Genomic DNA, 243,793 nt, shown 5'->3' with positions numbered 1-243,793 from the left:
AAAGTTCAGCCACAGCTTCTTCCATAGGCTTGCTGCACTAAGTGTATTCCTTGTAGAGTTTTTTTGGGTGTTTTTTTAAAAATAAATAAGACAGCTAATAGCTCTGTAATTAGAATTGGCAGAAGTAAGCAGATATTAGATTTATTCAATAACCATTTTAACCATTTAACAGGGGGCTGTGTTTCAACATGTTATGCTCTGCCCTCCTTACAAGTGTATTCCTTTAAAAGGTTTAGCTATAAATCCGGGATAGTAATGTATTGCTACCCTGGGATGTGCTTTAGCAAGCTAGTGGTATGTGCTTTGGAGGAGCCGTGACACCCAAGTATGAAGGAGAGCCTGAGCCTGACCTCATATCGTTGTCAATCAGGAGTAACTCCTCATTGCAATCAGAGGAGTTATAGAAACCGTGCAAAAGGAAGATCAGGCCCAGAACATTTTCAGCACAAGAGATGTGCACCAAGCACTGGAACCAAAGCCCATTGCAGACAATGGGAGGCTTTTCATTGACTCCAATGGGCTTTCGATTGGGTCCCCAAAACAGCATATTGCTATTCAAGTGTGGCTCTTAGCATTTTACTTTTAAACAAATGCTTTAAAACACTTTGGGAGGGGAGGGACTTTGAACTGCATCCTTCTACTGTGAGCATGGTTCCTAATAAAATTATGATGGGGGGTGGGGAAATCACAGGAAAAAGTTAAATGGACCACTCCACATTACGGTTTTGCATACACTCAGGCCAAATGCAGATACCTAAAATTAGGCCCTTAAATCCATTTTTAGGCTCTCGTTAACATGATTTTTCAAAGGTCTGGTCGGTGATTTTACAGCTGTGCTTGGAAAGGGCTTTTGTAAGCTTTAGTAGTTACTAGGTTTGTTTGTTTGTTTTGTGTTTTTAAATACAGTACCAGAGGGATGTATGGCACTTTACCAAATAGTAAAAAGACATTTTGCCTATCGGGGTTACTATTAAAGTTAGATCTAGTACAGCAAGCAACACCATAGGGGGAAGGTCAAGAGGTAGGTTGTCAGTTGCTTTATAAAAAATCTTGTTCTAAGCTGAGGAAGCGAAAGCAGGAGTAAAAAAAACCCAACTACCACCCAAAACCACAAAGACTAGAAGTCAGCCTAGGAAGGCCAGCCAAACACAGCTAGTAGAGCTGAGCAGGAAATTAGTTCTCCCCGACCCCACCCCTACAGCAAATTCCAAGCATAAAAAAAATTGTTTGTCAAAATATTGATTTTATTGACAAAAACAGGACATTTCCCCTGGAAGTTTCCACATCAACAAAATAACCATTTTCTGACAACAACTCTTGGATGGAAACTGTTTGACCAATTCTAGTAGAGACTTTAGGGAGGGATCTGAAAGAGTAAGGTTATCATTTATATTACAGCAGCAGCTAGAGACCACAACCAAGTTTGGTTGCAATAGGCACTTACATAGAGTAATACAGTCCCTGCCCTGAAGGGCTTACAGTCGAAATAGGCAAGACAGCAAAAGGGTGTGAGAGAGCAAAAATGCTGATCCCTGCTGTACAGAGAAGGAGCTGAGACACAGTGATGAAGGGACATGCCCAAGGTCACGCAGGAAGTCTGTCCCAGTCCCATGCCTTAACCACAAGGCCATGCTTCCTCTCTACAGTTGCACGTGATTATTACCAGCATGAGAAGCAGCATTTAAACCAAAATACAGCATCCCTCTGTGGACTTCCCCTTTCTCCTACACACCCGAGAATGTGAATGGACACCTGCCTTACAGAGGGTGAAAAAGGTTTCATGGGATCAGCCCACTGTGCTCAGCTGATGTGTGGTCACTATATATAACTGGATCCTAATAAACTTTTCTTTAACAGACTGCACAAAATGACATAGAAAGCACAGTGAAAAGCTGGTGGAAGCAACATATGTATATGAACCCCTCTAAACACCAAATGAAACAAACTTTCCAGAACAGCTGAAAATGACAGCTGCTCCAGTCTAGAAACCTAAACAGGTGCATAAATCGAAGCCAGTATAACCTAGAGTCAATAGCTCATTATTGTTTGTTTGTATTGCAGTAGCGCCTAGAACTTAAAAGGCCCCAATCAAGATGGGGCAGGCACCATAGTGTCCACAAAGTTTGCATGCCTCTCCATTTTTGCCTCTCCAGTTTGCATGCCACTCTCCTGAAGAGTTTACAATTGAAATGGAAAGACAAAAAGTCAGAGGGTAAACAAAGGGAAGTGACTTGCCCAGAATCACACAATAAATCAGTGGCAGAGCCAGGAGTACAATCCAGGGTTCCTGAGTCCCAGTCCAGTGGCCTATCCCTAGACCACCCTGCCTCTCAATCCAAATGTTTCAGTGGAGCAACTTTTAAGGTATACACATTTCCATAAAGCCATGTCACTCCCATTGTCAATACCATTTTGATCTGCCAGACCTTCAGCAAAGCCTCATGGTCACTTGTTATCAGCAGACATCTCTCGATGATCAGTAATCTCAGGCCTCAAAAAATCCTCCATATTAATCCCCAAACCAGTGACATTTGTGGCCAGGAAGAGAAAGGCGCTTGCAGTTATCAACAGGGCTCTGTGTCTTAGTTTTGTAGTGTTTAACTAGCCTTATCAAAAGCCACTTACCAGATCACACACTTACACCCTGACACCTTCCCGGAGAGCAGCCTCTGGAGCCAAAAAGCAATTCACAATTCCTGGAGAGAGACAAAAGATCGAGCATGAGGTTAAGAATGGTGCCAGCAGGAGTCCCTGATGGTTCTTGGAAAGCACACAGAGCACAATGCTGACCCTGACTAGCACAGAGAAGGCTCCACTCCTAGGTACTGGCCTCTTGAATTCATCGCTGGGGGAACGGGGTGAGCTGGCACCTCAGTGAAGTCATCCCACCCCATCCCCCAAGGTTCACAGACCCTGTTAAAAGGGTTAAGGAGCTCCTTTCTGAGTCTTCGCCGCTTCAGCCTGACATCTGCTTTCCTCTGGTTGTCTTATGATGTACAGCCCTAGTTTTGTTGGGTGCTGTATGACAACTTCTCCCCGGGGAGGTCACAACCATTTCAGCCTCATCCTGAAACCTGAGCCCCAATCCTGTCTATCTCGTCTCCCATAACTCTCCTCACCCATTGGGCAAGTCTTCAGCATGTCCCAGTTCTCTCTAGCTGACAGCTCAGCTGTGGGCAGGCGAGTTCCTTTCCTGCACATGGTCAGTTTTCAGGGAGCACAGATTGTAGGGATTAATGTTTCTACACTTTAACCTGCATCTCCTGACTTAGTCATGCCCTTGACACAACTAGCATTTGAGCACCTGGGCCAACCCTGAGCCTTCTGAAAGAGACACTGGGTGGACTTTCCTTCTCTGCTCCCTTGGCACGCACAAGCCACTGGGCTCTCAGAGACCTTGATACAGCCAAACACTGGCTTGGAAAATTTCCTCGTCCTCAGTTCCTCTCTGAGCCCTTACACAGGCTCTCAGCTGACCACTCACTCTTGTGATCAGAAAAAAAAAATCAGAATTTGTTGATTTAGCAAAATAAAAGAGAACCTACTGCAGGACTGTGTCCATTTTGAGAAAGTTCTGCCAGAAGCCAGGCAGGTGTCTGATGAAACCCTACCTGCCTGACAAGTTTTGAAACCTGCCTGGTTTCCTGCTGGTTTACCCTCCAGTGGCCAGGCTAAGGATGCCGAAAGCCTGGAAGCCCTGGCTCCCAGTTCTTCATCGGCCTCAGCTGCAGAGTAGCCCACCCAGTGCCGTGCCCTGGAGACAGGGATCCCAGCAGGGCTGAGCAGAGAACGGTGATTCCATTTAGGAAAATTTTTGCAATTTTGGGGTTTTGTTAGGAATTGAAACAAAACCAGATTTCAAAAATCTCCATGAACTGGAATTACCGTTCTCTACCCAACTCTACCACTCCCTCCTGTCTAAACTTCCAGTGCCTCGATTTACCCATCTGGGAAGTGAGAACAGCTCACTGCAGACCTCACTGGGATGTTGTGAGGCACAAGTCACAATGTCTAAGTGAGGGCATGAGAGAAGCGTGCATATTATCCCAGCAGAACCATCCCTCTAGTAAGCCTCTTTTAACAATTATTTCGAGTGAGAGCTCAAAGTTCACTAGTATACGGCAGCCACCGAGCTATCTGCTGGATCAGGACTGCTCTCCTTATTCAGAGAGACAAGGTGGGTGAGGCAATATCTTTTATTGGACCAATTTCTGTAGGAGAGAGAAACTTTCAAGCTCACACAGAGCTCTTCTTCAGATCTGGAAAATGTACTCAGAGTGTCACAGCTAAATACAGAAGTTGTTCCGACAAAAGCTATTACCTCACCCAGCCTCTCTCTCCGATACCCCACTACCAATGTGGTTACAACAACACTGCATATTTATTCAGGGCATTTACTTAAAGCTTTAAAAAAAAAAAGCCGTGTTTGCTCAAGTGATGTTTAATAAAAGCTGGGGATTTTTAAAAGTTCTTATGGTAATAGAATCCCATGGGGGGTGGGGGGAGAAAGCAGCATTTGAAGTGACTAGCACTGTGCAGAAGCCTTTACAAGAGAGAGACTATGGGGAGTGTTCTGGTAAGGGGTTCATATGACTACTGAGGTCAATAGGACTTCCAGTGGCCTCCGTGACTTGGGATCAGGCCCTCAGTGAGTGGGCCTAGAGTGGCACATAAATATATTCGCCATGACCAGAATTTCAATGAATCCACATTGTGACATATCTAGGGTACTGTAAAGATGACACTTGGGCTTAGTGTACATGTGAAAATTGGGACAGCCCAAAATGAGGATGGCTTAGAACACAAGATGCATCCCTGACCTCTGTGCAGTCATCCAGATGAAGAGAGATTCTTTCCACAGCTGTGTGCAAACAGGTAGGGTTTGATCTTGCACTATCCACCCCTGAAGCCCCTTTCACTTCTAGCTGGGATCCCCCCACCTCAGTCCCACTTAGCAATATGAGAAGAGCAGAGTGGTCATTATTTAATGTAGCAGGGGCTGAGGACTCCACATTTCTAAAACTAAACCGGCTCTTTGTTAAGCAGTGCTATCACTGCAGGTAATATTCCAGCCATGTGCACACACAATAGCTTCCTGGTGCCCCCTCCAAACTCTTCCCTCCAAGTTCCATGCAGATTGCTACAGTCATGACCCTTTGACACTGGTTTGTGATACCCCAGGCTCAGAACCCCTGGTGTATCATTTTCGCAGAAGGCTAGGCAGTGCTCACCCTGCATGACCTTTCAGAGATACTACTGCTCTGGTTATCAGGATGGTTATTAATTTGGTGCTGAAATCTCCCCACACAGGATGGAACATGAGGCTAGCTACACCAGTGATAACTTGTCAAACCTTTGTTTAGTGCCAGTTGATCTGCTGTGTGAACAATGGATCTAAAGTATTATCTCCTTACAGCTATCAGCATTGTGGGTTACCACCACATGTAGCAGACCCCAGCACTCTCAAGGCAATAAATACCAAGTGCAATGAAACCCGTAATGAAATCTCAAACTAAGAGGCTATTGATTGTCTAATATTTTCTTTTAAAATGTACACGAATGAGAGAAGATGCTTTTTTGGGAGAGACAGTCAATGGCCCAAGCAAAGGGGCTAGAATTAAATGCCACAGACATTGTGCTTACTCTAAAGTAGCCTGATTTTGCAACAAACGCTTTCAGGCATGTATTTCCATTCTCCTGACAAACATTAATTAGGCATCAAAACACTCCTGTGAGGAAAGTATTACTGCCCTGAAATGGAGCGAATCCATGACTTCCATTGACCTCTGTGGCATTTTCTGCTGTGAGACTGAAGTTCCAAGCCAGCCTCACTCTTGCAGCTTCCATCTCCCACCTTGGTGGAGGGGACCTTGCAGCTGCCTAGCCACGGCCAGTGGCCCCTGCAGCTTCCAGCTGCCCCAGGGGCAAGGGGACGGTGAAGCAGCCCAGCTCCATGGGCAGGGGGACCCCACAGCTCCCACACACTGCAGCGGTGGGAGCCCCAGGAGCCCCAGAAGTGGTGGTTGCTGAACCTGTTTCTATCCCTTTTGTCAGAGACAGGTCATGGGCTCCCATGAATTTTTGTTTATTGCCTGTGACCTGTCCATGACTTTTACTAAAAATATCCAGGACAAAAACTTAGCTTTATTCATGAGCAATAAAGACATGCTACTGCTCAGCTTTTCCTTCATGCTATAGTCACATGTAGAGGGCATGGGGGTGGGGAGGGGCACATGTTGGGACAGCCCTCCAGCCAGTGTCGATCAGCATAGCTCCTCTTTTTGATCAGCATAATACCACTGAAGTCAATGGAGCTGATTTACACAGATCTGGCCCTTTTGATGTTCCTAATTTATGTCCTGTTCCCCAGCTGTGCAGGGTTCTCAATACCAGTCACAATCCACACACGGGCAGCGGCTTGCCAGTTATTCTCACACTGCAGCATAGCAATATATAATCCCCTAATGGCAGGGCAAAGACATTAATGAGCACCTACAGGTTGTAGTGTTTGTATTTCTTGCATTTGTGTGTTTTGCCCGCCAGGCACTTTTGGTGCCTAAATGGGGCTGAGAAAATAAGAAGCCTGGGCCAAAACTTTTCAGAAGTTCTGGACACCCAGCCCCTTTTCAGAGGTGCTGAGTATGCCCAGTTCCCATTAACTTTGGGTGGAGCTATGGATCTTCCGTGCTTCTGAAAATCAGCACCAAGGAGGCTGAAGTTGAGCATCCAAAAGGCAGTGGACACTTTTCAAAGTTTTGGTCCTCATCTTCCAAGAGGATTTCAGTTCCTAGAGGGCAGAAATTGAACCAGTTTTCTTATTTTTTCCCCCTCCTGAAACAAGGTGTTAAAAGCCTGTGAAAAAAAAATACAGGGCTGATCTTGGAGTATAGAATCATAGGACGGGAAGGGACCTTGAGAGGTCATCTAGTCCAGTTCCCTGCACTCATGGCAGGACTAAGCATTATCTAGTTCCTGCAGAGAGAAGCTTATACAGAGAGTTATAAGAGGGAAACCAAATGCCTCACAACATGGCAAGCACAGGAGACAACTTTAGCTCTACGGCCCCTGTGATAACCTCAGCTCCTTGTTTAAAAAGCAATCTCCAACCAGAAACAGGATCTAGAAGGCTTTACAAGGAGCAGCAGATCAGTTCTCAGTCAGTTTATGGCTCAGCTACAGATGGATCATGCTACATACCTGAGGGTGCCTATGTAAAGTCAAATTTCTTTGGCTCTTCAAGGATTAGTATTATCCACCAGTAGACTCCACAAGGCAAAAATGTCCCTTTCACCTTGCAAGTGGTGAGCTGCAGAAGGGGCACAAGGTGCTCTCCCCCAAAACCTCTCCTGGGGAACTGCTCCTACTTTAGAGATGCAGAAGACAACAGATCTCAGAAGATCCCTTTCCAAGCTCAACACAAGCTGTTATTTCCAAGAAAACACAATCAACTCTGCCACGGTCAATTCACAGAAGCTAAAACCTGAAGGTACTCTGCTCTCTTCCCAGCACTCCTGATTGCACACCTGGGTACACAGCTGGCTGCCCTTAAGGGGATAACGATGCCCTGCTGAAACTTCAGACGTGCTCTGCTAACTTATCTGCTATGCAGAAGTGCTTGGCATATCATACGCTGACCTGGTAACAGGCCTTTTGGTGAGAATACTTGGTATTAATGAATAGACCTCAGTGTTTGCAATGAAAGGTACAGAACCCCATTGAGTCCAATGGGGTTTCTTGCAGCTGCAATGGTCTCTGTGCACACATCTAATTGCAGGATCAGGGCATTATTCTTTATTTGCACATTCAAATATACTAATTATGGCTATGAATGTAATAATAATTAATGGCAAAAGAGATGAAGGCTGGAACATAGGGGCAGGTGAATAGCAAGATTCAAACATCATAACCACCCTGCTATACCTCCAATCTGCAACAGAATTTTAAAAAGCTCTTCAGCTTATACATGTTACAGGTGATTCAGGGTTACAATGTCCTGTAGGACCAGAATCAGGACATAGGCCTGTTGTGTCTTGGATTGTTTGGTGCAAGCAGCGTAGTTTGCAGAGGAAGTATAGATTAAGGGAATTCCTAAACTCTAATTCCAGTAATTGAATGTATGGCCTGGGGTGAATCATTTTGCTTCTGGGTCCCTGAGTTTCTCCATCTGTAGAAGGAGGATATTTCTTCACCTCAGAGGAGTGTTGTGAAGCTCAGTGAGTTAGTTTGTACATTGCTATAAAGCATAAGAGCTATGGCCCAGATCCACACACAGATAGTTATTTTGATTCCTAACTTCCATTGCCTTCACTGGAAGCTAGGAGCCAAAATACCTGGTGAATCTGGGCCTAAATGATGACAATGTTTTGGAGAGAAAAGTACATCATCATGTTAGTGTTGGTTGGTGAGGGAAGAGTGGGGAAACAATGAATGGAAAATTCCCTTCCGAGTCTAGCTACTCCTGAGTACAAAACTGACAAATAACCACTTAACTTAAATTCCTGTAGTCATCAACCTTTACTTAATACCGTTTGACTTCAACTAAAAGCACCCCACTCTCCATAAAATAGCACCTTGAATGCCTGTTATGTAAAAGTGTTATTGTAGCCCTGTTGGTCCAAGGATATTAGAGACACAAGCTGGGTGAACCTGGACCTGAACAAGATCCCTGTGTAGCTCTTTCACCAACACAAGTTGGTCCAAAGAAAGATATTACCTGATCCACCTTGTCTCTCTTATGTAACAATCACCCTCAGCTGAAAGGTGCTTTACCAACCTTAGGTCTTGTTCCATAAACCCTTATTCTCAGGAATAAGCTTTACTTACACAGCTAGTCTCCTTGACTGAGCAGCCCATGAGCAGAGAGGAAGGATGGGCTAGTGGTCAGAGCACTAAACTGGGACTCCTGGCACAGCCAGGAACAGACCCCCCAACCTTCCTATATGGTCATTGAGACCCAGCTTACCAATGACAGTTAGGTGCCTAAGTACATTTGAGGGTCTTGGCCTTAACCTCTCTGTTCCTCATCTGCAAAATGGGGACCTAACGGGTGTAGTGAGGATAAGTATTTTGGAGGGGCTCATAGAGGGGCACATAAAAATGGCGATAGAGCAGCTAATGTGAATTACAAGGGCCCCACAAAACACATTGACCTAGAAATGTCACCGGTCAATGCATAAATAAATACACTCCCCCCTTCATATAGCTGCAGTGTTTTGCCCACCTCTTGGTAACCAGGAGAGGTGGATCTGGTTTCTTTGATGGCCATGGACTCCTAAAGATCAATCAGTGAGTACTGGAAACATTGGCTGTTTTGTGCTGAGAAGGAACTGGCAAGGCTGAGGTGTTCTCTGGGTACACGGGGGAGTAGTGGGTCTCCAAGCCTGGTGGGCAGCCAGTTGTAGGTCACAACCAAACTCCAGCCTCAGCGCCGAGCCTTCTGAGGGGGCAGCAGCCAGTGGCGAGGGCTCCCCTCTCTGGCCCGGTCCCGCTCATCCCGCCACGAAGTGCGGGGAGTGGCTCCCTCTTGAAGACGGTTTCAACACAACACCTGGATCAGCTACATGACGGCGGGGAGGGGGGAAGAAGAGGCTTGAGAGCAACACAAGGGGCTTCTTCACTACCTGCCAGCCTCAGGGTGTCCAGCCCTTATTTGGCGGGCAGGGGGGCCTCGCTGTGCCGCTCCCGCCCCGGGAACCCTGCAGCTCCCCCCGCCTCGCGCGCCGCTCCCGCCCCGGGCGCCCCGCAGCTCCCGCCGCCTCGCGCGCCGCTCCCGCCCCGGGCGCCCCGCAGCTCCCCCCGCCTCGCGCGCCGCTCCCGCCCCGGGCGCCCTGCAGCTCCCGCCGCCTCGCTGCGCCGCTCCCGCCCCGGGCGCCCTGCAGCTCCCCCCGCCTCGCTGCGCCGCTCCCGCCCCGGGCGCCCTGCAGCTCCCCCCGCCTCGCTGCGCCGCTCCCGCCCCGGGCGCCCTGCAGCTCCCGCCGCCCCGCTGCGCCGCTCCCGCCCCGGGCGCCCTGCAGCTCCCGCCGCCCCGCTGCGCCGCTCCCGCCCCGGGCGCCCTGCAGCTCCCGCCGCCTCGTGGGACCTCGCGCGCCGCCCTCGCCCCGGGCGCCCTGCACCTCCCCCTCTGCTCGGGGGTCCTGCTCTGGGGGGTGGGGAGCGAAACCCCTCCCTTCGCCAGGAGGTAGGACCGGCCCAGCCTCCCCAGCTCTGGGCGCTCCGCGGCGGGGCCCTTTAAACCCTGCCGGGCAGTGGGCGGAGCAGGGGGCCGGGCCGGGCTGGGTTGGCCGCCGCCGCGCTCCAGTTGCGGTGGGAAGAGGCTCCTTGGCATCTGTCTCCGCCAGGACAGGCAGGAGCCGGGCCCGCCCGTGGGGTCCCACGCAGCCGCCAGCGCCTAGGAGAAGGCACCAGCCCCGCTCCCGTGCAATGAGCCTCCGAGCCCAGTAAGTGCATCTCCCGCCCCGCCGGGCAGGGCTTGCAATGGAGCCGCCAGCCGCAGCAGCAGCCGCCTCTCTCACCGGGCTCGCACGGTGCCGTTGCTAGGATTTGGACCTGGGGGAGTGAGGCTAGTCTGCGGGGCCATCCGCTGCTTCGAGGGGGGAGAACGGAGCCCCCTTCCCCTTGCTGCGCTGTCGTTCCTTTCCCCCAGCAAATAATCAGCAGGGGGGATCGCTCCACCTCCTTGCAAATTACTGCCCACCTCGCCTTCTCCCGGTCATGGAGCGCCCTTGTTATTCCAGGGACCCAAAGGGGCGGCGGGCGGCGGGGGGGCTACTCCGAGACCCTCGTGGCTCTGGGGCAGTGAACATTTGCTGAAGCAGTTGGGAAGGATTGTTCCTATAAATGGATCTCTGTTGGTTATTTCATGAAAGGTTTCTACTGGGGGGCCACACTTGCATTGCTTCGGGTCTGTGCGTTTAGAACTGAGCAGGGCTGAGGGAGGGGAAATCCTGGTCCGGTATAGCTGTGTCCCACTGACCTCCCTCCCCCTCCAGCCCTTTAACCTATTGCATGATTGATTGAGGTTACAGTTTAGCTGATGATTGATGTGTCCCTTCTGAGACAAATGACAAGGACTCCCCTCCTGGGATCCTGCTGGAGGTTATGCTTAGGTGTCCAGCTGGCTTTTTTTAAGTGGAGGAAAGGGTTATAGCGCAAGGATAAACCATACAGCAGCAGACTCCTAGGTTGATTCTGCTGTCTGTCTTGAAAACTGTGGATGGACGGCTGTCCTTCTTGCTTGTTGGAAATTTAACATCTCTAGGTACTGTCTCTCTCTCTCTTCCCTCCCCCCCCCCAACATGCCAGCTCTAAACTAGGTCTGTAATGATGCAACTGTGACATTGTATGTAGGCAGATTTTGTTTTGTTTAAATATTTGATCACCTATAAGGCATGGGGTCTGAACTTCAAGTGGTCTTCAGAGCTGTCTGGGGTCTCAGAGTCCATGCTGGGGGACATCAGACAACAGGTATGAATTTTTGGGCAAGTAGGACGTGGAGAGAAGTGTAACTTGTGTGATTGCTTGGCAGACTTATTATTGGTAAATAAAAAAGGTTGGCAGTATTTCTCTTTCCTCATTTAGGGCCTGAGCTTGCAAGGAGCAGGCATCTCTGCTTACCAGGGAAGTGAATGGGTGCTGCATACCTTGCAGGTTCAAGGTGTGTGTGTCTGTGTGTGTTAATTAATATACAAAAATCATGTTTATCCTTTAAATATGACTTTTTAGGGCCTCATGGGTTTCCCTATTGCTCACAGCGCTCTCTTGTTTGGAGAGATTTGCATTTCCCTTTTAGCAAGTTGTTTTCCCTTCTGTGGGCCTGATTCTGAGAAGTATGGAGCACTTGCAACTCCCCTTTCAGGCAATGGGCCTGGTTCTCCTCTTTCTTATCCTGATTTTGCACTGGTGTAACTGATTTTAGGGAAATTGCTCCTGATTTGCATTGTGTAAGTGAAAGAATCAGACCCATGTCTTTGGGTAGCATGGGGACTTTGTGACAGCTCTATTCATCTCTAGTTTCTGTTGATGCTGTTTTGTCACAAATTGGACTAGAATACAATAGATTCATGCTTTAGAGATCTGAAATGTATCCTTATTGAGATCATGTTATGGGAGGATGTATGAACTTCAGGAGCTGATAATTAAGATCATTCCAAACTCCTCTAAACTAGCCTCTCCATTACTGCTCAAAATCCTTGCATATAGCAACCTTTATCTTATCCACAAAAAGTGAATGTTTGTTCCGGTACATGTCACAGCTCCTTATGTTCCTTAGGTAGAGCATTTGAATGACGTAGGAGAACCAGTCCCATTGAAAATCAGTGGGTCATGTGCTCCTGTGTCATTCTCCTGAAAATCCGAGCCCCTCTCCTTTGGTGCATTCAGGGATGTATAGTTTCTTGTCTTTGCACAAATGGCACCCTCACTAATCATAAGAGAAGCTGAGCTGGTGCTTCAGTATCCCCTGAATTTGATTAAGAGCTTTGCAAAGTCGTCCACATCTTTATGTAGTGAATATTCCTGCGTGTTGCTCAGTAGCAGTCATGTTTTTTTATATATAACACTGCCTCACACCCACATATATCAGTTAAATAACTTACTTTTATTTAAGTCACTTAATCCTTTCCTGTAGGATGTCTGGCATATCTCACTATTAATTGGAAACCAATGCATTTGCGTGTCTGCTAATTTGTACTGTATTTTAAGGGCTGCTTTTCTCCTCAGATTTTCCTCTTTACTTCACTCTCTGTCTCAGTTAGCTAATTAAAACTATTTATTTATTTATTTAGTGCCAGTATGGTCAGTCCTATAATAACTTCCTTTGGAGCTGATGCTCATTCCCTTTGCTGCTGAATATGCTGTGACGTGTGTTTTGAGATAACACACCGTGGCTTTTGTTTTAAAACGTGTTGCCCTCCCTCTCTCTAGTTGCTCATGTTCAAGATTTCGCTCTAGGTTTGGAATTGTGGTGATTTTTATGTTACAGCTCCCTCAACTTGTCTTCTTTCTGCTCTCCCTCCTTTTTTGGCCTCATCACCAAGGGTCTTCTGTATGTCTGTGTGTGTGTCTGTCTCATCTGCTCCCCTCTGCTAAGACAACCCCAATTTCCTGCCATTCCTTGCTCTCTGGGGTCCCTCCTGTATCAAACAATTGCTATCAACCATTTTTTGATGCCGACCTATACTTCCCAGATAGCATCCTGTCTAATGCTTCCTTTTTGGGTCAGGTTATTGAGGAAGTTGGTACCAACTGGAGTCCTCTGTGTTCCTTGACCCTGTTCCATCTGTTTTTTGCCTGGGAAATGGCACAGAGATTGTGCTGGCTTCAGTGATGGGTCTTCTCCATTGTAGTGATGGACAAAAGTCATGTGCCCATGCTGATTCTATCAGCAGTCCTCTCCCATCTGTTTGGTTAATACATATGTCTAGAACTTGGAGCTACTTATTCATATCCCCATTTTTGCCTCATTCATATCCTGGGTAGATACAGGATCTATGTCCATGTGTAATGGGGGGAGGTCAAACTTTTGATGCACATAGTTTCTTCTCCGATGGTCCAAATTGTGGCTTTGGTCTCTGCTTTAGTTAGTTGGGGTCCAATACTGTTCCGTATCATCAGGAGCTAGCTGCTGGTCAAGCCGTGTGAGTTGAGCTCTGAGAGAGAAACTGAGGTCAGAGTTTTGTTTTCACTTATGTGAAGAAAATGAGGTAGACAGAAGTTAAGTTGAAAGAGGCGTGCACACAGACACCTCTGCTACCACCATTCTGTGTCTTGCCACCTGAGAACTGTCCATCAAGTACCAGTTCCTGAAGAAGGGTGAGATCCAACCTTTGATGTATGCAGTCTCTGCAGCCTGGGTGTACCAGCTGCATCTCTAGCTGTTTGCTGTGCTTTCTAGCTGCCCTCTGCTCCTTAATGTTTCGGGCCACAGGTTGTATTTCAGATACCATTGCTCCAATAAAACGTAGTCTATAAAACTGGGAATAGAAGTGAAATGGTAGGAATGATAGCTCTGGTGATAGGGTCCAGCTTTGGTTGGCTGGGTGTTTTGCCTCTCACTTCCAGAATTATGAGAAGTGAAAGGTCAGTAGGATTAGCTTAGAGGGGAAGGTTTAGTGGTGTCTGTGTCCGGTACGAAATTCTTAGACTCCCTAGAACCACAGGTTCAAATCCCGGCGGGATCAGTTAAACCTTTCATCTTTTTTTAATGTGTTCCAGGAGATTTATTTGGTTCCTGTCAGATAAGAACTTAAAAACCAAGGACTTCTAATTACTCTGGGTGCATTATAAGATAGGTAGGGACCTCTCTGCTTTATACTTGACCTTGGCCCTGATGGGGAGAGTAGGAATCTACCCAGAGTTCTTGGCTTCCCCCTTTTCCTCCTCCTAACTACTGTGCAGCATGCTGTGAGCTAGTAGGTTGCGGCTGCCCACTCCAGAGGTGGCTGCATTTCACTTGTGTTGTACCTGTAGATCTGTAAAATATCCTCCATAAAACTCCTTCAGTCTAGAAGTGTGACTTTTGAGCTCCAAAGGAACACTCTGGCCAGCCCTTCTGTACTGGAGGAAAATGGCAGCCGTGGAGGGCTAAGTGAAAGGGATGCTTCCTGGGATGGCGTGAATGGCTCTCTGTCCTTTTTGGGAGGAGGTGGGAACAATGTCTCCTTGCTGGGCTCATCTCTCTCTCCTGTATATTGATTGTTTGTCTGCAGATTTGTTGACAGATGTGATGAGGGTGAACTGCACTTACTCCGCTCAAGCAAAGACTTGTGCTCAACTGTGCAGTCAACTGGATCTCAGAGAAGACAACAGCGTTGCACAGGAAGGGCATAGACAAGCATGGGCTTGAACTTCTAGTCTCTCCAGTGTCTAAAATTTAGTGCAGGGAGGAGTCTTCCTCCACTGCTGGGCTGAGGCCCTAGCAAACCTTCTTGCATTCTTCTCTTATGCACTGCAGGCCAAACAGCTGAGAAACTCGAGGATAGTCCCCTCTCCCCTGTAGAGAGCAAGTGTGTCCTGAAGGGGAGGTTCTGTCTCCATGCTTCCTTCAATTTGTGGCCTCTGCCCTGAGAGTGTCAATGTAATCATAGCTCGTGGGCCAAAGACACCTATGACTGGACTGAGTCCAGTACACTCGCTTCACACAGCCCACTGAACAGCCGCCAGTACTGTCTGCTTGACGGTAGCAACCAGGCTGTGCTTGATCTGGTGACCTGGAGACAAACCTGCTCAGCCATCCAGTCCCTCCTGAAATGAAAATGAGGAGAGGCAGGCTGAAGTGTGAGCAAAGTCCAAGCCTAAGCATTTTCTTGCTCTAGCTGCTTGATCTAAAAGATGCCACGAGCTTGGGTTAGGGGTATGGGGGGGATTGTTGGAGCCTTGTTAAGATAGAGGCCCCTCCATCATTTCACTTATGTCTGCCTCAAAATCCTGGGAACAGTGCTTACCAGCGAGTCTACCCCACCACGATCTGTGTCTCCCATCTTGCACGTAACCTGCAGCCAAGACTTTAAGTAGGGTCCTTGCTGTTGGAAGTAAGAAATGTTACTGTGTGGACCAAATGGGAATCTGTCCCAGCTAAGCCAGCAGGAGCTGGGCTGGACTGTCTTAGCTGGAAGTGCCTTTCTGAATATCTTGCATTGTTGTACATTGAATGTATTGTATAATGTGGTGCTGCCTAGTGAGAGAGTAGGAGGGGAGCATTTGAGGTTAAAGCCATAACCAGGGATTATAGAAATCACTTTAACAAGGGATCTGTTTGGGGAGGTTATTGGAGATCAGCGGAATTTCTACAAGGTGTTTTGCTTAATACACCACTTAAGTAATTAGCTGGGATTTCTACATTTATTGCTAACATGCTGCCTAGAATTGAATTTCCCCAGTTGTTAGACAGCAGTTTGTCTCAGATCTGCCTGCAGATAATGCTAATGATGCAAGCTGGGAATTGCAGTGACATCTGCAATTTAAAAAATTACCACAAACCCATGTACTTGTACCTCAACATCCTAAATCCCATGTTTATTATGTGTGACAATGGAACAGCAGGGTTTAAAAAAAAACAACTTTGGATTCCCCTCCCCCACCATAATGGAGTAGACAATAAAAGATCTGCTATAGTTCGAACCAGAATTAATTCAGGGAACTCCTATGGCCTGTGTTATAGAGACGGTCAAACAAGGTCATCACAGTGGTTCCTTCTGGCTTTGTAATCTGAATCTATGAAATAGTTTTCACTTCGGATCCCAAACTACAAAGCACATAGAAGGTGCCAAGCTGAGAATCGTAGGTTCAAACCCCCTGATAGCCCATGCTGCAAGCTAAAAATCATTGGACTCCTTTAGGTTGCTTGTATAGTTGTCCAGATAATTGCATACTGGCTGACTGTGGACTCAGTTCTGTGCATACAGGAAGGAATTCCGTGTGTTGCTCTTTATTCTCTTTTCCTGATCTGTTACACCATAATCCGACAAGTCTACAGATCTTGTGTATTCACTGGTTTTCTTCTCAAGCAGCTGTTAGCACAGGGAGTAAAACACAAAACAGAAGTGTCAGTGGGATGAACTTTTGGAAGGAAAAAGCCCTGTGAGATGAAAATCTCCACTTAATCTTAGTAGTGACGGGAACATATAAAACATCAGGTTTTGCTAAGAGACTCTCCCATGTCCTGACAGCAAGCCTGGAGCACATATGGTGGAATTTGATTCAAGTGCTATTGACTACAAGCAATGAAAGCTTCATGCTTGGTGGGTTTATTATTATTGTTTGTATTCCAATATGGCCTAGGGGCCTCAGCAGAGATCAGGGCCCCACTGTGCCAGGCACTGTACATTTACATAGTGAGAGATGTTCCTGGCCCTCAAGGACTTACACTCTAAACAGACCAGCCAGCCAAAAAGTGGGAGAGGAAATGGAGGCTCAGAGAAGGGAAGTGACTTGTCCAAGTACACGCCACAAATTAGTGAGACAAGATGGGTGAGGGAATATCTTTTATTGAGCCAACTTCTGCTGATGCAAGAGAAACGCTTTTGAGCAACACAGAACTCTTATTTAAGTCAGCAATCAAAGCTTGGAACAACACAGATCTTCCTACCTACTGGATTGTGAGCTTCTCTGCAGGATTGGGCCCCAAATGCTTGATTTTGCAGCATTGAAATTAGTGGGTGCTTTACAGTTGACTTCAGTGGATGCGTAATTGGGCCTCATTGTGAAACTTTGGATAATTGCTTGTTTAGAGTTGTTGCTGCACCTAGGTGCATAAGCAAAGCATTCTGTGTAAGGGGAAGGATGAAATCGTATTTTGCCAAAAATCCCTCCTAACTTGCAGTCCTCTTTGTTTTAAAAGCTACCATGTGAAGGCAAACTTAACTTTGACTGTTCAGTCTCTGAAGGCCTTTAGAGGCTTTGGTGACCTGAAACTGTTGATGTCTTGGAGATCTGAATGCCACATCCCACTGATAGGCAGTATTGCTGCTCCTTCATCTTGAGCACTAATGCGGGACCTCTTCTTTCATGCACACTGATCCATCAAGCATGTCGTACCTGCAGTGGGAAATGGGTTTCCTTCACAACCTAATCATTCAGAAACACCTGCCTCGTATAGTGAAATTCTATCCATCACATACTGCTGTGCTTGTCCTTTGACTCTATTTGCCAAGGGCCAGCAGTATGATTAGAACCTTAGAAACAAGTAACCCGACATGGTCGCTGCCCCGAGGACTCTATGGTCCTGCTCAAACACACATCAGCCACAGGGTACGTGAGTGTTGCTGTGATCGGGGAGGGGGTGTGAGAATCTTGCAAGTTTTGGCCTCAGTGGGAGAGGGTGTTGGGAGGAAGGGTTTGCCGGAGAAGAGGCTGCCCCCAGGAGGGTAGGGTGGCATGAGAGAAGGTTACAGAGGGGACAGGTAAGAGATTTAGGGCAGGTGAAGGGAGGAGATGATGGTGAAGGCTGAACTGTTCAAAGCTTCCGTGGTGAAGATGAATAGCAGCAACTTAACACTAATACGTGCAGCATGCAACGCCCAGTCTCTGTCCCAGTCCTAATGAGGCCCATTCATTTTACATCACAATGTAAGTGTTCTGGCATGCTCCTTAAAATGCCTTGAGAACAAGGTCTGTGCCCTTCGGCTGCATTGTATTATAATGCATGTTGTGGAGACCCGTTACCTGAGTGGGTGCTGACCAACCACCATGGGCTTTGTAAGCTCCAAATTCCAGCCCAGCGCAGCTAGCTTGTGATTGTTCCAGGCTGGGGACATCACCTAAAGGATTCCCAATATGGAACACCTGCAGGCTTCATGGACACGCCCTTAGTGCATCTTCCTCATGCCGCCGACTTGCATTAAGAAAACCTTTCCTGAGCTCTCCTGTCCCTGGGATAACTCCCTAGGTGTCAAGTAAATGCTCCCTTGCTGCTGGGCACTGGAGGTTGCGTCAGGTGGCAAACATAGCAGCTTCACTCAAAGATAGGAGGTAGGGTGACCAGACAGCAAGTGTGAAAAATCGAGATGGTAGGTGGGAGGTTATAGGAGCCTATATGAGAAAAACACCCCAAAATCGGGACATCTGGTCACCCTAGTAGGAGGCCATCAGCTTGCCTGTTTGGATGGCTTAGATGTTTGTCCTTCTCTTCTCCAATGACCCCTCACTAGGGAGAGAGGCGGGGACTGACGTGCTCTGCCAACCTGAGTGTCCAGTCTGCCTGTGCAGCGGGCCACTGCTTAACCGTGTAGGTGAGGATAGAACATGGGACCTCTGACTCTGAAAGCATCAGCTGCTATGGCCTGAGCTAAAAGACCTACCTCTCTTAGCCAAGGCTCATCAACCACTGTACGTGGCTGAGGACAAAGCACCACACGGAGTGGATGTGATTTGCATTGGCTCTTTGTTCTGTGTAGGTGGAGGGAGGGGAGGGAGTAGTTCATCACGATTAACATTACTCCCAGAAATGCTAGTAGGTGAGGGAGGGAGCTGCATTCCTGTGAGTTGCATCATTTTAAAATGTCTGTGTTGAGTGGCAGGTCACCAAGGCAGAGGTATCTGGAGTTCACCCTACAGCTTTTGGCTGATCTCTCATCTTCACACACTTCTCTTTAAAGTTGTGATTACAAGGCTGGTTGTGATGGACAATACGCCTGTTATTTATGGGGATAGATACAAGATTAGCTGTTTTCATGATCTAGAATTGGAAGATCCTCCCTCTCTATGAGGTTCTGGGAACAGTAGACTTCTGCAGTGCTTCAAAGCTTTTCTTATCATGAGCTTAACAGATGTCCTTTCGGTGCTCTATGAACCCATCTTGGACAACTGATGAAATTCAAAAGCTTTCACCTAGAGTGTAATAGAAAAGACAGGTGCCACTAGCTATGCAAGGCTGGAATGTGGAGCCCAGGATTCTAATTGTGCAAGTCCCTTCACCTCTCTGTGCCTCAGTTTCCCCATTTCTAAAGGCATAGAGTGGCACTGACGTGCATTCATAAAGGGCTTTGAGACCCATAGGTGGAAAGAATATCAATGGAAATTCTTATTTGCCCATCTTCCACCTTGATCTCCGCAGATGGAGAATCCTCTCATATCAAGGTTTGAATTGAGCCAGAACGCCATTTTCCACTGGCTGCAGCATTGCTTACTGTCTGCCTCAAACAATTCAGGGCCCAGAGCTGGGGAGCTTCTGCTGGGCTGGCGTGTGTGCTGGGGTGGGGGAGGTGGTGAGCAGTGAAATGTTCTACAGAGTTGTGAATGTGGCTTCCTGTGCTGATCTTGAGCAAGTCACGTCGTCTTGCTGTGCCTCTGTTCCCCATCTGAAAAGTTATCTGGCACTGCCCTGCCTCCCAGGGGTGTTGTGAGGATAAATACACTAAAGCTTGTGAGGCGCTCAGATATTATCCTGATGGGGGGCCACAGAGGTAAGCAGCAATATGAATATTCGCCACCCATAGGAAGCATGAGGTTTTGCAACATCCTCACTTTCCTTTCTCCTGCTCAAGTTTGCTGGCCTCATATCTCCAGCTCATTGGCACTCAGATGCTCGGCAGCAAGGAGGCATTCAACCAGCACATCTCTTTCCAGACCCGCGCTGCAGTTCTTGGCCTTGCCTTCGGATGCTGAGCAGATGAGCATCTCAAGTTTTAGCCTGAGATGTTTCAAGGCCACCATAAGTCATTTAGCAAGTCACTTAGTCCCTCTGTGCCTCAGTTGCCCATCCCCGGGGGGATAATACCGTTGCCCTATCTCACAGGGGTGGTGGGAGGAAAAAACACACTAAAGATTGTGTAGTGCTTTGGCCGCTAGATAAGAAATAAGGTTGTTATTTATTACTCATAAGGCATTTGGGCCCAAATCTGCTGGCATTTTTGATAGCTCTCCTCTTAAACCCCTTCCTTTGCTGCTTCCACCCGATCAGCAGCACTGGAGGCCTCCTGTCTCAAACAGTCACACATGGGGCCACAGTCTGCTCTTAGAGATATTCATTGGAGTTGCTCTGGATTAAAACTTGTGTAACTGACAGCAGGATCTGGCCCAGTGATCTTAGCTGTGAGGTCTCTGACTGCATAACCTTGATAGAACAGGATGCACTCAGGCACTGTTCTGAATCAAGGAACTTACCAAGAAAGCCTTTCCGAAGCTGGATTTATAATATTTTTATTAATGATTCATTCACATGACTGCAATTTTCCTCCCCTCTTCTATGGAGCTGCCATTCACCTAATGGAAGAGCAAGCTGAAACCTTGCTGCGCTTGACTCTGTGGTCTGCATTTTGCTAAAGGCCAGACAGCGAGTCTCGCTTCTGCAAGTGCCGAAGTCCATTTGGAGACACGGCTGCGGGGAAGGAGACCTTCATTAAAAGGCGAGCAGTACACTCTGGTTTTGATCTCCTTCCTCTCACTTGGAGTAGGGAGGCTGTTCAGTGGTTTGAGGGCATCTGTTCTAAAAGCTAAACTTGCTTACTCTACAGCTGGAAGAATTCCTAATAGGGCACCGGATAAGAACTGAGAAGCCTTTTTTCTCTGGACAAATGTTTTCTAAGCTCCAGATGACAGGAGGGCCCTTTAGTGAGTCTGGGCAGTGAGTCAAAGCCTGCATTTAGCAGGTGATTGGTTCAGGGAAGGTAGCTTGACCATTAAATTGGAGGGCAAAATGTTCCTCAATGAATATTTCAGTTGGACAGACTGTACAACAGGGGCACGAAGAGAGACTTGGACGGGAGAGGAAACAGACATCCAATCTGACTATGCCTATTTATATCCTATAGATCTTCATTAAACAAATGGCCAGGCTCCTCTGTTCCCACCACAGTGAGTGGAGAAGGTAAATAGGGGCAGTGGAACTTGTCCCAGGAAAATTTGGATGGTTATTATCATGGAGCCTAGGAGCTCAAGTCATGGCTAAGGCACTGTACTGGTACTCAAGAGAGTTGGGTTCAGTTCCCAGCTTTGCCACAGAGTCCTTGCGTGTCCTTGACAATTTGCTTTGTCTCTCTGTGCCTCAGTTTCCCTAAAGTGGGGATAAGAGTCCTCTCTTTCTCTTAGCCTTTGTCTAGTCTTGTTAGATTGTGAATTCTCTGAGGGTAGGGAATGCCTCTCATGGGATCAGTCTACACGTGGAGCTGGAGATGTGATTTCCAACTCGAGGAGACAGACCTGTGCTAGCTCTGATTGAGCTAGAGGGCTACAAGTGTAGATGAGGCGGCACGAGTGGGAGGAGGGGCTAGCCGCCCTGCGTATGATCCCATCTGAGACCCTGGCATATACTTGGGGGGGGCCTAGCCCCTTCTACTGCTCGCACTGCGATGCTGCCTTTCTATTTTGTAGCAGGCTAGCTCAATCAGAGCTAGTGCAGGTATGTCTCCATCAGCTGGGAATTGTACGTTAGCCAGTAGGTGTTTGTAGCAATGCCCAGCACAATTGGCTGAACATGGTAGGGGGGCCCCTCTGGGTGCTACTGCAATACAAAGAATTCATTTATTCATCATCAGTCTGGGATCAGTATCAAGTCCTGCCTCACGGTTCTCCTTCAAATCCCTCCTTAAAACTCTCCTCTGCCGTCCTGCCTACAAAAAGGGTGACAGCCCTGAGATTGGTGCCTGTCATGCTGACCGGTAGTGTCTCATTGTTTCCTTGTGCTCCTTTTCACATACCCTTCTGTTGTCTCTTGTCTTTATATTTCGATTGTGAGCTCTTTGGGGCAGGAATCCTCGTTTTGGTCTGTGTCTGAACAGCGCCTGGCAGCATGGATCCTGTCCATAGCTAGGGCTTTTCAGTGTGACTGCAGTACAAAGAGTAAGTCCTGAAATACCCGAAGAGGCTGTTCTTCTGGCACTTCCACCCTGATGGTGCAAACTTGGGGTGCTCCTCCCAGCCAGGCTCCCGCAGAGCAGGGGTACCACTGATCTAATTAAATCCCTCCCACCTCAGCACCGCTCTTCCTTTGCCATTGAGATTTGCATGCCGTATGTTCTGGCGGAGCAGGGCTGATAGTTTCGCTTGGATACCTCAGCAGCACTGCAGTCCCCCAGGCCAGTCTCTCGGGTCGGGAAGCTGACAGGCCTATAGAACGCCAGCGATGGGAAAACTCACAAAAGGGGCAGAGCAGGCTGGTCCGAGAGACCAATGTGGTTCTTAGTTAGAATGCTGAGACAAAAGGGGGCTCTGACACAGCTCTCTGCTGCTAACACTAGTTGCTCTGTGTGCTGCGAAGGGACCAGATTGCTGCTTCAGAATAAAAAGGCAGTGAGTTTCTTTCTACAGCATTAAGAACCATGGAGACTCGGCTGCCAGCTTGGCTCTCCCTCACTGCTTCTGCACTGTAGCTGAGACATGAGAGGGTGGAGGTGGGAGGTGCTCTTGGGACTGGGCCATTTCTGTTCCTCTTGTTCTGCCTCTTTCTTTTGTGCCCCTTTTCACGACTGCACTGGCTGTGGGAGTCCCCTGCCAGATGTGGGGCAGGCCGTGTACGTCAGGGGTATCCAAGCTGCAACCACTTTTGGCCCTTGAGGCTCTAAATTGTGGCCTTTGGAGGGGGCTGTTTGAGACCCATTGCTATGGGGCGAAGGTAGGAGCATTGCTTCCTGCAGCTCTGGGAGCATGCTGAGCAGGGTCCCTTCCCTGCTGCAGCTGCTGAACTCCGCCCCTGCTGACCACCTTCTGCATTGCAGCGGATAGAGGAGGGTCGCTCTGGCTGCTCCATTGCCTGCTTCCCTGCTGGCAGGGCCGGCTCCAGGCACCAGCAGAGCAAGCTCGTGCTTGGGGTGGCAGATTCTAAGGGGCGGCATTCTGTCCAATCCTAGGGCGGCACGGTCACCTTTTTTTTGGTTTGCTGCTCCGGCCGCCCTGCGCCCTAGTGTTTTTTGTTTTTGTTTTTCTTTTGTTTCGTCAAGGACTTTCAGTGCGCCACTGTAGGGGGCGGCGGCACGGAGGAGAGGAGCGCCCTGCTGGGAGTGGGCTGCACAGTCCGTCTGCCCCAGCCGGTGCCAGGTCTGCAGCAAGCCTGGCAGCCCACGTCCTTCCCTCCCCGCCGACTGATCGCTTTCAATTCATCTGCAGGTGGGAGCGGCGCGGAGCCCTCCCGGCAGGCGGCGCAGCGGCAGGGGCTGAGTGGTAAGTGCCCCAGCTGAAGGAAGTTCTGGCCACCCCCCTTCTCTCTCTCTCTCTCCCTCCCCCAGGCTCCCTCCTTCCCACTAGCCGGGGCGCTCACTCCGCTGCTCGGGGCATGTCTGCAGTGCAGGAAGTCCCACTAGCCAGAGTGCAGCCGCCGCCCGCCCAGAGGCTTGCCAGCGCAACCGGGGGAGGCAGTCACGAGCTGCCAAGTAAGTGGAACCAAAAGTTTGCACCCTGTTTTTTTGTTTGTTTGTTTTTTGGTTCGCTGCTCCGGCCTCCCTGCCCCCTGTTTTTTTTTTTGCTTGGAGTGTCAAAAAAGCCAGAGCTGGCCCTGCCTGCTGGGCTGTGGGACCCTAACAAAGGACTGTTCCCCTCCCCCACGCAACCACCCGGAGAATGGAAGGAGCAGAAGCTGAGAACCTGTAGCCAGTTGCGGCTCCCCGATTCTCTGACCCCACACTGGGGACTGCTGTAACTCGAGCCAGCTGGTTCTGGCTCCCAAGAGACTGAATGCCACCTGGGGGTAGCCGGAGCACAGCATGCACCAGCCGCTACCTCAACACACCTTTTGCACCCCGACACCCTCCCTGCACCATGGGTGTTAAGGAGGGAAGCAAAGAGGCAAATGCTCAGGCTCTGCTCCCACCGGGGACTCTAACTACACTGGAGGAATCCCGAGCAGGGATCTGTGCATGATGTCCGCTCCTTTCACACTGGCCTCAGTGGTGGAGTTGGAGAAGAGTGAGCCAGAGAACCTACGCCAAAGTATTGATTGTGGCCCCTTGACCGCTTTGAAATAATGTTAGGCCCTTGGGTGTGAAAGGTTAGACACCGCTGGTGGATGTCCGCGCTTACCCTCTCCTGGGCAGAGAGTGTGTTGGTTCCGTTTGCTACATGAGCTGCTGGACCTGCTCCCAGCTCACCAGGCAGGACTGTGTCTCTGGGAATGAATTATATTCTTCCAACCCCCCCACGTACATCTTCAGCAGCTGCCTGGGTGCAGCCATGGAGGGTTACAACACGACTCTCTCAAAAGCTGCCACCAAAGTGCCTCCACCTAGTAGATCCTAGAGCAGCAAAGAATCCTGTGGCACCTTATAGACTAACAGACGTTTTGGAGCATGAGCTTTCGTGGGTGAATACCCACTTCGTCAGATGCATGTAGTGGAAATTTCCAGGGGCAGGTATATATATGCAAGCAAGAAGCAAGCTAGAGATAACGAGGTTAGTTCAATCAGGGAGGATGAGGCCCTGTTCTAGCAGTTGAGGTTACTCTAGCTTGCTTCTTGCTTGCATATATATACCTGCCCCTGGAAATTTCCACTACATGCATCCAACGAAGTGGGTATTCACCCACGAAAGCTCATGCTCCAAAACGTCTGTTAGTCTATAAGGTGCCACAGGATTCTTTACTGCTTTTACAGATCCAGACTAACACGGCTTCCCCTCTGATACTAGATCCTAGAGAGCAGCACTTGCCTTGCCACAGAAACCAGGCATGTCACCTTTGTAGCAAGCTGGGCTTGATCTCTGCTGGTTGTGGCACAGGCAAGGATTTTGCAGACTGGTGATGTTCTGCATAGTGGTGAGTGTTCTGGGATCTTTCCTCCTCTCTGAGCAGATGTGAAATGTTTGTAGGGTACATGAACTCTACAGTGTTATGCTACTGCACTGTGACTATTGCACTGACTAGCTGGTGCCTGCCTTGCAATCCAAAGGACTCTTCTCGTAACATTCAGGGAGCTAATGGGTGACTTGTTATCTCAAGGATGGATCCCTTGAATTCTGATTGTATCAGTTTTCTCTTGCCAGTGGCTGAGGTCTCACAGCCTTGTGAATCCTTATTTGTCAGCCCTGCCCTAGCTGGGAATTGGGAGCTGAATTCTTTGAATAAAACATTGCAGTCGCATCCAAACTGTGATGGTTGGGTATCCCTTGTCGTGCTGCAGCCACCACACTGTGGTCAGCGTGATTTGTTAGTTCTCGCGTGCCAGACGGAGCTGAACTGCCTCCAAGGAAAACAGTTACTGCGGGAAGTGATACTGATAGTTCAGTACCAGTTCAGAGAAGAACAAACCTCACAGCATGGTGGTAAAGGAATAATGTGGCTATATGCCTTATGCAAAGGAAGGGTACCTCCAGAACCAGAAGTCTTGTCCACTTGTGGTCATTAAAGATCCCATGGCGTTTTCTGTGAGCGATGTAGCATCCTGGGCAAATTCTGATTTGTGTAATTCCAATTTGTACATTTTCTCACCTTTGCAGTTTCACTTGGAGGCGATGTTCTTCCTCACTTCCCATTCTAAACTGTTATGTAATTTCATGCACTGTTAAAGAGCTCGCATGGTCCAATCCAGAGCTGGCTGCACCTCTGTGCTGGGTGAAATGAATCCAATGTGTACAAAGCCATTTGTAAATAATTTCAGGATCCGTCAGAAGGAAAAGCACTATATAAATGTCACTCATCACTTTTGGGCGGGTCTTCTGAAATCGCATTGGTAGCTAATTGTTTAGGGGGTGGTTTTGTTTTGTTTTGTTTCTGTTTGTTATTTTTTCTTTCATACAAAATTTGTGGACTAGGTGGCGTGATGACTATACCCTGTGGTCTCTCAAGCTGAGAATCTGTGTCAATAGTGGATCACTGTATGTTAGCTACGCCTTAGTTCTACCCTCATTTAGTTCTTTGGTTCACTGAATCTTGCTGAATTTGTAACTATTCCTTGCTCCTTCTTGACCCCTGATGTTACGCATGCTCTCACTCTCTGCATTTTCGCTGACGGCATTAATTTCATTTCTTCTTAAGGTCGGTAGCTTAAATAGACTCTGTTCTTGTCATTTGTCTTTGCTGACATGCATCCCTGGTGTACATAGGACCACATCAGAGCTTATCAGGAGAGATTTTTATAACATTACTACAGGCAGCTGACACTGGTTTTGCAATAGCAAAAGCTGGATTTCAGCTCGATCTGTCCCCAGCAATCCGTTTTTCTTCTCAAACAGGAATTCCCTTCCAAGGTTATGGCTTTATTTGGCTAATGTTCTGTGTTTGGGGGACTCCATCCTGCTGCTACATTTCTGCTGGTTGGTTCGAAGGCTGTTGCAATAAGTCCAGGGCCACCAATACTTCACAGCTGTTGCTCTACATCCCATGGTCAGACAGAATTCATAGATGTTTAAGGCCAGAAGATAGTGTTGTGATCATTTTCCCACCTGAATAACAACACTCTAGAGAACTTCCTCCCACAAATCCTGTACCGAGCCCACACCCTTGTGGCTGAGCTAGAGTGTATTGTTGATAAAGATGTCCCATCTAGATTTAAAGATGCCAAGTAATGGAGAATTTACCACCTCTCTTGGGAAGCTGTTCCAATAGTTAATCACCCTGAGTATTCAAAAAAAATTGCATCATATTTTCATTTTGAACTGTGCTGACTTCAGCTCCCAACCCCTGGATCTTGTTAGACCTTTGTCTGCTAGATTAAAGAGCCTTCTGCTGTCAAATCTTTCCCTTGTGTATCAAGTATCAGAGGGGTAGCCGTGTTATTCTGGATCTGTAAAAGCAGCAAAGAATCCTGTGGCACCTTATAGACTAACAGACGTTTTGGAGCATGAGCTTTCGTGGGTGAGTACGAGGAAGTGGGTACTCACCCACGAAAGCTCATGCTCCAAAACGTCTGTTAGTCTATAAGGTGCCACCGGATTCTTTGCTGCTTTCCCCTGTGTATGTAATTATAGAGGATATGAGGTTTTTATAGGGCCCCCATTAAAGATTGTGAGGTGCTCAGATACTACAGTAATGTATGTATCTCACAACACCCCTGTGAGGAGGGCAGTGCTATTATCCCTGTCTTTACGGATGGGGAATGGGGGCACAAAGAAGTTAAGTGACTTGCCCAGGTCACAGAGGAAGTATGTGATGGAGCAGGGGATTGTACTTGGGTTTCCCAAGTCATAGGCTTGGTCTACACTGGGGGGAAGGTGTCGATGTAAGATACGCTATTCCCGTAGCTGACGTCGACGTATCTTATTTCGACTTACCTCCCGTCCTCAAGGCGTGGGATCGACGGCCGCGGCTCCCCCATCGACTCTGCTTCCGCCTCTCGCCCTGGTGGAGTTCTGGAGTCAACGGGAGCGCATTCGGGGATCGATTTATCACGTCTAGACAAAACGTGATAACTCGATCCCCAAGAGATCGATCGCTACCCGCCGATCTGGCGGGTAGTGTGGATGTGCCCTTAGGCTGGAGTAGGGTTGCCACCTTTCTAATTGCTGGTAACTGGATGCCCAAGACCCCGCCCCTTCTCCGCCTCTTCCCCTGAGGCTCCACCCCTTCTCCAAGGCCTTGCCCCTTTCTCTGCCTGTTCCCCCCCCCCCCCAAGGTCCCGCCCTCATTGCTTGCTCCTCTCCCCCTGACCCTCATTGCTTGCTGGATTGTCTCAAGGAGCCTGCTGCAGGTAGGAGGTGGGCCTGGCTGAGCAGGGGCTGGTGCAAGTTAATGACCCAGCACCTCCCCCCATCCTGTAGTAACCGGACTTTTGGTTCAGGCGCCATTTGGGGTTGCCGGGTCACCTTTTCAACCAGACTTTCCGGTTGAGAGCCAGGCACCTGACAACCCTAAATGTCACCCGGACACAGAAGCCAAAAACCGGACTGTTCAAGTAAAACCCGGCCGGGTGGCTACAGCCCCAATGACAGGACAAGTCACCTCTTGACAGTCTCCCTCGTGCTCTGGCTCCAAAAACGCAGGCTGCTTCTATGCCTCGATGCTTTCGTTTTTGTGGAGCGCTTTGGGATTCCTGCATGAAAAGGGGCTCTGGAAGTGCAAAGTGTTATTAATTATTCTCTTTTCTGTTCCCTCAGACCTCTCAGTGAGGCCTCACTTTTATAAAAGGCCTTTTAAAGCCTGTCAGCCCCATGCTGATGAAAGGAATTTGCCAGGTCTGTGTTTCGGGGAGAGTTTTGAAATCTCTCTCATCCTAGATGTTTTTGAAGCCTGTTCTCTCAGAGTTGTTTTAACTTGGCTTGACGTTGTTCCCCGTTCTCTATGCCGCGCGCCGGCTGGCAGGTTTTAAATCCGGTCCCAGCCCAGCCGCCCGAGCCATGGGCGGGATTCAAAGGGCTCTGGGCTGCCTGCTGCGGCGGGGAGCCCAGAGCCCTTTAAATCCCCGCCGCAGAAGCCGGTGCAGTCCAGCACGATGTACTGGCTCTTACCGGTACACCGTACTGGACCGTACCAGCTTACTTCCACTTCTGCTTGCATCACTTGTGACCTAAGGCCTGGTGAGGTTAGGCTTCTTGCTGTCTATCGTATGGAATAAAGAGAGACTGAGCCTTGTCCGGGGGACACCTGTGGCGGTGTTGGATTCTGCAACGTGGTAGTTGCTATGGTATAGACGGGCCTGGAGACCAAGGTCCTGGCATTGTGATGCCTGTCTAGGCAAGCAGAAAAGTGTGTTCGCACCTAGCCTGGGATGTAGAGACCTGTTGATTGCCAGAGAGCGTGACGGCCAGAATGCTTGGATTACTCCTTTTCTGCGAGAGTTGGGGCTCACAGACTCCCTCCTGGAAAGTAGCCACATGGCACAGGCAAAAGGGACCTCTGACTTCTGTTATCTTTCTAGCCTCCTCTCATGCTCCACTGCATGGGGGATCGGCCAACAGCCTGGCTTCCTCTTTTCTCTTCCTGGAAGGCTGATACCAAATGTTTAGGGTTTGCTAAACCCCCATTAGATTAGTGGGACTTTTGCCATGGACTGCAACGGGGGAGCAGGAGTGTCCAATAGTCTGCATTTAGCTATAACCACCCAGTTCCTTAACAAGACTTGGTTTTCTGTTTGGCAAGTATTCCTGTGTCTGCAGTATCACACCACTCAAATTATTTAATTTTGGTTTGCGTGCTGCAAACCCAGATTCTAAGCCCCCATCCTCTCATCTGCCTGTTCTGAAGCGCTTGGTACTTAGTGGTTACCCACAAAACCCTCACTCGTTTCAGGAGTTCCAACTCCAGCCAAGCGGAGCAAGCTGCCTGCTGAGAAGGATGGACTCAGAAACCCTGCTTTCTTTTTTGATCAGGATTCTAAGACCAGACCGTTTGTACCTGCAGCTTTCTGCTTGGGCAGCTGCAGAGATGTGAGTTCTATGCCTGGCCTGACTTTTATACTTCTGGAGAACCTCGGGCATGGGAGAAGTGCAGAGGCAAAGTGCCCAACTCCTCACAGCGGTCTCCGGGGCTGATTGCAGCTCTGTTGATATGGTCTAGTGTAGCCATCCCTAGCCAATTAGTGCAATGCAGGCTCCTCTACTGAGAGCAAGAGCAGTGCCATTGGCTTAATAATAAGAGTCTGAACAGAATACCTAAGGGTCTCTGATAGATATCTAACACAGGCCCACTTAACCAGCATGTAGGGATCAGTAGCAACCATCTGAGACTCTTGAGCAATGTTGTGCTTTTGGTAAGCAGCAGTTTCTGTTTGAGCTGGAAATTCAAGTTAATAGCGTTAGCGCCACATGCGTTTAGGTCTGAGAGTATTGGTACAAAATGGCCAGTGCTGTGGGGTCTCGGACGCACACTCGTTATTTTCTGGGACAATAGTGCTGCTCAGAGTTCCTGTTTTTAAACACACCACTCCATTTGCATACCTGGAGTAAGTGGGTGATGGGCCATTGAAATCAGTGGTACTTCCGGCCTGAATCTCAACCGCTGTCCCTTGCACTGTGTAGTTTCTTTGATCAACGGTCACTTAATCTGCTGGCTGTTTATTAATAATCATCTTTCACTGGAAACACAGACGCTCTCTGAGTGGGATATGTCATGAAGTGTAGGTAAAATTTAATGAAACTGGCCCATTTTCCAAGTTGCCTGCAGATGTTTCACCACTTCTAGTCCTCAGGAGATCAGCATGGGGTGGGTGGGGCGTGCAGAGCTATCCCAGCCCAGGGAAGCTGGCAAAGAGATGGGGCAATGGAACCATTTGATTGGGCCTTAAGAATGCGTAAGAACTGGATTCTGGACCCAAGTATTGAACCCGCTTTTTAACAGTAGACACTTGGCTCTTGCTCATTGAGCATATGACAACTTACGTGGATTCTTCGGTTCCTGCGCTCAGTGCTCAGAAGGAGGGGAAAGTGCTGCACTCCAGATACCAGGGCAATACAGGTAGCAGCTAGGATGCCTTGTGCTTCTGTAGTTCTGGGGGAAACTTGCTATTAATGAGCTGGACCATATCTTTCCTTGCAGCAAAAGGACGGGCTGGTGATAAGAGGAGGTCTTCTGGCTTTTCTGTCTCTCCTCTTCTACAAAAATCACCGTAGGTAGCTTTGGACACTTGCCAATCATAAAGCAAGCCTTGACAATTGCACAGATACTGCTGGCACAGAATGACTACTGCGCACCACCCTAGAAGTGGTTGCACTTCTGTGGTGGACCATCATATAAATGCAAAGTGTAGTGTTATTTATTGCACTCTGACCTCAATATTCAAACCTGGCTACCTGCAAAGCTGTCTCTGTCTACCACATGGGGGATACAAAGCTGGCCCTGAGGCTTGTTGTGCTGCACAGGTAATGCCCTTAGCCCCTGGAAGAAATACCTCATGTCATTTTTCAAATTGCCCCTCCCTAGTGGACTCAGGGGAGCCCAGCAGGACATGGATGGAAGCTCATTTGGGGAGAAGGGGCAGTAGAAAAAATAGGGGGAACCTTGAGATCCCTGTGGAACAAATTAATAAACCGATCTTCCTCCAAAGAGAGCTAACCAATGACTTTTGAAGCCCACTGTCATTCCATGCTGTATCCCTTCCTGAGGAGCCCTGACCTTAGTGGAACAGTCTGTGGGTGCGTCTACATTACGGGATTATTCAGATTTTTACATAAACCGGTTTTGTAAAACAGATTGTATAAAGTCGAGTGCACACGGCCACACTAAGCACATTAATTCGGCCGTGTGTGTCCATGGTCCGAGGCTAGCGTCGATTTCCAGAGCGTTGCACTGTGGGTAGCTATTCTGTAGCTATCCCATAGTTCCCGTAGTCCTCCCCGCCCCTTGGAATTCTGTGTTGAGATCCCAGTGCCTGATGGGGCAAAAATCATTGTCGCGAATGGTTCTGGGTAAATGTCGTCACTCATTCCTTCCTCTGGGAAAACAACAGCAGACAATCATTTTGCGCCCTTTTTTCCCTGGATTGCTCTGGCAGACGCCATAGTACGGCAACCATGGAGCCCATTCAGCATTTTTTTTTACTGTCACCATATGTGTACTGGATGCTGCTAACAGAGGCGTTACTGCAGCGCTACACAGCAGCATTCGTTTGCTTTTGCATGATAGCAGAGATGGTTATCAGTCATTCTGTACCGTCTGCTGCCATTGTAAATTGGCAGTAAGATGACGGTTATCTGTTGTTCTGTGCTGTCTGCTGCTATCATGGGTGCCCCTGGCTGAGGTCGGCTGGGGGCGCAAAGGCAAAACTGGGAATGACTCCCCGAGTCAATCCCTCCTTTATGGTTTCTAAAAATAGAGTCAGTCCTGCCTAGAATATGGGGCAAGTGTACTAGAGAACCAGTGTATCGGAGAGCACAGCTGCTCCGTGTCAGATCCCACAGAAATGATGAGCTACATGCCATTCACAGGGGGTGCCCCTGCAATAACCCCACCTGTTGCTTCTTTTCTCCCCCAACCTTCCTGGGCTACCGTGGCAGTGTCCCCCCCATTTGTGTCATGAAGTTATAAAGAATACAGGAATAAGAAACTGTGACTTGTTAGTGAGATAAAATGAGGGAAAGGCAGCCTCCCGGTGCTATGACAGTCCAGGCAGGACATTAAGTGGTGCGGAGGAGAGGAGCCCAGCTTCCCGCTGCTATGATAGTCCAGGCAGTACAGAATCTTTTCTTTACACAGGAAAGGGAGGGGGCTGATGGAGCTCAGCCCCCAGTTGCTATGATGAGGACGGTTACCAGCCGTTCTGTACCATCTACTGGGAATGACCAGGAATCATTCCTATTTTTACCCAGGCGCTCCCGGCCGGCCTCACCTGAGGCCAGCCGGGAGCACTCATGGGCTGATGGTGACGACGGATAGCAGTCATACTATACCGTCTGCCACCAGGGAGGGGAGAAGAGCGGATACTGCTCTTCACTGCTGCAGCATCGCATCTACCACCAGCATTCAGTAGACATAGAGTGACATTGAAAAAAGTCAAGAAACGATTTCTTTCCCTTTTCTTTCACATGGTAGGGGGAGAGAGTAAATTGACGAGCTATACCCTGAACCACACTGGACAATGTGTTTGAACCTACAGGCACTGGGAGCTCAGCCAAGAATGCAAATAGTTTTCAGAGACTGCTGTGGACTGTGGGATAGCTGGAGTCCTCAGTACCCCCTCCCTCCCACCATGAGTGTCCATTTGATTCTTTGGCTTTCCGTTACGCTTGTCACGCAGCACTGTGTAGCCTGGAGATTTTTGTCAAATGCTTTGGCATTTCGTCTTCTGTAACGGAGCTGTGATAGAACAGATTTGTCTCCCCATACAGCGATCAGATCCAGTATCTCCTGTACGGTCCATGCTGGAGCTCTTTTTGGATTTGGGACTGCATCGCCACCCATGCTGATCAGAGCTCCACGCTGGGCAAACAGGAAATGTAATTCAAAAGTTCGCAGGGCTTTTTCTGTTTACCTGGCCACTGCATCCGAGTTCAGATTGCTGTCCAGAGCGGTCACAGTGGTGCACTGTGGGATACCGCCCGGAGGCCAATACTGTCGATTTGTGGCCACACTAACCCTAATCCGATATGGTAATACCGATTTTAGCGCTACTCCTCTCGTTGGGGAGGAGTACAGAAACCGATTTAAAGAGCCCTTTATAGCGATATAAAGGCCTCGTAGTGTGGACGGGTGCGGCATTAAATCGGTTTAACGCTGCTAAAATCGGTTTAAACGCGTAGTGTAGACCAGGCCTGTGAGTGACCAGGTCAGGAACATAGGACCAAGGTGGCTTGGCTGCAAATGCCATTGGAAAGTCCTCTGCTGAAACAATCTATGTTAGCATCAATTAGCTGGCTTATTATCTTTTTCATTCCCCAGCACTCCAGCTGCCCTGCAAGCATTGCTTTGCTCTGGGAGTGACCCAATCTATTCCTTCACATTTTTTGCATTTCTCTCCCTCTGTGCTGCTTCGCACCCTACTTTACGTTATTCAGTGCAGCTGCTCGTCAGGCTCCAGGCGCTTTCCCAGTCACTGCAAGGGAGCTCTTTAAATAACTGCTCACATCAGAAACTTCAGCATTTTGCCTCTTGGCCTGGGCTCATTATTCTGGATTTACCCACATCAAACAGCATTTGTTATCCCAAAAAAGTTCCTTGATTGACCACAGTCCTCTTGTGATGTTTCTCACCATCTGCCTTGGGGATGCAAGGGTGTGTTTAGTGCTCTATTCCTTTTCCCACATCACCGTTAAGATACTCAGTTCTCAGAAATTATGTCTGTGCTGTTGCTTCATTCTTTGCTCTCCAATTCAGTACGAACATCCTGAATTGGCACTGGGCATCCTGGTACCATGGTGATGGGGATAGTATAAAGAACCAGGTAGTTCTGCTTAGCACCAAAGTCTTGTCTAAGTAGCAGGTTCTCTTCCAACCATCTTCCCTGTGCAATAGGCTGCTCTCCACCCCTTCATCTATATAAAGCTGAGTGGGTGTGTTGTAACCCACTGCTAAATGTGTATTACAAATCCCCGTGCCCAAGCCACAGAGGATAGGAATCAGTTACAGTGGCACCTTGGGAGCCTTAGTTCTGTAGTGCAAGTGATAGCAGCTCCTGCTTTTAGCTCTGGAGGTGCCTGGTTCAGTCCTTAGTGCAACGGTCAAGATGGCAGCCGTTGGGGAGGAAAAGGGATTTAGCTACAAACACCACTTACAAGTATTTGTGCAAGCACCATGCAGAGAAACCTAATTCTTTAAGGTGGGTTTATCTAGAAGTAACGAGACGATCATACAGACTGAATATTAGGAAACGTACTTCCTAGAGCTGAGCACTGCTAGGCTTTCCCTGGGAAAGTGGTTGATGTCTCTCAGAACTGGGCTGAGCCTTGGGAAATGCATTGTAGGAGAGAATCCAAGGGATGGTCTGAATAATTGACTCGATCTCTTCCATCTGTGTAGTTTTTAGGATCAGTCAATAGAAGGCACAACAAAATGGATGTCTGATCAGTGCTGCTGTTCCCTTGGCTTGAGGTTTTCTGGAGTGCAGGTGACCTGTACTTGTTCCCGTGGATAGCATGCAGCACTCTGTCCCTCAACTTGCTTCAAGCATTGATAGATTGTTTTCCCCCCTGTGATATCCTGGCTGCTTAGTGATCTGTTCTTGGATCCAGAGTCAGTCAACCAAGTGACAATCATCCGTCAAGTAGACCTGTCTTCAGCTGTCAGCCAGGGGATGGCGAAGTAAGGAATGGGTCAGAAATTGGACAAAGCTCCTTCCATGGTTAAGGTGGGAAAAGAGCTCTTGCAATTTGTGACTGGGTCACACAGCCTGGATCTAGCTGATGGAGAATCAACCTGACAAGCAATAGTTCAGCTGTCAGCCTTGCTCAGCACCAGTGATGAAGGAAGAAAGATAAAAACATGGGGCACGGTAATGGTACCAAATAGGGAGTCGGAGGGTCTCGGTTCAGGACTGTCTATAAAGAGAAGAGATATGATGTTTATTGGAGAATTCAGTTTAAAATTCCATAGCACGCAAGGTGTGAAACCAAATGTATTGGTGCTATTAAAATTAATGCAGACTGTATAAATGGTTGGGTCATGCATCTTCTGTTGTTGTAACTTTTGTGTAGTTTCAAAAAGTCATGGATACAAAAATGGATCAAAAGCCATGACAGAAATCCAGCCCAGGAAATGAATAGTCTGACACTAAAATCCTGGCGTTGGTGTGAAAGACCCCGTAGAACATCTTGAGAACAGGGGATAAATAGTATCTTAAAAAGTAGTGCTACTTCGGGTCAGTTTTTCCTAGGAAACCAAGCTACATGGCACTCCAGTCTGAGTGTAAATTTGCCGTATACGGAATACAGCCACGTTGCCAAGTCGGAACTGTGGAGGCGATACAGGATCAGTAAATCCTGAAGGTGAATCATGATGGGAACTTGCAGATGGGGCTCCTTAGTGGCTTTATGAAAAATCAATAATCCTTTTGCATGGTCCTAATCATAAAACAAATGCAATTTATGGCCTCTGACAGGACCATGTTTCCCAGGATATAAGGCAGAGGTGGAATAACCCAAAGCAATAAACTAAACTAGGTTCTTAGGACGAAACGCTGTTTTATTTCTTTCCCCTCCTGCGTGCCTCACTGGCCTTGAGTCTGGGGTAGGAATTTTCAAAGGTGCTTACAGGAATTAGGTGTCACTCTGAATTAGGTGCCTAATTCCCATTTAGAATCCTGATTAAAGTCACTTTTGAGTGAGCAACTACATTGCCTCCAACTTTCTATCCCATTTGCTAATGATGGCAAACCCCCAAACATCCAGATCTAGGAAATAAATGATCCCAACATGCCCAAGTAGCTCTCTCTTACCCCAGAATTGTAAATATTTTCTTTAGTTACTAAAATTAAATGTTCCATCGTGAAGAAAATCTGCCTAAGGCCATGCTCCTTCTGGTGTTCAAAATGACCTAAGTAGTTTGACGTACAAACAAGTAATGTTTTTATTGTCATTAGTCCACATCCTGGTATGTTTTCTCCCCAGCTGGTGTGACAAACTAACCTGGTAACAGACATATTAATGGAAATTTAATCTCTGAATAATTAATAGAAAGTTTGTATTGTTCTCCTCCTGCTTTCCCAACCTCTCACTCCCCTTCTAAGTGTGTGTCAGGGGGAGGGTGCAGCTAATTGTCAGTTGAGCAGCCAATGAACTGGCACCACACAGGTGGAAAAGCATCTCATTTGTATATTGAGGCATTCCCCAGGATTTCTCTCACTGGTCTTTTTTCGTTTCCATCTGCAGCAGTTGCCTGGCAGGGTAATTGCACAGAAAGCTAAGACCTTCCTGACTGGACCAGGGCTAAGGAAGGCAGGTTTGTCTTGGCCTTTCTATACAACACCTCGTCGCCGCTGGATGGCTCTGCAACCATCAGTGTGAGGGTAGTTGTAGTGTGTCTCAGTCAGGAGCTCAGTGCTCAGCGGGCCCCATCGCACAAATCGTTATCATAGTCTGCACTAACTGATGCCATGTTAGCAAATGCTGCAGAGAGGGCGAGGAATGACAGGACTGTGGAGATAGGTGGGGTCCCTCCAGGGCGGCCAAGACCCATCAGCAGTGTGGTGCATGGGAAGCCTGCATGGTCGATCTCTTGGATCTACCTGTTTTGTGGCTAAACTGAGGAATTTGTTCTCCAGGAAAAAATTACCCTAAACCAGAACTGTTTTTTCTCAAGTCCACCACAAGCCTCAAGGGAGGGCAGGTGGAGGCCGATAAAATGGGATCCAGATGTAAATCACACGTGCGTTGGACATTGCTTCAAGATGGGCTTGAATTGCTACATCTGGACTCAGCCTTCCTCAAAGTTGAGGGGGCTTTTGAGCTAGTTCTGGTTCGGACCCATCTCTAGTTCTGCAAAACCCATTTCATCTCTCCCACCCTAGCAATCCTTGCCTAACTCCTGAGGTGGGTGGGTCCAGAGCACCAGTTCCAGGGATTTCCTGGAAGCCTGTATTTAGACAGGTGTCTTCTCGGCAGTTCCACTTCGGTGGCTCCATCAACAGGCGCTGTTCTGCCTTCAAGGCATTTCCTTGGTACTGTGTAGATAACATTAAATAGAATCCTTTATACCTTTCCACTTTCTCGCTAATTCATCCATCTGGCACTTGGATCTCCCTGGAGCAGAGAGAGTGGGAGTGTATAACTGAGGCGATAAAAGGCTGTTGTATTTATTGCTTCCTGAAAACAGAAGGTATTACTGCTGACATCCTTCGCCTATACCCACTGTCTGTGGGAAGCTGTTGTTCTACTGAATGGAACTTTTTCCAAACTTGTCAGCAACTTAAAAAGTCAATAGAGTTCCCTCAATCAATGCTGAGTTTCTAGCCAGCCCCATTCTCACCCTGCCACTGTAGGCTGTGTTCTGTTGGCAAAACTCCTCTCTGAGCCCAGTGTAGTGCTGGCCAGGGTGAAATGTTAATAACCTCACATGCATCCCTGTTGGAGCACTCTGCACTGGCTGTTCTTGGAGTGTTAACAGAGGGGCATTAGCTGCAGGATTTTACACTCAGCTGCAGCGCTGTTCCCGCTGCCTGTGGGCTGGCAGTGTGTCCGGGGGATGGCGAGGTTCCTGCCATATCAGAGATACTGCAGTGATCAAATCTCCCATTCATCTTGGATTAATAGAAAAAGATAGACTTGCTTCATATGAATAATAGTGCTGAGGGAAACGTGCCAGTCTGATGGGACTACAGACCAAAATCCTTTCTCTATGAAGCAATATGACACACCTGTATAGTGCCATCTGTTGAAAGATCTCAAAACACTTCGTAAACATTAATGAACTGATCCTCCTCATTCCACCAGGACACATACAAAACTGGAGGCAGAGCTGGGTCAGTGGGACAAGTTCCCAGACGTGTGCTTTGCCACAGGTACATCCTGCTTGCAGGTGCAGCATGGGCCACCCAGGGCAAACGTTCCCCAGCACCACCTTACCCATGGCCGCTCATCCCTGACTGGGAGGGATCACGTCCTTGGAAGTGAGACTCTTTGGTCCTGGATCTAGCTGCTGAGATGCCCGACGAGGACGACTATCGGTGTCTGCATGTGAGGTGACGGTCTCTCGACTAGGAGGAATCTGACCTCATCAAACTCCCTTGCCAATGGTTTTGTCTTGGAACATGGTCTTCTCAGTTCCAGCCCTGTGCCTTAACCATGAGCTCATCTTTCTGCTCAGGATGCTGTACTGATGGGACAGAAACACCCACCCCACGCCCTGATGAACAACTCTGCCTGTTGCTGTTTGTGATGGGTGGCCTGCCCTACACTGGGCTCTAAGGGGTTAATAGAGCCCTAGGGAGACTGTGCAGGAGGCAGCCAATCATAGAAGGGCTGAGAGGAGCAGCCAATCAAGGCCTGGTAGGCCCATATAAGAAGAACTGCATGGCAGAGCAGCTCCAGTTGCTCCCTGGAGCTCAAGGAGGGAGGACTGACTGCCTTGTGGGAGGAAGAAAGCTAGCACCTTGGGCAGAGCAGTGCTGGGCAGGATCAAGGGAATGAGAGTGAGTTCCTGGCTGACTGCTAAGACTGGCATGCTGAAGCCCTGAGATAAGGGTGGAGAAGGCCCTGGGGCTGCGGGGAAGGGGTCCAGAGAAGTAGATAGAGAGGTTGGAGTGGACACAGAACATGGCTGCCAGCTGCAGGGTCCCAGAGTAGTGGACGGGCCCAGGTCCCCTTTCACCCCACTCGCCTCTGAGGAAGTAGCTGGACCGTCGGACTGTGGTACAATCCCCTGGAACGTGGAGAGTGGTACAGCCAGAGGTCTGTGTCCTGAAGAGGATGCCGCGGTCCTTGGAGTCACGTCGGTCCTGGAGCAGAAGTGATGGCAGCAAGATCACCAGAAGAGGGTGCACTGGCAAACAGAGCTAATTCCCGGGACAGCCAGCAGGAGGCGCTGCAGTTGTGAGTGAACCCCGTCACACTGTTACTCAGCAATGAGCTCTGCGCCCTTTGTAGAGCTCTACAAAGTGTGAATGCAGAGTCCAGAGTGACAACCAGCGTCCTAGCAGCCCACTAGAGAGGTGCAACGTCCTGAAGCATCTCAGCCTATACAATTATTCCAGCGTCTGCTCCCTCCAAGACCAAACAACGCTGAAAACTGGGCCAAGCCAATGAATAATTCACTTCTCGCCTGGTTCACTAGACTTGTTAGAGAATCTTAAATACATGGAATAATTTCTAATAATCCACCTGGGATAACCGCTGAGCTGCTATTGGCTTCTTCCCTTGCTCTCTTCTCTGTATGGTGGCTGCTCCTCTCTTGGGGGCTAGATGGTGGTGGGGGTCACTGTTAAATATTTATCCACTGTTAGCGCTGCTTGTCTCCCTTTCATCCACATTCTAAATGAACATGGCCTCATGAAGGGGTTCTACAGTCCTTTTGTATTGCAGACCTCCATGTGAGAGAGAAGCCCACCTCCCATCCCCAAACCCACCACACGGTTTCAGCCAGACACCTGAAGGGGTCAGAAAGGGATTTCCCTTCCCTTCCCTCAATATATTCTAAATGCTTCTTCCTCTGGAGCATTAGGGATGGTCATGACTGGAGAAGGGCCTTTGGATGGGGGAGGCAGGGTAGGGCTCTGGGGCGGCACTGAGCATTCTCTCTCTCTCTGGTGCTTGGCTGGCTGGTTCTCTCATGTTCTCAGGGTCTAACTGATTGCTGTGTGGGGTTGGGAAAGAATTTTTCCCCGGAGTCAAATTGGCAGTGGAGGTTTTCGCCTCCCTTTGCAGCATGTGTGTGCGGGCCGCTTGCCAGGATTATCTGGGTGTATCTCACTGAATCATTTCCCTGCCATTGCTGAGTGCAATTTGATTCCTCTTGTTCTGTGCCAGTGGCACATAATCTAGTCTTCTGTGGGGTGTAATACATGGGTCTCATTTTGGCTGTTGGGTTAGTGCACAGGTGCAGGGTGGTGGTCATGGCCAGGAGGTCAGACTAGATGCTCTGGTGTTCCCTTCTGGCCTTAAACTCTGACACTGCTTAGGTCTCAAAATATCCAGTTCTGTCAACCACTGGGGAGGGACTGCACTTTGAGAATGGCGGATCTAGCTGTTTCCTGGCTTCTGCGTCCAAGCTCTGCAACGTACTTGCTGAACGATCTTGGGCAAACTGCTTCCCTGTGCTCTGCCTCCATTTCTCTAAAATGGAGATCGTGGAATTCTCTGTTGCATTACAGACAGTGTGAAGGTTAAGCTATGTAAACCAGTTTTCAGACCCTGCTGTTAGTTCAAAGTAGGGGTGTGTGTATGTGATTTCCAGACTTGTAAAGCTGAGAATCCATTCATTCTTTCTCGGACTGAGGGTACTCATGTATCCACACAGACCTGTACCCATGCGTGGTGATGGCTAGTTACGAGCAGGGAAATATTGCGTGCCCAGTTTGTTGGGAGGGAGGGTTTAGGCCAAAAGGGGTCTCTCACTTTATCCCCTATGCTCAGAATCTGGCTTTAGACAGCTACCAGTCAAATGAAGGCCTCCTCAGCTGCAGGCCAGATTTGCACAGTTGTAGAACCATGAATGCGCCTGCAGAATGAGCTACTTGTCAGTTGCTTTACTCGGGGCACATGTACGTTTGCAGTAGAATCTGGTCCCCCTCCCGCTTCCATTCACCCAGGAGCTGCAGCTGCTTCTTGAGATGCTGTCCTACTGTAGATCCTGACACTAATGAAGACGAGTGAGAGGCAAGGCTTCCCTGTAATTAAAAGGAACTCTCTGAACGCCAGCCACGCAGCTCCAGAGCAGCACTTACTGGCCCTGACTCTCCTGCCCAGTAGGGGAGAGATTATTAGCCCAGGTGTGGTATTAATTAGTTGCTAGACTGGCTTAACAAATGAGCATGGCTCTCTTTCCACCGAGGGTGTTGCTCTGTTGGAAGCAGGAGCAGTCACTTGCCCCAAATTGCATCCAGAGGGGTGAGGCTGATAATTTTCGGCTTCCCTACCAATGAGTTCAGGCAGCAAGTGTCTCAAAAATCTATCTAATCCTGCTGCTTGGCTGTCAGGGGCTGGGTGGACTCTGCGTTCCCGATTTGATCCATGTGACATTTCCTGCCCTTGACGCAGTCCATCCCTGCCATCAATAACGATCAGCATCAGACTCCCCTGCCCTCCCCCTCAGCTCCTGTTGGCTTGGTTTCCCGTCAAAGCATTATTAATATCCCTGGGTTACCCTCTGCACCTTGCTTTCCATTGATGCTAACTGGAAGCAAGCCGGATTTATAATCTTGTTAAAGCCTGTGATTATACGGCTCAATGCTGTGCATGGGTCTCTCCCTGGCTTCACTGGGGGTGTCAAACCCAGGGCTTGCACAAAATTTCCTCCTTTATCCATAATCATAGGAAGAGGTGTGATCTCTTCACCTTGCAAACACTAATGAGCTAGATCTGGCCACACCATGCCTGTGAGGTAGGGAGGTTTCACCCTCAGTTTAGATAGATAAGGAAACCGAGGCACAGAAAGGGTAAGTGACTTGCCCAAGATCGCATCATGAGCCTGTGTCAGGGCGGGGAAAGAGAACCCTGCAGTCCTGACTCCCAGCCCTGTGTGTTAATCTAGTGCAACTCGGGCAGGCATTAGCAGCTCTACTCATCAATGTATAGACCTGGAAGCCCAGCCCCAAACCTGTTGCTTTTCTCCGCTTATCTCATCTAGACCACGTCGCTGGCCTTTCTGCCTCTCCTCTTCCTGTGTTGGCTTGGAAGGTTGTCTCTTGTCCAAGCAGAAGCACATTCAGAGGCTGACGCTCATGAGCCTCTGTCTCTGCTCCAAACTTGATCCCACGGGGGATTTCAGAAGGACCCTGCACTTCCCCTGGGGAAAGTGGTTTTACTTTCAAGCTTACTGTTTTCCACCCAGCCTCTCTGGGGACAGATGCCGAAGAGGGTCCAAGCAACAATAAATAAAAGTGATCACACTCTCTACTCTGGGGATGTCTCCAGAATGTTTAAAAGGTTAAGAATCATCCACAGATGTTCCAAGAAATGGCTCAGAAACTGTTATAGAGTCCAGGAGTGTACTTATAACCACGGCTTACAGCCATCTGTAATACCTTCTACTGCTGTGGTTATAACCACCTGTAGGATGAACTACTCATGCCCATAACATTATAGAACACCTCTTAATCATTAACCCTTTATATGCTATAAATGTGCCGTTAACAGAAAGTATGAGTAACGGGGTGGAGTTGAGGACAAAGCAGATGTATTTATTTTTTTTTCTCCTCACCGGGCAATTCAGCTTATCAGCTTGTGGAATGCTTTCCCCAGGGCAGAGCTAGAAACCTGGTTGACCTGCACAAGCAGTGGAGTGTTTGCTGTAAGGATCAATCTCCTCTAGTCCCACCAGCAGGCAGACAATGACCTGACCCTGAGGTTCTTGACCAGCAGTGGCCTGTAGAGCAGAGGTCAGCAAAACAGTTGCTGGCAGTTTGCATCAATCCTGCTGACCACATAGGGCTGGCTGGCTCCTCCTTGCTTCAGCTGCTGAATTGCACTGAACAGCAGCTAAAAATATCACATCCTTTCCTGATGCTACTCTTCAATGGCAGCAGTTGCAAGTAGCTACATCAGAGCTGTCAGGCAATTGTGAATGGGAGAAGAGGCGGGATGGCAGGATCCTGAATGGGAGGGGAGGCCAATCTGGAGGTACACACTCTTCCTTTTAAAGTATGGTTCTCCAAAAGTTAGAGAGCTCCTGACATAATGAACCCAGCAATGAAGTGTGACTTGTGTTTCCCTTCCCTTCCTTTATCTATATTGTCTGTTTGGTGTGTGAGCTCTTTGGGGATTGGGTATGTACAGCGCCCAGTACTCTGGGGCCGGTGATTTCAGCGAGGGCCTCTAGTCTTTAACCTGTGATTGGAGGACTGCAGTAACTCAGCCAGAGTTAGGGTTCTGTTTCAAGAGTGAGTGAAGTTCTGTGGCTTGCGATGGGCAGGAGATCAGACTAGATGATCACGATGGTCCCTTCTGACCCTAAAGTCTATGAATCTACTGTAATACAGATAAAAACAATGGGGTTGTATATTTGTGCGGTGTTGATTGATTATGCAAGTCAGATCATATCTCACAACAGGAGGGATCTGTGTAGTTAGATACATGATGGATGGCTGCAAAAGGCACTTACAATGGCCTGTTAGCTGGATAAATATGCTGGCCCCAGGAACAATTCTTCATATTAATTGCTCTAACCTTGGTCCCGGTATTGCCACCTTGACATCCAATCCAAGATGAGAGGGTGAGTGTGTGAGGGAGCTGAGACCACTACAGCAGCCCCTCTTGGTGTGATGTGTAACTTCAGGAGCAGATAAGCATGGTCATTTCCAGCTAGGATTTAATACTTAGCGGGGCATATCGTGTCCAGATGTGCTCCTGAGAAGATGAGTGACTCCTCCAGGCGGCAGGCATAGGTGTGGATTGGTATCACTCTGTGACTGGTTGGATCACAGAAACCCCCTTGGGAACTGCCAAGTGATGTGCCAAGACTACTTCTGCCCCTGCTTTCCCTGCCAGCTCGGGGCCCCAGCACTCTGTCTTGCTGAGCCAGACACACCCGTCTGCTCCAACACAGACCCAGAGTCTGAATTACTTGCCCCAAAGCTGCAGATTTAACTGAAAGCAGCTTACAGAAGTGTTCTTGTCTTTTACACTCAGATGCCCATTTCCCAGTGGGGTCTAAACCCAAATAAATCTGTTTTACTCTGTATAAAGCTTATACAGGATAAACTCATAAATTGTTCGCCCTCTATAACACTGATAGAGAGATATGCATAGCTGTTTGCCCTCCCCCCCCCAGGTATTAACACATACTCTGAGTTAATTAATAAGTAAAAAGTGATTCTATTAAATACAGAAAGTAGGATTTAAGTGGTTCCAAGTAGTAACAGACAGAACAAAGTGAATTACCAAGCAAAATAAAATAAAACATGCAAATCTAAGCTTAATACAGTAATACAACTGAGTACAGATAAAATCTCACCCTGAAAGATGTTTCAATAAGTCTCTTTCACAGAGTGGACTCCTTCCTAATCTGGGCACAATCCTTTCCCCTGGTACAGCCCTCATTTCAGCTCAGGTGGTAGCTAGGGGATTCCTCATGATGGCTGCCTGTCTTTGTTCTGTTCCACCTATTTATATATCTTTTGCATAAGGCCGGAATCGTTTGTCCCTCTGGGTTTTCCTCCTTACCCTCTCCCTTCCCCCCCCCCCCCCCCCGTGGAAAAGCACCAGGTTAAAGATGGATTCCAGTTCAGGTGACATGATCACATGCCACTGCAAGACTTCATTACCCGCTTGCCAGCACACACACACATACAGGAAGACTTACAGGTAAAACACACCCATCTGCAGTCAATTGTCCTGGTTAATGGGAGTTATCAAGATTCCAGATCACTCTTAATGGCCCACACTTTGCATAATTACAACAGACCCTCAGTTATATTTCATATTTCTAGTTTCAGATACAAGAGTGGTACATTTCTACAAATAGGATAATCACACTCAGTAGATTATAAGCTTTGTAATGATACCTTACAAACGACCTTTTGCATGAAGCATATTCCAGTTACATTAGCATATTTTCATAAAATCATATAAAGTGCAATGTCACACACTCCACCTCCAGCATCAGCAATAGCAGAGGCTGGTCATGGCAGCAGAGTCCTTTAACTTATTCCAGCACAGAAGCAAAAGCAAAGGCTGGCTTTTTATGCCTTTGCAGCTGTGCCTGTATTAACCGATGGGAGGTTTCCCTTGTTGCTTGGATGAGACCCTCCCTGCTCCATCTGTAAAAGATGCCGTCTCCCCAAACAATCCCTGCTCCTGGGACAAGAAAGGAACAGCGTTGCAGGAGGACTCTACCAAAACAAGGCACTCCACGCCACGCACTTCTCCCTCTGGGCAGAGGATGAGAGAACAAATGTGTGACAGGTGTGTGGCCATGTTACTGAAAGCACTACTGGAAGGCGCTCGTGCGACAGTGTAAAAACTTAGAACAGAATAGAACTCTGAATGGATGTTATTTCCGCGTTCACTGTGTGGCTCTGGAGGCAGGTTGTGCATAGCTGGCTCTGTACGTATGCCCTAACTTTGACTTATCCCTCTGAACTCCCAGCAATTATTTTGTGATTTATTTTTTTTCCCCCATGTGGTTGGTGGTGTCTGCCTAGCCCAGCTGCATCTGTCTGGGATGCTGTCTGCTCCCGAACGGTACACAGGGCAGGGTCTTGGATAGTGAGTCGATAAGAGATGTCTAAGGAAAAACTTTGCACCACAGGAAGTGGTGTTGGTGATTCCGTAGATGATGCTCTTCCTTCTGAGTCCGTACTTGTCTCTGTCCCAGTCATGATGCTGAGAGAACCATCCGTCATTGTGAAATGGTAGCACGCTTCTTTTAAAAGACTAGACTGTTGATCATTGTGTCCTAGCCAAATTTGTATTTGGTGTTTATATTTTGCTTACCAAAAAAGTCTCTTGTAGCTTCAGTTGGACAGGGTATTCTTCTCTTTCTGCCCTGAAGGGAAGTGTTGTAGTCTGCTGTTAAATGGTGGATATGTTCTGCTCCAGAGGTGGATGCATTTCAGTAGTGAGTGAGGTCTTCATGGTGCAGATGATATATACAAGGTCTGGTTGTAGGCCTCTAATTTAAGGCATCCAGTTCATTATTTTGAGTGTTCATATTGGTACTTTAGCTGTGAAAATACTGATGTGAGCACCCAGATGTGAAACGGGATGTGCTAATTAAGATACCGATTTTTCTAGAACCTGATTCCCACTGCCCCACCACCCTGCAAAGCCTCATGGGATCCTTGGCAATCATAGCCATTACTCAGTGGTCTTAAGACATGGAACATGTTAGGGCTAGCGTCTGAAGTGATGTGATCATAGAGGCAGAAATAAGGTTGCACTAACCATAGTTCTGCATGCTTTCTAGACATGGTGGAATGTTGTGACTGCAGCTGTTTAAAATGTTACATACCATCAATTGTCCTTGTTTTTCTTGTGCATTCCCTTGGCCATGGATAGTTCTGCAGTGGTGTGTGTGTTTGTGTTTAGAATTCCTTATGTGAACTGTCATTAACCTTCTCTTTGATTTGCCTTTGCAGTTTGCTGGTAGGTGGAATGGGGCAGTCATGAATGGTGATGCCCTTTGCCAAGAGTCTTCCTCCCAGCTTCCCGACTGGAGGGAATTCTGTGAGCTCCACGCCCAGGCTGCTGCGGTGGATTTTGCTCAGAAATTCTGCCAGTTCCTGAAGGAGAACCCCCATTACGATACCCCGGGGGCTGAAACCTCCTTCTCCCATCACTTTGCTGCCAATTTCTTGGACATCTTCAGCTTGGAGGTCAGCAGGGTGTTTGTGTCCGACTCCCCAACCAAGTACAACATAGTGCCCTTTGTGGGACTACAGAACTGCCACATGCCTTACGGCCGAGACATCCTCCAGAGGAAAGAGGAGACCTCCACAGAATCCCTGGACAGCATGGACAACCCCGTGAACTCCAGCCGATATCTGAGCCAGTCCCAGCAGGCTCAGGCCCATAAAGTTTCTTCCTACGGCCACTCTCGGAGTTCAGAGGACGTCTCTGTCCATGCTACTTCCAAGCCGAAATTCAAGAAAGGTTTCTCCTTGAGGAATATGAGTCTGTGCGTGGTGGATGGCATGAAGGAGATGTGGCACAGGAAGTCCTCTCCGGAGCCAGGCGTGGAGGCCACGCAGGGTGGCAGGAGGTCAGAGAGAGAGCACTGTCCCTCTGCGAACAAGGAACACAATGACACAAGGGAGAGATGGACTCAAAAGCTACGGCTGTCAAAAGTCCAGTCTTCCAAGGTGGAACTGGTGGATATTCAGAGGGAGGGCACCCTCCGCTACATGGTGGCGGATGACACGAACTGTGTGGGTAGCTCTCAGTGGCAGAAGTGTCGGCTGATGCTCAGGAAGGCTGTGAAAATGGAGGGGGAGAGGTTCCTGCTGGAGTTTTATGTGCCTCCAAAGGTAGGTCTTGTAGGTTCTTCATGGTTGAGCTTCCTATCTATATTGACATGCTTGGCCGCAGGCTGCAGAGTTTATAGATGTGACGCTCCTCGCCCCGAGAGGCCATAGATCCCGGCTGACACGTCTTCGGGCTGCGCTTCATCAGAGCTCCAGACAGCTGTGGCAGTTTTACAGCTCTCTGATAGGCTGGTGTGCTGCTGCCTGGTGATGGGTGTTGCTCCTCTGTTGTTTCAGATGGTCTATTTTAATCCTCCACCTCCTGGTCTTAATCCACTCTACGAGTATAAAGCATAATTCAGTGGTTTTGCTTATTTTGTCTGTGCCAAGCTCTCCACCAAGTTTCTGCCAAACAATGTTACTGTCTGCTCAGACTTCCTGATGCCCAACGCTCCTAGTTAATTATCTATCTTACAGGTCTTTGAGCTGGATTTGAATAGGGATTGGAGGGGTTTTTTTTTACCACCACCAGTGTGCCTCACCTCAGAACTAGAAGATCCACCTCCTAGGGGTGAAAGAGGAATTTAGTATCCCCAAGCATAGAACCGGAAGGGACCTTGAGAGGTCATCTAGTCCAGTCCCCTGAACTCAAGGTAGGACTAAATATTATCTAGACCATCCCTGACAGGTGTTTGTCCAACCTGCTCTTAAAAATCTCCAATGATGGAGATTCCACAACCTCCCTGGGCAATTTATTCCAGTGCTTAACCACCCTGACAGTTAGGAAGTTTTTCCTAATGTCAATCCATTCAGTCGCTGGCCTCTTGGTTAATACTGAAAGCAAAGGGGCCAATGGAGGCAGGCACAGCTACTGAGGCTGTCAACGAGCCTTGTATGATAGTGACGCTTCCCAAATCCGTCACAGAGGAAGGATTGCCTAGTAGTTAGAGTTCTAGCCTGGAAGTTGGATGACCTGGCCCCAGTTCCCTGTTCTGTCACCAACTTCCTTACGAGTTCCCCTTCTCAAGCCATCCAGTCCCTCAGGGACTCAAATGGTTCATGTTTGAGCGCTACTTTGTCTGGATTTTAGGGACAAGGTCTGATTTCAAATAGCAAGAAGCACTGAAGGCATCCCTCTGCACCCGCCTAGCGACCATGTCTTGGGATTCATGTAATACACATGATTTGTACCCCAATCAGCCACGCTCAGAGCTTGGCTTTTGTTTTGCCTCATGTAGACGGGGATCAAACTGGTAATCGTGTTGCAAGGGTGTAACATGACTCTGTGACATGGATTGGTTCCCGTCTACACGGGGACGAGCAAGCTGAGTTATTCCTGGTTGGCCAGGGTATTATCCTGCGAGTAATACAATGCAGTATTTTTTTTCTGGTGGTGATGAGCCCGGACACGTCATCTTGTGCTGTTGTGATTGTTGCCATCTTGGCTGACACTAGCGATTGAGCCAGGGATGTCCAGAGCTAAAAGCATGAGCTGTTATCGCTTGAGCTAAAGAGCCAGTGCTACAGGCTGAGGTGTAACAGCCTCGTATCCTCTGTGGATCAGGCACCGAGAGGGCCCTGTAACTTGCACTTTTATAGGAACAAAGCGTGCGTGACTCTCTCTAGCTTTCTATCCTTTTGCTATTTCTTCTCTCCTATCAGTCATGTGGGCAGTCTGCGATGAGTCAGCCGGGTGTTTGGGTGAACTCAGATCCCAGTGATTACCTGGCAGGCAGGGCGGCTCCAGGGTTTTTACCCCCCCCCCCCCAAGCAGCAAAAAGAAAAGGGAAAAAAAAAGCCATAATTGCGATCTGCAGCTCTATCGCCGCTGCTTCAATCTTCAGCGGCAATTCGGTGGCTGGTCCTCCACTGCGAGAGGGAGTGAGGGACCTGCCGACGACAACCTGGATGTGCTGCCCCTCACCATTGGCTGCCCCAAGCACCTGCTTGTTGGGCTGGTGCCTGGAGCTGGCCCTGCTGGCAGGAGACTGAAGCCAGGAGCTCTCCCAATACACCAGTGAACTTCTTTCTAGTAGCCGTTAACCTGCAACGTACAGGAACCTCCTCTAACCCTTCATTTCTGCTGGGGAAACTGGAGCCTAGGCTGGATCTCCATATCTCCCTACTCGTTAGCTGCGAGGCTAACGAGGCTCTGTCAGGTGCTACAGAGCTGCACTGACCTTTCACCAACTGGATGTCAGGGATGTAAAAATAGCTTGTGATGAGCCTGACCAGTCTTGAGTTCTCTCGGCCCATTAGCATTGTCACACACACTTCAGACGTGCACAGTACAGAGCCTGGACTAGCCCTGCCCACCTCCAGATAGGAAGGCAACTTGTGAACCCTGCACCCATGTTTTTGACAGGTTCAGTTTCTCTGTAGCTCTAGGTAACTGTAACGGGGGATAAAGAACTCCAGCCATGCCCCCTTTCCTGCCCGTCCTGCCCTCAGGATGGTACATTCCACCTAGAGATGGGCTAAATTCAGAACCTCAATTCCTGACCCTTTTCTAATTTAATCAAAATTGAACCTCTGCTCGTGCATAGGAAATAGCATTGAGACCACTGTGAGGGAGTGAAAAGAGGAGTGTAGAATGGAGTAGCTGCTTCGGCCTTTTCTGTAGCTTCTCCACTGTGATCCTTTGAGGTATGCTCAGACATCTTTATCTGAGAAATGTGGTGGCTTAGATTGAATGGAACTCAGTCCAAACCTTCCCTAGTTTTGCCTAATCAAGCCCAGCTTCCTTGGCCAATTGTCAGTGACATCATCCTGAAGAGAGAGAGTTTCACCGCATGGCCAGTAGCTGCCTTGGCCACTGGAGCCTTGTAAGGATCCCACAGGTCAGGCAGGTAGTGATAAGGTAGTAGGTGGCACTCTTTCCTCCTTCACCCCTGATCAGTGCTGAATCAATACCCCAGTACAGCTTTAAGAGACTGCTGCTGGACGCGCTCTCTTTCAAGTGAGAAGCAGAGCCAAGATCCTAAACACTTTTGATTATTAAAGATTCCAGGGCACTTTGCAGCCATCATTATGCTGCCTCCAATGTCCTAGGCAAATCCAACTTTCTATTCTGCTTACCTAAACTGCAGGGGAGTTTTCAGCTGGAAAAGTGTTATTCACTCCTTTTCCAAAAGTGTTCCTGTGCACTGTTAAACAGCTGCCGTGTTTCATCCCAGCACTGGCCGCATTCAGAGGTGGATGAAGTGGTTCTTGTGTATAGTTTGTGGAGCAGTGGGTAAGACTGTAAAGTGCTGTCGCAACCTGTGGGATGAATGGAGCTAAAGAAATGTAAGGGGATTATCATCTTTCAGCCTGAATCTCTCTCTGGCATTTAGGCTTGCTGCTATGCAGACACCCTCCCCCCCCAATAACATTTCAATGAGAGAAAGAAGAAAGACTTCAGTGTCTTTGCCAGGAGCATTCTAGCCCATATAGTAAATATTGTTCCTGTTTCCTCTTTCGTAGCACACCTTCCCAAATGATCTTCTCAGTTACTTACCTTCCTGAACATTTATTTATTTATCTATTTCTTCCCTGCACTTTTTCCTTCCATAGGGTCCTAAAGAAAGCTTCAGAAAAAGAGGAGCCAACTACTGTAGATTCATTATGCAATTTAATATCTGCCTATCTGCACATCCCTCTTTACCATCAAGTATCTGAGCATCTCACAAACATATGGCAGAGAATTATTATCCCAACTTTAGAGTTGGGGACATGGAGAGACTGAATGATCCCCATTATGGAATGGACCCATATGGTCCCCATCATTACAGTACCTGGGTCCCTCACTGTCTTTAATGTGTGTACCCTCACAGCACCCCTGTAAGGCAGGGAAGTGCAATTATCCTCTATTGTACAGATGAGAAACTGAGGCATGAGGGAGGCTAAGTGACCTGCCCAGGGTCACACAAGGAGACCATGGAAGATCAGGGAATTGACCCTGGGTCTCTCAAGTCTCAGGCTAGTGCCACGGCTGCTGGACCATCCTTCCTGCTGAGATTAAAAAAAAATCATACACTGTTCTTACCTGTGGAGACACATTAATTTTACTTGGCATGCACATTGCACTTTTTCTCTTAAAAGCTCTGTGGAAACATTAACTAATGCTTCCAGGTAGATACCTTTTGCAGATGAGGTAGTTATTACTAATTAAATTTTAGGTTATGAAATGTAGATAAGTTACTTTTGTGCCATTTATGTTGTTGTTTTTTTGTATTTCATTCATCTTCCACAGTGGAACTGAACTAATCACGTTCACAAGTCATTTCACAGTTTGGGCCTCCTACGCTTAGTCCCTGATCCAAAGCCTGTCAAAGTCAATGGGAATCGCCCACTGATCTGAAATAGACTGCAAATCAGGTCCTTACTCTTGTACTTGGACTTACACCTTGGCAGAGGAATGTTTACATTCAATACAAACTGTGTGTGTGTGTGTGTGTGTGTGTGTGTGTGTGTGAGAGAGAGAGAGAGAGAAATATACACCCTTTAGGAAGATATTTGAGTCAAATACAAACTGTTCCTCACAGTGTATTAACCTGAAATTGAGCTGGAGGAAAAACACTCATGTACATAATAGATCGGAACACATGAAAAATCCATTAGGGTGAAACCATTTATAGTGTCTGAATTCTGGGTGTCATCAAACAAGTGAAATATCTGGTTTCTATTTACTGACTTCTAACCTTTCTAATGTCCCCTAGAGAACTGGAGATCGAATTAGAGGGTTTGTTGTTTGTTTATTTATTTAATTAATTTTAACTGCATTACCCGCCCCCCCAGCTCCCTTCCCCCTGCCCCAGAGTCTCTTTCCGCACTAGCAGTTAGGGCATGAAAGATGCACAGCTGGCACTGGCCCAGCTGGGAGCCCTGCTTGTGAGTCTATGCGCAGATTGATATGACCATAGTTTTAGCTGGAGCAGTAACTGCTGTTAAACAATATTACAACTAGTAATAGGTATTTCTTCAGGTTTGTTTTTATCTCCCTTTTGAAAGAATCAGTGTTAAAAGGACCTCTTTTAAGTGCTTTTTAGGAAAACAGTCTTGTCTTTTATTGTTATCGTTACAACCTCCTGAAATCTTTCGCTTAAATACCTTTCCCTAACGATAGCTATCTTCTTCATTTGGCAAATGTTCCTGTATTTCCACTCCCAACTCACCCTTTGAGAGGCGCTGATGCGTTAACCTCGCTTTCTTGTACAGTTGTGGGAAGAGACTTTAAAATTTTGCTCCTGAGCGTGCACAAGAGCACACTACTTTGTTTTTGTGTGGGTCCTACAAAAATAGGGGCTAATTGGGTTTTCATTTGAAAAAGAAAGAAAGAAAAAGCAAAACCCCTCTCTAGTGGATGTTGTACTTTCTAACAATATTTTAATATATTTTCCCAAAGCAACAGTGATTGAAAACATGAAGGGAAATTAAATATGGTGCTTGAAGTACCTGGCAGCAGCCCCTCTTACCCCTTGGTGTTATACTAGCAGTATGGATGGTATTCAAAGTACAAAAACCTCCCTTGCCTGCCCCCATTTATTTCTGTGATGAGTCTCTGAGCAAGCCCTAAAACCACCGCCCAAGCACAGGGCCTGATCCTGCAAGCGCTTAAGCAGGGAGTAACTTTACTTATCTGGGGAGTCCCATTGACTTCTGTGGGACTACTCACATGTGCCAGTGTTTTGCAGGGCTGGGAACTCGGTGAAGACTCCCTCTGTTGGTTCTTTTGGGTGCCGTTCCTGAGAAGAGTCAGAGCAAGTCTCGTCTTCCTTCTACCCCTCAGAGCTGCTGTCATATTTTCTTCCCTTTAAACATCTGCTTCCTCTTTTCTGATCTGCCTCTGGTTAAAAATAAAAAAACCAGCCCAGCAGCTTCTGCAAATTCATTGCTTCAGACTAAGCATTAGAGGAACCACTGAGCTTTGTACCATCCTTTGTGGGCGCTCAGCACTTCTAAAGATCAGAGTCCTTCATTCATTTTGAGTCTTGCAGTGAAAGTAACTTGGTCAGAAACTCCCAGGCCCAGCCAAATGAAATCGTAGGGGAAAGGAAAGGCAACTCTTAGTTCCTGTTTCACAGCAACACTGATTTACAAATGAGAACGGAACCCTTTATTAATAGTCTGTGGCATTATGCACATCATGATGCTGTTTCTATTATTGAGGAGTCTGGAGGCACTTGGGATAACTTATAGGTTTTCTGATGATTACATTGCCTTTCTATTCCTTCTCTAGAAGCTTGCTTTGAATTCAAGTGCACAGCTTCCGGGAAGATTAGCTAGTTAGTCTGTCTGTCTGTCTAGTTAAGAGAAACTCTCATTTCCAAATCCCTATGTGTGATAATTCTAGGGGGGCCAATTTACTAGAAATCTGGGGATTGTTGATGAAGTGTGCTACTTGACAAGCTTTTACTACTAATCATGTTGCATTTGTATAGTACCTTTTTATTCCGAAGAGTTGTATACATTTAGGGCCCAATTCTGCAAACATTTGCTACCAGTTATGTTTACTAGTGGTGTACATCCATTGATTTCAGGGGTGTAAGTACTATGCTCAGTAGCAAGTGTTTGCACAGTTTGCACAGGCTCACTCCTGTACCTCTGGGGCACTGGGAGCTTTGAAATAGACTTCAATGGAAGCAGGACTGAATTGTCTTCAGCATATAGCACTGCGGAAATTCAGCCACCTCTAGGATGGAGGGCAACAACCAACCTTTATACATCTGTGAGGGGAAGGGAAATATTTAGGAGATGGAGGTAACTGAGGCACAGTCAAGTCCCTTGTTCAAGGCCGGACAGCGCATTACTGGGAGAGCTGGGAATAGAATGCAGGATTCCTGACAGTATTGTCTGCTCCTAACCATTCTACATGTTCCCTCTCCCTATTAAAAAAGGAGGCACCACAAATCTGGAGCTGAGATACACAGCAGCTTATTATTTATCTTGCCCTACAGTGTGCAAAGTGCTTAGCCTGCATCAGGTTGTATGTCTGTTACCGGGGCTGCAATGGTGCATAGAGACCATCCTATTGCCCAAAGAGAGCGGCATTTATGCCTCTGAAATTGCTTGTTTTTGCCTGTTGGGCAAGACAGGAGGGTGAGGACAGGAGAAGGTTCACTTTGAAAGTGTCTTCCAGTGCTTAGTAAAGAGCCTTCATCACGGAGTTCTTTACAGACATAGGAAACCAGGGCTGCCCGGAGGGGGGTTCAAGTGGGGCAATTGGCCCCGGACCCCACAGGGGTCCCCCAGAAAATGGCCCGGCCCTGCCTTGGCCTTCCCCCATCCCCCAGCACCTCAGCACACCGCATCCAAGAGCAGCCCTGAACAGAGCTAAAGCGGTCTGGCTCAGGTGGGGCCTGCGCTCCGCCCCACTCAGAGCTGTGTGGTAAGGGGGCGAGGCTGCAAGCTCCCAGGCCCTGCTGGAGCCTCGCCGCTGCAGCACTGCCCAGGGCGGCTCCTGGGTGCGGCACAGTGAGGATCCAGGAGATGGGGAGGCAGCGGTAAGCAGCATGGTAGGGGGCTGGGGGGGGGGCTGGATAAGGAGCAGGGAGTCCTGGGGACAGGGAGGGGGCAGAGATTCTGGGGGGGTGCGGTCAGGGGTCGGGGAACGGGGATTGGATTGTGGGCATTCCGGGGCTCTGTCAGGACTTAGGGGTCGGGGCAGTCAGAGGATGGAACAGGGGTGGGTGGGGAGGGGGTCTTGGGTGGGCAGTGAGGGGACAAGGAGCAGGTTGGGTCGAGGATTCTGAATGGGGCAGTTGGGGGGCAGGAAGTGGATGGGGGGCAGGGCCAGGCTGTTTGGGGAGGCACAGCCTTCCCTACCCTAAAGCTCATTCAGCAGTCTGAGGCTTGCAGACAGCGGTTATCTTTTCCATGGGGGAGGGATCACATGAGAAGAGCAATATCCTACACCACCTACCTCCTTTCCAACCCTACCAAGGGAAACCCCCCTCCCCTGCATTCCCCGAGGCTCCAGACAGGTTAATTCAGTGGTTCTCAAACTTCTGTACTGGTGACCCCTTTCACATAGCAGACCTCTGAGTGTGACACCCCCTTATAAATTAGAAACACTTTTTTATATATTTAACACTATTATAAATGCTGGAGGCAAAGTGGGTTTTGAGGTGGAGGCTGACAGCTTGCGACCCCCAGTAATAACCTTGTGCCCCCTGAGGGGTCCCAACCCCCAGTTTGAGAACCCCCGGGTTCATTTAATATTAGCACCGTGTCCATTCACATGTATGTGCTATTTTGAACATTTCAGTTTTCACAACATAGGCTCATCCCAGATTCTGGAACAAGCTCAAATGCTCAGAATCTTAGCAGCAGATTCCCACTGATGCTGCTGCCAGTTCAGCTCTTCCAGGGGGTGCCCTGGGGCTGGAGCCTCTTGTTGGGGTGAATCAGGGTAACTCAGTTGACTGCAGTGGAGCTACGTCAGTTTACAGCAGTGGAGGATCTCGACCTTAGTGCAGATGAGGCTCTGGCACACTGTGTTGAAAAGCTGGAAGCTACCAGATCTGCATCCCCACTAAAGCTCTTACTGATGCAGCTGAGCTGATGGCAACCCCAGTGGCAAATTTTTTGTCAAAATTCCCTACAATAGACAAAGCAGATGTGTCTTCACTTACCTATTGAAATGCCTCTCTCTTTTCTAGATAAACTGTCATATCCCCCATCCAGCTGCCCTTTCCTGGCTCTGACTCCCCATGTGTTTTGTGCATGCTAAATATTTCCTTGATCAGATAGCATTATTTCTTCCCAGCGCATCTTAATAAAGAGAGAGAGAGAGATTAGAAAAACAGAGAGACATTAATGTAGTCAACAGAGCTGGAATGTCAGCAGGTGCTGAAATAAGCTAGCGGGTTGGCAGTAAAATACGTTAACTCTCCTATCTTCCACTGGGGTGTCTCTTGGCTTAATTAAAAGATCTTGAAGTTATCAGGCACATGAGGGAAATCATTTTTTTTTTTAATAACTGCACAGACTGGGGAGGGAGCTTGCCTTGCTGTGAGCTGGGCTTTATCGTCCATTGGGAGAACTTCTATTATACAGGCACTGTTCATTCCTTTTATTTCTTCCAGGCTTCGAAACCTAAGGTCAGCATCCCACTCTCAGCCATCATTGAGGTCCGGACGACCATGCCTTTGGAGATGCCGGACAAAGACAACACCTTTGTGCTGAAGGTAAGGCTGCTTGGTTAATATGGCACCCTGGATGCCTTGAGACTGTACTGAACCCACCAAAGCTCTGGGCTTCTCTTCTCCACTCCCCAGCAGCCAGTGACTGCACAGATCTGCTGCCTGTGCCCTTCCCTCCTGTCACATGGTGAGGTGACTGAGGGAGGAAGGGCACTTTGCGTCCTTGGCGTGTATCCTCTTCCCTGCAGAAGGCTGGCACCAATCAGCTGTGCACCACGCCACTGCCAGTTCTTTGCCTGAAGATCCTCTAGTGCTTTAATCCACCCCTGAATGTAGCGTACACGTATAATATTAACATTCAACTGCCCTGTTGCATTTGTCTTGCCGTTCCTCCTCCACAGCCATCTTTATGGAGTGTGGAAGGGGCAGATGAACTGATAACAGTGCTGGACTATGGAGACTCTTAAGGTATGTCTGCACAGCACACTAACCCCTTGCCTATGGGGCTTGGGTCCACACCTGAGTGTTCACGCTTCATTGTAAACCTAGGTTTACACTGGCTGGCTCCGGGTCTCCCAGCCATGCTAACACTTCCATGCTACACTGTGCAGACCTTCTGACTTGGGTCTGCGGCTTGAGCTGCGTCCACACTGCAAAATGGCAGGGCTTGGACCAAAGTCACAGCAGGACTCGAGCTCTGACCCACTCCCTATCCCTCCCTTTCCCTCCCCGCTACCAGGATCAGAGGACCTGGGCGCTGAGTGCTTGCTGACCCAAGTCAAGCCGATTTGTGTGTAGACAGAAGCAGGCCTTGGGCTCAAACCTGGGTCAGAGTCCAGGCTTAGTGTGCAGTGTAGACATACCCTTAAACACAGTGGCCCCAAGCAGTCACTAGTGATGTCTGTCCCTGAGGCAAACCCTGCCCCTCTGTGCCAACCCAGGGCTTGGTAGCCTTCTCCAGCACCGCATGGGAGCTAACTGGTGGCGTTACTTAGTGAGTGCAGTGAGGTCATGAGGCTTGGTGCATGGGTGTTTTTCAATGAAAGGTACTCCAGAGAGACAAGGTGGTGATGGTGTTGAATCTCTGTCCCAAGGGCCCAGGCTCCAAATCAGGTCCAAATTCCACTCTGTTTGGCCGGGGGAGGTCTGATGTACTGCCAGACTCCTTAGGGCTGTCCTAAAATGACTATAACAATGGCATGTATGTATGATACACTCTCTGGCTTCTAGAGCAAATCTGCTCAGTTTACAAGGAAAATGATGTATTTCCCCTATGCACATCTTCTCACCCTGGGATCTGCCAGTTAAGCTGGGCTCTTTCTGCCTTATCTGAAAGTTCCCAGCCTGCTGTTTTGATCACTGTAACAATAGCTGTTTCTAGCAACAAAGATTCTGTGGCCAGAATCTGGGTAACAATTCTGTTGCTGATGCATGAATCAGAATAGAATCCTGCTTACTGCCTCTGAGCTGTGAGGATTTTGCAGAGCTAAGAGAATTAATATTTTACAGTGAAGACTGGAGACTAAATATGTAACTGATCTGTCGTAGTGCCATTTTTGCACAGTTACTTTTCTGTGTTGGACCACACTTTACAATTCCCCAACAATTAACTAAGTGCTCCCCTTGTATCGGCTCCTATACTTCTCTTCCCGCGCTAGCTGATAGGTGCACTTGGATGATCATGTAGGGTTTTCCATTCTTTTAGCCCCCTATAGGCAAACAGCCATTGCTTGCTCGTTGTTTTAATCAGCAGTAAAACTCTGCAGATGGAGACTTGGGAGCCCTGAATTTTACTCCTGGCTCGGGAACTGTGACCTTGGGCAAGTTAATTCCTCTCTGATCAGGGCCGGCTCCAAGGTTTTTGCCACCCCAAAAAACAAAAAGGAAAAAAAAAATCTTGATCGTGATCTGCAGCTCTATGCCGCTGCTTCAGTCTGTGGCGGCAATTCGGCGGCTGGTCCTTCGCTCCGAGAGGGACTGAGAGACCTGCTGCCAAATTGCCAGTGAAGACCTGGACGTGCCACCCCTCACTGTTGGCCACCCCAAGCAGCTGCTTGCTGGGCTGGTGCCTTGAGCCGGCCCTGCCTCTGATTTGTTTCCCCTCCCACCTTTTGTCTGCAATCTCGTCGGGGGACTGTCTCTCCCTGTGTGTTTGGATGGTGCCCGGAACATTGGGGCCTCTAGACGAATAGAACACTAAAAGACTATCTGCTTTGTCCTCTCCCTCTTAGGGGCTGCATTTGGTCTTTGGTTGCCTTCTGGGCACCTCTCCCTATAGAGAGATTACAGAAGAGGCTCTCCGCTTTTTAAAAAAGGATTTGTTAGGTAGACAGCCTTGTTTGACTGGCAAAGGGGGATTTGTCCACACTCCAAGACAGTCATGCTTCCTCTCTTGGGGAGCTGCTCTCTGGTATGTAAATACTGCTGTTCCAGGCCACTAGAGTGTAGTGATGGTTTTATCAATAAGGAGCTGGCAGATGCTGTTTGCTCTGTGGGAACCTCACTGGCATTGGAAGCTGTACAGTCCCTAGGGATGAGGAATCACACAGCCGACAGGAGTCTGGAGGGGAGCAGATAGTAAAAGTCTGTTTCTCGCTTGCTGTAGAGACTCCAGAGAAGAGTTTTGCATAAAATACAATTAATTAGCTTGCTATCCTGTAGAGCATGCTGGTGGCAGCTGCTGCTAACAAACTCTCCCTACAAAAGGGGATTTCATCCCACTGGGTCTAAGCAGAAGGGGTGGAAAATATCTGTCTGTTCTGCCTGCTGAGCTGGGAGGCGGCTCCCCCATCTGGAGCTGAGCTCTGCCTTTTTGCTGCTGAGTTTCATTCCCAACCATCCAGGTTCCCCCCTCCCTCTCCTGCCCCCAAAACACAGAGCTCCTAGAATCTGGCTCGGTGCATGAACTCGCTCATCCTGGGCTGCCATGTGAAAACACGCAATGAATGCTGAGTTAAAATTACATTTTTTTTAAAAGAGAGAGTACTTCGCTCCGACTAATGCGGCTGCCACTTCACATCAGCTGCTCTCTATGGGATGTTTGTGTTAATGGACTATGGCTCCCCATTGAGCCTGATCAGAAACGCTTACAGCTACAGCCAGGAGGTTTGCATGCATACGTGAGTGAAAATAGCCTTATGTTTTCAGTGCACCAACATCCATTCCAGGGCTGGGCAAGCACTGCGTGTTTGTGAGCATCCAGATATCCAGCTGCCTGTCTGAGCTCTCCAAACGACACATGTCCCCAGAATTGGAAGAGGGCAGTCACAAGATCAGGTGCTCTCAGGATATCTTGGTCCCTTTGTTTTTGGTCCCAGTTCAAACCCAAAAGCTGGTGCAGTTTTGGTCCAGTGGGTTGAGGCTGGAGACTGTGTTCTGCTCACTTCTCTGCCCTGGGTGTATGGTATAACCTGAGAGAAGTTATTTCCTTTCCTTGTGCCTTTGTCGTTTAAAAGGAGGACACTAATGCTCCCTCTCCTGGCAAAGCAGTTGGGGATCAGGGACATGAGAAGCTAGAGCAATGCAATGTCTTATTCCTGTTGGCACTGACTGAGCCAGAACCCAACCTAAGCTCCCAGTGGGATGCCAGGAGGCACTGTGCTGCAACAAGCACTGAGGGGGACTCAGTAGGGGGTGCTCATCTCTGAATCAACATCCACCCTAACCCGTATTTCCTGGCTGCTGTCTTCAATGTATTTCCATCAGAGCTACAGAAACGAGAAACTGGGGTATTAGGAGAGAGTCCAAGCACATGCGCAGCGCGGGCCCCAATCCTATCCCCTTGTCTAACTCAGGACCACCTTGGTGACCTCATGGCTGTTGCATTTCATTTATTAGGGAAGTGCCAGTTGCAGCTCAATAGCTTTAAGGCTGAATTGAGTTTTGCACTGAATGTAGAATACTGGTGAAAATATTGGCTTGCCGCTGACCACTAAATAACTCCCTGGAAAGTCCAAGAGCCAGAACCTTCCCCCACTTTACATTCTGCTGTCTTCCCACAAACCTCTTTTGTCTAAAGAATTAGCGAGTGTGGAGAAGGCGTGTGGTGAATTCAGCTGGACCCAGATGATGCACATGTGCAAAGACGCCTTTTGGGAAGAGGTGCAGAGGTGCCGAACTAGGGGTGCTGGCTTGAAGTGATTTCCATTATATGCACTTAATGTAGAATACTGATGAAAATACTGTTTGCATGCAGAATTTTACCCTAGATCTTGCCTTCCTTGTAGCAAATCATACTGGGCTAACATGATATTTGAACAGCCTCACTGGAGAAAGGAACATTAACTTATGGTCCAGTGCTGCCTCCTCTGACTTCCACTAGCCTTCTGCTTGCATCTGAGTTTATTAGACACCTGATGTTCTCATCACTTCACTCCTCTTCCCCATTGTTTGCCTAAAGCATATTTTCAAAGGAAGAGTTCAGAGGCCAGTTTGCCTGTGTGGATGAGCCTATTTAAAGCTCTCACAATCATAAACGTCAAGGGGAAAACTGCCTGTAGTAGGGTATCGCTTTGTCTTTACCATAATTTGATGAAAAGCCTGGCACTTCAATCACTTCCCACTGCCTACCAGACCTTTAAGAAAGCGCTTTGAATTGACTGGATGCCCCGTGGCACGCAGAGGTTGCCATGGAAATGGTTCTTTCCCTTGGATGACGGTTCCTTGACAAGTCAAACTTATGCAAACTTCACCCGCACTCCTTTTCATTGAGGACAAAGGGACTTTGTGGAGCACAAAACTTCGTATTTGGTGTTCTGCTGTGGGGGAGAGGGGGGTTGTTCCTTACACTTTCTCTTTTCAGATTGAGCAAGGCATGTGATGGGTGAAGTGGAATCGTGTCCTGGGATAGCAGGTGCATTAATGTGCCTTCTTTCCTCTCCTAAATTTTCCCAGTAATTCCCTGACAATAACAGCTCTCCCCTTTGCTTCAGTCCCTGTTTCCCCTAGGGGTTTATTTGGTTTGTTAGTTTCAAAGCCCATAATTGCTTGTTGAGATCCTGCTCTCTGTCTCCTCAGGGAAGGGAAGTGTTTAAAAGGTCTGCTGACTTTTCAGGAATTGGCGTGGTGCTGACCCAGAGCCAGAACCTTCTCCCCCTTTACATGCTGCTATCTTCCCACAAACCTCTTCTGCCTAAAGAATTAGTGAGTGTGGGGAAAGCATGTGGTGAATTCAACTGGACTCAGATGATGCACTGCAATGACGTCTTTTGGGAAGAGGTGCATAGATGCCGGAACTGTGGGTGCTGGGGGTGCTTCCACACCCCCTATCTTGAAGAGGTTTCCATTACATGCAGGGTTTACAGTTTGATTCAATGGCTCTCAGCACCCCCACTCTACAAATTTTTCCAGCACCCTTGAAGAAGAGTGGAAGTGACTGATGTAGGGGCTGGACACCCAGCAAAAATAAGGGACCTATTATCTCCGCTGCCTATTGGCGCTCTCCTCAGGTAGAGGAGGTCTGTAGTTTTTGAGCCAAAGCAGCAGGCATCCGCTCTCAATTTCCCACATGCGTTTGATGTATGGAGTAATTGTGTCAGCTGTATGCAGTGGTGGGTTTATGATGGAGGGAAGAGGAAATGCACACTTGTGAATGGAAAACCTTCCCCTCTATTTCAGAGGACCTCCCTTGTAAATTGGCCCTGCACTTTGTCTCTCCTTTCAGACAAAATGTATTGATACACCCTTTAACTGATTGCTCCTTTTTGTATGCTTGCATTTCTTTTCACTGTGCAGAAAAATAGTGCCTTGCAAGATATCTAAACACTGTGTTTTGTTTCCTTTCCTTTCCTTTTGTTCAAACTATTGAAGAATCCCCATATCTTCCAGTATCAGAGGGGTAGCCGTGTTAGTCTGGATCTGTAAAAGCAGCAAAGAGTCCTGTGGCACCTTATAGACTAACAGACGTTTTGGAGCATGAGCTTTCGTGGGTGAATACCCACATCTGATGAAGTGGATATTCACCCACGAAAGCTCATGCTCCAAAACGTCTGTTAGTCTATAAGGTGCCACAGGACTCTTTGCTGCTTTTACATATCTTCCAGGCATATTTTGTGTTTCTTATAAAGTGTCGGTGGCAGTTTCACTTACTGTGAGGTATCACAGGAATGGAATAATCACCTGCTCACGCTAGGCATATCTGCTGGGGTGGCATTGCTAATTCACAGCGCTTGCTCGTCTGGTTCTTGGCAAGAGGACAGATTCATGCCCCCTGCTGCTCTCCGGCTCTGACTGGGGATCCCGAGCAGAGCTTTGGCAGCTCCGCCTACAACTTGTTTATTTTGAGTGCAGTGATTCAGCTCTATGTGATTAGGCTCATTTGATAGGTCATCCTGGCCAGCGAGGTGATGCCCTGAATGAGCCAGGCCTGCCTTCGTCCAGTTAGCAGATCATATAACATGCTTGGCGGGGTGGAATGGGGCAAAGTCTGCTAGAGATGCAGGAGTTTCTACTTGGTGACTTATGATGCCCCTTCCAGCCCTAGCTTCTGCAGCTGTGTCACTTCTTTTGGTTGTTGGTATTTTTACTTAAAGCCCCAGCTCCTGGAGTCATGTGATTATACACGACTGTCAGCGTGCTATTTTTTCAAGTATGTTTTTAGCCCACATGGTTGCAGACAAAAACTGGGGAACCAGAAGCAAATAACAAGACATTAAAATATATTACATTTTTAAAAAAATCTAATTATTTTAAAGATAATCTTGCATTTTTTTCTTGGGAGGATGGAGAGCTGACTTGTGATTTTGGAACACTTGGGGTTGTCCATACTGCCTCTGGCTGTGGCATCCGATGTGGTGAACCAAACAGAGTTGGGCCTGGTTAGTATGTGGAAGGGAGGGACACCTTCAAAGAAAGCCTGGGATACTACAGGAAGCGAGGCTTGTTGATCAGTAAGTGGGCTCTTTCGTCTGAGTCAATGTTGAGGTAATGTTCCAGCATGGAGTTTGGGGGTATTGTGGTGCTGGGCTTAGGTTGTCTTTTTCAGATGAGCCTTTACACTGAAGTCATGTCCATTTAAAAAGCCCATGGCACATTTCCCAGAAGTAGGGATGTTAGCCCCAGAGTTCTGTCTAATTCCAATGTAGGTAGTTACAGTCAGACGCTTGAAAATTTCCCCTTCCACTCCACATCATAATTTCTTTTGGACAGGATATGCACCTTCACTTCCCATTTTGAACTGATGTGTTGTGAGGTATTTAACAGCTGCCCATGCGCCAGAGAGGTGGCTGCATTACAGTGGTGGGTGAAGGTGTGATACGGGCATTTGCTTAACTTCACGGCCCAGTCTGATCGGGCTATGCAGTTTATTTTTCCTCTCCTTTCACGTCTCTGGGGTGGGTGACAAAGTGAGGAAGAGTCTATTTCAAACAGGTAAAGGAATTGTAAATTGACTGCGTCTTTCACCCCCCCGCCCCCTTTTCTCCCCATCTAGGTGGAGAATGGTGCTGAGTATATCCTGGAAACCATTGACTCCCTCCAGAAACACTCCTGGGTGGCGGATATCCAGGACTGCATAGACCCTGGGTAAGGCTTACTTGAGGAAGCTGCCCTCCCTGTTTCAAAAGGCACCTCTCCATCTCAGCAGAGGAAGGATTATCCAGTGGTTAGAGCACTGCCTGGGCCTAAGAGTCAGTCCCTGCTCTGCCAAAACATTCTATGTGACCCTGGGGAAAGTCCTTTAGTCTCTTGCTGCCTCAGTTCCCCATTTGTAACATGGGGATGACAACACTGCTTCACCTCACAGGCGTGTTGTGAGGATAAATCCATTACAGAGAATGTGAGGTGCTCAGATAGAGAGAAAGAAAAATGAAAAAAAGTCAATTTTTTTTCACCCCAAAATGCCTTTTTTTTTTTTTAAACTCATTTTTTCAACAACAGAATTTGTTCAGAAAAGGTTGGCTAGCTTTAGTCATTGAGTGACCCACCAATCTACTGCCCCGGCAGACAGGGAACAGTTTTCGGATCCAGTTGACTGGACGAGAAACACTGGTACTAACCAGCAGTCATCTCTGTGATGAAACAAGGCCCCTCCCGCTCTGAGCCTGTTACAGCCAACAGCTATAGAGGCTTGTCTCTCTAGCTAAACCAGCTCATGTTTGTAGCTCTGGAGTTCCTAGTTTAAATCTCCAATGTGTCAGCTAATATAGCGGACATCGTGTAAGTGGGGGCTTATTTGTGACAGGAATCCCGGATGTCTCGCACATGCTAACCAGTGGGTTAGAGTCTGGTTCTGCCTGCAATTACAATTGGATACATTTGTCTTCACATCCTCTCCTATGCTGTTGTGCAGTGCTACGGTTTAGGCAGCTGCTGCGGGTTTCACTGATAGACAGTGATTCCTGTGTGTGCAGCCTGCTACCAGCTTGGTGTGGTATCTGTTAGGTTGCAAGACGCTGTAGAAGATTGTCTCGGTCTCACTGAGGGTTTGAGGGGGGGAGAAGGGTTTGACTCCTCAAGACATCATGGAAAAGGTTAAAGTACCTTAATAAACATCTCACAGTAGCAAATAGACTTATTTGCTTTGGCTTTAGCTGCCTTTCTGCAGCATAAGGCTCCATCCTAATTCCAAACATGTCTGAAATACTAAGCTTTTCACGGGGGAAGGGGACTCTCACGGTGGCTCAGATGTGAAGGGAGGAACTGGGAAAGGAGGGATGTCTGTTGGTTTTTATTGAATCCCTGTCTTGGGAGCACATTATACATGTTCTGCTTTGCTGGAGAGAGCATGCGGGAGCCCTCAGCTGAGAGCGCCCAGCCCACAGAACGGTCAAGGGTTTAGGTGTCAAAGAGCTTTCTGAAGTCTAGAGGACCACGTTAATGCACTTTGGTCACTGCCCTGCAGCTTGTAAAGAGTGTTATCCAGGGGCTAAGGCAGTAGATGGGAGCCAGGACTCCTGGCTCTGCCACCATTGCCATGCTCTGTGACTCTGAGCAAGTGGCTTGACATCTCTGCGCAGTTCTCTCTCGATTTGCAATATGGGAGGCAAATACTTTGCCTTCCTTGCAGGAGTAAGGGCCCCAATCCAGCAAACGGGCATGCATGTGCTTAACTTCCAGCACGTGAGCAGCCCTGCAGCCATGCAAGGGACCCTTCGTGGGCTTGAAGCTAAGCACGGGCATAAGTATTTGCAGCATCAGGCCCATGTTTATAGAGCGCTCTGGGATATTTAACACAGGAGCACGCCCAGTGAGCACCAAGAGTGAATTTTCATTCATCTTGTGTTGCTGTGCTTGATCCTTTTGCCAAAGGTTTGAATCGGAAACCTCGTCAATGCCCTGTCAACACATTTTCTGCAGGTTTTTTTTTTTTTTTTTAAGGGTTGCAGTTGAATGACTCCGATTGCTGATTCATTCGCTGGTTACTAAATAATTCAGCAGCTCCCTCCCAAACAGCTTCCTGAGCTGCCTGCTAGCACGTGTCCTCCTGGTTCAGCTAGAGGCTGTTGCTCTGAGAGTAACGGAGACGGGTGTGCGCATCTCACCACAATGGGGCAATCGGGAGCGTCCAGGCTAAAAATAGGATTTCAAGAGAGCATGGCTTTTTGCATGACAGTGGCATCAGGCTAAAGGGGCCGGCACAGCTGTGACTGACAGGAGGAGTCAGCCAATGGTCAGGGATGTGCACACGCATTGCTCCTATAGGGGGTCATTTGGTCTGACGTTCCTGCTGGTGGACTGGCTGTTGCTGTCCCCCCAAGAGACCTTGTCTCCAGGCCCACCAGGCCTATCTTGCTCCCACTCCACCCCCCTATGTTAAACATCAGCTCCTCCATCTCCAAATGGGTGTCCTCCACCTCTGGGGTTGGCCTGCCTTCATCTCTCCCACCTGCTCTGCTTCCCCTACCTGCCCCCATCCGTTCGGTCCCAGATGCTCTCTTTGAACTCTGCTTCCAACCCAAATGGCCTCCGAGTCACCGCCATTACTGGCCAGCATGGGAGCTTGGCCTGCATCCCAGGGACTGGCAAGAAAGGCACAGCAGCTGTCTGGCAGAACTAGGGCCCGTTGTTTCATGGCACAGACACTAGAAATGTGATCCAGAGCACCCAACTGAGTGCATGGAGCTAGAATTTACCCAGAATTATAACATCAGTCAAATGAACCATGGTTCCTACCTGAGAGTGGAAATTCTTCCCTGTCCCCAGTGAGGCGTGTGCCTGCAGAGAGTGACAGCCTGCATGTGACCATCTGCTCTGCTTTCTCCTCGCAGGGACAGCGGAGATGATATTGAACTTTCCTCCTGTGTGCAGGGAGCCTGCCTGCCAGGCAGGGTACCCTCCTGCAGCTGTGAATTTGTGGCTGATGGTAAGGACCCCCGGAGAAAATCACCAGAAATGTTGGGTTCAGATGTTTGGGCATCTTGTGGTGTTAGGTTGGGTTTCAAGGCGAGAACGCAACTGACAACAAAAGAAAAGATTATAAAATGTGGGAGCAACTCCGCTCTCCTTGAGGATCTGTTCTCATTCATGGTACAGCCACCCTGATCTGACAGGCCAGGAATGCAGGCCCAGTATCTGGCCCTTCTGACTCTATTAAAATACCCTGCTTACATGTGCCCTGTAGCCAGCAGCTGATCCTAGCTGACCCCAGCAATCTATCCCTAAAGAAATGGATGGCACAGGAGACTGAGACCAGCACATGGAGACTCTGGCTTCTGTTTCAAATCTGTCCCACTTCTGTTGACCAAAACGTCATTGCTCTCTGTGCTCTGCTGAGTGTGAGAAGAGTTTGGGTCTCCATCCAGCTCCTACTGAGGCATCATGGCACCATTGTCGCTAGTCACAGCAGAGCAGCCGCACAGTGAATGGCCTGTCTGAGACTGAACTATTCTCTCTTACTTCTCGAGGTTGTCCTTCCAGGGCAGGGGAGTAGCATATTGGCAGGATCATGCAGGGAAGGGTTAAAGTGACTCTGCTTGTCTGCAGTCTTTAGGATGACCAGTCTGGCACTAACTAACCCAACAAACTAAACCAGCCGACTGTCTACCTTTCTCTCCAATAGGAGCAGACTGCATAGGGGACAGTACACCAGGTCTGTTATTACTGAATGTGGGGCTGACAACATGGGGGTTTTCTATAATATTTGTTATCAATCTTTTGTTTGCCTCAGTTTCTCCTATATTTTGCATGGCTACCCAGTGGGCAAGGAGGAGGACTAAGTTGTCTCTGGGGGCAGGCTAAGAGGGTGTGTGTGTGTGTGTTGCCTAGCTCTCTGAGCCTGAATATGTCTCTAAAAAGGACTGTCCAAGGCTGACACTGTAGCAATAGGAAATTCAGACCTGTATCAGTGGAAAACCCAGTTAACCAGACTTTGACCCCAGTAAGCAGTGACCCAAAGGGAGATGGAGTTCCCCCACCTCTCAGCAGGGACGCTGAACAAAGACCTCGGCATGAGAACAAACGGCTGGAAGGTGTGAGCTGGAGGGATACAGTGTTGGCTTCTGGAGGAAGCTGGAAGCTCACTCACCTGGAACTAGGCTAAGGAAGGCAGACAGAGAGACGGAGCCAGAAAATGCAGCTTGCCTAGGGCTCTGAGCTAGCCAGACTAGGCTGTGCTTTAACCCTCATTCCTCTACTCTAACCTATGGACTTCCTCCATTGTGGGTGACTAATAAACCCACCTGTTTTGACAACACTGCCTCAGCATCCCTGTCAGTACATGGTGAGGTGCATTAATCCCTGGTGGGTGAACAAGTCTCTACCAGGTGTCAATCTCAGTTGGACTTGCTGAGCAGAGCTCGTGGTGTGAAGCAGGAGTGTTGGAGCCCCCGAGGTTCAGTCTCGGGAGGCTGTGTGGCCTGCCCTGAAGGAGGAGCAAGACCCCTTGGGGGTCTGACTTACTGAAGGGTTTCTCCAAGAAACTGCTCCAAAGTTGATGGCGTAGCACCAGTCTGGTGGGTCTGTAACAGGTGTCTGTGGGTTGATTTGCAGAGAAACTCTGAGCTTTAAGCCATTAAAGCCTGCATTCCTTTCAGCTGTACACAGGACTCCAGACAGATGTTCTGTGCTTGCCACCCAAACCACCACCCCAATCGCTGCCACTATCATCTCAGCCCCGCATGGCAGGGCCAGGGACTCCTCAGGGGAACACCTGGCCCATGTACCACTTGAAAACTTCCTGCAGACCCTGGAGTCGTCAGCCACCAGCAGTCATTTAGCAGGTACCTGCAAGGCTCTGGGCGGGGCAAGTGGGAGGTAGCCACACTGGCTACCTTCCAGCTGATTTGCTGCATGTGACACAATTAATAGAAGAAAAGGGGAAAATCCCATTGCAGTGCAACGTGAGTCTCTTGAGCAAGCCTGAGCAGAACTGCTGCATTCTGATTAGAGTGAAGGGTGTGAGGGGGAAGGGTGGAGGTGGGAGATTAAAGAAAGGGGTGTTCATGGGGACAGGTGTGTACATGAGGTGCCTATACAGAGGGCGGGTGTGCCTGGTGGAGAAAAGGGGGAAGGTGTGGACCCAGGAATAAAGCTGGTGGGGCGGTGGTGATGGGCAGGTTGTACAGGCAGGCAGGGAGGGCTGAGTGCACTCAGTTCTAACCTTGCCCTGCTGCTCCCAGCCAGAAGAGCCCATTATTAGTTTAATATAGAAACCCTCTTTCTGCCCTGCCTGGCTGCTCTTTCAGTGGAATTGAATGGAGCACCCAATAGGGTGACCAGCTGTCCTGATTTTATAGTGACAGTCCCGATTTTTGGGTCTTTTTCTTATATAGGGTCCTATTACCCCCCACATCCTGTCCTGATTTTTCACACTTGCTGTCTGGTCACCCTAGCACTTAGTAGCCAGCCTGCTTGGATGTTATTTTCCCACATGACGTCCCAGTCCTGCTAGAATAGCCAGAATGTCCTTTGCCAGAGCCCTGCAGTCTATTCACTATTGCTGCCATCCCTTTCGAAAGACAAACATTTCTCTCTCTAAATGGCCTTTCTTTTACCCCTTTCCAACTGTACAGGGGAGGAAAGCGAGACAGAAGCAGAGATCAACCTCTCAGATTTCCCCTGGTTCCACGGGACACTGTCGCGGATCAAAGCTGCCCAACTGGTGCTTTTTGGCGGGGCCAGGAGTCATGGTCTGTTTGTCATTCGGCAGAGCGAAACTCGACCAGGCGAATACGTGCTGACTTTTAACTTCCAGGGGAAAGCAAAGGCAAGTGCCATTGTGATGCTGATTATTTCATTGGTTTTAGAACTGCCCTAGCAGCACTCACCCACTGTTCTCTGGTGCTATCCCTAGTTTGTCTTTCCACCTCTCAGTGTCACTCCGACATGTAGTGTGCAGAGAGCAGGACAGGGGGCCTGTCTGGCCCACCTGTCTGATTACAGTGGGGCTTGGAAGCAGGATGGCTCTGCTGACTTCTAAAAAGATGCTCGGAAGTGTCGTTATTGACTGGGCTTTTTTGGGTTTGCCAAGATCCCAAAATACGAATAATCCTCTGACCCTTGAAAGTGTCTTTCATCCCAGAATGATGCACAAGGATCCATTCCATCTGTGGCGGAAATGTGGCCACCTCTGCAGAGGATCGTAGCAGCTGTTTAAAACACATGGCCATGCTGTATAACAAATTAGGACAGGAAGGGAAGAGAAATCCTGTCTCCCAATGGTTCTCTGTGTCTTTAGTTCTGTGCTGCATAAGGGGGGATGAAAAGAGCTAACATTTATGTACGGCCTTTTATCCAGAGGTCTGGATGGTCAAGTGGTTACCAGAATTGGAAGCACTCCACAAACTACTACTACCTCACTCTCTTCATTGTTAGATCTGAAAGCACTTTACAGAGGCTGTCAGTATCATTATCCCCTTTTTACAGATGGGGAAACTGAGGCACAGGGCGGGACATGACTTGCCTGAGGTCCCCCAGCAGGCCAATGGCAGAGTTAGGAATAGAACCCGGGTGTCCTGAGTCCCAGTCCAGTGGCCGGTCTACCGGGCTACAACACTACAGATCAGTTTTGCCCCGAGATTGTCTAGGCAAAGCTCCCATTGATTGGCGATGGGATGTTGGATAGGATGGGATCTGAGTTACTGCAGAGAATTCTTTCCTGAGTGCTGGCTGGTGAGTCTTGCCCACATGCTCAGGGTTTAGCTGATCACCATATTTGGGGTCGGGAAGGAATCTTCCTCCAGGGCAGATTGGCAGAGGCCCTGGAGGTTTTTCGCCTTCCCCTACAGCGTGGGGCATGGGTCACTTGCTGGTGGATTCTCTGCAGCTTGAGGTCTTCAGACCACAATTTGAAGACTTCAATAACTCAGGCATAGGTTAGGGGTTTGTTATAGAAGTGGATGGGTAGGGTTCTGTGGGCTTCTTTGTGCAGGGAATCGGACTAGATGATCACATTGGTCCCTTCTGACCCTAGAATCTATGAATCTATTTCAGTGGAAGTGATACCCTTATATGTGAGGGCAAGATGGAGACCTATGTAATGAACAGGGATTAGCTCACCATCACTGAAATGCAGCTATCTCTGGGGTGGAATGCTGACCCCTTTTAACAGGGCACAGAAATACTGAGCTACTGGTCAGTACAGAGGGTATATTGAGTCAATATACATATGCTAGCTTCGTTTGAGCTAGCATGCTAAAAATAGCAACGTAGCTGAAGGGTGGTAGTATGGGCCAATGGTCTGAGTATGGGCCTAGGTCTTGGACGGGATAGTTCTCAGGGTGGCTAGCCCCTCCCGCCACCTGCGCTGCCCCGGCTGCACACCCTGATCAAAGCTAATGTGTGTATATCTACCTCTAGCTGCAATAAAGACGTCCCCAGAGAGCAATATGGGGGTCCTGGATCCAGTTGAAAGTGAGGAAGGGATTGTCAGGTGGTTACCAGAACTGGAATGTAGCCAGGACACTGGGGCTATCAAACCCCTTGTGAAGGAAGCCTGCGGGGGCTATAAAGGAAGTTGGATGTTAGCCACCTGGAGCAGCCCAGGGAGCCAGTGCGAAGCAAGGCTGCTAGAGGAGAGTGAATGAGCCGCTCGGTGCAGGGAGAGGACTAAGAGCAGCCCTGGAGGATTAGAGTGTAGGAGGAAGCGAAAGCTTCCTGTTGGCTCAAGATGCTGCTGGGGGGGCCCTGCCAGACCAGCTCGAATGAATAGAGAGTAAAATGCCCAAGGGGACCCCAAACTACCCACTTTGCCAATAGCCCACGCAGTTGCACTTTAGTCTCCGGGCTCGGCTCCCAAGTGAGCGTTAACCGCCCCCCTCTCCCCAAAAGAAAAGCAGCTGCCATCTAGGGCTCTGTCTGGCTGCCCCAAACATGAAGCTGGGGGAGTGGAAAGGCTATGCCACTGAAATGCATCTTGCAGATTTGACAGCGCTTGCTGCTCTGCTAAGGCAGGAAGGCTTTAAAAGAAACAATGCTGGCAGCGCCTTATCCCAGTGCCAGCCTGCCAGGAACGGCACAATAGGAAGATCAGAGCAAGGCCTGCTTTTTTTTTTTTTTTTAAATATAAAGCCCATTTGTTCTTGGTGGCTAGTTTTTTGTGTGCGTCTGACGCAGACCTTTTTTTATGCGGTGTATGACTCACGTGCCCGGATTAAGCACAGGCTATGCGACTGTCAGCACCCATTGCAGTCTGTCCCTCTGTAACATGGCTGCCCTAACTCCATGATACCAGCTGTGGGTCAGCAGTGAGATGGTGCCACTAGCCTGCAAGCCAGTGAAAGGCTGACACTGCTTAATTGTCCAGCGGGACAAGAGATCCCACTAGAACAAGTTGGACCTAGTCTTTAGCTCAGGGGACAACTCTGGAGATCTGCCGCCTTTTCCCTACACCACCACTGACTCACTGAGTGACCACGGGCAGGTTATTCAAGCTCCATTCCCAGCTCCTCTGCAAAACGAGGCTGATATTTGGCTCCCTTTCTAAGGTGCTTTGAGATCACTAAATTAAAAGCCTCTCTTTTATTCTTCTGTTTCTGCTTGGCATCGATGGCCCTAAATGCTGGGACAGCCCGAGTGGCTCGGTAGCAATAACTCTCGCAAGTGTCCACATTCTAGCGAAGGGGCATCAGTTCTCCCCTTGGTGACGCCACTAGTTAATCTCCCATGGAGAGATCTATTAGCCCTTTGGTGCTGGCTGCACAGTTTCCTGGCCTGATGTGTGAAAGCGAAATGCCTTCGCCTGAATGGTGCTGTGGATGACGTCTGAGGGGGTTCAGTGAAGTAGAAACCTGTCAGGATTCAGTGGCAGAGTAGAGTGCAAATCCTCTCTCTTATTAGACATGGCAGGGGTGTTCTTGGTCCAGCAGACATCCTGCTAAGCCCTGGGTTGGGGTGACGGGGAAAGGGAGACATTCCTGAACTGGATTAGGGCTGAGGGAGCTCTGAGCCCTCTCACCTCTGCAGGGCCGAAGGGGATGTCCCCCTGGCAAGTGTTAGCCTTGGCAAGTCATGACAGGCCTGATCCTGAGTGATGCTGAGCGCTCTCTACTCCAGCTGGTTTCAGGGAACATTGTGGGTGCTTAGCACCTCTCAGGCCCCAAGAGAGGAAGCTCTTGTTACATATTTTTGTTTTATTTTTAGAACATAATTGTTTGCTCCAAATCTGTACATGCCGTGCGTCCTGTTGGTGAATTAGGATTTGGGTGCAAGTTCCTTATCTAGCCTGATCTAAATCAACAGTCATACGGCATATCGACTTGCTAACTAGCCCCTTTCCTGTGGCTTGGCTTTATTAACAAAGAAATCAAATGCAGCATAACAAAGCTGAGCTCCAACGTTCTCTCCAGGCTTGACTCCTCTGGGGCTTCTCCCTCAAGACTGCTCAACCCACACCCTAGATTAAGGGCCTCTGTTTATCTTTGCATATTCCAAATTCATCCCCTGCCTGCCCCACCACTCCATTCCCAAAATACATTGATGCAACTTCTGAAGCTTGAAAAACTGGCCTAGTTTTAAAGATATTAACATAAGGGGAGAAGAATCCAGAGCCCCGTCAAATTCAAATCTTCAGTGCCAGCCTGATAAACAGTCACGTTAATGGACTTCCGAGCCTGGGGAACAGATCTTTTAATATGAGATTGCTGAACCAACTTCCTGACTTACAGTACAACAGAGAGGCTGCTGGATACAGTTTTAGTCTGTGTGCCAAATCCTGCTTGCGTTACCGTGGTTAGTATGGTCATCTGTCCCATTGTCGCTGATGGGACTCCTCGTGCTGGGAAGGTGAGGAGGAAGGATGCAGCCGAGAACATAACTTTGGGAGTAGGAGGCTCCCTTGTCTGCCAGATAATTTGAGGATTTGCAGCTTGTGTCTGACTTTTCCAGTCTGCTCCCACTGACACCAGAGAAGGTTTGCACTGGCTTCAGAGGAAGCACTAGCTCACGGGTGCTCCAGTGAGATCCAGGGGTGGTGCATGTCTCTCTTCTAGCTCGGGATGTAAAGCAGCTTTCCAGACTGCTAAGAAAGAGCCAGACCACCCCTTTTTCAGGTGTGCTCTGGTGTGTGGTTATGTTCTACCTAAAGGCTGCCGGCCTGGGGGACTGAGATGACTCAACAGGCTGTGGAGGTCTTGGCTTCTAGGTCACTGGTTCCAATGCAGTCGTGTCTGTTCAGAAGTCAGGGCTGCAGGCTCAGGCTAGTTATGTGGGGACAAGCGTCTGGTTCACAAAAAGCTCTCCCTGCAATTCGTGCTGGTGGGCCGACCGCAGAGCACTGTATGGGCCTACCACAGAACTGCCGTGTCACCCCTGAGCTGCCCTCCCAGGCTCTGGGTTTACACCCATCGGCAGAGAGCCCAGCCAGGAAGCTCACATCACTGCTGCTGAGGATGAACGTTGGGCTTCGTTTCGCACCATTATTAATCTGGCATCTTTCACCAGAGCCAAGACTCTTGGAAGGGATAGGTGTGGGGGGTAGACAGCAGTTCCTTCCATGACTGTCCAGGCCAGGACTGAGGGGAGACCCTGTATGGTGACACTGGGCAGCACAGGCTGTGTTAGGTGGTCTGGCAGCTAGGCGAGCCAGAGAGAACCAAAGGATCTGTCTGTATCCAGCAGCCCCAATAGAAAATCCTGTTATTTATTGCAGCCAAGCCTTGTCACCACACCACCAGGGGGCACACTACATAGGGTCCTTTTTAAATCTCCTGGGCTTATTAATAAACACACACTCCTGAGTTTGGTAGGAGTTGCGCAGAGGAACCTCACACTTCACTGGAGGGACTTGCAATTCGGAAAGGCCATTGAAACGTGCAGTGTTTATAAGGAATACTGCCCTGTAGGGGTGAAACGATAATGGTTTAACAGGCCACTCCACTGCAGACGGAAGTAGCTAAGGCAAATGGCCCTTGATTTCCCAGCAAATGTCTTGCACTGCAATTCAGTTGCACTTTAACTTGCATGCAGCCGTGCTCGTGTCAATGAAAGGTCACAGAGCAGAAGCTCTCTGCTGTATGTTCTCTTTGAGCAGCCTCTATTCCAGATTTATTTTGTGTGTGGGTAAAGGTGCTTTGCTTTTTCTTTCCCCCTCTGCTCAAAGAACACTTCTGTTTCATGCTGCTGGTAACCCTGACCGGACGCTTTCCGAATGGGTCATAGTAGCTGTTGCTTGGCAGCCAATCAGTTTCCCGACATGCTCTGAAACATGAGCTCTTCCTGTTTGAGCCAAATCGCTAGCAAAGCGGAAAAAACAATGTTGTTTGTAGATAACCAGTAGCCTTTGGATTGAGGGAGCTGTAAACGTTCTACCTGGCACATGAAGGAACCAAGCCACGTGCACGCTCTGTGGCAAAAATAACACTTGAGTCAGTAGCCACGGCTGCGGTGGACTTGCCCTTTGGCTGGCCCATCTGCTTCACTGTGCTCCTCTCTTGCAGCACCTGCGGCTGTCCCTGAACGAGAACGGACAGTGCCACGTGCAGCACCTCTGGTTCCAGACCATCTTCGATATGTTGCGGCACTTCCACACCCACCCCATCCCCCTGGAGTCCGGCGGCTCAGCTGACATCACTCTCCGCAGCTACGTCGTGGCGCAGGGCCCCTTCTCTGGTAGGTCACCCGGGTAGCACAGCCTCCTCGTGATCCTGCACAGGAGATGAGTGAGGAGAGCTGGAGATGGGCCCGAGCTCATATCCGGATGCAACCCTAGGACTTGGGGTCAGGGCCGTCTCCAGGAGAAACATGTTTACACCAAGTTTCCTGCAAACATCCAAAAGAAAAAGGTTCTCTCGTGTTTTCCCCTCCAATACCATTTCCCAAAAGCTGTGCTGCTTATTCGATGGTGTTGCCCCTCTGCTGCCCCTTGGGGAGTGGGGCTAGGAGCACTTCACTTAGCCCTTGAGTTCTTCTGACCAGCAGCCAGCTCAGGAATGGTGGTGTCTGGCTCCAGAAGGAACCGCATCCAAGATTCCTTGGCCAGAAGGACCAAGCCGGCTTTACAGGCTGGCACCCTTTGAATATGGGTTGGGGTGGATTTCCAGAGACAACTTTCACAACATAATGTCTGATATCTCTCATCCAGGGATCTCAAAGCATGGTATGAAAGTAGGTCTGCATCTATTATCCCATTTTACAGAGAGACAAACTGAGGGTCAGTGAGCTTATGCTCAGGGTTATACAGCAAGGGATTAGAATAGAAACGCAGCATCCTGGATGTGGATGTGCCCCTTCTAGTGGTGGCCAGGCCATATATAGAGGTTGGGCCTGCTACAGTCCTGGCTAGCAGAGCCAGCTCCTTTAGCTCAAGCAGTAATGGTGTAGGCTTTAGCATCCAGAGGTCCTAAGTTCAGTTCCTACTGATAACCATGTACCTGGCCTTACAGATGCCCAGTGTTCTGCTCTAACCACTAGAGGTGCTGCCTCCGTATATAGCAAATCTAAAAGAGCTCTGTGTGTGTATCCATCCCCGTGTCACTCCATGAGCTGCAGGAAGTGTGTTCTGGGCGCCAGTGTGTGTATTTTCTGCTCCAGTGATAAGAGATGTGCTGAATGGCCTGTTGCACATACTTGATGAGGCAGGGCGAGTGAAGTCACTCAAGATGCAGTTGGGTGGACCCTTGTAGGAAGGATTTTATTACCTTTGTCCGTGTGTCTGATTAGATCTTGAAGGGCTGAACAGGGCGAGAGCCCTGAGCACCTCGTGTCCTGAGGGGATGTGATCGTTTGGGTCTGCGCTGCCTCCGAATTGGCATAGGGTGGATGCATTTAAAACCCGCTCCTCAAATGAGCAATCTCAGAGATCAGTGGGGGCCGTAACGTGATATAGAGGTCAGTGGTCCCCTAGATAGCCTTCATATGGGGCTCAGGGGTGTCTCTCAGTTTGTCCCCAGGGAGACGGGCTTCCTTCCGTCTGCATAGGAAGTGGCAAGAGGCCTCCCCAAGGAGCTTGATTTTCCCCCAAGACCTGCCTGGTTTTCTGGGGTGCCACCAGGTCCATGCAGAGTCCCCTTGACACTGGGCTGTCACCCACACCCCTCACGCCCCTCAATCCCTCCAATGGGGACATGCTGCCAGGAGTCCCTGCACCAGCTGCTGTCCTCTCCACACCCTGTAACAGCAGTGAGTGAGGGTCTGCTCAAGATGATGCAAACCTGATGGGCCTGATCTTGTTCCATGTCTCCATCCAGGGTTTATTGGGGAGGAGGGCGGGCAATAGGCCACATGTTCCATCCAGACTCGCTGAGCGCTTGTGCAGTTGGAGGTAGAAGGGGCAGAGTTACAGCGCTGGCACTTTCTGCTCTCGCCACTTGGCCCCGTAGATTTTTGTGCTCCCCTTGGAGGCATTTCAGCTGTGCTAGCAACTCACAGGGCTTCCGAGATGAGGCCTACGCAGCCCGGTGCTGTCCCAGCTGGGTATGGGGCAGGCCAGGGCATCACCATGAGAGCGGAGGGACAGTGCCACTGTGCTTGGGGAGAAGGAACCACCCCTGGCTGGGCAGGAGACACCCCTTTGCCCTTGGAGGCCTGCAAGGAAGGGCACATAGTTGTGCTCACCCCCTGCAGGCAATGAGGGTTATGTGGCTTCACGCAGAAGACTCAGGGAGCAGCTGTCCCCAGATTGGCCAAGACCCAAATGGACTGAGAGCAGATTCGTTTGGTGTCCTGCCATGGGTCAGTGTGAGAGGCTGGGAGGGACAGGATGTAGCTCCTAGCACTGGAGTCGGAACCACCGGGAGATCTGCAGTGAGGAGTCACGGTTAAAGGGCTGGAGTGGGATTCGGGAGACCTAAGGTCTTTCTGAGCTCTCCCACTGACGTTATGTTGTGAGTTCAATCCTTGAGGGAGCCACTTAGGGATCTGGGGCAAAAATCAGTACTTGGTCCTGCTAGTGAAGGCAGAGGGCTGGATTCTGACCTTTCAAGGTCCCTTTCAGTTCTAGGAGATAGGTATATCTGCTATTATTATTATTATTATTATTATTATTATTATGTGGTGACTTGCCTGCCATGTCGCAGGTGATCCCGCCTGCTTCCTTGCCTGGCCTGGGTGCTGTGAGGCTGAACCGGAGTCTGCAAAATGCTGCGAGATGGGCAAAGATGATGAGCTAGCTCCTTAGTCAATAGAGCAGCCCATGCCAGTACCACGCTGCCCTTCCTCCCATGTCCAGTGCAGCATGGCCATTCCTGGGACCTGGCTCCATATTTCAACTGATTGAGGGCAGGGGAGACCATACCACCTAGTGTCTAGGAGTTGGAAGATCTGCAGCAGATCTGAAGTCCTGACGGTCACTGACTTGCTGGGTGGCCTTGGGCCAGACCCCCTCCACCTACCCTATGTGTGCCTCAGTTTCCCCACCTGTAACTTGGGGCTAATGACACTCACCTGTGTAAAGCACACGAGACCCTCTGATGACAGGTGCCGTGTGAGTGCAAAGCATATTGGCAGCGCTGTGTGGGGCAAGCGTCTCTGTGCGGTATGTGCCCTGGGGATGGATAACTCCTCTCTCTCCTCGGCTGTCAGTCCAGCACCGAACGGCTCGTAAAACATTCACCCTCGTGCATTTGCCATGCACGTGACTCTTTTGTGTTTCACCTTGCAGATGCCAGCCCTGCTCCAGCTGTTGCCTCCCAACAGCCCAGCTGCAGAAGTGACCTCTTGTCCCAACACTACTTCTCCGGCTTTGTGCCAGGCCCTTTCCAGCCCACATCGCCCGTGGAGGGGGCTGTCGCCTCTTCCTCCTCCACCGGCCACCCTCTGTACCACCGAATGGAGGGGACCCTCAGCGCCCGGAGCCGCAGCAACAGCACCGAGCGCCTGCTGGAGTCGCCCAGCGTTAGCGCGGACGACTACCACGAGAGCGACGGCTCACGCAACAGGACCAGGGCGGTTGAGAACCAGTATTCTTTCTACTGAGGGGTCACAGAGTGGAGGCTAGCCCTCTGTGTGGGGTGTCCTTGCCTGCCGATGCAGCCGTGGTTCATGAGGTTGCTCGTGCCATTGCTGATGAGCCCTGGCTCCGATCTCCGACCACCCACCTCGCCCAGTGAATGTTTACATATTGCCATGGCCCAAAGCCTTGGGCTGTCCCCACTCTCTTGTCAGCTTTCTGGTGTGCCCCTCACCTCCGCGTCCGATTCACTGGTGCCAACTCCATCCATCACCAGCAATGGACCTGGGCTGTCCTGTCTCCCCCTGGCAGCTCGGAGAATGGTTTGAACGATGAGCGACTTGCCAGCCGGGAAATCGCGTTGGGTATGCCCAACCAAACACATTCACAGCTCCCTAGATCTGGCTCGTGCTCTGAACTCACAAAGCCAAAGACACCAGTGCCATTAAGAAACCTGTTCTAGGGTCAGCAGTGCCCGCTCTCTGTCCTTGTCATCTTGCGGTCGGTTCCCTTAACTCCTACGAAGACTCGCCTGCCGGTCTCTCCATTGTCTGCTGTTGGATCGGGACTCACTTCCCGCTTGGGTCTAGTAACATGCAGTGATTCTCCTGGAATAGGAATCCATGGCTTTGATTTATGTCGTTCTTCCCTTAGCTGTGCAACAATGAAAGCATCTCCTGGCGTTTCCTTGATGGAAAGGACTAGACATTGCCAGTATTGGAACGTAGTCAAGGTCACCTCAAATGATTACTTCCCTTCAGGGATAATTACCTTGAGTTTTGCAAACAAGACACTGCAGGCTAGTAACGTTTTGAGGTGACCTTGTACATGACAAATCTCGCCAAGGTAGTTTTGTTACTAGTACAGAGAACGTGCCAGCACACACACCTGTCAGAGATGGAAAAGACCTGTCAAACTACCTGGTCCCTCTCCATTGCTATTACGAGATTGTTCGCAGGAAATTTAGGGTTGTTTGTTCACTTGAGTCCCAAACCCGTGGGGAGATTATTCCACAGCCTAATGCGTCTGACTGTCAGAAAGTTTTTCCAGATAGCCAGCCTATATTTTCCCTTTCTTCACTTTATCCACCCTAATGATTCCTTTTTCCTTCTTGGTTTTTAAAATCCTACAGCTGCTTGAGGGGTGGAATAAAATCTCCCTGCCTCCGTCACCTCGTATCCAGCCTGTATCTGTGGAGTTCTGTTAGTATTTCCTTCTAAAGCCATCTCCTCAGGCCCTGATCATTTGTGTTTATGTTCTCTGAACTTCCCCCAGTTTGTCAATGGTTTCTTGGTAATATATGCACGTGTGTCTTATGCATATTCTCTCTCTATCTTTTACGTGCATGCTCTTTCTCTCTGACACACACATACACCAACCTGAAAGTTCCTGGTTGAATCCCAGTCATGGCTATACCCTGTATGTTGCATTGTCGTTGCTAAGAGGAACACAATTGCAAGTGCATCTTTTGGCTAACATGGCAAATTCAACCAGTTCCATCCCCTAGAGACAGAGCTTTTAAAATATGACATTGGCCCAGATTTTCAAGTGGTCACATATTTTTTGGGGGCTGCTCCAGTGTTTGGGTCCCCAGCTGGAGATGCCCAGGGAACCTCATTTTCAGGAGGGCCAGGCCCCCTCTACTCTGTTAGAAGTCAGTGAAAATTTGGTTGTGTTCCGCAAAATTAAGGCACTGAAAAATCAGAGGCCACTTTTGAAACTATTGCCCATTAAACTTAACCGCCTAAGGAGAGCGAGCTGGAGACAAGAGAGGGCTATTTCTTGCTGTGTTCATAGATAAAATAACTGAGGTGTTTGGTTGGTATGCTTCTGGTTTTAATTTAAATAAAAAAATGTGTACTCATGGCTGGATGAAACTCCCTGTGGGCAGAGATCCAGCACTTAAAGCCAGGTCTACACACTAATTTAATGTTATATAATTATGTCAGTTGGTGGGCTGGGACCTGGTGTGCATATTTTTATTTAAACTGAAATTGTTGCACCAGTGCACCTCTAGTGTGCATGTGTGGCAAAATGGATTGAGCACTGGACTGGGACTTAGCAGACCTGGATTCTGTTCGCAGTTCTATTAGCCTGCTGGGTGACCTTGGGCAAGTCACGTCCTGTCTCTGTGCTTCAGTTTCCCCATCTGTAAAATTGGCATAATGAGACTGACCTCTCTTTTGTAAAGTGCTTTGAGATCTACTGATGAAAAGCCCCATATAAGAGCTAGGTATTATGAAAGCTGCCTTTTAACACTATATATTGTTCCCATATGGAATAAGTTATATGGTGTAAGCACCTATCTGCCAGTCTAACAGAGTCCACGCTAGGGAGGGCTTCCGCTGCAGGTATTGTTAAAGTGGAACAACTTGTGTGTGTAGACAAGGCCTTGAGTCCCACTCAAGGGTTCTTTTGGCATTTTTTGGTGCCTTCTTTCCTGAGCCAGCAAAATGTGCCCTCATCTTTCCCCCCGCCCCCGTGGCCACTTCTCCCAGCTCTTCCCCTCCCCTGCCCCCCACTTGCAAAGGCAAAGAATGGGTCTTCTGGGCCAGCCTGCTGCACCACCTGCTTAAGTGTTGTGCCCCTGAAGCAGGATGCGGGGAGTGAAGCCTTGGGCTGCCCATTCCCCTCTGCTTACAGCCACTTCTGCTTTCAAAGGATCTGGAAGGGACAGCGGGAGGGGTTCGATTTAGGTTGGGGTTTTTATTTGCATGCTGCAGCAGCCCAGCCCGGGCGGGGTCACATACAGAGGAACCCGTGCCATACTCACACAGGTGGCATCCTGTGCTGCAGAGAAAGGCAGGGCTTTCTTTGGTAGCGAGTCTGAAATAGACCTGCTGTATTTGCGCCCCCAAGGAACTGACGGGGAGTGTCCAGATACTGAACGGTTGCTGCCATTCTCCTCCTCCAGAAAGACTCAGTGGGCTGGTTGGACAGAGGCAAAGCATTGCCTCGCAGACCTTCGCCAGCTGGCTGCTTTTTCCCATTCCACCGTGGGGGTGAGGTAAGCGGGAAAGGGGGCAGCAAATGATCTACAAGCAAATATGTTGATTTGTAAATAGGGGGAAGTAGGGAAAAGTGTAATGTTCTGTAGAATAACTAAATTTATTTAAGCAACTTGTAAAACAAATGGGAAAATTGAGTTCCAGTTTTGAAATAAAACCTCTTGAACCAAGACGCTGCATTGAACGTGATTCTAGGGGCTTCCCTGGCTTTGCTCTCAGAGTGCCAGCTACCATATTAGCTTATCAGAGTGCGTATATAGGTGCTGTAACTACAGGTGCAGCAGCCTTCCTGGCTCGAAACGGTTTCCATCATATACACGATTTACAGTTTGGTTCACTGGCTTTCAGCACCCCCACTATACAAATTGCTCCAGCCCCCCTGAGCACATAGGAGGCCCAGTTGTGGACCACATGCCCTGTGTGTGTGAATAGGTTGTTTATGATCTGTAGACCGGTAGCACCAAGAAGTCCCAACTGAGAGATGGGCTGCATTATACTAGGGGCTGTACAGACACAGAGCAAGAGATGGTCCTTGTCCCAAAGAGCTTCCAGCCTACACAGGGTGGGAAGGAAGTACCTGTTGGCTGTTTAACAGCTGGGGAAGCTGAGGCACAGAGCGATCATGACGTGCCCAAGGTCACAAAGGGAGTAAACAGAACTGGGAATTTACTCGAGGTCTTGTGGCTTCCCAGCTAGGGGCTTAACCACAAGACTCTTCTTCCTCTTTCACATGCAGCACTGACAGTGGCCTCAAACGGTGGTGGCTGGAGCACTGTTGGGCAGCAAAGCACTTCCAAGTGGTCCACAGAGTTGTGCCAGTGGTGACGCTTCTGTGCCATGGATCAGAGTTTCTTTCTGCTAGTTGTAGCCTGTTTTTGGAGGTTTATTGTGAGTCGCTAACCTCAGCCAGCCCCCTGCTCTTTTGCTGTCAGTGTCACATGGGTCACTGGTAAATTCAGCATGGTCCTATATCCTCTGGAGTCAATGTTCTCTCTGCTGCTGAGGCACTGTCTGGATTTTCCCAGAATGCCCTGGCACAAGCTTAGTTAGGCGGCGTGATGCGGGCAGCGACACAAGCCTTGCTGATACCTGGGAACAGTTTCAGAAGAAAGCTGCTGGACCCGGTTTCTTGTAACCAGGTCAGGTGATACGAAAAGCAGGATGGAATCCTTGGCTCTAGGACGCTTATACTGCTTGATCCCTAAGGCAAGCACCAGGGACAATTACATTGTGTGCTCTTGTGCATTAGTAAGTTATTCATGCCCTGGTGTGTTGGTGAACTGCAACCTCTTGCAGCAGGGACGAATGAATTGTGGGTTGTGCTGGAAAATAATGTTCCGTCCTCCTCTTACAGGATTCCTGGGAAGCTGAGAGAAGGACACGTCTGTCCATTTGTAAGGAACAGAGAGATCTGGGAGTAGAAACAATGTAAGAGACAAGCCAGCTGTAGTGTAGTTTACTGGCTTATTTGTATGAGTCCGGCTGCCCTCGGCTGGATGGAATCGGAACTGCTGTAGCGTGTGTGATTATTAGGGTAGAGACTGATTTACAAAGAACCCGAGAACCCTCAGGATCAAAGGTTTTCACATTTCATTCACTTAGATATTGCAAAGCTCAAATGTCAAAAATGGACATTTCTGCCCCACCTCCCCATCCAAATGCAGGAGCATGTCAGAGCGATAACAAGTTCCGTTTCTTTCAAGAATGCCCCCGTTTTCAAGAAAGTGCCTCCAAATGCTGAATTTTGAAATGCAAACAATTGTTTAGACCAAGAGCAGGGTTGGCTTTTTTTTTTTCCTCTGTTTAAACATGCAAATGTTTTCCTGTTCTGGTGTAAAACCTGCCAGGCTGCAGTCAGCACAATTTTGGAATTGATCAAGACTCCACCACAAAACTGTGAATCATTATATGGCAATTTTTAAAATTTCACAAAGGAATATTTGCTATTTTTGCACAACCCTGACAATTGTCTTGTCTCCAGTGAGTATCTTGAAAATAACAAGCAAGTACCAACTGCACTGTTGGCTCAGGTCAGTTTCGTAGGGCTGTGTGGTTTGAGGGCACACTGCTCATTGGCTTTTTCCACATACTGCACGTATGGGCTCCTTTAGATGACCAGCAAAGCAGCTGTGATTTTATGTGGTCGTACCTTGTTACAGGTGGGAAACTATAGTTTGGACTATCTACAGAACCAAACTAGCCAGGTCCATGTTTGTAGCTATTTCTACACTCCTGGTTGGCATTCCTTCATTAGGGACTAGTGCCCCAGAACCATGACCTGACAGCCAGGCAGTAGTTCCCAATATTGAAATGTTTATCTTGGAACTACAGCTTTGTAGAGGTGGTGGCTGCAGTGATGAAGAAACGGCATTGTAGGGCAGTCAGACCGGCCGATGAGCATCTAGGTATTAAGCGATGCAGAGGGACTGGCTGGGTGTCAGTGGATTAGTAATGATATTGTATACAGCACTTTTAATTTCCAGGCTGCTTGTGACTGGAAGTGGACCAAGGGCTATTCCGTGGCTTGTGGGAAATGAGCTAGTTTCTATTCAGCCTCCAGTGGACAGGTGTCCAGATCACAGGAACCACCATCCTAACTGGCCTGTTTTCTGGCCAGCTTAGCAGAAGGCCCAAGGGCTGACTGAGCCATGGAGACAGGACTGCCTTGAGCAGCATGCTGGGCAGTTGGCTGCGGGGCAGGTTATCTTGCTCCTACCTGTACTGTGGCTGTCCAGACTTCAAGCACTGGTGTTGTCAGCCATTTGGGAACTCTGCCAGCACTAAATTCACACCGTTCTTTTTAAAATCAGTTTTGTACGACCAACACGACGCATAAACCAGTGTGATTTCTAGATCAGCCTCAGAGGAGGTAAAAAGGAGCCTTCTGTAAACACAGAGGGGGGCTGAACCAGAAAGCCAGCTCCATGTCCTCTGTCTTTTTTGGGCAGGTTCAATAGTAGATCCAGATTTTGTAAATGGTCCTTAAATGTACAGAGCGGACTCAAAGCTCTCCCTCTGCACATCCCTTGCACCTTTAGGCCATCTGGGATCTGGATCCAGATTCTGCAGCTTCTGCCAATCTTGGTGTAAAATATAACAAGGCAGTATTCCCCTCTTCCACTGCACCTGACCTTTAGTAGCTAATTTTGGCATGCACACAGCCTGAGTGAATGTCATGCCATTTCTGTAGCACACAGCTGGCTGACAAGAAATTTGGCTTGCATACGAAGCTTGTGGCCCAGCCGGGCTCTGCATTGACTCCCGGTTCTTAATTTCCAGCTGTTGCAATGGCTAAGTGTCGCTCAGGTTTACAATCTCCCTGTTGGTACAAGCCTTGTGCCTTCAAAGGCTGTGAAAGGAGATGTGCATGGTGCAGGCTCACATGCAGGGAGCTACCTCAATGCCTTCTTTCCCATATAGATTGCTTATGTTGTTGGAGGCAGCTCCCCTCAAGCCACCATAATCTATCACTGTCTGTGGACAAAAGCCTGTGAGGTGTCACGTGGAGCGCTAGTTAAGTTACTAAAGTGACACAAACAGATGGTGCAGGCAGCAACACAGGGAGGTGCTAGGAGCGAGTACGGTCTCGCTTACATTGTCACTGAGGTAGAAATTTGGCACAGGCAGGCATGCTGGTGCAAAATGCACTGAATTCCAGCCGGGAGCCTCTGCACAGCGGGTGTGCACAATCGCAAGCAGCCACAAAACACAGCCAGAATGTGACCTTCTGTGCAAACCGAGGCCCCCTCTCTCTGGCATATCTTGTAGGGCTTTGGGGACAAAACTCAGCTCAGCATTGCTACTTGAGGAGAGTAGAAGGTTGCACTGTTTGGGCTACAATAAAACAACCCAGCTTTGAAAGCAAAAGAGGGAGAAGTTTGATCTAGTGACTAGAGCACAGGACTGGGACTTGGGAACAACTGATTTGTAATCCCAGCTCTGCCCCTATATTCTATTGTAGGTCTAGGCAAGTCACGTAAACGTTCTGTGCCTTAGAGCTGTGCAATTCTACTTACCTTGTAGAGGGGTAACGAGATAATATCTGGAAGGTGCTTTGGATGTGAAGGGTGCTGTATCACTGGTGATCATCATTATTAAAACTCCAGTGCTTTGTAATACCTCAGCAAAGAGAAGAAACACCCTAGAGCTCTAATAATAATGCTAAGCATTTTGCAGGGGTAGCTCTTCATGTACTTTACATGATGTGTGTATTTCTTTACTTTCTTCAGCTGTGTCTACTGCCGTTTTTTGCCCTTGCCAATACAGATGAGGTTGTATTAAGGATAGCAAGGGTGAGAACTATGCTCTACACAGGGCCCAGCATTTAAACAATTATGTTGTTTTTACCACATTGGCTAGACGGGCTCTGAGCCAGCTGAACCAATGGGGGGCTAGGTATGGCTTTAAGGGCTGTGAATGGCATGAACGTCCCTGGATGCCCTGCTCTGACACGGCTGCTGTTCCTGCCTGGGTATTGCCTAGGGCCTGTGTCGACATTGTCAATGCTACAGCGCTGTAGCACTGGAGTGTAAACACTACAGCCAGGGAAGGCGTTCTGCTGTGGCTGCAGTAAATCCACCCCACTGCTAGCTAGGCTGCGGGGAGGGAGAAATCTTCTGTCGATCTAGCTGTGTCTGCCACAAGGAGGTCAATCTAACTACAGGGCACAGACATTAAAGTTATCTTGGCCAACCTAGCATTTAAGGTAGAGCCCAGACCCTACACAGACTGTGCAAGGACTACCCCACGTTTTGGGAGCAGGCCTGCAGCCTCCCTGAAACGCCCGTCAGCCAGGGCTTGGCTCGCCTTCACCATGTCCTGGTGGTGTGCCAGGGGAGCAGGGCACCGAGGTGGAATGGCCCCATGGCGTGACTAACCTCAGGGGCCAGCCACCGGGGCGCGTCCAGCCTGCCCCCAGGGGGAGACGCAGCCAGGAAGAGGGGGGCTGGGTCGGCTGTGATCCCCTTGGTCTGGGGCCGTGGGCACCTCCAGCCCCTGCACTAACAAACCAGGGTGTCAGGCTCAGTCCTAATCAGCAACCTGACAATAACAAACTCAAGCGGCCCTACAATAACAAGCCAGGCTGCGGTGCTAGCAAGGGATGCTGGTTGGATAAGGAGCCAGAGCTCCCAGGCGACCCTACAATAACAAGGTCTGACGCAGACACGCTCCTTGATCAGCGCCTGGCTATGAATATTGACGTGCTTATTAATATGGATAGATCTTATTAGTAATCCGCCTGGCCTGGTGAATATTCATGTATGCTAATAAGCAGCGGCCCGTCGCCGCCAAGACGTCATCAGCAGGGGCCGGGCGGGCCCAGGCGCTGCCGGCAGAGGCCGGAGATGGCGGCGCCCTCGGCCCCGCGGCCGCCCCGGCCCCGCAAGGAGCCGCAGCCGCTGGTCATCCCCCGGAGCGCGGCCGAGGAGCAGCGGCTGCGGCTGGAGCGGCTCATGAAGAACCCGGTGAGCAGCGCCGAGCCCCCGGGGCCGCCCCCCCGGACTGACCGAGCCCCCGGGACTGCCCCCCCGGACTGACCGGCCCCCGACCGATCCCCCTGCCCCCCCCGGACTGACCCGCCGCGCTGAGCCCCCGCAACCGCCCCCCCCCGGACCGATCCCCTGGACTGACCCGCCACGCCGAGCCCTCGGGACCGGCCCCCCCGGACTGATCCCCCGGGACCCCTGGACTGCCGAGCCGAGCCCCCGGGACCACTCCCACCCAGACTGATACCTCGCCTTCTCCCCCCTCTCCCCGGGACTGACCTGTGACTGGGATCTGCTCCTGGTACTGTTCCCCTCTGCTCTACCCAGGGGCAGGTCAACCCTCTCGGGACTGATCCCCCTTCACAACCCTCACCAGCTGAACCAAACTTCCCTTCCCTCACTGATCCCCCTCCCCCTGCTGGGGGCTTGGACCACACCCCTCTCTCCTAGGACTGATTCCACTTGTACTGTCTCCACCCTCTTTGTCCTGGGGTACCCTGATCCCTCCTCTGGGAACTAACCCTTCTTTGCTGCCCAGGGGCACCCCAACCCTTTTCCCCAAATTGAACTTGCTCCCTGTTTTGGGGGCCCAAACTGACCTCCCTCCTTATGCTGGGGGCCTTAACCAACCCCCTGCCTCCTCCCCTCCCCCCCCCCGACTGATCCCCTATACCCCTTCCCTGGGGGCACCTTGATCCCTCCTCCCCGGCAGACTGATCTCCCATACCTCTGTGCTCGGGGCATCCTGATTCCTCCCCCTTGGGGGATTGGTTCTTTCATCCCCTGTGTTAGGTAGACACAATGGGTAACTCTCCATTCTGTATGCTGGGAGGAAATCTCAAATTCAGTATGTGTGGGGAGGGGTGGCTGTCACTGATCTCCAGTTCCCATTCTGGGGGTGTGCCCTGACTCTTGTCCCTTGGGGCCACTGATCCCCAATTTTTCTGCTGGAGGAAAGGAGCTAGCACAGTTCTACTTCTGCTCAGATCTGTGCTGACATGCCATTGTGCATATATCAGCTTTCGATAATGCATTAAACCTTTGCCCAGAGGAGATTTTGATGGTTGGCTTGTTTTTTTTTTTTTTAGGATAAGACTGTTCCAATTCCTGAAAAACTAAATGAATGGGCACCACGCCCTCCCCCGGAATTTGTGAGAGATGTTATGGGTAAGGGCACTCGCTGTTCTTCAGATAACTATAGATCAAATGGCCTAGATGAATGTGTAATGGAAGACAGGAGAGAGAGCTCTTCTCCTGTCCACTTTTGTTAAGAAAAGCAGCCAGGAATGGGCTTTTGGTAGCATTTTTCCAAGTTGTCTCTTTATTAGTCTACGTTGTGGCTGTTTATTTTCAGAGTGTGATGTGAACAGCACCTAGGCCTCCCCAGAATGCTCGTCTGCACTTCTAACTGTGGGTAGAGGCAAGGTGCTGCTGTATTGATAGTAAGTAGTAACTCTGGCCTCCTCTAGGATCTCAAAGTGCTTCGGAGATACTAATTCAGACCTCACAGCCCCTTCTGTGAGTGTATTATCCCCATCTCTCAGAAGGTGGGAAATCGAGGCACATAATGAACATCTGAGCCAGGATCAACCTAGATCTCTTGACACTTAGACTTGAGCCTTAAAGGCCGTCCTCTGGTTTGGGACCGTGTCTCTGTTAAGTACTTTGCTGAATTGAGGCCTTAAAGAGGTGGTTTAGCAATCAAAGGGAAGGGACAGATCCTGCAGGTGAAGCCCCAGTGAGAGTGCGGGTGCAGATTGATACCAGAGAGGGAGAACTCCAAGGATCAGTGTACGAAAGGACGGGGAAGCCAATTATATCTATAATCCATTATTGCCTTAAAAGGAAGTGTGGTGAATAGACTACAATGGTTTCATTACCACTGTATTTGCTTTCCCTCCCTGACTTTGTGTGAGACCTAGCGATTCCTGTGGAAAGGGGGGCAGGTGGGAGGGACTGGTGTGTGTGTGCATAGCAGGACAAGACGTACCACATTGCCCAGTCAACCTACCGTTGCTTGAACCAGGGTGGGGGGTGAATTGAGTCTCCATGGCCCATTCAGTTCTTAGAGACTCAGCTGAGACTGATGGCAAGGGGTCTAGTCAATGAATTGACGGTGGTGATGGTTTTGTGGTGCGGGCTGCTGACCAGCAGAAACTGGACTGAGCCCCTGGTGTCTCATAGCTCTCTCTGGCTTTCAAACCCCTTTCACCTGGGCTGGATAAAAATCGATGATAAAAATATGCTGTTACCAACTTGTGATGTCTTTACTTCTTACAATCCCTCAGTCAGTTATATTCCATACAGAGTGACCAGATGTCCCGATTTTACAGGGACAGTCCTGATATTTGGGGCTTTGTCTTATATAGGTGCCTATTACCCCCCTCCCCACTCCTGTCCCAATTTTTCATGCTTGCTGTGTGGTCACCTGAATCCCATAGGCGTCCATTTGGGAGCGTCTTAGACCAGGGACATTTTTAAAACTGGAGTTTTGTTAAAGGGTTGCTGAGTCCTTTCAGAGCACACTGGACTCTGCTTCTGCACCCCGGGCCATTCCCTTTAATCTCCTCAACAGATGTCAGTGCTTAAAGGGGCAGAGTTCAGGTAAATCTTACTCTGACCTTCCCTTAGGAGGTGCTTTGTATACAGTGTGACAGGTTTGGGCCCTTTGGGGTGTCACCTGATGTTCTGGGGTGCCCCTGAGTTAGCCTGTTCTGCCAGCCTAGGTCCCCTTTACCTTGTCTTACTGGGCTAGGCTCATGAGCCAATTCCAGCCAAGTGCACAGGCAGGGGCACACCCAGCTGCAGAGAGAGACAGAGATCCGCTCTGGGAAGATTCAGCCTTAGGGGCTCGCCCCAACACTCTGGTGCCCACTCCCTTTAAGGGGCACAAACCCAAAGGTTTTATGAAATTCACCCCCGCCCTCAGTCTGGAGGGAGATATGCACAACTCTCCCCCACGGTTAGAAATTAAATAAATTGGATTATATTATAAACAAGAAATAAGTTTAACAACTACAAAAGGTGAATTTTAAGTAAGTATGAGAGATAACAGACCAAAAAAGCAGATTACTGAACAAATAAACCAAAGTACACAAGCTAAGCTCAATAAACTGAAGAAATAGGTTACAAAATGTAAATTCTCACCCTGAATATGATTTTAGGCAGGTTGCAAAGTTTCTGTGATTCAGAGTTCCTTTCAGACTGGACCCCTGTCTCAATCTGGACTCCTCCCCTGCCTTCCCTTCAGCTGGCTTTAGCAATCTTTCTTCTTGGGTAGAAGGCCAGGGAGAGGAGGAGCCACGTTTGCCTTCCTCCCCACCCTTGAGTAGGATTTACATAAGATGAGAATCCTTTGTTACCAAAATGTGACACCTCCGTTCCCTTCCAGTGGAAAGTTACAAGCAGTCCCAAGTCATGTTTAGTATCAGGTGACAAGACCACTTGACTCTGTAGTATCTCAGCATCCATGAAACAGTGGCAGTATAGAGCAGTCTGCAGGAAGGCCAAGCCTTTTAACAGTCCATTTTCCTCGCGGATAGGTCATCAGCCCTGTCTGGCTTTTCCATTGTTGTGCCTGAAGTGGTAGCAGTGGGCATCACCCAAAGTAGCATAGTTGAAATACAAATACATAGTCACTGTTCCTAACTTCAAGTACAGAAATGATACAGGCATACACATTGGATAATCACATTCTGTAAATTATAACCTTTCCAATGATATTTTACAAGACCCATCTTGCATAAAGTACATCAGTCATGTCATATTCATATAAGCATATTTTCATAATGAATATGGAGTGAAAGGTCACATACAAAGAGTAGCAGACTATCTAATGATCCTTGTGCCATTGGCAGGTTCTAGTGCTGGAGCTGGCAGTGGGGAATTCCATGTGTACCGACATCTTCGTCGGCGAGAGTACCAGAGGCAGGATTTCATGGATGCCATGGCTGAGAAGGTCAGCGGGCCCCTTACAGCAGTCAATTGTCCGATTACTCAGTTTTCATTGTACTGTTTTTCTACGTGTGTGTGAAATCAGATGAACTTCAAGCTGGCTGTTTTTCCTAATATGGGATATGTGCTCTGGAAAACCAGCATTAACACATCTGGCTCTTTGCATCAGACCGTGCCATTCCCTCTCTGTAATGGCTGACCCTGCTGGAGGCTTATGCCCTCGTTCCCAAATATGACTTAAAAATGCTTTAAAAATCAATAGAAATATGAGTAGATTCTTCCCAGCCAACAAAGTGAGCAGCATAGGTTATGCTTCCTTGGTTAACAGCCCTTGGCTTACAAAGACAGCATCAAAACAAGTACTTCTCTAAACTCAGGAATCAAAAATTGCCCACTCCTGGACTTGCTCTCAAGTCCTGGACCAGGGATACATTAGCACTGCTCTCCCATGGATCTTTGTCCCTCGGCCGAGTCCCCCTCTCAGCACATCTTTCAAAGTCACTTGATTCGTGTGTTGCTGCTGATGTCTTCCATGTTATTCCCTCTTTTGCTATATAATTTTCTAGGGCCAAATCCTCAGGTTCTTGTTGCACTTGATGTTGATTAGGTCCTCACCCTTTCCCCCCTCCCCTCTCAGTTAAGGATCTTGGAATTTGGCTGTTAAATTTTACAAAGAACATTTTTCTTATCAATACACATTTTTTAATATAAAAAGGCACCCACACCAAACGTGCTGGCAAATCTTCCCAGTGTGTCTGCTAAGAGACTTCTCCCAACATCGAGAGATAATTTATATAATCACATTTTGTTTAGATTGTAACCAAAATGTCACATGATCAATTACAGCAAAAACTGGATGAGGAATACCAGAAGAAACTGGAGAAGAATAAGATGATTGCAGAAGAGCAGACGGCGAAACGCAGAAGGAAGCGGTGAGAGCAAATTGTTCCTGGGAGACTGAACATAGAAACTCTAAATGCTTTATGTCCTGCCTGTAGCTACATAGTTTGGCTGAATGCTGTCTTCCACGGTCCAGATCTTTCAGCTCAGATGTCTGACTACAGAGATCAGTTTCAAAAGTGTTTTTAAAAGTTTCTTAAGTGAGTGTCTGTAGCACTTGGAGCCAAGAACTTTAAGTTCAGAAAATGACTGTGCATCTTGGGTATTTGCAGGGATATGAGCCTGCAGAACAAAAGGTGACGACTTTGTAGATCAGGGTTCTGTTTAAATCAACGTGATTTATTCAGCTCATTGTTTCATGTGGATGCTCAAAAAGACTGCAGATCAGAATTACTACTTAAGTTGACTATTTAAGTCAACAGTACTGTGTGTGCTCTCTTATACCAGTAGTGAATTTAGCTCTGAAAATATACCAGATATATGGAACTACTGATTAATGTGAAATGTTTAAAATCACATTATAACTGACTGCTATCCATCAGCATATATGGGATTGACACAGATAAATTCCTGTTAACAAACATACTCTAGGAATTGTATCCGATTGATGGAGGCATGTGAAGTCTGCAATCTTTGTTTAGTGCAGTGTCTTTTTAAAACACTAGGGCAACCTAGAGGACTAAATTTTCAGAGGTGTTGAGCCCCTGCAGCTTCCATTCACCATCACTGGAGACTGTTGTTCAGGGTTCTAGTGACTGAAAGGTGCTACCAGCTGTTGAAAGGTCTATGAAATTAGTTACTGGTCTCAGTTAATGTATCTGTGCACAAGTATCCACATCACAAACAGCCTTGTCACCCTTGACTCTTACTGGTCCCTTGTTAGCATTCTTGACATAAGGGCCAAGGAGAGAATGAGCCCTGGAGACTGAAATTCTCTCCTACACCTTTAGGTTAGAACTGAAGCATGCTGCTGGGGAGATGTTTGTAATAGGTCAGTGTAGTTAGAGAGATGATTTCAAGTTAAAAACTTGTATATAAAAATGGTTAGTGATAATACCTTCCATTTTTTTAATTTTCAGCTTTAACAAACTGACTTCGCCATTCTGTTTGCTTTTTGGGCATTTTTTCTTGGATAATGAAAATAGATGAGTCACGCTCATTTTTGTTTCATGTCTGTTCCATTTTCAGTTTCTTCTGTACTAGCACATGGGTTGCAAGTCCCCCAGGAAAATGGCTAAAAAATATGAAAGTTTTCAGTTGGAATAAAAACAACTTGGGGACATTTCTGTTGGTCTTGTTTTGTCAAACTTCACTCTCACTAAAGGGAAATGTGAGGCCAGATTTGACCTGAACTTGGCTTTTAAGGTCCATGTTCCAAACCTGACAGGAGCATATCGTCTAACACATTAAAATGTACAAAAAGATTGAAATGCTGGAATTTTCACTGTCATGAGTGTTTTTTCTTGTTTTACAGACAGAAGTTAAAAGAGAAGAAACTGCTGGCTAAGAAAAGTAAACTTGAGCAAAAGAAGCAGCAAGAAGGTCAGCAGAATAAAATTTTCCCCTTCTTCAGGGCTCAGTTCTGCTCGCTCTCCTCCCCCTCCCCCCTGCTGAGCTTGCAGTTTGTGCCTGTGTGACAGAGGACAAGCTAGTCTGTTAAATTTCAGTATAACTTTCAAAAGCCCCATTGAAATTCACTTAGGATGGGAGCTAGGCTGGTAAATCACGTGGGGTATGTCTGCAGCAGCTGGGGCAGACAGATGCGCTAGCTCTGCTCGAGCTAGTGCACTCACGGTAGCAATGTGAAGGTCTGTGCTGCTTACCGACCAAGAGGGTTGAGCAGCTGTGTACTCAGTTGGCTAGCCCGTGCCACTGCCACATGCTGCAATGGCCACACTAATATTTTTAGCTCGCTAGCTTGCCAGCACATCTGTCTGTCCGGGCTGGGAAGCAACCTCCCTGCTGCAATGTAGACTTATCCTTAGGTGCTTCTGAAAATGCTACCCTTCATTCAAAATATCGCTGACCTACAAACTGGTTCGGTTTGCTCCTTAACTGCAGCAAATGTTGATGTTTTCCTAAGATGATGCTTTTGCAAATATTTTGGCTCGGTCAAACTGAGAACTTGCCTTTTGTAAAATGCTCTAATTCTGCATTTTTAGAAAGGGAATCAGATGACATAAAAATAGTCTTACGCACTGAGGACAGGGCAGAAAAATTAGAACCGCACTGAGGAAAAAACTGCATACTGTGTGGCCAGCCAGAAACTGACTTATGGTACTGCGTGTAAAAGAGTGATCTATTCCGGTACCATCCGTGTTCCACATATAGAAAGAAACATCCACAATTCTATAGCTGTTCTGTTTAAATCTGGAAAATCAGGTATTTTAGTACAATCAAGATTACTGATTGGAGAATCAAACACTTGTTGACTAGGTAGCTCTAGTGAGAGCACGATCACTCACTTTTCTTAGAAATAACTGCACGTTGTGGCTTTGAATTATGATTGCACAGGAAGTCTTTGAGGGCTGTGGCAATGCTGATAGTTTTGCTAGATGTGACTATATCTGTTTGTAAAACACACATCTGTTTGAACCTGACATTTGCCAGCCTGTGACCTATTAAATCAGATGGTCAATCCTTGGCATAATTCCACTGAAGTGACACTACAGGTGGATTTGGTGCCTTGTTATCAGTTCATTAGTTTGTTGTGGAGCTTGATCTTGAGGCAAACATAAATTGTAGAGTCTTTATTTTGACTGGTGTCATATTTAACTACAGTTATGTACTGGTGAGGATGGAATTGCTGCATCAGGGACTTGTGATGTGGTGTGGAGTCTTTCACATCTAGGTTGTTGGTTGGAACTAGCATCACAGTTGGCTGTAACTGGCAACGGTCTTGGAAGTCTCAACAGAGATCATACTCCCCTCTGTCTTCTAGAGGGAGACCTTCCAAAGCAAGGTGGAAGTTTATTGGTTGGATTGCGTAGGGAAGCGTGTTCTCTGAATAAACAGGACTTCAGTTTCCAGGACTGTGAATCCAACTCCTGTCGCCTTTTCTTTTTTTTTTTTTTTTTTTCTTTCAGTAAAGTGTGGTGCCTAATATCAAGTGACGTTACACAGCTTCACCAGTTGGTGGCATCAAACTACTAAGAAATAAAATGCTGTGTGCAAGGGTTGGTGCTTGGGATGAGTACTGTTGCGTCCCAAACCAAATTCAGGTGTAGGAGCTGGAGGAGGGCGTTAGGAAGGATTTTGGATCAAGGGTCCCATTTTATCCAATCAAAGATCATCATTGGGGTTCTGATAAATGGTCCCAGGTCTGGTCCTTCTCCAGCAGATTGAAACTTGAGACGCTTTTCATGAACCTGGTTTGCAACACCTACCCCACAGAGCTCAGCATACTCCTAAGCAAGGCCAAACCTGTCAATCTGTTGCAGATCCCAGCATAGCTATAAAATAGCTGTGATCTTGAACGGGCACTACCTAGTGGTACAAGGAGTGCTAGTAATAACTAGGAGCAATGGGATACAATTAAGAAGCTGAAGTGAGGGAATATTCCTGAAGGTGTGATTTTTCTGGTGCGCCCATCGTTTCACTTGGAAGCCTGTCACATGGGGCCTTTAAAAGATAACTGGACAAAATGTTAGTAAATACATGGTAGAGAGCAATTTTGCAATGACCCTTTAGGATTGGACAAGGTGGGTAACCTAATAAGCTTTTTCTCTTCTAATTTCTGAGGTTAATCTGCTGTTTAATACATTGGCGTGCATGCCTTGTTCCAGGTAATCAACATGTTCTCTTTACCCCATTAGAGTCTGACCAGTCTCAAGAGCAACAGACCAGTGAGGAAGAAGATGAGGATACCAAGGAGGAGGAAGAGAAGGAGGATGATGCAGAAGATCCCAGCTTTGTGATGGGAAGATGATGATGATGCAGTGGCAGCTGGAAACAACGTTCATTACTTTATGTTCAGGAACACAGAAGCTTTCATCTCATATGCTAATAGGTTCTGCCTGGCTGTTGTACCTGCTTGACAGTGGAGGTGTGACCTTCACATCTGAGTCCCAAAGGCTTTTGGTAGAAGGCTGCCAAATAAGAGTATTTTCATAACTGCTTGTATAACTGCTGTGCAGTCTGCTATAAGGTTGCTCTAACGAGCCAGCCACAAGCCTGCGTTACCCTAGAGTTCTTTCTAGCATGGCCCAAAGTGTTTTCTGGCTGAGATCGAAAACATATCCATCGACATTTGAGGGCAGATTCTGCCCTGAAGGCTGTGTACGCAACATTCATTGAACTCACTAGCAGTGGGATGTATGATTCGAGGGCAGAATTTAACTTGAAGTAAAGATTGGACTGGGCCCAAACTCCCCCACACTGTGAGTATTTTCAATTTGGGGTTGTGTATTGGGCCCGGCTCTAACCCGAAGAAGTCAGTTTCTGTTGCTAGACGAGGGTGAGAGGTATTTAAACAGAGAAACCCTTTTTTATTGCTCAGATGTGCCCTATTCCTTTCTTTTCAATTTTTCTATTAATAAAACGGGAATGTCTGATTTCCTGTCTGCTCTTATTTGAATGTGATTTAACTAACACAGGAACCTCTTGCCTGCTGATTTTAAAGCTGGACTCAGGCGTTTTTAAAGAACATGAATGATGCTTTGTTTCCTGGGGGTGGGGTGGGGTGGAGAAGCATGTGAAATTCCAGGAAATTTAGAGAAATACTTAACATTATATGGCAATGCTGTGCCATCCTAACCGTGTTTGGATTAAGGGATGAAGAGAGCAGTAGTGACACCAACGCTTAACAGGGAGATAACAGATTTAAGACTGTAGAGAGCTGCTGTGTATACTGTGCCTTTAATTTTCTGATAGGAAGAGCTTTTTCTTCTAATTTTTCCAAAAGAAAGTAGGTCTGTAACCTACCAACACAGGGCCAGTCATCTCTTAAGGGATAGCAGCCTCTCTTTCTATCATGCTTTGAACCTTGTGTTGCTGTGTTAAATGTTTTGCGGTCCTGGGACACACATCCTTCTCTTAAAGACTGTCTTGGGGCGGTCTCTGCAGAAAGATCCAGCACAGTGCAGCCTCAGGGTTGACGCACGCTAGCGGGGCACCTTGCCCTGCCACTGCTTGAACTGTGCCTGTTTTGTGGAGAGAGGACTTTAGGTTTCAGGAGCTGTCAGTGCAGCACCTTCCATCTGCACTGACCAGTTAAATTAAAACCAAAACCCATTTCTGTATCCATTGCCAGCAGCTTGGATTGAAGAAAACAACTTTTGTTTCTTTTTAACTTGGAAGTGCTGGTCGTTTTTTGAATGCTTTTAGTCCAGGAGCTATTTTTTTTCCTCTCAAGCCTTTGCTGATGCTAAGTTATCTAAAATATCCTTAAAAGAAAGGGAGACTATTAGATCAGCCTGCTGCATCTGATGTTGCTGCCTGAAACCAGTTGTGGTGGTTGAGCAAGTTAATGTTCTGCTTCTCTGTAAAGTTACCTGCATAATGGGGAAGCAGACTTTGTTGCTTCCACTGAGGTTTTTTCCAGTTCTCGGAGGCTAGATCCCTTTCCTTAATGGCCTGTGGCAAGGTCATCTCTCCTTCAGTGGTGGAAAGCTGCTTTGTGCTCTCTTTGGAGCTCATCGCTGCAGAAGGTGAGGCTTCAAAGCAAGCTATATGCTTTGTATGCTGTCTCTAGCCCACTCCCAGTGCGGGGAGTAGGACTGAAGAGACTGAATGATTCCATGATCAGTGAGACAAGGTGGGTGAGGTAATATCTTTTATTGGGCCAACTTCTGTTGGTGAGAGAGAGGGAGACAAGCTTTTGAGCTTACGGAGAGGAGTTCTTCAGCTCTGGGAAATGTACTCATAGTGTCCCAGCTAAATACAAGGCGGAACAGATTGTTTAGCATACGTGGTTAATGTATATTTCAAGGTGAAGTGGCCTGTCAACACCAGTCATGCGGGAGAAAGGAAGGAAGTGGGAGATGGGGAAAAGAGAGGCAGCTGGGAGTGGGGCAGAGTGGCTGTTGTGGTGAGCCACAATTCCAGTATCCCTATTCCGTCCATGATTCGTAGTGTCTAGCAAAGTTATTTCAGTTCCCAGGCTCGTCCTTTGAAGGTGTTGTGCAGATTTCCCTAGTGGACGAGGACTGAAAGGTTTTCCACCCACAGGTGAAAGGGTGTGTTTATCTTTTTTCCTTTTCCTGTGAGCTCATGCGAGAGCGTAGTAATGGCTTTCACCCACGTAGTTGCTGAGGTGTTTAGTGTGCTGGAAGGAGGTACACGACATGTTAACAACACGCTACGATCAGTGGCGTTTCCCCAGGGATCTTGGTACAGCCATGAGTTAGGAGAACTGTGCCCTCTGCTTGCTCCGGGCAGGCAGAGGGTGAGCAAACTTTCCACACTAGGATGATTTGTAGGTGACAGGTAAAACATAGGCTATTTCCCAGCCTGTATGGGGGGAAAAGGGAGGGGAGGAGTATGAGTCTCATGAATAAACTGTTCCCTGAGGCATAGCTTCTCTTCCGACGTGTCAGGTTGCTGGGCTGAATGAAATGAATGGGGTTTTTCATTAATTAAAGGCATGCGTGTCACCTGAGGACTCTCATCTGAATGGTGAAGATGGACTTGTCTATCCCACTACATTAGGGTCCAACTGCATTCAAGCTATGCTGCCTGGTTCTGTCGCCTTATGACTCTCTAACGACCTATAGTGAATTGTGTATATACACACACACACACACATCTCCTTCCAAGAACATTAAGCTTGTATGTGAAACTCATCAAAGGACTGATGTTGCACCACTGAAGGTGAAATGTGTCCTGCTGTTTCCCTTGCTAGCAGTCTCTAGGAGGGCTGAATGTGTGTGTCAGTTCAGGCCATGTTTGGTGTATGTTGCAAGAAATCCTGCAAAGAACTGTATAAGCTACTTTAGAGATATGTTTCAATGGTGTGTCTTCTAGACCACAGACATTGTACTGTAAATACCTATGCAGTATGTCTGCCCCTGAATACTAAGACCACAGTATGCTGTGGTAATCTTATAAAGGAAAATTAGTATCATTATCCTCATATAGAAAGGAAAACTGAAGTACAGCAGGGGAAGTGGCTTGTTCTGGGTCCCTTGAGAAATCAGTAGCAGAAACCTAGGTCTCTGGATTTCTAGTCCAATGCAGTTCCAAATGAGGATTGGCAAAATAAAGGCTACAGTAGTAAAACTGAGCAACTTTCAGCATCACACCTTGAATGAATGCAAAAATTGAACAACCTAAATGGTGAAAAGTAAATTAAATACATATTTATATTATTGTTGGGCTAGGAGTTATTTGGATTGGCTTTTGCTGTGTGTCTCCTCCCCCCCCTCCCCCAAGAAAACTGACTTCTGAAAGATGGGAATGACTTTAGGGGTCAAGCTGCCCTATTGTGCTACTTTTGTCCTGGTAACATTTGGTATGGAATTTGCATTTTCCTGCATCTTCTTTTTAAGTAAAGAACTATGATGGCCTCTTCCCTGCAACGCAGTCCACATCCCTGCTCCCTCTTGCAATGGGCTCCTCTACGATTTCCTGCAGAGTCTATAGAGAGCAGGTGCAGCCCAGGGTGCTGTGCTCTGGTTTTGTTTCTAATGTACAAAGGGATACTTTCCTGTGCTGCAGTCCAGAGGTGACTGCAGCTCAGAAGAGGAGGTCACTGCCTTCCTCAGTTCATCTCAGTGGGACAAACAGGGATGTTTTGTAAGGTAGACAGATGATTGCTGGGGTGCATAATTATTTGTTCTACAATAAAGCAAATGGGGTGGTTCTTTCCATCCTATTGAGTCCCTCCTGGCCTCGGTGCAAAGAATAGCGATTACGTCTGAATAGGCTTGTGATTAAATTTTGATGCAACGGATTTGTCTTTTGATCTTCAAAAAAGCCTCCTTCAAAGATTGTAGGCCCTGCGAACACGATTATGCGCTTGGTTGCTCCTGGGTTGTTGGCTCTATCTATGCTTTCTATATAGCAGGACACTGCAGCAGGCAAGTGCACTCCTCCATCTGATACTTGTAAACCGCACACGGTATGGGCCTGGCAGATGCAGCTCCTGGTAGTGTGGGGTCACTCTATTCTCACCCCTGTAGTGCTCCGCAGTCAACGGCCTATGCCTGCAGGGTGCTGGGCCTTGGGGGGAGGGTGTCTGTCCATTGCAGAGTTGGAGCGATTTGCCCACCTGTTGGGATTTCTCTGGAGAGTGGAGATGAACGGACCAGCCCTGCAGTCCCCATCCTGGCTCTGGGAGCTGGAGGTGTTACACAATCCCTTAGCAGAGAGATACCCCAGCGTGTGTGGCTGCTGTGATTCCCACTGCAGGGTAGGGGAGACCCTCTGCACCCTTCCTGCACCATCCACTCCTATGCAGACTTCTCCTGCCCATCTCACAGTGGGGTGAGCCCCAGACTTCCCCTGTCCCACCCCCGAGAACTGACCCCAGACTCCCCCTGCCCCCTCTACAGGGGTGAGCCCCTGACTTCCCCTGTCCCACCCCTGAGAACTGACCCCAGACTCCCCCTGCCCCCTCTACAGGGGTGAGCCCCTGACTTCCCCTGTCCCACCCCCGAGAACTGACCCCAGACTCCCCCTGCCCCCTCTACGGGGGCAAGCCCCTGACTTCCCCTGTTCCCCTGCAGAGAGGCGACCCCCGCCCCCTCTACAGGGGTGAGCCCGACTTCCCCTGTCCCACCCCTGAGAACTGACCCCAGACTCCCCCTGCCCCCTCTACAGGGGTGAGCCCCTGACTTCCCCTGTCCCCCTGCAGAGAGGTGACCCCAGACTCCCCCTGCCCCCTCTACAGGGGTGAGCCCCAGACTTCCCCTGTCCCACCCCCGAGAACTGACCCCAGACTCCCCCTGCCCCCTCTACAGGGGTGAGCCCCTGACTTCCCCTGTCCCACCCCTGAGAACTGACCCCAGACTCCCCCTGCCCCCTCTACAGGGGTGAGCCCCTGACTTCCCCTGTCCCACCCCAGAGAACTGACCCCAGACTCCCCCTGCCCCCTCTACAGGGGTGAGCCCCAGACTTCCCCTGTCCCACCCCCGAGAACTGACCCCAGACTCCCCCTGCCCCCTCTACAGGGGTGAGCCCCAGACTTCCCCTGTCCCACCCCCGAGAACTGACCCCAGACTCCCCCGCCCCCTCTACAGGGGTGAGCCCCTGACTTCCCCTGTCCCACCCCTGAGAACTGACCCCAGACTCCCCCTGCCCCCCCACTGGGTGGAGCCCCTGATTCCCCCTGTCCCCCCTGAAGAGCGATGACCCCCCCCGCGCCATCCCCATGGGATGAGCCGCAGGCCCCGCCCATCTCGCCCCCTCCCCGTCTGGAGCGGGGCTGCTCCGGTCACGTGGTGCAGGACTCCGCGAGTCACGTGCCGGGGGGGGAGTCCGGCGTTGCCTTGGCAGCGGCGGAGGCGGCTCCAGTGCAGTCGGCGGGGCTGAGCGGACCCCCCCGGGCACTGTCTGCCCCCGCCGCGGTGCGTGAGTGCCGGGGATGCCGGGGGGGAGGGAGGCGCGTGGGCCCCCGGGGTGCGGTGGGGGGAGGCTCTGGGTCCCCGGGGGGGGGCTGCAGCATCTCTGCCGCCGGTAGCGGGGAGCCTGGGGGGCTGGGGGGGCTCAGTGCCCGGGATGCTGTTGCTCGTGCCCCGGGCTAAGGAGAGGGCAGACGTCCGAGACCCCCCCCGGCCCCTTGTCACAGGGGCTGTAGCCCCTTTAGGGTCCCAGGCCACTGAGGGGGGCTAGGCCAGGCCATGGCGCCGGGGGGGCTGGGGCAGCGTGTACAGCGGGGTGCTGCTGAGAGCCACTGATCCAAACCCTTCCCGGCCCCCCTAGTCCCGCTGTGCACGCGTGGCCAGGGGGGTCCTGAAATCCCAGCGACGCCGATGTGATTCATTGAGCACACGATCAGGCAAAGCACGTTGGCAGGTGCGAGAAGGAAACGCACCTGTCGGCCGGAGTGGTCTCCTCCCTACCTGACTGCAGAAGTCCCTGGGGGTGCATTTAAAATGGTCTTGTAGGCAGCTGAGCTCTAGGGCAAGGCAAAGGCTTTCCCCGCCATATCTGCTGTGGTGAGGGCTAATGTGGGACAGAGTGAGGTCAAAAACAATATTAACTGGCACTGGCAAAAAGCTTCCATAGGTTCTACTGGCATGAAAAGTAGTGGGGAGAAATGCATCTCTGTGATAACTCTTCTGAAGTCAGTAAAGCTACCCCAGGAATGAATGTGGCCCAGTTAGTTTGCAGGTTTGTTTGGAGGTGTTGGTTCCAGGATATGAAAGAGACAAGGTAGGTGAGGTAATGTCTGTTGGTCCAATAAAAGATATTACCTCACCTACCCTCTCTCCCTTGGCCCAATTTGACTATTACAGTGGTTCTCAACCAAAGGTCTGGGGCCCCCTGTGGGGCCACGAGCAGGCTTCAGGTGGGCCTCCAAGCAGGACCAGCATTAGGCTTGCTGGGGTCCAGACAGAAAGCTGAAGCCCCATTGCATGGGCCCGAAGCCCAGAGCCCTGTCATTCGGGGTTGAAGTTGAAGCCTGAGCGATGTAGCTTCATGGGGGTCCCCGGTGGTGTGGAGCCCCAGGCAGTTGCCTTGTTTGCCACTCCCTAACGCTGACCCTTGGTTTTATATGCAGAAAAAACAGTTGTGGCACAGGTAGGCCGTGGAGTTTTTATATCCTGTTGAGAGGGGCCTCAGAAAGAAAAAGGTTGAGAACCCCTGGACTATTAGACTGGAAGAGTCTCCTTATGGAATTGTGGCTGTCTTGTCACTTGGTCCAAAACATGACCTAGTGCTGGTGAATAGACTTTGGAGAACACTACTACTACGCTGACTTAGATAATAGTGCTCTTCCATATCTGCCTTAACTTTCGTTTCTTTTCCATTCTGCGAGAGGCAACGGCGGGTGGTCTCCCGTCTTGCAGTATGACACAGGCAGGACCAGGATTCATAGAATAACTCTGCCGCTCTATTCAGATACCCAGCTAGTGATTACTGTGCAGTAAAACCGTTCTGTTAAAGACATCATCCATACAGGAATCTCCTTCTGGGTCTCCTATCTCAGCCCTCAGAACCATCAAGTCATTTCCCTCTGCAGTCAGAAAAGGTGCTCCCACCAACTCTTTTGTTGCTTATCTGGCATTTGCCTTTGCTTGTTGCAGTGTTGTTCACATTCATTTTGGGTGATCTGTCCAGCTACTTGCACTCAGAGAGTCACAATCCTGTACTAACGGTATTTTTTGAAAAGAGAAGATTATTATTCACCTGTGAATCTGCTTCTTGAAAATACCATGCTGGAGTCTCACCATGTGGAGCCTCCTTCTCCTTTGTTTGCAGGGATGTTTCTGAGGTGGTGTCATTTTGGTCTGGTTTTTATTGTCGCGTGCCTTGGGATGTTTTTATAGACATTTTATCTGATTCCTGAATGGAAATAAATTGGGAGGTCTTGCTTCCTGCACAGTTCAGGAGCTGAGTAGGAATGCTCCAAGGGCTGAGACTGTAGCTGCTGTTGCAAGCTGACCAGGAGGAGGGTCTTGCACTCTAACTATCACCATGTCAGAGGGCCAAAATCTGAAAGAATTTGCAGAGCACAAGACTCAAGAGTGAGAATCCTCGGTCATTGTATCTGCAAAATAGTAGAAATTGCTGGTAAGCAACTTTCCCTTGTTTGCCATAGCAACTTTATTCCTGGTTCACCACGGCATGTAGAGATAGTATCCATGTTAAAATAGTGTGTGGAATGAAGACAGTTCCTATGTATTGTTGGCACTTGAGTGACATTTACTTCCATCACTGCTTGAAACCCTGGAGAAAATACTGGTTTATTAGTTATATTTGTAGTCTCCATTTGTACTTCATGGGTGTGAATAAAAAGTAACTTGTGCCAAACTAAAGGCAAGGTGCTTTTGACCTTGAAGCATGGTGCTGAGATGAATTAGTACCACGTCATGTGTGTTCCTTCTAGCTACGTATGAATATTCATAGCATTAAAATGCTGATGTGGTCCAGTTCTGCAGTAGCTCCTGTGTGTTACTCTCATTGAGGTCAGTGTCAGTCTTGTTGGTACAGGGTTGATTGCAGGATCAAGGTCTCTGTTGTTTATCTGAAACCTCCTCATTAGGATATGAATTTCAAACTTGTGTCAGAGTTCACAAACCCTGCTCAGTTAAATTCTACTATATGTCCATGAGTAACACTGTGATCATAATCCAAGAGGTTGCCTTTTAAATAACAATAAGGTTAACTCATAGTATTAATGAAGGTGACGTTTGGGTCAGGGCCAGTGTTGTATATGATCACTTGAAAAATAGTCTTGCTGATTTAACTTGCTTTTCATACAGTTGGTTGAATCTGATGATGTTTGAATATTTATGCAACTACATAGTTGAGAAGTAAAACCTGATTTCCCCTTAAGAGTCACATCTTTTTCTTCACTAAGCGAGGCTGATAGAAATAAAGAAGCACAAATATTGGCTGATAAGCATTGAATGGGGTGAGTGGATTAGGAAATCCATAGCTGTCCCTTTCAAGGTGTCAGCCAGTTCAACTGCTGTACGCTATATGTCATTCAGCTCCTTTCGTATTTTTGCAATCTCAGGTGGCGAGAGGAATTGTAAAATGAATTGTGATCCATGATGTGATTGTTACAGTTCAGGGCAGCTGTATTTCCCCTCTATGGTCCAGCAATGACACCCATTTTTAGGCTTCCAACTCCCCCTTGTTACCTCTCTTGAGTAGAGACCCACTTCCCTTTACCATGTACCTGGGCTTTTCCCCAGGCTGCATGGTTCCCTGCCTACATTGTGGTATTCTCAGCAAACCAGACTTTCTAAACAGGCCTGCATCTCTACTTTACTTTCTCTTTGAGTGCTTATGATCTGCTTAACTGCCAGCCATTATGTTACCACACAGCTGTTTGTAAGCAAGCACATTTATTCTTAAGGTGTAGGCATTAAAGTGAAAACATATTAAAACAACAAAAGAACCAACACACATGCTAATAAATCATGGGAAATCATGGGAGACGGGGGAGATTCCAGAAGACTGGAAGGGGGCAAATATAGTGCCCATCTATAAAAAGGGAAATAAAAACAACCCAGGAAACTACAGACCAGTTACTTTAACTTCTGTGCCAGGGAAGATAATGGAGCAGGTAATTAAAGAAATCATCTGCAAACACTTGGAAGGTGGTAAGGTGATAGGGAATAGCCAGCATGGATTTGTAAAGAACAAATCGTGTCAAACTAATCTGATAACATTCTTTGATAGGATAACGAGCCTTGTGGATAAGGGAGAAGCGGTGGATGTGATATACCTAGACTTTAGTAAGGCATTTGATACGGTCTCGCATGATATCCTTATCGATAAACTAGGCAAATACAATTTAGATGGGGCTACTATAAGGTGGATGCATAACTGGCTGGATAACCGTACTCAGAGAGTAGTTATTAATGGCTCCCAATCCTGCTGGAAAGGTATAAGAAGTGGGGTTCCACAGGGGTCTGTTTTGGGACTGGCTCTGTTCAATATCTTCATCAACGATTTAGATGTTGGCATAGAAAGTACGCTTATTAAGTTTGCGGACGATACCAAACTGGGAGGGATTGCAACTGCTTTGGAGGACAGGGTCAAAATTCAAAATGATCTGGACAAATTGGAGAAATGGTCTGAGGTAAACAGGATGAAGTTCAATTAAGATAAATGCAAAGTGCTCCACTTAGGAAGGAACAATCAGTTTCACACATACAGAATGGGAAGAGACTGTCTAGGAAGGAGTATGGCAGAAAGAGATCTAGGGGTCATAGTAGACCACAAGCTTAATATGAGTCAACAGTGTGATACTGTTGCAAAAAAAGCAAACGTGAATCTGGGATGCATTAACAGGTGTGTTGTAAACAAGACACAAGAAGTCATTCTTCTGCTTTACTCTGCGCTGGTTAGGCCTCAACTGGAGTATTATGTCCAGTTCTGGGCACCGCATTTCAGGAAAGATTGGAGAAATTGGAGAGGGTCCAGAGAAGAGCAACAAGAATGATTAAAGGTCTTGAGAACATGACCTATGAAGGAAGGCTGAAGGAATTGGGTTTGTTTAGTTTGGAAAAGAGAAGACTGAGAGGGGACATGATAGCAGTTTTCAGGTATCTAAAAGGGTGTCGTCAGGAGGAGGGAGAAAACTTGTTCACCTTAGCCTCCAATGATAGAACAAGAAGCAATGGGCTTAAACTGCAGCAAGGGAGATTTAGGTGGACATTAGGAAAAAGTTCCTAACTGACAGGGTAGTTAAACACTGGAATAGATTGCCTAGGGAAGTTGTGGAATCTCCATCTCTGGAGATATTTAAGAGTAGGTTAGATAAATGTCTATCAGGGATGGTCTAGACAGTATTTGGTCCTGCCAGGAGGGCAGGGGACTGGACTCGATGACCTCTCGAGGTCCCTTCCAGTCCTAGAGTCTATGAGTCTAATAAGCTCACACACCAGAGCCTGCAACCCCTCCCCCTCCCCAAATTCCAACAAGGACTGTGGTAGGAGTCAGTCCTTCAAAAACCACACAGGGGATTTTCTGTGGTTACAAGTTCATACCAGCCTTAGCTCAGAATAGGTTAGTGTTTCCTTTATACAGTTTGGGCCTTTGACCATGTCACTCCAGGACAGGTAATCAGTAGACAGTGGACCCCCCTTCAGCATGTAGCTTCAAAAGGCTGGACTTTTGCAAGACTGGAGGTGGGAATTTGCATTTGCCTCCCCCTAAAGATTCCCCAGGCAAACCATTTGACAATGTTTGTCCGAAAGTCCATTTTTTCTGGCCCATTGTTCAAAATAGGCCTCTGAAGTTCATAGGACTTCCCAGGTTCAAATCCCATCTTCCCCGCAATGTTACTACATACAATCCCAGCCCACATTAATACATAAAATTTGCCTTTGATACAATGAACTCGAAAGCTACTTAAATTTAATTCAATAAGGTTTTTCAAGGATACTGCAGGAAATTGCCATCCTTTCAGGTCAATTTAATTGAAAATGCTTCAATTTAGAAAATAATTAGAATGGACACACTGAATACAGTAGCCAATATTACAGCAGTGCTTTAATAAGAAGCTTTTGAGACACACCCATGATGCAGCATGGAATTAAACTGTGTCACTTTGGAAACAAAGTGGAAAGAACAAGCCAGATTTAAATTGAAAAAATAAGGGCAACCACTTTAAAACAAACGGGTGGGGGCGGCAGAATTAAGCAATGGTTTAAAGTTGAATGCAAACTGACAGCAACCTAGAGATACAAAGTTCAACTGTCACCAGCCCATCCTGAACTTATGCTGAAAGTAGTTCACAGTTTTACTTATGTCGTCTTTCCCCTTGCAACTCCCATAGGCATTTGCAGCAGTTACAGATGAGCCGGGAGTAGAGATTAGGGCTCTATGTGTCATGGAGTCTAGTTTACATCTACCTCCTGAGGGTAATTTTATTTTTTAATGTAGCTTTTTACTGAATTCCTATCCATACATCTTATACAAATCAGGCTAATAAAACAGTCTCTGGGATTGCCCTCTTTTGTTCAATGGTTCATTCATGTTCTTTCTGTTGTTGCTATCCTGAACATGCAAATATTTTATTTCTCTAGCGTTGCTTTCATCATGAGTTCCGAGTTAAATGTCCCGGCGGATCCTGCCACTCCTGCTTGCGGCTCTGAACCTGGCACAAAGGGCATGGATTATCGGGACTGGGTCCGGCGTAGCTATCTGGAATTGGTCACTTCAAATCATCACTCTGTTCAGGCCCTCGCATGGAGAAAACTGTACCTGAGCCGAGCCAAGCTCAAAGCTTCCAGCAGAACATCTGCTTTGCTCTCTGGATTTGCTATGGTATGTGTTTCTAGTTGCTGGATTGTGAATGTTGAGTTGTGTAAAACCCTCCCCTGTTAATAGGGGTTGTGCATAGAGGAGGACATTCCATTTCCTTGTTAGGTGGTAAGGAATCCGAGTGTGTGCGTTTTTGTTTGTCTGCTGTTGAAAGGTTTTAACATAGAGGGCAGCTTTCTCAAGACACCTCTTGCAGTGTTGTGATATCAGCTGCCTAGAAATAGTCTCAGGGAGCCCCCAGACCCACACCCTAAAGTATCAGCTGACTTGTCGCTAACTGGCAGCCAGCAAGTCTCTTTGGCATAAACAGAACACTTGCATAAGATGATGGAGTGATGAACCTCCCCCTTATCTAACCTCTGGATCTCACTCATTGGTGGATGGAATTGAAACTCCTATCCCTATGCATGCACAGCAGATATGTGTGGTAGTGAGGAGGTGGAGGAATAAACACTGCTCAAGAAAATGGAGACCTGGTATTAGGGCTCTGTTGGTTCCTGAGGGCTTGTCCTTTTCATATGTCCATGTAAAGAGGTATGTTGTGTGAGTGAGGGGGGCATGAAGGGATTTCAGGACTGAAGAGAGAGAGAAACAAGATCCATAGAAAATTTTTGATTTGCTTGTAGGGTTTTTTTTGTTTGTTTGTTTGTTTTTTTTTTAAACACTGGCAATTTTTTCTCTGAGTTGCAGGGGATTTTTCTGGGGGTGACAGGGGGAAGCAATAGGGGTTATATTTCCTTTTGCCTTTTTGTGGTTCATCCTCTTCCTGCTGATTATTTTTTCTTTTTGGATATAGTATATATGTGTGTATTTACAAATTATAGTAATGTACAGTAGAACCTCAGTTTGACAGACTGCATGGGGAATGAGGAGTTCATAAAATGAAAGTTCATAAACTGAACATCTCAAAATTACAATAGATAAGTTGTACATAAGTTGCAGTATGGTGCACTGGATCACTTTCTTCTGGTCCTTCAAACTACCGCAAAGCAATTTCCAATGCGCTGAAGGCATCAGAATATGAAGGGATGTCAACTTGTTCTTCACTGACATCACTTTTGCTCTGTGTGTGTGTGTGTGTGTGTTGTTTTTATTTCCTCCCAACCCTTACCAGGTCAGGAAAAATGATTCGTATAGTTGGTTGTTCATAAGATTGGTGTTCCTAAAATTAGGGTTCTTCTATATGGCAAGTTGTAACTTCTTTTGTATTCTGAAGTAGCAGATGGAAACTTCTAACTGCAAAAAGTTGCAGATCACTGATCCAACGTATTTTTGTTAGATCCTCCAGAATAGCAGCTTTCTTGATGTTAGGTCATATCTATGGTCGGAGTGCTATGCCAGTATAGGAATAGCAGTATACTATACCAGCCAAGCGCTTCTAATGTGGACACAGGTTATACTGGCAAAACTGTGCTTGTACCTGTATAGAAAAAACACTCCCGTGAGCGAAACAAGCCTGTACTGCAAGAAGCAGAGTTTTGCGGGTATAGTTGTGTTTGTGCTAAGAACTTCTGACAGCATAGCTCTGTCAGTCATGTATGAAGAGGTATGTTCCCTTACAGACAGAGAGATGCTGGTAGAAGTCTGCAGCGTAGCCAGGGCCATCCCTAGGGTAGTGTGGGGCCTGGGACAAATCAGCCCCCGCTGGCTTTGGGGCCCCGCTCTGCATTGGTGGCTGGGACAGATCCAGCCTGGTGCTGAATCACCTGCTGCTGGCAGTTGCCGGCGCCTACTGTTGGGCTATTGTTGGCCATAGTGCCAGGGCGGCTCAGGGCTCCGGTTGGGGTGCGGGACTTGCAAAGCCCTGGTCGCATGGGGTGGCTTCGGAGCCCTGGTCACGCGGTGTGGCAGCCGTGAGCCCGGGGATGCTGCACCACCCTCCTCACCCCTAGTTCCCATGCCTATGTCTTCCAGGACTGACTGAGATGGCTAAGTGCACTGGCCCACAGGGCCCCCCCAAAGTGAGGGGCCCAGAGCGGTTGACCCGATTTGCTCTACCCAAGAGATGGCTCTGAGTGTAAAAATCGATAGTTAATAAGTTGGTTATTAGAACATAAGAGAGGATACTGGGCTAGACCCAGTACGGCCAGTCTTCTGACAGTGGCCGGTACCAGATGCTTCAGAGGGAATGAACTGACAGGGCAATATATTGAGTGATCCGGCCCCTGTTGTCCCCAGCATCTCAGTCAGAGATTTAGAGACACCTAGAGCATGGGGTTGTATCCTTGACCCTCTTGGCTAATAGCTTGAACTTATCTCATTCTTTTTTGAACCCAGTTATACTTTAGGACTTCATAATGTCCCCTGGCAATGAGTTCCGCTGGTTGACTGTGCATTATGTGAAGAAGTACGTCCTTCTATTTGTTTTAAAGCTGCTGCCGCTTAATTTCATTGGGTGACACCTAGTTTTTGTTATGTGAAGGGGTAAATTACACTTTTCTACAGAGGTGCTGGAACTAGGGGTGTTGGGGGGTCTTGTCTTGTCTTGAAGTAGTAATAATAACCAAATATGTGGTTTCTGCGTTCAGCACCTCCACTATAAAAATTGTTCCAGCACTCCTGCTTCTCTAGTCCTTTCTCCACACCATTCATGATTTTGTAGATGTCTATCGTAGCCCTTCTCAGTTGTCTCTCTTCTAGGATGAACAGTCCCAATCTTTTGAATCTCTCTGCGTATGGAAGCTGTTCCATACCCCTGATCATTTTTGTTGCCCTTCTTTGTTTTTTTTCCAATTCTAATACATACTTTTTTAGATGAATACTTGAGTGAATACCATCTGGTCCTGGTGACTAATTTGTCAATTTGTTCCAAAACCTCCTTTGCTGACACCTCAGTCTGGGACAGCATCTCAGACTTTGAAGGACTGGCTCAGGTGTGGGGATCTCCCACACATCTGCTGTAGTGAAGACTGATGCGAAGAATTAATTTAGCTTCTCTGCAATGGTCGTGTCTTCCTTCAGCGCTCCTTTAGCACCTCCATCATCCAGTGCCCAACTGATAGCTTGGCAGGCTTCCTCCTTCTGATGTACTTAATTTTTTTCACTGTTAGCTTGTGTGTCTTTAGCTAGTTGCCCTTCAAATTCTTTCTTAGCCTGCCTTATTTTATTTTAAAATAGATTTTACGTGGCTTGGTTGTACTTTTGCACGTAACTTTCCAGAGTTTATTCCCCTTTCTGTTTTCCTTACGAGAATTTGGCTCTTAGGCACTATTAGAATCTATAGGTAAAATCTGCTTCCTTTTAGTAGTATTTAGCATAATTGTTTGTCTTTAGAGACAGAATTCTGTAGTAAGAACAGTGTCATTATCCTAGCTATAATGCATTCTGCAACCTGATCTAGGCAAACAGACCTTCTATGCCCCTGTGGAGTGTCACTGAAATCCACAGAACTTCTCCTTGGCTCAGGGTCGACCCACATAGATCTGTTTGCAGGATCGGAAATCACAGTGGCCACTTTAAAAACAAAACACTACTTCTCAACTCCCTGAACACAAACAGCAATGGAAAGTTCTCAGCAAATATACAGTATAAACCATCTGACTTCTATTTATGGCATGTTCACAAGGTGTTTAGAGGTCTCTGCTAAAATTATCCACTTCACTTCATGCTATTGGATCGGTCCCAAAAGGATTCTTGCTCCTGTTAGATTTTTTTTTTTCAGTGCAACTGTTGTGAGAACTTCAGAGCTGACTCCAGGGAGCACAGATGGTTTGGGTATATTTAAAAAAAAAAATGGAAAGAAAATAGACCAAAATGACTTTCATTTTGGATGGCGTATGTTTACATTCAAAGAAATGGAATCTCTGGTCTTGGGTATTACCGTACTTGCAATATGTTTTCTTCATAAACCGAACTTTCAGAATATAGGGATTCCTTTAATTTGTGCAAGTTTGTTACTAATTTTTCTCCAACTGATAGAATTGAGCATCCCAGTTAACGACCATGATATCTCTTGCAGCCAATTTATTTCTGCTGCAGTAATTTGGTAGGCAAATACTTATTAAGCAGGCTGTGTACTCTGTCCTAAGAGAGACGACAATCTGTCTATTGAAGGAAGTAAAATGTGTTCCAAAGTCTTATGTATACTTACATAAGTCCAAAGTCATGTAGTATAGGATGCGGATTCAGATATTTTCACCACTCGGCTGCTGCTTCCAATTCAACACAGATCAGTAGTGGCTGAAAATTGTTACAGCTGATAGCTCTTTAATGATCTATGTGAAACAAGCTGCTAATCTGGGTCCCATTCCTATTGGGCAGGCATCTCATCACACTGATCATCACTAATTGGTGCTTTTATTGGCCGTTTTAGCAGAGAGACCAAAGACAGAATAGGTTTGGAAGACAGAGCTCCTCTTTTTCCTATAGGTGTATTCCCTTTGAGTCTAGTTTGAGGCATGTTGTCAGGGCAAGTGCGGAAGATCTGCATTGTCACTCCACCTGGCCTGTGACCACTGCAAACAGAGGGCCTCTGGTACCCATGCTGTCAGTCTAGCACTTCTCAGAAGCACTAATTTCACTTTAAAAAGAAAGATCTTCAGAAATCCCCTTCATCATTTTCCTGGCTGAGATAACAGCTGCTTCTGCAATCGGCCTCCTTTGCTTGTTGTCAGATTGCTCTGAGATTTGTCCAGGTTGTTTTTCCCCCAGTAGATTCACTGGCCTGACTATTTGCAGAGGCTGCCCAACCATGTGCCTGACAGTAACATATTTGTGTTCAGTTACCATCAACATCTTGCCTCACAGCATCAGTCCTAGCCCCATTTCTGAAGATGAGAGGATTCTCTGTAATAGTGCTATGGAGAAGCCAGGGAGTATATTGAACTAAATAATGTGATAATGGAGAAACAAATCAAGAACTCAGTCCTGCAAGGACCCTGAGCCCTTTGCCTTGCCCAGCAAAATACTTAAGTGCCTGCTTAGCTTTAAAGGCATGAGTCGTCTCACTGATTTCAGTGCTGCAACTCACAAGCTTATAATTAAGCACCTGCTTAAGTTCTTTGCTGTGTCGGGCAAATTGCTCAGCAAATTGGGGGATCAAACTCTAGGTATCTCTAGCTACATTTCCAGGGACATGTTAAGGGAGTATAGGGCCCTGAGGTCATGGTGAGACAATGTGGTGTTTGATGTAACACCTATGTTAAATATTGAGAGCCTAATGACACCTGCAGTTTAGGAACCCAGAGGCTATGCTCTCCCAGTGGTCCTTGCCAGTCATTCTATGTCCCTATATGAAGAAGGAAACTGCAATCTCCTTTCTGTCCTAACTCTTGTGTTTAAACGGTCTGATCCTGTGCCTGCCTCCCTCAAGGTCAGAGTTTATTTTCTCTCAAAGATGTCCACCAGTGACTGCTTGAATTAACGATTCCAAGACTAACTTCGAGCTGCCTAAATTTTCTGGTAATATATTTTATTTTACAGAAAGAGATGAAAATAAACTCTAGGTATAAAAATAAACTTGACTAAATGACTAATATGGAAAACTTTTTACCAGGCTGACTGATCCTATGCTGAATTACATGTACTGAAACAGTTACCAGGACTTCTAGCATATTAGTTTGTCCTTTTTCTCTGATCTTGGCTGGAGAGCAACATGACAGCCTCTGAGGGGAAAAGTGCTAAGAGGACACTACGTTTCTTCAGTACTTGTTTGGGCTAAATAAAACCCCTTCCTCCTTTTCTTCCATCTCCTATCATCCGTCTTCCTCTGGACTGTTGTTGTTTACCTGTGAAACAGACTGATGACTCTCTGATATCTTAAAGATTCATCGGTTCACACCACTAAGGCCAGCCTTAGGTAACGGTAGTGTGAGAGGAGCACCCAATCAGCTGGAAACTGTTGTCCGCACAAAGGGTAGTAACTGCAAGTGGAAACTGATATTTTGACAAGCCAGGCTGATTATATAGGATTTAAGGCTTTTTATTATAGGTAAAATTCCTGTCTAATATGTTGAACACTATATATGTCCTTTGGGTCTGGTACCCTCCCTCAAACAACGGTATAATTTTTCCAGTCAAATATGGTGTGGTTGACATGCAGCATTGTAGAACAGCAAAGTGGAGAAGGAGAGTCCTTTTTCACTTTGGAACTCAAATATTTGAGGACTGATGGGTCCCTCCTTGAATCAACACAGAGAGAATTACAGGGGGAGAATGTCTGCAAACATATTTCAAACAACAAAACATACATTTTGGTTAAAAGATTTGTGCTTCTAATGAATGGCAAAGCTAATACCTTCATTAATCCTGTCAACATATGAAGAGAGCTCATTTTTAGAGCAAATGAGCCCTGAAAAACTGTTTGTAAACACTAGTGAAAAGATACATTGTTTCAGGAGTATCCAAAATACTTGAGATGTATTTACTGAAATGAGAATCATAGGATCATAGACATGTAAGACTAAAGGGACTTGGAAAGGTCATCTTGTCTAGCTCCCCCATGCTGAGACACCTCCAACTATATCTAGACCATCCCTTGACAGAAGTTTGTCTAACCCAGTGATACTCAGACTGTGGCTTGTGAGTTGCAAGTGGCTGTTTAATGTGTCTCATGCAGCACTAACTTATTTGCTGTGAGAATAACATGTATTATATATAATATACACAGACACTAAGTATGTCCCCCGTCATACTGTTTAAATATGAATAGTACTATAGTAAATGAAACCATGAATTCACACTACTGTGGCTCTTTTGGGTAATGTCGATTGCTAATTTGGCTCCTGAACCACTGAGGTCTGAGTATCACTGGTCTAACCAGTTCTTAAAAACCTCCGGTAACTGGGATTCAACAACCTACCTTGGTAACCTGTTTCAGTGCTTAACTATCCTTATAGTTACAAAGCTTTTCCTAGTATTTAACCTATCTCTTCTTGGTTGCACATTAACCTTATGATTTGTCTTACCTTCAGTGACCATGGAGAACAATTGATCACCATCCTTTTTATAACAGCCCATAACATATTTAAAGACTGTTAGCAGGTCCCCACTAAGTCATCGTCTTGCCAGGACTAAATGTGCCCAGGTTTTTCCTCATAAGTCATGTTTTATAAACCTTCTGACCTTGTTGATCTCCTCTGGACTCTCTCCAGTTTGTTCTAAGTCCAAGAACATGGAGATTCACAATTTCAATCACTGTAGGAACAGGTTTTGTTCAGCTAAATTAAAAATAACAATGTCACCTGTGTATACTGGTATGCTGTATGTATTTGCTAATGTGACTTTCCTGCAAGCTTCTAATCAGTCTGCTGGTGGTTTCAGAGTAGATGGTAGGTAGAATGTGCAGTCACCCTAGCCTAGGCCCTAGTCCTATCCCGCTGAAATTTAATTGCAGAGTTTCCAATAACATGAGTGGAAACAGGATTATATCTCTTGACTCCCAATGCATTTTAAAGGGTCTTGCTAATAGGACGTATCCCACAATAAACAAATTGAGGTATTGTGTAGAACCTGCAAGAGCTATTCAAGACATGTTTCAAATGGAATTTTTGTAAAAGTGGGGACACTTGGCCCAATGAAATCCATTCACCCAGCACTATGGTCAAGCTGTTCATTCTGCCTCCACTAAGCTCCTGTAAACATACTGAGGTCCCTCCTGACAGGGACTGATCTGGTGCTGGTATCCAAAAACCATCCCTGTTTGATCCTCTTATTAACAGACATGGGTGATGGGGCCTCAGTGGAATACAAGATTGGAGAGAGTATGACCCAACACATTTGTTTTTATTCCTTTGCTTACTGAAATGCTTTGCTAATCAGTATGAAATCAATAAATACAGCTGCAAACAAATTTGAACAATATGCTGGAGGTTGACTAGCGGCGACATATAGTATCTGACTACTACTGTTATACAGGGGCATTGCACTTACATCGGTTCTCTTAACTCTGGATTTTCTGAGTGCTTTACAAAGGTTAAATTTCACAGCAAACCTGGGATATAGTTATGCTTAGTATTTTTCTTGTTATAAATGGAGAAACTGAGTCACAGAGCGGATGAGTGACTTGCCTAAATTCACCCAGCAAGCCAGTAGTAGAGGTGGACTGGCATTTGAGTCCTGAAACCCAATCACCTGCTCTGTTGAACATGCTTCTGTTTTTTACATGGAGCTTAACTTAATGAAGTGATAAAACTCAACAGCGTATGGGCAAAATGATCAAATACACTTTATAAAATGAGCTAATTAGCTGTGAAGCTAATTTCTGTAGAGTACATTGGAAACAAAAGTGCACTTTTATATGGTGTTACTAAGCATGCATAACACATCTATCATCCATTTCTTTTGAATATTCAGTAGTTATTGGAAACTGAGAAAGATACAATGGATGGAAGTAAGTTCCTTTATCTGGCTATATTTGTGGTGACATGAAGATGTAAAATAATAGGAGGCACCCATTTAACCAAGGAATAGTTAAACTATTCAGTAGCTTGGGAGATAGTATCACCTATCCAATGACCAGAATTACAGCTTTTCTGACTTAACCCTTTTTACACCAGAAGTCAGTGTTTCCCATCACGTGACTACTAATGATGCAAACTGAAGCTGTGTCATGAACTGCGTGGTTGGCTGCACTGTTATCTGTGCAAAGTTAGACTTGCTGCCTAATAAATTCCCCTTGTGAGCCTTTCGTTTGATGCTATTCATATGGGTCACAGTTTAAGAGAGAGTTTGCTAAAAAAACAAACAAACCCTGCAATGTTGAAATAATTTCCTGTGGGCTCGGATGTAATTTTGTGTGTAAGCCCCGAGAAAGGGAAAGATACAGACTGTTCATGCATCTTTAGAAAAAAAGGAATGATTCATTTAGGCCTCAGTTCAGGAAAGCACTTATTCAGAGCGCTTAAAGCATATGCTTAATGATGCTTTCCTGAACTGGAGCCTTGAAAAGTGAAATATGGGAATTCTAGCAACTGACCATCTGTTTTTTTTTGTCCCTCCTCCCCCCAGGTTGCCATGGTGGAGGTGCAACTAGAGATGCAGTATCAGTACCCCCAAATGCTGCTGATTGCGTTCAGTGCCTGCACAACAGTGCTGGTAGCCGTTCATCTCTTCGCCCTTCTCATCAGCACCTGTATACTACCTAACGTGGAAGCGGTGAGTAACATACACAACCTAAACTCCATCAGCGAATCCCCACACGAACGCATGCATGTCTACATAGAGCTGGCCTGGGGTTTCTCCACAGTCTTGGGAATCCTCCTTTTCCTCGCTGAGGTGGTGCTTCTGTGCTGGATAAAATTTCTGCCTGTGGACTCCATTATGAAAAACGAGACTTCCATCGTTCAAAAGCCCAGTGGCCACGTGGGCTGGCAAGCAGCTCTGGTCTCCACAATCATCATGGTCCCAGTGGGTCTGATTTTTGTTGTCTTCACCATTCACTTCTACCGTTCTCTGGTGCGGCACAAAACGGAGCGACATAACCGGGAGATTGAAGAGCTTCACAAACTGAAAGTGCAATTAGATGGACATGACAGAGGGTTGCAGGTAGTGTGACAGAGGAACAGGGATCTGTTTCAAAGCAAACCATTTTGCTCAGGCTAAGAGCAAAATAAACATTTTGCTAATAGGAGCAACCCAAACTAATTATGGATTATTTGGGGGTCTAACAATCTAAAATGCAAATTGCCTGATTTACAGGGCAATGGGTTCTAGTGCTTTTCCAAACTAATGGGTTCTCTGGCCTATTTCTCGTCCTGCACGATTGTGTACTTAAGTTGATACTGCCATACAGTTAAAAACCAAAACTTTACCTACTTTAACATTATGTTCTGGAGAGTGGTTTCCAAATTGTTATATTTTAACAGTGCAACTTTCTTTTGCCAAGAGTGAAACTACTTGACACTTCAAAAAAAGCCACTGTTTTTGTAGGACCTGTTTGTTTGGGTTATTTTTAAGTGTCTGAGCTCCCTTTCTGGCTGTTCAGCAGCAAACTGACAATGACTGTTTCCAGGGTTGAGGTGATAAGTAGTGCTATCTACTACAAATCTGAGGACATTCTGAACGCACTGCAGAACATGGGTGTTTGTTACCTTTATTATAAAATGAGTATTACAGAAACAGGTCACTAGAATGATACAAGAGGTTAGAAATCAGCAGTCTTAGTACATATGTCCTCCTTTTGCTATCCTCTCTTGCTAGTGCCTAACCCTCCTTTAGAACAGGGGGGAGAGAATTTCAGACTGGCAGAAGGCTGGGAAGCTCTGTTTTTGCCTGCTTCAGTAGTGTCCATTCTTTTACAATGAATGCATGCCCAGGTCTTCTAATGTTACTGATAATGAAAGTTTGTGTGTCCAGGGAAGGCTTACAGGTATTTTTATTTTAACAACAAAGACATTGTTAAAGCAGGAAACTAACTGGGAATTTAAAAAGACCTGGCATAGAATTTCGAAGGACTGGAAAAGCAGATTTAAACGGGTGAGGAAAGATAGCCCATAAGACAGTGACAGATTTCAGCAGTATGCTTTTTTCATTTGCTTTGTATATACCAGAATGAGTCGTGTGTTTTGCTGGCTTGGTTTGTCACACAGGGCTCGGAGTCCAGATCCCGTGCTGCTCCCTTGTTCTTTGTGCTAGTTGTGCCTGAGAGCGTTCAGCATTCTTACTTCTTAGGGAAGAAAGCATCGTGCATTTTCTCAAACACATACGCCTTATGGCACATGAAGCTGTGTTTTTGAGTTTGGGATGAGCTGCAACCAGCCATTCCAAAGGGAAAGCTGTGTGCAGTTAAAGTACTATCACATTTCACTTGTTGGCTGTATTTCAGCAGTGGAGGAAGTGATTTTTGTTTGTGCTTATATAGCTTAGTGAGTGAAACTTGTAAAGCGCTGTAGCATCTTTCTGGTGAAAGTATTAATAAAGTCACAACTAATTACAACTACTTCACGAGGAGGCAAAATATTCTTCTGCAATAAGTAGAATGATTTTAGTTTTTAAAGGAAAAGTAACACGTATTTCAGCTGCAGAAATATGTCAAAATACTTAAGCAAAATGGACCCGTCCTGTCCTGTCTCATCACGCTCAGTAATCTGCAGGCTGCTGCCAGTGCTAATTTCAGGCCCTACTCCTTTGCATTCTATAATAGTTTTACAATTTCTGCCAGTTCTTGAATATTTCTAAAATAATTGAAGAAGTTTGTAATGTTCTATTTCAGGGGTAGGCAACCTATGGCACGGGTGCCGAAGGCTGCACACGAGCTGATTTTCAGTGGCACTCACACTGCCTGGGTCCTGGCCACTGGTCCAGGGGGCTCTGCATTTTAAATGAAGCTTCTTAAACATTTAAAAACCCTTATTTACTTTACATACAACAATAGTTTAGTTATATATTATAGACTTGTAGAAAGAGACCTTCTGAGAACATTAAAATGTATGACTGGCACGCGAAACCTTAAATCAGAGTGAATGCATGAAGACTTGGCACACCACTTCTGAAAGGTTGCCGACCCCTGTTCTATTTAATCCCTTCCCTTTAACCAGTGGCATTTAGGAAATAGGTCAGTGTACGAAGTATCAGATTCCCAGCATGGAGTGTGTGTGAAATAATGAGAACAGCAAGATGAGAATGTATCTTTAAATATCTCTCTCTGACAAGTTCCTGGTAAGCCAACTCCAATCCTTTTTTTTTTTTTTTTTTTCATTTTACTTCAGTCATTCCTGGGCAAGCAGCTTAGCACTTGTCTGTTTTTTTCATACATTATTCTTATCCTCATCAACATGGGCCATGTTTACACAGGACTAGGGTGACCAGACAGCAAGTGTGAAAAATCGGGACGGGGGTGGGAGGTAATAGGAGCCTATATAAGAAAAAGCCCCAAATATCGGGACTGTCCCCATAAAATCGGGACATCTGGTCACCCTACACGCGGCTACCTACTCCTTTCCAAATACACAAGATAAGGATCTTATTCCTGTAAGGGGTAGTTTTAAAATTCCTACTAAAGCTCCTGAATGTAAATTCAGTGAGCTTCCATATCAAATGCTAATGCACTTCCTTATATGTAGCACCTCTATCCTAAGGATCCCCAACATGTTTTGAATGTCAAATGGTAATCTCTTCATCCATTATTGAAGTGTAGCCTCTATTTGACATCGCACAGGTACACTATGCAAGTTTTAGGATGGAACTTTAATACTGATTGCAGTTGAAATTGCTAGGATAGTTTAGGTGGGTAGAGTATAATTACCTGATTTGGAGGTTGGCTAGGACATTAGGGTTGAATTCTGTCCCACCTCACCCCTTTTCTCATCTCACCACAGTAAAAATTAGTATTGACATTTCAAAACCAGATCAGGATCACAGTAATGAAAATCAGAGTTTCGAATGTAGTGGCATGAAATTGTTCACAACCCTAAATGAAGTAGCTAGGTTGACTTAAGTTTTTGGTGTAGATCGGGCCTCAGGCTGTGCCTAACTTTTGTTCACTAGAGCAGTGGTTCTCAACCGGGAGTCTGGGGCCCCCTGGGGGGCCGCGAGCAGGTTTGAGGAGGGCTGCCAAGCAGGGCCAGTATTAGACTTGCTGGGGCCCAGGGCAGAAGCTGAAGCCCCAAAACCCCGAGCCCAATCACGCGGGGCTGAAGCTGAAGGCTGAGTAACTTAGCTTCATGGGGCTCCACGTAGTTTCCCTGCTTGCTACCTCCTAATGCTGGTCCTGCCTTTTATATGCAGAAAAACAGTTGTTGTGCCACAAGTGGGCCATGGCGTTTTATAGGATGTTGGGAGTGGGAGGCCTCAGAATCAAAAAAGGTTGAGAACCCCTGCACTAAAGGCTGTCTCCTGCAAGCCAGTAGGATGATTTGGCCCTCCAGCCAAATCAAATTGTCCTCTGCCATGGCAAATAAAGTCAAAATAACAACAAGCAAGATTTAGGCCACAGCCGTGCCCTGTGTGTGTGTGTGTGTGTGTGTGTGGTCATTAATCCTCCTTGCATCAATAGTCTTTTTACTGCTTGGCTGCAGGGGTCTGTGACAGCTAGGCATTCCTAGACCCTCTCATCAGCTTCTTGCTATGGCTCCTCTCCAGCTCCTGCCCCAAGTGTAGTGGTTCCTTTTCTCTTTCTCCTGTGCCTCTTTGTCTTCTTCTAATGTGTCTTCATCCTCACCGCTCTCACATACAGACTCACTGTTGCGTGTTCCTTAAAGGTTGCATATGGTGTCAGCCACAGCTACAGAAATTGTAGTTGATCCAAAAAACGGGTGTTTGGCAGCATGGTGAAACTCAACCGTTTCCCAAGCAATGTCTGAAGCAGTATGAGCTTGTTTTAATTAGACTTTTGTGAAGGCTTCATGGAGTTGAGCCCTGGTTGGCCAGCTGTGCGTGTCTGAGCCACTATGCCAAAAATTCCAGCAGCTGCTGCTTGTCTTCGCATGAAAGGATTTCCAGTAGTGAAGCTTGTAAGTGACTGTCCTGTTTCCTTCCATTACATTCTCAGTTGTCTAAATTTACCAGTTGTTGTCTTCTGTTTGTTGCATTTTTCCCCACTGCCTCTAGTCCCTCTATTCCAGATTTCACTCCGGGACCTCCCTATACTGTAGAGCGACAATTTGTCTTCAGCTTCCAACTGCTTGCTTCATGATTCCCAGGGCCACATTCTGCTTATATCTAGCTCTGTTCAGGCTTTCTCCCTGGCTTCTTCCTACAGTCTTCTACTGAGCCCCTCATGGCCTCTGTTCCTGATTCTTTGCCGCAGGGAGCCACCAGTGGTTTTGCTGCAGACCCCTGATGACTGCTCTTCCCCAGGTCGTCTTCTGAGTCTTCTCAGGCAGTTCCTTCTTTGGCTCCCTTTTAGCAGGGAACCATGCAGGCCCTGACGCAAGCTGTCCCCGATGAGCCTTCCCAACCAGCTGCTGCTCTTATTAGGTCTGTTTCCTCTGCTGAGGGAAGGAAGCTACCTATCTAGGTACTTAAAAGGCCCCCCCTCTTCATAGTGTCGGGGCACCTCTTATTACTTAAAAAGGTGACAGTGATCTCTCTCTCTCTCTCTCTCTCTCTCTCTCTCACTGCCACCAAGTATCAGGCTTAGAGTATTTCTGAAAAGAATGAATTTGAGAACGAGAGCACTATTGTAGGAAAGTCTAGGGAAGAGATGGGTTTTATACTTGGCTCTGAATACATTGAGGTTAGTGGCTGTTCTGATTTCTTCTGGAAGTGAGTTCCATATTTTTAGTCCAGACCCTGTCTCCCATAGTTAGAAACCTACATCTATTGGTCGACAGTATCATTTTCCCTTAAAAACACAGTGGCTGGGAGGTCCTTGTCACAGAGGGAGATATGTGGTCTCAGGGGTTTGGGATCAGTTCTCTGTACGATTTTGAAAATCAGGACTATGACTTTGAACTGGACTGTCTTCTTCGGGAAGCCAGTGCAGAAAGCAGTGTGTTGGGGTAAGAACATGAGAACAGCCATACTGGGTCAGACCAAAGGTCCATCTAGTCCAGTATTCTGTCTTCTGACAGTGGCCAGTGCCAGGTGCTTCAGAGAGAATGAACAAAACAAGTGATCCATCCCATTTTGCCCATTCCTAGCTTCTGGCAAACAGAGGCTAGGGACACCATCCCTGCCCATCCTGGCTTATAGTAATTGCTGAACCTATCCTCCATGAATTTATCTAGTTCGTTTTTTTTTTTTTTTTTGAACCCTGGTATATACTTGGCATTCACAACATCTTCTGGCAAAGAGTTCCACAAGTTGACTGTGCGTTGTGTGAAGAAATACTTCCTTTTGCTTGTTTTAAGCCTCCTGTCTGTTAACTTCATTTGGAGACCCCTGGTTCTTGTGTTACAAGAAGGAGTAAATAACACTTCCTTATTCACTTTCTCCACACTGGTCATTATTTTCTAGACCTCTATCATATCCCCCCTTCATCGTCTCTTTTCCAAGCTAAAGAGTCCCAGTCTTTTTAATATCTCCTCATATGGAAGCTATTCCATATCCCTAATCATTTTTGTTGCCCTTTTCTGAATCTTTTCCATTTCCAATATATCTTTTTTGAGATGGGGGTGGCCATATCAAGGTGTGGGCGTACCATGGATTTATATAGAGGCAATATATTTTCTGTCATCTTATCTATCCCTTTCTTAATGATTCCCAATGTTCTGTTAACTTTTTTGACTGCTGCTGCACGTTGAATGGATGTTTGCAGAGAATTATCCACAATATCTTCAAGATCTCTTTCTATGCAGAGTTTACTCTGGGAATGAGGTCTTCCTTACTAGATCCAGAGAATTGCAATAGTCCAGCCTAGATGTCTGGCACTTTGATAGATGGGATTGTAATGCCTCTACTTTCCTCCTCTTGCTAGCATTCCTTCAGCCTTATCCAGATTCAAATTCAGCCAGCTGCTCTTTTTCCTGATGCCGATGTCAGAAAGACAATCAGAAAGCTTGGAGGCTGGTTTTCAGTTGATGGAAGGAAGCTGTACAGCTCGGTGTCATCCATGTACTGTTGGTTCTTCAGCCTATGCTATCTCACTAGCTCTCCCAAAAGCTTCACACGCATTGAAAGGAATGGGAAAAGAGCTAAGCCTGGTAGGACGCTTGGTATGAGGGGGCTGGAGGCAATTATTCCTGACAATCCATTGGGTTCAGTCTGAGAGGAAAGACCTGAGCCATTGTAGTATATTTTCCATTCATCTCTGGCTGCTTTTGGAGACTGCATAGGAAGGTTTGATCATGTGCTGCAGAGTGGTTCAGCATACTCACTTAAATCCTGCTTCTTCCAAACAGACCTTGCGATAGGCTGCAGTTGCCTTATTTTGGAGGGAACCAGGTGTGGGCAAGAGAGAACTGGGGCTTCAGATCTTTTTAAAGGCCCAGTTCACGCTGCGACAAGAGGTAAATAATGTATTGGATAGAAAGTTGGCCAAAACCGTGAAACAAGTGTCTATAAATGGCATCTTGCCTGCTGGACAGAAGTTCCTTGTAAGGTATTATACATCTGGGTGGTAGCTTGAGACTTTTCACTTAAAAGTTATGAGTTGGATATAAGAATGTGCACATTTAAATAGTTGTTGTCTCCAGATAGGAGGGGAAAACAATGCAAGCAGATTTCAAGAATCTGGATTGATCTTAGGGAAATGAAGTTTACTCTAGATAATAAGAAATAATAAGTCTAAGGCCAAAGCTGGCTTATGTATTACAGAAGAGTAGTCCAGACCAAAGATTTGGGGATCGTAATAGGGAAAAGCTCTTAAAGGTACAGTGGACTTTGTCGTCTTCTCCTCAATTGTTTCTTTGCAAGTACCTGAGACAGTTAGGATTGCTAAGCAGGTTAAGATACGATAAAATGTGCTTTGGCTCTCTCTGATGGGGACTTTTTGGAAAGATTCGCAAAATCCACTTAGTGGTGTCTTAGTGAAAGCAGAGTAAAAAGAAAAATTGTGGTTTTAATTTTAAAAAGTGGCCCAGTGCACTCTATTGTGCACATGTGGGGTTTCTAACCAAACGATTTTTGAACATGGCTACAAAAAAAAAAAATGGCTGGAGTGTGAAACTTTGCCGGGACATAAATCCCCAGAGGATGTGTGCCTTTGTTTTGAGGAGGAAAGAGATGAGACACTGAAAAACTGATTAAGGAAAAAATCACATCTGAGTATGCTCATGGAGCATCTGCTAAGATTTTAGTAAAGCCTATTGAAACTCCCTCCCTCTTCAACATCACTTAAATTCTCCCTGATAGCAGAGGGCCTAGAGAGGGACATCAGCTGGTGCTGGGACTGTAAATGTGTCAATGGAGGATTTTGCTGCAAGGAAAAGGTAAATAGTGTAGGTGCAGAAAATGCCAGATGCTTCAGAGTGTATGAATAGAACAAGGCAATTATCGAGTGATCCATCCCCTGTCATCCATTTCCGGCTTCTGGCAATCAGAGGCTTAGGGACATTGAGGGTTGCATCTCTGACCATCTCAGCTAACAGCTATTGATGGATCTATCCTCCATGAACTTAATCTAATTTTTTTTAGATAATTCTTTTTTTAACCCAGTTATACTTTTGGCCTTCACAACATCCCCTGGCAATGAGTTCCACAGGTTGACTGTGCATTGTTTGAAGAACTACTTCCTTTTGTTTGTTTTAAACCTGCTGCCTATTAATTTCATTGGGTGGCCCCTGGTTCTTGTGTTATGTGAAGGGACAAATAACATCCATAACACAAGACTTAAATAAACAAATAATTGTCATTGTGCCTGGAGTGGGTCACAGCTAAAAATGCCAAACTCAGGACAGATTGTCAGAAAATAGGGCAGACACCCCTCCTCCCCACAAACTGGTGGTATATTCTGCCATTAGATTTTAACCAAGCCAGTAATAAAATCTGCTGCTGGATCATTTATACTAATTTTACGAGGGAGCCACAAGCAATCCCCTTAGGCATTCCAGCCCCTTATTACCACCCGGACAAACTGGACTTCTGTGATGTAAGGTAATTAAAACGAAAAAACCCACCACACATTAGGGTCTACCCAGGTCAATGGATGCTCAGGACCTTACATGAGAAACAACTCTGTGGCCAATCTTTAGTAAATTAACTAAAGATTTATTAACTAAGAGAAGAAATGATTTATTAAAAGGTTGACAGGTAAAACATATTACTGTTGGATCAGAGAATGTAGTCCAAAATGTTAGCATGCATGTTAAATCTGCTAGTTTCCTATAAGTCTCTCTGGGTTGCCCAAGTAGCTTTAGGACCTCAGTCCTTTTGTTTAAAACTTCCCCAGTCAGAATTCACCATCCAGAGATGGGGTAGGAGAGAGGTGGCCAGGAACCTTTGTTCTCTCCTTTTATATCTTGATCCTTTGTTTGCTGGAAAAATCCTGGCTGTTTCAAGGGGTCGAGCAGTTCCATGGCAGAAGTGCTTTGCCCTCAGTTCCTCATATGAATTTCAAATCTTTGCTTGCCCCTTCCTGCACACATGCCATCTGAGGTGTCTTTACCCTTGTTTACAGCTTCTTTGTCATTCTGAAGAGCTAACCTGTGGGTGTTTCTCAACCTCACATGTTTGAGTTACAAATATATCTCAGCTTTTCATAACTTCATATATAACGATGATACATTCAAACAGGACAATGAGTTTCAGCAAATTATGACTTTTTAATTGATCCCTTACAAGGCACTCTTTGTACAAGATTTATTACAATTTTGCAAAAGTGGTGACCATATTAGTGTAAACGGTCACCTTCCCCTTTAGACTGCATCACAATAATAGTAAAAGACAAATACAAATACAAAGGAAAGGCACCAGACCACAGTAATGCAGCATCAAAGTTTTGACCTTGCAAACATTTGAATATCTTTAAGCACATGAGTACGCCCGCTCAACTCGTCTGTACGTACTGGAAGGGTTGGGGCCTAAGGCTGCTCACTTAAAATCACAGTCAAGATACAAACAGAGTTTTGGAAGGGATAAAAACTCCAGATGCAAGGTTGGAGCCAATCTGATTCTTGGGGATTTGGATGAGACTTGCGTGGGGGCAGACCCCATCTGCCTACTATGGGTGCTGGCATCTTTCTCTGAGGCATCTGGTGGAGGTTCTCTCAGAGACAAGATACAGATGGACCTCAATCTGATCCAGTCTTATAATTCCTATGTTCCTATGATTAAGATGCCTTAAACACAGTGGATGAATTAAGGTATGGCATGCATTTTACAATAGGCGGTAGTAATATGTGGGAAGGTAGAATGCACACCACCACAGAGTTAGTATGCTTGACTTTTTGTGACTTTAGCAATGTATCCTTAATCTCTGACCCTGCAATTTACAACACACAGATGGAGGCTGTGTCCGTGTGAAGCCCTATTGACGTCACTAGAGCGCCATGAAAGCACAATAGGCTGCCATGCAATGTAAATTGCAGGACTGGAGCCTAAGCTCCTTGTCCAATATTTTCCAGTATTTCAGGACATCCATCCTCTTTTCTCTCCCCCTCTCTCTCCTACATCCTGGATTTTAAATTCCCATACCCTCAACATTCCCCATTTCATATCTTCCCTATCCTCCATGCTTTGTACCACTGCCACAAGCCCCTCCCCTCCCATTCCTTGCAGCCAGAGAAACAAAGAAACCAGTTCTATCCCCAAGTGCCTGAACAATCAGACCAGCCCATTTATTTTCTAATTAACTTCTCACCATCAATCTCCTTTGTGTCCACTTCAAAGTTAATACTCTAAATCATTTGATAACCATCTGAATATAGCAAACATCTCCATTAATATCTGTACATACAGTTCAAAGCTCACCTTTGCTTTGATTGTAACAACTGATACCGAGAACAAAATGTTGAATAATTTAAGTGCCAGGAGAAAACTTTTGAAGTCTGTGGGGCTTTTTCCACCTAGTTCCTGTTCCAGTCTTGCTTTTACCTATGCATGGAGTATTTTATGGAATACATATATATCCTAGACTGTATCTAGATGTGTGAATAATAAGAACCCATCCTATGTGAAACTGGATCAAGATTTTCTAAAGTACAGTGGTCTTTACACTGTCATGCTGTTTAAGACTATATTTTTGAAGGCTAGACTGAGTCATCCAGTGTCCTGTATGGACAAAGAAAATATAATAGTACATTAGGATGTTGACCTAATTTAATTAATTTTGACCAAATATGGTAGGCTCCTCCTTTATAAAATGTACGGGATGCAAGTCAATTTGATAAATCTTTTTTTTGAGAAGGAGCCTGTTTTTGAAATGTGTTTACAAGCACTAATCTAGGTTAAGTTTATACTGCTCTGATGGGAGTTACTGTTGCATTGAACTTGAATAGTTTAAATGTATTACATTAACTGCATTAGCAAAGAAGCCCCAAACTCTTCTTAGCAGCTACTAGTTACAGATTAAAAACCTCTTTATACCTTCCACAGATCTCTACAATATTTGATAATCCAGAACAACTATTAATGTCTTTACAATGCTGCCGTTCTGTCTTTTCAGGAGAGAACGTGCATATGCTTTTCACAAATCAAAACAGAGCCACCATGTGTGTTACCGATGCCATAGCAGCATGAAATGCCAGGTTTACAAGTATTGCATTCAGGAGCTCCTTAAACAGGTGCTCATGTCAATGTTTACCTAGGAAAAGTATGCACTAAGATGCAGCAAGAAGCCGTGACCAAATTAAACTTCAGCCTCTCTAAAATACATAGTATAAAAACCTTTAGTTTATAGTTCAGAATATAACAGCATACATTTTTTAAAGGTTAGTTCATTCTGAGTCTCTCTAGTCTGTTTTCCTCAGGGCAGGGACTGTCTTCATTTAGATTGTACAGGGCTGAAAACACAGCCAATAAACACATAGTACAGCGTGAGCCAAAGTATGCACTTCAATTTATCTTCTTGTTATGGAGTTCTGTTCTCCATGAAACAATCTGGTACCTTGAGATTAAAACAACTAGCACATCTAATATTTTAGCAGTGGAGTGAGAGCACAGAGCGTAAGTTAAATGAAGAATGTTTAATGACTGAAATATAAGGACCAAACACTAATTTAAATACTCTGTCTACTGTCGCTTAGTAAGCTAACAGCAAACAGGATGATTTAGGACCATGGTTCCAAAGTATTGTTACATTTACAACTGTGGTACTCAAGGCTTCCTAACTCACTGAACCATGGTACTGCGCTCCAGGATTCTGCCACTGCCTTCCTTACAGTCAATTGGACATGCACTGAATTGAGATGGAGTTGGGAGCACTCCAAGACTCATCTTGCAACAGAGCATGCTATGCAACTGAGTAATAGGACGTAAGTGCTAGCAGTACAAAAGAGATTAGAATGAACTGGTACATTTACCAGAAAAAGTTGGGGGGGGTCTTTAGCTTAAGAGTACAAGTTACACACAATCCTGCTTTCTGATTGGACCAAAAAGCTTGTAGCCTATGGGGGGGGGGGGTGTTTGTTTGTTTGGTTTTTCAAATAGACATGTGGCTGTAGTAAACAAGTCTCATGCACGTTGCATTTTTACAGTAGTATCGGGCACAAAGAATTGTCCTGCCGTGACAGATCTTCCCTGTCACAGTATATTCTTTCCTGCAGAGCGAGGGAATGCTTTAACTGTGTGAAGGGAATGCTTTGCTGTCAGCAAATCTGAATAGCAGCTCATAGTTTCGATGCTTATGCGGGAGTCACGGGTGCGACACGATGTACATTTAATACTTGCTAATCAATGTAAGAATTAATATGTTGCTATTTGTGCATTTGTATTTAAATATTTGACTAAACTGAAACTGGTTCATTTTGTCTGCAATTATGAACAGACCTGTGTTTTGTGTATGTAAAACTCAATGTGATTAAAATATCAGATAACTCAATGCTTTTTCTATTTGTGTCAATTGTTTGTAGTGAGTAATTTTTTTTTCTTTAATACAAGTGGCTGAAGCCTAAGACTTACTACATGAAGAAACTAGCTTCTGCCACAGCTGACTTCTCAAATCTCCTACATGGAGTGACACAAACCTGAGCCTTTGTTGGAAGTTACAGGAAAGGATTCATGCTGTAGTCTGCCTCTTTGCTTGTTCTTAAAAACATACTTTTATTACTGTGAATTAATGGCAGGTCAGAGATTACATATGCTCAGAAAAGAACACAACCTACTTAGAGTTCAGATACTGAAGATGTCTGAATTGTCTTTGAAAACAGCCCACTGCAAATGTTGCTCCGTCTCTCTGAAATCCCAGAAGATGTAGGTCATACACTTATATATGATTAATTCTCACAATGACCGTTAATATTTTCAGTAAAGGGAAAATTACTTCAATTAGTTCTGTGCGTATTGTATTATCTATGGGTAGATACTTATGCTCCTCCCCTGGAGTGCTGGCTTTTAAAGGAACTAGCCGATGCAAACAAGAAGATTATGTACCTAAGGAACAGTGCAGCTCTAAAAGCAGTGTCTCCGAACTGAGCCTTGACAAGTAAAGTTTGGAATCTGCTCCATTGCTTGGACTGAATTTGAACCAGAAGGTTAGTGACTAGTTCCTAGAATGATAGTTTGAAACATTCTGCCCCATAGGAAGGGACATTTTATTTTTCATTCACTATTAGTTTAGGCAGAGCACCTGGATTCTTAAAATAGAGCCCTAAAAGAAAAGTCCAGGCAGTAAGATGATCCAAAAAGCTTAAAGAACAAGACCCTTTTCTGCTTGCAGTAATTTGAAACATCAAAATCAACATAGATCAATTTACAATAATGTTTAGACTATAGACTGTCAAATTGAAAGTCACTTACAAACTAAGTTTCCTTCCTCGTTTACACCTTAGCTTCAAGTAATTATTTTAAAGTGATTTGTTTACTACTTTGCATTTCATTACAGTAAAGACAAAAGTACAATAGCCAGTTTCTGATTCTCATCCAGCAGCTAATGCTACAATGGTTTTGGTTTTGATACTGCAAGGTAAGGCTTACTTTAAAAACAAGCAAGCACCTTCAACTGCTGCAATGTTATAACATTGCCATGAGATCTAGCTTTTGTATTTTTGCATAATTTGGTCCGATAATGGCCCTTAAACAATCTCCAAATAAGACAGTGATAAACTGCAAAAAATCTGAACTTTAATTTTCAAATATCCCAACAACTCATAATTCCAATTTTCTCCCCCTGTTCACACTGGTTTTCCTTGAAATGTCAGGGCTAATTCGAGGAGCTCTTTACCCAGTTTTTCCTGCTTTCCTCCCAAAGCGAATTCTGCAGACAGCTCCCTGAAGGTGACACAGATCCGGCGATGCTCAATGTGCTTGCGGTAAATTGCATGTTTCCACTTATAGCGTGCATCTCCATACAGCACAATCAGGGATCTCCTAGGTAAGAGAATGTCTACAGTAACTTCTTTGTATGGAATAAGTCTTGGGGGAGATGAGCAGTCAATATCCCAACTGCCTAAATTTTCACATGCTGATGTGGGAGTATAGTTGTTTGATTTATGGGTCTGACAAGCTTGAGGTGAGGCAGAGCGATTTGATTCCCCACTTCCTTGACTGAGAGTGGCAAATAACTGGAGACTGTCCTCCAAATCACAAGACATGGACAGCACAGTTTTTGAGAGCAAGTTTAAGCTAACCAGTCGCTCCCCCCAAAGCCACCAGTCATCAAAGTGTGGGTCAATGGCAGACCCTCTTTCAGGCAGATAGTCCAGGTTACACTGCTCAACAGGAACAAAATCCTCTAGCGCAGAATGAGCCTTCATTCGCTGCACAATCTCCTGGCTAAAACTGGGCAAGCCAATGAAACTATCAACTTTCAGCTTCTTTTTCTTAAAGTTCACTTTGGGCCCATAGTCCTGTTTGAAAAGGAAAAGCAGACGATGATAAATAAAAATCTGGGGCATGCTTTTCTAGGGAGGCATTATCCTCTGGACAAACTGAGGAGCCCTGGGTCTCTTGGGTTCTGTTCCCATCTTTACCAGTGACGGGCTGGTGCAAGTCACGTTCTGATTATATGACTTTCATGGGGTCATTTTATACTCTTGTATTCAGTTTTCCTGTTTATGGACACTGATAGTGCACATTCAAATACAATCATGTGTGATTCATTATAACTATCACAAATGCACTCTTGAGAGAACATAAGAACGGCCATATTGGGTCAAACCAAAGGTCCATCTAGCCCAGTATCCTGTCTTCCAACAGTGGCCGATGCCAGGTGCCCTTGAGGGAATGAACAGAACAGGTCATCATCGAGTGATCCATCCCGTCGCCCATTCCCAGCTTCTGGCAAACAGAGGCTTAAGGACACCACCCCTGCCCATCCTGGCTAATTTCAAATACAATTATGGTTTTATTTAAAAAAGAATCAATTTAATGAAAACATTAAAACTAAAGTATGATTTTTGTTAACTGAAGAAATAATCTCCTTCCCCAGAGGGAGTTAGAAATAAGCATATTTCTGGAATCAGACCTGCTTCCTTCGGCCAGACTGTGATAGTTTCCAGTCATCTTGATCCATCAGCTGAACCATCTGAGATTCCTCGTCTTGGTTTATAAACTCCTCCAGCAAGAACACGCCGGGAAATGGAAATGCCCAGCCAGCAAACTCTGAGCATTCATTTCCTACTGCTAAACCTGCTGCTGGACAATAAGTGAAGTTACCCTTTTCCTGTGGAAATAAAAAAGGACACAGCAAGATAAGACACTGCCATGATATCTGTTACATCATTGCAACAGGTGAGCTATGCATAAGACTGTTATAGAGTTAAAAAGTTACACTGTTTGTCTTCATTGAAATGTTGCCCTCCTTTTGTAGCTGCATCTTTGCAATGCAGGTTAATAGACGCTATCTTTAAGAGTGACCTCTATAGTACAAGCCATCACTGGAGGAAAAATAACAAGCTGTGCATTCTTAAAACATAATGTATATTTGAGGGATTATTGCCCCTCTCCCATCCCTCAGTGCTCCAGGTTACAACAAACTTCACTGGGGCAAAGAGTGCTGGACTCCCCGCAAAACCAGAGGCACCTCTACCAGTGCTGCTGGTTAGAGTAACAGAATCCTATGCTTTAAATATGGACCCACTGTCTGGTGCACTAGCCCCAGGACTACCCCAATTACTATTTTGTGTTTTTCCTGCCTCTAGGTGAAATGTGAGCAATTGACTCTGAACGGGGTGCTCCAATCGCATTACTAACAAGTCCTTTGATGCGTTTGACACAGGCCTAATCTAAACACGAAGTGATCCAGATCTGGCTTGACAGTGCCCTATTCAAAGTCGAAGCAACATCTACTGCCCTGGCTAGAGGGGATGCCTTCTGAAGCTCATTAGCATCACTCCTAATCAGGTAGAGATCAATGTCTTGCTCCCCAGGCCTGGCTGTTGCCTAAAGCTATCACCAGTACCATGCCCTGGAAATGCCAAGGGCAGGGGCTGTCCTTGTGGGGTTTCCTCCACCTGGCAGGAGTAGGGGAGGGCACTTGAATGGAAGCACCTGATGTAACAGATACTCCCCCCCCCCCCCCTTGCCGCTCCCTCTAACGAAGGAAGGGCGGGGGGAGATGCAAAACCATTCCAGGCAGGGAGAGGCAGACTACAGCCCCCTCTGCCGCTCTCTGTCCTCCGGGGGCAGCAAGGGCGCACGAGGCATTGGGCAATCCCTGTGCCTGTCCGCACCGCCCCCAACCCACCAGTGTCCCCTCCCGCCGCTACCTGCGGGGGCGGAGCGGCCGGCGCGGGCCCCTGGCAGAGCAGGCAGCGGCGGATCCCCTTGCAGCCGCAGGCGGGCCCCGCGCCCCCGCCGCCTCCCCGCGCCTCCATCCCGCGGGGAGAGGCCCCGCCCCGGGCTCCGATCGCCGCCAGCCGGGCTCCGCGCTCCGGGCTCCCCAGCGGCGGCAGGGCCCAGCGCGGCCCGCACGCGGCCCCGGCGACAGGTGAGTGAGTGGCGGGGGTGTTGGGGGAGGGGACCCGCGGCGGGGGGAGGGACACTCGGGCTCCCCAGCCTGGCCCCGACAGGCCCAGAGCTGATCTGGCCGCCCCTACGCGGAACTCGCTTTCCCAGCAGTCTGCGGGACTCCTGGCCAAGCTAGAGGGCCGCGCTCGGACCCGGGGCATGCTGGGAGTTGTAGTTCCCCCTATTTCCGGCCTTAGCCGCTCCTCGGCACCTACTCCCGTCCCTGCCCCTGGGGGCCTAGGTCCAGCTCCCGGCTCTGCCCGGCCTGGGACGCGGGGGCTCCCTGCCCCCAACGCGCAGGCAGGGCCCCGAGCCAGGGCCGGCTGGGACGCGGGGGCTCCCTCCCCCCAACGCGCAGGCAGGGCCCCGAGCCAGGGCCGGCTGGGACGCGGGGGCTCCCTCCCCCCAGCACCGCAGGCAGGGCCCCGAGCCAGGGCCGGCTGGGACCCGGGGGCTCCCTCCCCTCAGTGCTGCAGGCAGGGCCCCGAGCCAGGGCCGGCTGGGACCCGGGGGCTCCCTCCCCTCAGTGCTGCAGGCAGGGCCCCGAGCCAGGGCCGGCTGGGACGCGGGGGCTCCCTCCCCCCAGCACCGCAGGCAGGGCCCCGAGCCAGGGCCGGCTGGGACGCGGGGGCTCCCTCCCCCCAACGCGCAGGCAGGGCCCTGAGCCAGGGCCGGCTGGGACCCGGGGGCTCCCTCCCCCCAGCGCGCAGGCAGGGTTGGCATGACACGTGGGGTGTTTTTGACCCCATCCCTCAACATCGTAGGCCTGGCCCCGAGGCTGAGACATGGAGGCTCTGCCCCCCCCCCCCCCCCCCGGTGTGAGCCTGGGCCGGCCTAGAACATGGGGGTCTGGCAGCTCTCCATACTTTGGGCAGGGCTCTGAGTCAGGACTACGCTGATACATGGGGACATGCCCGTGGAGGCTCTGCATCCCCAGACCCACCCCGGAACTAGACTGGACCAGAACACAACATAGTCACAGCCGTGTTAACACACAACATGGTAACGTGTCCCGCTCTGCAACTGGACCAGACCACAGCAATCGGGGCAGCCCTATGTCTCCGGACACAGCACCGTAACAGGATGAGAACATGCTGATTCAGACATGGCCATATGGCCCAGAACATGGCAATGCCACGGCTCACTGGAGCTGGACCAGGACACAGCACCGTGACAAAACATGGCAATGTAATCTTGAGCTGGGACGGAACTAGAAAAGGGTGACCTGGCTGCAGCCACCTGACCCATAACATAATGGCACAACCCCACACTGGAACTGGACTAGCCCAGACCATGGCAACCTGGTCACAGCCACGTGACATGGCATCACAACCCCATGCCAGAACTGGATTGAAACGGTGACTCAGCCACAACCACATGAACCTTAACATGGCAAGGCAATCCGGATCCAGAAGTGGATGGAATATAGCAATCCAGTCACATGCAACCCCCACGCTGGAATGGGATCGAAACACAATGACCTGGTCACAGCCATGCAACCCATAGCACGGCAACGCAACCCTGTGTTAGAACTGAACCGGAACACCCCAACTCGGTCACAGCCACATGATCAACAACATGGCAACACAAACCTTTGTTGGAACTGGACCAGAACAAAGTTACATGGTTACAGCCATAACATGGCAACACAATCCTGCATTGGAACTGCACCAGAAGATGGTGAGGCAGCCACAACTAGGGAACCCATAATGTGGCAACGCAGTTTTGGGACAGAGCTGGACTGGAACATGGTGGTGCAGTCACAGCTCCACAGGAACCTGTAAAATGGCACTGCAACCCTAAACCAAAACACAGTGACAGCCACTCAGATGTAGCTTGTAACATACCAACACAATACAGCCCTGAGCTGGAACCGGACCAGAACATGGCGACAGTCACACAGCCAGGCAGCCCTGATGCATAACAAGCCTAGAACATGGTGATTTGTGTCATAACGTCGTGTTGGCACCTTTGAGCCAGCATAGGCGAAGGATGTGTCCCTGAGTGAGTGCTAGTCCAGAACGTGGCTGTGTGAAACATGGCAGTGACGTGGCCTGTAACGTAATGGCAAAGCCTATAATACTGTCACTACAATGTGATCTGTAACTCTGGTGACAGAGCCCTTGTATGTGAGATGGTCCGTGTGACCCATAATGTGGCCCATGACAGTGTGACACAGCTGTGTCTGCGATATCAGCCCAGTTTCTGACATGGCTTGTAACTCAGGTGTGCCTGCCCTGGTTTTAGCTCCTAACTGGACTTTCATAATTGACATAGGGGTTTATGGTTGGCTTGAATATATTGAGCTTGGTGATATTAGTACCTAGGGGTCTAGATATCTGTCCAGAAACTCAGCTCCCACTGACTACCCTGGTAGATGAAGGGGGCTCTGCAGCTTGCTGGATCAGGCCATAAATGACCGCTGTTTAAATTGTCAGGTTTAATGCTTTTAATTCTTGGATACAATGGGGAAATTATTATTTGAAATGAGAGATTCTCCCTGCTGTTGAGCCCGCAAAACCTTTATTTTAACAAAAGCAACAGTGTTGGTCCCAAACAGATCCTACTACTGGCTCTTGCCTGTAGCAAATCTTCTTAAGCAAGACAAGTGACTGCTCAGGGCCCCACATACTCTCATCAGCTTGCAGCCTAATCTCCGTCCCATTAGACGGCAGGTCATGATCATGGTCTAGGAGCTCTTTTTGTACTCCCTTCCTTCAGAACGAGGGCTGGAAAGGAAGCTAAACCAAGGCCCAGTATCCCCAACAGCTGTTCCCTAAGGCTGTTCTGGCACTGTACATAGTATTTTTTAATATGGGTCGTTTCCCCTTTCCACAGCAATGTGTTTCCTAATAACCTACAATATTGCTATTAGCATTTCTTTCCCCTGTGAGAAATTAGTGCCCATCAAAGGTGATGGGCATTATCACTTGTACTTTCTCTCCATTTGGATGGAGGAATGAGCTAGTTAGTCCAGCTTTGCAAAATTCTGGGCATTTCCAGACTGGATCCAGCTAGTGGTCTCTGTAGTCCAGTATCCTATCCAGGGGCTAGTAACACTTGCTTCAGAGGAAGAAACCTTGCAGTAGGCAGACTTTGTTTATTATTTGTATTGCGGTAGCGCCTAAGAACCCTATCATGGACCAGGCCCTGTTGTGCTAGGTGCTGTACAGACACAGAAGTAAAATGTCATCGCTACACCAGCTTACAATCTAGGCTACAACTCACCTGCAAGGAGTAACTTCTTTTGGCGGGGGAGCAAAGTATCACTAGTGTTTTTATTATCATCATTGCAGTGAGGGCAGTGAAGTGGAATTTGGTTGTTTTGCAAGTCTGGGTTGCCAATATTACCCAATGATGTCAGCTTTATCAACAAGGGGCAGTTGCACCATAACTTTTTTTTCTTTCTCTTGCTGGGACACAGTTTTAAAAGGTTCCCCCTAATTCCTGTTTCTTTCACCAGGAAGGTGCTGAGAAGACAGTCTACTGCTGACGGCCCTGTGTCTCCAGGAAAGGGGCAGAAATTAAAAATGTCAAAAGTCACTACAGAGCTTCTTTTGGAAAGAGCAGTTCCAAGATCTACTAGGCTACGAAAGATTGAGACTCTGAAGTAAGTGCAAACCAGACTCTCGCAAATTCCAGTTGAATCCAACCTGGGCTATAACCCCCTCTTTTTCCTTCTTTAAATAGTGCTATTGGAATATGAAATAACTAGGGCGGTCAAGCGAGTAAAAATATTAATCATGATTAATTGCGCAATTAAAAAATGAATTGCGATTAATCGCACTGTTAATAATAGAATACCATTTATTTAAATATTTGTGGATGTTTTCTGCATTTTTCAAATACATTGATTTCAATTACAACACAGAATACAAAGTGTACAGTGCTTACTTTATATTTATTTATATTTATTTTTGATTACAAGTATTTGCACGGTAAAAAAAACAAAAAAAATAGTATTTTTCAATTCACCTAAAACAAGTACTGTAGTGCAATCTCTTTATCATGAAAGTTGAACTTACACATGTAGAATTATGTATAGAAAATAACTTTATTCAAAAATAAAACAATGTAAAACTTTAAAGCCTGCAAGTCCACTCAGTCTTACTTCTTGTTCAGCCAATCACTCAGACAAACAAGTTTGTTTACATTTGCAGGAGATAATGCTGCCTGCTTCTTGTTTACAATGTCACCTGAAAATGAGAATAGGCATTCTCTTGACACAGCCGGCGTTGCAAGATATTTACATGCCAAATGCACTAAAGATTCATATGTCCGTTCATGCTTCAACCACCATTCCAACAGACAGGTGTTCATGCTGATGACGGGTTCTGATCGATAACAATCCAACATACGGACTGACTCATGTTCATTTTCATTATCTGAGTCAGGTGTCACCAGCAGAAGGTTGATTTTCTTTTTGTGGTGGTTTTGGTTCTGTAGTTTCCACACTGAAGTGTTGCTCTTTTAAGACTTTTGAAACCATGCAACACACCCCATCCCTCTCAGATTTTGGAAGGCACCTCAGATTCTTAAACCTTGAGTTGAGTGCTGTAGCTATCTTTAGAATTTCACATTGGTACCTTCTTTGCGTTTTTGTCAAATTTGCAGTAAAAGTGTTCTTAAAATGAACATGTGCTGAGTCATCATCCGAGACTGCTATAACATGAAATATATGGCAGAATGTGGGTAAAACAGCATGGGACATAAAACTCTCCCCCAAGAAGTCACAAACTTAACACATTATTATTTTAACAAGCGTCATCAGCATGGAAGCATGTCCTCTGGAATGGTGGATGAAGCATGAGGGGGCATACAAACTTTTAGCATATCTGGCATGTAAAGGCCTTGCAATGTCAGCTACAAAATAGCCATGCAAATGCCTGTTCTCACTTTCTGGTGATGTACATAAGAAGCAGGCAGCATTATCTCCTGTAAATGTGAACAGACTTGTTTGTCTTAGCGATTGGCTGAACAAGAAGTGAACTGAGTGAACTTGTAGGCTCTGAAGTTTTACGTTGTTTTGTTTTTGAGTGCAGTTATGTAACAAAACAAAGTGTACGTTTGTAAATTGCACTTTCAGGACACAGAGGTTGCACCTCAATACTTGTATGAGATGAATTGAAAAATACTATTTCTTTTGTTTATCTTTCACAGTGCAAATATTTGTAATCAAGAATAATATACACTTTGATTTCAATTACAATACGGAATATAGATAAAAATGTAGAAAAACATCCAAAAATTTAATAAATTTCAGTTGGTATTCTATTGTTTAACAGTGCAATTAATCGCGATTTTTTTAGTTAATCGTGTGAGTTAACTGCGATGAATCGACAGCCCTAGAAATAACGCATGTACATTATAAAATATGGAATATCGGCATTATAAGGTTGAATAAGCAAGAATTAGTCATATTATCTGCAATTGTAAGATCTTTACCCACATGTATATTCTGCATATGCCATGTATTTTACTGCAGAACTGTTTAAGGAGGGCTGGCTTCTGATCTCCTTACATTAAATAGCACTTTCCTCCATTGTCTTTAATGGGAACCACTCCCGGAGTAAGGTGCTACTTGCTGTGAGTAAGGGCATCAGAATCTGGACTGTAATGAAAAGGTTTAACTAGACCAGTCTGACCCCAACTCTCATGATATGTCCGGTGGGAAAGGTCCTCTGTCCCCTTAGAAAAAGAATTTCCCATTTCTCCAATGGGATGAAACACCTGTTTGGTTTTTTTATAGGACCAGTTGTTCACAACTATTATAAACTTCTGCTTGTTCTAGGATAGGATTCTGCCCTTTCTGTACCTCGGGCCATCATGGACTTGGAGGTGGAATTCCACATTGGAACACTTTGATAGCGTGCTTTTATATATTGAAAGTAAAACATCATGTATTTTTTTTTTTTTTTGAAAGTTGGTCAGTTGTTTGAAAACTGCCATGGGGCTGATCCCAGGCAAGATGGTTTAGTGGTTAGAAAGGGAAGTGCTTTGAGGTGCATGAAGAGTACACCTCTACCTCGATATAACGCTGTCCTCGGGCGCCAAAAAATCTTACCGTGTTATAGGTGAAACCACATTATATTGAACTTGTTTTGATCCACTGGAGTGCGCAGCCTTGCCCCCCACCCCCCTGCCTCCTGGAGCACTGCTTTACCACGTTATATCCGAATTTGCGTTATATCAGGATAGAGGTGTATAATGTTTTCTGTGGGTCTGGCCGCCATGTATGTGATGTAAATGGATACAACAGACAGTTTGATGAGGAAGTAACTCTATGTTATTTCTCTTTTGGAAATAGTGTTTCAGAAGTCAAGTGCGGACTCTGAAAGATGTGAACCCAAAGAATTCAGCAACAGACATGCATCAAAATTGCTACAGTTACAATTTATCATTATAGGATATGGAATAGTATGAGCAATAGGTGTTCAGAGGAACTATAACTTGTTTCGTAGTGAGCCACTGATTGCATGGCCTGGGAATTAAGATACAGTCGTTACACTGTTTATTTTCAGTGAATTGGGAGTGTCACAAATGGCTGTGTTTTCTCAGTAAGTAACAGGTGCAGGTTTTGCCTGTAGATGTTAGCAATGGTTACTGTTCATCCACCAGATTTGTGGTTACACTTAACAAGTCTCTCCTTGTTGTCTTCAGATTTGTGCTTGAAACCTGTAGCGCTACACTCAAAAGTTAATGTAGGGTCAGTGAGATTTACTCAGCAAGTTTTGCCTGAGTGAGAAGTGCAGCAGAATGAGACTTTATATCCATTAAAAGTCAGATGTGTCCGTCTTTGGGGAACTGGAGACAGCATGTGTTCTGTTTTTGTTTTGTTTCAGCTTATCCAAGCTGCAGTTAAAGACTGGAGACTTGGACCCCCGGTTGTTTTCCCGTCTGAGACATCTGCAAAATCTCGATCTCTCTGATAATCTGTTGGACAAGCTACCTGCTAATCTAAGCCTGCCAGACCTGCGTGTCCTAAACTGCAGTAACAACCAACTGGAAGATGTGACTGTCCTGAAGCAGTTCCCACTGCTGGAGGAGCTAAACTATGAAAACAATGTGTACCTGACAGTGAGTGATACAATTTCCATCCTTATGTGATAAGCAGTATATTGAGTGAGAAGTAAATAATAATAGTACCTTATATAGCTCTCTTCAACAGTAGAGTTCAAAGTGCTTTACAAAGGAGGTCAGTAGCATTATCTCTATTGTGCAGATGAGGAAACTGATGCACACAGAGGGCCCAGGGTCACCCAGGATGCCAGTGGCAGAGCCAGGTCTCTTGTGTCCTAGTCCAGTGCACTAGTCATTAGGCCAGCTACCGGAAACTTCCCTCCCAGGGCTGCTTGTTCAGGGTGTTCTGACATCATTCCTCTGTGCAGCGCTTTGAAGATGGAAAACTCTATGGAAGTGCTAAGTGTGAAAGGGATCTTGGGGACCACAAAAACCCTTTTGCTACTTTGTACTTCACATAACGCTGCAGACGTGCCACAGCTGTGGGAGAGCGAGGGAGGTCATCAGCAGAAGAGTTAAGTGAGTTCTACGCGCAGAAGCAAATTCTGCCAGCCATCATATCTGCACAAGTCTCTCTGGTGTAGCTACTGGCAGAGATTTTAGTCGTGGTGACGTATGAACAGGAAAGAGCCGAACGTGACTTTCAGACTCCCGGTTGAGTTTCCAGGGCTGGCTGTCAGGAAAAAGCTTTTACTTGTCAAATATGTTCCATTGATCGGGAAGTCTTATGCGGTGCTAAATTACTTCATTAAGTGCCCGTTGTGGAATAAATCTCTTCAGTTCCTTCCTGGTGATTTTGTAATTTAAAAACAAACAATGATTATTGGTTCAAGGGAATATCATATGTATCACCATAACTGAAACATTGTATCCGTTTTCTAGACCAATGATGACTATAAGGTCATGTTTCTTTTACAAAATCTTCGGCTACTCAATGGCAAGGATGTCACCAAATTAGCTAATCATGTGAGAGTTGTCAACAGCCGAGAGCTGACCAGCAAGGTAAGATGTGTAATGTTTCCCCAGGCGTGCCTAAGAAATAGCTTAGACTTACAGTAGAACCTCAGAGTTACAAACGCCTCAGAATGCAGGTTGTTCATAACTCTCAACAAAACCTTTTAGTTCTTTCAAAAGTTTACAACTGAACATTGACTTAATATAGTTTTGAAACTTAACTATGCAGAAGACAATGTTGCTTTTAACCATCTTAATTTAAATGAAACAAGCACTTTGTCAAATCTTTTTTGTTTAAACTTTCCCTTTATTGTTTTAGTATTTTACGTTTAAGACAGTACTGTATTTGCTGCTGCTTTTTTTTTTTTGGTCTCTGCTGCTGCCTGATTGTGTACTTCCAGTTCCAAATGAGGTGTGTGGTTGACCGGTCAGCTCATAACTCTGGTGTTTGTAACTCAGAGGTTCTACGGTAGATACAATACAATATGCAGGTTAATGGTTCAGCCACCGTTCTCCACTTTGCCATTGAAACTATGCTGGCAGTCGGCGTGTTTAAATACAGTAGTACAGTTCCATCTGCAGTGTGAACAGTCCTTGTAAATACTTCAGAGTCCTCTTCACTGGCCTCCTGTTCTCTGAAACCAATTCGTGATTGCTCTCCTGGTTTTCATTAGTCTCCTTCCACTCACTTCACCCAGCCTTCACGGCCATCCACTGCCCCCAATTTAAATCATCATTCTCAGCACTACAAGACATGGGCCCCGATTCTGGGATTCCCAGCAGCACCTGTATGCCAGCTGTGCTGGTGTGTAGGGGCTGCAAAGCTGGCAATCTTTCCACCTGGAATTCCCCTTAGTGCAGGGGGGATTTGGCAGCCCTCAAAGAGCTTGGCTTGTTTAGCCTAACCAAAAGAGGGCTGAGGGGAGATCTGATCGCTCTCTATAAATATATCAAAGGGATAAACATCAGGGAGGGAGAAGAATTATTTAAGCTCAGTGCCAATGTGGACACAAGAACAAATTGATACAAACTGGACATTAGGAAGTTTAGACTTGAAATTAGATGAAGGTTTCTAACCATCAGAGGAGTGAAGTTCTGGAACAGCCTTCCAAGGGGAGTAGTGGGGGCAAAAGACATATCTGGCTTCAAGACTAAGCTTGATAAGTTTATGGAGGGGATGGCATGATGGGATAGCCTAATTTTGGTAATTAATTGATCTTTGATTATTAGCAGGTAAATATGCCCAGTTGCTTGTGATGGAATGTTAGATGGGATGGGATCTGAGTTACTACAGACAATTCTTTCCTGGGTGCTGGCTGGTGAGTCTTGCCCACATGCTCAGCGTTTAGCTGATTGTCATATTTGGGATCAGGAAGGAATTTTCCTCCAGGACAGATTGGCAGAGGCCCTGGAGGTTTTTCACTTTCCTCTGCAGCGTGGGGCACGGCTCACTTGCTGGAGAAGTCTCCGCACCTTGAGGTCTTTAAACCATGATTTGAGGACTTCAGTAACTCTGACATAGGTTAGGGGTTTGTTACAGAAGTGAGGGAGTGAGATTCTGTGGCCTGCGATGTGCAGGAGGTCAGACTACATGATCATAATGGTCCCTTCTGACCTTAAAGTCTATGAGCCTGTAGTCAATGGGTTTGGCTGAGCTTGTGTGTGTCAGGGGCCTTCAGCTTTTCTGGACTTACTGCAACAACCCAGCAGTATGTGGGTCTCAACCTTTCCAGAGTAACGTACCTCTTTCAGGTATGCTTTCCATATACAAGCACCCGATCGAGGAAATGGCAAACAGAGCAGTGCCTGGTCTTAGGGATTGGCCATTTCTGGAGCAATTTTAGTAGGAAGCCTTCTGATTTCCATGAAGTATCCAGTTCAGTAAACCAAATATCTCTGTCTAGGTCACAGCTCACTGGGAGAGACACTTCCGGAGCCAACTCCCTGAGAAGTATTCAGCCGAGCACGTGAAGTTCCTCAGGAGAAAGTTTCTGAAGTCTGCACAAACCCAGGTCATATACGGACCCAGCTCCCTTGGTGAATTTACCCGATGGAGGGTAAGTGTCTGATCTTTCTGAGCTTTTTCTGAGTTGCCCGACACCAGGATTCTGCCTCTTCGTTTTGTGCACCCAGGAGGTTAAACTGCTCTAATGATTCCTGGTCAGGGGCGCTCCTGCAAATGACAATATCCACAGTATCCGTCTTTGGTTTTCGTGCTAATTAACGGCGGCTGTTACACAAGCGCCAGCAATAAATTCCATTCCAGATGGAGTGATGGTCTTTACTGCCTTTGTTTTCTACTTGCCAGTAGTTAAGGTGCTCACAGTGATTAAGTACTAGAAATACAGTAGTCACTGCAAGCGGCAAATGATTTTAATGGCAACCACTGTGTATTCACCGCTCATTTTGCACTGCTCCCATTAAAGCTAATGGCAGCTGTGCGCATATTTTGTTTGAGTATTTTAATTGCATGTGCCCTAGGCTTCCATCTGTTCTTTGTCTAGCATTACTGCTTTTGCATTCCTTCCTCAGATGACCCCATTGGCATCAGTAACAGAGTGGGGTGCCTGGTCTACGTGGCACAGACATACCCAGTAAAACAAAACACATAATGGCAGAAGTCCTACGTGGAGGTTAAGATTGCAGTCAGACAGGCTTGTATTTCACCACGTTGCAGAACTCTGCTGTGCTAATGCAGACAATTCACCCTAATCTCTCATTTCTGCCTGTTCACTTTGGTCTCCCAGGTCACCAGTATCTATCACTTGCCATTCACGGTGTCCCGGTGCGCCCCTTGGTCGATGAGTCGCAATTGTTGCTCCGATGCACTGGTCTTTGGCTAATAATGGGTTTCAGTTGGCTATCTTTTCATTGCGTCACCAGTATTTCGTCGGGGCTCACTGTATTGTCAAGCACTGCTCCTTTCTCTGACTCTAAAAAGAGCCGTCTTTAAACTATCGTAACTGACCCTGGTTGCTAGCAGCCTCAGCAGAGAGGCCATAGTCTGAATGAGGCCAAATTCCAACCTCCTAGCAGTGGTCCCTTCAGATCAGGAATGAGGCACAGGAGGGTGGCAGCATGGGGCATCTTGCACTGCTGCTTCCCATACTGGACGTATTCTGTGAGTAAAGAGAAAGCTTCACTCTCCCTGCCTGTGAGCCAGTAAGTACACACAAAATATCTAATGGAAGCAAATGTTAAAAAACACCCTCCCCTATTACAAACTGTAATTGCATAGTTGAGTAAGGATGTTCTTGTCCTTTGACCTCCATTAAGTGACACCTTTTAAAAATGTACTTGCAATGCTAGGTGAAAATGATTGCAGAGGAGTTGCTGGCATCCATGCTGGGACAGGAAGAGAACACAAATCCTGAAACACAAGAAAGGGTGGAAGATAATGAGGAGGAGACTACAGAAAACGCCAGGGAGGTGGGAGATGATGATATTGCGCAGGTAAGGATTCTCCAGGGGATTCTTCTTGTCAAGACACTCTTGTTTTTTTAAAAAGAATACTGCATTAAAGAGTAGGGACCACGCACAGCTGCTTTTCTAGTTAGGTTTTACACACTGCATTGAGGTCAGCTTTATGATCTTGATGTAACAAAGCTGCAGGTGAGTAGTATATTTCTCTACTAAGGATTCTGCAGCTAGGAGATCTTAGCAGATTCAGTTGCAACCTCATCAGGGAAGTAAAGACAGCTCACTCCAGCTATGTTTTTACTTTCATCTAGAAGGATCTTAAAGTCCTTTACAAAATTAATGCTGCTGTTATTAATTATTTGTATTTGGGTAGTGGCTTAGAGGCCCCAGCCTGAGATAAAGGCCCCATCGTGATTGGTGATGTAGGTGTATATAGTGAGAGACTGTCCATGCTTCGAAGAGCTTACAACCTAAACAAACAAGACAAAGAGCGAATAGAGGCACAGCAGGGCAATGGCAGAAACAGGTCAACTGACTCCTTCTCCAGTACCATAGCCACTGGACCAGGCTGCCTCTCCGTTAGTACAGGGCTTGCTTCACTCGTCACTAAAATGCAGCCACCTCTGGGATGATATGCAGCGGCTGCATGCTGACTTTGAGAAATCCAAATTGAAATGAGGGGTTGGTTTTGTTAACTTTTTTTTTAATTGATTTTTCTTACAAATTCAACAATACTCATCAGTTGCATCCAAAACTTACCCGTCTGTAACTCAGGCAGCATCTCAGGTATTATCCTATTTTAACAAACCTTGCAAGCTAGTGGCACCTTCATGTGGTGCTAGCTTTAAGCTTTCCCAGGAATGTGAAGGCAGGGTTAGTATCCCAGAAGACTAGCCAGATTTAGGAGCCCAGTCTCTGGGCATTTAAGGGAATCAGTTTTTGGGTGAAGGACTTTCTGTGAATTACAAGCTGTCTGTATGCTGGCTGGGGCGAGAAACAACCCAGTACATTGCCAGTGTGTCTTGTAGGTCACATTAATCCCCAGCAAGAGAAGAGGGACTCACTCAACAGCGGGATCCGTGAGCAAAAGGCCACGGTCCCAGTGTAACACTGAGGAGGAAGTGGTGCTTAGTCCCAGAAAGTCCGGCCATTCACAGGATGAGCCGACTCCCGATAGACCAAGAGCATCGAACCAACAGACCAAGGTGGCCGAAGAGACTCACAGGAATGGAGAACAGCCTCCGAAAGGACAAAGCCACGGAAGATCCAGCCAGTTGACAGAGGAGCAGAAAAGCCAGGAGCAGGACAAAAGGGTTCTGACCATAACCCCGGTCAAGAACCTAGAAGACAAGGTACATTGATCATTCTCCTTTGGGGTTGGTTTTTGGCCTCTTGGGCATACAGAGAGGATCCACGTTCAGATGGGGGGATGGGAAGGTTCTGCTCTTTCAAGGCATCTTAACGATTCATGCAGTTTTCCCTGATGCACAGTTGACCGAAGGATTCGGGGGTGGAGATTGCCTTTCTCTGAAGCATGAGGGTTTGGCCACAGCTGGAGATGGGACACTGGACAGGATGGCTCTGAGGTGGTACAGAAAATCCTCTTTCCTAGATGCTTGGCTGCTGTGCCTTCCTTGCATGCACAGAGTCAAACTGATCACCAGATTTGGGGCTGGGAAGGGATTTTCCCCTAGTCTGATTGCAAGGGGGATTGATTTAAATCACTAATTTTAATCCTCATTTGAACTGACAGGCAGGAAACCTTGATTTAAATCATCTGTTGTAATTGTGTTTTGCATTTGTACTTTTTAGCTATTTCAGCCAGTTCAGTGGTGTGAATTTCTTTAAAATTTGGTGGCAAATATTAATTTTTGTATTTAAATTATTTTAATAGATTATAATAAGTTTAGGCCTTAACATAGGTTGTCAATTTCAAATTTAATTTTAAATAAGTTTATTTAAAAAAAATATTGCTTTTAAATTTAAAAAAATCTGTTTGTTTTTGTTTGTGTTTTTAATAATTGATTTTTATCTACCCTGCCAGATGGGCATGGAGCTTGGTTTTTTTGCCTTCCTCTGCATCACAGTGCTGGGATCATTTGGGTATATCCCACTTAGTCAGTTGAACTGCTTTGGTTTAACTCAAGTTATTGGGCCCAATATAGGAGTAAAATGTAATGGTCTGTGTTATACCAGCGTTCAGACTAGAAGATCATCTGGTCCCGTCTGGCCTTAAACTCTATGAATCAGTGACACTGATTCATTCCAGATTTGGGATCAGTGTATGTGCTCAGCTCCCAGGGATGTGGAGGAAAGGCAGCAAGGGGGAAGAAATCCCTGTGCCAGTTGTGTAAAGTCTCCAGCTTGTTGGAATTTCTTTTTCTAACGTTACCATAGAATTGGCGGATTTGTCACGGTAAATGAGCAAAAAGCGTTTTGTGAGGCAGAGCCTTGCTTGAAGAATCCTTAATTGTTTTTGGACGGTTCATGTACAGAGGACACTGTCCACTGCTTCGTGTTACTTCAGTCTCCCCTCGCACTGAAGCACAAGCGAGCAGCTGCAGCGAGCTGTGCTGGCTTAGCTGAACAAGGGAGGACTCTCTCAGTGTGGGGTGTTCTGACACCACCCCTCTTCCTGGTGTAGGGAGCCTCCCTGGGAGGAAGGAGGCAGAGCTGGATTCTGTCTGTGCCCCACTGATTCCTGCCTAGCAGAGCAACCCCTTGGTGCCATAAGTGTCTGGAAATAAATTAAAAGAGCCCTGAAACTCCTCTAACATACAGCAGGAACTGGCCCATTTCTCAGCCAGTCCCAGGATCAGGGGAGCATAATTGGGGCATAAAGCCACCTTTCCGCCCAACATGGATATAGCGCAGGATCAGAGCTCTTGTCTTCAAAACCCTAATGGACTCTAGTCAGGCTACCGAAGGGAATGCCTTGCTGCCTAGAACACTTAATGTCCAGACACTGGTAAGGACTTGGAAAGTAGAGAGGCCCAGAGAGAGGGTTAGCAGCTGGGTCTGAGGCTGTGGGACACCCCATAGGAGGGGACTAGAATGCAGCCTCTAGTCTGATCCCCTTCAGAGACTTGTGCAGACCTCCCAGTTTATATGCAAACCTTCCCAAAGGTTGAGATGATGACTAGGTGCGTAACACACTAGTACAAGCCGCTGGGACCTGTGTGCGCAGGAGCAGATCCCTTTTATACGAAGTATTCTGCCCTTTCTTTAACACTGTATTTCAACTCCTAGCTGCAGTGACGGGGGCTGTGTAAACACCTAAGATCCATCTGCCTCTTGAGCTAGTCACTGATGTCCTGTTTAAACAAGCCCTTGGAGTAGAAGGCCTCTGATCTTCTATTCCTGTTACTGGCACATGTTTTCTAACTGCGAGGTTTATTGCAGGAAGTTATCAGTTTGGAGCCATTGCATTTTCTTCAGTGTCACAGTAAAGGCAACAGCCGGGAGGATTTTAAAACGCAGCTCTGGTCCTGTGTCTTCGAGCCGCCATTGGATTCTGGGGCGAGGAAAGGTGAGTTTGTTCAAAGGCACCTGGAGAGCACTTTGCAGTGGGCCGGCTTCACAGAATGACTCCACAAACCCTTTGCTGAAGGGTGCCCAACTGACTCATGTGTTAGACCCCTCCCCTTTCAAGCAGTAGTTTCCACTGCTACCTACTTACATTTTTGACTATAAAATAGATCAGGATTCTCTTGTGGTTTGCATGTGTGGATTTTGTGTCAAGTTAACCTCCCTAGAGATGACAGCCCCCAGAATCATTCCAGTACCGCACAGACAGGGGGAGCTTTGGGTAACAGAGAGATGATTATGGTTAGTATAATGAGCAAAGGTCTAACCACAAGCCCTGGGATTTCACCTTTCAGACCCTGTAGTGAGCACCTCCAGAACCATGGCCACATGTGGAGGGGAATCTGTTTGTCTTATCGACTGTGAGACCGGAATCGTGCTGAAAAAGTATAAAGTTCCTGCGGAGGTAGGGGCAGGAGTACAGTGACTATAACTATGTTACAAACCAGCCTGTTAGAAGGGTGGATGGGCATTAAAATGATGGGTACAGACAGAAAATGTCATTTGTTGATCCTGAAAATAATAATACAGGCTAAAACTTAGCTACCCCACTTGTAGGCTGCTGAATCTGCTTCACAGCATAGAAGGATCCATGTCCTGCTTTTGCAGTTTGTTTCTTCCCTTTAAGTTTGGTCTGACATGTATGGCCCCTGACTGAATATTCACGTCATTTCAAAATGTGGCTTCTCACTAGTTCCCTAGATTGGGATCTAATCTGTGACCTCACAGTCATCCTCCTGTGTTACCTTTCACAAATTCTCATCTCTCTCTGTCCTAGGAGTTTTTCACCGTTGCATGGACAACTCTGACCATGGTAACTAATGACGGTCGGAAAAAAAAACATAATATCCTGGCTGCAGCTGGGAGAAGAGGAATTGTAAAGCTAATTCATGTATCGGCTGATTTCTGCTACGGAGAGATTAAGGCTCACAAAAAGCCCATTGCTACAGCCTGCTTCAGCCCAAGCTGCGAGACACACCTCTTTAGTAAGTCTCCAATTCTGCATCTCTCTAGTAGCAGGGAAGAGGCCTTGCTTCCAAATAAGGAGGCCTTTTGTGGTGGTCAGTGTTGTAGCAGGTACTGGTAGGTGGGTATTGATGTGGATGGAGGAGTGTTGAGACACACATGGAGCACATGTACCTCACTGGGGGGTGTGGTACAAGTTTCCCCTCAGTGTCTATCCACAGAGGATAGGAATTGTTACAGCCTTCTGCTATAGAGCCTTGATTCTTCCGCTCCAGTGGCAGCAGCTCAGGCTTTTGGCTCTAGAGGTGCAGTGTCTCGCCCGTGAGGGCAGCCATCCCCTCGAGACCACATAAAACCCCAACCTTCCCTCCCGAGGCGTAAGGAGGGTGAGACCGACCATGCTGTGTCTTGTGGGTCAGAAGTTGTGACTCAGTCCCCATGTCAAATGAGTGAGCTTACCCTGGGCTTCTTCATTGATCTGAAGAAATCAAATTCTGTGCCTTGACTTGTTGTTAAATAAATTTAGCGACCTCCGATTTTACTCACTCTTATTAATGACCTTATTCAGGGCCAGATCCTGACATGGAGGCGAGTTTTGCCTGGGTAGAGAGAGCGCGGTTTGGTGCTCAGTGAGCAGCCAGTAATAACCATTGGGTTACAAGTTACAGTTGTATTTTCTGTCCAGATCAACCCTTCTTTTTTTTGCATTCCGTACATTGTCTTGCGTCTGAAACGACTCAGCCTGCTGTGTGCCCAGTGCCACATGAATTCATGAAGGCTTAAACTTTCAGAAGCATCCACTAACTTTGGAATCCTCCAGTTCTGGGTGCCCAACTTCTGGAAGCATCCAAAACTAATGGACAGTCTCAAAAGTACGCTCAAGAATTTAAAATGGAGAGGCTAGCCAGCTCAGTAGATAGGTACTCTATCTGATTCTCAGCTGAGGGGGACTTTCACCTGGAGAATTGTTCTGAGTTGGACAACCACAGGGATCTGGAATGGAGGCAGGGCCATTTTATTTTGTAGAGTTGTGGGTTTTTTGCAGGTGTTAACAGTTGGTCCCTGAAGGATGGTCTGGTGGCCAGTAGTGGTAGTTTGAGGGCCGTCATTTGATTAGGGTCTGAGTTACTTTCTGAAGACTCTGTTGGAAATGTACCACGTAGCTCTCATTGCCAAAGATTTTCAAATCTTTTGTACTTGGTGCCTAGTGTCCACAGTGGGAGGTTCTGTGATGATTAATCAAGTATGTGTAATGAACTGGTGGGTCGCAGTCCATTGGGACAAGTAACAAAAACAACACTGCCTGGAACTGGCATTGATGCTTTTATTGGCCTTCTCAGAGGCCTGGAAAACTAACTTCCCTTGAGAAGACAGATTTGCTGTGGGGGAAGTTTGCATTGCCTGTGCTGTGGATAAAGGGCCCCAGGGCTAGCAAGCTGGCACTCTTCACCAGCAGTAAATTCATACAAGATAGGGCTTGGCTGCTTTGTTAGTTGGGCCAAAGCCCATATGGCTGATGCTGTGTTAATGGCCTCACCCGAGACACAGCTGTGCAATGTCATGTCATGTGAGCCAGGTGGAATTTTTAAGTGAAACAGAAAGAAACGTTGGCAAGTAATGGTCTGTAACTACTGGGTACTGTTTTTTGTCCCCCACAGCTGCATCCTATGACAAAAGAATTGGCCTCTGGGATATTGGGGTTCCGGATTGTGACTACAACTTCAAAGCAAGGTACGTGTTCAGAAACAAGATGCACTCAGTTAAATTCTCCTGAGAAGCAACTGTTACAGGAGGTTGGATTAAGTGTCCGTTTTATTTGCCAGCCAACTGATGGTGCTGGAAGTTGCCTCTATTCCATTACGGATTGCCCTGGTCCCATCCTGCCCAGATCAGTTCCTGCTGGCTGGTTGTGAAGAAGGTTGTTTTGCTTGGGATATTAGACTGGACAAGCCACAGAAGAGCAGGTAAGAACTATGGGTCTGGGACACAAATTCACTTTCCACACTCATAAGCATTCTGAGGGCTTTGGGATTTTGATTATAGAGGGCTGAGATGAGGAAAATCTATTAGATCTGTATATAATTCCTCAGCTCTTACAAGATGGTGGACCCCAGCAAGAGGTATAGAGAGCAGTTATTTGGCACGTGTGATGCTCAGATCCCTGACTCCAGTAGTGAACTCCGAAGCACAAGGTTTCACCTTGTTCTCACCAAGCTAGTTACTCCTTGGAGGGTGACACCAACGGATATGTCCTCCCTGAGTTCTTAACTAGCAGACCCTCAAACTGCCCCCCTCTGGTTTGTCATCCCAAAGGCATGAAACCAGCCCTCAGTTATCGATTCACTTTGGCACCCACGTTCCTAGCACAACAGCGACCTGTTTGGGATAAAAATAGACAAAAAGTTCATTTAACAGAAAACCCACCGCTTCAGAAATGAAATAGTAAGGGAAAGCAGACAGACACAAATGACACAGGCTTAACCTCAGGCTTTCCACTTCCACATTAGATAATGTCCCTTTTCTAAAAACAATCTACCTAATGCCTTTGAACAGGTTCCCCTAGTACCCTGTAACTCTAGGGGGATTCAGGTTTCACAGATAGCCTCCTGCCTGAAGGCTGTCCCTCAGTTTCCAGATTTAAAAGAAAAAACCCTCAGACACAAGCTTACTTTTAAAAGACTCCCCTCCCCCTTTTAGTCCAGGGTTTATTCAGTGTGTAAATCCCCTCATAGCTTTCCATTAACTCTAATGCTGTCTCTTCCTGACTGGACAATGGGTCATTACTTGAAGCCAGGTTCTTGAAAATACCTGGCTTGGGAGATGCAGTTGAAATTGTAGTGCAGGTATGTATCCATCTCTTATAAAACCCGTCAAGTTCAGCACATTACAGGCTTTCCTAAAAGACTTTACTCAATACACTTTGATTGTGTACTATCAATTGCTTCAACTGCTCATCGTTGGGGGTTTAAACCTTCTGTTCTTCCCTTGGGGGTCAGGACCTGATTATCACAGCATAATAGGAGGCCTAGTTTTAGATGGGCCAAGAAATAGATCGTATTAGGGAATGATCCTGCCTAGGCACTGACAAGGGTTCGATGATGCACTGTGTTTCCATCACTGAACTCTGTGAGACTGTCTTGTTTAAAGGGTCACATGGTGCTTGGAGAGGGTTTGTTTATTCAATAGCTGACCACTCTTTAACTTCTCAATTTTTCATCAGGCCTTTTGAAGTGGCGTTCCAGTTTCCTAATGATAAAGGAGAAGCAACAGCTTCCCACAGAGTGGATGGATTGGCTTTTTTGAACAAGGATGTTGTGGGTAAGTATGAACTCAGATAGTTGGAGGCAGATTGCCATAAGCACAGTTATATTGCGTGTAGGAAGTAAGTCATGATACCCTGGTCTCAGGAAGACTGGAACAACTTTAATTTTGTACTACAGCTGTGGCTGAACATTTCAGTAGGTTTTATAATACTTGGGCTGGGACAGATTTGGGACTGGCGCCACATACCGTGAATATGGTAATGTTACATTCCTAATATAAGGATGAGTCTCTAGCTATGAAAGGCAGATGGCTTGTTCTTGGTTCAGGGACCTTAACTCCCACCCTGAAATCTGGCAGGGTTTGGCTCTCTGGGCCTGTCCACACATGCAGCAAGCTGGGGTGTGAACTTAGCTATTCTGCCCTAACTCCCTGTGTGGACACTCACACTAAGTAACTTTGTGCACAGTGAGATTAGCTACAGTGCATTAACGTCCTGTGTGGACAATGTGTTATAAATTCACACCCTACCTTGCTGTCCACTAAACTTCTCAGCCTTCATAGTAGCTAGCAGTACATTGGCTGCCTGTTTTCAGCAGCTGCTTCCTAGGCCCCACTAGCTCCAGAGTCCTTGAGTGCTGCTTTAAAGTACTGTGGGGTAGAAAAATCAATTAGTCTGCTTAAGGCTAGGATGGCTAGAAAGGTCCCTCAGCTATCACCACACATGGTGACTGGATTTCTTTTGTAATGGGGAGCCATGTTACTGTCAGAAAAGCAGTATTTAAAGAGGGCTGAGTGTTCTGAAATAAATGGCTGAATGCTTTAGGCCATTCATTCCTGATACGCTGTTTGCTCTCTCCTCCAGTTTCTAAGAGTTCTAAGACAGGGTCTATCTACTTATGGAGCTGGAGTCAGTCATTTGAGGCACAGGGGAAATCATGTCAGAGAACACGACCTGCGCTTATTTTAGCTGAACTGGAGTGGTCTACGACAGACCTGCCCTACCTTACCCTCAGCACCTGTCCAGGTAAGCCCACCATTGTTACCTATAAATGAACAATGCAGAGGAGGGGACTCAAGAAGCTACTGTTGGGAAAGGACTTGGGCAGGGTATGTAAAGCAGAAATGGCAAGGTCTATTAACTTGTACCTTCTAAGGTATCAGCAGTAAGGCTAGGCCTAAAATCCTTACCTGAGTTATTGTTCTGATGCTGCCTCTGTAAAATGCTAGTACCTAATGTCTGCAAAGCACTTTGAAATGAGGGGTGCGCTTACTATGCAGGTGGGCAGTGTGGTAGAACTTCCAGCCAGCACTAACAGTGACACATTTCTGGGAGGAACCTGAATCTTAAAATAATCCACCCTCTTAGTGCCTTATGCAGCGAGTGCCTCATAACAAAGACCAGCTGTTGGCTGGAGGCACCCAATGGAGATGCTAGCAGTGCAAGACCAATGTTAAAATGACTTCATTTCAGCCTTGTGAAATGGTCATACCAACTTACCAGCCTGAGTCCAAAATCCACTCATCATATCATACTAAGGAGGTGCTATTGGCCAGCCCATAAAAATAATAGGAAGTGAATTTTGTAAGGCTGGTTTACCTAACACTCTGCAGCAATTAAGAATGGGACACATTTCATCTGGAAGGTGACATTCCTTATACTGGGCTCTGTCTCCCCCTCTTAAGCTATGGCTGCTGCCAGAAGGGGTGAATGAGTGGTAGAGGGTGGAGATGGTTTTGGTCTTGGCCATCAGATCTCTCAACACTGCCCTGGTTCCTTTGCGCTTGCAGCTGCAGAGTCTGTGTTCTGTGGTGATGAGAAGGGAAGCGTGTGGATGTACAATCTCAGCAAGCACTCTTCAGCCTGGAGGGCCTCCAAGGGAAAACGCTCAGAGAGCAGAATAGCTCCCACACAGGTAGGCCTTGGCCTTTGCTTTTTATATTGAACAATATTCCCCATCAGTGAGGCTGTGCAAACAGGAGGCATAAGACAAATTACTTAACAGCTGTACAGACCTGAGTTTAAATCTCTCATTAGGTGGCTCTTTTAAGAAGAGAATTTTTTTAAAATTCAGACCGTTCAATTTAATTCTAAAAGGGGCTGGTAAGAGTCAGCAGAGAACTAAATGTGGGGTACGTCTCTGCCTTTCCCATGTTCTTGGTGCCATTTTGATAGCGTATTCTTAACCTCTTCCTCCTGAAAGGCTTCTCACCTACCAAGTCATACTTGATGTTTTTTCACCACCAGCTCTGAAAATTTGATTCCCCCCAGAACAGCTGCTCTTGAACAGGGCTCTCTGCATTACCTACTGTCTTTCCTCAGTTAAACCAGTGTATCAAAACCTGAGTTAAGACTACAGCTGTTGAACAAGGGGAGATTTTAGCTAACTTGAAAATCTGTGGTCAAGCTTACATCTCTAATTGCCTAATAATCCTCTATAATGGGTTTACTGTCCTAGATTGGAGTTGATACACTCCCAACAACTGAGGCCCTAACTGTTAGCATGTACTGTTCGTAAGTGATTCTTCCAGACTGCTGCCATTGCATGCTGTTAGCCAATAGCTACTCCACAACCCTATACACTTACTTACAAACTTTTTATATAATCTTACCATGACTGGTATGTATAAAGGGATGGACTGAGGGGTCAGTCTCAACCTGTTTTATACCTTCCTGCAGCAAAGACTTAGGCTTTGCACAGAATGTACATTTCTGATAGGGTGGGTAGCTGCAGTTTTCTGACTGTACCTTTCCTTTCTAAACAGGTAAATCCAAACCAAGCTTTAGTTCAGAAAAGCTTATACAAAGTAATCTGTTCTCTTGCTAGATTCTCGAGTGGCCAGAGCTGCGAGCAAATGGGGAGCTGCTGACTGAAGTCTTAATAAACAACGTGGTGACAGACCCTACTTTCACTTACCTGATTGCTTTAACTGGCGTAAATATAGCAGCAGTATGGAAGAAAACATAGCTTGTTCTTTATGGAAAATTTCATTCCTGTGATGTTTTGAAATAGTGCAGTATTAGTGATTGTTTCCAAGAGTAACCATGAAGTTTTCTAAACCAGCCCTTATCATGCAAGAGAGAAAACGCAAAGGGACTTGGCACACATGCTGTCATTGACAATGCCTAGTTTCTTTTACTGTGAGTTTTCACAATGTGTATTTGTTTTATAGAAATGATACTTAATAAAATGTAATACCTGGTAACTTGGGAGTGAAGAGATGACTTCTGGGGATGGGAAGGAATGCTGCCATAGATCTAGGAGGGGCATTGCTCAGCAGTTAATCATGTTCTGGAAGTACAATTTCAAAGCCCAATACTACCTGGTGAAAAAGCTGTCACTTTAACCTGCTCCTTGCTACACAAGACAAAACAACATGGAGACTACCCAGCTGTTAAATCTTACCTCTTTATAAACAGTAATCAAAGGCTCTAAACTTGTTGTGGAAGTCTCACACTTTTTTTAAAGCTGTGTGTAATAGCTCAAATAATACAAGACTTCTCATACACTTACCATCCTATCTGCAAATAATTTATCCTGTACAGAACTCTCAATACTGCGGGCAAATTAACTAAAAATTAGTGAAATTAGAGACATTAATTCTTACTGAAAGTTTTAAATAATCCTTAAAGAAGTGGTTCAATGAAGTAGTCACATCCACTATCATGAAAACAAACACCACAGTCCAGGTCAAAAGAGAGAGTTCATGTTTCTATTCAATTCCTTCTTGTTTATCTTTGATAGCAACCTGTAAAACAAAAGAAACAGCCTGTTTTAAAGGAATTTTGTACCAGAAAGTGATCTCATTTATTTCCTCTCTAAATAATTTGATATTAAAGAGATGACTTTGTATAAGAATCTATGATTAAATATTGTTTAAATCAGCAGCAGAAATATGTGCATCTCCTGCTGCCTGGTAGAAAACAGGTAATGTTCTGAGGGAGAATGTATAGTCATACATTTCCCTTCCAGTAATTAATAAAACGTAAGGCATTTACATAAGAGGAAAACTTTCAAAGGATTTCTTGTGTGTCAACTACTTTATTCTTTGAGATATCATTAGTTGCTGCGATTATATTAAAACTGACTATGATTCAACTAAGTTGAAAAAACACATGGGTGTTCAGATCAGTCCAATTCAGCTCATAAAAGTTACATTTTTCATATGATAGCAACAGCTGTAAGGTTAACTGTTGTTTTTAAAACAGGTCACAGTTTCAGAAACTTTCCTCACATTAGCCAGAAGAGCAAGCTTACCCTGAATCTCTCCTCTAGAAGGGAGAGCTCACTGATCAGGTCCGTGATAGCATTGGTGAAAGCTTCCTGGGGACTGTAATCAGGAGTGGTCTGAACTCGAATGATGATTTTATGTTCCAGAGGATGTGGGACCTTGTATCCTGCAAACAACACCTGAGGGTCTTTCAGTAATTGCCTGAAATGGGAAGGGAAGCATTTAGAGGGTACAAGACAGATGGCTTAAACAGTTTAGCTGCAAAATTTCTGTAAGATCCCAAAGCATGAAGCTGGGTCTGCCACATATCACACCTTTCTAACAGGCTAATTCAATCCTTGGAGAATTTTTCCATAAAGATTTTTTTGAGGGCTAGAGGAAATGTTACGTCCATGCCAATCTCACCTTGAGAGCAAGCTTTTTCTTATCCTAATAAGACGCAGTACATGCATTTCATAAAACCACTGCACATTTTGGCAATATTGACAGTTCCTACCTTAGAGATCCAGGCCTGGAACAGCAGGGGAAATGGGAAATGCTTGGCAAGCACTGGCAGACCATCTAATAGCAAGAACTGAGCAGTGTTGTTTGTGTGAACGAAGCACCACGGTGTAACTGGAATCATTTTCAGCAAAAATCTATGCAGAAGAGCTATCAAAAGCACACTTCAATAATCTGATGCAGAGAGCCCAAGTTTAAAGGCAGCAGTATTTACTCCTATCACTGGAGGCCACATGCTGCTGTCCTGAGCTTATAAATTACAGAAGGGACTTACGCAAAAGACCTACTGCATCACCAGCTATGAATGGATTAGCTCCTGCCATGTCCAACCACGTGAAGTCAACCTGGTTTAGCCCTGGAGATTCTTGAATTTCCTATACTGTTAAATGAATAGTTTCTTGCTTCACTAGAATCAGTGTGTATTGCTACAATGCTAATTTGTAATTTATAAAAATAAAAAGTAGGCATTTGCACCTTTGCCACCCAGCTTGAGTGTCATATTTTAAGGCCAGACGGGGTCCCTGGTTCATCTCTGACCTCCTGTATATCACAGGCCACTACCACCCCCCAGCACTTGCACTAAACCCAACAACCAAAATTAGACCAATGTATTACAGCCCACAGAAGACTAGACTATTATGTGCCACAGGCAGAGACTACAAGGGACCGAGATGTATCAGGCCCAGTAATAGCAGGGGAAATGGCAAAGTGAGAACGTCTGCCAATTTGGTGGGGTGGGGTGGAGAAAGAGTTCCCACATTTGCCCAAAAGTTACAGGCTATTTGCTAACACTGTGTGCTAGAGCAGGGTTGGGCAAACTTTTTAGCCCTCATCTGGGTATGGAAATTGTGTGGCAGGCCATGAATGCTCATGAAATTGGGGGTTGGGGTGCAGGGTAGGGTGAGGACTCCAGCTGGGGATGAGGGGTTTGGAGTGCATGAGGGTGCTCTGGGCTGGGACCGAGTAGTTTGGAGGGTGGGAAGGGGATCAGCGCTGAGGAAGGGGCACAGGAGGCAGTCAGGCTCGGAGAGTTGCTTACCTCAAGCTCCTGGAAGCAGTGGCATGTCCCAGCTCCGGCTCCTACATGGAGACGCGTCCAGGCTGCTCTGTGCACTGCCCCATCTGCAGGCACCACCCCTGCAGCTCCCATTGGCTGTGGTTCCCAGCCAGTGGGAGCTGCAAGGGCAGCACTAGGGGCAGGGACAATGTGCTGAGCCCCTTGGCTGCCCCTACGCATAAGAGCCGGAGAGGGGACATGCCGCTCCTTCCAGGAGCTGCACAGAGCGAGGCAAGCCCCCGACCCCATTCCATGGCAGGACCTCGAGGCCCAGATTAAAATGTCTGGAGGGCCGGATGTGGCCCCTGGGCTCTAGTTGCCCACTCCTGCACTAGAGGTATGATTCCCATGCTCATGTACACATACTCTTGCTAGCTCTCATAGCGGCAGAAGTACAAACCTGCCTGAAACCAGGGGGCTGGGGCGGGGTATGTCTGCCGCTGCTGCTACCAGTGCTACTGCGGCCATACTGCTATTTATGTTCACGCTAGAAGCTAGCCCCAGTATGTGAACACGAGCAGAGAAATCACACCCCTAGCTCAAAGTTTTACACGGGGTGGTAACAAGGGCCACAATGAGAAGTGGGTGTCAATTTCACATCCATAACTACCGCAAATAGGCCTGTGGGCATCACCCAAACATGCTATTGAAACAGCTAGTTATCCAGTGTTTATGATTTGTCACACACTGCACTTTGGCAATCTTCCCAGCTAAATGTAAGCTACTGCATCACCATTAGAACTATGCAACAGGAACTGGTTTTACTTACGATTTGATAATATTTCCAAGTGTGTGGTCTTCCTTGTTGATTGTAAACAAACAGGCATTTGGTACTTTTGTATCCTTATTAATTGTGATCCTGAGTAAAAGAAAAATATTGGCATTAAAGCAAGTGATGTTATCTAACAAATCAAATCAAACCAAACCAAACCGTTCTAGGCTTTCAGTCATAAATGGTTCTCTTTAGATTCACACCAGATAGATCCTTTTGTACCCGTTTTGGATAAACAAAGTTATGAAATCAATACGGAATCATAATGATACTTTGATTCAGCGGAAGGAAAAGTTTATGTAATTCCTACAGCATTGCCAAAGCAGCACAACAGTGACGTAAGAAAACTAATGAATTTCAGAACCCGGTTTACTTCTTTAAGAATTACTGTAATAGCAATTGCTTCCCACACAGCTGTAGCTCTACACTATTGGCAAGGGAGAATTTTTTTAATGTGCCAAAGATTCCTCTGCACAGAGCGCTAATAAAAGAGTAATTTAGCAGATAATTTTTAAAAGCTCTGTGGGTGAAATACAGAATAATTCGTCAACCTCAAAGTTGCACTAGTTTTTAAATTATAGTGTCTAAATGTCACTTCATGATGAATACTGTAAACCCACAAACATTTTATACTTGAGCTGTTTGCTAAATTATCTATTTAGTAGACGCTACCCTTTAATACAGATAATTTTTTGGAAGATTTACCTTGTCAATTCTTTTTCCTGACTTTAATCCATAACTTTGGGTATGGCTACACTCGAAACTTCAAAGCGTTGCCACGGCAGCGCTTTGAAGTGTGAGTGTAGTCGCAGCGCCAGGAGAGAGCTCTCCCAGCGCTGCATGTACTCTTACTTCCTCATGGGGTTTAGCATGCAGCGCTGGGAGCCGTGCTCCCATCACTGCGGCACTGTTTACACTGGCGCTTTATAGCGCTGTGTCTTGCAGCGCTCAGGGGGGTGTTTTTTTCACACCCCTGAGCGAGAAAGTTGCAGCGCTGTAAAGCGCCAGTGTAGCCAAGGCCTTTGACTGATTGTGCAACGCAGAGACTAGGTAAAAGGTGCAACGTGCAACCAATGCATGTCTCACTGATTGTCATTTTGCAGCTGCCAGAACACAGCCATATGTACCAAATGTCACGGCAGAAGAGAGCAGGAGTTTGAAATGAAAGGATTTGATTGGGACATGCTTGTTTTTGACTGCATGTCCTAGGACTGTGTACACACAGGCCTTGGCTACACTGGCGCTTTACAGCGCTGCAACTTTCTCACTCAGGGGTGTGGGAAAAAAAACAACACACCCCTGAGCGCAGCAAGTTACAGTGCTGCAAAGCACCAGTGTAAACAGGGCCCCAGCGCTGGGAGCGCAGCTCCCAGCACTGCAAGCTAATCCCCACGGAGAGGTGGACGGTCGCACTTCAAAGCGCTGCCGCGGCAGTGCTTTGGAGTTTTGTGTGTAGCCAAGCCCACAATGAAACAATTGAAACAAAAATGAAACATCTCTAAGCTGGAAATAGATTTATGGTCTGTCACCTAATTCTAAGTCCTTCTGCCCACTGAGATTTTACAATAGCAGCAATGTAGGGATGGAAGGACCCTCAAGAGCTCGTCTAGTCCAGCAGTTCTCAAGCAGGAGTCCACAGGCGGGTTCCAGGGGGCTGCAATCGCTGGCACCCGCGTGGCCACAGAGCGCAGCTGAGCAGAGGAGGAGGAATCGATTCCACCCGCCTTTGCCGGCAGCGGCCGGTGTCCCAGCCAAGCAGCCCCCGCGCCAAGGAACAGGCCGAGCCAGCTCGGGGGACGGACGAAGACCGGGGTGGGTGTGTCTGACGCTGCCCGGCTCGGGTGGAAGGAGGGCCCGGGAGGGGTTCTGGGGCTGCCCGGCTCGGGGGGGGGGGGGTGAATGGCGTGGCCCGGGGGAAGATGGAAAGGGGCCCGGGGGGTGTCTGGCTCGGCGGGGAAGAAGGGCCCGGGGGGGGGGGTTCTGGGGCTGCCCGGCTCGGGGGGGGGGTGAATGGCGCGGCCCGCGGGAAGATGGAAAGGGGCCCGGGGGGTGTCTGGCTCGCGGGGAAGGAGGGCCCTGGGGGGGGGGGGGTTCTGGAGCTGCCCGGCTCGGGGTGGGGGGGTGAATGGCGCGGCCGGGGGAAGATGGAAAGGGGCCCGGGGGGTGTCTGGCGCGGCGGGAAGGAGGGCCCGGGGGGGGGTCCCTAGGGCTGCCAGGCTCGGGGGGGGGTGAATGGCGCGGCCGGGGGAAGATGGAAAGGGGCCCGGGGGGTGTCTGGCTCGCGGGGAAGGAGGGCCCGGGGGGGGTCCCTAGGGCTGCCCGGCTCGGGGTGGGGGGGTGAATGGCGCGGCCCGCGGGAAGATGGAAAAGGGCCCGGGGGGTGTCTGGCTCACGGGGAAGGAGGGCCCGGGGGGGGGGTCCCTAGGGCTGCCCGGCTCGGGGGGGGGTGAATGGCGCGGCCCGCGGGAAGATGGAAAGGGGTCCGGGGGGTGTCTGGCTCACGGGGAAGGAGGGCCCTGGGGGGGGGGTTCCTAGGGCTGCCCGGCTCGGGGTGGGGGGGTGAATGGCGCGGCCCGCGGGAAGATGGAAAGGGGCCCGGGGGGTGTCTGGCTCGCGGGGAAGGAGGGCCCGGGGGGGGTCCCTAGGGCTGCCCGGCTCGGAGGGGGGGGTCGTGCTCTCCTAGCGACGGGGCCCCGCCCCCCCGCACTCACTTCTTCTCCCCCTCGAAGAGCAGGAAGGACTCGAAGGCCGGCGGCGCGTTCATCCTGCAGCAGTAACAGCGCCGAGCTCAGGTTCCGCTTCCGGGAGCACCCAGGAGCACGCTACTTCCGCTTCCGGGGCACTACGCAGCGACTGCGCCCCCTGCCGCCAGCGAGGAGAAATTGCCACTCAGCCCAGAGGCCCCGCCCCCCGCAACTCCACCCCGCTCATCCCCAGCGCCCTGGGCAACATGTGCTCCCCCCGCCCCCAGCAGCACCCTGGTTACCACCTTCATGGACAGCGATGCCATGGCAACGCCCTCATCAACAGCACCATCCGCACCGCCGTCGCCCCTGGCAACGCCCTCACCAGTGTCACCCAGGCCCCCTCACTGCTAGCAGCACCTCTTAGCACCTTCGTGGACGTGACCCTCTCAGCGCCGGCAACACCCTTGTCAGCAGCAGCCGCCGCCCGCTCTGATGTAGACACAAGACATGGTTACTGATCACAACACCCTCTCACCGTGCACCCCCCCCCACCCCGGGCCTGAGGTGCCAGCAGGACCCCAGTCCACAACTGGCTTACAGACAGGCCAGGCCCGTGTACGGTTCTGAACGGGAAAGTCAAATTAACTGAAAGGGTCAAACAAACCAACCAACTCGCCCTGAACTAAACTGAGTCCACAAATCCCACTGGCATTTCCTCAACAGGGAGATGCTGGCAGGGAATGAAAAGCAAACACATGGCCTCATGGTAAAAGACGTGTTTATTGTACATTCAAATACACAGAGATTTCTCTAGCATTGATTCTGTACAGTGGCTGGGAAGGCATATGCCCTGGTTACTCCCTTTGACACTGGTCTCCTCTGGAGTCTATTGCTTTAGGTCACATAGCCCTGATCAGGTGTAAGCCACCTCTGCAATGAACACACCAGTCATGTCCCTGCCTGTACTTGATCAACTGCCAAAGGGACACATTTTCTGGGGCAAATGGATGGCTATTTGGGTCTCTCCACCAGGCTGCTGGATTGTGCTGACTCCATATGCTGCACTAAATGATAATATTGCACAGAACAGCAGGTCTAACCTACGGCATTTTCCGTTCAGTTCAATGGAGGGTCCAGTGATCCAGCAGGTGCACTGTTCTGACACTCAAATGGCCATGAACCAGACTGTTTATAACCAGCGCTTTAGTTAGTGCAGGACACCAAGTAAGAGCCAGGCCACCTGCTCAATAGTTTCAGAGCATCCATTTACCTGGGCCTGAAATACAGCACAGGTGGTAGTGGCCAGCCTGCATCTCTATAGCACCTTTTGCCAGGGATGTGAAAGCACTTTTCAGACAGGAAGCCATTATACAGAGAGTATTTTGCATTTCCTGGGATCAAGAACCACTTGACAGGTAAGCAAGCTTTGCAAGACCCCTGGGAAATAGGCATGGGGAGTGAAAGTCTGCCTTTGGTGACTGCCAATGGGATTGCAACTGAGAACTTGGTTTAGCCTAATATATATTATCCGCAATTACAGATCAGAAAACGGATGCAGAGGTCAAGGCCCTGGCTTTCAGAGGTGCTGAGCCCCTCCAGCTCCCACTGACCCTTGTGGGTGAATGCCAAATGCTTCTAAAAAACAGCAATTTACCCAGGGTGGGGAGAGGTGGGAATAGAACCAGGAGGCCTGGCTCAGAATCACCTGCTCTAACAAACCACTTCCCCATCTCTTCTTCCCCAAGGTGTGGAATGGTCACTGAGCAGCCAGCAGTAACCACACACCATGCAATGGGGTCTGAGGTGCTGACTCAAGACTTGTCCATGTTCATTCAATAAGCTGAATCTGCATTCCTTTACCTCAGCTACAACCCAGTGAGACAGATGGATGTGCTGCTCAGTGACGATGGTTATAAAATTCCAGGCGTCAGCCAGCATCTCCAGTTAACGGATACTTCACTCCTCCATTGCACTTTTCATCAGAGGATGGCAAAGCACTTTAACAAAGGAGGGGAAGTCTCATCATCCCTATTTCAGAGATGGGGAAACTGAGGAACACACCAGGGTCAAATGACCTGCTCCATCTCATACTGTGGGTCAGTGGCAGAAGAGTGTATGGAATCCAGGCCACCTGACTCCCAGTCCCCTGCCCTAACAGATTCCGCCTCCTCTTCTGTGGATGCATCAGCCTGTGCATTATTACTGGCTTCAGTGCTCCACCGAGTCATTTTGACCTTGGTGTCTCAAACCCACAGGGTGAAGCAGCTCATATATAAGGTTGAACTGAGGAACTACGATTTCACATCAGACCAGGCTTGACAAAACAGCTGGATCTTGACTGAAAGGTAAAAATAATAGTGGAGAGACATGAAACCTTCTGCACTACCTTCTGGATACAGCACAGGCGCCCATGCCGCTCTGGGGATTAGTGAGAGCACAAGAGGGTCATTGACAAGTTGGTCGCTAATGGAGACACGCTAAGCTGGCAGAAGTCCATGACATGGCTTTTTGAGCAGTGGGGTGATGGCGAGAGCACACGGTGTCGAGGGAGTTCCCATTGAAAAGATGTCTAGTGTTGGCAGCTCTGATGGATGCAGCAGGACCAAGTGAGCAGAATGAGAGGCAGCGGCATCGCCCCGACGGAGTGGCTCACTCCAGGAGTCACGTCTGCAGCTCCAGGAGGCAGTTTCTGTCCCCGTCAACTAGGGTGCCTGAGCTGAAGACAGCTGTGTGATGGGCGTCTTCGAGGTCCTGCAGCACCTGGAATAGCCTTGTGGGGCCGTCCACATTTTCGGGGTCTGTGGAGGTGCAGGGAAGCAGAGAGAATTGCCCCAATTGGAGTGGTGCTTGCACAGCAGCTACTGACAACCCTACCAGCCCCAAGGATCACCAGAGGAGACAGCACCACCGGAAATTCGAGCCCACCCCCAGCAGCAAAGGATGATAGCTAGGGCTGGTTGATGGCCAGGACAGAGAACTATTACACAGTAATGTGGCGTTGTCTGGGAAAAGGGAGGAGAGTGTTGGTTATTAGATGTATTGCTAATCATAGCACATGCCCTCCTAGGAAAGATTAATAATCCATCAACAACAAAGCAATACCTCCACTTTGGCGTAGAAGAAGGTTTTCATTTTTCTCTGTCATCATCTCCAGATACTTTTCCCTGAAGGGAGCAAGATGAAACAAGAATGGGTTTTCAGATGTAATCCGCAATTAACCAATTAGCCCCACCATATTCAAAGCCAAAAAGCCAGAAGGTGCAATCTTGCACAATGCCACTGATAACAGGAGTTGAAGACAAATCAGCATCTCATGAGATGGTCAGGACCTTGTAAGATTAAGTTTGCGTGTCTGCTCCCCTTGGCTAACTCTGAACACATGGTGGCTTCTTCTAAGGATCTTTGAGCAGCCATCCCAGCCTCTTGTATATGTCCATCCCCCTGCTCACTCGCACTTCTTTCTCTGGGATGTAGCCCCAGTGAATGCTCAGGAAGGAGGAACTGTTCAGGGTGATATGGGGTGTAGATGGAGGAGGATGGAGACAGTCAGAAAGGGAACATTCAGGGTGAGTGTCCGAAGGAATTTCTGCACAGTGAGATCCATTAAGATAATGGAAGAACCTCCCAAGGGAGATGGTGAAAGCCCCGTTGCTTGGGGCATTTAAACTAGAATGGACAGTCTATTTATCAGTGCTCTGAAGGGAACAATCCTGGCCTGGGGATGGGCAAGATGGGACATCACAGGGATTCCAATCTCCAAGCTAGTCACTAATGACCTGTTTCTGCACAGGATCCCAAGGCTGCAGACCAGCGCAGAGGGGGCCCCCTGGGGTATCACCCTCACCCTGGCTTCAGTCAGAACGCCTGGAACATATGCACATAAGGATCCCAGCCAGTCCTTTGAAACAGAGCAGAACACTGGGCCTTAGGCAGATGATTGCCAGGGGCAGAGTGCATGGCCTGCTGGCCCCTGGAACATGTAACTTACTGTGCTGATTGGCTCCCTCCCTCCTTGGGGCCACAGAGATGGTCCTCTGCGAGTGACAGCACAGTGTGCGAGACTCGCTCCATGCTTACAGGCCCCTCGCAGGGCACAGAGATGATCCCTGGGTGCAAACTCCTAGAAGGAAACAGCCCCAATCATGCTGCACGAATCAAGCGACTCACCTCATTAACTCCCTCACTCCAAACAGGTGTCTAAAAGTTAATTGAGCCTCTAGATCTGGATCCAGGGGGTCATTCCATTCCTGCAGAGTGACTCCGTGCCGGGTTTTATCACATCCCAAACCTAGGCGACAGCAGCCAGGACACAGCAGGTTAATTTGCGGTGGGCCCCACCTCCCACAAAAGGCTGACTGATGGTATCTGAGTGGTGCCCTCTAGTGGATGTAAGAGCCCACGGGTTTAACTACACTCACGTAGGCATTCTGCGACTCCCCCTGCTCTGGCTTCCCTGGAGAAGGGAACGTCCGGGCGTTCCCAAGCCATCAATACAGCAAATGAACAAAGCTCCATGCCCAGGGAGACAGGAACAATACTCTGCCTTTCTCTAGCACCTGAGCCCTGGTCTGCACTACAAACTCGTACCGGTAGAGCGAGTCACTCATCCAGCCGAATTCCCAATGTAGCCAGCGCTACGTCGACAGGATGGTTTCTCCTATTGCCTCTCAGGGGGATGAAGCACATACGCCGATGGGAGACGCTCTCGTAGGAGCGTCTTCACTACAGCGACACAGCTGCATCGGTGCAGCCTTGTAAGTGTAGAGAAGCCCTGAGCTGAGGGGCTCCAAGCCCTCTTGGCAGACAGCTGGGGAGCTCCACAGCTAAAAGAACAAGCTGACGACCCACACGTCCCTAGTTTGGCCTGTACCAGCCACAGGCTCTGTAGGTCAGGCACAGAGGGGAACCCATCCAACCCACCCACCTGTAGATTGGGCAAACACTTGATGCCCAGGCATGCATCTCACAGATGGGACCCTGAAGGCACAGAGGGGTCAGGTGACTTGCCCAAGGTCAAGCAGTAAGGCAGTGGCAGAACTACAGCCCTAGAACCCACCCTCTCCGTCTCTCTGCTCGCACCACTAGACTCCCTTTGCTGGCAGGAGGCTGGGCATGCGAAGTACCTGTTTTCTCCTTTTGGTGGCAGCAGCTCCATTTGTCTCCTTTGAACACTCCCGGGTGATAGGAGCCCAGCATCTCGGCGTTGTTAACGCAGACTTTCCTCAGGGCCGAGAGCCACTGGTTCAGCTCATTGACGCACTGAAAGAGAGACACACAGCGGGCGCTGCCCTATGTCCCTGCCAGAGGCACCAGGCACTGAGTGACTGGAGGGTCCCCACTCACAGCTTCTAGCGTCACTTGGGCTGTATCCCATGAGCACTGCCCAGCACAAGGTTAGTGCACCAGACTGGGAGCAAAGCAAAGGGCCCCCATCCGTGGCACGCCAGCCGTGCATTGCACTAAGTGCTTTCACAGGTGCCAGAGCCGTCTCCCCAAAATAGCCAGCCTCACGAGGCAAATGAAGCTTCCACCTCTCACTGCCCAGCAAAGGAGCCTCTCCTGGCCCCTGAGACTGACCGGCTGTGTCGATCTCTGCTCTCAGCACTGCTGCTCACACATTCTCGAACTGCTGCGCGGCGTGGCCGGCCTGCAGACATAGAACCCAGGAGTCCTGACCCCCTAACCCGCTGCGCAGTCAGGGAAGGGGGATGACACCGGACATACATGACCAGGTCCATGAGTTCCAGTCTCCAGTGCATCCTCACCCGCTTCCTGAACCCCCCCAGCCTGGGTGACCAGCCCACCTTGCACTGCAGATAGGCCATCTCCAGCTGCCCTGCCTCATCAGCGTAGATGATCTGCATCACGTGGGAGCTGCCAAAGCTTTTCTCCTCCACCTTCTCGGCTGCCCGGATGTTGGACAGGCTGATGAAGGAGCTTTTCTGAAATGAAGGGGAGAGCGGGAGCCATGGAAACCTCAGGAGGGAAGGCGGGGCGGGGGCCAGCCCTACAGCAGAGCCCAGGAGATCTGAGCTCGCCCTGGGAGAGGCCATGCCCCCCTTAGAGGGGCTTCACAGGAGAAAGCTCAGTCTGAGGCTGGGTCCATGCTGATCGGCCCCCTCTCCTCCCCCCCCCCCCCCCCCCCCCCCGCAGACTCTAGAGACGATGCCAGCGGATCCCCTGCACTGCAGAATGGCTGGCCATGCTTCTCCAGCCTGCTCTCTGCAGGTCAGACCGGGTGATCCGAGCGGCTCCCTCTGCCCTTCAGATCTCAAACGGATGGGCAGGAAGAGCCTTCAAGGCCCTGGGACAGCTCTGGCCAGTTCTCTTCCCCCCGACCAGTTCACCCACCCCAATGGCTGTTTTAATCCGGCCCTCGAGGCCCCACTGGGGAGCTGGGTCTGGAGCTTGCCCCACTCCAGCCAGGGAGCCGGATCAGGGGCTGCTTCACGACCAGTTCACCCACCCCAGGCGCTATGCCCATATTCTTGAATTCTCACCACCACCTCTGGAAGCCGGGAGCAGTTCAGCTCCACATCACAGATGGGCAAATGGTACAAGCCCAACCCCGGCTCCCAGTCCCACCAGTGTGAGAGAATCCCCTCCCTAGGGACAGGCCAGCAGAGTCTTTGCCCCGTGTCGCTGCCAGGTGCGTCAGGGGAAAATGTGCCCTGCCCCGAGTATCCCCTAGAGCACAGTGCTCCAGGGGGGCTCACTGCGATGCTGGGCTGGGGGCTGACCAGGGAAGCAGCTTCCATCTGTCTGCCAGGTCCAGGCAGAGCCAAGTGTCCACCTGGGGTCCCCCAGCCACTTCTCTTCCACAATCAGTGCAGCCAGAGCGAAGACATGGGACCAGCAGCTGCCTTCCTGAGATAGGCCCGTCCTAGGGATAGGCTGCAAACCATCCCCCGCTAATGGCAGGGTGCGTCCCCCTTACCTTGGAGCTGGGCGTCTTGGCAAAGCTGAGGGCCTCACTCGTCAACGAGAAGTGGAGTTTCTTAAAGGAAGATGACAGCAGCGGCCCTTTGCCTTTGCCCCTGTGGATGAATAACGGCCCCTCCTTCACAACCAGTGTCTGCGCCTTTGGCTGGTCCACCTCTGCAAGCAACAGGGACGCCCTCAGAACCAGGCAGCCGCAGACCTCAAAGCGCCTCACAACAGCGAGTCCCAGAGCTATTCCCATTTCACAGCTGGGACAAGCACACAGGTCTCCTTCCCGAGGCAGCGCCTTGTCTGCTGGAGCACACCGCTTGCAGGCAGGGCCGTCTGCGACAGAGATGGCAATTTCCTGCACTGTCCCTGGAAAACCTTCTTGGGACTGGAGTCCATTGTATCAAGAATGCAAAGTTTATGTATCGCTGTGGGATTGCATGCAATGCCTGCAGGGGCAGAGGGGACCTGTGTGAACCCAGGGGAGTGTTCTGCACTCCCAGGGAGCATTTAAAACAATGGGCCAGACAAGAATGAACTTTGAGGGGACAGTTAAGTGGGTTGCCCAGGGAATCTCTACGGATGTGGTGAATGCCAACATACCTCCCCGCCTCTGGTTATGCAAAACCCCACCCTGAGGAGAGAGCTTGTGTCTGTGATTCACTCTTGCATGAGCGAAAGGCCTCAGCTGTATACAGGAAAGGATACCTATGCACCTGTTCTCAGCAGAAGCTGCCATGGCCTTGTAACCACCGAGAACCCCCTGGGTGCAGTGTGAAGGACTAATCACCCCTTGCTGGAGCTGGGGGGGATCTCTGGTAAGTGTATTAGCACACATGTAGGTTTGTAATGCTGTCATCTGAAGAACAGGGTGTTTGCTTAGAAAGGGCTGCATGGTACCTGATCACTGTGGGAAATTCTCCTAGCCTAGCCTCTGGAGGGGAAGCATTGGCCTTTTAGACAGCCTGGCTTGCTGGGGTTATCACAGCATAGGCAGGGGACTGTGCATCCTGGGAAGACTTGTCAGGTGGGCGTGAGATGTGAGTCTCTGTCCAAGAAAGGGGATGGCTGGGGCCCAAAGCCTGAAAGTGGGTGTCCTTGCTGATCCATGGAGCAGGAATACAGGTCCCACACTCTGTGTCACAGGCTATCTCATTGATCCCAGTCTGTTCTATCCATCTAGGCTGAGTAGAGAGACTGAGTCCCAGCATTCTACTTGTGGGGGCCAGAAGCTGCTATGCTTTTCGAAGAGGGATTCAGCCCAAAGCCACATCAGTGACAGCAAATCCCCCCCCCCCCCCCCCGAGCCAGATGGAGCAAGGTGTGGGGTCCTTAGACCAACTGGCTCCAGCGGATTGATTCACCTTCCTTCTCCTTGATGTCTATGAGCCTGGTGATGAACTCCTTCATCTGGGAGATGCTCTGCTGGATGGTGGGCTGTAGAGGGGCCATCCAGCCTTCCTTGGCCCGGCTGGCGGCAGCGTCCATGTTCCCCACGGTCTGGATAGCCTGGCACCAAACGAGAGGGAAGGATCACAGCACACCACCCGAGCTGCCCACAGCTGTGCACTCCGGGCAAAGCCAGGGCAGTTACACTCTGCCTGACATCAGGGCAGGAATAGAACCCAGGAATCCTGATTCTCAGTCCCCCACTGTAGAGAAATGGGCACCTGGACAAAGGCAGACTCTATGGTTCGCTCTGGCTGCGTGACTGGGTGACACAGCCCACTGCTGCCTGGAGTCCCTCCTGAATGTTCTGGCCTTGCTCAGAGAGCTGCAGGAAGGCCGGCTGACCCCATTGCTGCCTCCCATCCAACGGGAGCATGACACACTGGATCAGCAGGCAGCGAGGGCTGCCTGGCATCCTGCAGCAGGTGGGCTGCTTTGGAGGGGATACTATCTGTGCTCCCATGCCAGCCCCTCGGCTTGGGTGATTGGAAATGCTGCATTGGGAAGTGCTGGCAGGGTCCCTTATGGACACAGACACCTCCTCCCCTCTCCCTCTGCCAATGGAGCACAGCGTAGGGCAACACAGGACTTACCTTGGCTAGGAGCAGCAGGGTCCGACTGGTGCGGGCATCCGCATGCTTCTCCCGCAGGTGGAAGAGCTTGGGGGACATGATGGCAGGAGAGAAGAAGCGCAGGCAGAGGAAGCTGGTGACGGCAATGAATTTCACGTTCTGCAGGAGGAGAGTGGCCAGGGAGGGGTGGGGTGTCGGCAGGGAGACAGAAGGAAATCGCTCATTAAACACCAATAGCAGCAACGTAGGCTTCCCAAGGAGATGGTATGGGTCTGTCAGCTGACCTCTGTGTAAGCACAATCAGAAATCGGGTCCCCTGAGCCTCCTTGGGTCAGCAGTGTCGCAAAGTGCTTTAGCAATTATACAGTGTATTCTCCTGCCACTGTAATGCAGCCACCTCTGGGGGGAAACGAACATGCCAGCTGTTTGACAAGGCAGCCAACAGTGGGGAAGAATCCTGCATTCAACTTAAACTGCAAAGGAGACATGCATCATGCTGGAAATGGAGACAGTCAGAAAATGCAGTTTTTCTGCAGGAAAATGGGGGGGGGAGGAGAAAAATGATTTTTATCTCAATTTTCTCTGGAGAATTTTGATATTTCAGTGAAAAAAAAATTGGAAAACTGGTACATTTCAATTTGCTGCCATGGTACCTCATGGGCGCTGTAGTTCAGTGCCTCATGCTCTCCTATATCGGTCCAGCTTCCTGGTTGGACTACATCTCTCATGATGCACCACAGGATTCTCTGGCCTTGGGGCATCATGGGACATGTAGAAACCACGCTACAATTCCCATAAGGTACCCAGGCAGGCAAATCCAAATCAAAATATTTCAGTTTACATTTTTTTGACAAGTTTGAGATTCTCTACGGCGCTTCCTGCAAAAAAGTTTATTTAGCCAAAAACCTCATTTTCCATCCCAAAGTTTAATTTCTGACCAACCCTGCAGGCCACCATTGCTTCATTAATGATCCAGAGGGAAGAGCGCCCCCTGCTGAACCACAGCGCTGCTCCTTGCAGCTCCCACCTCAGCAGGCCCTGCACTGGGACCCGCCTTGGTCCAGACTCAAACAAGGCTGCGATTTCCAGCCATGGCTGTCCCCTTCCGGTCAGTGCTGTGTATGAGCAGCAGGCTCAGGGCAACTGCTGTCTGGCGGGTTAAGCTGTTCTGCAGCCTCACAGTCAATGCCTGTTGGAAGCCAGCCACAGCACGGGACAGCCAGGTGTCCCCAGAGAGTCACGATCCCGGTCTCTGTGCTGGGCTGGCGACGGCTTGGCAACCAACCTTGTGTTTGTTCTCTGGGAAGTGCTCCTCGACCCGCTTGAAGAGCTGCCTGAAGGTGGCACGGATGGTGGCGGGACACGTCCTCACCGACTTAGCAATAGTGATGAGCAGGTCGGTCAGGTAGGACTGCAGGTGCTGGGTGCTCTGCTGGATCACCTCGCTCTCTGTCTGGATCCGATGGAGCCCGGAGCACCTGCCAGGCAAGCCGCATGGACTCAGTCAGGAACGCACACTGGGGGAGACCGTGTGCGTAAGCATGAGTGGTCTCTGCAGCCACGCAGCTGGGATGCAGGGCTGCCAATCCACATGCTTCAGGACATGCTGGCCACCGGCTGGGGTCAGGAAGGATTGCTACCCTTCCCCACTGGGATGAGGGCTGAAGTCTAGCACGACGGACGTGGAACATAGGACACACTGAACTAGCTGGACCATCGCCGAGCGAGTTAGCTCCCTTCTTCCTAAGTCATCAGCCGATCCCCCAGCATCTGTCTGGCTCTGTTTAGGGACAGGCCTAAGACACCATGTCAGGAGTGAGAGCCAGAGGTTTGGGCTCCTCTCTAACCCTACGATTCCAGAGCAGGCGCAGATATTTGCAGCCAGGGAGTTACAGGCTTTAGGAGAACGCTCTGTTTGGAGGAGAACATTAGGCAGGTGTGTGATCCACACAGAGTCTAGGGTTTGATCCCCAGCTGGTGTCAGTCAGTGTAGATCCATTGACATCAATGGAGCGATGCCACATGACACCAGCTGAGGACCTGGCCCCTTAGGGTACATCTACACAGCAAACCCCCCACCCCGCAGTCAGCTGACTTGGCCTCGCACTGAACAATAGCTGTGTCGATGTCCAGGCTCAGGTGGGAGCCTGGGCTCTGAAACTCAGCAAGTGGGGGGTCTCAGTGCCCAGACTCCAGCCCGGGCTCTAACGTCTACACTGTTCTTTTAGCCCCACAGCGCAAGCCCCATGAGCCCGAGTCAGCTGCCCGGGCTCAGACACTGCTGTGGGGTTTGGTTTGCTGTGTAGACGTACCCAGAGACTCTGGCTCTTAAAGATCGTGGGCCTGATCTCACTTGCATCAGGTATTCCTGGGAGTTACAACCGGGGAGAGGGGCATCCGGCCTCACGCATCCCCTATGCTCAGGGAGCACCCTTGGCGCCAGTAGCAGCGTGGTCTCAGGGTAGGGTGGCTGGCGCCAGGGCAGTCCGGGGTAGCGGTCTACATGTCAGCTCCACATTCCTCGGTGTTGGAGCCAGAACATGGCTCTTGGTTTCTTCCACTCTCGTCCCCTGCCCCGGGGATTGCCTGACACCCTGCACTGCCTCTTACCCGACCTCTTTAATCTCCACCTTGCTGGGATCCAGCTCGATGTACTTCTTCTCGTCAAAGACTCGATTCACTGTCGGCCCCAGGACACTGTGCAAATACTGCATCCCTGTCACCTAAGGAGAGGCGGCCAGTGAGGCAGGCAGAGGAGCATGCACCTTGCACACACACTCACTCTCCTCCCTCAGCATTTACAGGCATAGTCCTGCGTCCAAAGGGCAAGCTGGATCCACACCACGTGTCCGGATCTCTCCCCACTGCATCCCTTTGGCCAGTGAAAGTCTCAGAGGCCACCCCACTGAGGATGGGGGTCTAAAATATACAGATGGACTCCAGCTACAGGGATCCAGGCCCGGTATCCTCACCATTCACTGGTCTCAGAGCTGGGTGTTTACCTTGGCCCGTTACAGAGCAAAGATCTGGATCCAAAATCCCCTCAGTCACAGGGTTTCAGCTCAGACCCAGCTCTGCTCCCAACTTGTGGAGCAGCTTTCAAGGCAGACTAGGGCCTGAAACTGGAGGGAGCCAGACTCAGTTATCTAGGTCAGCTCCCGCCCTGGCGTCCGTGGATACTGCAAGACCGATAACACACTCCAGCACCTTCAGAAAGGATTCCATCGACTTCGAGGCCAGGGAGTTGCTCCGGAATAACGTGTTTGGCTCATCTGAAAATGAGAGCGTCACCCGTGAGAGACCTGAGGAGCCAGAGCCCACGGCTTTGGTCACCGGGAGCAGAATTTCCCTGGCACGTCTAGCACGCTTAGGGCACATCTTGCGGGCCAGTCCAAATGTGTTTGGATAAAATAAGAAAAACCCAAAGCTTCACTTTGGAGCTCAAGTCAAACCTAAACTGACCCTTTGAGGGCCTTGGAAAAATTCAGGTCCCTCCCCCAATTATTTTATCATCATTCCTGTTGTAGTTTCTAAGCATTCCCATCATGGCAGGGTCTCCTGGCACTTCCAGCCCAGCCGTGCCGACCTAATGGGAACGGAGGTGACTCTCAGCAGTCCTGACACCTCGTTCCCACTAACATTCAGCCTCCAGCACAGAGCTGAACCAACCCTCCAGGCCTTTGGCCATCAGCCCCACTCGGATACTTGGGCCCCCGTCTCCCAATGCAATGTTACTCCACATGTGGTACTGCAGCCCTTGTGACTCCACGCTCTGAGTAGCTCCATCCTGGCCAGCAGGTGTTAGCCCTGGTCACTAGGAGAAGAGAGCTCTTCCTGAAGCCTGGCTCCAGCTCAGAACACCCCCAAAGTGGGGGGTTAGCCAGTTCTGGGGGGGTGGGGAGGGGTTGGCCTGTTTGAGAATTCAGTGCCATTAGCGGACTCCAGAGCCATCCAGCCCCTTGTCTGTGACCTCTCTGCATCATCTGCTGTTTGGAGGTTGACAGAAAACTCACATGGGCTGGGGCAGCTGACCCTGATTCATCCCAAACCTGCAGGGACATTGGGGGTTTGTCACCAACACAGTGATGTTTGATTCATGCTTTCAGACTTGGGGGATGGTGGGGAGAGAAGGGGTGGGGTGGGGATGGCAAAGACAGTCTCATGAAAAACTCTGAGCACCACCCTCTGCTTCTGAGAGGAAGGACCGTCGGGTGGTTAGAGCAGCAGCCCAAGGTATGGCTTCCTGCATTACCTGGGGCAAGTCACTCAGTCCCTCTGTGCCCCAGGTCCCCCTTTGTACAAGAGGGATAGTAGTCTTGCCCCACCGCCCAGGGCTGTTCCAAGGATGAATCCATTAAGGATGGGGAGGTGCGGAGATCCTCCAGTGACAGCGGCCATAGACACCCCTTGGACAGATTCTCCTTTCTTGCCAGCGCAGTTAAACTCGTTCAGAGCTGGGGCTTCAGCAGCCACTTGCACCAAACAACAACTTTACCTTCCTTACGAACAAGGTCCAGTTTTCTTACTTGCCAGTTGATGGCGCTCTTTGTATGCACAACTTACCTACTCACAGCCGGTAAACAAACTGGCCTAGAGAGACCCTTGTAACAGCAGTGGCTGTTTGCATGCACATCAGAGAACTGGGCTCACAACTGCAGGACACGCACCTGGCTTTGGGGAAGCTCGTCTATCCCGCACACATGCAGCAGGCTGCCGCTTACCTAGAATCACTTGTGGTGTTTAATGGAATCCCCGGGTGTGAAAGGGGACAGATACGTGACAGGAGAAACATGGTTTGTGAATTCCTGCTAGTTTTACATCCCTGTAACTACACCTACCTCACCCCTTTCATCAGTAGATCTCAAAGCACTTTCCAAAGAAGGTCAATAGCATTATCCCATTTTACAGGGGGGCAAACTGAGGCACAGAGAGTCAGTGACTTGTCCAAGGCCAGCCAGCAGAGCGAGGAATAGAACCCAGGTCTGCTGAATCCCAGTCCAGTGCTCTACACACTAGGGTCCCAGACCATTTGACTCTAGCCGGGCAGGGCCGGCTTTAGGCTGATTTGCCCAATTTCCCCGAATCAGGCCCCACACCAGCGCCTAAGAGGCCCCTGTGCTGGCACCTTTTTAATTTTTACTCACTCAGCAGCACTCCGTGCGGGGGGGCCGGGGGGGCTGTGGTCTTCGGTGGCGGGTCCTTGAGTGCCACCAAAGACCCAGAGCGCCGCCGGGTGAGTACGAATCAGGCCCCACACTTGCTAAAGCCGGTCCTGCAGCCGGGTCACTTGCTGCTAGTGTAATAACAGGCTCCTCTCCATATCCTCGTGCCTCACCCGTTTTATCCAGCTCCAGCTTGAAAAGGAGATCCAGGAACTCTTTGGCCAAGCCTTGGCCTAGGAAGAGCTTGATGAGGTTGATGGCCACTTCCTGCCTGCACTCCGCCGTCGTGGTTTCGTCAATCAGGGTGATTAAACGAAGCTTCCCATCCTGCTGGGAAGAGAAGCGGGGGCTGCAGTGAGTGGAAGAGGCAGCCAGGATAAGGCCTTCCCCCTCGGCAGGGCACACTGGGTTCTGGGGAGTTTTCTTGGCTGCTGGCAGCTCTGGAGGCTGACGTTTTCCCTACACAGTGGGTACAGCCTGGGCATTGGCAGAGCTGGGGTAACCAACCCCGCTTGGCCTGACAGCGGCGTTCAAAACCCTGCATCATCAGTGGCAAAAGCCCAAGCCTCTGCCGCATGAGCTGCAGGAGTAACTACTACAGCTGGCAGCTGAGGGAGACTGCTGTCCTCCTATGTGGGCCAGCCGCTGGACCGAGACACAGACTGCACTCGCTTCGTGTGGCATATACTCGCTTCCCCCATGCGGCCGCACCAGACTGTGGGCTGCTTGGGGCCGGGGCCATCTCTGTTGTGTGTTTGTACAGCACCTGTCACAATGGGGTCCTGGGCCGGGACCACAGCTCCTAGGTGCTATCGCAATGCAAACAGATGGTTAATCAACCCAGTGGGACTGTGTCTGGGATGTCCGTCATGGCCCGAGAGGAACTGGTGTGGGCCCTGAACAGATGTCGAATGGTAAGTGGCTGATGGCCTGAAATGAGCTGATCAGCAGCAGGGAATGATATTTTGGTCACTACCGACCTAGAAGCGAAAGGCTCCGTAGCTCATTGCCAGGCCCAGCAGCCACCTGCGGCCTGCAGGGACTGAGGGGTGGCTGACCAGGAGCTCTCATGGTGACAGATTAGTTGAGTTCCGAAGGGCGTTTAACTGGTTTAATTCTTTTGATAGCTTAAAGTACCTAGCACACAGGCTCCTACAAAATTTGCCCATGTGCATGTGTGAGCGTGCGCAGTAACCATTGGAACAGCTTCTCAAGGGATGTGGTGGATTCTCCCTCACTTGGGATCATTACGTCCAGTCTCTAAACTCAGTGCTCTAGTTTACCCTCTGGTTACGGGGCTTCATGCAGGAATCGTTGGGTCCAGTCTCTGAAGAACAGACCAGATGATCAGAGTGACCTGAGAAATCTGTGACTCTGAATTCCTGTTTTGAACGGGGGTGATGCCAGGAAATATTAGCCATGTGCCCAGCTGTGCAGCCTCCCAGCCGTGTCCTGCGTGGGATGGTGTGGTGCAGCCAGCTCACCTTGGGCCCTGCTTTTACTTCTTGGCACAGCAGCTGGACCAGAGGCTGGTAGTAACTGCCTGGCAGCACCGTCTCATCTCGAAGCCTCACCTGCAGCTGCAGGGAGCCCAGGTTGCCTCTGAAATTGACGGAGCACAGAACCAAAGAGTGGAGAAAAGCCAGAAGCTGGGAAATGGGCGACAGGGGAGGGATCACTTGCTGATTACTGGTTCTGTTCATTCCCTCTGGGGCACCTGGCATCAGTCACTGTCAGAAGACAGGATACTGGGCTGGATGGACCTTTGGTCTGACCCAGCCTGGCCACTATTATGTTCCTATGAGATACCACGTGTGCCAGGACCCATGAGGACACCCACCCGATCGTGGTGCGCAGAAACACCATGGATGAGCATCCCTTCAGAAGGGCTGGCACAGAAATACAGATGCAGTGGGGAGAGCGCTCCCCACTGCGTCGCCTGCCCTGCTGAAAGCAAGCCCCGGGAATGGTGGGGTCAGCACTGCGTAGGAGGATGAGTGCCCCCGGCTGAATCCCCTGGCGTTTTCTCTGCATTTTATGGCATGAAAATGTAAGTGGATAATGACAGACTTACTCATCCACTCTGGGCTTGGATTTATCTGGCCTCAGCCTGAACCATCCTTCCTCTTGCTGAATGGTCTGTGACCCCTGGATATTAAACACCACCTAGGAAGGAACACAGGAGGAGAAAGCTGGCAAGGAAAACTGACCACAGGGCACTTTGGCTATCGAATCACTTCTGGAATAGTTCTGAAGAGCGTCACCGGCTACTTCTCTCACCGTTAGCTTGTTCTAATGGCCAATTGCACATATTACACCAGCACCTAGGAGGCAGTAACTGAGATCGGGGCCCCCCATGGCGCTAGGCACTGTCCGTGCACATAACAAGAGAGACAGTCCGTCCGCCCCCCTGCCCCAAGGCACTTACAGTGTAACAGACAAGAAAAAAACAGGATGGGAGAAAGGGTTTCACAAATGGGGAAATGGAGACCCAGAGAGAACAGGAGCTGCTAACAGGGAGTTTCGCAAGGGAGTTCTCCAGGTGAAGGAGGAGCACATACAGCATCTGTGGGGTAAGTGACTGTCTGCAGTGTGTGTGTTTGTGTTTGGGGGTTACTTGCTGTGTGCTGAGCGTGTGTTTGTCAGTCTGTTTGGTTTGTTTGTTTGAAGGACCGTGTGCTGTAGCTGGCAGTTGGAGGCGGAGCTACCAAGGAAGGTTTGAAAGCTAGAAGCCTCTGGTAATTGGCTGAGCCTTAACCAGTGGGCGGGGCATTCACTCAGGCCAGGGCTGTATAAAGCTCCGCACAAGCGACCAGGGAGCTTAGCGACCAGGAGCTGCTAACAGGGAGTTTCGCAAGGGAGTTTGGAAGGGAGTGGGGGTCCCTTGTCGGTCTCATCCATGACCCGTTGGTCCCCTGAACCTATAAACCAAGCCCCATCCTAAACCTTTCTGTTTAAAGCAGAGCAGAGCGGACTGGGAGCTGCAGATGGGAATTTGAGAGAGTTTGACAGAGGGAGGCTTACAATGGTGAGGAGGACTCGCAACACCTGTGCCAGCACTGCTTCTGTCTCCTCCACCTGCGCCTGTAGCCAGACAGAGCACCAAAGCATGGATGCTTTTACCCAGATTCTGGTGTGGGCTTGCAAAGACTGCAATTTGCAATTTCCACTTACTGATATCCAGGCTGGGGGTGGCATCCAATGTGAAAGGTGCCTACTGGTGGAATCTGTCAGGCAGCAGGTGGGAGAGCTACAGGAGGAAGTGGCTAGGCTGAGGAACATCCATATCCATGAGCAATTCCTGGACAGTATCCATGTGGAGACAGCTGACGTAGCTGTCCCAGATCACAGGACTACTGACACACCAGTGGAGGAGGAAATGGCTCAGGGTGTATCTGACACACCAGTGGAGGAGGAGATGGCTCAGGGTGGACACAGCCAGCTGGTTACTTCTGGCAGCAGGCAGTGCTCCACCCCTGCTGCAAACCCTCCTGCTGTGGTAACAGATAACCGTTATGCTCTTCTTGATACAGGAGAGAAGGAATCACCCCCAACAGTTAAGGAGGCGAAGCCTCGTACCCCTAAGGCTGGGAGGTCTGCTGCCACCACTGATAATAAGAAACGTAGGGTAGTGGTGGTTGGAGACTCTCTGCTGAGGGGGACGGAGACACCCATCTGTTGCCCTGACCGTTCATCCCGGGAGGTATGCTGCCTGCCAGGGGCCCGTATCCGAGATGTTACAGAGGCATTGTCGAAGATTATCCAGCCTTCTGACTACTACCCCATGCTACTCATCCATGTGGGCACAAATGATACTGTGAGGTGTGACACTGAGCAGGTCAAGAGTGACTACAGGGCTCTGGGAGTACGGGTTAAGAAGTTTGGAGCGCAGGTGGTATTCTCTTCGATTCTTCCTGTCGAAGGTAGGGGCCCAGGCAGAGACAGATGCATCGTGGAGGTGAATGCCTGGCTGCGAAGATGGTGTCGCCAGGAGGGCTTTGGCTTCCTCGACCACGGGATGCTATTCGAGGAAGGACTGCTAGGCACAGATGGCGTTCACCTTTCGAGGAGGGGAAAGGCCTTATTTGCGCACAGACTGGCTAACCTAGTAAGGAGGGCTTTAAACTAGGTTCGACAGGGACAGGTGAGCAAACCCCACAGGTAAGTGGGGAACAAGACCTGGGAAATGGGTTGGAAACAGGAGGGAGCACGGGCTATAATGGCAGAGAGAAAGGAGGGTCAGGGCAAAGCTGGGAGGCAAGATCAAACCAGTATCTTAGATGCCTATATACAAATGCAAGAAGTATGGGTAATAAGTAGGAAGAACTGGAAGTGCTAATAAATAAATACAACTATGACATTGTTGGCATTACTGAAACTTGGTGGGATAATAGACATGACTGGAATGTTGGTGTGGATGGGTATAGTTTGCTCAGGAAGGATAGACAGGGGAAAAAGGGAGGAGGTGTTGCCTTATATATTAAAAATGTACACACTTGGACTGAGGTAGAGATGGACATAGGAGATGGGAGTGTTGAGAGTCTCTGGGTTAGGCTAAAAGGGGTAAAAAACACAGGTGATGTCGTGCTGGGAGTCTACTACAGGCCACCTAATCAGGTGGAAGAGGTGGATGAGGCTTTTTTCAAACAACTAACAAAATCATCCAAAGCCCAAGGTTTGGTGGTGATGGGGGACTTCAACTATCCAGATATATGTTGGGAAAATAACACCGCGGGGCACAGACTATCCAATAAGTTCCTGGACTGCATTGCAGACAACTTTTTATTTCAGAAAGTTGAAAAAGCTAATGGGGGGAAGCTGTTCTAGACTTGATTTTAACAAATAGGGAAGAACTCGTTGAGAATTTGAAAGTAAAAGGAAGCTTGGGTGAAAGTGATCATGAAATAATAGAGTTTACAATTCTAAGGAAGGGTAGAAGGGAGTACAGCAAAATAGAGACAATGGATTTCAGGAAGGCGGATTTTGGTAAGCTCAGAGAGCTGATAGGTAAGGTCCCATGGGAATCAAGACTGAGGGGAAAAACAACTGAGGAGAGTTGGCAGTTTTTCAAAGGGACGCTATTAAGGGCCCAAAAGCAAGTTATTCCGATCGTTAGGAAAGACAGAAAATGTGGCAAAAGACCACCTTGGCTTAACCACGAGATCTTGCGTGACCTACAAAATAAAAAGGCGTCATATAAAAAATGGAAACTAGGTCAGATTACAAAGGACGAATATAGGCAAATAACACAGGAATGCAGAGGCAAGATTAGAAAGGCAAAGGCACAAAATGAGCTCAAACTAGCTATGGGAATAAAGGGAAACAAGACGACTTTTTATCAATACATTAGAAGCAAGAGGAAGACCAAGGACAGGGTAGGCCTACTGCTCAGTGAGGAGGGGGAAACAGTAACGGGAGACTTGGAAATGGCAGAGATGCTTAATGACTTCTTTGTTTCGGTCTTCACTGAGAAGTCTGAAGGAATGTCTAATATAGTGAATACTTACGGGAAGAGGGTAGGTTTAGAAGATAAAATAAAAAAAGAGCAAGTAAAAAATCACTTAGAAAAGTTAGATGCCTGCAAGTCACCAGGGCCTGATGAAATGCATCCTAGAATACTCAAGGAGTTAATAGAAGAGGTATCTGAGCCTCTAGCTATTATCTTTGGGAAATCATGGGAGACGGGGGAGATTCCAGAAGACTGGAAGGGGGCAAATATAGTGCCCATCTATAAAAAGGGAAATAAAAACAACCCAGGAAACTACAGACCAGTTAGTTTAACTTCTGTGCCAGGGAAGATAATGGAGCAGATAATTAAAGAAATAATCTGCAAACACTTGGAAGGTGGTAAGGTGATAGGGAATAGCCAACATGGATTTGTAAAGAACAAATCGTGTCAAACTAATCTGATAGCATTCTTTGATAGGATAACGAGCCTTGTGGATAAGGGAGAAGCGGTGGATGTGATATACCTAGACTTTAGTAAGGCATTTGATACGGTCTCGCATGATATTCTTACAGACAAACTAGGAAAGTACAATTTAGATGGGGCTACTATAAGGTGGGTGCGTAACTGGCTGGATAACCGTACTCGGAGAGTAGTTATTAATGGCTCCCAATCCTGCTGGAAAGGTATAAGAAGTGGGGTTCCGCAGGGGTCTGTTTTGGGACTGGCTCTGTTCAATATCTTCATCAACGATTTAGATGTTGGCATAGAAAGTACGCTTATTAAGTTTGCAGACGATACCAAACCGGTGAGGGATTGCAACTGCTTTGGAGGACAGGGTCAAAATTCAAAACGATCTGGACAAATTGGAGAAATGGTCTGAGATAAACAGGATGAAGTTCAATGAAGATAAATGCAAAGTGCTCCACTTAGGAAGGAACAATCAGTTTCACACATACAGAATGGGAGGAGACTCCATAGGAAGCAGTATGGCAGAAAGATCTAGGGGTCATAGTGGACCACAAGCTTAATATGAGTCAGTGTGATACTGTTGCAAAAAAAGCAAATGTGATTCTGGGATGCATTAACAGGTGTGTTGTAAACAAGACACGAGAAGTCATTCTTCCGCTTTACTCTGCGCTGGTTAGGCCTCAGCTGGAGTATTGTGTCCAGTTCTGGGCACCGCATTTCAAGAAAGATGTGGAGAAACTGGAGAGGGTCCAGAGAAGAGCAACGAGAATGATTAAAGGTCTTGAGAACATGACCTATGAAGGAAGGCTGAAGGAATTGGGTTTGTTTAGTTTGGAAAATAGAAGACTTAGAGGGGACATGATAGCAGTTTTCAGGTATCTAAAAGGGTGTCATCAGGAGGAGGGAGAAAACTTGTTCACCTTAGCCTCCAATGATAGAACAAGAAGCAATGGGCTTAAACTGCAGCAAGGGAGATTTAGGTTGGACGTTAGGAAAAAGTTCCTGTCAGGGTAGTTAAACACTGGAATAGATTACCTAGGGAAGTCGTGGAATCTCCATCTCTGGAGATATTTAAAAGTAGGTTAGATAAATGTCTATTAGGGATGGTCTAGACAGTATTTGGTCCTGCCATGAGGGCAGGGGACTGGACTCAATGACCTCTCGAGGTCCCTTCCAGTCCTAGAGTCTATGAGTCTATGAGATCGGGTAACTTGCCCGAAGTCCCACGTGACGGCTGTGGCAAAGGTGGGAACTGACACCCGGTGCAGTCCCTTAATCCTGAAAGCCCCCTTCCTCCGCTAGGCCATCCTCAGGATGCCGGCGGCTAGCCTAGAGATGGCCCAGACTCAGATGCTTCTATCTGAGCCCCCAGCCTGCCCCAGAACTTCACTGGTTTGGATAAAATAAAAATGAAAACACTTCCCCTCTCTACCTGACTTCACCGAGGGACTGGCAGCACTTTACAAAGGAAGGAAGAATTATTTCATCCTAACTTAGGTGTTTCTACCGAAGCATCTAATTCTCGCTCTGAGATTTTACAGTGATGGGACGTACCTGAGTCCCTTCCCCATCTTTAACGCATTTATCCTGTGTGGCAGGGCAGTGCTGCCATCCTCTGGTACAGATGAGGCACAGGGAGGCTACAGGACTTGCTCAAGGTCACACGGGAAGGCTGTGGCAGAGCTGGGAATTGACTCTGGGTCTCCTGAGTCCCAGACTAGTGCCTTGACCACTGGGGCATCCTGCCTCCATTTCAAAGATGGGGGAAACTGAGGCACGGGGTGGCAACATGGCTTACCAACGCTACAGAGGGAGTCAGCGGTAGTGCTGGAACCAGACCTTGAGGTTTCTGACTCAGCCCCAGGTCTGATCCATGAAGGTTATTAAATATTAATCCTAATGACTGTATAAGAACCCGGCCAACAGAGGTGGCTCTGATCAGCTGGTGGTCACCCCTCACCTTCCCCAGGAAGTCATTCCTGCTGACGAGATCCCAGTCCCACACTTCAATGCAGAGCTTCTCTGTGGCTGACTCGTCCAGGTCAAACTCAAAGGTCTCGTTCCAGCGGGGGTAGCAGGATTTCTTGACCACCTTTGGGCAAGGAAAAGCAGTACAGCTTTAATCACCCTCCCGAGCGGGATCCGTAATCCTCCACTAAGCAGTGCAGGACAAGGGAACAGCATCTCACCAAGCCACCAAGCAGATTAAAGGGAAAAAGAATGGGGTTTTTAAAAAGAGTGTTCTGCCCTATGTCACTAACAGCCCTTAGATTATCAACGTGGGAAGAATTTTAAAAGCCTAGTGCCCAATTCTTGACCCGATTCACTGCGGCTCTGCACCTTGTGTGGTCGTCTGCATCAGTGCAAAGCACCTCAGGCCCACTTTGCACAGGGTGAGTGACCACACAAGACAGGGAGTATCAGGCCCTGGATTTGCAGAGATGGCCACAATCGCCAGCGCTAGGTCTCCAACACCTCAGAGCAGAGGAGTGGGGAGAGCCCAGGTGGTTGGAGCAGCCTGTTATAAAAAGAGGTAGTGTGTGCAAAATTCAAATGCAGATGTCTAACGAAGTCTGGGCTTTTGGGGCCAGTCTCCATCAATTTGTCACCCTGGCTGTTCTTAGTTCCCCTTTTGCCCTTTGGACACCAGAATTACACTCAATTTCACCTCTGTCTTTTCTCTTTCTAATCAGTTTCACAGCCGAGGCCCAGATTCCTAGTGACACTAAGGCCTCGTCAATGGTTCTGGCAATCTAATGGGGCATTGAAGTGCATATAAATTTACATTTGAGACCACTGGAAGGCCTCTTTTCCCTGCTAGAGTGGTACAGTGGGGCCTTAGCGTCCCTGAGAATTCAGGCCTTTGATCCTCATGCACTACAGCAGTCTTAGATCTCAAACACAAATGTTAACCCCCACTCCTCACAGCCCCCTCTTGCCATGACACAGTGTTACCAACTCCTGTGATTTCATAGCGAGTCTTGCCATAGGACATGATTCACTGAAAGCCCCAGCTCCTGGAGTCATGCGATTATGAGGTGGGTGGGGGTGGGGGGAAATCGCAGCTTTCATTTTATAAAAGTAAGTTTCTAGCTCTCAAGGGCGAAAACATGACCCAAAGGTTCAAAACGCCAAAGGCAAATAAAAAGAATCCAATTTTTTTTTTAAGACAATCTTATGATTTTTGAGAGGACATTTGTGGTTATCAGTACTGCTGTCTTTTTTCGTTTGTAATTGTGCAATCATTTCGATTCCTATTAGCTCTGGGAAAACTCTCTTAAAAAAACAGCCTAACTATACAAAAGGGAACTAAACTACCTACATTTCCATTCCCGGGGTCAGCAGCTCTCTCACTCTGCTGACTTCTTCCCACAGGAAAAGAGTTAGCAGCTCTAGATCTATGGAATCTATGCATGGTTTGCCATCCAGGAACGCAGGACTTGCAGAGACCTCCGGGGTCATTGAATCTAGTACATTGCTATTGCGGGCAAGAATCCCATTCCTAAATTTATCAAGCTCCACCTTAAAACCAGGGAGGTTTCTTGCCCCCACTACTCCTGTTGCGTTCCGGAGCCTCGCTCCTCTCATGGTCAGGAACCTTCTAATTTCCAGCCTCCATTTTTTCAGGGTTAGTTTAATTGCCATTGGTTCTTGTGCCAAGATTGTCATTAGGCTTCAGCTGCTCTTCCCCCTCCCTAGCATTCACCCTCCTGCCGTATGTCGAGAGCGCAATTGGTTCCCTTCCCCAGATGAGCATAACTACTTCCCCATGACCAGACAGTACCAGTCGGCTTGTCCCTGCTCTGCTAGGCAGGAGGCGCGGACCTGGACTGAGGGTCTATGGCCACATCTGGAGCTAATTTACACTCCTGTACTAGGTCACTGCAAGGGGCCTAGGCCGGATACAGACAGCACCAAGCTGTGAGGCTGGCAGCGACAGGAGTCAAACAGGGCACTAAAAATGAGGCCACACTGCAACATTTCAATTGGGGTGCCAAGCCCACCTCCCAAAGCCTGGGGTCGCTCAGACCACAAGAGTATGGGTCAGGCCCATCCTGAGAGGAAATCCTGAGGCAGTTCAACTTCTATCCGAACTAACGTCACCGAAATGGCTCACAGCGCTGCACCTGAGCGGCTTTCCTCCTGGAGTCCTGAACACAAGGGCCAAATTCCAGCCTGATGTATACCTCCTCTGAGCCATCCCATTAGTGCCAACAGAACATCTGCAGAGAACGAGGGTCCCAACACCCTGGTACCAGTGATGCTCACATGTAACTCACTGATCCATCCAAGAGTAACCACCTTCTCGATGCTGTGTCCATGAAGTGAATATGACCCATGCTGCTGATTGCATCCTTGGTTCCCCCCTTGGGGAAGGGAAAGGAAGAAGGGAGTTTCTAGCATGGGTTGCATTCCTCCCTTCCACCCTGCCCCCACAATGGAATCAAACACCCCAACCTGCTCTCTCGACTCACCGAGCTCTCCTGGGTCTTGCTGTTGTAGCGAACTCTGACAAAGGGATCGGAAGCGCCGTTCCGGTCTTTCCGAGCCAAATCTCTGCCGAGAGAGGAAGCAGAAGGGCCTTGGCACAAAAGAGCCTCTGATTCGAGCTGGCAACATTTTTCAACTGACACAGGTCAGTGCAAAATGCAGATTAAGGTCGACCGAAACATTTCGCCACTTGGTGTCGGCCCAGAATCAAACTCATTTCAGACAGGGTTCGCTTGGACGTTTTCAAAGTGACTTTTTATTTAGAAATGTCCTTCAGTTTTATTGAAACCAATGTAAAAAACCCTTTTTTTAAAAAAGCTCAAAATCTAAATGAAATGTTTCATTTTTGCTGGAAATTAAAAAAAATTGTGGGTCAACCAGAAAACAAAGTTTTTTGTTTTTTTTTTGGAACTGCCACTGAACTAAATAATAAAAAATACATCAGTTCCTTGCACTCCTCTGGGTCTGTTTTAGGGGAACCTGCAAGATCCTCACTCTACCTACCAAAAGCACATGGGCCAGTTCATGGTGCGCACCATAAATGAATCTGCTACTTAACCAAAGCAGCTTTCAAATGCGCAGTCCCTCCTCCATTACTCCTGACTGCTGCTGGTGCACAGGGACAGAGGAAGGAAGCAGAACAACTGCATGCCCAAAACTGGTGTGAATGTTGATGGGAAGGTAGGGGAGTCATGGATAGAGGGAGGGATCTGCCATGTGCCCCAGTCAGGGCAATAACTTGATTCCCCATGGGGTACCAGCTGCTTCCACAGAGCTCCTATACATGTCACACTGGGCTGTGGCGTGAGCAGGAAACGCTGTCCCAGTATCCCTTGGTAGGGTAGGGCCATTGAGAGGGGCAGGTTTGGCAGCACTGGGTGATCCAGACTGGCCACCGAAAGCCGCCAGCGGCGTGGTATCCCATCTGTTTCTTGTTAAGCAAGGGCAAAATGCAGCTCAGTGTCCCCCACTCTTTGTATGAGCGCTTGTGGGGAACGCCAACAACAGTGGTGCTTGGGGGAAGACGGGAGAGAAGTCCTTTGGGAAGGTCAGGCTGGGCTCCCCTGGGCATGGGAATTGCTAGACTGGTCCAATAGCTCGTCTCTGGGAGTGGCCAGTATCTTTCTAAGACCCATCAGTCAGAGGCTCGCTGGAAGAATGAGAGTTTACATTCCTTCTCACCTTTGCCTTTTCTTCTTTTTCCATCCCCGCTATTGTAACCCAGGAGCTTCTCAAATTATATTTTATTGATAGTCAATCCCTTTCGCCATCCTTCTAAGCTCTTGGCCTCAGTAACATCTTGTGGCAATGAGTTCCACAGGCCAACTGCATGGTGAGTAAACACTTATTTCTTGATGCATCTGTCAGCAACATTCCTTGTACTTACATTACAAGACAGAGTGAACAGAAGGGCTTGATCTACCTTCTCTCTAGCATTCATTATTTCAGTGTGTCGCCTCTCTCAGGTAAGCCGTCCTCTCTTTCACTCTCCTTTTTCCAGACTTCTAATCATTCCTGTCGTCTCTGAGCCCTCTCTACTCCTGCTCTATCCTTTTCAATGTAGCGTGACCGGGGTGGATATATTATTTCAGATAAGGATATGCTACCAATTTATATATCATCATCATGCTATTTTCAGGAATGTGCTTAACTCCAGGCCCAAGGCAGTGTTCTCACTCTTTTGTTCCTTATGGTAACTGATCTCTGGCTAGAGAGCCCTCCCTAGAGGCAAACTCTTTGCAGACTGCCTCTGTGCTTTGTCTCTGTGGACTCAGCCCAGCTGCTTACACTGATGTGTTAGAATGCAGCATGAAATTGATCAGATTCCAGCAGAATTTGCAGTAGAATTGTCTGATGAAAAATTTCTATCAATATGCCTTCTGGCTTTATAACCTATGGAGACACATGCCATCCTCCCCCACCCCAAAAGTGCCCTCATCTCCCCCACCCCACACGCACCCCAGTCATTTCTTACCAAGTTAAAATGCAAGCACCTCTCCAACTAAGGCTCTCTGTAGCAAGACAAGTTATTTCCACATGTGGCATCCCCCACATCTTTTCAGAGCCGTTCAATCAAACCCTTCTTTGAAAACACAGCCAGCCCGGTTTTTTACCCTCTCTCCGTGGCACTCTTTAGCAAGACAATTCCTGCCTGCTTTAAACTAGCCCAAGAGATTATTTCCACTGACGTAGGTTTTCCATGGCAAAGTTCACGTTGCGGGGTGCTGACAAACTGGGAATAAAACACTTAGAGCCTTCCGTAGGCCAAGAGCAACAGTGTATTTTTAGTCTGGATGGCTTAAAATAAAAGGAACAATGGGCCAAGAAAGCACAAAAGCAAAGTCTCAATGGCAGAGCAGTGTGTGTGTGTGTGTGTGTGTGTGTGGCCGGCCACCATGACACCCCCTTCATATTCATTTCATTACAGCCGAGTCCGCTCTGCCTCCCACACTCCAAGTTGTTCCCTGAGATCTAAACACATCCATGGTTGCGTCAAAGCACTTCTGATCACCTACATGAGCCTGTTAACAAGGCAGAGCTCGGCCAACCCCATCGTTCAGAATTCAAATGGCAGAGATCCCTGTGTGATGTTGCATTTAACTGCAGTTGATGTGTGCAGGGCTCCAGGGCATTTTATGAAGGATTATTATTCACCTTAGAGAACTGGCAGGTACAAAGAGACTAGTGGGGAAGACGCATTTCCACGCAGGCTCTCTGACTCATACGGGCTGGATCCTCACCTAGCGTAAGTCACACTCGGCGGAGTGACGCCAGGGACAGAAGCTAAAAATAGCCAGACACCCAAACCAGAATCCTCCTCTTTAATTCGGGAATTAAAGAGACTAACACGTTTCAAAGTGCTCCCTTTCCAGAGGGCGAGTCGGAGCCATGAGACAGGTGCCATCCGCATGCAGGGTGAGTCACCGACTGCTAGCCGGGAAAAGCCACCCTCTGCTGCTGGACTTACGTGTGCAAAGCGTCAAAGCCACACGCAGGGCTGGCCAGCGAGGCACTTCCCAGAGCGAGTCACAAAAGGGGTGCATTTGTTTCATGGGGAGTCGCAGGTTCTGGCACTCGCCCCTAGAATTCGCACTCAGCGCTTCCCCCAGCAGCAGGTAGATGGGAGGTGGGAGTGGGTTAGCTGACATGGAAAATAAACAAAGCCCAAAAAAGCAAACATGGGGCAACCCTTTGACGATGCAGTTCAGTGATCGGAGAGGCCGACAGAGCAACGAGAGGGGCTGCCTTCTCTCCTCCTGCCCCCCCAAAGAGGGACCAGATCCACACCCAGGGGCTGCGGTCGATATCAGGGCCTCTAGTTGCTACCACAGGAGGAATATTAATTCCTTATTGTTCGTTAATAGAGAAAGAATACCCACCACTACGGAACACTGCTGAGTACCTGGGTAGGTGCACTCCAGGAATTTGCACTTGGTGATGGAGTATATGAATCCCTGCATACTGAACCGATACCACAGGCGGGGGGGTTATGTGTCGCATAGGACATGCTGCCTCGCAGATGAAAGAGTCCCTGAGCACTCGTGCTTATTAGGAGCCCCTGGGAAGAGAAACCCCAGAATCCTGACTAGATTCCTCCCTAAATTCCCCCTGCAATGTCACTTGGACAACAGCAGCCTGCAGAGGATCCCTGCCCACAGGCAGTCTGGCTCAGAGCAGGACAGAAGACAGCTAGTATTAGAGATAATCACTCCATGCAGCCGGACAGACACCAGAAGGAAATTGTGTCCGAATCTCTCCCGTAGGCGCCCTGCTGTACCTTCCCCATGGAGACCTTGGAACAACCCTCCCAGCCATTAGACTGACTGTGATTAGAGACTGGCTGGTCATCGCTCTTGTGCAGGGTACTCCCCACAGAGCCAATGGAAAGGTCAAGAGTGAGAGAGGGAGGGGGATTTGCGGAGCTGTGAGTCACAAGGAAGGGAACTCCACGCAGCTGTCTGGCCTGGGGAAGCGGATTCCCTGCAGCTCCCCAGGGGCTTCTCCTCCCCCCCCCCCCCCCCCCCCGTGCCTGGCTGACAGCACAGGCTGGGCCGCTTGGCTGCTCTAGGGGGCGGCCTCAAGGGCGCTCTGGCAGAACAGAGCGCTGGCTTCCCATCTGCACAGCCTTCGTGGGTCACAGAGCTAACGCCTGGGCAGGCTGGTACCCTGGAACAAACACCCAGCAGCAGCCGGCACAGTCTCACCAACGCTGCAGCAGCAAGGCCCCCTCGCCAGCCTGGCACTGCCCGCAGGCCCCGAGCTACACAGCCACACGGCTCTGCAATGGCAGACCCAGGGCCAGACAGGAAGCTGTCTCCAGGAGCGGAGCCCAGGGGAGGAAATGGTTACGCACAGACTGAACTGAGGAAGGAGAGGTCCGTCCCTGGGGTCACTCACCTGCAGCCAGCAGGATGGATTTGGTCCTGCATTTTCAAGTCACCAAAAGGTCTTGCACACATCAGCCCCTTATCCTGCCCCTGAGTGTCGTCACTGCGGAGTTAACCCGGGCTCTTTACCCAAGTGTTGCCCTCGGTCCCCCACCCATCCCCACACTAAACCCCCTCACAATTCCCTGGGAAAGCATCAGAGAGCAGCTCAGCTCACTGCAGCACTCAGAGCCATGGGACATGCCCCCAGGAATCCTAGAGACTCACCCCGGGGAGCGCAGCCCCAGCAAGCACCCAGTAATTGGGGCTGGGCTGACCTGGGGCCCATTGCCTGGGCTAACTCTGCAGTGAAGACGTCTCCTTTGTTCTGCGTGGCATGAATCCTCCTCTCCCCGAGACAGACGGGGCATCCCACACCTCTGCTTGTCTGGGGGGACAGAGATTCCCCAACAGCCCCGGAGGATGGTACCCTGCTTGAGCACATGCAGCAGAGAGAGAATGGCAGGCGACAGAAAAGGGAAGGGAAATCCCCGGGCAGTCATCCTGTCCATTCCCATTCTGCCAGGGCAGGCTCTTCCCTGGAGGACATCCTGCCAGCGCTTTGGACAGCCAGACTCCAGGGTGTTGGAACCTACAGGGCTCCCATCACTTCCCTGGGGACCCTCTTCCACAGCCTAACGTCCAAGGGCAGGAAGCTTTGCCTGATGTTCATCCCCTCCATCCTTTGGAGCTCCCTGAATAGTTCCTTTCCGCGCTGCTGTGCACCCCTCAAGCAGCGCCAGGCAACCCAGTCCCACCTAGTCATTTTCTAGCCAAGGCAACCTTTAGGGCAAAACCAAGACAGCAGTTGCCCACTGGTGGCCCCCGCCTGCACCAGATTCTCACAGAGCCTGTCCCATTTGTAGCAGCAGGGGGTCTTGAGACTCATTTAACAGGGGCCGTGATGGAGGGAGCTCAGCTGGGTTTGCAGTTGGAGCTGCAGGGAAGATTAATGCCTCATTAGAGGCAGGCAGGAGAAACGCCTTTTCAGTCTAGCACCTGCTATTCTGCCAGCTGTATCAGGGATTCCGATGTGCATTGTGTGTGCTGCGCACACACGGACAGCCAGGATGGAGCAGACACAAGGTCCATCTTGCCCAGCGTCTTGTCCCGAACTGAGGCCTGTAGTAGCCATTGCAGAGGCAGGGACAAGAGACCTTGGCATGGAATAATCTGGCCCCAGGAGAAGTTTCCTCCCAGCCCCAGGCACTTACTGGTTGATCTATGGCCTGAAGCAGGAGGAGTTTTATCCTTTTTAATGCAACTTTCTCAATATCCAGATAAACATCTGATCCTTTTCCAAATCCTGTTAAGCTATTGGCCTCAGTGACATCCTGTGGTCATGAGTTCCACAGGCTAATTTTACCCCATGTAATAATAATACCTAGCTCCTATATAGCACTGTCATCAGCAGAGCTCAAAGTGCTTTACAAAGGAGGTCGGTATACTTCGCTCCATTTTATAGATGGGGAAACGGAGGCAAAGGGAGAGGAAGTGACTTGCTCAAGTTCACCCAGCAGGCCAGTGGCACAGGTGGGAACAGAACCCAGGTCTCCTGAATCCCAGGCCAGTGTTCCAGCCAGTAGATCACGCTGCCTTCCCTGTAACATCACCGGATGTCCCTTTGTTCTCGTTTTATGAGCAAGGGTAAAAGGAAGAACCCCAATGACCTGGTATACATCACTTATTACTACATGCATCTCTGCGATACCCCCCGCCCCTACACACATACCCTTAAAGCCTTACTGGTACATTGCACTGCCCTGGGGTTTTAAAAAAAAAAAAACAAAAAACTCTCCTCCTTTCCAGGCCCCTGATCAGTTTCATTGCTCTTCTCTGGACTCTTCCTGGAGAGCAAAGGGGTATTAGCAGCTTCCTCCCTGCAGGCCGGTCTCTGCCTTGCTCCACCTCCTTACCTGGCTTCAAACACGCTGCAGCGCAGCTTCCTCGCTGCATCACTGCCCAGGATCTCGATCTGGAGGTGGATTTCCCCCTGCACCTCCTCATCGGGATCGATTTCGGTCAGGTTCAGCCAGCCACTGTAGCCTAGACACAGAGAGAACAGCCGGTAGAGAAAGCTGCATGTGCCCCCCTGCCACAGGTTTGTCTGGCCAGGCCCGTTTTCCACACAGGAAAGCAGGCGCAGGGAGCTTAAGCAACTTACTGATGATCAATCAATGAAGCAGCGCCAGAGCCTGCAACAGAACCCGGGCGTCCTGACACGCGGTCTGCCACTAACCACTAGGACGCACTCCCCAGGTCTCCAGCAGAACTGCCTGGATATTAATAATATCTCACTCTTATGCAGGGCTTTCCCTCAAGAGATCTCAAAGCACTTCACAAGTTTTAATGCTTTTCTCCTCCCAACACCCCTGGGAGGCAGGGCTGGGCTGTCATCCCCAGAGTACAGCTAGGGAACTGTAGAGAGGCTAGGTGACCTTCCCAGGGTCACTCAAGAAGTCTGTGGCAGAGGAGGGACTTGACTGTGAATCTCACAAGGCCTCACTAGACTAGTGCCCCAATCACTGACCCATCACAGTGCTGCACAGTCAGCTCACACCATCTCCCCCCCGCCCCTCCCAAAAGACTCGCTGACAGGGAATTTAGTGCTGGCAAAAGAAACCAGGCTTAGAGCCCAGAGTCATCTCTCTGCAGAGCCCTTCCCCCCCACCCCAGCAAGCCTCACGCCAAACCTGGAGGAAGAGGAGATCTGGATCTCCAGGCCCACTCAGGCCCCAGCTATCCCCACCACGGACACAGGCGCCCGTTACTGCGAGCAGCGGCTGGCGGCATGTGCCAGGCAGGCCCTGTCCCACAAGAACCGGGCCAGCAGCTCAGTTTGCAGGCGAGGCTGCCAAGCAGCCATCAAAAGGTAACGGCATTCAGTCACTGCTGGCCCGGTAAACCGGCGGCCTGGCAGGGAAAGGCGCTGTACCCCGTTACAACCCCCTGAGCCACCCAACGCCTCTCACTGCTAGGGGCAGCAGGGCAGGGTCCCTCTACCTGGATCTTTAGCCCCTCTGGTGTCTAAAAGAGCCAGATACTTCCCAAGTCCTCACAAATCCAGACAGAGCCTCCCATAGGGCAGCTCCCTTCCCTTCTGCAGCCTCCTCTGGCCTGGGCCCAGCTGCCCAGACAGACACACGCAGGAGGGAGGCCAGTGCAGAGTTCTCTCTCCCCGCCTCCTCTACCCACGCAGCATTCAACGCCCTTATCTAGCGGCTGGCTCAGCTGGGCAACAGTAAGCGGAGGATGCGAGCTGCCTACTCAAGGATGAGGGGACTCGGGCAGCCAGAGACCTGCATGACTCATCCCTGATAGAGGTGGGAGATTGAGTTCTGATGAGCCCCCCCCCCCCCCCCCGTGTTGGGCACCCCGAGCGCCTACGAATCTTCTTTTCCAGGAGGAAACACTCTGCTCCCTCTTGGCGTGCACCCCTTTGGTCCAGCCACTACCTCGAACACGGGCAGAATTGTCAGGAGCACAGGATGGCTCCAGTTTGCATGGAGGGCTGGCAGATCACCTGTGGGCTCGTAACTTGCAGCTAGGCAGTACTCAGAATGGGGGGGGCGCTATCTGCACAGACGGAGCAGGTAGAGGCATGGGAGCCTGCTGGAATGAGCAGCTACACTCCTGCAAACTAGCCCTTAGCGCGTCCTCTCCGAGTCCCTGCAAAGGCTGCTATTGCTACAGCGCTTCAGGGGATAGAGATCACACTCACCGACAAAGCACAATGCGAGATGGTGCATTGGGACCCAGGCTGAACTGATCTGGGGCAGCATCTTGCAGACAGACACTTTGCATGCAGTGATAATTTGTCACTGAACACAGCCGCACGTGGCTTAGAGACTGCGCTAGGACACAGACTGCACTGATTTACAGGGGGACTGGAATGAGTGACAGCCCAACACCAAATCAAATATCACTGCATTTGCCACACCCATTTCCCAAGGCATTGTGCCCCGCGCAGTCCAGCTGTTGGGGATGCAGTGGCAATAGGCAGCACTGACAGGCTGGTGGTTTCACTCCCACCTAGGGGTTGGGGCAGTAGAGGGGTTGTAGTGCTTGAGGGTTCAAATCTACCCTCAGATGCAACCAGGTAAGTCTGTCGCTTTTGACGGGGCGCGTAAACGGCAGGGGAGAAGCCGCAAGAGAATTCTGGCTGGCTTAAGACCGCGCTCGGCTTTGGGGTCAAGTCTTGCTCGTTTCCACCGCTGCGATCTCCCTGAAGCAGCTTCACAAGTTGCTTTCCATTGTCAGCTCACCAGGGAACGGGACTGTGCTGCTTCACGCTTGGCAGCATGCACAGCTGTACGTAGAAACCAAACCCAGCCCGACTCCGCTGGAGCGAGAATCTGCCTTACCCTTCGGATGCGCAGTCAGCACGTCTCGAGTGACACAGACTTTCCCGATAACATCATCGCGGCTGGGGAGACAAAACAAAAGTGCCTCGCAGTGCAGGGGCTGAGCCAATGTAAAACCTTGACATGCCAAACCCCTGCAAATATCCGGTTCAAATCCCCAGGTTGGAGCCTGACCCCATGGTTCCGGTTCACGGATGGAGATAGCTCGCTTTCTGGTTCACACACGGACAAGATTTTGGCATAACCCATCCCAATCACCTAAGCCTGTGATGACGTCCCAATGGACTTCAGTAGGACATAAACACGTGTTTATGTGCAGTCCTGAATTGGGGCTATACCCCTCCTTTGGTCTCAAACCCAAGCCCCATTCATCCAACCTAGTTCCAAACAGCACTTTCCATCAGCAGGTCTCAAAGCTTTACAGAGCAGGTCAGTATCATTATAACCATTGCACAGATGGGGAAACTGAGGCACAGAGCGGGGCAGGGACTTGGCCAAGGTCAGCCAATAGCAGAGCTGGGAACAGAACCCAGATCTTCCAAATCCCCACACTGTGCTCCACCCACTAGGCCAGGCTTTCTCCCCATACCAGCCTGCCCAGGATGCAGCCTCCTTGGCTCACTAACACGCAGAGCAATTTCCCCTTTAAAGAGCCCAATCTAGAGAGATGTGGAAACTCTGCAGCTCCCTGGGAGCCCCCCTTAGCCTGTTGGGATCAGTTTCAGAGAGAGACTGCTGGGCAATCAGCCAAACCTGTCACCTGAGCAAGTGGCCTCCCCTTTCCTGTTTCTGAAGACCTGCTTTTTGCTGCTTCCCGACTCCTCGTGGGGGTGAAGTCAGGGCGGAGGGGGCAGTCCTTTTCCAGTTAGCTTGACTAAGCTTCCTGATCCATATCTGCTTGCGATGCTCGGTGTGCGGGGGCTCCATCGCTCCCCAACCCCCCCATGGCGCACGCACGTACGCACACACGCGCTTTCGGGCACCAGCACCGCACCACAGCAATGACAAGAGGCTGGCAAGATGGCATCAGTGCTGCTGCTGGAATGGGGAAACCAAGGCACTGAGTGGGGATGTGACTTGCCCAAGGTCACCCAGTGAGAACTGAGACCCAGCCCAGTGTTCTACCCACTGGAACACGCTGCCTCCCTCAATCCTGCCAGAGGCGTCCAACAAGCTGCTTTACAGAGGCTGCTAATCGAGAGCGTGGCAGCCCGTCGAAATTATTCTGCGGGCACAACGTGTGTGTTACTGCAGGGTCAGCAGGGAGTGTGATTGCTGCACAAGCTGGTTTGCTACTGTGTGGCGGCTGCCACTGCACACACTGTTGTGTTGCTGGCAGGTGTGAGGTGCAATTCTCACCCTGAATCCTTTGTTGTGAGAACTAAATTCCCATTAAAAAAAAGTTACACACACTCAGCAAGTTCCACATGTGCGCGCACACAAAGGCAGGCCCCATGGGGCTGACAGTCCAGATCTGCACCCTCTAGGTTTGAATGGCTTCTCCTCCTCCATTCCCACTTGATTGTGTCCACTCCTGTGCATCAAGCAGACAAGGGGTTTCCTCTCCCATGCCCTTGGGGTAACCGCTCATCTGGAGTTTCCTCTCCCACCGGTGCTCCCAGCGCCACACCAAAGAGCCCAGCCCCTTTGGCATCCAATGCTGGACCAGCATCTGTGCCCTCAATTACCTGCATGCAGCCTGCAGTGGGGTTTGGCCCTCTGTCCTCCTGACATTCAAGGAGAGAGAATCAGAAAGGAGGCCATCTCACCCTGCAGTGACCCCATCCCATTGTTCCAGCCCACCCCTGCCAAGCGAGGCCACTGTTCTCCAGCTGATCATGACTATCTGAAATGCTCTGCAAGTAGCTAAGCGAGGAGCTTGACTCTGGAGCGCTGATCTCCAGGGGAGGCAGAGACCTTCCCATATGGCTGATTCTCCAGCTCCTCCATCTGCATCGCCACCAGGAGGCATCGGACAGCTCCTAGGATGGGGGAGAACACCTCACCTCCATCACAGCTGGCAGCCCTATCCATGCCCCTCTCTGGCCAAGGAGCGTAGGAAGCACATTGTGCTCAAGACAGGGAAGGGCTTAAATTCCTACTGACCCTACTAGAAGTAAGGATGTTTTCATTCCTAGGCAGCTTTGGGGCCCGGTAGCTGAAAGCAAAGGGTTCACAAGAAGACCCTCAATTTGCAGGACAGCCCTGATGCACATTCCCCCCACTGAGGTCACTGAAATGAGGATCTGGCCCTAAGGCGACTGGTAGTTCTTAGTCCAGCCCAGAAATCACTGCAGTGGAAATGCCCTGTTTTACATGCCTCTCTCACAGGCACCACTGCAGGGTACCCACCCTGCACCTCCTCTAGGCACCACGCACTTCCCTGCTGTGGCTGCTCACGCCAGCTGAGTTTGCAAAGGACACGAGGGAGTTTCCCTTCAGCAGTCCTCCTCCATGGAGCCGAAGATTCCAGCAGCAGGGGGGGGGGGGTCTCCTGGGCTGACGGAGACTGGATGAATGCCCCATGGCAGCCACAGACACATGCTGGCCTATTCAGCACTGAGGGCAGCTTGTGAATTAAGCAGTGGAAGGTTCTGAAATGACTGTTTTTCCACAGTGATGGTGCTGAGGGTTTGGCATCTCCTGGCTGCAGTTTTATTTGGATCTTTTTCCACCCGTCCTTCTCAGAGGGTGTCAGCAGAACCCACCAAGTCAAACACAGATCAGTCATTTCTCTTCCCTAGTCCGTTGCAGTTGAAGATGGTCTTGTGGCTAAGGGACTGCGGATACCTGGGGGGGTTCAATGGCCTGAGTCCCTGTGTGACCTTGGGCAAGTCACTTGATCTCTGTGCCTCAGTTTCCCATCTGTTAATGAAGGGGTAACAGCACTTCCTGGGTCTTGTCTGTTTGGAGTGTAAGCTATTTAGGGCAGGGGCGGTAAGTACAGGGTCTAGCTCAGTGGGGGGGTCTCCTGGTGCTACTGTCCTACAAACAAACAATACTAATGTCTAGACAAATCTGCCATGGATACGGCCCAAGGCTGAAGTCTCATCCTGGGGAGAGTCAGGGCTAACTCCTCTGAAGCCAGCGGAGTGAGGAGAACAGTTGGAGAGGCGTCTACACCATACCTGAGCGCATCTTCATCCATCACGTAAAAGGAGACGCTGTGGAAGGTGGGCGGCAGATGTACCTCATATTCCTCCCCCCAGAATGGGGATAGCGTCTTCCAGACCGTGGCTGTCCTGGAGGGAAGAGGGTCCCTTTAACCACAAGGCATTACCGGAAGCGTGGGTACCTGTCTCCCAAACAACCATCCGCTCCTCATTGATATGTACCTCCTCTATACACCTACCTGAGGTCTTCTGCAGTAGACATCACAGTCGTTTCCAAGTGTTAGTATAGGGACAGTGAGACACCAGCTTCCCCATGCAACAAAGCCACACGAGGTGTTCTCCCAAGCTTTCCTGACCATTCATGGTCATTGAGGGTCTGTCTATGCTGCAGTGGCAGCCCAGGGTTAGGAGAACTTGAGTTAGCAGACCCTGAGTTTGTTAACCTGCGGTTTGAGCATCTACACTCAGTTGTAACCTCAGGTTAGGAACTGTGGAGCCCTAGGTCCCAACCTGGGGCTCCAGTGAGGACACTGCCTTATGCGGGCCTGAGCCCACCACCCATCTCCCTGACTTCCTAGAATTCTCCCAAAAACGTGGCCACTCTAGCCCTTTGTTCATGGTGCAGTGTGGGAAAACTTGACTGTCCAGAGGACAAAGAAAGTTGGCCCGTGGGATTGTGGGATACTTTTGACGAACTCCCAGAGTATGAGTCCAGTGGGGCTGCATCTACACTGCAAAACTCAGGGCTTGAAACTTGGGTCCTGGCTTGATTCAGGTTCAGCCCCTTCACCCCCCAGGTGTCCTGGGTCTGAGCCCTGGGTTACTGCAATTTGTGTATAGATGGAAGGGAGGTTAGACTTGAGCCTGTGTTTGAACCCTGGGCTTACACTGCAGTGTAGAGATAGCCTCAGGGACCCAGGGAACTTCTCCATAGTAGTGTGTCCTAGTCAGACTGCAGTTCCCCTGGAACTTTCATTTGGATACACTAAGGGCTCTCAACCTGGGGGTCAAAATCAGGTTTTAGCAGAGTATGCCGAGCGGCTCTCTCTTCATGGTTAGATGAGCATAAAGGAGCGGGAGGATCCTGAAACTTCTCTCTATTGTAATCACGGCGCGGACATATCTGAGAACCACCAGATGACCACCTTCTGACTCACTTTCTGTCCTAAACCACACTCCAAAGCTAACAGCTTTCAGTCACTACTAACCTGGGGCTGGGGATTCAGATCAGCAACCTTGTAGCAAAAGGATTTGTGTGTGAGTAGCAGCCTCCTGTCTACACTAGTTAAAAATAAATAAAGAGCTATCACATTTTAAAAGGCGAACACATACTAAAGTCCTAGTGCAGACAGGGTGAGCTGTAGCTCTAATATGGGTTAGCGGGTCCGGATCCCAGTGCAGAGCCAAGATAGCTGGTTGAACTTAACTCTAACATGTTTTAAACTTGTCCAGTCTACACTAGCATTCTACCACCGGTTAGCGATTATACTCAAAAAGCACACATTTTAGCCCTTAGCGCCGGGTCGTCATGGATTGCTGGGAAACAAAACATCAAGCTCATGCCAGCTCTGCTCCAAACACAGGAGAATAAAAAGCAATGTCTGCTAGAGAGGATATGAGACAAAACAGGAGATGGGAAATAGCTTTTCTGATAGCTCCTTCTTGTTTACAGAGCCAGCTTGGGAGGGAACAAGTTGAAAATCAAATCTATAGCTTTTAAAAGAAAAGAGGGAGGGAGTTGACAGTTCTACCAGCTGTTCCAAAATCAACATGACATTAATCTCTAATCAGAAGGAGGAAAAATTCATAACCTCCCTAACAGTCATTTCGCATGGAAAGGAAACGTCTCTCTGATCACTGGCTCCTAACATCCTAAAACTATGGCAAACTTTTTTTTAATATATGGCAAATGTTGTAAACTGCGCCAAGCTCGAGACTAGTCCCTCGCTGGCTTTTCAAGTTTTGGAATATACAAGATGATCACATGGAACACGCATTCTAGATGTGCAGAAGAAATCAGCGTTTGCTCCAGGGAGCACTTTGAGGGAAAACAAACAACAAAAAAAGCCAACCCATGACCCCAGATCCTTAGAGATGTAAACAGGCCTAGCTTCATTGAAGTCAGCAGAGCCAAGCAGATTTACACCAACTGAGAACAGAGTCTGCACAGAGAGAGCGCGCAAGATCACGCGAACGAGCATTAGAGAGCGCAAGCCGATGAGTCTGTTACCTGATGATAGCTTCATTGTCGATTTTCACGATGCAGTAAGGGTCACTGCTGCCCGTGCTGCAAAACAAACACAAAATGCCCATGTTAGCACAGACTTCACTGCCCAGGGAATTTCTAACCACAGTTGCTACAAGGGAAAGGCGGCACCCAACTTTCATTCTTCAGTCACAATGGCCTTTCCCTCCTATGCAAGTCACGGTCCACTCGTCTAAGGGTGCGGCTCTCCTGCAAAATAACACCAGGGCAGCACGTCTCAGAGCCCAGATCTACAGACTTGGACTCATGCTACAGCTTTAAAAAGATCAGTGTAGACATGCCCCCTCGGACTGGAGTCTGGGCTCTGAAACCTGGCGAGGGTAAGGGAGGGGGAGCGTCTCAGAGCCCACACAGGAACCCCTACATACCCGTCTTTAGCACCAAAGGGTGAGCTTGCAGGCCTGAGCTCCGAGATTCATGGCTAGTTGGTTTATTTTGCAGCATAGACGTATCCTTAGAGTGCTAGCAGCAGGCTTCCAGAGGCATGTTGTATCAGGGGATGAGACTGTTTATTGGTTTTTGTGGGGTTTTTTAATCTCATGACTTTCTCGAGGCCTGACTCATGGTTTTTGAATGCTCACAGTCGGCAGTTCTGGGCCTCTAAGGAAGGGTTGATACAATCACACAGCAAGTATCAGCTCTTTTTAGGGACAGCAAGAAGTAAAATCCATTAACTGCCTTCCCTGCTATACCCACGCTTCCCGGCTCCAGAACAGCTCTTCTAGACCTGATCTTAGCAGGGGGATCTAGGTCCTACTGCGAGGCAAATAATAAATAAACTAATCGGAGCAGCTCAGACAGCCTATTTCTCAGAGACCCAAATGGAGCAGTCATGTCAGCGAGGCACCAGCCATTGGCACTCTAAGCTCGCTAGGAAATAAAATGAACCGAAGAGTCCTGTAAACCAATGGAAGAAAGTGGTGGATTCTCCATCTCTGAGGTCTCCAAATCAAGACTGGTGCCATTCTGGAGGCTTTTGTCAAGCACAAAGTACTAGGTGAAAAAAAACTGGCTTGTGTAGGTCAGACTACCCAGTTTAATTCTGGCCTTAGAAATCTATGCAAGCACTGTCACCTGACAGGATCTGGACTGAACAGAAATCAGAATGGATCCAGAATGGGGGATGGTCAAGCACTAAGGAAATAAATCTCAGACCCTGGCTTCCTTGTAAACACAAAGGTGCCTGGCTGGGAATCTCTCAGTCCTTCTGGCTGCCAAGAAGTTTTCTTCTTTCCAAAACAGAGGAGGAAAACCCCCGTCTCTATCACCGGATCTGAGCACGTCCAACTTCCCCCATCAGGTGCTGGCACTCAAGTCAGAGAGTGACTTAGTGCTGCTGCAGATGCAGCTGTTTCCTGCAGTGGCAACGTGACCAAAAGGAGAGACAGAGCCAACTCCAGCCCAGCTGGACCCGGCCCAGCTCCCCCAAGTTCTGGGGGGATCAGAACGCCACCAGCCGGGTTCTTCCTCTCCTTCCCCCACTGGGCAAACTGCATGGGGAAGTTAAGATCTGTGATATTTCCTTGACTTTACCTTGAGCCAATACTGAACCCAGGTGTCCTGAGAACTAACTCCAAGAGGCCCAGCATCACCCCTCATCACAGCCAATGCTCTCAGTCTGGCATATGGGTCCCGTAGCACATTCAGCTTCTCTCCACCCATGTCCCATACATGTTCCTAACAGCCACAAAAACTCCTGTAGCTCTCCAGGGATGGGCTTTAGGTGGCTTTCTGCACGTCCTGGAGGAGGGACATCCTTATGCCCTGAAGGAGGAAGTCCCAGTGGTCTCGGTTTGGGGGGTTAATTCCCAGCCAGGAAGGCACACTGACCTGGTGCTGACCTGACAACCCAAAACTTCTGGAGTTAGGTGGTGCTGGCCTGAAAGCAACTTCTAGGTCAAGGAATAGACTAGATCAGGGGTGGGCAACCTATGGCATGGGTGCCGAAGGTGGCACGTGAGCTGATTTTCAGTGGCACTCACACTGCCTGGGTCCTGGCCACCAGTCCAGGGGAACTCTGCTTTTTAAATTTAATTTTAAATAAAGCTTCTTAAACGTTTTGAAAACCTTATTTACTTTAAATACAACCGTTAAGTTATGTATTATAGACTTGTAGAAAGAGACCTTCTAAAAATGTTAAAATGTATCACTGGCACGTGAAGCCTTAAATCAGAGTGAATAAATGAAGACTCGGCACAGCACTTCTGAAAGGTTGCCGACCCTTGGACTAGATCCTTCTGGCACACGGACTCAAGGCCTTTAAGGCACAGAACTCAAAAGGGAAAAAAGATCACCAACCAGCACAAGCAGCTGCCAGAAAACCAGCCAGAATTCCCACTCAACAGATCAGCACTAGGGAGAAAGACAGCCCACCACAGTGGCTTTAAGGGTTGAGATTTCAGGCAGGTCCTTACCAACTCTGCTGCAGATAGCCAGTTAAAACAGATTTGCTTAGGACTAAATGCTCTTCATTAGGAAAGGGACATGGCATGAACCTACCAGCCCACAAACGAAAGGCTGTCTAGCTCAGAGGAAGCGGAAGAGGAGAAGAGACCTTTCGTGCCTTGGCGACTGGCTCACAGATGCCCAGATCAGGACTGACTGAAAGCCACTCCCATTTGACAGCTGCATGGGCCCCTCTGATCAATGGAGCTGAGGTGGGGTTTCATTGCACAAGCATGTCCAGAAGTTATTCTGCAAGACTGCTCTGGTGGCCTACAGCTATGTGGGGAATCCCAGGCAGATTCTGCATCCAGCCTGCTCTGTGGCAAAGTCCTCAGATGGCCTTATGCAAACCCTGCCCACTGGGGTCTTTGGCGACAGGCTGCAGATCCATGGGCTAATGCTGGATTCGTCCCAGCTCTGGGTTAAGTAGAACTCAGTTCAGCCTTGGACTGAGCTTGTTGATCTCACGACAGCCTGTGCACCATCCTCTGTTTCCCAGCACAACTCTGCCTCCGTCAGCCCTGGGACTGGAAAGGGCATTCGTGCTGCCAGGGGACTGGGTTCAAAACATGGCTCTTTAAAGAGGTGTGGACACCGATTCCATCTTCTCAAAGGGCAGCCCTGTGCTGCAAGCAGCAGCGCCTCCTTCTCGCCCCCACCAGGCAGCTACAGCCCCCCCACACCACACCCTCTCCTGCAGGTTGCCTCTCCACTGACCAAGCAGGTAGGGGAGCAGATCTAGACAAGGGTGTAAAGAGGCTGGTGCCACCCCACTTCCACCATCACGGCCAAGGGGAGAGATTCCCATAAGGGTGTAGCACAGCCAAGGAAGGGAAAAGTTTTGGGGAACCAGCACAGCTGCCCAGATACCATGGTGATGGTCACCGGACAGAAGAGGCACATGGTATGGGCCTGACCCAAAGCCCATTGAAGTCGATGAGCTTTGAATCAGGCCTATTACAGGGTCTGGGCAGGGAGAAATCAGGTGGAAAGAGCCACGTGTCCCAGTGTGCTGGACACAGTCACCCAAAGGGAGGCTAGAGGTCAGAGTCAGGGTCCTGCTTTGAGGGGGAGGTGAGGTGAGGAGAGGAGAGCCCCACACACACTGCTACACAGCACCGCGCTGGCTTGGGGCCTGGAGCCGGCATAAAGCAGGGAAAGGCCAGTGGTAAATGCAGCCTCTTTGGCACATTTGCTGTTTCAATGAAACTTTCCAATCAAAGGAAGGAACGGGGGTGGGGGGACCCAAACACGGCATTCTGCAGAACTGTCTTAATGATTTGCAGCCAGAGCAACAACTCCCCTGGCCAGCGGAAAGGTTAATTCTGCCAAGGAGCGTTAAGTGGCTGATAGACTAAAAACAAACATTAGTTGCATGGCCGCAAACTGCAGGCAGGGCTTGGGCCTCTGCTCTTATGCTGGGTTCAGTTAGCTGCCCTCAGGTGCTGTCTGTCACAAACCTACTCCCCGGAATAGCAAGAGCAGCCGCCTGGGGGAGAAGGAATGGGAGGGCCTGTAGTCAGAGCGCTACAGGAACCCACATCAGTTCAGCAAGACTGGTCTGGCAGCAGCCATGGTGGAAGCCTGAAGGCAGACAGCTCGCAGGTTCTGGCTGCCATTTTCAGTACCGTACAAATGAGTGGGGGCGGGGGGAGAAAGAGAGCCATCGCTTACACCTGCGCCACTGAGCTGGGCATGATCCTAGAGCAGTGGTGGGTAGCCATGGGTTTAGTCTTACTGCGGTTTCATTTCCTCATCTGTTTAGCAGGTTTGGTGCTTCCCACCCATCTCACAGCAGGGTGGGGCGGCTGAATGTAGCAGGGTGCCATTTTCAACGCCTTGCCTGAAGTTGCAGCAGCTACATTTGTACTGAGGCACCCATGGTTTGGGTACCTATGTGTCACTTTAGATAATGAAATGATTAAACTGTGGAACTCACTGCTACATGAAATCACTGAGGCCTAGACTGAAAGGGATTGAATATTAGCATGGATAAGTAAAAACAATAATTCTGAAAGTATCTAACTATTAGACCAAGATGAGACCTAATATGGGGATAGATTTTCCCACATCCCCTACTGTGGGCCTCTTTCTTACACTTTCCTCTGAAGCAACTGGTACTGGTTAATGTCAGAGACAGGTTACTGGACTGGATGGACCAGCCTGGCAATGCCTATGTTCTTCCCAAAGCTGGCCTCTCAGATAAAATAACTGACCTCATTTATTTTAAAGAGCCCTTCTTTTTGTCCTGTTACCAGCACCATTTTCTCTGCTACTGTGTTACTTACATTCTCTGTTATTATTTGACAACACATTTTCCAACGCAATTTCATTTTACGGGGAGCTGATAATTTGAATCTGTGTTTTTCGCTGGAAGGAATTTCAGTTTGCTAAGGAAGTGTTTCTCCCAGCATTTCAATGAGCTACAACTGCATTCTGGACAGGTTTTAAAATGAAATCAGTGGATCAAATTCTGTTAAATATATGCCACTGCTGACAATAGTTTGTCTAACGCAGGAAATGTTAAGTACATAGGAAATGTCAGATATGGACAAACTAGTCTGTAGATTGTTTCTTTACATTCTCCAGGTTAGATATTAAGGACCAGCTCCTAGCTGGTACAAACCAGTGTAGCTTTATTGAGGCCAATGGGGCTGTATCAATTTACATCATCATCTAAGTGTCCCCTGATCTAGGGAGGACACTTAAAATCATGATTCTATGATTTTAAGTGTCCGTCCCTAGATCAGGCGAGGGCAAACTACGGCCTGGGGGCCGCATTAGGCCCTTCAGATGTTTTAATCCAGCCCTTGAGCTGCCCGTATCAAACCTTTTGTTTCAACAACTGTAAAACAATATAAAATAAATTATTAAATATGATCATATTTATAATATCAAAGCCAAAACAAGTGTCCAAATGAAACAATAACATGGAAATCAACCCCTCCATTTCAATGGTACACCATTTTGAAATTTTCCATTGAGAGTTGTATCAAGATCAACATTCTCTCACTAATCATTCTGATTTCAACACAATGGCATTTTCCAACTCTTCCAATGTTTCTCGGCCAGTGCCAACAACAAATGAATCAGGCAGTCCTGGGAACCATTCGGCTCACTGCTCCAGAGAACGGAGGAGAGGAAGGATGGTTCAGTGGTTATGGTGCTAGCTGGAGACCTGAGTTCAACTCCTCGTGAAACCTTACGCAAGTCATGGCTTAGGGTGTGAAAAATTCCAACCTAACCCCCAGTGTAGGCGTGGCTAAATCCATGGAAAATTCTCCTCATGACCTAGGCTCTGTCTACACTGTGCCACAGCATGAACTACGGAGGTGTGAACTGCAGAGTAGCACCAAAGAGGTGCACTCTAACTGCCCTGGGAGAACACTGCTTGCACCCACGGCAAGGTACCTACTTCACGTTAACCCTTAGCTACCGCTGCTTGGAGAGGCGACTTCCTACAGCAATAGGAAAAACCCTTCCACTGGGGTAGGGGCCATATAAGCACCTCAGAAAGATCCTGGCTGAACAGGCATTTCATCTGAACAGAGGAAAGCAATCCAGAAAAAGGTTGGTGCAGAACAAGGTAGCACAAGAGGTGCCCGACCTAAGGTAGCTGGAGAGAGGCCATTTCTAGGCTTCCTCCCAGCAGGTTTTAACGTCCCATTGTTTATGGGAGGCCACAGATCCTTAGGGGAGGCTGACAGTTTTATAATGAAATGCCAAGGTTGAGTTGTGTGCATAGCTTGTGGTGCTGGAAACTTCCCGTTCTGGTGGTTTGTTAATCATTGCTGAAGCTAAATGACCCAGGACTTCTGGCTGAGGCTGGGAATCAAAGCACCACTAAAAAGGTGGCAGTGGCTCCTTTTGCCTTAATGGGTTTTCCACCATTAACTCTAAGGATGCTGGTGTTTCCCTGACTGCCAGGAGGATGGCTGCTTAACAGGACAAAGGAGCAGTCCTAAAAAAATAATAGCGTCATATTTTCTTTATAAGGCCCCAAAGCCCCCTGACATACCAAGAAAACAGAATTAAAACCAGGTTAAAGGGAGCAGAAGCAGGAGCCATGACCTGCCAAGGGACATGAAACTGAAGCTCTGCCCTCTCTTTGCGATGGATGTAGAAGGCCTAAAAGGGGGTTTCTAGGTGGTTTTTTACCTTGGCAATGTCAAATCTTGTCTTCCCTGTTTTAGAGAATATGGATAGGCCTTCCTGGACTGCAGTCATACCTTTGCTTGCAATGGAGGCTTGCTACAAAACTCATCATCCCAGGGTGCCCCCCCGGCATCACAGTGTTGCCACCTCAGTTGCCACAAGGAGCTTCGGCCTACTTTGGCCATAGAGGCAACTTGACGTCCGGCCAAGCCAGTTTAAAGCATTCAACCCCTTCCAGGATTACACGGTCCCTTAGTTCAAGTCTTCAAGCAACATCCGAACAAGAGGCTCCAGTCTCACAGGACTTGGCCTTCAGCCCCCTTCCGTACAGGTGGGCTCCCAGCAGCAAAGGCCTGCCCCAGTCTATCTATTGTGGGTCCTTCTGCTGGCTCCTTCACAGCTTTCTAGTGAGGTTCTGGCTGCATTTCCCTCCACATCTCCTCAGATTTGCACCTGCTATCCATGGCCCCCACAAAGTCGCAAAACCTCCCCGTCAACTTCCTCCCAGCGCTGGCCAAGAGATCCATCCACAGGAACAGGAGGAAGCTGGATGGGGGGCTTGCTCTGTGACTGTGGATACTGCTTCTGGCTCGTCGTGCCACGTCTCCAGGCAGTCTGGTTGGGCAGGTGGTGTCCACTGGCTCCTCGAACTCCTTCGAGGAACTGTGGGGGCTGTGTGGGGTTCCCCTTGACCCACACTTCCATGCCTCTTTTCTTGTGGTTTTTTGGGTCCCAAGGCCATAACTGTTTGACAGCTGGGCATTGTGGTTCCTCCCCATCAGCTCTTCAACCGATGGGGAGGAACCACAAAGCCCAGGTTGCAGCCTGCTGTCCCACTGACTGACAGCCAGAGTCTGGGTTCCAGTCAACCCAGCCATTGGGTCAGGTCTACTCTCCCCTCAAGGGCCTTGGGCAGGCCAGAATACTCAGTCAGTGCCTAGCTTGCTCAGTCAGCTTTTTGTCTCTTTGCGGAGAAGCCTCACTTCTGTCCTCCTCAACTAGCCGCCAACTGCTGGGCTCTCTGCTCTCCCTGGCTGCCCTCATTCCCCAGGGATAATCACAAGAGACTCTCCTGCCTCCTCCCAATCAGCTTTTCTCCTCAGCTGTTCTGGCCTGCATGCCCACCATGCCCTAGCAAATTTGGCAGCCTTCCCCCAGAAACTCCTTCCCCACTTCTTCCTTCTCCTTTCAAGTCCCACACCTTGCACAAAGCTAGCAGGACAGGGCTAAGCGAACAGGACTGACTGGCCCAGGCATCCTGGCCTGTTGCAGTGTACCCCCGGGGACTCCCACATCTTCACTAGGACCATGTCTACACAAGGAAAAGGGTTTGTGTTGTTTTTTTTTAATGCCTTCACCAGTACTCATCAAATCCTAGTGTAGAGAGAGCAAGTTGTCGTGTTAGCAGGGTTTGCTTCAGCCTGTCCATCTATGTTAAAACTCAGCGTAGATAGGGCAAGTTGCAGATTTTGCAGATTTTATAACACACGTTAATTAACATGTAGCAAAAAGACACTGTTCCCCCTAGTGTACGTACACATAGTCAGTGTCTTCTAGAAAGATGGGGGCACGGAGACTTTTGATGTAAAAAAATCCATACAAAAAAAATTAAGAAAAAACAAAGTTAAATAATCAAAAAGTAGTAAGAAAGAGCTCACACTGAGCTCCTTGCACAGGAAGGACAGACAGAAACTAATCCAACTTGGCAAAATCATTAAAAATGTACTAGCCAAGACACAGAATCCGCTTGCCCACCTTCTCTATGAAGATACCCAAGTTTTACTTGCCTTTTTCCACTTTCTAGAACCACCATCTCCCGTCAATTTTGCAAGCCTCATCTAACAGACAGATATTTAAGCTGGGATAGAAACAAATAGCGACACGATCCACCCCTGTACACACAGGCTGAGCAGGTAGCAGGGTCTCACCCCACAGCACAGCTGCAGACTGACAAAAGCAGTCTAAAAACAAATCTAATCTCTGGGATTTCCAATGGAGCCTAAAGGAGTTGGGCACCTAACTCCTCTTTCAGAAAGCCCTGCCAAGGTGTCTCAAGTCACATGCAGAAGGACATACAGACAGACTCTGGAGTCCATGGAGGGCGAGAACATTTAAGATTCACGGGTCTTCAGACAGGAAGGGTAAGGGGCAGCATTGTCTAGTGGCAAGCACACCTGGGTTCCTTTCTCAGCTCTGCTACTTGCTCCACAGCCTTGTGCAATACATTCCCAAACTGTGTGCCGCAGATTCCCTATCTCTGCGAGAGTGGGGATATCTGCCTTCTCAGGAGATGGCGAGACTTAGTGCACTTATGTTTGTAAAGCACTCTGAAACCTTCAGGCGGAAGATGCAGCGAACTCCAAGAGCTACGACTGTAACCCAAGCGACTGGAAAACTCCAGCAGACAGAAATGGCCTTTGCTCAGATGAGACTCCAATTCTGGTGTCTACATTTGTGCTAGCTAAGTACAAGGACGAAAGCTTTAGGCAAAACTGTACCTGAAGGCATCCGTATGACCCTGCTAGGACATCTGTCCATGGAAATAACCCATGACTCCTCCTGCAGAGGCCATCTCCTTGGGATTCAGAAGGGATATTCCTCCTCTGCAGATCAGATGTACAAGCACAGTCTATAAAGGTGAAGTGACTCGCAGCCTGCATTCACGCCCCATCCTTGGCCAGGAACAAGGAGCAGGTACAGCAGAAAGGCAGAGTGGTGGAATATCATGGTCAACAAAACGGCTGCAGAAATTCTTCAACTAACGCTCCAGCTGAAGCCTCCAGGGGGCCCCTCATCCCCTAGGAATGAGCTGCTTGGAGTCTCCTAAGAATTAGCCCCATCCCTCTCTCCACACCCTGCTGCTCTGACCTCCTCCTTGCCAAGGGTTCCAAACCAAGGAACTGGTCAGAAGGGAAATACGTACGGTGGCTCAACGTGGTCCCCATTCGTCCCCAACGCAAACCCAACAAATCCATGCCCTGTCCAGTTCCACTGGCTGCAGGGGAGATACCCCAGGCACGATACAGCCTAGGAAAGCAAGAGAGGCTGCCAGCCAGGATTGCAATTCACTGGCAGAGCTGTGGAGGGTGTCAGGCGTGAGGCCTTACAGCTCCACTTGCCTAGTCACCGGGCCGCCTGTGAGCACAGCTGAGCCTGAGATGACCACTCTGCCTGACTGGCCAAGGAAGCCAGCAAGCCTGCTGTTAAGCGCACCAGCTCTAACCGAGCTCTGGCTATTCACCACACCTGCCGGCGGCTGTGACCTCTCCTGTGCTGGCCCTGCTCCTTGCTTTGCTTCAGCCCTGATCCTGCCTTGTTCCCAGCCTTGCTCCTGCCCTGCTCAGTCCTGCTCGCCTACTGGCCTCCTGACTCCTTCTCTAACCCCTGGCTTCGGTTCCTGAGTCCAGCTCTGATCCCTTGGCCCTGGTTATTGCATTCCAGACTCTGGCTCCTACTCCAACCATCAGGATTGATGGTCCACATCCCAGCTGATGACAGTGGAGAACCTGTACTGAACTGGAAGAGACAAGTTGCAGGTCACGACTGAGGTGCATTGTGGGGAGGGGCCCAGGATTAGATTAACAAAGGGTGCATTGCAGCTCAGGCTAGAACTGCACTGAGGTAGGGGACGCTCACACAACACCAGTCCGCGCTATTTCTGGTTGCTAGGAGTCCCCCACTATCAAATGTCACTGAATCACCCACAATTAAACAATAAACAAATTGGCAGCTTGACTGCTTGGGAGAAGGACGCTTAACATTTCCCCAGGGGTGGGAGGAATCATTCGCATGGACACAGCATGTTATTACAAGCAGTCTAGAAATAGCTTCTTGAGAGGTGCCTTCCTGGTGAGCACCCAGACACTGCAGAAGGTAAGAAACCCAATCTCTTTAGGGGAGCCAGCTGGCAAGGGATGGGCTCCTGGCTGGCAAGGGGAGTCACTCTTCCCAGAACGGTCCACCCAGCACCAGGTCCTGGACCCAGCCCTCCTAGGAAAAAACTTATTTCAGGTGCCAAACCCAGGATGTGCCAGAGCCAGAATGGAAAAACATGACTCAGGCACAGCCAGATCATTTAGGAGCATGCAAGGTCTGTCCTGGTTAAGCAGCAGCAAGTTGTAGACTCGCTCCACAAATGGGTTCTGCTGCTCAGCCTGCATTTTGTCCAAATCCCTCTTTTAGGCCGGATCCAGAAAGGCACTGAGGGCCAGCCACTCCAGCGATTGTGGATTTTTAATAGGGCCCACCGAAGGACATTCAAGTGAGGCACCCAAAGATAGGGGCTGTGTTTGGAAACATGGACTGATGCTGCACTGAAAACAGGCCTGGTACACAGGACAGCAGGCGGTGGGGTTTCCCTATAAACACATTACACATACAGAAACCCGTTTCTTTCCTTGTCTTCCTAACATGACACTAGATTATTGAAAGGGAGTGTCAAAAATCCAGTTCACTTGATGCTGTTCATGGCTCTTTGCACAAAAAAACAAACCAAAACTATCTCCCTTGGCTCGGACCATAGTGGGGGAGAAAAATGAAAGGAGCCTGTTTCCCTCTGGTTTAGTCAGTTTCAAGTTCTCAGCACAGGCAAGTCTGGGCTGCAAACGCTGCCAGGGGAGATTCGTGCTTGAAAATGACTTTTTCCATTGTTAAAATGGAGGTGAAAATTTGGAGCCAGGTCTAAGCGTTTTTTGAATAGGAGGTACTTGGGTTTGTCCAGCTTCTGCAGGAATCTGAATCCATGCACCGACTGGGTCTGATTCATATCTCACACCTGCTTCACACTGGGTAAATAGCTCACATCTACTGCAGTGTCAGAGGTGAATCAGACACACTTATGGCACAGTTTCCATAAATCATCCCTGCATTGTAGCCATCCTGAGTGCATACTACAGGCCAAATTCTGCCCTTGGCTACCCTGGTGTAAATACACAGCGATCCATTGATTCAAATGGCGTTATCCTGGATTTACAACTGTGTCAACCAGAGCAGGATTTATCCCTACAGGGTCTGAATCACTTTGCATTTAGGCTGGTGCCAGTTTGCACTGAATCTGGTGGAATTATACTCTGGGAAAGCTGGTAGAAGGGAGAGGGAAGAAAAAAAAAATATATCAGGCTTTAAGACTTTTACAACCTCAGAAGTGATTACAGGCTGGGCAGAACATCCCCAGGGTCACTGAAGGGCAAATCCAGGTGAAGTGGCACGTTCGGAGCTTCTTTCCCATCTATTTCCAAGGATACAGGACATCACTAGCTCAAACTCTCCACTGAGCAGTCCAGGGCCTTGAACCCTTGGGACTCACGGCCCCATTAGTAGCCCCTCAAAGCACTTACTAACACAGACAGAAGACAAACACAAAGAGGGCCAGCGAAGCCAACCCAGAGCTGGAGACAAGCCAAGGCTGCCTGGGGAGTGAATTTCATTCCAGGCATCGGAGAAGGCAAATCCATTAATATATTAACGAGTAGGCTGCCTAAAATGTCAGGGTGCCCTGTGGACTGAATTGACACCACAGGTGCAGCTGTGGCTATCAGCAACCTCACGGATCAGTCACCCCGGAGCTGCTGGTTTCTACCGACAGCTGGGGCTTTGGGTCAGTTTACAGATGTGGAGCCCGACCTTCAGCAGGCATAAGTCAGCACAGTCCCCAGGACTTGTCATTGGTAACTGTGCTGATTTAGGCCAGCTGAAGATATGGCCCATGGAGTGAAAGTCGGGAGCAAGGATCAGAGCCAAATCCTGCTGTAAATCCAGAGTAACTCAGCTGGAACAAGTGGCGTTACTCCAGATTTACATCAGCAGAGCAGGTGCACCACCCACAGACATCTACAGGCAAGTCTTATCTTATGCGGGGGTTCCATTCCGTGGTTAGCGCGTAAAGTGAAAACCGCGTATACTCAAAATTACATCCCCAAGCCCTTTAAATCCTGCCCGCAGCTCTGGCGGCTGGGCCAGGGCGGCATTTAAAGGGCCCAGAGCTCCACAGTGGCTGGAGCCTTGGGCCCTTTAGTTTACCCTAGGGGCTACCAGCCTCCTCTGCAGCTGGGAGCCCCCTGGGTGATTTAAAGGCCCTGGGACTCCCAGTCACAGCTGGTGCCCCAGGACCTTTAAATCTTGAGGCCACGCCTCTTCCGCTTGAGGCCACGCACCCGGACTACAGCCCTACAGCGTAAAGCTGAAATCACGCATGTTAAATACGCGTAAGTTGCGACAGACCTGTACAACTATAATGGGCCAGATCCTGGGCAGGTATAAAGCAGCATCGCTCAGTGACCCTACCACGGTTTACACCAGCTGAGGAGCTGGTGTATGGATTCAATGGATTTAATCAGAAGAGCAATTAATAAAAACAACCCTGACCCCAGTAATGTCACCAAAAGTGTCGGGAACCGTGGTCCGATCCAAGGCGAAGGGTTGGGATCCTGTCCTTAGCTTTGGAGCCCAGGGCACCGGAGCCGCAAGGAGAAAGCGCTGCTGCAGAGCTGCACTGGAGGCAGGCAGACTTGTATCAGTCTGGCCACCCATCCCATGACACATCTTGTGCCTCCCTTCAAGTTAAAGCAGGTTGGGCCAGATTCTGATCTCACCTGGGGGTAATGTCCATTGACGTCAGCACGGTTCCCCCCGGGTTAGCTCTTGCTTACACCCTTGCGTCTACCAAAGGTACTGACATAGCCTAGTGACGGGGCTATCTGGGCACCTCAATCTTTGCACGCTTTATCCTCACAGCCCCCTGTGAGCCTGGGCAGGGCTGTTACCCACCTGTCACAGGTGTGCCACTAAGGCGCTGAGACAAATCCGTGGCAGAGCAGGGAATTTCACCCAGGTCTCCCACGTCCTAGGCTAGCGCCCTAATCACTGGACAATCCTTCCTCAGAATTAGGTCCAACTTTTTGAAGGGGATCCTCGGGAATCACCCCGTTATTCCTTGCCACTCAATGCTAAGCACCCTACACCAGCTCTACTGGCTGAGTGTATCTTCAGGCAGTGCCTGGGAGCTGCTCATCAGCTGGAGCAGGAATTGTTCCAGCGTGATGGAGGCGATTCCCTCTCCCTGCCAGAGAGGGTGAAGCACAGGGACACGGATCCACCCCATGGCAGCCCAACCGGTCACCTCTAGAGCACCTGGGTGGGCAGCAGCCACCACTCAAAAATGGAGTGTGGAACATGGATGAGGAATCTTGTTTCCCAAAACAACACAGGCTAGCAGCCCTCAGCAGATACTTCTGCTCCTCATGAGCCTTTTTGTGGGGACAGCACTTCCTCACTTGCCATTGCCGGCTGGGGAGCCCCCCTAGGGCGGTACTGGCCAACCGGACCCTCACGGCTGCAGCACGACTTCAAACCCTCATGCTCCAGCAGGCCCTCTCAGTGTACAGAGCCTGCATCACCTCCCCTGTGCAGCCTCACCACCAGCTTTAGAGGAAGAGGCTCTGCAGAGCACAAACCTGAGCAGCGTTTGCCTGGCCAAGTTAAAGACAGAAGAATAGTGGTAAAGTTTTTCATCCACAGAGCTCAAGGCACTTTAACATAGGCAGATAATTAACCTCGTTTTACAGAGGGGAAGTGACTTGTGCAGGGTCACCCAAAAGGCCAAGACAGAGAACCCAGGTCTCTTGTTTCACCAGCAAATGCCCTACCCACTAGGCCACACAGCCGTGCTGGTGAAACAGGAGCTTGTCAAGTCCCTGTTCCCTGCAAATGCAGTCTATGGGCAACACATTCTTTAAAATGCCGTTTCACCCTCAGTTTTCTGTAATGTCCAATTCAACTCTCATTCACACTCAGGCAAATCAGGAGTGTGGCATTATTATTACACAGATGTAAACCTGGTTTCAGAATCAGGCCCATAAAACACTCAAAAGTCTGGTTTCTTTCCTTATTTATGTTTATTCCTTTTCCATGACGATTGTTGGGGGTGGGGGGGGGGGAGTTGGCAGCCTTTCAGCCCCATCAACCCAAAGGCTGATTCCTTAACACTAACAGCCCGCGGAAATGGCTGTCCTAGCTGAGCTGAGCGATTCAGGATTTACACTGGGAACCTGGTTACAAATGCCTCCATATGGTGAGAAGCAAAATCTCATCTGTTTCATTTACTAACCCTTTTCCCCTTCACTCCTGCAGCTGCTTCCTCTCCCCCTCCCCAGAAAAAAGCAACGTGTAGCCACTTCTCCTCTTCCCCAAGAAAGGGCCATGCAGGATGGAAAAGAAGAATAAATAAGTCAATCAACCTCTTTTGGGAACAATATGATTTTTTTGGTTTCAGTCCAATGCCTGTAAATGAGAAGCAACGCGAAGAACAGACAGGTGCTGGGGCACTGCTTTGTAACGACTGTCCAGAATCCAGAGTTCTGACAGGTACGTGTGTAGTGGGTGAGAATCCTAACAAACATGCATGCATGGGAAAGGCATGTGGCATATATTGGGAAATAACCCCTCAAGCATACCTACACCAGGAGAGGGTGCAGGTGTTGGGGGAAAACCCTAAGACCTGGCTTGCTTGGGAAGGAAGCATGAGTGGGTGTGTTGCGGGACTAACTCTGCAAGGTGTGTGGGTCTGTGCTGAGGAAACACACCGGCGCTGGAGAGGTGTGTGAGGGTTAACGTGCAAGAACGACACTGGGAGTGAGGGGTGGGGAGGAGATCCCTCAAAACTTGCCTGCAACAGGGGTTGTCTCTGAATAGCAATAACCCTATGGACAGGCCTGCACGGGTACGGTGTGTGTGTGTGTAAGAGACAATCTTGGGGATAGCTGGGGGAGGGAAGGGACACTACTTTGGCCACACTTGCTGTTTGGGGGCTGGGGGTTAACATGCCAGTCCTGTGGGGCTGGGAGATCCTTTTTCCCTTGCCCAACAACCATCTCTGTCCTCCCTGTGTTTCATGGGCCATCTCTAATCTGCGAGCTAGAACCAACCCAATCCCCCACAGGCGCTGGAACTAGTGGGGGGCTGCCGGACCCCCTGGCTTGAAGTGGTTTCCATTCTATCCAGGGTTTACAGGCTGGCTCAATGGACCAGCAGCACCCCCCCCCCAAATGGTGCCAGCCCCCCTGCAAATCACCCCACCTGCCTGTGCCCCACGAGGGGCAGCCCAAGCGAAGCCCCCACCCCTGCAGACAGGCGCTTTGACTCACATGTCCTTAGCTGGCAAGTGTTTCCCTTCCACGATCCGTATGAACAGCGAGCTCCTCTTGGCCATGGCAGGAGCCAGTCTGAGCTGCAGCCGCCCCGAGCCCGGCCCGGCTGCAGGACACTGGGGACTGAACCCAGCCGGTCAGCTCCATTCCCCCATGTGTGGGGACCTGCGTCACGGCCAGCTGGCTGGCCTATCAGAAGCGGGAGAGGCGTGGTCAGGCGGGCAGCTCCAGCGGTGATTGGCTGTTGGCGAGAGACCCGCTTGCTTGCTCTGTGGTCAAGGGACCTTTCGTGCTCCCACTCTGGGGGGTTGCTCTTCTCAAGCGAGGCGGCGGAGTGTGACACCCGACTATCCGAGCTGGGTAACGCGCCTCTGAACTAAGAGCAACTCCGGTGATGTTAGTGTCGGTGAATCAGCCACAGCTGCGGCTTCTCCACCTGATGCTTTTGCAAGGTCACAATCTGGCTCCCCCCAGGCAGCCTGCAATCCCAATCCTCCAGTTTCACAGCATCGACTTCAGTGGAGTTACTCCCCATTCACATGGGTGTACAGTGAAAGCAGGATGCAGCCCTAGGCAGAGAGTCCCCCTCTGGCACCTTCAAACATGGGGCAGAGACCTAAAGCAGCAGACACACCCACTGAATAATACATAGGAGGTTGCTCAGACAGTGATTTATTAACTACATTCTTAAACAGGCAAGTACCCAAAGTTTCCAAGCCCTGCACTGAGTTAAATCCGGTGTTGCCTGCAAACTAGAATACAAATGAGTATGAAAACACAGGGAGAAGATGGGATAAATAGATTCAAGTGGGCTGAAAAGTTACTGAATGCGGAGAACCAGATGCTAACATTAGAGAAACATACAGAGATCCCATCCCATTGTTATTTGTACTGCAGCAGTAGCAACTAGAAGCCCAGTCATAGACCAGCACCCCATTGTGCAAGGTGCTGTACAAATACAGAGCAAAAAGATGATCCCTGGCCCATGGAATTTACAATCTAAGCCTGTAATTTACAAAAGGTTTGCGCATCGCCTGATGAATCCCAATGCTGACCACAGGAGAAAAGAAAAATACACCTAAGAAACTTTTAATACTGGCCAGCCAAGTTATCAATGCACCTCAACTCAAAGAAAAAACAATATCACTGGTTAAAACAAGATTATATTAAGGCTAAGAGACTAATGTTCTTTTCACTTACAATGAAGGGACTCACGCACTGTTCCAGGGAAGTCCAAGGAGTTACACTGGGGCAAGTCAGATCTGGATCTCCCTCAGTAAAAAGGGGAGTTGGGGTCTATATTTCAATAATCTGTAACAGTTGACATAGATGGCCAGGTCCTCAGCTGGTTTAAAGCCTCTTTTACATCTGCTGACATTCCAGCCACTAATTAACTAGATTAGAAAGTGTCATTTCTATCTTCCCATCCACATCCCAGAAAATAACCCTCCACCACAAGTCCCCTACTCATCCCCTCAGTCTCACACACAACTTAAGGGACCCTAAATAACTCTGGATACAATTGACCAGAAGCAACTGACCAAGATAAATATAAACACATCTTTCCATACATGGAAATCTGCTGCACCTTGTCTCAGAGCCCAGAACACCTGGTGTGGGATCCTTCCTTTCAGTGCAGCCCCACAGCCAGCCCTAATTTTTGAGTGCTTGGAACAAACACCACTGTGCTCCAGGAACAAACAGAAAAACTGTGTGCTTCTTGGTGCACTCATGGTCTCTGGGACTGCATCTCCTGTCACTCGTCCGTGAAAGTCAGCAGCAGCTGATATAAGAGAGAAAAGAATCAGGCATGAGATAAACCGGACACCTGAACCTACAAACTTTACTTCCAGGAATAATCCTTACCTAGCTGAGTAAAACCTTTGGGCCAAACCCTGAGCTGTTCACACAATTCTCCAAGGAAAGTTTTGCCTGAGTAACGATTTAGCCCATTTACATCAAAGGACATACTAGTGCTGACATGGGTTACTCATGCGAATAAAGGCTGTGGAATTGGGAAGCCGGTTTTCTTCTTGACCAATCTCCTACCCTACCTGTGCTCTGTTAATCAGTAAATGGGATGTCCCTCATTTCAGAACCCTCTCCCTCACAATGGGCGTTACCTCAAAATCAATGTACGGTCAATGATTTACCTCAGAGACTGAATTACAGAACTAGTGTAAATGTCTGGGGAGTCTCTGTAACGTGAAGTCTTTAAACCATGATTTGAGGATTCAATACCTCAGACATAGGTTAGGAGTCTGTTAGAGGAGTGGCTGGGTGAAGTTCTGTGGCCTGCAACGAGCAGGAGGTCAGACTAGATGATCATGATGGTCCCTTCTGACCTTAAAGTCTATGAGTACAGGCCAAATTCTGCTCTTAGCTACACTGTTGTAAACATGGATTTACTTCAAAGGAGTCACTTCAGATTTTCATAGAAGAAAAGGGAGAACAAACTGTAGCCTAATGCTGTATAGGCTCAGGAAACAAATTCCTCATGTGGCTTAATTCATTGCTGGATCCTGTTTTATACTGAGGTCACATTTATTAAATGTGACCAGATGTTCTAAGCATGTTACAGACATGGGCAACGTATGCTATAGATGGTTATTAGCCCATCAGCAGAAGGTTTTGTAGATGGTTTTATAGATGGTAACAACCAATTAGCCATTTATTAGATGATATATATATTAGATGGTTTTATAGATGGTATATATAACAACCAATTAACCATTTATTAAACTATCTAGCAATTTATTAATCCTTTATTTTAAAAAAGTGGGACACATCAAAGTTTATCAAAAGCTTTCAAATTCGTGGACATTGTAGAAGTGCTGGGTATTAACACATAATGCCCCTGCGCTATTATTTTCTGTCTTATTTCAGGCCTTTTTCCTACATTGCACCAGTCAGTGGAGCATCAGCTAACTGAAAGGCAGTGTGATCAGTGATCAGAACAGCGTACTGAGCATCAGGACTCGGCCATTCTATTCCTGGCTACTCAGCTGCAGGAACTTAGGTAACTCAATTTTTGTGTGTCTTGGGTTCCTCTTTAAAGAAAGGGAAAACTACCTTGAGATGTGTGGATGAGAGCAACAACTGAAATGCAAAGTATTATCTCACTAACTCACTCTCTCTCTCTCACACACACACACACACACACAGAGCTCTATTCTATCTACCCACACTGTTGTCTCTCTCTCTTCCCATTGCTCCAGTTCCCTCCCATTGATCTTCATTCTTGGAACAAAGGAAAACAGGCAGGAATTCAGGAATTGAGTCTGATGTCACATACAGCCCATAAAAATTCCACTGAAGTCAACCGAGTTCTGCTGTTGAAAATGGGCGTGGGAGCACACGTGTGGGTGGGTGAAGGGAGTTTGCTTTACCTTACATCCTCCTGCAGATTGAGTCTCCTGCCTGCCGCAGTCCAGCCTGCCACACTCATTTTGCACAAATCCACACCAGTTCGTTACTTTAGCACCGTCACTGGGTTATACTGGATATGTAACTTACTCTGCTGTTTATGGCATGGCTGATGTTGGCCTTACAAGCTTTATTTTTAGTTTTTTAATTTAGAAATCTAAGTTGCCCAGATGTAACGAACACAAGCTGGATCCAGGATTAGGACAGAGTTGACTTCCTCTCCAGACTAAGCCATGTGGCATTTTATTAACAGATCAGCCTTTGCAAAGGAAGCCTTAGCTGGGATCCAGTTTCAGGAGATCAGAATAGATGCCTTTACCAGATGAATTTGTAGGGGCCCTAAATTCTGACCACTATAATTATGGACTTCAATGGAGTTCCTCCTGATTTACACCAGGGTGAGACAAACACATGACCCCACTAATGGCTCCAAGAACCATCAGGTTTCTTTACTAAACCAGGGCCCCAGTTTAACTCTCAGCACGAGTCAATGGGACTATTCACATGCTTGACGTCAGGCACGTCATTAGGTGCCTTGCTTACCCGAGGGCCTAGGGTCTTCACTACAAATAAGCCCATAGCACTTGTCATGGACAGAGCAGGGGAAGTGCAGTCCTATGGTCAGAGCATTATCCAAGTATGTAGGAGATGTGGGTTCAGTTCTCTGCTACCGCTTCCTGCATGACCCATGGCAAGTCACCCAGTATCTCTGTGGCCAGCCTGTACAATGGGGATAATAGAGTTACCTTTGTCACAGGGGAGTTCTGGGATTGAAGACATTGATGTGCTTTTATATCTGCCAAGGAAGCACTATATACCATTTTACCGCTAGAAAACTAAGGCACAGAGAGACATGACTTACCCAAGGTCACACAGCTGAGCTGGGACTAGAATGGTCTCCTGCTCCTTAGCTAGCTACCCAAGCCATCAGGACATGCTGCTGCAACTTAGTTAGGAGTGTCACTTGTGAGCTTCCAAGGGCTTCTGTCCTGCAGCAGCGTGGTGGGGCAGGACGAGCTTTGTGACAGGGATAGCCCCTGCTTTGGGGAGAAAGAAAAGCAAGCACTTGCAAGCCATGGCATCTGCAAGGTGGGAGGCAGGTCAGTGGGGAGCAGGGGCTCCTGGTTATCTCCCATCCTACCACTTGGGTAGGGACTGCTTATGCTGGGGCCAGCTCCCACACCGCCTCCCTTCATGCCAAGCCCTGAGGGACAGAGATGGGATGGGGGAGAACATGAAATGGTGACCACATCCCTCCATTGACCAAAGAGCCCGGCTGGAGGAGAGCACCAAAGCAGGGCATTCATGTGCCTGAAGTTAGGCATGTCCCTAAGTGCCCTGCTTGAATGAGGGCCTAGGTCTAGTCTAGAGACAGCAAACCCTCGGCCCAGTGAGGGATTCCATCCCCTCCTCGCAGGGCCAGCTCCAGTAATGGCCGAGTAATGCCCCTGCTCAAAGCTGTGGGGGTAGGGGAAGAGACAGAGCAACCTAGGCTAGGCCAGGCTCAGTGCCAGGGCCGGCTCCAGGGTTTTTGCCGCCCCAAGCAGCAAAATAAAATAAAATAAAATAAAAATAAAAAATCGCGGTTGCAATCTGTGGCAGCTCTACCGCTGCCGCTTCAGTCTTTGGCGGCAATTCGGCGGCTGGTCCTGGGCCCCAAGAGGGAGTGAGGGACCTGCCGCCAAATTGCTGTCAAAGACCAGGACATGTGGCCCCTTCCCCTTGGCCGCCCCAAGCACCTGCTTGCTGGGCTGGTGCCTGGAGCCGACCCTGCTCAGCGTCTGCTGCAGAATCGTGCTCTGGAATCTCAGCTTTCATTATAATACATCTCTAGCCTTTAGGGGCGGGAAGAAACCCTTGAAAAGGTTGGCCCTGAATGCAAGCAGTGCAGGGACGTCTCCCTGAGTCTGCAGAGCGCTTATGTGACGGCCACCAGTTTGGCAACACCAGCGACAGGGCTGGCTCCAGCATTTTTGCCGCCCCAAGCGGTGGCGGGAAAAAAAAAAGTGTGATCGGCGGCAGCACTACCGCTGCCACTTCATTCTTCCCTCCAACAGGGACCAAGGGGCCAACCGCTGAATTGCCGCCGAAGAGCCAGAGGTGTCACCCCTTTCCGTTGGCCGCCCCAAGCACCTGCTTGTTGTGCTGGTGCCTGGAGCCAGCTCTGCCTGCAGATCTAGTGGGTTTAAAGAGTCCCACATCTTCTAGGGAGAAGGTACAGAGGACATGCACCATATTGACCCGCAGGATTACTCCTAGATCAATAGCTCTGAGACGCATGAGCTGCACCCATTCATAGTGATGGGCCATTCACTCTGAAACCTAATAACACACTGAACGACCAAAACAACCAGCTGACAGGCATCTGGATACTGGATCTTGAAATACAGGGTTAGATTAGTATTTGCTGAGGTCAATGGGACTTACTAGTGATGTGAATGGAACCAGCAACAGATCTTGAGTAAGGAAGCACCCATTCTGAAAGGGAAAGCTCGTTAGAGAGAGCAGCAGGAAGAGGAAAGAGGCTTGTAACCCAGGCCCTAACATTCACAGGGGGCTGCAGAGATGAGTGTTTTTATTACAGGGCCGGGGTGGGGGGGGTGTGATGCTAGACAGAGCATCAGACACGTCAAAGCTCGTATAAACCAAACGAAAATGCCTCTGTCTAATGTTAAACTCCCACTTTATTAGCATAATCCTGTCCAAAGCTGACATTAACCAGGGCCACCATTAACCAGCTGATCGTTAGGAAAGGGATTTTATAGCAAGCCGGGAGGTGGTGAGAGAAACGCTCACCGAGCTCCACACCAGCAATGTTCTCCCCAGCACTCCCAGCTCCCTTCAACGGAGAAAGAGCAGCGGCTGCCTGGTCACATAATCGTTAACCTGGCCCTGGTACTCTGCAGCTGGAGGTCTCTGCCACTGGTTAAGCAATACGGACGCTAGGCCCAATTCTGAGCACCCTTGCACTGATGTCAATCGGGATTAGCTTCATGGCAGTCAAGCGGGTGTAAGAAAGGAGAGTCAGGCCCACTGAGCCCAGAGGAGTTATCTTTGGTTTGCACCAGCACAAGCGAGGAGGTTCGTGCCCGCTGACCAGTGGAGTTACTCTTGCAAATCAGGAGTAGAGAGGGAGAGGAGGTTTTAAGCCACTGCTCTGAGTAAATGTTGTCATTTTTCATAGCACAAAAATCTCCCAGTGAAGCCAGGTTCCCGTGCCCGGTGTGGGACGCCAGCCAGTCCCTGCAGAGAGCGAGTGGCCAAGATCAAAAAGAGAGGGAAAAAATAAAACAAACAGTCTCTGGTATGTACAGAGGGGGAGCCTTCTTTGTAGTCTGATCCTCAGACACTCCCACTGCAGTTCCTGGAATCTCAAAGAATGCAGGATCAGGCCCCTGGCAAGCAATTAGACAGTCTGTTTGGAGCACATGCAACTGGCAGTGCTCAGGGGGGTGAGGTAGCCATGCATTGCTTCCCATTCCCCCCACTGCCCCAGGGATGTCATTGCTGAAAGGATCAGCAGTGAAAGGGTTAAGGCAGTTCACACCTCTCCAAGCTAACCTTTCCAGTTGTCTGGCCCCACTGCATTAGAAGGGTTGTGAAGAGGTGTCTTTTGAAGTCCTTGGAGGATGCCACAGAGACAAAGGCTCCCTCTGCCTGAGCAGGGACTTGAACCCTGGACCCTCAAATTAAAAGGCTGATACTGAGTTAGCCGGGCTCACCCTGTGACTTGGTTGCTGTGGAGCAGCAACGCCTTCATCAAGCCCCATCCCTGTGGAATGTCCCTTTTGCAGGAGGCCTCCCCAGCCAGCTTTGTGTGTCCCCCAAGTCTCCGGTACAGGGAGCACGTCTTGGGCAGAAGGGCACAGCCAGGGCTGCAGCCTGTACCTTGGAGGCAGCACAACCAGCTTTCTCGTACCAGCGGCTGCTGTGCCTGGCTCTGCCTGCGCTGACTTCCGCGCAGGGGAGTATAGAACAAGCACAGTGCCCTCGCTCAGAGCTGCAGCAGGGGCATGGGAAGTGGCAGAGTGAGCTTGATGAGGCTGCTCTCTCAGCACCTGTATCATTACTGGGAGGCGCGAGCTGGCCATCCAGTTACCGAGGAGGGGAGGAGATTCCAGTGGTGCCAGACAGCATCACATGACCTAAGACACTGTAGCCTTAAAAAAAAAAAATGCAGGCCAACACTAGGTCCCTGAAATCGTGCATTGAGGTCATTGCACGTGCTCAGCCACTTTTGAACAGCGAGAAAGCAGATGCTGCACAGCCCCACTTCTCTTTTCAGCCCTAGAGAAGTGAGCTGCAAGAGGAAGACTGGTCTGACTGATAAGACGCTGGCCTGGGAACCCTGGAGATCTGGGTTCAGTTCCCACTGCTGCCACACACTCACTGTGTGACCTTGTGCTGGGGGCTGGCTTGTGACAACCTCAGGCTCACTGATCTCATGATCCATCTGGCCAGTCTCTCCCTGCTTTGTTTCCTCTCTGTAAAACAGGAGAATAGTCCCTTGCTCTGATTGATTGTAAGCCCTTCAGGGCGGGGACTGTCTCTTACTAGTTGTATGTACAGCACCTAACACACATAGGCCCCTTGCTCTGTGGGGGACCCCCAGGTGCTAATGTAATACAGAAATAAAACATAACTAAGATGTACTGATCATTTCACCTGAGGCAACAGCTGCGTAAAATACTGGTCTAGCACCAGAAAAGTCACCAGCCATGCAAAAGACTGTGCTGCGCATTCAGCCTCTTTCTTTGCAACTGCTCGCGTCCCTTGGGCAGGCAATATTTTAGGGTTCTTGCCCTCAAAACCTGGAAGGGAAACTATTGTAATGATCAGTGAAGCCAGCACAGAGCTATGTGACTTTTATAATCAGCATTACAGTCTTTCCTCTCGCTGAGGCTGTTAAGGGGCAATGACCCTCCTTCACTCAGCCACACCCCTTAACTTGACCCTTCATTTTACACCCAGGCAACAGCACTGAAGGGAGTGGCATGATTTTGCTCAATGAGTAGACAGATGAGGGTCCCTGATACTCACCAAGGGCAAGGGACAGAGAAGTGAAGGAAGGGAGAATCTGAGAACCAAAGTAAATAGAACTGGGCTGTAGCCCACGAAAGATTATGCTCAAATAAATTGGTTAGTGTCTAAGGTGCCACAAGTACTCCTGTTCTTTTTATGGATACAGACTAACACGGCTGCTACTCTGAAACCTAGAAAGGGTGTGTGTGTGTGTGTGTGTGTGAGAGTGTGCGATGATCTACAACGGAGTTAATCTCCCGGAGAGACAGTGCCAGGAAATGAAAAGTGAGGTGCCATGCTCAAGAAGCCACGCACATGATAAATGTTGCAGCCTAAAATACACGATGAGTCAAAACAAGCCAGCGTGTTCTGCTTTTCCAACGTCGCTGCTTAATCACACGGGGGATTAACGGGGAACCTGCTCTGAGTTCCTGATGAGCTTGGTGGGTGGCAGGGAACGCCGCTCCGGGATCAGCTAAAAACGCAGCAGGGGAGCATACCAAAAGCCAGGACGCCCAGGAGTGCTGCTTCGCACTTCGGAAAGCACTGGTGTCTGGGCCTGGGAACAGCTGACCCATAGGCCAGTCGTTGGGCTAGAGAAGGGAGTAGCTTCCCTCGCTGCCCATGCAGTTCTGAGAAGAATGGTTCCAGGAGCAGAGACAGGCCAACAAACCCTGCCCATTGTATTGTGAGCGTAACTCAATGCTGCCAATCCCTAGCGACAGAGACCCTCAGTCTGCAGGACAGATGTAGCAGGGAGAGCAGCAAAACAGGCCTCCACCACCCGTGCCCCTGGAACTGACCCCGTCCAGTCCCTGGGACCTTGCTGAATCTCCAGCCTGTCTGCTGACTTTTTCCACCCCAGCAGTGGCTCTGTGATCTGGAGACCTGTCAGCGAAGGAAGCGATCACAACCCAGCAGCCGTTCCCAGCCCGGCTGGTGTTCAGCGCACAAACCCAAACGTTGTGCCAGGTCCGACTGTAGCTGCCTGGAAGTCAGTGGAGCAATGTCTGTTTACACCAGCTGAGCCTCTGGCCTTAAAGGCAGCCCTCCTATTACCGTGCTCTGAGCCAGCCAGTGCTCTGGCCTGACTATCCGAACCCAACCTCCCTGCTTTGTCAGCACAGAGCATCGGTGTATTTCCATTGCTAGCCTGCCCCATGTATAAATCTAGCTGACTCCTGTCCTCATACACACTGTTCAGCATTTCCCCTACAACTGGAGAGCCTGTGACACGTACCGGTCTGATATACAGTACCACTGGTTTCCATGGAGTGACTCCTGCTGGGAACAGCATGGCCTAGTGGGACTGGCATGCACGAAATCCCTGGGCTATTCCCAGCCTACAGGGTGACCTTCCCCCTCTTCATGCCTTGGTTTCCCTCCTCTGTAAAACAGGGCAGATGCTATCGCCCTTGTTTGTCAAGTGCTTTGAGTGCCAGCGGTGGAATACGCTACGTGGGAGCTAGGCATTATGGGGTAAATGATATAAAAATCGCAGGCCTTTGTACACGCACCAAGCTGCCATGGGCAGTGAGCAATCACAAAGCAGGGTTATGTTTATGGACATAATACTTTTAACTAAGCCTTCACCATCTGTTCCCAGAGCCCCTAATTATGGCTGCAAAGAACACGCAGCAAAGCGCAAGCTATCAGCAATGAGACAAAAGGGACTGGAGCACTTGGGCCCAAATCCCTTCTCGCTTCCTGCAGTTTTACACCATGGTAATCCACTGACTTCAAAGGGGGTTACTCCCGATTTACACCAACGTGCGTGACAGCAGGATTAGGCACCTGCTGCCTTTTATTCTCGGTCTGATCCAACCTCCTGAGAGGATGATAATATATTTCAGATGCATATTGGGAAGTCCAACCCACATGGGAACAAGACCTCTGCTTTTTTTCAGGGGGAAATGGTTTGACCTGAATCCTTCACTCTGTGGATTACACACACAATGGGCCAAATACTCCACTGGTGTAAATCAGCACAGCTCCATTGAGGCCAACAGAGCTATTTATGCCAGCAGGGGATCTGGCCCTGTAACCACACTCCCACCTTTGGTGTGACATCTCCAGCTGTTCTGGGTTAACCTGCCTAAGCAATTCATGAAAATGATTAACTTGCTTTTTATAGAGGGGTTTTGCGTGATGTTTGGAGCCACTATTTCTCAGAAAGGGTGAGAGCTTGGGTGGTAAATATTTACCAAAGGAAACACCTCTTCTCTTCCATCCTCTCCCTAGTGATATTGCATCACAAGGAAACCTGCGCTAGAAACTACCATCATTAGCAGCTCTAATCTGAAATCTCCACTTTAACCAATTATGCTTTGCATTTCTGTATCATCCCCTCCCCGCCCCCTCCCACCTCAAAGTGCTTCATAAATGCTCATAAATTAAGAACAGGAGTACTCCTTTTTGCGGATACAGACTAACGCAGCTGCTACTCTGAAACCTAATAAATTAAGCTTCACCATATCCCCCCTTGGCCCAGTTTTCCCCAGCCTCATTTTACAGATGGGGAAATTGAGGCACAGAACGGCTAAGGCTCACATTTTCCTAAGTGGCTTCTAATTATGGATATCCTGGACATTCAGGACCTGATTTTCAGAAGTGTGGCGCACCCACAACAGATGTCAGGGGGAGCTGTGGGTGCTCAGCATCTCTTAATAGTCAGTGTATCTCAAACCGGGACACCCCAAATTAGAGGTGTCAATCTACCACCTTTGACCAGAACTAAATTCACCTTAAAAAAAAGCACAGTAGAGCCACTGCTATCTGCCCTTCTCTTTGAATGCTAGCTGGTAATGCAAATCTCTGTACAGAGGCCAGAAGAAATGGCCAGGGTCTGTCTCAGAGCAATGGCTAGAAACAAATGCCCAAGTAAGAAAAACAAATGCCTCAGGAGAAGGATGGTTTGATCCAGGATTTGGCTCTGACCCAAGAGCTGGATTTAAGGAGAGACTAAAACGTCCACTAGGATAAAGCACCTGGGACCAGATCCTCAGCATCACTCTCCCGACACCACCTTTTCCCCCACAGAACCATGGGAACCACAGGAACAATGCCAATTTACACCAGCAGAGGAACTAATGCAATACAGAAGGATAAAGACGTGGGCAGGCATTGCAAGACCAGGCTGGACGTGCGCATTGCGACATGTGGTGGCTCTACACGAGGCTGTTCTCGGTGAGTGGAGCTGCCAAAAGAATCTGGCGCACTGTCTCTAGAAGCTCAGACAGAGCGACTCGCGAACGAAGAATGTGCTGGTTATCCAGTCTGAGCGTGGTAAGGCGACAATATAATCCACAGGGTAAATTGGTGGCATAACAAGAGAGCTTTTGTGAAATAAAGAAGAGAGAAAGGTCAGGGGAAAAAGCCGCCCCACAGAGGATGTTTCCACTGGTGAGAACAGCTCATCGCGGTATATTTTTCCTATGGCTCAGAGAGGCCATCACTGCCAAGACTGTCACCACCCTCCTTGTCTATATTTAGTTTGTTTTCATTTCTCCCTTTTCCATTTGGCAGCTGATATGGCAAAAGGGAATTTTAGGCAGCCCAGGCACAACTGGCAAACCTTCTGCCCACTGGCTGGGGGCAGGAGGGGGTCAGCAGGGCTGGTTTAACTCCAAGCCCCATCCCAGAACTTGCTGTGGGATTCACCCCTGCCATAGGAAGTGTCCACTACCTTACGGCATGAGTTCTGCCCCTCAGTTACATGGGACCAGACCATTGTGAGGCTGGAGAGGAAAGATGCATTAGTGATTGGAGCACTTGCTGGAGACGAGGGTCCAATTCCCCATAACCACAGACATCTTCTGTGGCCTTGGTCAAGTCACTTAGTCACTGTGAGGACTGGGGGCTAAGTCTCTCTGTACCTCAGCTCCCCAGCTGAGAAATGTCAATAGCAGCCCTTCCCTAGTTTAAAGGGTGGCTGTGAGGATAAATACAGTAAAGATTATGAGAAGCTCAGATACCACGGTACTGGGGGCCATGTAGGTACCTAAGACAGGATAGACACAGTGGATCATCTAGACTAGTATCCTATCACTGACAGTGACCAGTAGCAGCTGGAAGAAACCCTGCAGCAGGCAGTTATTGGGTAACCTGCCCCTCCAGGGCAAGTTTCTTCCTGACCTCCATTAGTTAGTTCACGGCCTGAAGCATGAGGGTTTAGATCCCTTCCAAAACTCCAGGAATTTTTTCCAAACGTTACTAATCTAACTCTGGATATGTTGCTTTGGCAGTGGTATGTGCTGAAGTGGAAAAAGGAACTCCTATTCCGGAATAAAGGCGCCCACACAGGGAGTTATACTGCTGTAGCTGCAGCAGGGCATGATTATACTAGTTAATTTCCCCATGTAGGCAAGACCTAAGAGGAAAAACAAACGTAATCGGACTCCATTTCACTGACCCCTTCCCCTTGGGCATTGACTCTGTGCTCAGGGTCTCTGAAATGTACCAATGCTGTTTAATGCGACGTGTTTTTCCTGCAGCCATAATGTCTTGAGATTTGACCTCACTACAGCCAAAGCAGGATCCAATCTGCTCAGGGTTGGGATGGGAGATTGTCAACAAACCCCCTTATTTGCCACAGCCCTGCACTGTGTGTGGTCATGCACACCCATGCATCATAGGTGTAAAAAGCTACCAGATCAGATCAAGTCTGCAGTCACGCTGTGTTGGTGTAAATGATTGTACAAGGTGCAGGAAAGTAAAGAATCTGACTGTCTGACATTGAGTCACTGCTGATTTACACCACTGAGGACAAGGCAGTGAACGTGAGACACAGCCTTAGAAAACCTTGGTTCTGTTCTTCATACTGGCTTGCGGAGCGACCTCGGGCACACCATGGCTCCTGCTCTGTGCCTCAGTTTCCCCATTTTACAAGTGGGATGATAATACTTCCCTCCGGTGATAAAGCATTTTGAGATTTATGGACGCAACGTGCTAGAGGAGAGCTGGAGGATAACATGAAACAAAGAGCCCTGAGTCTGCAGTGAAGAATGGAGCAAGTCAAAGCCCTTCTTCTACCTGCCCTAGCTCTTTTATGAACTACCCTGTGTCCCAGCCAGCCAATCCCGGATCCTGTTGCAGGTACTTGGCTTATGCCCTCCAAGTGGAGCTGGTTCATTGGCTGGCTGATATGACCGGGTAGCTCAGAGGCTGGCTGAGAACCAGCATGCCCTCTGCCTGGGAACGCCAATGGATTCTTTGTGCCAGGAGTCCAACTGGGCTGGGAGAACAAAATCTGTCTCCATTTTTTCTAACTGATTTGGAGACTTGGTTGCTATGACATTTGGTGGAGATGGGGGTCCCACATCATTCTGGGGGCTTTGAAAATCTCAGCCGGAGGGAAGAAGCATTAGAAGCCTCTGGAAATTACCCCAGTAGGTTTTTCCATGCTTTTAACCCGACCTTCATACAGTTGTCAGAATCACGGCCGAAGGGCACTGGGCTCCCCACCTGCTCAGGAACAGAAGGCTTCAGCCAGACCTGTTTACCAAACACCTCTCCCTAGTACAGCTGCAGGTCACAGAACACTCCTCGTTTCCGCCCAAGGTCAAACCCTTGGTCACGCTGCCTCCGAGTCCAAGGTTTATGCCACTTTCCAGTGCAGCCTCTCTCCCGTTACCACGGACTTCAGCCACACAGCCATTGATTTACAGAGCTGGCGGCTGGTAAAGCAACAAGAGGAAGAAAATGCAGAGAGAGGGAATGAACTCTGTGCGGTGAGGCTGGAAGATCACAACTAGCAAGGATTTGAAGGGAGAGCACTGTCCCTGGAAAGTCGCTCGGTCTCTCTGTGCCTCAGCGCGCCCCGCCACCCCCAGCTGTAAAACAGAGAAGTGCCTCCTGCGCCTCTGGCCTGGGCAGTGTCTCTTAGTACATATTTGCACAGCACCTAGCCCAAGATGGGGCTTGATCTCGAAGGAGGCGTCTGGATGTCCCAGTCCTATAGGGAATATATGATGATAAATCAATGTGGCCTGGTCTGCCCTAGAACTACTACTAGTTGCTGCCAATGGGTGCAAGGGAAGACAAGGATAAGCTGCCTCCAGAACCATTTCACTAACCCCAGGTTACATATCAGTCAGATCCTGCCTGGGTGGCTGCGTTTATGGGGCTGAATTAATCTGTCACTTACATCCCTGCAACCTCACTGACGCATGGCTCCAATAACCCAGAGGATGGAGCCACATAGACAGACGATAGGATACACAGGCTTAGCCCAACATGCAAGACCGTATTTCTGTGTGTGAAAAAAAAAAAAAAGAAGAGGCGTTTTAATTGGGATCATTATGTGAATTTGGGAGATTTCCCAGTAAATACAGAGCACAGGCGCGGGCCAGATTTTGTTGAGCTGACGAGGGCAGGCAAACATATGCATCGTGACTTAGTAGTCTGAAACGCATCATGAAGAGAGAACGCTGCAAAGGCACACTCCAGCCTTCGCTAGAAGCGACTGTGCTGAAAAGGCACCAGCTGTTTACTTATGTCACAGGTTTGCCTGAGAGATCGTCGCTAGACTGTTGTCAGCAGTCACCTGGGCTTGTAAAAGGTCTCTCTTCACTGCAGAGTGAACTCTGTTGACTGGCACCAGGTTAGCTTCGCCAGGGTGTGCAAAGCCCAACCTCAGCGACAGTTGTGGGAGAACTCATCAGTCCCTCTGGGCACATGGGAGGGAGGAATTGTGGGAAGGCCTTGGAGGACTCTTGGCACTGGTGTGGTTTAGCCAGCGTCCTCATTGCAAAGTGGACGGGTTACCAGCCTGAGTGAGAGTGGAACCTAGGGTTTAAACCAGCCCCCCAGCCATACCGACTAGCCTGGGTTGAAAGCACACTGAACTCGGGAGAGCGGGCTGGGGGGGAGGTTAGCAGCATCCCCACTGTCAGAGCCCAGATTCATTCTGCAATGAAGACAGACATTGGGGCCACGACTGGACAGGTGTGGGTGAGCAGTGCTTGCCTAAGCCAGCGACAGGTCTGGGAGCTCCCCTCTGCTTGCAGAGGAGAGGGACCTGGGCTATCTCCTGCTCTTGCCTATTCTGTGGTCAGAGCAAGGAGATGGCCCCTTCTGGCATGGCCCGGGGAGAGTCAATGCCGAGATTCTAGGCCACTCCTGAACACGACAGCAAAGCGCAGTGGTGAGCGCGGTCCTGCAGAAAGGGTTGACTAGTAACCTCGGAGCTGATCCTCCTCCCCTTCCCCCTGTCCTACACCATTATAACTCCATGGGCTTCAGTGGCATTACTCTTGCTTTCCATCGTCAGAACCAAGCCCTTAAGGCTGGCCTCTGTGCCACCCTCTTCTGGCTGGTCCAGTCCCGCCCCCACTGAATTCACTGGGAGCATGAACAGGGCCTGGGCATGCAGAGCTTCTAGACCCCAGAGACGTGGGGACAACTCGAAGACACCTGCCTGGGGGGGCCTCGAGGGTAGGAGAGGAAGGAGGAATCTTACCGTATGCATTGGGTCAGCCATGCAAGCCCCACCTGGGGTGGGGTGGGGGGGACTGAGCCCCAAGACCTTGCCTACACTTGGCGAGCCATTGAACACAGCTCCCCAATGGGTGCCTGCCTCCCCGCTCCATTCTCCTCACCCCCCGGGAGGGGCCTTCGCCCCCTGGAATTCATTACACATAATAGTCAGTGTTGTCAGCTGCGTGGTCTCTGTACAAACCGAGCTGGCAAAGTGCTCCCACGCCCCAGCCCTGCCTTGAGAGCCATTCAATCGGTCGGCAGCAGCCTGACTCCAGCGGCAATTTCATGTGAAATTTCAAAAGAAAAAAAGTGAAGCTGTTCTCCGTGTAATTGCAGGTAATAGCAGCCCTGAATTAACCGCCCGGCAGGAGCCCTCTATTGAGAGCAGCTTTCTGAGCTGTCATGCAGCCAAGCCCCCCTCCCCAGACTGCTGCTTCTAAAGGCAGGTTTGAATGGCAGCCTTCTCCTTCGTGCCTCCCCTACAATGCAGGGAGTAGTGGTACAAGAGCAGCTGCCGGGGTGTTTCATGATGTCAGGAGGCCAAGGGCGAGCAGCCCGCCACCTCCTTCGCCCACTGTCACGCGGATCCCATTTGCTCTCTGATTCTGGCTGCTGGCAGGGTGCTGGTGAGTCCAGGAGGATGATGCCTCTTGCTGACGCATTTCTACCCCCACCAGGGACGGCCTGAAACTGCGCAGGTGAACTTGTGTCCGTGTCCAGTTTGGCTCCTGGGTCTTGGTTTGGGGACCTGGGATGGGTTTGTTCTACTCACCGTGTAGAATTAGCTCGGTCCAGGTCGATGCCCCTTTCAGCGGTTACACCTCGGTTTCTCCTCTGCAGCCCCCCTCTTGCTCTCAGGAGCCATTGCTGTCTCCTTCGTGACTCAGCCCTCCGGCCGGGTCACTATCGGGGTTCCACTCCTGCAGTGGCTGGCAGGGGAGCCCAGGCCCACCCACTACTCCAGGTGCTGGTTCAGGGACCCTCTACACAGGATCCTTGCACCTTGCTGCCTTTCCCTAAGCCACTTCTATACCTCCCGGCCTGCCCCACTCCTCGCTCCCTCCTCCCAGGCAATACATTTAGGTAACTTGGCTCTCTGCTTGCCCCCTCTGCTTCCAATTTCCTGTCTTTTGTAGAAGCCCCACCTGTCCCTCAAAGGTGAGCTTCTCTCCAATTAAAACTAAAACTCCCCCTGTTTGCAGCCAAATGAGTTGATTGGGCCCACCAGGCCCAATTTGGCGCTTGCCGGGCCAGGGTGGGGAGCATTCCCCATCACAGGGTCGTCCTTCTTCATGACACAGGATGATGCTGTGTTCTGGGGGCACCCTTTGGATCTGGGGGCCTGGATTGGTGGACCCACCCTCAATCGCCCTCTCTGTGCTACCTCACTTTAGCGGAACCCATTAGACAGACAGGATCAGATGGTCAGCTGGCGTCAATCCGCGGCATTCCATTGACTTAACTGGCGCTTCGCCTCTTTACTCCAGCTGGGAATCCGGCCTTTGTTTCTTTGTTCTTTTCTGCGGAGACCGATGACAGATTTCCATATGGGGAAAGTGGAGACTCTTAACATGAAGGGGGGATGCCTGAATGCAGGGTGGCATTTTGTCCCCCTCTAGTGGCTAGGCCGCCTACAAAAGTTTATGAGTCTGCTGCTGCCTGTGAGCTAATGGAGCTGGCATTTCAGCTGAAGCTACAGTCTCCTGTTTCTAGAGCCAGGGCTCCTGGGAAATGGCACTACTGTGTTTGCAGAACAGCTATTAGTTCCAGCGAGGAAATTTTAATTTTTTTAAATATGCATTTGTAGTCAGAAAGGGGCATAATGCCCCTCGCCTGCACCAACCACAAATGGGAGAAAATGCACTAAAATCTCACTGATTTGTTCAAAAAATCCATGAAGCAAAGATCAAGGGCTCGGTGCTTGCTGTGGCACTGGGCTCCCATTCTAGTGGTCTGGCTCTCTGAGACTGCCATTCACGCTTGCCAGGGTTTCCCTGCTATCCCTGCGCATTTTCACTGGGTACAAAGCAAATCCATCAGTTTCTTTAAACAGCTCCACCCGCAGTTCTGCTGTCCTCACTCAAATGTTTGCTTTGCCCACAAAAAGCTGGCTTGGCTAAAGCCTAGCTCATCCCATTCGTCAGCCAGGATATTTCGCTAGTCACTGTTGATTCGACACATCTAGGTATCTGTACTGCCCTCATCACCGTAAGAGCTCAGTGGCTATTCTCGGGAAAGTTTCTCAATCATGATTTGACCAGCACAGCTAGCCAATTGCCTGATCTGTCATCGGGGGATTCTGAAGGCAAAAAGAAGCCGATGGGACCCCTTTTTCCTTTGCTTTATCCCACACGCCATGGGGCAAACCTCCCTCTTGCTGGCCCAGACCTTGCAGAATAGCCTGGAGAAGATACTCAGCCTCATCACAATGCTTTGAGAGGCATCTCCACCTCACCTGGAGCCTCCTGAAGGCACATCCAGCCCCCATTCTTTGGGAAACAGAAAGACCGCTTTTTAAAAGTACCATTGCATATATATACCTGCCCCTGGAAATTTCCACTACATGCATCCGACCAAGTGGGTATTCACCCACGAAATCCAATACGTCTGTTAGTCTATAAGGTGCCATGGGACTCTTTGCTGCTTTTACAGATCCAGACTAACACGGCTACCCCTTTGATACTTAAAAGTAACATTGAAGGCAATAAGCCACACTCCTCTCTAGCGTACGGGGTCTGAACCCAGGTGTGTGGCCCTATTTGTTTATTAGGTGTTGAAGTCTATTTTACCTGGATCTGTTGTTAATTTGGCTTTGCTCCCCAGTCTCAGAGTCATGATATCTTGGCCATTCCTAGTTTGCTGACTCAGCTGGACGTCTCCCTCCCGTATGTGATGCTCCCTGGTGAGGAAGCAGCTCAGAACCAGAAGGCTGATTCCTCCAGGCACACACAGCTTTCTGTTTTAAAAATGCCTGGCACTTTGCCTGTGACTGGGAGCCCTCCCGGCCCTTTGGGGGAAGGAACACCACCTGCCTTCCCAGCGGCCCGAGGGGCCTACACCAACCATGCGATTTCTATTTCAAGCCACGTGACTGGGTGCTAAACCCACCTGAGCTCCCCTAAGCTGCTTTCCAAGTGAAACATGTACTTCACTGAATGAATTGACAGAGGATGGCTTAGAAAGGAAGCGCCATTTTGAACGAGAAAAAGGCCATTTGTTGCCAGCGAGATTATCTTTGGTTCATTTATTTAACACTCTTCTTCCCCTGGGGAATGAGATCTAATTTCTGGCACGACCCCCACACCTTTTGGTGTGGGTGACCTCGCTTAGGGGATCTGTCACAAGCTGGTCTGTCTCTCAGAAAGTGCCCAGTAAGTGGCATGTGGCTGTGGGTGAATGAACAGCAATGCGTTGGCAGTACCATTCGGGGACAGTGGTAAGGACCACAGCCGTTTAGTCCCTTCTCAGATTTTGCTATCGCTGATGGGATGGCTTGTTTTAACGTGACCTCCTCGTTACCTTGGAAGCCAAGGCCATAAGATTAGCTGGCATTATTTCTTTCCCCCTGTCTTCGTCTACTGGAAAATTGCTTTATTCTCCAGTCACCCAGTGACACTCACCAATTCTGCATTCTGTCTCAGGACTCCGGGGTTCTAATCCTCGATTGGCCACTGACTGCTCAGTGAGCTTGGAGAAATCACTGAACCTCTATCGAAAGAGTCGAATACTAATCCCTTGCAAGAAAATGCTTTGCTTTTATAGCGTACCTATTGGACTATTCCCAAATAACTTGGTGCACTAGGGTAGATCAGCTTCCTAGGAAGCATCCAGTACCAGAGACATGCTATAGGGCTCGATGGAATCAGTATGTGCTCTGGAGAGGTAATGTCGGCCAGTGGCTAGGATACTAGCTAGAAGACTTCAGTTCTACTCCTGATTCTGTCATTGTCCCGCTGTGCGACTTTGGGAAGTCACTTCCCCTCAATGTGTCCATGCTTTCCCCTTCGGCTCTTTGTCTGTTTAGATTGTAAACTCTTCAAGATAGGGCCTCTCTCTCTGATGGATATTGCAGTTCTATGTGTACGTACAGCCCCTAGCGCAGCTGCGGCCTCTTAGTGCTACTGTAATTCACACGATAAATCTATTCCTCTCCGATTGCTAAACGCCGAGGCCAATGGTTTCTGCGAAACATATTCTAGTGGATCTATTCTGAATGCATCTTAGCTTCACTTTGTAAGTTACGTAAGGGAGTGTTAGACAAATTACCCAGATAATAGGAACGATGATGATAGTCATTATACATAAACAATCACAAGGGAAAGTCAGCAAGAGCCCTGGGCAAAGAGTAGACAGCTCCTGCTAGATCCTTATAGCAGCCTGAGCTACTTGGGCATTCATATATTCAAGTACACCACAGTCCCAGGACTAATAACGTGTCACAAACTTTCCGATCACAGCCTCGCTTTGCTACAATCTGAACAGACAAAATGGCAGCAGCCAGAGAACAGGAGGCCTGGCTGTTTTCCTCTGCCAAAATTCATGCCTCCCACATGGGTGACACCACCTGGTATTTAATGTGCTAGTGTTGCATGAAGATAGAGACACCCAGCAGCACAAGGACAGAGATGCCCACGAGCACTTGAAAGCATGGCCAAGACTCCAGTATAAATGGGTTTGACCACCTGGCTGTGTGATTGTAAAGGACGTGCTATGATGCTGTCGTCTGTAAGGGGTTTCCTTGCCTGTCTGCTGCGGGGATGGCGCAGTGAGTTCACTCAAGATGGCTGTCAGGCAAAGAGTCTCACACACTGTGCTCTCACTCTCTGATGGAGACGCAGATTTGGTTGGTTTTTGTTGTGTTTTCCTCTTTTCTAAGACGGAAATTGCAGGCCTGGCTCCTTGTGCATGGCAAGCAAAGTGAACCTTTCAATAAAGTCCCAGCGCTGTTAATCTGGTCCTTTGCTCAGTCTCACTGTGAACGCACAGAGCCTGGACTCCCTGAGCTAAAACGGCCAACTCAGCGCCAACGTTAATCAACCTCTGGAGCTCAACCACCACTCAAGGGAGACAACGCACCCCAGCGAGTGGGTGTGGGTGACACACACTCATTGTGCCATGCCTCAGGACAGGGCAGTGGGTTACCTGCACTGCATCCTGCCAGCAGGGAGAGAGGGGAAATGGCCAGGCCATGCCCCAACCACTCCCAGGCTCCTTCTCCTGGGGGATGCTATGTGCCCCTACAAGAGCTAGGAGAAACTCCAGTTATGTCTGGGCATCGCGTGGAGCTTCTAAGACGAGGTTTCTTCCATGCCTGGGAAGGAAGCAGACAGCCTGGCCTTACGTTCAGCACAGAAAAGTTCAACTGTCTGAAATGGGCCATCTTGATGATCACTCCTGCTGATAATAGATTATCTTAATTAATTAGCCTCTTAGAGTTGGTAGGGAAACTTCCACCTTTTCATGTTCTCTCTATGTATAAATATCTTCTTGCTGTATGTTCCATTCTATGCATCTGATGAACTGGGCTGTAGCCCACGAAAGCTTATGCTCGAATAAATCTGTTAGTCTCTAAGGTGCCACAAGTCCTCCTGTTCCATCAAATTACAGGACATCAGTCTATTGGAGAATTAGTATTGCAGAGAAGCATGTTCCCCAATCTGCTAGAATGTGCGTTCAACTCGAGGCACTTGTCTTTAATTCCCTTTTATAAGATCAGCCTCCCCCGCACCCCCACCCGTCATCCTAGGAATTACACATATGATGGTGAGAAAAAAATCGCCTGGTGGGCTGTGCCCTGCTGTGCTAGCAGTGGAGTGAAAGGCCTTCTGCATTGGGAAGGATACCTGCTAACGAATAGCAAGTGCTCAAACAGCTGTTCAGGTTTATTGTGGGGGGCCGGGGGTGTATTATTTTTAAATCACATTCTCTTGTTCACTGTTTTTATTCATTTGAGCAGCTTCTTTGAAGTGAATGTTTGGGATCCAGAGTCAAAGTGACTAACGGCCTGCAGCAGGATCTACAGGTGTATGGGCACCGAAGGACCAGGCTAATCTGGACAATTTCAACATGTGCAGTTCATTTTGTGCATGTATTTAGACACTTCGAGGCAGAGTAATGCGGGGGCGGGGGCGGTGAGAACAAAACTGGCAAGCAGGAAACCGGGGTTTTAAACCTGGTTCTGCAGCTGACTAACTCTCCCCCTTTGGGCAAAATGCGTCATTTCTCAGTGCCTCAGTTTCCCCTGGAAATAATTCTGACCTACACGTTGCAATTTATGGAGGGATGGGGCTAAGTGTTGGTATAGGAGGAGTCAGCGGATGGCCACATGTAAGCAATGTTCAGCCTTTGACGATATGCTTATATTGTTAGTTGTGTAATGTTGCTCTTGGTGGGGGAAGCTGTTGCAAACAGCAGAAAACTTTGCTGCCTGTCTTCATTTTTCATAGGTTCCCAAGCCAGACAGGAACATCTGGTCTGAACTCCTGGCTAACACAGGCTGTCAGCCTTCCCCAAAATAATTCCTAGAGCAGATCTCTTAAAAAATCAGCCAGTCCTGGTTTTAAAAGTTCCCTCCCCAGAGAGGGCAGGCCCGCTACCTGGGAACCAGCCAGGGATGGTTGAACTGAGAGCTATGAACGGGGATTGCCTGGGTGCCATTTGTGAGACTCTCTGGGCCAGGGCTGCTGTATATAAATGTAAATAAAGCAAATCGCTGACTGACCTCCTCAACGTGCAGAGCTCCCAGATCTGTAACCACTTAGCAGAGGGGCAGCCAGGTCGTTACACTGCGTCATCGTTACAGCTGGGCCCCTCCACGCAACTGACGGTGGAATTCGGTGCCCAGAATTCCAATGACACACACTCGATTGAGCCAGTTGAGACGCAGAGTCGGACGAGATCAGCGTGTAGGAGAACGTGGCTTCAATGTTCCCAGGGGGAGCTCCTTACACAGCGAGCGTTTTCCAGAACCAGCGCCGCAGCCAGAACTCCCACCAGAACTCAAACGAGTCCAGGGCCTCCTCAGGGAAAAGGCTCATGGGAAAGAAAAAAATCCAGGGGAGCTTTCCCCAGCTTGCATCTCGTCTTCCATATACACCTTCCAGGCCACTTGCCTTCCTGGGCTAGGCAGGAAGTTTTCAGATTAAGGCAACCAACCAACCAAGAAGGAACAAGTCTCTGTGATGCAGGGAGCTGAGTGCCCATAGCCCTGCAGCCAGACTTGTGATCTTTAAAAGGGAAATCAGAATCACATGCCCCATCCAGGAAGGACTTCAGAGGCACACCCAGCACAGGGACCTCTGTTAGAGGAGCCGAGGAGGCCAATAACTAATCCCAATGGCCTGTGATGGGACACTAGATAGGGTGGGATCTGAGTTACTACAGAAAATTCTTTCCTGGGTGTCTGGATGGTGAGTCTTGCCCACTTGCTCAGGGTTTAACTGATCACCATATTTGGGGTCAGGAAGGAATTTTCCTCCAGGGCAGATTGGCAGAGGCCCTGGGGGTTTTAGAGCTCAGACACAGGTCTTGGTTTGTTACAGGAGTGAGGGGTGGGGAGGGTGAGATTCTGTGGCCTGCGTTGTGCAGGAGGTCAGACTAGAAGATCATAATGGTCCCTTCAGACCTTAAAGTCTACGAGTCTGTGATAAAACCCCCTTGCTTGGGGTGTAGGATGGTTTTCCCAGCCTGGGCAGCATGGCAAAGCTGGCTTAGCGCTGATACCTGCCAGCAGAATGGCACAGCTGCAGCTCACAGGGCCAGCCAGGAGGTAGTCATGGTGCAGGCATCAGGAGCTTGACTCTCTTAGCTCCAGGAGCTTTAGGAGTCAAAATGCCCTGGGTCTCAATGCCTAGGCTCTGCCTGGGCGCGGTCTCCCCTCCTCCCCAGACTGGCTGCCGCAGGTGTGGTGAATGGCTCGTAGCCGTGCGTAATAATGGAGTCCTCCCCGCGTGAGGGACCGTGCTGAACTGCATCAGAGCCAGGCACAGAGGCAGCAGCCCCAGGAGAGAGCTGCTCATTAAGGTTTATTTTGAACAGCTTTGCCGTCTATTTTTAGCCATGCTCTCAGCAAGTGAAAACGAGCTACTATAAACGGGAGAGCATTAGCCAGAAAGCAGCTCAGTCTCGGAGCCTGGTGATGAAGGCAGAAAGGATCCATCTCAGGGGGAGATCTGAAGAGGGTTTTATCAGGGCCGGGGGGGAAAGACACAGATGGGACATTTCAATCCTGCTCACCCTGCCGAACAACACTCAGGCCCTACATGTCAGACACTGCCCCTGGATCAAACAAGCACCGAAGGCGATTCGGGGCCTTATGGCTAAGATGGCACCTGGATGGCAGTCAGTGGTCGCCCTTCCCACGGGGATACTCCTTGCTGGGGGTGGGGTGGAAGAGTGGCGTTGGGAGATCAGCGCTTCCTGGGGCTGGAGGAGGAAATGCAGCCAGTGTCCCAGGAAAGCTGAACACTGGGGAGGGAGGAAGGGAGCGAGGGCGGGAAATGCTGCTTTTGGGGATTGCATCCAAACGCATTGCACGTCGGAGCTGTACTGCGTGGCAGTGCGGTCTAGTGGACGGAGCACTGGGCTGGGAGTTGGGAGACCCGCACAGAGGAGGGGGAGAAAGCCAAAGGGGAGCTCCTCTACCCCCACCCACCTCCCAGAGCAGGTAGGATCCAAAGTTCCCCGCTGCTTTATTCCCAGCACTGTCACCGAAGAGGTGGCTTCCCCTCAAACCCACGTCATAACAAACACCGAGCAGAGCGACAGCAGCCTGTGTGCGTGGGCGGCTGCTACTGAAACAAACAATGCAATTACCTCACGGTGCCGGAACGCTGCACACCGGCAGGGGATATGGCTGGAGGAGAGCGGAGTGGGGGCCCCGGTGCTCCCAGAAGCCAGCATACTCGGGAGGGCCCTTAACGATCGCTCTGGGTTGCCCTGGACTTGACAAGGCCTTCATCACCGTTTGCACGATGTTCTCTGCTTCATAAACCTTCTGGCCATTCCGCGGCCCTAGGCGGGAGCCTGGATCCATTTCCTACCAGCGAACGACGGTCCACCGTGGGATAAAAGGCTATCACCATGAGCACACTCACTGGTCCCCTTTGCTGGCATGGGAAGGGTTGGCTGTGAGCAAGGCATTCCTCTCTTGCAGATCACAGGGCACGGCTGGTGCATGAAAGTTACTTGAGAATACAACAGGGTATGAATTTGAGGCCGATTGACTCTTCCTGAATCATTCCGTGTGTGGCTGTTCCGATTTGAATGAGATCTTTATTCCAAACTAACTCAGTCCAAAGGGATAAGCTAATTTGGAATAAGGCACTCGGATTCCAGAATCAGACGGTCCAGACTTGGCGTCCGTCAGGATTAGCTATTCCAGAATAACTCCCCCCATGTAGACAAGCCTAAAGCGTCAGCGTTGGGATTTCAGCCCCAGGGGCACTTGCATTGATGCAAACCCCTAGTGTAGACAACTGTCACCTGTCCTGGCCTAGTTTTTCCAGCTGTGAATCCACATCTGCCTGACAGTGCTGTGTGGGGTTTCCCATGCTGAGCAGCACTGTCTGCATCGTTCCCTCAACGCATGGTCTGTTGTATCAACCTATTGTCTCTTTAGACTACAAGCTCTCCAGGGCAAGGACTGTCTCTGTCTCTTTTCTGGTACAGCACTCAGCCCCAGGGGGCCCCGATGGCTACTGCCAGGCACCAGTGCTTGAAACTTCAGTGAAGACAAAGCCTAATTCACCTCCGCACCCATCTCCTCACCCCACCCTTTCCTTAGAGAGCTCACTGCCGTTTTCTCACTGCTGCTTCAAGTTAAAACCCAGCTCTCACCTCCGCCCCTGCGCTCCACAGCCATTAACACAGCCACCCCTTCTGCTTCCCAAACCAATACCAGCTCACAAGCATCGGCCTTTAAGTGGGAAGCTTCTTGGGACAGGGCTTGGTAATTGTACCATTCCCAGGCTAGCACCTGCAGATTAAGGGTGCAACAATATATCCATGACCGGCTCTGCATGGGGTCAGAATTGGAGCCGCGGCACATCCAAACTACCAGCATAAGGCGCTAACACTCCAGCTATAAGGATTAAATCTTCAAATTAAATTGCCAGCTCATATATTGCTTAGTTGATTCCACATGGTTTTGATGGAGAACCATAAATCAACTCAGGCTTGCGAGCCTTCCAGTGAACTTTGGCTGCCCTCGGAGTTCTGGACCGTACCTGAAAGGATGAGGGTCTGAGTTTGGTTTCACGGCAAATATTTTGCATGGCTCCCGCAGGGCCCCTAGCAGCTCACCTGAGAAAACCTAGCATGTCTCTTGGGTCTTCGCTGTAAGCTCCAGGCATTTTCATTGATTGCTGAAACCTCCCCGTAGGAAACTACAGTTGAGTGACTTGACTTGCTCTGTGCTTGTGAGTAGGATTGGAAACTGCTGAATCCTGACACACAATGCTGGGGTCTAACCACTAGACAATGCTGCTTCTCTGCTCCTTAATGTCACCATCTTAACGTGCACAGGAGGGGAGAATATATTCTTGAATGCAGGATGTGGTTTAATAGTTGTTATTAGAAAGGGGTTATTTTGTACTAGGGGGAAAAAATTGCTCTCTACTCTAGGTGTTTAAAAATGAAATGTCAGGCAGGCTCAGCCCTGTCCCTTTGTGCCCGTCTGTTCACTGGGGTCAGGAGAACGTAACCCCTTTGTAGCTGGTCCCAAGCACAGCTTCTGTACAGGGGAGGCTTGCTAGTTTTCATGGTCTGCCCCGTGAGACGACTCAACGCAGGGGAAAAATATTGCCCTTGGATTTCAACTCCATATTGTACAATGCCGCAACAGGAGGATATCAGGATACAGTTAGAGCTGGGAGAAAAATTTTGGCCAAATCAAAATTTTCCAACAAAAATTTTTGTCAGCATCAAAACAGTCTGCAAAGACAAGCTGGGAACGGAGATTCCTAACTTTGCTAGACACTAAAAATCACAGTCTAAAGGCACTGGATTTATGGCTTATTACAACACTCTGTAACCCACTAACCCCTGTTTTTGTCCTAAGAGTGCAAGGGTGCTAACAAACCACTTCAGTTTGAATGGCCTTTTACCCGTGTTAACTACTTATGCTAAACAATCTAGTCCACCTTGTATTCAGCTGTGACACGCTGAGGGCTGGTCTCCACTGAAAACCTGGGGGAGGTCGATGCTGTAAACACTGCATCAGCCCGGCAGCACTCACCATTGCTGCTGCGCTGCTGTATGGCTTTAAGGAGGCTGCTCTAAGCTGACTGGAGAGAGCTTCTCCCGTTGGCTTAGTTAATGCGATGTAGTTATGCCAAAGTCATTCTGTAGTGTAGACCATGGCACACATTGGCTAAGCTATGTCTCTCAGGGGAGTGAAAAAGCCACTCCCTGAGAGACCAGAGCTATCCTGAACTAACCCTGAATTCTTCCTCTGACCTAGCTACCTGTTGGGCAGGGGTATTACCAGCTACACCAAAGGGAGAGCCCCTCCCGTCAGCATTGGTAGTGTCTACACAGCAGTGCAGCTGTAGCGGTTTAAGGGAGAGGCAGTGGATGTGGTATATCTAGACTTCAGTAAGGCATTTGATATGGTCTCGCATGATATTCTTATCAATAAACTAGGCAAATACAACTTAGATGGGGCTACTATAGGGTGGGTGCATAACTGGCTGGATAACCGTACTCAGAGAGTAGTTATTAA

The 243,793-nt window shown here is 48.7% G+C and overlaps 7 protein-coding genes and 1 long non-coding RNA gene across 15 annotated transcripts; 4 read left to right on the top strand and 4 right to left on the bottom strand.

The window, feature by feature from the left end:
* Nucleotides 1–2,625: 2,625 nt before the first annotated feature.
* LOC127037437 (uncharacterized) lies at nucleotides 2,626–9,385 on the bottom strand. The gene is made up of 3 exons (XR_007770370.1): nucleotides 9,221–9,385; nucleotides 7,198–7,363; nucleotides 2,626–2,696 (listed from the first exon to the last, which is right to left on the bottom strand). It is a non-coding gene; the product is annotated as an uncharacterized LOC127037437 (long non-coding RNA).
* A 902-nt stretch (nucleotides 9,386–10,287) lies between these two features.
* Nucleotides 10,288–81,834, top strand: SH2B2 (SH2B adaptor protein 2). Of its 3 annotated transcripts, none has more exons than XM_050929105.1 (10): nucleotides 10,288–10,436; nucleotides 46,449–47,336; nucleotides 56,342–56,443; nucleotides 63,828–63,919; nucleotides 66,604–66,698; nucleotides 67,395–67,424; nucleotides 68,368–68,553; nucleotides 69,346–69,539; nucleotides 75,208–75,379; nucleotides 78,369–81,834. In XM_050929105.1, the coding sequence occupies exons 2-10, from the start codon at nucleotides 46,476–46,478 to the stop codon at nucleotides 78,680–78,682; spliced, it is 2,046 nt and encodes a 681-aa protein (XP_050785062.1). In that variant the 5' UTR covers nucleotides 10,288–10,436; nucleotides 46,449–46,475; the 3' UTR covers nucleotides 78,683–81,834. The 3 variants fall into 3 exon arrangements, with proteins under 3 accessions (XP_050785062.1, XP_050785059.1, XP_050785060.1); XM_050929102.1 differs by lacking the exon at nucleotides 10,288–10,436 and adding an exon at nucleotides 11,407–11,463; XM_050929103.1 differs by lacking the exons at nucleotides 10,288–10,436; nucleotides 67,395–67,424 and adding an exon at nucleotides 11,407–11,463.
* Nucleotides 81,835–86,977: 5,143 nt separating this feature from the next.
* Nucleotides 86,978–96,557, top strand: PRKRIP1 (PRKR interacting protein 1). Its single transcript, XM_050929133.1, has 6 exons — nucleotides 86,978–87,129; nucleotides 88,239–88,317; nucleotides 91,008–91,108; nucleotides 91,951–92,036; nucleotides 93,479–93,546; nucleotides 95,820–96,557. The coding sequence occupies exons 1-6, from the start codon at nucleotides 87,010–87,012 to the stop codon at nucleotides 95,930–95,932; spliced, it is 567 nt and encodes a 188-aa protein (XP_050785090.1). The 5' UTR covers nucleotides 86,978–87,009; the 3' UTR covers nucleotides 95,933–96,557.
* Nucleotides 96,558–101,447: 4,890 nt separating this feature from the next.
* ORAI2 (ORAI calcium release-activated calcium modulator 2) lies at nucleotides 101,448–125,756 on the top strand. Of its 2 annotated transcripts, XM_050929128.1 has the most exons (3): nucleotides 101,448–101,510; nucleotides 107,655–107,895; nucleotides 116,839–125,756. In XM_050929128.1, exons 2-3 carry the CDS (start codon nucleotides 107,668–107,670, stop codon nucleotides 117,382–117,384), a joined length of 774 nt encoding a protein of 257 aa, XP_050785085.1. In that variant the 5' UTR covers nucleotides 101,448–101,510; nucleotides 107,655–107,667; the 3' UTR covers nucleotides 117,385–125,756. The 2 variants fall into 2 exon arrangements, with proteins under 2 accessions (XP_050785085.1, XP_050785086.1); XM_050929129.1 differs by lacking the exon at nucleotides 107,655–107,895 and having other exon boundaries at nucleotides 101,460–101,510.
* Nucleotides 125,757–129,383: 3,627 nt separating this feature from the next.
* ALKBH4 (alkB homolog 4, lysine demethylase) lies at nucleotides 129,384–133,430 on the bottom strand. Its single transcript, XM_050929120.1, has 3 exons — nucleotides 133,014–133,430; nucleotides 131,771–131,968; nucleotides 129,384–131,153 (listed from the first exon to the last, which is right to left on the bottom strand). Exons 1-3 carry the CDS (start codon nucleotides 133,413–133,415, stop codon nucleotides 130,479–130,481), a joined length of 1,275 nt encoding a protein of 424 aa, XP_050785077.1. The 5' UTR covers nucleotides 133,416–133,430; the 3' UTR covers nucleotides 129,384–130,478.
* Nucleotides 133,167–155,667, top strand: LRWD1 (leucine rich repeats and WD repeat domain containing 1). 2 transcript variants are annotated; one of them, XM_050929101.1, is made up of 16 exons: nucleotides 133,167–133,234; nucleotides 136,718–136,864; nucleotides 140,097–140,331; nucleotides 141,157–141,276; nucleotides 143,133–143,285; nucleotides 144,538–144,681; nucleotides 145,677–146,000; nucleotides 148,051–148,177; nucleotides 148,530–148,639; nucleotides 149,012–149,219; nucleotides 150,858–150,930; nucleotides 151,023–151,163; nucleotides 152,420–152,517; nucleotides 153,326–153,487; nucleotides 154,252–154,376; nucleotides 155,289–155,667. In XM_050929101.1, exons 2-16 carry the CDS (start codon nucleotides 136,785–136,787, stop codon nucleotides 155,427–155,429), a joined length of 2,241 nt encoding a protein of 746 aa, XP_050785058.1. In that variant the 5' UTR covers nucleotides 133,167–133,234; nucleotides 136,718–136,784; the 3' UTR covers nucleotides 155,430–155,667. The 2 variants fall into 2 exon arrangements, with proteins under 2 accessions (XP_050785058.1, XP_050785057.1); XM_050929100.1 differs by lacking the exon at nucleotides 133,167–133,234 and adding an exon at nucleotides 134,098–135,258.
* Nucleotides 155,575–161,841, bottom strand: POLR2J (RNA polymerase II subunit J). The gene is made up of 4 exons (XM_050929137.1): nucleotides 161,735–161,841; nucleotides 159,021–159,110; nucleotides 156,720–156,894; nucleotides 155,575–156,210 (listed from the first exon to the last, which is right to left on the bottom strand). The coding sequence occupies exons 1-4, from the start codon at nucleotides 161,785–161,787 to the stop codon at nucleotides 156,175–156,177; spliced, it is 354 nt and encodes a 117-aa protein (XP_050785094.1). The 5' UTR covers nucleotides 161,788–161,841; the 3' UTR covers nucleotides 155,575–156,174.
* Nucleotides 161,842–162,471: 630 nt separating this feature from the next.
* LOC127037415 (ras GTPase-activating protein 4-like) lies at nucleotides 162,472–216,278 on the bottom strand. Of its 4 annotated transcripts, none has more exons than XM_050929096.1 (21): nucleotides 216,142–216,278; nucleotides 200,366–200,422; nucleotides 198,151–198,264; nucleotides 195,023–195,084; nucleotides 192,575–192,704; nucleotides 186,216–186,297; nucleotides 183,701–183,832; nucleotides 177,898–177,989; nucleotides 177,308–177,425; nucleotides 175,997–176,153; nucleotides 173,869–173,933; nucleotides 173,272–173,384; nucleotides 171,947–172,139; nucleotides 170,683–170,820; nucleotides 170,005–170,149; nucleotides 168,648–168,808; nucleotides 167,515–167,652; nucleotides 166,834–166,969; nucleotides 165,878–165,998; nucleotides 164,813–164,874; nucleotides 162,472–164,508 (listed from the first exon to the last, which is right to left on the bottom strand). In XM_050929096.1, exons 1-21 carry the CDS (start codon nucleotides 216,204–216,206, stop codon nucleotides 164,372–164,374), a joined length of 2,418 nt encoding a protein of 805 aa, XP_050785053.1. In that variant the 5' UTR covers nucleotides 216,207–216,278; the 3' UTR covers nucleotides 162,472–164,371. The 4 variants fall into 4 exon arrangements, with proteins under 4 accessions (XP_050785053.1, XP_050785054.1, XP_050785056.1 ...); XM_050929097.1 differs by having other exon boundaries at nucleotides 175,997–176,150; XM_050929099.1 differs by lacking the exon at nucleotides 216,142–216,278 and adding an exon at nucleotides 200,770–200,786.
* Nucleotides 216,279–243,793: the final 27,515 nt, after the last annotated feature.

This window comes from Gopherus flavomarginatus, chromosome 19 (genome assembly GCF_025201925.1).
Source record: "Gopherus flavomarginatus isolate rGopFla2 chromosome 19, rGopFla2.mat.asm, whole genome shotgun sequence".
Taxonomy (NCBI): domain Eukaryota; kingdom Metazoa; phylum Chordata; order Testudines; family Testudinidae; genus Gopherus; species Gopherus flavomarginatus.
This window is presented reverse-complemented; position numbering and strand designations above follow the sequence as displayed.

Coding starts and splice junctions, on each gene's coding strand:
- SH2B2 (XM_050929102.1), top strand. CDS start 11,440: ATGCTGGGGGACATCAGACAACAG. Junction 63,920..66,603: donor CAGGACTGCATAGACCCTGG/GTAAGGCTTACT, acceptor TTCTCCTCGCAG/GGACAGCGGAGATGATATTG. Junction 66,699..67,394: donor CTGTGAATTTGTGGCTGATG/GTAAGGACCCCC, acceptor TCTCTCCAATAG/GAGCAGACTGCATAGGGGAC.
- PRKRIP1 (XM_050929133.1), top strand. CDS start 87,010: ATGGCGGCGCCCTCGGCCCCGCGGCCGCCCCGGCCCCGCAAGGAGCCG. Junction 92,037..93,478: donor GCGAAACGCAGAAGGAAGCG/GTGAGAGCAAAT, acceptor CTTGTTTTACAG/ACAGAAGTTAAAAGAGAAGA. Junction 93,547..95,819: donor GCAAAAGAAGCAGCAAGAAG/GTCAGCAGAATA, acceptor TTACCCCATTAG/AGTCTGACCAGTCTCAAGAG.
- ORAI2 (XM_050929128.1), top strand. CDS start 107,668: ATGAGTTCCGAGTTAAATGTCCCGGCGGATCCTGCCACTCCTGCTTGC. Junction 107,896..116,838: donor TGCTCTCTGGATTTGCTATG/GTATGTGTTTCT, acceptor TCCTCCCCCCAG/GTTGCCATGGTGGAGGTGCA.
- ALKBH4 (XM_050929120.1), bottom strand. CDS start 133,415: ATGCCCCGGGTCCGAGCGCGGCCCTCTAGCTTGGCCAGGAGTCCCGCA. Junction 131,969..133,013: donor CGGCCGCTCCGCCCCCGCAG/GTAGCGGCGGGA, acceptor TTATTTCCACAG/GAAAAGGGTAACTTCACTTA. Junction 131,154..131,770: donor AGTCTGGCCGAAGGAAGCAG/GTCTGATTCCAG, acceptor CTTTTCAAACAG/GACTATGGGCCCAAAGTGAA.
- LRWD1 (XM_050929101.1), top strand. CDS start 136,785: ATGTCAAAAGTCACTACAGAGCTTCTTTTGGAAAGAGCAGTTCCAAGA. Junction 148,640..149,011: donor AGTATAAAGTTCCTGCGGAG/GTAGGGGCAGGA, acceptor TCTCTGTCCTAG/GAGTTTTTCACCGTTGCATG. Junction 154,377..155,288: donor GCAGAATAGCTCCCACACAG/GTAGGCCTTGGC, acceptor TTCTCTTGCTAG/ATTCTCGAGTGGCCAGAGCT.
- POLR2J (XM_050929137.1), bottom strand. CDS start 161,787: ATGAACGCGCCGCCGGCCTTCGAGTCCTTCCTGCTCTTCGAGGGGGAG. Junction 159,111..161,734: donor CTCTTCGAGGGGGAGAAGAA/GTGAGTGCGGGG, acceptor TCTTTTACTCAG/GATCACAATTAATAAGGATA. Junction 156,211..156,719: donor TTCTAGAGGAGAGATTCAGG/GTAAGCTTGCTC, acceptor TTTGTTTTACAG/GTTGCTATCAAAGATAAACA.
- LOC127037415 (XM_050929096.1), bottom strand. CDS start 216,206: ATGGCCAAGAGGAGCTCGCTGTTCATACGGATCGTGGAAGGGAAACAC. Junction 198,265..200,365: donor GACAATGAAGCTATCATCAG/GTAACAGACTCA, acceptor TCTTCCCTCCAG/GACAGCCACGGTCTGGAAGA. Junction 173,385..173,868: donor CGATGGAATCCTTTCTGAAG/GTGCTGGAGTGT, acceptor GCCTCTCCTTAG/GTGACAGGGATGCAGTATTT.